Source organism: Symphalangus syndactylus, chromosome 6 (assembly GCF_028878055.3).
Source record: "Symphalangus syndactylus isolate Jambi chromosome 6, NHGRI_mSymSyn1-v2.1_pri, whole genome shotgun sequence".
Classification (NCBI taxonomy): Eukaryota; Metazoa; Chordata; class Mammalia; order Primates; family Hylobatidae; genus Symphalangus; species Symphalangus syndactylus.
In genome coordinates, this window is record NC_072428.2 from 139601341 (window position 1) to 139852939 (window position 251599).

General features: G+C 53.0%; 10 protein-coding genes, 1 long non-coding RNA gene, 1 other non-coding gene and 1 pseudogene across 62 annotated transcripts; 9 read left to right on the forward strand and 4 right to left on the reverse strand.

The window, feature by feature from the left end:
• Nucleotides 1-1335: 1335 nt before the first annotated feature.
• TRNAC-GCA (transfer RNA cysteine (anticodon GCA)) lies at nucleotides 1336-1407 on the forward strand. Its single transcript has one exon. It is a non-coding gene; the product is annotated as a tRNA-Cys (tRNA).
• A 7152-nt stretch (nucleotides 1408-8559) lies between these two features.
• On the forward strand, nucleotides 8560-28362 carry KRBA1 (KRAB-A domain containing 1). 20 transcript variants are annotated; one of them, XM_055284452.2, is made up of 18 exons: nucleotides 8560-8821; nucleotides 8999-9109; nucleotides 13301-13427; nucleotides 13809-13883; nucleotides 14590-14745; nucleotides 15142-15294; nucleotides 16184-16324; nucleotides 16556-16729; nucleotides 17509-17664; nucleotides 18449-18646; nucleotides 19113-19286; nucleotides 19685-19858; nucleotides 22315-22464; nucleotides 22996-23178; nucleotides 23955-24149; nucleotides 24236-24376; nucleotides 25464-25568; nucleotides 27000-28362. In XM_055284452.2, exons 1-18 carry the CDS (start codon nucleotides 8810-8812, stop codon nucleotides 27839-27841), a joined length of 3267 nt encoding a protein of 1088 aa, XP_055140427.1. In that variant the 5' UTR covers nucleotides 8560-8809; the 3' UTR covers nucleotides 27842-28362. The 20 variants fall into 20 exon arrangements, with proteins under 20 accessions (XP_055140427.1, XP_063497786.1, XP_055140424.1 ...); XM_063641716.1 differs by having other exon boundaries at nucleotides 8560-9109; XM_055284449.2 differs by lacking the exon at nucleotides 8999-9109 and having other exon boundaries at nucleotides 13095-13427; nucleotides 13764-13883.
• A 29775-nt stretch (nucleotides 28363-58137) lies between these two features.
• On the reverse strand, nucleotides 58138-67700 carry ZNF467 (zinc finger protein 467). 11 transcript variants are annotated; one of them, XM_063642327.1, is made up of 7 exons: nucleotides 67057-67107; nucleotides 65247-65312; nucleotides 64931-65006; nucleotides 64371-64487; nucleotides 63029-63139; nucleotides 58783-60194; nucleotides 58138-58633 (listed from the first exon to the last, which is right to left on the reverse strand). In XM_063642327.1, exons 3-7 carry the CDS (start codon nucleotides 64962-64964, stop codon nucleotides 58298-58300), a joined length of 2010 nt encoding a protein of 669 aa, XP_063498397.1. In that variant the 5' UTR covers nucleotides 64965-65006; nucleotides 65247-65312; nucleotides 67057-67107; the 3' UTR covers nucleotides 58138-58297. The 11 variants fall into 11 exon arrangements, with proteins under 11 accessions (XP_063498397.1, XP_063498395.1, XP_063498396.1 ...); XM_063642325.1 differs by lacking the exons at nucleotides 65247-65312; nucleotides 67057-67107 and adding exons at nucleotides 65313-65424; nucleotides 66655-66673; XM_063642326.1 differs by lacking the exon at nucleotides 65247-65312 and having other exon boundaries at nucleotides 67057-67185.
• Nucleotides 67701-69844: 2144 nt separating this feature from the next.
• LOC129485182 (SCO-spondin-like) lies at nucleotides 69845-126652 on the forward strand. Its single transcript, XM_055284465.2, is given in 105 exon segments — nucleotides 69845-69955; nucleotides 70210-70392; nucleotides 70799-70881; nucleotides 71048-71227; nucleotides 71473-71717; nucleotides 71810-71909; nucleotides 72640-72798; nucleotides 72887-72966; nucleotides 73394-73546; nucleotides 73820-73991; nucleotides 74098-74338; nucleotides 74640-74784; nucleotides 75973-76090; nucleotides 76640-76815; nucleotides 76900-77127; nucleotides 77304-77469; nucleotides 77694-77928; nucleotides 78673-78862; nucleotides 78978-79072; nucleotides 79331-79587; nucleotides 79938-80072; nucleotides 81216-81412; nucleotides 81514-81641; nucleotides 81709-81818; nucleotides 82168-82317; nucleotides 82414-82507; nucleotides 82599-82768; nucleotides 83012-83245; nucleotides 83450-83671; nucleotides 84133-84369; nucleotides 84923-85051; nucleotides 85151-85242; nucleotides 85324-85555; nucleotides 85648-85800; nucleotides 85897-86037; nucleotides 86130-86312; nucleotides 86410-86560; nucleotides 87140-87293; nucleotides 87396-87450; nucleotides 88873-88977; nucleotides 89290-89508; nucleotides 89617-89744; nucleotides 90393-90537; nucleotides 90618-90768; nucleotides 91294-91366; nucleotides 92118-92175; nucleotides 93874-94044; nucleotides 94328-94471; nucleotides 95827-95997; nucleotides 96082-96246; nucleotides 96988-97167; nucleotides 97268-97390; nucleotides 97516-97645; nucleotides 97729-97854; nucleotides 98035-98126; nucleotides 99382-99555; nucleotides 99864-100028; nucleotides 100707-100959; nucleotides 102213-102259; nucleotides 102436-102606; nucleotides 102987-103118; nucleotides 103335-103480; nucleotides 104851-104945; nucleotides 105598-105650; nucleotides 105844-106050; nucleotides 106199-106369; nucleotides 106494-106573; nucleotides 107601-107770; nucleotides 108309-108355; nucleotides 108447-108638; nucleotides 108758-108928; nucleotides 109159-109359; nucleotides 109672-109768; nucleotides 109873-110072; nucleotides 110362-110528; nucleotides 111614-111744; nucleotides 111897-112120; nucleotides 112452-112493; nucleotides 112743-112898; nucleotides 113399-113608; nucleotides 113811-113978; nucleotides 114745-114876; nucleotides 114970-115216; nucleotides 115510-115662; nucleotides 115738-115784; nucleotides 115975-116319; nucleotides 116628-116795; nucleotides 117438-117568; nucleotides 117811-117935; nucleotides 118171-118217; nucleotides 118479-118757; nucleotides 119042-119130; nucleotides 119132-119201; nucleotides 119353-119469; nucleotides 119877-120015; nucleotides 120151-120353; nucleotides 120526-120671; nucleotides 120755-120897; nucleotides 120995-121041; nucleotides 121849-122066; nucleotides 122700-122795; nucleotides 122997-123057; nucleotides 123805-123935; nucleotides 125429-125579; nucleotides 126478-126652. Coding segments are annotated over 105 exon segments (15582 nt in total). The 5' UTR covers nucleotides 69845-69905; the 3' UTR covers nucleotides 126501-126652.
• A 4406-nt stretch (nucleotides 126653-131058) lies between these two features.
• ZNF862 (zinc finger protein 862) lies at nucleotides 131059-160147 on the forward strand. 8 transcript variants are annotated; one of them, XM_063642336.1, is made up of 9 exons: nucleotides 131059-133270; nucleotides 134173-134366; nucleotides 137305-137416; nucleotides 138849-138953; nucleotides 140414-141111; nucleotides 142857-143034; nucleotides 152056-152160; nucleotides 153021-155132; nucleotides 156685-160147. In XM_063642336.1, the coding sequence occupies exons 2-9, from the start codon at nucleotides 134301-134303 to the stop codon at nucleotides 156858-156860; spliced, it is 3552 nt and encodes a 1183-aa protein (XP_063498406.1). In that variant the 5' UTR covers nucleotides 131059-133270; nucleotides 134173-134300; the 3' UTR covers nucleotides 156861-160147. The 8 variants fall into 8 exon arrangements, 7 of the variants coding, with proteins under 7 accessions (XP_063498406.1, XP_055140448.1, XP_055140450.1 ...); XR_010121619.1 differs by lacking the exons at nucleotides 131059-133270; nucleotides 134173-134366 and adding an exon at nucleotides 136574-137164 and having other exon boundaries at nucleotides 156685-157019; nucleotides 157685-160147; XM_055284473.2 differs by having other exon boundaries at nucleotides 131059-136561.
• Nucleotides 160148-164665: 4518 nt separating this feature from the next.
• LOC134737057 (uncharacterized) lies at nucleotides 164666-166525 on the reverse strand. The gene is made up of 2 exons (XR_010121620.1): nucleotides 165914-166525; nucleotides 164666-165170 (listed from the first exon to the last, which is right to left on the reverse strand). It is a non-coding gene; the product is annotated as an uncharacterized lncRNA (long non-coding RNA).
• Nucleotides 166526-166597: 72 nt separating this feature from the next.
• LOC129485188 (V-type proton ATPase subunit e 2-like) lies at nucleotides 166598-173210 on the forward strand (annotated as a pseudogene).
• Nucleotides 171891-172430, forward strand: LOC129485189 (uncharacterized). Its single transcript, XM_055284481.2, is given in 3 exon segments — nucleotides 171891-172083; nucleotides 172086-172121; nucleotides 172124-172430. Coding segments are annotated over 3 exon segments (321 nt in total). The 3' UTR covers nucleotides 172216-172430.
• On the reverse strand, nucleotides 172961-199056 carry LOC129485186 (uncharacterized). Of its 4 annotated transcripts, none has more exons than XM_063642339.1 (3): nucleotides 198580-199056; nucleotides 179848-180084; nucleotides 172961-175146 (listed from the first exon to the last, which is right to left on the reverse strand). In XM_063642339.1, exons 1-3 carry the CDS (start codon nucleotides 198823-198825, stop codon nucleotides 174859-174861), a joined length of 771 nt encoding a protein of 256 aa, XP_063498409.1. In that variant the 5' UTR covers nucleotides 198826-199056; the 3' UTR covers nucleotides 172961-174858. The 4 variants fall into 4 exon arrangements, 1 of the variants encoding a protein (XP_063498409.1); XR_008658638.2 differs by lacking the exons at nucleotides 172961-175146; nucleotides 198580-199056 and adding exons at nucleotides 189027-189178; nucleotides 198171-198312 and having other exon boundaries at nucleotides 176562-180087; XR_008658636.2 differs by lacking the exons at nucleotides 172961-175146; nucleotides 198580-199056 and adding exons at nucleotides 189020-189178; nucleotides 198171-198312 and having other exon boundaries at nucleotides 176562-180084.
• Nucleotides 198272-213203, forward strand: LRRC61 (leucine rich repeat containing 61). Its single transcript, XM_055284476.2, has 3 exons — nucleotides 198272-198671; nucleotides 200947-201116; nucleotides 211761-213203. The coding sequence occupies exon 3, from the start codon at nucleotides 211920-211922 to the stop codon at nucleotides 212697-212699; it is 780 nt and encodes a 259-aa protein (XP_055140451.1). The 5' UTR covers nucleotides 198272-198671; nucleotides 200947-201116; nucleotides 211761-211919; the 3' UTR covers nucleotides 212700-213203.
• Nucleotides 204954-207788, forward strand: LOC129485492 (putative protein ZBED10P). The gene is given in 3 exon segments (XM_055284718.2): nucleotides 204954-205119; nucleotides 205175-205738; nucleotides 205741-207788. Coding segments are annotated over 3 exon segments (1155 nt in total). The 3' UTR covers nucleotides 206166-207788.
• Nucleotides 213204-213360: 157 nt separating the features above from the next.
• RARRES2 (retinoic acid receptor responder 2) lies at nucleotides 213361-216721 on the reverse strand. 2 transcript variants are annotated; one of them, XM_063642340.1, is made up of 6 exons: nucleotides 216620-216721; nucleotides 215496-215689; nucleotides 215160-215264; nucleotides 214043-214138; nucleotides 213646-213769; nucleotides 213361-213471 (listed from the first exon to the last, which is right to left on the reverse strand). In XM_063642340.1, exons 2-5 carry the CDS (start codon nucleotides 215667-215669, stop codon nucleotides 213656-213658), a joined length of 489 nt encoding a protein of 162 aa, XP_063498410.1. In that variant the 5' UTR covers nucleotides 215670-215689; nucleotides 216620-216721; the 3' UTR covers nucleotides 213361-213471; nucleotides 213646-213655. The 2 variants fall into 2 exon arrangements, with proteins under 2 accessions (XP_063498410.1, XP_063498411.1); XM_063642341.1 differs by lacking the exon at nucleotides 216620-216721 and adding an exon at nucleotides 215964-215982.
• Nucleotides 216722-241931: 25210 nt separating this feature from the next.
• REPIN1 (replication initiator 1) lies at nucleotides 241932-247870 on the forward strand. Of its 11 annotated transcripts, none has more exons than XM_055284486.2 (3): nucleotides 241932-242133; nucleotides 243484-243681; nucleotides 245059-247870. In XM_055284486.2, the coding sequence occupies exons 2-3, from the start codon at nucleotides 243525-243527 to the stop codon at nucleotides 246774-246776; spliced, it is 1875 nt and encodes a 624-aa protein (XP_055140461.1). In that variant the 5' UTR covers nucleotides 241932-242133; nucleotides 243484-243524; the 3' UTR covers nucleotides 246777-247870. The 11 variants fall into 11 exon arrangements, with proteins under 11 accessions (XP_055140461.1, XP_055140465.1, XP_055140467.1 ...); XM_055284490.2 differs by having other exon boundaries at nucleotides 242049-242133; nucleotides 245062-247870; XM_055284482.2 differs by lacking the exon at nucleotides 241932-242133 and adding an exon at nucleotides 242624-242755.
• Nucleotides 247871-251599: the final 3729 nt, after the last annotated feature.

Consider the following 251599-nt stretch of genomic DNA (forward strand, 5'->3'; position numbering starts at 1 on the left):
TAGAACTCTCTTCTCCTCCCTTTGCTTTCAGGACACTGCTCCTTCTCCCTCGTCCTCCTGCCTGGCTGGCCACTCTTTCCTCTGCCTGTGTAAAACAAAACCCTCTTCTTCTCATTCCATAGTTCTTGCAGAAAAGTCACACTAAGGAAGTCCACACTCAAACTCCTCCTCCTCCTCCCTCCTCTGTCTTCTCTCTTTCCTCTTATTCCTTCCCTCTCCTCTCCTTCCCCCCCTTTTTCTCCCTCCTCTTCCTCTTCCCTATTCTCTCCCTCTCCTCTACTTCTCTCTTCCCCTCCTCCCTCTCCTCCTCTCCTTCCTCCCTTGTCCCCTCCCCCCCCCCCCCTTCCTCCTAAGTGCTGCGTCAGTGATTGGCACTGCTAACTCTCCAAATCCCCAAGCCAGACACCTGGGAGTGAACCCAGCCTGCCCTCAGCGGGACTGCCCCTGTATGCCACCTGCAGAGGTAGCATCCGCACTCCTAGTGCCTGGCCAGGTCTGCTCTCCTCCAGCCCAGTTCCTCCTGTACTCACCTGTCCTCTGGAATGTCCCCCTCTCCTGCCAGTTCCATTCCCTAAGCCTCAGCTCTCTGTATCCTATGCCCCTCCAAAATAAGGAGCCACTGAACTACAGCATAATCAGAGGACGAGCAGCTTGCCATGATCCATGGTTTAAATTCTGGTGCCCACCATCTGCTCTGGCTGATCCCTGGGGCTGGGGCATGGAGTGTGAGGACTGGCTCCAGGGGTCCAGTTCATGCACCAGTTCAAATCTTGGAGTTCCCCATTAGCTTTTCCTTGCAGAAAGTGCTTCCCATGTAGCACATTCCTGCTCTTCTAAGTCCATATTCTAGCCCCCTCCATGGTCTTGGATGTGTATAAATCTATTCATATGGGTCTATCTATGAAGTCTTTACCATTTTGAGCCAATAGACGACAAGGACAAGAGAAGATAAGAGAGTCTCTTTTAGTAACAGGGACCTGAACCAAAGTCAGAAAGAGTAGATTGAATCTGTCAATAAGGAGTGTGTGTGCCTGGGAAGAACATTAATGTTGAATCTCTGTTGTCAAATGTGCACTGTGAAGGGCACAGATGAGTGACTCTGAAGGCCCTTCCAGCTCTAAATGCCAGTGTCAGTCCTCTTCCTGAAAGCACAAGGAAGCTGCTACAGGAAGGGGAACTGTCACTTGTTTTGCATGAGGGAGATAAAATTGTAGTTAGGGAGGTTTGGCAGCTTTGAGGAGGCCCAGCTGGAATGAGCATCTGTGGTAAAATTTTATAGGAATGTTGGGCATGACTGCACAGATAAAAGGTCTTGCTTAGGCTTATACTTCCATTGGGGGTATAGCTCAGGGGTAGAGCATTTGACTGCAGATCAAGAGGTCCCTGGTTCAAATCCAGGTGCCCCCTGTGGTGTTCTTATTTTACTCCCTGGAGCTGGTGTTGAAGATTCGGCACCCTTCTCCAATCCTAAATCTCAGGATACTGAGCTTCCCTAAATCTGTGAAAAAGCCAGGAACAACTTTAAACCCTGTCACTGTCTCAGATTGATAAATTCCTTCAACTTGGACTTTTTATTTCACTTACCAAAGGCTTTGTTCTACCTTGCCTGGTTTTGTTTCACTTTTTCTACACATTTTCACGACCCCAAATCAGTGAAGTGCAGGTAAATGTTTAACGACCAGCTCTGAGGGGGGTGATTTGTAGTGTTTTCCAATTTTACAGAGTGAAAAATAATACCACCATGGCAAATTTCAAGCTACAAATATGAGATGATGAACATGGAGTTGGGAAGGTGTGCTAACAAATGGCTGTCTGCTGCAAGCTAGCTTAAGCATAACACTGCCCCAAGCCACCTTCCTGACAGAGGCCTGGGCTCTCTGGCCGTGCTCTGTCTTCACGATGCCTACTGACATGAGGGCAGCGGTTCTCACTCGCCCATTCATCCACGGAATCATTCATTCATTCGTCATCTGATTCCTTCTCAATGCCAGACACAGGAAAGACAGAGATAAGCAAGAACTGTCTGTGGTGAGCAAAATAGTCCAATGAAGAAATGATCCAAGCAATGACAAGGACAGCTGAACAAAAAAAGAAGGGGTGCTATTTTTAAATGAAATGTTCTGTTACCATTAACATTCTCAACTAGATAATCTAAAACGCCTCCTACCGCAAAACACCCAGAAATGCAAGACAAGATATAGTAAATATATATTCTTATATATAGCCGAGCTCTCATAACAGTAAAGGATATCTCTGGGGTGGCAGTGGGGGATGAACTAAAACCCTGACAGGTAATATGAGCTGATCCTGGGCATGCCTGTGGTGGTTGTGGTGAGCTAACCAAGGTGCTTCAGTTTTCACAGCCATGTGGGTACAGGAGATTTGGCCTAAGACCTGAGTCTCCCTTCTCTTGTACCAAGTCAAACTCTTAGAGAGCCATAATATTAGTAAAAGCATAGCAAAAAAAAAAAAAAAAAAAAAGCATCCACTAGCATAAGAACACATGACATCTTTCTCTTCCTAGGGAGGCAGAGGGCATCACCCCTGAGAATCCATAACCATACATCTATCCTCACACTTGTTATGGCTTTGAATTTACACTACCTACGTGGTTCAGAAATTCCTCAACCTGAAAGTTAACATAAAAAGTACTCAGGCTAACAGTGATCCTAGAGTATCCCCTGGTGGCTCAGACCTGTAGTCCCAGCACTTTGGGAGGTTGAGGTGGGTGGATCACCTGAGGTCAGAAGTTCAAGATCAGCCTGATCAATATGGTGAAACCCTGTCTCTACTAAATACACAAAATTAGCCAGGTGTGGTGGGGGGGCGCCTGTAATCCCAGCTACTCAGGAGCCTGAGGCAGGAGAATCGCTTGAAACTGGGAGGTAGAGGTTGCAGTGAGCCAAGATTGCGCCACTGTGCTCCAGCCTGGGCAACAAGAGTGAAACTTCATCTCATACTCAGGCTGACAATGATTCCAGAGTATCCAAAAGAAGCAAACACAAACCATGAAGGACATACCCTCAAGCCAGGCTGCACAGGATTCCTACTGATAAAGCCTGGTTTAAGACGGCCTCACAATTCAAAGTAATAAAATATACAAGGAACCAGCCTATTATGAGTGAGAACCACCAAACAAAATAAAGTCATAAAGTCAGGCCATAGAGTTACCAGATAGATACTATAAAGTAAGGATACTTAAAAATCTTAAAGACATGAGGAATTGAAAGCATGGACACCTATGATCTTTTTTTAAAGATAAAGCAGATACATCTAAAACGAGAAGTGCAGTCACTAAAATTGATCATTTAATTAACAGATTAAACACACATTAGACAAAGCTAAAGAGAGATTTAGGAATGAAAGAATGTAAATCTTTTAAAAATCACTAAGAATGAAGCACAAAGACCTAAAAAAATGAAAAATATGAAAGAGTAGCTAAAAGAGATGGTGCAGAATAAAGGGGTCCAACAAAGGTCAAATACAAATTCCACAAGAAGAGAGTGTAATGGGGAAGAGGCAATATTTATTTTATTTTTATATATTTATTTTTTTTTTTTTTGAGACAGAGTCTCACTCTGTTGCCCAGGCTGGAGTGCAGTGGCACGATCTCAGCTCACTGCAACCTCTGCTTCCTGGGTTGAAGCAACTCTCCTGCCTCAGCCTCCTAAGCAGCTGGGATTACAGGTTTGTGCCACCATGGCTGGCTAATTTTTTGTATTTCAGTAGAAACACGGTTTCACCATATTAGCCAGGCTGGTCTCGGACTCCTGACCTCAGGTGATCTGCCCACCGCGGCCTCCCAAAGTGCTGGGATTACAGGCGGGAGACACCACACCCGGCCTAAATTTTTTTTTTTTTTTTTTTTAGATGGAGTCTCGCTCTGTCGCCCAGGCTGGAGTGCAGTGGTGTGATCTCAGCTCACTGCAAGCTCCACCTCCTGGGTTCATGCCATTCTCCTGCCTCAGTCTCCTGAGTAGCTAGGACTACAGGTGCCTGCCACCACGCCCAGCTAATTTTTTAAATTTTGTATTTTTAGTAGAGACGGGGTTTCACCATGTTGGCCAGGCTGGTCTTGAACTCCTCACCTCGTGATCCACTTGCCTCAGCCTCCCAAAGTGCTGGGATTACAGGCATGAGCCACCATGCCCAGCCTGGGAAGAGGCAATATTAAAAGATAAGATAGCTGAGAATTTTCCAGATTTTACAAAGATGTGACACCTCAGATTTAGGGCTCATGAGTTCCAAGAAAGATAAATAAAAGATCCATACCTAGCCACATTACAGTGAAACTTCATGATACAACAGATAAAGAGATTTTTTTTTTTTAAATGGAGTTTCACTCTTGTCGCCCAGGCTAGAGTGCAATGGTACGATCTCTGCTCACTGCAACCTCTGCCTCCTGGATTCAAGCGATTCTCCTGCCTTAGCCTCCCGAGTAGCTGGGATTACAAGCATGCACCACCATGCCTGGCTAATTTTTTTTGTATTTTTAGTAGAGTCGGGGTTTCTCCAGGTTGGTCAGGCTGGTCTTGGACTCCTGACCTCAGGTGATCCTCCCGCTTCAGCCTCCCAAAATGCTGGGATTACAGGTGTGAGCCACCATGCTCGGCCAAACAGATGATTTTAAATGAAGCCAGAGAAATTAAATCATATGTAAAGGAATAATTAGACTGACAGCAGACTTTTCAACAGCAACAATGAAAGTCAGGAGACAATGGAATAAAATATTAAAAGTGTGAAACAGTTCTCTCCCTAGCTAAAGTATCATTCAGGAGTGAGAAAAATGTAAGACATTTTATATAACTGAAAGTATCTACTTCTAAAATACCCTTGCTAAAAGAAATTTTAAAAGTTGTGCTTCAGGAAGAACATTGAACCCAGAAGGAAGAAGAAAGAGGCACGAAAAGAGTGAACAAAGATAGTGGTGAGCACATTGGTAAATCTAAACAGCATAGACTGTATAAAACAAAAACAGTTACTTCAAATGTCAAGAGAGAGTCTTAAAAACAAGATGTAACTAAAAAGAACAATAATTACACACAAGACAGAAGGGGAACAATGTGATTAAACTCATATTCAAAAAGCTTTCTAACATTTGTGAGAAGATCAGAAGTAGTAATTAATATTAGATTCTGTTAAACCAAATACATGTGTAAAATTATAGAGTAACCCCTAAATGAATAAAAAAGGAAAACATAACTTTCAAATCAGTAGATTCATGATTATGATAGAGATTGTCATATTGGATTCAGCAGCAACAATAAAATGTAGCTACATGCTTTTATATGACACACATCTGAAACATAAATATACACAAAGTTTGAAAGTAAAAGGACAGGAAAAGATATATCAAAGAAATACTTGCCAGAATAAAGTTAGCGTAGCTGCAGCAATATCAAACAAAATGGATTATAGACAAAGACTATTAGGGATAGTGTTACTTTCTAATACTAAAATGAACAATTCTCCAGGAAAATACTACAATTCTAAATTTGTAAGCACATAGCCTCCAAATACATGAAGCGAAAATTCTCACAAATTCAGGGAGAAATTGACAAATGCACAAACTTGATATGAGATTTTAACACCTCTTTAGTAACTGATAGTTCCAAAGGCAAAAAGATGATAAACTATAGAAGGCATAAACAACATGATTGATAAGCTTGATTTTACAGCTCTAACTAGATCCTACACCAATATTAGAATATATGTACTCTTTTAGGCAAACATGGAACGTTTTCAAACATCTATTGCACACTTGGCCACAAAGCAGTCTCAGAAAATTCTAAAAAATCAGCATCACTTACTACATTCTCTGACTATAAGGCAAAACTCGAAAACAAAATAACTCATAAAAAGATTCACAATTGGAAATTAAAAAGTACTTTTAAATAACCTCATGGATGGAAAAAGAAATAATAATGAAAATCAGAAAATATTTTAAAGTTGCAGCCATTTTCACATGGAGGACTGGCCAGCAGTTTGCCTTTAGATTCATTTGGGAAAAGTGCTGACTAGTTCACCAAAAGTCAATTCACAGAATGACCAGATAGCCAAAAGCCAAATATGGTAAAAGCTGAACCACTGAATATCAATTTGCTAAACAACCAATCTGAATCACCGAAATTTCTTTTTTGTTTTTTTTTTTTTGAGACAGGGTCTCGCTCTGTCACCCAGGCTGGAGTGCTTGTGGTGTGATCTTGGCTCACTGCAACCCCCCTCTGCCTCCTGGGCTCAAGAGATTCTCCCACCTCAGCCTTCCAAGTAGCTGGGACTACAGGGGTACACCACTGCACCTGGCTAATTTTTGCATTTTTTGTAGAGATGGGGTTTCACCATGTTGCCCAGGCTGGTTTGGAACTCCCAGGCCCAAGCAATTCGCCAGCCTTGGCCTCCCAAAGTGCTGGGATTACAGGTATGAGCCACCGTGCCTGGCCCCAGCCAAGGATTTTTTAAAGATGTGTTTTAGCTCCACTCCTGCCTTTGTCGGTGTCCAGAGCCGTCCAATAAACCTGGTTCAGGACAGGTCTTCACAACTATTTTTTAACGCACACACACGGGCTGAGGTAAATACAGGTCTACAGGGTCAAAGACGCAACTAAAATTAGGGGGATGGGGGTGCCAGGAAGTGTCTCCATAATTTAAATAATTGGCCATGCAGCAAATTTCATGTTGGTGAACTGCTTTTTAGTGACTGATAGTCCACAAACGGGGCAGGAAGCCTAGCCAGGAAGTGGAAGTTTGAGTCAAAGAAGTGCCAATAATCTGCACATGTTAAAACAAAGGTGCATCTTACTTGGATAGAGATTTCTTTCTATGGGTGTTTAAGTTTAAGGCAGGGGTCCCCAGTCCCTGGGCTATGGACCAGTACCAGTCCTGGCCTGTTAGGAGCTGGGCAGTGCAGCAGGAGGTGAGCTGCAGGCAAGCCAGGGGAAACTTTATCTGTAGTTACAGCCACTCCCCCTTGCTCGCATTACCCCTGAGCTCTGCCTCCTGTCAGATCAGCAGGTGCTGGATTCTCATAGGAGCCAGAACCCTGTTGTGAATGCGGGATCCAGGTTGCGGGCTCCTTAGGAGAATCTAATGCCTGGTGATCTGAGGTGGAACAGTTTCATCCCAAAACAACCCCCTCCCAGTCCATGCAAAAATTCCCTTCCACAAAACAGGGCCCTGGCCCAAAAGGCTGGGGACCCCTGGTTTAGGGGGTTTTAAAGTTTAGGGATCCCGGGCCGGAGGGTGGGCGGTGGAGAGGAGCCGGGAGCAGGAACACATTACTGTAAGGAGTCCGCCTCAACTCGGCACAGAGGTGGGACCCGGCCTAAAGCCCAGGCGGGGACTTACCCTGAGGGCTGTGGCCTGTAGGGCTCTTGAGATAAGAAGTTGGACTTTTAAGTTTTCCCTTTCCGCGAGGTGGGGCCTTGTGATATCTTCAAATCCTTGTTCAGCAGGCTGCGCACACGCCGGTCCTGTGTCTAACGTGTCTCGGGTATGACCGAGGGGGCTTTGCCCGAGTGGGCGCGCGCCTTTCCTCGGAGGCCGGGTCGAGGGGTTGTCGGCATCGTACCCGAGTTCTGGGAGGTGATCATGGCCGGCGCGGCTGCAAGGGCCAGCCCCGGGCGACTGGGCGAGGAATTCCCTTTCCTTCCCTCCAATATTGCCCAGGCAGAGCGCTCTCTGGGCCGCAAGGTCTGGACGGGGCTTCCAAACTCAGAGCAGAGTCTCCTCTGCGTGGGACCACAGCCTTCCCTTCCCCTCCAAGCTTCTGTCTGGCACAGCAGGCTTAGCCCCTCAGGCCCCCTTCCAGGAGCCTTCCAGAAAAATGACAGGGTCCTTCTCCAGACAGGAAAACCAGGCTCGCTGCGCCTCGCCCGCACCTCCGGAGTGCCCTTGCCGCGCCCGCCCAGACCAGGCCTTCGAACTCGTGAAGCGCAGGGGGAGACAGAGGAGGGTGGGCCACGCTTCCTTCCCGCATCACACGTTTATTTGAGGCCTACTATGTGCCAGGAACAACTGGGGTTACCACACCAGCAAACAGGCACGCAAAATGTGACACGAAGGTAGGTCATGGCTGCGGCGAGCGGGGGCGCGGGGGAAAGACGTGAGGACGCGCGGGGCCCTGGCATTTGCTCTGGCCCACCCACGCCCGGCCGGACCCTCGACCCCTTCCACTCCGGGTCGTGTTTCCCCGACCGCGGCCTCTGGGAAAGACGGGTCCCTTTTCATCCCCACCATCAGCCCCTGGCACATGGGACGCGCTGAGTGGTGGCTGTGGGAATGAATGAGTGATGAGCGGCGCGTACCCGCGGGCTTGCACGCCCACAGCCGCCCGGCGGGTCTCGGCGCGCAACCTCTACTCGCAGCTGAGGGCGGGGACGAGGGGAGGGGGCGGGGACGAGGGGAGGGGGCGGGGACGAGCGGAGGGGGCGGGGACGAGGGGAGGGGGCGGGGACGAGGCAGGAGCCAGGTCCACCCCGCCCCGCCTTGTCTCCGCCCCCCGCTTCCGAGCCGGCGCCGCGGCGCCTTCTGGGAAGTGTAGTCTGCGCCTGCGCCGGCGGGCCGAGCCGCCGAGGCCGGGGGCTCCGGGCGGAAACGGCACCACCCGCCAAGGGATGCGAGGCGCGCGGGGCGGGCTCAACGAGGCCGGGGGCGGGCCCGGGCGCGCCCACCCCCGCCCCTCCCCCGCGGCCCAGGCCCCCGGCCCCGCCTCCTCCTGCGCAGACCTGGGCCGCCGCCGACGAGGGTCGCGTGCGCCCGCGCCAGGGGCCGCGCCGGAAACCGAGGAGTGGCGGGGAGGCTGAGCCCGGGGATGGCGCGCCAGGTAAGGCAGGCGGACGCGCGGACCCCTCGGCGCAGTGCGGCCCCGAAGGCGGCAGGGCGAGAAAGAGCTGGGAGCCCCCCCGCCCGCAACTTCGGGATCGGCTGGGCGAGGCGGGGCAGGCCTGATGCTCGGGGGTTCGTGCCGGGAAGTTCAGGTCCTCGGACAGCCTCTCTCCAGCTCTCCGCCCCCGGTACCCACGGCCCAGTCTCCACCTGGGGAAACCCCCTTGGCGTGGCTTGTTTCATTACAAGTTATCCTGGTAGAGTGGACATGAAGGCCTCGGAGGGAGTGAGTGAATCTCATACTTCTATTCTTGGTGGAATCCTGGATCCCGGGGCTGGGGACGTGGAAATGGGGAGAAACAGAAGATAGAACAAACCCCAAGTTTTGTCTTGGGAAGCCTGCAGGTAAGGCGTTTAGATCTGAGAACTGGAGGGAGAGCCCCAGGCTGTGACAGCCTGGGCGCCGTTTGGGCTAGGTTGTGTGTGGGCTGCGACGATGCCAGGAAACTCTGGTGCTGATATCAGCGAGGTATCAGGTATCTGGTGCTGATACCAGCAACTGCTCCACGTCCTTCTGGATGGGCACCTGGAGCCAGTTCTGCAACCGTGGTGGCTCCTGAGCTTTGGCCAGTCTGAGGCAGCCATGGATGGGGGGCAGCGTGTGACTGGGCAGAGCAGACACTGTGCCAGGCCCTTGGTGTCATTAGTGCCCCCAAGCATTTGGGGAGAAGGGAGAGGCCAGGCAAATTGGATGTTGTTGGGCAGGGACAGTCAAGTGTCCTTTTCAGGTCCAGCTGCACAGTTAAGTAGCCCAGGGACACCCTGGCTCAGACACACCCATGGCCCCATCCTAAGGCCTCCTCATACCACAATTTCCTGTTTTGTAAAGTGAGGAGTTTGGGCCACTGACCTTTCAGATCTGATGAGGGGAATATCCTCACACCATGTAGCTTCCTGGAGAAGGTGGCCAGGAGTGACCTTGGGGAGTGGTAGGTCACAGTCAGGTGGAGAGGAGCGGGGAGGGTTCCCAGAAGCCCAGGGGGATGTGAGCACAGCCTCCAGGTTGAGAGGCCCTGTGTCAGGGTCTGATCTGGGAGCCTGAGCCTGAGGCCCACTGGCAGAGCAGGTCTAGGTTGGGAAGGACCGTGAGAGAGGGGCAGGTCCAGCAGGCACTGAAGCTGCAGTTTTTGTGCTGGGCTAGTGACACGGTGGAAGGATGATGTTAGGAGGACCAGTGTGCAGCTATGAGCTAGGAGGCTGCCCGGTTACAACAGTCCTGGGTCAGCCCAGAAAGCTTTTCTCCACTGGTTGGGGGAAGGAGGTGAAGTGGGGCCCGAGGAGGAAGGCCGGTGGTATGTGGGCACAGCCAGCCAGTGGTGGCCTTCCTCCTCCCGAAGATGAGTGTTGTAGCCCAGGTGTTTGCACACTCATACTTGCTCACTCCCTCACACACAAAACCCTCGCTCTTTGCTGTTTCTGGGGAGAGGGATGCCACTGGCAGAAGCGCCTACCCTGGCCACAGTCAGTTCCCATTCTCATTTTGTAAGAATTTTGTCACAAAACAGTTTGTCTTGAGGCTGAGATGGTGAGAGGCCTGGAAAGCATCTCTTACAGATTCCTGGAAGAGCTGGGATATATTTAGCCTGGAGCGAGAGAGACATCGGTGGTCAGGAGCAGTATGTGGAAGAGCTTAGCTGGCTGTCTCAGACCTGCAAATGGGCATTAGGCAGACAGGTCTGGCTGCAGTATTACTAATCATAGCACTTAATAGTGCCCGCATTTGTTCTAGGCACTATTCCTGTATTTGGTTTGCCTTCACAATATCTCTGTGAGGTAGGTTGTTATGATCCCAGTATTATAGATGAGTTCACTGAGGCCCAAATGGGTTAGGTTTGGCTGAGGTCTCATAACTAGTATGAAACAAGACAGGGATTGGAATTCTGGCAGCCTGGCTCCTGAGGCTAAGCCCCAGCCACCGTGCTCTGCCCTGGTCTCTGGGTCCGGAACCTCTTAATGGCCACATCAGGTCAGCAGTGGTACCAGTGGAACCAACATAGCTGGTATCATGTTCTTACCTAGAGCTCAGACCTGCCTTGCCAGCTCTGTGTTGAGCCATCAGAATGTCATGTGGGAACCCTCTGCCTGGCATGAACCAAAATTCCAGACTCCCAGAAGGAAAGCAGGGGTGTGGCACACACCACGTTGTTTGCTCAATCTAGGCACCTTCAGCCACTCCCATCATTTAGAGAATGGTGGGAAGCCTCCTGACACCTAAATACCTGGAAGCCAGCCTGAGCCCTCCTGGCAAGCAGGCCTTCCTAAGGACAGCAGTCTAGGGCTGCTCTGCACGCTCGCCTGCGTAGACCCTGATGTTGACTACATTTTCTCTGTTCTAAGATGCTAGGAGGAAATGTAAATAACTCTTTGAGAGAAGTTTTGGAGGGTGTCTGAGACTGTTCCTGAGAGGGAGTGACTATACCTGGGCCAGAGCCACAGAGGTTTGCTCAGGGAGAGTCTGCACATCCAGGCAGGAGACAAAGGCTGTGGCGTCTCACTGCCCATGGGCCTCTGGGCCTCCGGGCCTCAGGCAGGCAGTCACGGGAGGGGCTGCCCCTTGCCAGGGGTGTAGATGCAGCCTGGCCAGAGGGGAGCACTGGTAGGTGTGACTGCATGGGATAAGTTATCAACTGTTCAGGGAGAACAGGCAGAGAGCCCGGCAGTAAGTGGACAACAAGGCTGCCAGTTAGTGGCAGGGACGGTTTTTTGTTTTTCTTGAAACGGGCTGGAGTACAATGTTGTGACCTTGGCACACTGCAAATTCTGCCTCCCAGGTTCTCCTGCCTCGGCCTCCCAAGTAGCTGGGATTACAGACACCCGCCACCACGCCTGGCTAATTTTTGTATTTTATTAGAGATGGGGTTTCACCATGTTGGCCAGGCTGGTCTTGAACTCCTGACCTCAGGTGATCCACCCACCTGGGCCTCCCAAAGTGCTGGGATTACAGGTGTGAGCCATCACACCCAGCCTGGGACAGTTTTTAGAATCACTGACTTGGGTGGGTGCAGTGGCTCACGCCTGTAATCCCAGCACTTTGGGAGACCAGTGTGGGAGGACCACTTGAGCCCAAGAGTTCAAGACCAGCCTGGGCAACATAGTAAGATCCTGTCTTAATCAATTAATTAATTAATTAAAATAACTGCCCTGAGCAGATGAAACAAGCGGTGAATTGTCTTTGATTTATTAGGAGCGTGTTCGTTTTCTTTAATAATTCGTTCTTACAAATAAATAGTTTAACATTCATTTCTCAACAGGAAGGACCCTTCCCATAATTTACCTTCTGTTTGCTTAATTTGCACAGTTAATTTTTGCCATAATTTTAAATTCAAGCCTATTGACGCTGATCATTTTCTAGTGTCTGATGGCCACTTTAAAGTCCACTGAAGGACTTTTTTTTTTTTTTTGAGGCGGAGTCTCGCCATATTGCCCAGACTGGAGTGCAATGGCACGATCTTGGCTCACTGCAACCTCTGCCTCCCGGGGCCAAGCAATTCTCCTGCCTCAGCCTCCTGAGTAGCTGGGATTACAGGCGCCCGCCACCACACCCAACTAGTTTTTGCATTTTTAGTAGAGACAAGGTTTCATCATATTGGCCAGGCTGGTCTCGAACTCCAGACCTCAGGTGATCTGCCTGCCTCGGCCTCCCAAAGTGCTGGGATTACAGGTGTGAGCCACCGCACCCAGCCAAAGGATTATCTTTTAAAGAAACATAGACAAAAATGTTCATGTTATTTTAAAAAGCCACAGGGTAGGAGGAGATGAGTACAGAGGATAGGAGATAGGAGTACAGAGTGTAAAGGAGCCTGGTGACCCAAAGCTTCCAAGGGCAACCCCAGGTTTCTTCTGAGCACTTCTCTAAACCCAGCACACAAACTGGGTGGACAACAAGAATGTATTCTCTCACAGCCCTGCAGACCTGAAGCCCTGTGTCACAGTGTGGGCAGGGCCACACTCCCTCTGAAGGCTCTGGGCCAGGATCCTTCTTGCCTCTTGTGGTTTCTGGTGGCCCTGGGCATTCCTTGGCTTGTGGCTGCATCACTCTAGTCTCTGCCTGTCTTCACACAGCATTCTTCTTGTGTGTCTGTCTCTGTGTCTCTTCTGATAAGGACATGAGTCATACTGGACTAAGGGACCCCCCCTACTTAGGAGTATGACCTCATCTTAAGTAATTCCATCTGCAGGGACTCTGTTTCTAATTAAGGTCCTACTTACAGGCATGGGGGTTAGGACTTCAGCGTGTCTCTGCAGAGACACAGCTCACCCCCAGCACTGTCTCCTGAGGGGATTCCTGCATGTCAGACCCTGGCTATTATCCTGGAGTGTGTGCCTGGAGGCCCAGGTGGGGTCACCAAGTGCAGGGACAGCTAGGCTGTCCCCTCTGGGATGGAACAACCAACCCCCCCGGAGACTGTGCCTGCAGGTGTCCATCACCTTCAAGGACTTGGCTGTGCGGTTCTCGGAGGAGGAGTGGCGGCTCCTGGAGGAGGGGCAGAGGGAGTTCTACCGAGACGTGATGCGGGAGAACTACGAGACGCTGGTCTCTGTGGGTAAGGACGGGAGGCAGCAGCACGTGTGGCAGGAGCCTGGTGGGCGGTGGAAGGGAGGCCGGAGTCCCTGGGACCTGGCAGCCTTAGTCTTTCCACCTGAGAAATGAACACGGGGATCGTTCACGCTGCTGCTGTTCTATGTCCCGGGACTGGGTTCTAGGTACAATTTGGTGGGGGTATGCCGTGGCCTCTGAGGTTCCGTCCACTCTGCGGTTCTTTGAGTTTAAGTGGTCACGTGAACGTGCACAGACCTGCAGGGGCCTGGGCTGCTATGCAACTGTGTGCGAAGCAGAGGCCACTCCATTCCCAGGGCCACAGTTCCCTCTTCTTTCCCAGGGACAGCTGAGCTGCTCCCCCTCTCTGCTTTCCTGTCACCCTCAGACCCTGGAAGAGCTGTCGGGGGAGGGAGCCACGCTGATGAGGGTCAGGAGCCTGCTGGTTGTGGAGGTCCCCAGGGTAAGTTATCTGTCAGACTTTGGGTGTCTCCTCCCACTCATCGGTCCTCAGCCCCGGGGAATGCGTGACCTCAGCCTGCTCAGTCCAGCCTCTCACCTCCCTGCCTCCCCTACTGCAATCTCCCGAGCTTTCACCCCTCATCCCTCTGGGCTGGGAGCCTGTTATGCAGAGAAGCACTCAGAGAAAGCCTGGGGTCACCCTGGAGAGTACCTCCTGCCTCAGGTCCCCCACCCGCCACCACCCTGAAGCCTTATCACAGCCACCCCTGCAGAACCTGCCCCAGCTCCCAAAAGTCCTGCCACAAGGCTTACATCCCAAGACCTCAGATGGTGGACGTGCTCCACCGGCCCAGATTGGGCAAGGCCGGGCATTTAGGGGGTGCCAAGAAAGACAGAGGGCCCAGATGGTGGGAGAAGTGTGGCGGCAGCCCGCCTGGGCATTCCCCTGGGAGGCAGGGAGATTAATGAGTAACGCAGAACAGAAAAGCCCTGTTACCCAGGCCCCGCCCCCATGCCCTGGCTGTCCCTTGGCCAGAGCGCCTGGCCTGAGCCCAAGTCTTCTATATCTCATGGGACATGGTGTCTCCTCTGGCTGCTGCTCTTGTGGCTGGGAGGATTACGCGAGGTGCTGGGTGTGAAAACACACACATAGGTGTGAGTGCTGAGCAGCCGCAGGGGTGCAGGGGGTCACTGTGGCCTCTCTGTAGGGGGACAGCCCCGGCACAGCCTGCACCTCACCGCCCTGGTGCAGCTGGTGAAGGAGATCCCAGAGTTCTTGTTTGGAGAAGTCAAGGGCACTATGGACAGCCCCGAGAGCGAGAGCCGGGAAGCCAGCCTGGACGGAGAGAGAGCGAGCCCCGAGGGTAAGTCAGACAGTGGGGCAGCGCACGCAGCCTCCTCTGCACTCCCCATGATGAAGCGCAAGTCCATGGCACTGCACCGTGTGTGGGCTCACAGGCACAGGCCGGGAGGCAGAGTCACCTGCTGTTCCTCATGGCTAGGCCGTGTGCCACCCTCTGAGCGCGTGGCCATAGCTGGCGAGAGGGCAGCTCTGACTTTTGCGTGGTGGTTTCTGTGTGGCTTTGTCACCCTCCGCCCACCGTGGCCCCATTCAGAGCCCAGTGATGACGACACATAGGTGGCTGACATCCTGGTCATTGTTAGCAGCACGTGGCAAGGGAAGGACCCAGAATGTGACAGTGTGACAATGTTAGGGGCGTCTTACCAGCAGTTGTCTTCTCCCTCTTTCCCGACAGCAGCTGTGGCAAGAGAGCTCTGCCCTCTCCGAGGCCTGCTCAGCTGCCTTCCAGACGGCCCTGCCGGCCGGCCCCACCTGGCCACCACGCCCACCGACAGCTCGTGCTCCAGTGGCCCAACTGGTGATGGGGTCCAGGGAAGTCCTCTCCCCATCAGTGAGTCTGACACAGCAGGGACAGGGAGAACCAGCATTTCAAGAGCCCTGACTCTGGCGTCCGGGGACCTGGACCCTGTGCCCTCTTCATTTTTTTCTAGGACACAGTTCCCTTGTTGCTCTATTCTTTTGTTAGCAAAGTACCCCAGGGAGCAGGACAATGTATTTAGCCTCTGGTGTAAACACGAAAGAGGAGGCGTGATGCTCAGCCCCTGGGGAGCCTCCCATCCCGCCCCGATCACTGAGCACTTTGTACACAGAAAGCCTCCAGCAGTTTCTAACATGCAGGCCCATGGCCAGCAACATTGACCTACCTGTGTGCACTGGTCTGATCCTTAGACAATCTCATCACAGCAACCCTAACTGCAGAGCAGGTCAAGGGGAGCTCCTAGGATTTCTTTGGGGTCTCATTTTATTTTTAAAACTTCTCACAAATTTTGCATTTTCTGTTTTTATAAAAAACAATTCCAATTTATATGGAATAAAATTGGCACTCCCAAAAAACATACCCATTTAGCTGTGGTTTCATCTGGTGTTCAGGGGTCATTGGGCACACTTGCTCTGGGGTTCTGTGTGCCCTGTGTGTGTGTGCCCTGGTTCAAGAAGCGTGAGTGTGAGATTGTGGCCTACATGTCGAGGCTGCCAGCATCACTTGCTGAGCCAAATTCCAAGGCTGGGCTCAGGGGGAAGGGTCTAGGGGTGTTCACAGTGAACCAACAGTCTTGCTGTTTCCAGTTAAACCAGAAAGAAACAGTAAAGGCCCTCAGCCCTCCTTGAACAGGGACTTGGGTGGCTGGAGAGGGCTGTCCTCTATGGGAACCAGATCTGGGGTGATTTTCCAGAGTCTGGAGCTGGGGCTAGAAAGCCCCTCTTGTCTTCTCCTGCAACAGAAACTGCCGACAAACCATGGCCTACAAGGAAGGAAGGCCCGGGAGCCCCGGGAGCCCTGGGCGGGGAGCCCAGCTGTCCCACCCATAGCCCCGGCAGGAGGAAGAGCCACAGAGGACAGGAGAGTGGGACCTCGGAGGCCGGTGAGAGGCGGGCTTTCCTCAGTGGGGTGGCGATGGGGAAGTGTGTTTAGTTCACACGAGGAGGTCATGCTGCTCCCCATCCTGGGCCTGGTGGCAGCTCCACCAGGCAGGCCTTGTCTGCGTTCTCACGGGCGGGAATCTCAGCCACCCGGAAACCTGAATGTCTGCCGAAGCGCTCCTGGTGTCCCATCAGGACTGCACTGACCCCGGCCCACCTTGCATGTGCCACAGGAATTTCTCCTGGGAACAGCCCCTTGCAAGGCCTCATCAACTGTCTGAAGGAAATCCTCGTGCCTGGGCCCCAGTACCCCGAGACATCCCCAAGCTTCCTGCCGCCTCTCCCCAGCCTGGGCATGTCCAGGCTAACCAGAGCAGACCTGGGGCCTGGGAGCCCACGCTGGGCAGGTGAGTCCTGGGGCCTCAGGCTGAGGTCTCTGAAGCTTGGTTTGCATTTCAGCAGCGATTCCTCCTGCTCCAAACTGCCTCCCTTAGGGATCGTTACCAGCTTGGCCACTGCCGTGTTGCCAGTGTCACCTTTCTGGAGCCAGGTGGCTCTCTTAAGGGCAGCGTTTGGTCAGCTGGGAAAAGGAAACTCGGAAGCAGGCTTTGCCCTGGTTTCTTCATGTCCCTTCCTCCTCCCGACCTGGGACCCGAGGGGAAGAGCTGCAGAGCTCATATGTCACTTTGCATTGATGCCAGGCATGATGCATGGGGTGGGCTTGGGCTCTGGACAGCATGGTGGAGGGGCCAGGGCACGGGTCTTGGAGTCAGACCCTGAGAGGCTCCTGACACCTTGAGCCTAGGCTCTTCCCCCTCACAGGGCCGCAGTGAGCTTAGCTGCAGTAATGTACTTATTGTACAACTCCATTTTCCTCAAATGTGAGTTCCGTTCAGGACCCACAGAGCTGTCTTAAACAGTGACCCTGACAGCCCACTTCCTTCAATTTGTCCTCAGAGTGATGCCACATGTCTGCCTGCAGGGCGACTTCCATGCCTTCCCTCTTTGCCCTGTCCAGTTCTGGCAGGTGTGTGGACCCAGGCACTGGGAAGACTCAGCAAGCCACCGGAAGATCCTCATCTTCAGAGTTGGCCCCACGCCCTTCTGACTTGTCCCCTGTTTGTTGTTTGTCGTGAAGGCTGAGGACACTGAGCTCTAGGTGAAAACATGTTCCTTTTTCCTTTAGTGAAGACCGAGGCGGTTTCGGGGGATTGTCCCCTCCAGGGTCTGCTAAACTGTCTGAAGGAGCTCCCCGAGGCCCAGGACAGGCATCCCAGTCCCTCAGGAGTGGGGAATCGACGGCTACAGGAGAATCCAGGGGCCTGGAAAAGGGGTTCTGGAGGTAAAGGCTTCTTGCTGGGCTGGGAGGGCCCCCAGACGTCCTCCATTACCCTGCCCCAGGCAGGGCTGTAGGTGGCCCCCACCAGAAACACTCAGGCCCCCACATTGGCCTGTCGGGAAGAGGAGCCAGATGCGGGGGATCCCCACTGTGTAAGTGGAGCGAGCTGTGTGGGAGGGGCTCGGTCAGCACTTGATAATTCTCAGGCTGGCTCTTAGAGGAGGAGCTGGATGTTCCGAAAGGAAAGTGGGGAGGGAGCGAGATCAAGAAATAGAGGATGGAGCTCTAGCCCAGCACACACGCAGCTCCTCATTGTGATTTGGGGTCCTGTGTGTTTGGGTCAGGTTGGTATAACTGAGATTTGGGGTTTCTGCCATGTGTGTGAGAGCTGGGTACCCCAAATCCTAATTATACCCACCCAGCCCACACATGGGTTCATGTTTCCGTGCATGTCACCTCAGCTCGTTAGCTTCTCAGAACAAAGCCCTGAGCAGCTGGGTTGAGTCAGGTATGCTGGCCATGGAGAAAGACATGATTGGTGCTGTCTAGGGAGGGCTGACTTCATGCCTGGTAGAAACCTTGGAGGCACCCCAAGGGGCCATGGTAGGGGAGGAGGCGTGTGACTCAGCTCTCTGCTGGTGATTGCAAGTGACAGCAGTCTGAGCTGGTGACTGCCGTGGAGGCACAGGGGCTTTGGAAGCCCCTCCTAACCCTATAAAGGCCTCAAGGGATTCTCAGGGTGAGTCCAGGCCTGAATGTTGGGCTTCCCAATGGCCTCCTCCCGCAGGGCCTGGACACCTGCTGACCCCTCCTCCCCGTCCTGGTCTTGGAGCTGGCGGTCTGCTCTCTGTGAAGATGGAGAACAGCTGGGTCCAGAGCCCCCCAGGACCCACATCCTGTCAGCCTGGCAGGCAGCCCCTCAGCCCCTCCGCCACTGGAGACACCAGAGGGGCCCCCCAACCCAGCTGGGGCCCTGAGGCTCAAGGTGAGGCCTGAGGTTGGCTGCTCCGGTAGTCTTCCCCATGGGCTTGTCAGTCCCTGGCAAGGTTCCACCAACCCCAGGGAAGCAGCTCTCAGCAGGGAGCTGCCCCCTGGCCTTTCTTCCCAAGCAGTGAATCCCTTCATCCACGGCCTCCTCAGCCCAAGGCCTTTGTCCAAGCCCCTGCTGCCTTGGGGCCTTCGTTTTGCAGTGATTCCTGGCCCCGGAAGCTACCCCTGCTGATATGTGGCCCTCCTCACTCTTCTCCTATCTTCATGCCTTCCAGGGAGCAGGGTGGGGGGCGAGAGCCGATCAGTCCCCCACAGAAGGGTTTCCTGCCTGGCAGGTGCCAGAGCCTGGTGCAGGACTCGTCACCCCTGCAGAAAGCACGTCGGGTAGAGCCAGCCAGGGGTCTAATGGGCAAGGCTGGAATGTGTGGGAGATGGTAACGGGGTGCTTTCTCCTGTTCCAGCTGCCAGTGCCTCAGGCTCACCGCTAGAAGCCCTGGAAGCCTGTCTGAAGGGCATTCCTCCAAGTGGGTCGTCACCTTCCCAGCTGCCAGCCACTTCTTGTTCCCAGAACCCCCAGCCAGGAGACTCTGGGTCTCAGAGGCCTGAACTGCAGCCCCACAGATCACACAGTGAAGGTAGATCGTGGCCATGGGCACGGGGTGGCCTGTCCCTGAGCACGGCAGTGGAGGCAGATGCTGAGGACTGTCGGGTCATTGTGTTCCCTGGCCTCCTGAGGCACAGGCCCGCTCTCCCAGGCTGCCTTTCATACTGTCCCCCAAACATCTGCCCGCATGTGCTGAAAGCCAGTGCAGATCTTCCTGCCCTACTTCCTTCTCTCAGAACTCTCTCTAGTCACGAGACTCACTGTGGGGTTTCTGTGGGTCACGTGCTGTGGGAGTTTAATCAGTGCCGCAGGGAAACCCTAGTGGAAGATACTTTGGGGCAGGGTCTTCTGGTGCCCGTGCACCCCATGGCCCAGGGGTCTCTTCTCCAGTGAGCCTCCTGGTGACCACAACTGTGCTGTTCCCTACAGAAGCGACCAGAGAGCCTGTTCTGCCTCTGGGTCTGCAGGGCTGTGTGAGAGATGGCCCCACCCGGCCCCTGGCCCCCCGAGGAACCCCCACCAGCTTCTCCTCATCCAGCAGCACCGACTGGGACCTGGATTTTGGGAGTCCTGTGGGGAGCCAGAAGCAGCATCCTGGAAAAGGTGAGCTGGGCCAGACCAAGGCTGGAGTTCCTCCTGGGAGAGGACTTGAGGCCCCTTGCCCAGTCCCTCTGGCTTGACTGGATCAGACCCCCGTTCCCATGCTGGGAGCAGAGCCAGGGATACTGAGGCAAGAGCAGATGCGGGACTTATCTTGGGTGGGCTGTGGGAGCCGAGGGTGGAGAGGGGGCTCCGTTTTAGCGACTTGTCTCAGAAGGGACAGGACAATGTCTAAGATTTCTTTTAAAATCTTTTTGGGCTGGGCACAGTGGCTCACGCCTATACTCCCAGCACTTCGGGAGGCTGAGGCAGGAAGATCGGTTGAGGCCAGGAGTTTGAGACCAGCCTGGGCAACATAATAAGACACCGTCTATACAGAAATTTTTTTTTTTTTTTTTTTTTGAGACGAGTCTAACTCCTGTTGCCTAGGCTGGAGTGCAGTGGCACCATCTCGGCTCACGGCAACCTCCACCTCCCGGGTTCAAGCGATTCTCCTGCCACAGTCTCCCGAGTAGCTGGGATTATAGGTGCCCGCCACCACGCCCAGCTAATCTTTGTATTTTTAGTAGAGAAGAAGTTTCACCATGTTGGCCAGGCTGGTCTTGAACTCCTGACCTCAGGCAATCTGCCCGCCTCAGCCTCCCAAAGTGCTGGGATTATGGGTATGAGCCACTGTGCCCAGCCTGTACAGAAGATTTAAAAAATTATCTGGGGGGAATGGCACCTGTAGTCTGTAGTCCAGCTACTCAGGAGGCTGAGGCAGGGGATCACTTGAGCCCCAGCATTTGAGGCTGCAGTGAGCTATGTTCATACCACTGCACTCCAGCGTGGGTGACAGAGTGAGACCCCCATCTCAAAAATAAATACGTAAAATTTCCTTTTTGCATTGAATTCCTTACCCCAGCCACAAAGAATTGCCTGTAATATCAAACTGACCCCCGACTTAGGAAAACATACAGTGAGGTTCATGTCAGAAACACTTGGGCATGTGCTTGGTGACCTGTGCCTCCCCCAGTCACTCCAGTCGAGTTGCTCCTGCGGACTTGGGGATCTTGCAGGACTCCAGCATCCCCTCTTGGCCTTTTTATTTCCCCCACCTGGTTAATCCGAGTCCTCTTGGTCTGTGTTGTCCTGCTGACACCAGTCCCTCCGTGCTCACCTGTGTCCTGACTGCCAGTGTAAATACAGGCCTCTCACAGCAGCCACAGCTCTGGCCAGGCCTGTGGGCCTGTAGAACAGGCCTGGGGCCTGCCAGTGTCCACAGCAGCCTGAATTCCCAAGCCCCACTATGGGTTAGCCCCTTGGGTGTGGGACTTTTCCCCTAAAGTGCAACTGACTTCATAGGTAATATGATCGCATAGCTTTCTTCAAAAGCTATAAAAGGTTATGTGGGAAAAATGAAGCCTTCAGCACTCCAGCCCCTCCTGCCACTGCTGTGAGTTCACTCCCCTCCTCCTCCTCACACAGGACAGCATCTATACATGCCCCCTGCAGGCTGCCTTTGTTGTCAGCATTTGTCTTTGACCCCTTTCTATACTTTTCATATTCCTTGGCCACTAGCACCAGTTTCTTCTTTCGGACAGCAGCGTGGTATTCGGTAGCATGTTTCATGTGTCCTGCCTGGGTAGACTTTGTTTACTAAGTAACCCAAACTGCAGGATATTTCACACTGCCTGTCAGAAGCTTCCAGCCAACTCCCGGCTCCCTCTGTTGCCCTAGAACTCAGCGAACGTGCTGTGGAGAAAATGCATGTGGGGGTCCTCTGGTTTCCAGCCCTTCCTGGTCTGGAAGGGCTGGTCCCTGCCGTTCCAGCCCGTGGACATTCAGAAGTTCTGAGGGTTGCCCTCCCGCCCCGTGCCTGGGCCCAGAATCGTCAGCAAATGCTTTCGGGAAAGAGAGTGGCAGCACTGTCCGCTTTATTAGGAAGGGCTGTCCTCACTCTAGAGTTTCAGTGCATCTAGTTCCTGTTACTCGCACAGCTGTCACTGGAAATAGGATGTTTGCAGTGTATTTAGTTCTTTCCTAGTTGAAGTTGCATGCATATTGGCCTGCCATGGCCGAGGCCAGGGGGCCTGTGTTGTTCCCCTGCTGTGAGTGGTGAAGGAAGTCTTAGCACATTCTATCTGTGGGGCCATCCCCTGTGCTGGGGACACAGGATGTGTCATCCCTCACGGTGGTGGCAGCTGGGTGTGCTGAGGAGGACTAGAACCCACACCTTTGGCCAACGCCCTCATGACAGCCGCAGGCCAGGCTTCTGTGTGGGTGGCCAGGACAGGCCAAGCTTCTTCCACGGCAGCCAAAGCAGGGCCGCCCCAGAGCCAGGAGTGATACGTACAGTGCTCTGTGCCCAGCACCCCTGTGACCCCCCTTCCCTGGACACAGCAGAAGACGGGGGGCTTCTGCAGTTGGCAGAGATTGAGCTACAGCCTCCTTCATGTGTGAATCTTTGATCTTCACAGGAAGCCCAGCAGGAAGCTCCCCGCTGCAGGGTCTGGAGAACTGTCTCAGAGAACGTGTGCCTGCGCTGCAGCCTGCCTGGCCCTGCTCCTCAGCAGCAGACAAGGGACCGAGGAGAGCGGAGCCCAGGAACTGGACAGCAGACAAGGAAGGTAATAGTGGCTGCCGGGGCCCTGGGTATAGACAGGGCTGCTCTGAGGATGCCCTGAGCGCTGCACCTGTGGGCTCAGATCTGCTCCTGAGCCAACATGGTGCTCTGGAAACAGGCCTGGGCAGAGCTTTGTTGGAGGCCAGAAAGCCAGATAGTCTGTTCAGCACACACGTGTAGACCTGCTGGCATCTGAGTGACGGGGACACCTTAGTGCCACTGTCTGCGGCTCCACCATCCCGGCTGGAGCTGGCTCCTTGTGGCTGGGTGTCCTTGTCCTGGCCGTGCCAGCCCCACGAGCCTTGGTATCTGGGCACCAGTCTCCAAGCCCAGGGGTCCACGCAGCTGGGTCTGGGAATAGAGAGGTTTTGGAGGGTTCGGGCGCTCCCTGGAACATGGCAGCTGGGTGTTTCCCACGCCTGACGCTGGTGTGCCTGAGAGCCCAGCAATGGGAGAAACTGTTCCCTGTACCTTCTTCTGTGGCAGCACGAGGCCCCGTGGGGCTGACAGGCCTTCTGATTTCTCATTAAAACAGGACTGAGGGCCGAGGCCTGCGTGTCAGCCCATCTCGGGCAGGGTAGGGGAGAAGTGCCCACCCGGAGCCTCCGTCTGGTCAGCCCACAGGTGTTCACCTCCAGCTGCATCCCCACCTGCTACCAGCGGGGGCTCAAAGACCCCGGGGCCACCAGGCCAGGAGTGTGGAGGTGGCTCCCAGAGGGTGAGCTGGCACCTGCCCTCGGTACTGACAGCCACGCTTTAGTTAAAGTGTTTGACAAGGAAATAGACTTCCCCTCTCTGTCTCTCTGTTTCTTCCCCATCTCTCATCCTTTCCCCAGAGGACAGAAGCTGGCGCCAAACAGAAACTGAGGTTCGCTAAACAAGAAGATAAAGTGTCACAAAGTGCTGACAAGGAGTGGGGTCGGGAAGACCATTGTTTGTGTCTGTCCATTGGGTTTCTCCAGTGGAGAAGCTTCTTGGGGGGCTCCCGCTGTCCGCTGCTGCTGCTTGGTTTAACTTCCAGCAGAATTCCTTCCTAGATCTGCCGCAGGGTCTGGTGGGATGCCTTTGCTGAATAAATGTGGTTTTGCTGACCCTTCCATCAGACGAGGATGGGCCCTAACTGAGCCCCACCCTTGGGCTGCTGGCCCCTGTGAGATACTGGGGTGCAGGGATGGCACCTGCCTGGTGGCAGAGGCCGTCTGGCTTGTGAGTCCTAGGCCTGGCTAGAACCTGACTGCTAATGGCTTCCAAGGACTGGAGATTTCCAGAAAGTTCTCCAGCAGACTTTCCAAAGCTGCTGGGGTTCTGGCCAGGCTCTGGCTTCACTTTTGTCCTCTTTATCTGGCAAGAGAGGCAGCCATTTAGGGTCCCCTAGAACTCATGCTGAGTGTGGGCTCAGCTGAAAAGGGGACCGGTTCTGTGTGCCCAGACACTAAGGCAGAGGCCTGGCTCTCTTCAGGCTGATGACAGAGCACTCTCTGGTCCCCTGCCCAGGGTCTGCCCCCAAGCCCTCCCCGCTGCACTGCCTGGAGAGCGCCCTGAGGGGGATCTTGCCTGTACGGCCCTTGCACTTCGCCTGCGTGGCAGGCCCCAGCCCCAACCCCAGCCCCGGCTCCAGCTCAAGCTTCAGCGGCTCTGAAGGAGAAGACCCGAGGCCGGAACCCGAGCTCTGGAGGCAGCTCCCCCAGGGTGAGCCTGTGCAGAGAGGGTGGATAGCGGGCTGTGTGCCAGGGCGCCAGTCACCACTCTGATGCCAGCTTTGTTTGTGACATTAGAGAGGGACCGCCTTCCCAGCTGTAAGCCTCCTGTCCCTCTGTCACCATGTCCTGGTGGGACCCCTGCTGGCAGCAGTGGCAGCAGCCCTGGTGAAGACCGCAGGAGAACAGAGCCCAGGTACTGCAGCGGCCTCGGTGCAGGTGAGCCTGGGGTCTCCTGAGGGGGCGCCCATGCGTCCCCCAGAGGACCAGGAGTCCAGACTGGATCCTCTGAGTCCTGCCTATCGCTTTGCCTGGCTCTTGCCAGGGAGTCCTGCACATTGGCCGTGCTTTAGTTCCCTGTAAGGTGAGCTGTGTCTGAGAAGGAGGGCGGGGCTGCTGGGGGTGCTGGTGAGCAGTTGCAGGGAGGTCTGGGCCACTCGCTTGATGCCATGTACATGGTGTTTGCACTTGCTAATATATACGCGTGCATGCAGACAGATAGGGATGTATTTATACAGTAATAGTGTATGCTTTTAAAACTTGGCAATCAATAACAAAAGTCTCAAAATTGAGATTTCCCCAGCTGGGGGGACTTCTTGGAGAGTGTCCCATTAGGAAAGCTAGAAATGCTGCCTATTGCCCCAGGCCACCTTGCTTCTCAATCTCACTGTGACCCCACTGTTTGCTCCTAGCAGGAAAAGCAGATGGGACAGGAGACAGGTCCCAGTTGCCTGGGAGAAAAGAGAGTTTAGAGAGTACCTGCTGGCCTGGCCCCCTCAGGAGTGCTGGAGGACGAGGACGAGGACGAGGAGGGAGAAGCAGTGGTGGAGGATGGGGAGAAGGAGGAAGAGGCCAGAAATGGTCAGGGGAGGGAACTCTCCCCAACTCCTGCAGCTGGCTCCATTTACAGGCATTGGCCCTGGTCTGTGTAGACCCGGGCTGTACCACATTCTTCACTCCCCAGTGGGCCTAGCGGAAAATGGCAGAGTGGGCTGGGTGTGGACCACAGGATGCCCCAGCACGCCCTTGGAAGTCTCACTGGGGCAGGACCCGCAGATGAGAGTCCTTTTTCCCAGCCGCCTCCTCCTGCCAGAGCCCCCTGCATACAGGGCAGAAACACCACACACACACGCACCTCAGCAGGCCCTTCCGCCAGAATGTCTCCCTCATGGTTCAAGTTTCCGTCTTGTATCTCATTTAATCATTGTTTAAAAGTTGAGAGTTTGATATTGTTTTAGGGTATGTCAGAATGGCTCTGGCCAAACGATTGTCTCCCTGCCCCAAGGTCTCTGTGCTGTTTCCATAGGTACAGCTGGGGATCCCTGCCCTGTTTCTCGGCTGGAGAAAAGGCCCAGGGTTAGTGAAGCATCCAGAGGCCTGGAGCTTGGACATGCAAGACCCAGAGTTGCAGGTGAGCTGGTGGCTTCCCCCATTCCCTCTGCACAGGCCAGGACCCAGAGCCCCAGCTTGGGGGAAAACAGCCTTCCAGGGTCATTGTTTGGGTGATGGGTAGGAAGTCTCACCTGTAAGCCACTTCAGGTTGCATATTTCCTTTCAGTGTTTTATTACAGAAGCAGTTGGGATTTTCATAAAAGCAGACACACCTTTTAGAGGTGGAAATTGAGAAGTGAAGAATCAAAGTTTGGGGCTTGAGGGGACTTTAGAGAATAGGTGAGGAAACTGAGGCCAGGATGACCTGGCCATGGTCATTGTGAGAGAGTTGGCTCTGTGTCACACACCTGCCCCTATGGACTCATGGTGGAGACATGCAGGGGGCCTGGCACCTAGTGCCCTGGGTCACCTAGGGACAGCCCCACACCAGGAACTTTCAGTGTGGCCTGTGGCAGGTTCCCTTACTGGCTCAGGGTGTTGGCTTCTGTCCAGGCGCCACTGCTTTGCTGAGAGCTCTGAGCTGCCTGGGGCCACTGAGCCTTGCCTGTCCTCTGTAGAAGTCCTGGCTGGGGTTTCCAGGCCGAGATTCTTGTTGATGAACTTGACCAAACAGCGGTTGGGTCCTTTAGCTACTCCAGTCTTCACTTTTTCCTCAGTTTAAAACCCTGGAGGTGCTGAAAAGAGAAGGGCAGAGCCACAGCTGGGGGCCCAGAGAAACAGGGAAGAAACCATCTCTGCGCCCAGCCTGGGGCTGAACAGGTTAGGAATGGCAGGTGCCTGGCCAAGCCTTTCCTGTGGTTTGCCCAGGGTTGGGACCAGTTCCAAGGGAATTTAGGGCAAAGGATTAAGTGATCTTTTTTTAAAAAAAAAAAAAAAGCTTATGACTCCTATGAATCTGTAACTTCTGAATAGGGAGAGTAAAAGCAGAAGGGGGTGGGAACCCTTGTGGTTTGCCTGTAACGAAGAGCACTGAGTTCTGGAGTGGCCCCAGGGTCACCCCACAAAAAATGCGCAGAAGGCCCTTGGCTTGCCTGGCCCTCCTGGCCCATCTCCTGGTGCCCCCACAGCCTTGGCCTCATGCTCTCTCGGGGGCTCTGGACCCTTCTCACTGACTCCTAGGGCAGGGTGCCATTTGGTCTCATCAACAACACAAAGACCCACCGATTCCTAGAAGGTGGGAAGACCACAGTTTAGGAAAGCCTGGTTACCACGGAAACCCAACCTGTGGTTGATCCTGCCTATCAGTTTGGGGAACAGCCAGGAGACGTAGCCAGTTTTCATGCCATAAGCATTGGCATCTGCGTTCTCAGGCCTCACCCACCTTCCTTCCTTTCTGGAAGCCGGGCCTTGGAGGAGGCAGAGTACTGAGTGCCCTTGGTTCATGGGACCTCTGGGGAGAGAAAGGTCCTTACAAACCAGGAACTCTGACTGGTCCTTGCTCTGGTTTTAGCCAAGACCCATGAGAGGCTGCTCCCCCAGGACCCGCCTGAGCCGCCCAGCGAGCCTCCCCCTCCGGAGCTGCCCCCTCCGGAAGCTGTGCCTCCTGTGTTGCCAGCCTCCTCCCTGCAGCCTCCGTGCCACTGTGGGAAGCCCCTGCAGCAGGAGCTGCACAGCCTCGGTGCTGCCCTCGCGGAGAAGCTGGATCGGCTCGCCACGGCACTGGCAGGCCTGGCTCAGGAAGTGGCCACCATGAGGACCCAGGTGAATCGGCTGGGGAGGCGCCCCCAAGGCCCTGGGCCAATGGGCCAAGCTTCCTGGATGTGGACCCTCCCACGGGGACCTCGCTGGGCTCATGGCCCTGCTCACAGACACCTGCCCTACTGGAGGCAGAAGGGACCCACGAGGCCTAAACCAAAGATCCTGCGTGGCCAGGGAGAAAGCTGCAGGGCTGGTGACCTGCAAGGACTCTCCAGAGGGACCGCTCGCCGGGCACGTCCGCTGCCTCTAGACGCTCCCCCGGCAGAACCTCCTGGGCTCCACTGTAGCTCTTCCCAGCAGCTGCTGTCCTCTACACCCAGCTGCCATGCTGCGCCGCCTGCACACCCCCTCCTCGCACATACCGGAGGACACCAGAGCCCCCTTCCCCCTTTGGTGCCTGCTGCCTTACTCCTGCAGGGAGCCTCTCCTCCTGCAGCCCGTGCAGATGCAGACGTGCCGACCTCAGGAGTGGCACCAGACGGCATCCCAGACCAGCCCAAGGAGCCGAGCAGCCTGCTGGGAGGAGTGCAGAGGGCCCTCCAGGAAGAACTGTGGGGTGGGGAACACAGGGACCCGAGATGGGGGGCGCATTGATGGCATTCCTCTTCACATCTGCTCATTCTTGCCGAGGGTGCAGTGGTGGCGTGGAAGCCCTGTCACCCCACCCCAGGCCACCCTCTCCCAGGGGATGCCATCTCCCTTACTGTTGCTGGGAGCCTCGCCCTTTGTCCCAACTGGGTAGAGCCTTCAGGTGCTGTTTGCTCGGGAGGCTGCTGTGGGGGTGCCTTCCTCAGCCTCTGGTCCTCTTGGCTCAGATTCAGTCAAATGTTGCTTCCCTCTCCTGTCTTTCCCACTGGAGCCACCCAAGCTTGTAGGTGGGTGGTGTGCACAGGCCACGTGTGCCCCACATATGCAGGGGGTGCCCCACACAGCTAGAGCGGCCAGGAGAGCATCTCCTAACCACCAGCCGTTCCTGATCTCGGGAGCCGTGAAGGGCTGGTCTCTTGCCTTCCTGGAGTAAATATTGGCACAGATTTCATTTGTGAGAACTCGGCCCTTTGGTCTAAGCTGGACTTACCTCTGTGGATTCTGAAATTAAAGAAGTGAGTTGCTAAGGAAGGCCCTGACTCCTATAGAAGGGAGCTCCATGTGGGCCCACGCTGGGGCGGGGCTGGTTGTGCCAGCAGCACGCTGCCTTGTCTCCCAGACATCCTCGAGAACATTCTAGAGTGTGCCAGGAAGGGTGGGACAATTCCCACAGGACTCCCGGGGCACACTCTGAGTCCCCTGGGGCTGCCGCACAGAGGAACCCTGACTGGGCAGCTTCAACAGCAGCACTTACTGTCTCTGTCCTGGAGGCCGGAAGTCTACAATCCAGGTGTCAGGGTCAGTTCCTTCTTTGGGCTGGGAGGGAGCATCAGTCATGGGCCTCTCCCCTTGGCCTGTAGATGGCTGTCTTCCCGTTCAGATGGTGTTTTCCACACAGCTGTCTCCACATTTCCCCTTCATATCAGGGCAGCAGTTGTATGGGGTTATGACCCACCCTAATGAGTTCATTTTAACCTGATTATTTCTCTAAATACCCCCTCTCCGAGTGAGGTCACATTTGGAGGTGCTGGAGTTTAGGCCTTCACCATACACATTTGGGGAGGGGCACAGTTCAGCCTGTAACACACCGAAGGGGCTGGGCCAGTCTTCTTGGTTTTGTCTTGGGAAAAGGCATGACCAGGTATGACTAGCCCACTTCTGTCCTGGTTACCGGAATGTGCCTGCTCCCAGCCCACTCAGCTGGCACTTGGCAATGCGTTGGAACCAGCCTGCCTGTCATTCCCTTGCATCATCTTCCCAAGAGGCAGAGTGCAACCTCTGTGCCCCCAAATCCCTTATTTGACCTGAGGTGGCTTCAGGACCTGTGTGTGCACCTGTTGCCTGGCAGGGCCAGCCTGGTGTGGGCTGGCACACTTGGTCCTGTCCTCAGGTCCCTGAGGAGCCTGGGACACCAGCACTGTGGCCTGGGGCAGTGCTGGCTGCCCACCATGACTACACGAGCAGTGCCCAGTGTGTCCCTCAAGTCAGGGTCACTGGGGACACACTTGGAGCCTAAGTGCCCCGCAGCTGAGCTTGGGAGCGGAAGCCCTTGCTCTTTGCCACCCTGTGGAAGCAGCAGGGCAAGGACACCTGTCAGGGGAGTGCTTGCAACAGACTGAACATCACAAAGGGATGGGAAGATGCTTTCAGGACTAGAGTGAGCCCAGAGGTGACTGTCTGGAAACAGATCCTAAGATCGTACAAGTAGGATTTTCGTTGAAACACGGAGGCTCTTCACTCACAGCCATGCTTGCACACAGGAAGGGAAAGGTTCTAGGTTGCTCCTGCCTGAGGAGCTCTCATTGTGGTAATAAGCAGGGAGCAGTGCTGGGCACGTTTCAGAGCCATGGCAAGGGGTGGGACACAGTTTCAGAGGGGGGTTGAGAAGCGAAACTGCCCCTGCCCTGACTCTGGCTGTGAGGAGAGGACTCTTGCCCACCCCTGCTGCAGCTGGCCCAGTCCCATCCTGCCTGCCTGCCTGTCCTCCCATTCTCCTTTCCCTTCTAAGCAGGGGTCACTGGGCTGGCGGCTCAATGGGAGGGGGCCACCTTACACTTCCATGTGGCACATTAAGGTGGTTTTGCTTTGCTGGCTTCTGAAACGGCCACCACGCAAACCCTAGTTGGCAGGCACAAATGAACAAATGAGCATGGTGGCTGTAAGTGACTGTCACAGTTAGGCAGCCTTCAGCCAGCAGAGCTGGGAAGAGAGGTCGAGCCCTCACCAGTGCCGCCAGCACTCGGCGCATCCTCACCCTGGGCACAGGTGCCCCCTCCCGGCCTTTGCCTGCTGGGACAGACAAGAGTATTCAAGACTGAGCCTGGTCTAGGTGGTCCAGACCCAGTTGGACCATATAATAGGTTTAAAGTTGTTTTAAGAATGTGGATTCTAAGTAATAAGTGGTAAGAAGTTCCATGGTCTGCAGCTGCATTCCTCCTGCAGAAGCCGGTCCCTAGGTCTAGGTCTCCAGGACCTGTCCACAGTCACTGAAACGCGTTCTAGAATCGATGATGTAGTGGAAAATCTAGATGCAGTTTAGGTCTTTGGCACTGTGCCCATCTCCTTTAAGAACTGTACAGTGGGGCTTGGAAGAGGAAGTGTGGTCCCTTTGATGGGAGAAACTGAAGGACCTTTTTGAACTCAAAGGAGCTCCAGGGTTTGGGGTTGGGGGCAGAGAAGGCTCCAGGCTGCTCATTCCATCCTGGGTGAGCCAAACGCGTCCTGGCTGACCTGAGTGCGACCTTCCCAGTCTGCCAGCCAGAGTGCCCCAGGAGGCAGGAACATGTGAAGGTTCTGCTTCAAACTATGAATGAATGGGCTCCTCGTGCCCCTATTATTTTCTGGCCACCCCCGGGGGTCCTGATGGAAGAGAGGCTGGCCTGCGGGGTGCAAGAACCACGATTCACTGCTCCCCCCTGAAGGTGCTTGGTCAAGAGCACCAGGCACGCTGTTAACCTTTGTGTGGGTTTGTGTTTTGGATGTGGCTCCTATACACAACCTACGGATTTTATCTCATAAACCATCTTGACAGACTTTGCTCTTCACTGGGAGCCCTTAATCCATTTAAATGTAATTGGCTGATTTATTTAGGCTTTAACAGACTTTCTTACTTTGTGCTTTTTGTTTGTCCCACCTCTTCCGAGGGGCTTTCTCTTCCCTGCCTTATTTTGTATTAACGATGTTGTGAGTTAAAAAAAATTCAATTTTTTCCTCTGCTGGCCTCAAAATGTAAAGAACTAAAAGGAGAAACACCCAAATTCACAATCATATTTGGGAGGTTTTAGCATATCTTTCTCAGAAATTGATGGAACAAATCAGGAGGGATGTAGAAGATTTGAACAGGCTCCTTAAAAAAATTGGCCTGATTGATGCCCATATAGAACAGTACACCATGGGGCCGGGTGCGGTGGTCACACCTGTAATCCCAGCACTTTGGGAGGCCGAGGCGGATGGATCACTTGAGGCCAGGAGTTCGAGACCAGCCTGGCCAACACAGTGAAACTCTGTCTCTACAAAAAATACAAAAATTAGCTGAGCATGGTAACATGCACCTGTAATCCCAGTTACTTGGGAGGCTGAGACACAAGAATTGCTTGAACCCGGGAGGCAGAAGTTGCAGTGAGCTGAGATCATGCAACTGCACTGCAGCCTGTGTAAAGAGTGAAACTCCATCTCAAACAAACAAAAACTGTGTGCCATGGGACTGCTTAATATACATTCTTTTCAAGCATACACAGGACATTTACAAAAATTGACCACATATTAAGCCCTACAGTAAGTTTAAATAAATTTAAAATATTGAAATTATATAGGGTATGTTCTCTGACAATACTTTTACCTTTTAAGCTAGAATTAAATAATAACCAGAAATTCTTATATATTCAAAAATGAGAATTATGCTGCTAAAATAACCCATGTGTCAATGAAGAAATCATAATGGAAATTAAAAATGTTTGCCACTATTAAGGTACCACAGACCAGGTGTGGTGGCTCACGCCTGTTGTCCCAAAACTTTGGGAGGCTGAGGCAGGCACATCACTTGAGTCCAGGAGTTCGAGACTAGCCTGGGCAACATAGTAAAACCCCATCTCTACTGAAAAAAAAAAAAATATATATATATATACACACACACACACACACACACACACACACACACACACACACACACATATACACAAAAATTAGCCGGGCGTGGTGGCATGTGCCTGTAGTCCCAGCTGCGCAGGAGGCTGAGGTGGGAGAATCACTTGAGCCTAGGAGGTGGAGGTTGCAGTGAGCCAAGATCGTGCCACTGCACTGCAGCCTGGGTGACAGAGTGAAACACCGTCTCAAAAAAAAAAAAAGAAAGGAAGGAAGGAAAGGAGAGGAAAGGAAAGGAACCATATCAAAATGTGTAGCATAAAGCAGTATCAGTACTTAGAAATGTATAGACATAAGTGAGTATGTGGAAAAGGAAGGACAGAATTCACAAGGAGAAACAAACAGAACAGCAAAGGAAATCCAAAGAAAAGTTAAAAAGGGTACACAAATACAAGAGCAGAAATTACTGAAATAGCATACATATAAATGATATAATCAACAAAGCCAAAAATCATTTCTTTACAAAGCTAATAACATTGACTACTAGCCTGTGATGAAATCATCAATGAAAACAGAAAGCACAAATAAGCAGTCTCAGAATGAAAAAGGTGACATTACTGCAGATGCTGCAGGCTATAGAAAGACAATAAGATGATATTATAAGCAACTTTTTGCCAAAATTTTGAAAATTAAATGAAAATAACTCCCATAAGAATGCAACTTAGACTCAAAAACAAAAGAAAACCTGAATAGTCCCATACCATTGAAAAAAAAATGCATTAGTGATCAAACATCTTACAAAAGAAACTGTAGGGCCAGGCACTGTGGCTCAGGCCTGTAATCCCAGCACTTTGGGAGGCCAAGGCAGGCAGATCGCCTGAGGTCAGAAGTTCGAGACCATCCTAGCCAACGTGGTGAAACCCTGTCTCTACTAAAAAATACAAAAAATTAGCCAGGCGTGGTGGTGTACGCCTGTAATCCCAGCTACCTGGGAGGCTGAGGCAGGAGAACCACTTGAACCCGGGAGGTGGAGGTTGCAGTGAGCCGAGATCACACCACTGCACTCCAGCCTGGGCAACAAGAGCAAAACTCCGTCTAAAAAAAAGAAAAAAGAAAAACTGTAGGCCCAAAAGGCCTCACTAGTAAGTTCTATCTCACATTTAAAAAGGAAATTATTTCAATAATATACAAACTATTCCAGAGAATGGAAAAATATGGGACACTCTCTGACTCGTTTTACAAGACTGGCATAATCTTGAAATTTCCAAAACTTGAGGACAGTATAAGAGAACAAAATTACAGGCTAATCTCAAAAAATGTACGTAGGAAAAAAACAAAATATTAGCCAAAGAGAATCTAGCAATATACAAAATGTTTTACTGAGTAAAACGTCATTACCCAGTTGGCTTCATCCTGTAGATCAAGAATGGTTTCAACATTTGAAAATCACCAGTGGTAACCCACAATAATAGATTAAAGGGGAAAATTCACATGATCATCTTAATAGCTGCAGAAAGATCACTTGATAAGAGCCAGCACCCATCAATATTCTAAGTGAACTGGGATGAGAAAGGAAATTTCTTAATTTGATGAGGATTATATACCAAAAAAAAAAGATGATAGCTGTATTAGCCTGTTTTCATGCTGCTAATAAAGACATACCCAAGACTGAGTAATTTATAAAGAAAAGAGGTTTAATGGACTCACAGTTCCACGTGGCTGAGGAGACCTCACAATCATGGCGGAAGGTGAAGGAGGAACAAAGGCATGTCTTACATGGCGGCAGGCAAGAGACTATAGGGGAAGTGCCCTCTGTAAAACCATCAGATCTCATGAGACTTATTCACTATCACGAGAAAAGCAAGGGAAAAACCCACCCCCATGATTCAGTAACCTCCAACTGAGTCCCTCCCATAATGTGGGGATTATGGGAGCTACAATTCAAGATGAGATTTGAGTGGGGACACAGCCAAACCATATCAATAGCTAATATGCTTAATGGTGACATATTGAAGTGTTAAAAACCATTATACCAAAACTAAGTTATATTTACATATACCAACAGCCAACAGTTAGAAAATATTACTTTAAAGATTTTATTTGTAGTAACAAAAAACTCAAGAGCCCAGGAATCAATCTAAAAAAGATTAATGTGGAGAGAACTATTGAGCACTTTTTGTGATTTCCTTGAAGCACAGAAGTTAAGAAACTTGCTCAAAGCTACACAGTTGCTAGGTGAGTTTGAGCTGGGATTCTCTGGCTTCAGAGCTAAGGAAGGCCCCAAAACATGCAGGGCAAGAGGCACACTGAACTCTGGACCTTCACATTAGATTCGTCAGCGTCTGACGCAAATCAGGGAGGAAGAAATAGATTGTTATAAAAATTAGTAATCTGCAGCATCTATTTGTGTGTTACTTTGTTGAATGTCTGCCCCTCACACCCACCAGCCCCCAGTTGTAAGCTCTGTGGATGAGGCAAATACATATGGTATATCTGGCATCAACACTGGATCAGCTACATAGTGGGGGTTCAATAAACATGGATTGAATCTCTGAATAACACTCTTATTTGGGTTTAAGACAGAGAGTGGGCTGGGCGCGGTGGGTCACACCTGTAATCTCAGCACTTTGGAAGGCTGAGGTGGGTGGATCACTTGAGGCCAGGAGTTCTAGAGCAGCCTGGCCAACATGGTGAAACCCCATCTCTACTAAAAATACAAAAAATTAGCTGGGCATGGTGGCATGCATCTGTAATCCCAGCTACTTGGGAGATTGAGGCAGGAGAATCGCTTGAACCTGGGAGGCGGAGGTTGCAGCGAGCCGTGATTGTGCCACTGCACTCCAGCCCAGGCGACAGAGTGTGACTCTGTCTCAAAAAAAAAAAAAAAAAAAAGAGACCGTGAAGGTGATGGAATAAATTCATCGAAATTTTCCAAGTGTTTATTGGACCCTTGGATTCTAATAGAAACCTTGAGCTGGTACCATCAACACCTCAGGCTCAGCACCGTGCCTCAGTTTCCCATGTGTTAACAGGCCAGTCACACATTGTTATAGAAGACAGAGCATTGCCCTAGGGCATCTCTGTTGACCCTGCATGTCCTCAGACACTCCTTCATCCCCTCCATTTAAAATTTTTTAAAATGATTCTGGCTTGGTGGTAATCCGGACATGGATCTTTAAGATGATGGAGAAGTTCATAGAGCAACAGTTCTCTTCCCTGAGTGCAAATTGGGGTCACTTGAGAGAGATTTAAAAAAATCAGGTTTAGGCCCCACCTATACAGATTCTCATTCATGGAGAATGAGATGATTGATAGATGGAGTTGGCATCTATCATCTATCTAGCCATATGTATATGTGTATAAACTTTTTATTAAAATACAATATACAAAAAAGTACACATTCAATTGGTGTATTTTTAAATTGCTGGAGATTCTGCCGTGCAGCCAGTATTGAGAACCATTCTTGTTGGCAAAACTGTAGAACAATCAGAGTTTACCACTGCTGCCTCCCAGCCATTCCCCCTGCTAACCACAGAGAACTTCTGCATCTATCTGCCTTCCACAGGCAGCATGCTTTTATTTCATGCCAGATTTCAGAGTGCCAGGAGCCCGGGAGCAGCCACTGTAGCTCTCAGCAGGCTGGTGGCACTGCATTAGATGGCAACAGTTCGCCAGAACAGTGGGCCAGGGAGGGACCACAGGCCCCCAAAGATAAGCGGGCGGAGGTCTCCAGAAGGAGATGTGAGTGTGTGCAAGCCCCGCCAGAGTCCCGGGTCGCAGCTGAGAACAATCGAGCCAGACTTCTTTACCTCCACTCCCCACCAATAATGACACATCTGCTGTGAGTCCCAGTACCTTGGGAAATTCTCAACTAGGAAACTAAATTAATCCATTCTCTTACCCCCTCCCAGGAAATAATTTGTATTTTGCCAGAAACTTTCAATCGACTTTGAGGCTGCTGTGAGCAGAACAGGAAGCTGTTCTGAATCTGGAATGCTTTTGCTCGTCCATCAAACCACACTGAGACCACCTGCTCTGCCGGACCTAGGGCAGAGAGGCAGGAACCTGCATCTCTGGAATCCCTGTTTCGGAGGGGAGAGCTGGTCAAGGAAAGGGGCTTCCGTTCCAGCGCCTCGGCGCCATCTGCGGGGAAAGAGAGGCAATGACAATTCAGGGCTACGACTGGTCCCCGTAGGTGGCTGAAGGGAAAACAGAAGCCGTGAAGCCCACCTTCCTACTCCCGAACATTAGCTTAAGGGCTTCCTCAGAGGTCCCATGCTGCCTTGTATATGAAGCCACCTTGTGTGTATACTGGACAGAGGGTGAAGAGACGCCTTGCTACCAGCTCTCTTTCTACAGCAGAGCTTGGTTCTGCAGTCACCTTGCTGGAAGGTGGGGGAAGGGCAGCCTCCTTCGGAGGTTCCCCACTGCAGAGAGAATCAGGTCTGTGCCTAATCCTGGCACAGCCTTCCAGAGAGGCAGCCACGGGCAGCGGTGCTGGGTTCGGATGAGGACATCACCTGTGGGGCTGTGGAAGGGACTTCTACTTGGAGGGAGTGAATGATGAGAGCCAGATGAACTTTAACATCACGCCCCAATTTAGGATTTCATATACCTGTCAGGTCTGATGTGAGATTTTTTTTTTTTTTTTTTTTTTTGAGACAAGGTCTCACTCTGTCACCCACACTGGAGTGCAGTGACATGGTCATACCTCATTGCAGCCTTGAACTCCTGAGTTCAAGCAATCCTCCCACCTCAGCCTCCCGAGCAGGTGGGACTACAGGTATGCACCACCACGCACAGCCGGGGTTTTTTTGTTTTTGTTTTTTTTTAAGAGACAGAGTCTTGCTATGTTGCTCAGGTCTGTCTCAAACTTCTGGGCTCAAGCAATCCTTCCACGCTGGCCTCCAAAAGTGCTGGGATTATGGGTGTGAGCCATCATGCCTGGCCAAGATGAATTTGTACCTTGAAAATATTGTGGCCAGGCGCGGTGGCTCACACCTGTAATCCCAGCACTTTGGGAGGCCAAAGCGGGCGGATCACTTGAGGTCAGGAGTTCGAGACCAGCCTGGTCAACTTGTTGAAACCCCGTCTCTACTAAAAATACAAAAATTAGGTGGGCGTGGTGGCACATGCCTGTAATCCCAGCTACTCAGGAGGCTGAGGCAGGAGAATCACTTAAACCCGGGAGGTGGAGGTTGCAGTGAGCCGAGATCGCACCATTGCACTCCAGCCTGGGCAACAAGAGCGAAACTCCGTCACAAGAAAAAAAAAAGAAAAGAGAAAAAAGAAAAGAAAGAAAATATCGTTTGAATGTGTGGCTCAAATAAGATCATTGAAAACATAATTGTAAAATGTTGAAGCTTTGTGCCAATGCGTGCAAATATTTGGAGAGAGAGACCACATTCTCATTTAGACTCTTAAAGCAAACTTCCTGTATTTTCCAGGAATGTTTCCTTGACATTGGCTTGACTTTGTCCCAGATCCCTTACTTCTCCCTGGCAGTGGCGAGTCCCTAACTTGACCCAACGTTGCCTGAGCTGTTCTGTTTACTAACTACAGCAACAGCAACTAACACTTACTGAGAATTTATTATATGTTAATCACAAGAATGACGTTTAATAAGGACCTATGTTGGAAAGATTTGAGAACAGTCCTGCCCTTGACCACTTTTATAAATTTAGTGTTTTTCAACTGACTTTAGCTAATATTTACATCCAGAATGTGCCAAGCACTATGCCATATTATTTCATTATTATGCATTATTTCACTTTATTCTAGCACCAACCAAATGAAGTATAATTTTATCTTGATTTTGCAGAGGAGGAAATTGAAGCTTAGATCAGTCAGTCAACTACTCAACGTGGTGAGGGGGAGGGATGATAGACAAGTCACCCCGGGGCATCCTGCTGGTCTCTCTAGCTATGATATGTACTTGTTTTCCTCAGAGTCTCTTACAGTCTCGCCATATCTGAGTTGGTGCATGTTGCAACTTTGTATAAGAATAAATGTAGACCCAGAGTGTAGACAGTAAAAACATTTATCATTGACCCAATAACTTTTTCCCATAAAAACTTTGGACACCCCACTGTTTCCCAGCATTGCATCCTGGATTTTATTGGTAGAGATTTAATTTACAGTAGCATCCTAGGCTGGCTCGTGTGCACGTGGTCAGCTGAGGGCCAGATCTGGGCTTTCTTTGTTGCCGCTCATCTCCCTGGCATGAATGAGGGACTCAATGAGAGAAACATCTAATGGGGTGCACCAGAGAACTCACACTCTTGGCCCATCTCCTACTTCCCACCCGAATTCAACTCTCAGCCCATCTCTGAGAGACATTTGATCAGAATTTCTTCAGGCAGGAAAGCTGACATGGAAACATGAACAGTTGAGGAGACAGTAACAGGGACATGGCCTAGCCTGCAGATCTCCCTGTCTGGGCACCTGTAGTGAAGACACCAGGAGCTGGGTCCCTCACCTGGAAGAAACCGTGCCTGCAGCCCTTTTCTCCTCCAGGATCTGAAAGCAAGGTGCCAGGCTGGGCCTGGTGACTCAAGCCTGTAATCCTAGCACTTTGGGAGGCTGAGGCAGGAGCATTGCTTGAGGACAGAAGTTCGAGACCAACCTGGGCAACATAGCAAGACCCCATCCCTAAAAAAAAAATTAAAAAATAACAGCAAGGTGCAGAAGTAACCAAAACCCCTTATCACCCCATCCACCTCGTGGCAGTCCTGAGACAAGGATCTAAGAAAGGAAAGTAAGTTTACGTGAAAGGATAATTTGGAGAATGTCCACTATTTACACAGGCCCTGGGTCAGTCAACAGAGTAGGGGAGAGACTGCTGGTCCCTCTGCCCTCTTAGCCTTGTTCTGTGGTTTGTATCCCTTCATTACTGGCAGGGAGCGTAGAGGAATCAGAGCCTCTTGGGATGCCTAAGGCAGGGCAAAGACCTAGGGTCGGGTCTTGCTGCTTGCCAAGGCCCTGTGGCAATTCGGGGTGACTTCCTGTCTTGGCACAGGCAGGAAAGGTGACACCACGAAGAGTCGACTGCTGCCCTGGCTGCTGTTCTCCCAGAGGATGCAGGGGCTGCACTGCTCCTAGGACTGCATAGCCACCCAAGTGCTCCTAATATCGAGCATCGTGAGCAGCAAGGGAAGGGGAACAGCCTTCCAGCAGGGTCTTGGTGACACTCTTATTGATCAGATCCAGAGCCAGACCTTCTGTTAGGGGCTAGCTCAAGGCCAGAAACCTGTAGCTCAGGAGAGCTTGGCTTTAGATTTCTAGAAATAATGAGAACAGTTGCCAAGTCACTGGGAAAGAGCATCTCCTTAAATGTTGTGCCCTGGCACCTTGCTTTCCTCACTCTAGTCTCAGCTTTGGCTGAAGGGGTCAGAGGCAAGGTTAAGGGCTCTCTGTTGAGGGGCTGGTGGATCTAGTCAGAGAGGCCACTTCAGTGGAGTAGTGCTGAGATCTGTCAGCCTGGGAAGATTGGCAGGAGGCCATAGGCACTCTGGGGGCTCATACTGGGCTGAAATCCTCATGACTGGGCTGGAGTATGAGCCCCAGGAGTCCAGGATCATGGAGAAGATGGCTTTGCTTGGGATGGAGGAATTGAACAGCTTCTTGGACACCTCCTTAATGGATGTCTAAAAGGGTTCTTCCTCTTGCTGGGAGAAGCCAAGCTTGGAGGTGGGTTCCAAAACCTTGTCTGGAGGTGCTGAGGCCCTGAGAATTGTAGGTTGGGCTCTTTCAGGCCAGGAGAAAACAAGATCTGTTTCTACCAGACCTGACTTTCCTCCCTCTCTCCCTCTGCTAACCATCAGTATTTCAAAGACTCCTGGGTTGGGGATGTAAACCCAGTATAGGAGGTCTTTGTCCTTGAAATGAGAGGCTGGGACAAGTCCTTCCAGGGGTGGACTGACTACTCTTGGAGATCTGGGATGGGAAGATGCATCTTTGCAAGGTAGGCACTCCAATTTGATGGCCTCCAGGAGAGGCACTGCCTCCCCTGGCTGGATTCCTCTAAGAGAGGTTTCTGCTTTTGTCCAGTCCTGAAGCAAGAAAAGTGGTTGCTCCTTCCTCAGTTAGGATCACCTGGGGGCTTGTGAACTCTCTGGCTGTGATGACTAAATCTGAGCTCAATAGTTTATGGGTGTAGCCCCCAGGGAAAGTTGGATCTTCACTGAGGGCTGCAACACCAAGGCCTGTTCACGGAGAATTAAGTGGGCCAAGGTGTGAGTGGGCATCAGGGAGTCCAGGTTGGATGCACAGATTCCTGAAAAGTTCTGAAGTGGGTCATCTCTGCTATTTAAATACCTGGGGCACCCCCCAAGTAGCCACTGGCATTGAAGCAGATGGCCCAGAAGAAGACCTTGCCTTTTGGTGGATATTTCACTAAAAACATATTAGGGAGGAGGCTTGGCAGATGGAATACTTCCAGCCTGATGTGGAGTGAGCTTCAATTAGGGGAAATGTTTCTCCATCCTCGTATAGATGTCTTCCAGTCACATGTTCCCGTCCATGTTGAAGGCAAATTGAATCATGTCCAGTCAGGCTGGGGCACCTCATTATTAGCGGGCTCTGATCCCAGGGAAGTTCTCTGTCTCCATTGCTTGCTGCTGCTGCTGGAGCCCAACCCATCAGAACTCATCTTTCCAAGTCAAGAGTGAAGCACAGCTCCCTTGTGTCTGCCTGGAACAGGCTCCAGTGGTTTGGAGGATGAGTTCTGGAGGGCGAGTTTGAAGAATAAACTTCTAGGACCACCTGTTGCCACTGTCTTTTCCTTTAGTGGTCAAGAATGAGACATAGTTCAGACTATTGCCATCTTTGGGGACAGCCATCATCTGGGTGTTGGGTGGGGGTGGGGGTGATTAATAACCTTGATTCCAGTTGGAAACTTTCAAGGGTCAGACACTCCTGCCTCCCAGGAGCCCTGCACCTGGCTAGGATCAGGTCAAGGCCCTGAGAACGGTCTGAGGTCAAAGCCCTGAGAACAGTCTGAGGTCAAAGCGCTGAGAACAGTCTGAGGTCAAAGCCCTGAGAACAGTCTGAGGTCAAAGCGCTGAGAACAGTCTGAGGTCAAAGCCCTGAGAACAGTCTGAGGTCAAAGCCCTGAGAACAGTCTGAGGTCAAAGCCCTGAGAACAGTCTGAGGTCAAAGCCCCGAGAACAGTCTGAGGTCAAAGCCCTGAGAACGGTCTGAGGTCAAAGCCCTGAGAACAGTCTGAGGTCAAAGCCCTGAGAACGGTAAGGGGAGGGGAGCAACCAACATTAGTGTAAAACCCAGAATCTGAGCCTGAGAACAGAAGCTCTGATGTCTGAGAGCAAAAGATGAAGTCCCAGCTCTAGAACAGAGAGCAAATTCACTTTTCCTCTGCCTTTTTGTTCTAGCAGGGCCCTCTATGGATTGGATGGCACCCACTCGCTTTGGTGAGGGCAGATTTTCTTTCAGTTGACTGATTGAAATGCCAGTCTCTCTCAGGAACACCCTCACACACACCCAGAAGTGATCTTTTACCAACTATCTGGACATCCCTTGGCCCAGTGAAGTTGACACATAAAATTACCCATCACAGAAGCTCAACTCAACTAGCCAAGACAAAAGGAGAAATAGGCCGGGCATGGTAGCTCACACCTGTAATCCCAGCACTTTGGGAGGCTGAGGCAGGTGGATCACTTGAGGTCAGGAGTTCAAGACCAGCCTGGCATGGTGAAATTCCATCTCTACTGAAAATGCAAAAAATAGCCAGGCGTGGTGGTGCGCACCTGTAGTCCCAGCTACTTGGGAGGCTGAGGCACGAGAATCATTTGAACCCAGGAGGCAGAGGTTGCAGTGAGCCAAGATCATGCAACTGCACTCCAGCCTGGTGACAGAGAAAGACCTTGTCTCAAAAAAAAAAAAAAGAAAAGAAAAAAGAAATATATTGGCTCAATGAAGTCATGGGAATGATTGCTTCAAGAAGCAGGCAGAATTACAGGGATAAGAGATTTATTGGGAAGTAATTGCCCCATCAAAGATGAAAAAGGGAGAAAGCAGTCTCAGGTACGATGAGCATCCAATCCCTCTGCAAAGAGAGCTGGGGGTGGGGGGAACAGGATTGTGGAGTTGGAGCCTCAGACCCCAATGCACAAATTCTCAGACACCTCGACAGAGAGCTCTGGCCCAGAGAGCTTATTCGCCGGCTTACTAGACGATTTCCACTTTGGGTAGAAATTGCCTGGCGTGGTCACTGGCTGGGGACTTCCTGGGAGGAACGTGGCCTTGGCTCACAAGCTGAGGTGGACCCTGGATGCACTGACAGCAGCCAGCTGTCAGCTCACCATCCTCTTCACAGAGGAGCAGCATTGGGTTTGGAAGGGAAATCCAAGGGCGCATCTCCATGGTTGCCACAGAAACAAGGGATACGGTTTGGCCTAAGGAATGCCAAGAATCTGTGGCTCATCTGATACAAAGATCTTCTTCGCTCCTCATTCCTACTTTACTCTGGGGTCAGTTCCATTCTCCCTCACTGAAAACCGATCTCATTCACATGATAAGAAATATGGCCTATGAAGCTTCCATGTGTTACTTCCTATGGCTTTTGTTACCCAAGAGGGTCTGACTCACACGGTCACTGGTCCAAAGTTCAAAATCCCGGGGAAGGGTGCCAACTGGCCCAGCTTGGGCTGGGTTCCCTCTCCTGGACCAGTCACCTGGTGCCAGGGCCAGGACCATGCAGAAACACAGCAGCTCCATCTCACCAAGAAGAAGGAGGGGGTACTTTTTTTTTTTTTTTTAGAAAAGCAGCAGCACTGACTACATAAAAGTAGATATCTGTTCCAAATGTTCTACACATCTTGCCTCCATTTCCTCACTCCAATTCACCCTTCAGACATTCGCAATCTAACTTTTGCCACCATCATTCTACTGAAGCAGCTTTCTAAGTGACCGCCCATGAATTTATAGTTAATAAATCTGATGGTCCTCTTGAACTGTCAATATAACAGTTGCTAACATAGGACTGGCTCTAGCTATTGTGCCCACTGCAGTAGATACTTGGGCCTGACTGTCCAGCCTGAGGGCCAGCATTTCCCTGGGAACTCCCATTTCTTCCATAAACGGGTGGGACATGACATCCATAGGACAACGATCATAGCTGAACAATCCTGGGATCAATTTGACCTTAGCTTAGCCAGATTCTTTCTTCCAGGAGTCTGGAATTGAGAAAGTTAGTCAATTGTTTGAATGACTACACCAGCAACTGGTCAATGTGGAAGCTGTGAAGAGGCCACCTTTGCTGTGCTCTATGAGTGAAGAAGCAAGAAAGCTGCTCCACAGGGAAGGAAGGAAGGAATGCACAGAGAAACAGGGGAGAAAATCCACATCTGGTGAGTAACCCTGGAAGAAAGCAGTTGTGGGGGGCACACAGCAGAGAAGAAGCTGAAGGGTGGTCACTTAGAGGGTGCATTGCCCTCATTAGGGAGCCCCTAATGAGGAGCCCCACACAGGGAGCAAGTGACCTAGAAGAACTCAGCAAAGGACCTCATGAGAGACAAAGTCACTATTCCAGCAGCATCCTGCCACACAGAGGACACCTGGGTTGGGTGACAACAACACTGGTCAGATGGGAGGCATTCTCCTTCCCCTCCTTCCTGTCATCCCCCTGGGGGAGCCAACTGGGGCCCAGGGTGTGAGGAAGAGCAGTGAAAGAACAAGATGGAGATCATTGAGACCTGGACCCCTTTTCCCATCACAGCAGTCCCCAGTGAGATTGGAGAGATGCTTCAGAGTGGATGAGATATAGAAGTTGTGGGTTAGATGGTGCTAGACGTTTTAGTAACTGAAAATGAGACTATTCTAACATCCAAGATATATTAGGATCCACCTAACATATGGTCCAGGAGTGGGTGTGACCAGAACTTCTCCTGCCTCTGTACACTCACTACCATGTCATGGGTCTTGGCTGCTGTTCCCACCAAAGACTGTTTTCCCACCTCTTAAACCTTGGGGGGCTTTGTAACTTGATTTGATCAAGAGAATATGGCTGACGTGACATTGTGTGAGTGCTGCAGCCGTGGCTTCAGGAAGCCCTTACAGATTCTGCACCAGCCCCCTCGGAATACAGAGCTGGCATGTCGGAGGCCCAGGTCAGCCTCCTGGAGGAGGAGAGAGAGGCCTAGCCAATAGCTAGCACCAACCACTGGACATGAGAACAGGACCGTTTTGGACCACCCAGATCCAGTTGAGCCACAAGGTAACTGTACCTGCAAGAAGGAACCCAGGTGAGACCAGCCAAAAACCACTCTGCTGAACCCAGTCCAAATTGCTAACCCACAGAGCTGTAAGCAAATAAAAGGTTGTTTTAAGTGGCTCAATTTCGGAGTGATTTGTTATACACAATAAAAAAGTGATATAGCAAAGAAGGCAGATACAACAGAATGGGTTTGAATGCGACAATGAAAGAAGAAAATAAAGTTATTTCTTGCCACTTCCCAAGTCCAGCTCATTTAATTTACAAGCAATATTTGCAAAAGGCAGATCCCTGCAACAATATGAGATTTTTCCCCCGGGTATTCTCAAGTGCCTAAATACCTACTTGGTTTAAAATAGATAATTCTCAGCTGGGCACAGTGGCTCAGGCCTGTAATCTCAGCACTTTGGGAGGCCAAGGCAGACAGATCACTTGAGGTCAAGAGGTCGAGACCAGCCTGGCCAACATGGTAAAATCCTGTCTCTACTAAAAATAAAAAAATAAAAAAAAAAAAATTAGCCGAGCATGGCGGCAGGTGCCTGTAATCCCAGCTACCCAGGAGGCTGAGGCAGGAGAATCATTTGAACCCAGGAGGCAGAGGTTGCAGTGAGCCGAGATCGTGCCACTGCGCTGCAGCTTGGGCGACAGAGTGTGACTCTGTCTCAAAAAAAAAAAAATAGATAATTCTTATCTCTGGACTCTCCCCTTGTCCCACTCTGCAATGTTTCCCTTCGGACATCTCCTCACAGAGCTGTGGAAAGCTCAGAAGGCCCCTCTCTGAAGCCTGACTGCTGGTCACCAGCACTGGCCCTCAGAAGGCTGCTGCCAATCAGGGCCGAGGAGAAGCTGTGACCTTGACTGGGAATAGAAGTGGGGGCGAGGGGTGAGCTAGCTCTGCTTTCTTTCCTGAAACAGCAAAATGAGACAAGTGTGTGCACGCTGTGCTGCTGCAGCTGTGAAATGAAAAGCTTCTCATTAGCATCCTTTGCACGGGGTAGGGGTGGGGGATAACTCAAGAACAGCTCTCAGAGTGCAGAGCTGGGGCTTCTGTTCCCAACCCAGGCCCCGGCAGGCCCCCTAGGTGTGTCATCTGCTTCCAGCCCAGCTAGGCAAGTGTGCTTCCATCTGGGTTGGGGAGAGGGATGGGTGGAAGGCTCCGGTGGGATAATTGTGAGTCCTGATCTGGTCCCAGAATGTGAGCCCACCTTAGTTGTGGAACCCTGGGACCCCCACCCTCCCCAGCCCGCTGAGCAGGGAAGGGCATGCAGAGCTGGGTGGAGGGGAAGCAGCTTCCTCTGGCCACACAGGCTCTTCCTGTGCCAGGGGCAGGCCAGGCACAGGATGACAAGGAGAACCGGAAACTAGCCAGCAGGGCCTGCCCTGCAAAATCATGGATTTCCTCTTTCCCTCCCTCCCACCCTTCAGGCCCCAGCAGAACCTCTCTCCTCCAGGCCTCCATTCTCTCATGCAGGATGAGAGCAGAGGTTCTTAAACCAGCTCTGCGGACTATGGGGGCCCACGGAGGGGCTTAAAGTGGGTGTCCACATACCCTCTAAAATTATGTGCAAATCATTATTTCTATGCACATTACTCTGAAGGGAGCTTTAAACAACTAAATGCTTGGTGGTTTGCTAAAGGTTAGGAACCATCGGTCTAGAAAATTCTCAGGCCTCTCCAACACTAACATTCCTGCTTTCCCCTTTCTGTCTGCTTTCCTGAGTGTGGTTCTCAGCTCTCTTCTTAGTTCAGGTAGCTCTCTTCTCATCTAATACATATACTTTGCAGTAACGGCCAACGAAGGTGGTATATTACAGTGAGACTTTAAATGGGACATGCAGAGTATGTGAAACATACCAGATATCTAACTCACATAATTGCATTTGAGCAGTAAGTTTAGCTTTAACCATCTCAGCAGCCACATGAAAAAATAGATGGCTGAATTTATTAACTTTGGGATTTGTATTTGCTGTCATCCTGTCTTAGTCCACAGCTATAACTCTGCAGGGGTGGATTTTAGGCACTCAGATTACCCGGTAGGGGAGGGATTTTGAGATGGGTAGGCCTTGTAAAGGCTCCTCTTCCGCCTGTGCAATTCAACATATGTGTTGTGAGTGCTCAAATGTGCCAGGTCCTGGAAATAACAAGACAAAAAAACACGACTTCTGCCCTCGAGATGTTCCCAGTGGGCCTGGAGAGATGAGGCTCCTACAGGGGCGTAAGCTTTCTAAACCCCGGTTTCCTTACCTGAGAAGTGAGGACAGCAACCCCGTACCAAAGGGAGCTTAGGGGATTTAAGTAGGAGCCTCAGTCTGTGGAGGCACTCACACATGTTAGGCACACACGGACACACCCAACAACTGCAGGCGACATCTGGTAAGGTGGGAAGCAGAGGAACCATGACAGCTTAAAGGAGGAGATTGTTGTGTGCTGGGATCACTGGGGAAGGACACCCCCAGGAGGTGGCCCCCATCTGTGCTCGAAAAATAGGCAGGATTTAAAAGGGAAGTCAGGGCTGTGGGCACTTTGTGATGGGGAAGCCCAGGGAGGCCGGGGCAGGATGCAGGAAGGACCACACGGCCCGGAGACAGGAACAAGACTGCTTGGTGTAAGGGAGGATGTGTACCCAGGAGGTTTGGAAAATAAGTCAAAAGTTTGTTGGGGCCAACTGTAGAGAGCCTTGAGTTAAAACAGATATGTATTGCACACTGGCTAGGTGGGTACTCTGCTCTGTGCCAGGGAAGCTTGCCATCCCCAGAGGGACACACAGCATAATGTGGCACAATATGTCAACCGCTAAGACCTCTGGATATTCAGATGAGCAGAAGTTTCTAAGCTGGGGCGTGATAAGTTATAAGGAAGATCAGCCTGACAGTTGGAGGATAGATGGGGAAGCGGAGTTGGGGAGAAGTCAGAGGGGGACACGATAGGAGAAGATTGCCCACTGGCCTGGGCTTGGGGGGATGGTACCGGGAGGGTCAGGGGCAGCAGGGCAGGCATCTGCAAAGGATGAGCGTGCTATGATGCGAGCTCCGTCATTCTGGAGAAAGAGGCTCCTGAGGACACAGCCTACTCTGAAGAGAGCCTCATCCACCCAAAATATAGCCCTTCTAGGGAGAAGCTGAGGGGCACAAGGGCGAGGCCTTAGGATTTCTCCTGGAAGCCCCGCAGTGACACCTCAAAAGAGAAAATCCCAGCGAGGAAAGGGGCACTGGGCCCGTGGGAATCCTGTCTTGCTGGGCCGGAGGGGAGCCCTGGGTCTGGCTCCTGTAGAGCCTGAAATAGAATCCAATTTGCGATGCCCCTAATGATGTTATGTAATGACATTGCATAAGCCCATTACATAAATCAAAGTCCTGCTATTGACCAAGAATGTCCCCTGCCCTAGGCTGACCTAATCCCATGCCTGAAGGCTCAGTCCTTTGTCCCAGTTGGATAAATCTGTTTCCTCAAGCCTCTGTCAAACCCTCCCGACCTCAACGTCTCTGTCTTTAGGGTTCCTGGGGCCTCCTTCTCCATTGCTGCTTCTCCACTGTGTGAGGCCTCAGTACGACACTCACTCATCCTTCCCCAGCTGAGGCCTCCCAGGAAGGACAGGATTCCGGTCCTTCCACCACCGTGGAATTGTGGCCGTGCGCCCTCTTCTGGGGGTCTTGCACACTCCCTCTGACTGTGAAATCCAAGACTTCTCTGGTTAAAAGACATTTCAAGGATCAATAAGTGATTGAAGAGGTTTTCTTCCCTGTGAGGCATGGGGGGCCTCCCCAGGACCCTGGAGTAAACAACTACGAGAACAACTACGACCCTGGAGTTAACAACAACTCAAGTCCTTGAGTCCCAGGGGCAGAAAAAATCTTTCACTACTGGAAACCAGCATGTTCCCTGCATGCACTCACCAACCTGTCTGGCTTCAGTCAGCCCATCTGTCTCCCTAAACATACTAGCAGAAGCCCTCCCACCCTCAACCCACCCTGCCAACCCCCACCCCGGCTCCCCTTCAAGCCCTCTCCCCAACATAGGCAACATCTTCCCCAGGAGGCTGTCTTCATCTATGTCTCTCCACGAGTAAATCCTGGTGTGCACACCACCACCCCCGACACATAAACACAATTTACAGAAACACCAAACAAAACAGTCATGTTTGATGGAAACAGGCTGAGTTTCCAGCTGCTCCTAGTGTCTCCTAAAAGTCAACTGTTTACTGTCATATCAAAGCTATTTTACTGTTATAGGACTAGGAAAAAATTAAATTTAAAAATCACACGAAGAATAAAGTAACACGAAGCAAAACTGTTTATGTTTTATCTTTTTTTTTTCAGACAAACAAGGTCTTGCTCTGTCACCTGGGCTGGAGTGCAGTGATCAATCTTGGTTCACTGTAACCTCGAACTCATGGGCTCAAGGGATCCTCCTACCTCAGCCTCCTGAGCCGCTAGGACTACAGGCCTGCTACCATGCCTGGATAATTAAAAAAAAAAAAATTTGTTTTGTAGAAATGGAGTCTCCCTATGTTGCCCAGGCTGGTCTTGAACTCTTGGCCTCAAGTGATTCTCCCACCTCGGCTTCCCAAAGTGCTGGGATTACAGGTGTGAGCCATAGTGCCAGCTTTTGGCTTTTTTGAGTGATATGACACCTCTCCAAAACATAGCACAGGGTGGATCCAAGAGCTCCTGGGGGTAAGAGCTGCCAGAACCCACAGGTTCACTCTCACGGGCTCTGATTAGAGCTGCACTGCCCCATTCCCTCCCAATACCAGCAGCAGCCCTCATTTCAGCCTCTGCTCCCCCAACTTTGACACAGTATTTTACTCAAGGTCTCTGTTACGAATTGAATTGTGCCCCCCAAGAAGTCCAAAAAGTTGTGTTGAAGTCCTAGCCCTGGCCCCAACCTATGAATATAGCCTCTTGAAAATAGGATCTTTGCGGAGAAAATCAGGATGAGGTCGTTAAGGTGGGCCGTTCTCCAATATGACTGTTGTCCTTATAGGAAGAGGAGGAACACAGACATGCCCAGAGTGGAGGAGACCCAGGAAGAAGGTGATGGGAGGATGGAGGTAGAGACCGAAGTGATGTGTCTGTAAGTCAAGAAATGGCCGGGAGAAAGGCCTGGAACAGAGTCTGCCCTTGAGCCTCCAGAGGGAGTGTAACACCTGATTTCCCACTCACAGCCTCCAGACTGTGAAGGAATCGATTTCTGCTGTTTTGAGCTATGCAATGTGTGGCACTTTGTAAAGGAGGCCTCAGGAATCAAACACAGTAGCTTCGGTGAACACAGTGTCACATGGCACAGCTCTCCCCTTGCCTGTGTGCAGGGGGCAGCAATGTCAGCAGGACAACTTTCAGGCAATTCTCAGAGACTGAGGCTTGGATTGGGCCCAGGCTGGCCAGTGACGTGGGAGTCTGTGAGGCCTCGACCCTCTTCCCAGGTTGCTATCTGCCTGCCCCATAAACACATCCTGAGACTTTGCTACCTTCCTTTCCCCCTTCCTTCCCCCCTTCCTTCCTTGTGTTCTCTCAGAGCTGTACCTGTCTGTACTGCCTGGTCTTGGTATATCACCTGCTTGGACATCAGCCACCCTTTCTCAGTGCCTCAATTCAGGATGCCATAATATATGTTTTCCATGAAAATGAAGCTTCATTCTGCCTGCCGATTCCTACCTATTTTAAATCACAGCTGACGTCCATGCCTCAACAAAGATCCCATAGCTGTAGCTCCATGATTCATGATTGCGTCTGGAAAGGGAACATTTTGCAACAGATGGCCAAGCCCAACTTCCATGGCTTCATGCTTCGTCCCAGGTCTCTGCCACCCAGCGCTGTCCTCTCCCAGGAGACAGATGCATGTTAATGCCACGTGTGTGTGTAACAGGTTTCCTGGCTGGCTGGAAGCCTGGTCCCCAGTTGTTTACAGTCTTGGCAAGTTAATTCACCTCCTCAGAGATGCCCTCCTGACCTCCAGGTGTGAGTCCCTGCTCCTTGCTCTTTGTTCCATGATCCTTTGCACATACTTCTCTTACTCACCAACCCACTAGGTCCAACCATGAGTCTGTGATGCCCTGAAGACCTTGAATGTGTGTCCTGAAGACCGCTCTCTGCCAGGGGACAGTGGAGCTTGGTGTTTAAAAGCCCAGGTCCTAGGAAAATGCAAATCAAAATCATTCTGAGATGCCACCTCAAAGCCGTGAGGACGGCCAGTATCAAAAACCAGAAAATAACAATTGTTGGCCAGGATGTAGTGTCATTGGAAGCCTCATGCATGGCTGGTGAGAATGTGAAATGGTGCAGATGCTGTGGAAGACAGTACGTCAACTCCTCAAGAAATTAAAAATAGAATGACCATATGATCCAGCAATTCCATATTTGGGTATATACCCAAAAGAGCTGAAAGCAGGCACTCAAACAGATATATGTACCCTCTTGTTCACAGCAGCATGATTGACAATACCATAAGGTGGAGGCAACCAAGTGTTCATTGATGGATGATTGGATAAACAAGGTAGTGTAGACATGCAATGGAATATTCAGCCTTAAGAAGGAAGGAAATTCTAAGACCTGCTACAGCATGGATGAACCTTGAGAACATCATGCTAAGTGAAATAAGCCAGTCACAAAAGACAAACGCTGTGTTATTCCACTTATAGGAGGTCCCTAGAGTAGTCGGATTCATAGAGATAGAAAGTAGAATGGTAGTTGTCAGGGATTGGGAGAGGGGAGAATAGGGTTTAATAGGCACGGAGTTTCAGCTTTGCAAGGTGTATTAGTCAGGATTCTCTAGAGAAAGACAACCATGGGGTGTGTGTATATACATATAGAAAGAGATTTGTTTTAAGGAATGAGCTCATGTGATTACAGGGGCTGGCAAGTCCAAAATCTATAGGGTGCCTTTGGCTGGCCGGAGACCTAGGGAAGAGCCGATGCCTCTGCTGGCTGAATTCCCTCTTCCTTGGGGGAGGTCAGTCTTCTGTTCTGTTCAACTGATTGGGTAAGGCCTACTCACATTATGGAGGGTAATCTGTTTACTCCAAGTCCACCAATTTAAATGTTAATATCATCCATAAACCCTCATATAAACATATAAAGATAATGTTTGATCACATATCTGGGCACCATGGTCTAGCCAAGTTGACACAGAAAATTAACCATGATACAAGATGAAAAGAGTTCTAGAGATGGATGGTGGTGATGGTCACATAACGTGAATGTTCTTTATGCCACTAAACTGCAAACTTAAAAATGGTAAAGATGTTACATTTTATGTTATGTGTATTTTGCCACAGTTTAAAATAATGTAATTTTTTAAAAAGCACAAGCTCTAGAGTCAGACCACCAGGTTGCTTTCTTGCGTCAGGTATGGCCTCATGTCTGTGCACAGGTCATGGAGACTCTCTGAGCTTCCTTCACCTCATCAAAATAACTAGACTGGGGCGGACACAGTGGCTCATGCCTGTAATCCAAGCACTTTGGGAGGCAGGCGGATCCACTTGAGGCCAGGAGTTCAAGACCAGCCTGGCCAACATGGTGAAACCCCATCTCTACTAAAATACAGAAAAATTAGCTGGACATGGTGGCACGTGCCTATAGTCCCAGCTACTCCAGAGGCTGAGGCACAACAATTCCTTGAGTGCGGGAGGCAGAGTTTTCAATGAGCCTTGATCATGCCACTGCACTCCAGCCTGGGCAACTGAGCAAGACTTGTCTCAAAAAAAGAATAATTGGACCAGGAACAATGATGCCCCATAATAGGGAGGTGGTCAGAATAAACAAAGCAACACTTGTAAACCCTTAATTTATACAGTATCTAGCAAAAAGTAGGTGTTGATAAATTTTAGTTTATTATTATTATTATTTGAGGCAGAGTCTCACTCTGTTGCCCAGGCTAGAGTGCAGTGATGCAATCTTGGCTCACTGCAACCCTTGCCTCCCAGGTTCAAGCGATTTTCATACCTCAGCCACCCGAGTAGCTGGGATTACAGGCATGTGCCACCACGCTCAGCTAATTTTTTTTGTATTTTTAGTAGAGACAGAGTTTCACCATGTTGGCCAGGCTGCTCTCAAACTCCTGACCTCAAGTGATCCGCCTGTCTCAGCCTCCCAAAGTGCTGGGATTACAGCGTGAGCCACCGCGCGCGGCCTAGTTTATTAGTATCATTATTCCCAGTGTCTAACAATGCCAGATACACAGCAGGTACTCAGTGCATGTTTTTTGTTCTGTTTTGTTTGTTTTGTTTTGTTTTTGAGACCAAGTCTCGCTCTTGTCACCCAGGCTGGAGTGCAATGGCGCGATCTCGGCTCACTGCAACATTTATCTCCCAGGTTCAAGCGATTCTCCTGCTTCAGCCTCCCGAGTAGCTGGGATTACAGGCGCCTGCCACCATGCCTGGCTAATTTGTGTATTTTTAGTAGAGATGGGGTTTCATCGTGTTGGCCATGCTAGTCTCAAACTCCTGACCTCAGGTGATCTGCCTGCCTTGGCCTCCCAAAGTGCTGGGATTACAAGCGTGAGCCACTGCGCCCAGCCCCAGTGCATGTTTGTTGAATATGTGACTGAATAAATGACCTTGTTCAAATGACTTAATTGCTCTGTGCCTCAGTTTCCTCATATAAAAAAACTTGGGGGTAACAATGATTACCATGAAGATTGACTGTGGAAATATATATGACATGTGTATGTATGTGTGTGTGTGTGTGTGTGTGTGCGTGTGAAGAACTCAGGTTGGAGAGCCTGATACAGCAAGTATTAGACAAATATTGGCTACCATTATTATTAGTGGTAATAATGGCAAACACTTTTCCTATTGCCCACCCCTTTCTTTGGAGCACTGACTGGCGGAGATGTCATGCAGCTGTGGCTCTGTGAAGGGCTATGGAAGAAGGAAGAGTTCTATTCATCCAGTGCCTCAATGGCATAGGAACTAGAGTAGGAGACACCACAGAGGTGGATTTTCCCTGCACTGACATTAAGGAAGATGACCCCTTCTCACCTCTAACTTAGTATTGCAAATAGCTGACCTCCTGCAGCCAGCATAGCTGAGCACTTACTTGCACTTTTGTCTTGCATTGATCTCTTGTTCCTCCGCCTCCTCTTTGTCTGTTCCAGCCCTAGCTCCAGTCAAAACTCAACCAGGACCCTCCTCCCTCAGAAACCCCCTGACTGCTCCAGCCCACGCCCTCCCCTGAAGAACAGGATACTATACCTGGGTTGAGTTTTAGGCGTGTCGTGAAACTCCAGCCTTCTCTCCCAGCTAAGGGTTAGGTGTGTGGGTCAGGAACCATGTATGATATTTACTTCTCTCCCAGCTAAGGGTTAGGTGTGTGGGTCAGGAACCATGTATGATATTTACTTCTCTGGAGTCTCCCAAAGCACCCAGCACCCAGCGCCATGAGTGATCCTTAATTAAACTTGCCTTACATCTAAACTATCAACTCCACGAGGGCAAGAGCTGTCATTCTATTCCTACCATGTTTGCACAAGGCTGGGTAGATTTTAAAGCTCAGCCAATGTTTATGGAGGATTAAAATGCTGGACTCGCCCTGGATGCCTGAGGCAGTCAAGCCTGGGGAACATAACCAGATCACTCTACTAGCAGCTCTTGTTGTCCGACCCTGCAGATGGAGAGGGAGAAGATACAGGAGGCCAGGCTGCACAAAAGATCCTTGTGTCTTACTAGTCCTGTGATAGGCACGCTTCACTAAAGCCCGAATGAAGTACATATGTCTTTAGTCTCCTCCCTTCACTATGCTCTGACTCCACCCTGCCAAATCCAGTCTTGATGATTAATTTCATTTCCCCTGCATGGACAAGAGGAATAGTCCAGGCACCTGAGAATCTTCCAGTATAAAGCAACACACTGGCCATGTGGCACACTGGCTGTTTACTGACCATTTCCCCTGCTCCTCAAATTGAAAAGGCAGCAGCAACTTGGGAACTAAGCGCTTGGATGCACTGGGTACTTGTTAATTGGTGCTCATGCTCTAAGGAGCTGAGTCTTGGGGTTAGGCTTGAAATCCTAAGCAGATGAGAAACTCTGCCCTCTTTAACCACTGCTCTGCTCTCCTCTTGGGTGCCTAACCTCGCCTGTGGGAGGGCAGCCTTGTTCTTTGTCTTTCTCCACCTCCTTCCAGCAAGATCTTCATCAGAATGGCTGTGGACTGGTTTCCATTTAAGCTTCCCCAGGTTGGCCGGGCGCGGTGGCTCATGCCTATAATCCCAGCATTTTGGGAGGCCAAGGCAGGTGGATCATGAGGTCAGGAGTTCAGGGCCAGCCTGACCAACATGGTGAAACCTTGTCTCTACTAAAAATACAAAAATTAGCCGAGTGTGGTGGTGCGTGCCTGTAATCCTAGCTATTCAGGAGGCTGAGGCAGGAGAATCGCTTGAACCCGGGAGGCAGAAGTTGCAGTGAGCTGAGATCTCACCACTCCAGTTTGGGTGACAGAGTGAGACTCCGTCTCAAAAAAAAAAAAAATTATCCAGGTGTCAGGTATCTATCAGTTGGAGGTTTTAAGAATGGGATAGATTAGCAGTGGAGGGAGGAGATAGGAACCCACTGAAAGGATTGAGAGGAAGATGAAGGGTTAACTGGACACAAGTGTGTAAAGATCTTCTGAGTCAACGGCTGCTGAAAATTCTGGAATGAGATAGCAATGAGATAGTTTGAGCTCAAAAGCTCAAACTTTTGAGATGGGGTGGAGGTAAGGTACAGAGAACTGAGGGCTCTGATAAAGGCTAAGCCATGAAAAAGACTGAGGCATCACTAGGTTGATGCCTGGTGGGGTTAAGGCCTCCATGGCGTTTCTTCTCTCTATGAACCATCACAGTCCAGGGAACTTGGATATTGTCATTCTTGTGACAAATGAATACGTCCCATCTCCCTCAGAAACAAGAATTCGGGTCTGTGACATGGAACAGAGCTCTCCAATGTGTTGGGAGTTCCAGGGATATGGAGGTCACTCTCTCAGCTATCAGGACCACCAGGAGTGGGGCTGGGGCGGCCCCCGCCATCGCCACAGGCCTCCAGTGGACTCCCCAGTGACCTTAATATTATCCTTACCTAAATGTGCCATCCCATTAAAAAGACTGGGAACAGTTTCTGTTTGGGATGATGAAAAAGTCCTGGATATAGACAGTGGTGATGGTGACGCAACATTGTGAGGGTGCTCAAGCCACTGAATTGTGCACTTAAACATGGTTAAAAGGGTAAATTTCATGTTATTTATGTTTTACCACAATAAAAAAAGTTTTAAAGATTGGGAAGCACAGGCTCCATGGAGATTAGAGAAGGAGGAGGGGCTGCTGACTGGGGGTAGATAAGAGTTGGGAGGACAGAGAATCGAGGGAGAAATATGTTGTAAGAAGGCGGGAGTTGGGGCCTTCTCTCTCCTTCTCCCCCGGCCATCCACGAATCCCGTCTATGCAGCTCCGTGTTCAGCCCCACCTCCTCTCCAGAGCTTTCTCTGTCCTCTCAGGTCTTTAGAGCCCACAGAATGCCACCTAGCACTTAAGATTCTCTGCTTCATGGACATCGATGTCTCATCTCCAGTCAGACTGCAGGTTCCTTACAGACAGGTGGCATGTGCTAGACATCTCTGTGCTATTCACAGGGACTGGCACATTCTGGGCACATACTGGGGACATTCTGGGCACATACTGGGTACTCAATATGCATTATACAGTAAGTCTCTTTTTTTGAACAGGATTGGGGAGAAGTAAATAAATTTTAGCTAACTAATAAAACCTTTCTCTTCTAGACATAGAACTAGTAAATGAGTGCTTTACTTCTCTCAGCATTTTCACACACCAGGATGGGGTTCTAAAGTCAAAAATTTGGTGCCTTATCAAGGTAGGTGTACCTGGGGTGGCTCAGACCTGGGGTGACATAGGGGTGGTGATGGCCACCACTTTCTGAGTCTGGAACTCTTCCTTGGGAAGAGCCTTCAGAAACCTCAGTCTGCCATCACAGTCACGGTGCATTTGTTGAGCAGACGTCTTCTGAGATGGCTATTGCCAGACTGGATGCTAAACAAATTTTGACTATTTGCAAACAAGCTAAAAAATAAGGACAAAGATATGCTCGCCTTGTAGAGAATCTTTAAAATAATGTGAAATCCTGAAAACGTCTGGCACATGGTAGGCCTTACCAAATATGCTGTAAGATCTAAAAGCTGTTCTTACACGAGAATTCCAGAATGTTTCAAGAAAGGAAAACATTGGTCTAACCAACACAAACATTGTTTTTATGTGTTTGATTTTAAAAGTCTGTGAAATGACTTTTTTTTTTTAGCTGGAATCACAAGCTCTGTGCCTAAGAGGCTGAGTAGGGAAGCTTGGAGAAGCCCAGTTGGGCTTTAAGATGAGGGGGAGTGCTGAGGACTCCGATCCCTTAGTCCAAAGAGGACAACTTCCACTCAGCTCCAGCCACCAGTTGCCAAACCTTTTGCTTTTTGCACAACAGAAACTGGAAGTCCAGATTTTTATGTGACATTTCAAGATATTTAAAATAACCTGGAGTGACTGACTCATTCTTGGCCACGAAACTTATAAACACACCTGCATTCATGCCTCCTCTGACAGGCTTCCCAGCCAACGCCCCTCCCTCACCTCTGTCCGGGTCTCATTGTCTCCTACCTTCTCTGGGATTTTGCTTTTGTAGTTCACCATTGTGATCTGAATTCTGACCCAGCTGCTCCTGATGCTGCTCTCACCAAGACTGGATTTGCCTTGCAGTGAAATCCAAAGGGTTTGGAAGCTCTTCGCCTAGGTGACCTCTCTCTAGCCTCCAGCTGCCTCCTCCTCCCTGAAGCGCGTCTTTCCTTGGCTTCTCTATCACCTCCATCTGGGGCTTTCCTGTCCAGTCCTTGCACCTCCACTCTCCAATCTTGTTTACAGGCCTCTCTCGGTGCCATCCCCTAATGTTAGTGTCCCAGAGGCTTCTGTCCCAGGCCCCCAATTTCTCACTCCACACTCAGTTCTTTGGGAAGATCATCCACTCCCCCATAGCTTCAGAAGCACATGCGGATAGTTCTCAGCTCTATGTCGGCAGCCTGGCCCTCTCCTGAGCTCTCCACCCACACAGCCTCCTTCCTGCTGGGCACGCACTGCTCACCACTCAGCAGACCCAGGACTGCTCCCCCAGCACGAAGCTGCCCCCCACACCGCATTTCCCTTCTGGGAGTATGCCACTGTCATCCAGTCAGTGTCAAGCAGAAATCGGGCCGAGCTCATTGATTCCCCCACCCACACTAGTCAACAGGTCCTGTGTCCTCTGCCTATTAAGTGTCTCTTGGATCCATCACTTCTCTGTCTCCTCTGACACAACCATGGTCCCAGGTCACCACAACCTGTCACCAGGACAACTGATGCGCAGGCCTCCAGTCTCGCTCCTGAGTTGTCTGGCCAAACATCTTTCCAAAATGCAGGAATGTAAGCATGGCCCTGTTCCTGCCCCGCCTAACCTTACCATGGTTCCCCCTCTCTTGGACACGGTCTAAACTCCTTCACAGGTGTGAAAGGCCCTTTCATCTCTCAGGCCACTGCTCTGGCCTCTCATCCCCGCTCACTGGGAAATGAATAATGCTGCGCTCCAAGTCCCACGAGAGGCAGACGGGGGTTAACCCCAAGACTACTCACTGAAAGCTCTATAGGCTCCCCATCATCCTACCCTCCCCGCTCACGGCCAGGCAGCCCTAGCTCTCATACCTGCCTGGGCTGGAGAAGGGCAATACAGAGACTTCTGGACCCAGCAGCCTTAAGAAAGGACTTGTTGCAAGTGCGATGTGAAAGCAACCTTCATCTGCAGTGGATGTGCCACCTCCTTCCTCACGCCACCAAGCTCCGAATCCCCCGGGAGAGTTGCAGAGACCACACAGAGCTCCCAAGCCCATGCCAAAGGACGGCCTGCCCCCCTCAGCTCTAGTCTGTGACACGTGGCGTGAGAGAAATGCACCCTAATCTTCCTTCCTTATACTTCCGAGCTAGAAGCAGGAGCCAGGATGGTGGCTTAGTGAATAAAATATTACATTTTTATTTGGGAGAACCAATTAACCGCAGCTGGCTAAATGTAACTCACCCAGGACAGAAGGGGAAGTGGAAGGGGGTGGTCTATGTGTGGATGGAGGTGGGACAGTGGCTACGAAGAGTCAGGGGTTCCCTCCCCCAACTCATTTAACAGCCCCAGAACTTTCTGATTTTAATTTTAATGAAACTTTAAGTACATAAATAACCACTCTTTCCCGCCCTGGTTGAGGCCGCGCTGGGTCCAGGAAATATCTGCTTTCCAACGGGGCACCTGGGTGGGAGCCTTCCAAGAACTTCAGCTCAACGGTTCCCAGCAAGGGTTCGCTGAGTCTCTGTCCTAGGAGGTCCGAGCTGGGTATGCTGTGCGGACGCAGACACTGTGGGAAGGAAACAGGAGTCCCGCGGCGGCCAAACCTTCCGGCAGCAGCCCAGACCACGGTGCTCACCCCAGGCGGTCTCATGGCACAGGCCTCTCGAAACTGTGGGCAAGAAAGGGTCCTGGTGAGAACTAGGCTCAGAAGAAGAGCGGGGGCGGCGCCACCTCGGGGGAAGTGGACCAGGCTGGGGCCGCAAGGGCGGCGTCCGGGGCCGCGTGGGCGGCTTCGCCGTGAATGAGCTGGTGCCGCACCAGGTGGGTCTTGCGGCTGAAGCTCTTTCCGCACTGCGGGCAGGAGAAGGGGCGGGAGCCTGTGTGGATAGCCTGGTGGCGGACTAGGTTGGTTTTGGAGCTGAAGCTGCGGGCGCAGACGGCGCAGGCGTGGGGGCGGCTGCCAGTGTGCACCGCCTGGTGGCGGCCCAGGTGCGACTTGCGGCTGAAGCGGCGGCCGCACTGAGCGCAGGCGAAAGGCCTGGCGCCGCTGTGGGCCCTGGAGTGGGCGACCAGATTGGGCCGCGAGCCGAAGCGGCGGTCACACTGGGTGCAGGCGAAGGGCCGTTCACCCGTGTGCACGCGCCGGTGCCGCGCCAGGTGCTGCCCATGCGCGAAGCCGCGCCCGCAGTCCGGGCAGAAGAAGGACCGCTCGCCCGAGGGGGCGCGCTGGGGCGCCACAGGATCGGACCCTGGGCCGCAGCCCGGTCCGCCAGGCGCGCTGGCCAGGGGCTCGGCGGCGGGTGCATCCACGGTGGCGCCCAGTGCGCAGTCATTGCACCCAAAGGGGCGACCCTCGCTGCGGTGCAGACACTGGTGCGTGGCGAGGTTCTTTTTCCAGCCGAAGCTCAAGCCGCAGTCGGAGCAGGCGAAAGGCTTTGGCCCAGGAGGGGATGGGGTCGGGGACGGGGCAGTGGAATGAGGAGAAGCGGACGAGTCGGGAGAGGGCCTGGCCGGGCCGGCCGCCTGATGCACCCTTTGGTGCCGCACCAAGTGCTGCTTGTGCGTGAAGCTGCGTGCGCACTGTGCGCACTGGTAAGGCCTCTCGCCCGTATGGATGCGCTGGTGCCGAATCAAGTGCGTCTTCTTACGAAAGCGCTTCTCGCATTCTGTGCAGGGGAAGGGCCGCTCGCCGGTGTGGGTCTTTTGGTGCGAGCCGAGGTGGATCTTCTGGCTGAAGCGCTTGCCGCACTCCGCGCACGGGTAGGGCCGCTCGCCCGTGTGCGTGCGCAGGTGGCGGGTCAGATGGGCCTTCTTGCTGAAGCGTTTGTCGCACTCGGAGCACGGGAAAGGCCGCTCGCCGCGGTGACTGCGCTGATGCAGCAGCATGTGGGCGCGCTGCGTGAAGCTGCGGCCGCAGTCCGGGCAGGCGCAGGGGCCCTCGCCCCGGTGCAGCCGCTGGTGCAGTCGCAAGGTCAGCTGGTCCCGGAAGCGCCGCTCACACTCCCCGCAGCCGTAGGGCTTCTCGGGCATCGGACCCCACCCAGACAGCGCGAGCCCACTCAGTGCCCCCGGGGCCCCTGGCTCCAGTTTGTAAGCGGCAGCCAGATGCCCCAGGTCAGGCGCGGGAAAGGGACTGGGAAGTAACGATAGATGCTGGGGCCATTCGACCTCCTCTTCTGCCTCCTGATCTTCGTCCTCCACCTTTACCTTCCGAATCATCCACTCCTCTCCTGGAAAGTCAAAACAAGAATTGTCTATTGAGCTCCACGTGCGGCAACGTTTATTTAACCACAGGATCTCCACTTCCTGGAGCCCTGCTGTCTGGCTATGCTCTGCACTCTACCTAACGCTTCCTGGGAGTGACCAAATCCGCAGCTCTTCTCAGGCCTCCTCCTGCACTCTCGGAAGCCTGTAATGCGTGTGAACACCACACCCCTCTCGGCGGCTTCTTCCCCGGCCTGGATGTGCCCAGGAGCCCTCCGGCACCCCTAAAGAGGAAGGTTGCCCAAGCTTCAGTCCTCCTGCTTTGCTCCAGGCTCACATCCCTTTGGTGGCTGGCCCAGATCTTCCTGCTCCAGCAGTGCCTTTCTGGGACCCCAGTCTCCATCTCTGGTCCAGCAGCTCTCCTTGGTACTGCAAACTGGCCGCGGCTCAGCAGCTTTCTCGCCACACACCTGAGCTTCCCAAACTGAGCCCTGACTTTAACCTTAGGACTAGAGCCTCCTTCCCTGGTGGCCTTGAAAACTTGATCTTTGACATCTCACCTGGGCTGCTTCCCTTGCTCTCTAACCCCCGCCCCCAGCCCACCTTACCTCTAGTGGCCACGGAACCAGGGTGCCCTCGTATTCCTGCTACTCCCTTCTTTCCTGCTGGACAGCCTGAGGGGAAGTCCCATTTAGGAAGACCACGAAGGAGTTTACAGGGTCTGGGGAACTAGTGAGCATTGGCACTGGAGAAACAGGGAGGGCCCTCTGGAGGAGCCTCAGCCTAAGGGCAGGTTGCAGGGGCTTCCGCTGGAGTGTTGCCCCTGTCGGGTGCTGCAATGGTCCAGCCAAGAGGAAGGAGCCCGGGGTCCAGACAGGAGGGTCCAACTTAGGTTCTCCTCTGTCACTAACTGGGAGTGTGACTTTGGTTCAGTCACTTAACCTCTTTGAGTTACGTTTCTTAGTCCGCTAAGAAAGTTTGCCCTTTGTGTAACAGTTGGACTAGTTTAAAGCTCCTACGCCTGTGCTGCATCATCAGCTCCTGGGGAACTTTGAGAAAATGCACAAATGGGGGCAAGGCCTACGAATGTGTTCTCATCTTTAAAGCTCCCAGTGATTCTCATTTGTAAATCATTTAACCAGATAATTTGGGTTCCTGTCTGGCCTGAGGCTTGATTCCATCACATGTGGACTTCCACAATCAGAGGTACTCCCAGTTTTTTCTATCAGTTCATTGACTCCAGACCCCTGTCTACTTATCATACTGTGATACTGCTTTCACCTTCATTGTGGCACTCTTTACTTTTCTATTCAAGAACCATCAATAGCTCCTATTTATTTATTTTTAATTGAGTCAGAGTCTTGCTCTGTCTCCCAGGCTGGAGTGCAATGGGATGATAATGACTCATTGCAGACTCAAACACCTGGGCTCAAGTGATCCTCTTACCTCAGCCTCCCAAGCAGCTGTGACTATGGGTGTGCGCCACCATGCCCAGCTAATATTTCTTATTTTTTCAGAGATGGGGTCTCGCTGTGTTGCCCAGGCTGGTCTTGAAATCCTGGCCTCAAGCAGTTCTCCCACCCCAGCTTCCCGAGTCGCTGAGATTACAGGCATGAGCCACAGTGCCCAGCCCAGCACCCTATTATTTGAAGATAAAACAGGTTCTAGCTGCATCTGAGGCTCACCCCACCCTAGTCCAACTTTCTTTCTCCCAGGCATGGACCTTCCACTTCAGCCAGGCTGCTCTCCTCCCCTTTCTTGCTTCAAGATCTTCTCAGCCTAGAACGTCTTCCCATCCTCCACCCCACCCCTTTCAGAACTGAAGTCTACACCTTTCTTAAAATGCAGCACAAATTAATGTTTTTTGACAAATTCCCAATGCATGCGGATCTTTTGGCATAAACTCCTATAGCACTTACTGTTAACACTTTTGTGCTTATTTGTGACTTGCCTTTATACTGTTCTTTTAATTCTTTGTTCTAGCTCATATTAAGGTCATCTCAACCAGATTTTATCTTCTGAGGTATGGACATTTTGTGTTCCATTTCTTTCGTGTCTAATAAGAAAGGTGTCTTTATGTGTCTGATAAAAACGGGGACTGCTGCCACTTATCGAGGACCAACTGTAGACGAAGTGTTGTACACACACTGTCACAAACCTTCACAAACCGAAGCTCCTGGAGGCAAGGTGCCTATCCAAGGGCACTTAGCTAGTAAATGCAGAACAAAGATTCAAACCAGGTCCAAATAACTCTATAGTTCATCTCTTTCCACTGTACTTAACACAGCCTGTATGGAGTAGGCACTCAATAAATCCTTGCTGAATAAATGATATCCCTCAGGCAAAAAAAGGTGGTAGTGGAAGGAAGTCATGGTGGGATTGTTGAGAGAGAATGAGCAGTCTGATCACCCTGGATATGAGGAGATGAGTTGAATACAGCAGATGTGGGGCATCTGGGTACCTTCACGATCAGTGGAAGCTGGGGAAGGCGGCATGTCAGGGGAGAGGCAGTGAAAATGTTGATCAAAGCCATGTATCTTCATGGCAACGGTAATTAGACTTACACTGGGGGAAATAAAGAGGGGGAGGTAGCATTTCTAGAAGGCATTTGAGGGGAGGCTGTGTTTCTCTTTGGTGACCAGCCTCTCTGACTCCTGCCATCTACAGATGTGAAATTCCTATTCGGCACTGAAGCTCCACAGCAGAAAGGTGCCAGGGCCTGAACTCAACTTGAGTTGGAAGGGCCTGGACTGCCTGTCTTGGGGGATTACCTGCCTCATGAGACAGCAGCTCCGGATCTTCCTGGGCCCCGTTCCCTTGGCCTGAGCCCATGGTGGGATGAAGTGATGGGAAGACTTACCTGAGCAGGCGCCCACAGGCTGAGCCTTCTGTGCTGTGCATGCCTGGCCTCTGCAGGGAGCCTCGGCTTGTTCTGTGTGGGCACCTTCTTCCAGTGTAGGGGCCTCGTGCCCTGGCAGAGAATAGGATACCTCAAGGACTCTGGAGACATCACAGATGGTCAAAGGGCCCCACTGGTGCTGGGAAGCAGGAGCATTTGAAACCCTGGCTCCAGCAGGGCCCACAGGGTTCCTCCCACATCCTACCTGAATTAAGGGGCTGAGTTCCCAGCTTCCCTGGGGCTGCCTCAGACTCCTTCAAGCAGGGCGGCTGCTAAGGGTATGTATGAGATGGACTACAAGGTTACAAGAGCCACCACTGTGAGGAGTTTCTGGAATATGTGTATGTAAGACAGTGGAAGCAAGGAAGTCCCCTGACCTGACGCCCCAGGAGAAGGGCTGGGGCCTTCCCAGCCCCCAGATGGACCCTGGTTCCAAGCAAATCACTGGGGAGAATCAGGATGTCAAAAGCCGGGCACATTCTTGCCTTAGTGCTCTGTTCTGGCTGTACTCCTGCCTGAAGCACTTTTCCCAAATCTGCTGAGCTGCCGCCTTCACCTCTTTTCTTTTTTTAGAGAAAGGTCCTCTCTGTCACCCAGGCTGGAGTGCAGTGGCACTTTCGTACCTCACTGCAGCCTGGGCTTAAGGGATCCTCCTGCCCCAGTCTCCCAAGTAGCTGGGAACACAGGCATGAGCCACCACATCCAGCTAACTTTTAATTTTTTGTGGAGACAGGGTCTTGCCATGTTGCCTAGGCTGGTCTCGAACGGGGCTCAAGCAATCCTTCTACCGTGGCCTCCCAAAGGGCTGAGAATACAGGCATGAACCACCATGCCCGGCTTCCCCCAGCCCCTTCAAATCTTGCACAAATCTTACCTTCCCAAAGAAACCCAGTCTCATCACCCTATTTAATCCTGTAACATGCCCCACCCACCCCCACCTGCAGCAGTCTCGGCCCCCTTCAACCCACTTCACTGGACATTATCCTCCCCCAGAGCTCTTATCACCTTCGAACATAGTTTATAAATTTCCTTATTTATTGTTTGCTGACTCTCTGCACTCATTAGGATTAAGCTCTTGAAGGTAGGGATCTTTGACTATTTGGTCACTGAGGTATTCCAAATGTTTAGAATAGCATCCCACACATAATAGGTGCTCAATAAATGTTTGATGAATGGAAGGAAAGAAGGAAGGAAGGAAAGAAGGAAGGGAAGGAGGGGGAGGGAAGAAGGGAGGGAGGCAGGGAGGGCAGGAGGAAAGCAGGGGGACTCCTCCCTGGGCCTCTCCATGGTTCCTATTACCTACCTGAGCACACCCCCAGTGCTCTGTCTTCCCTAGAAGAGGGCATCTGCTCCTGGGCATTATGGGATCCTTCCCTGGGCTCACTTTGGGGGGCCATCTCTGCCTGTCCCACAGAGAATCCTGTTAGAGGCAGAAGGATGGGTCCAAGTAAAGCATCCAGTACAGAACAGGTAACCAGAGGCGGGGGCTGTTCCCCTTCCCAGCCCGCCCAAGAGACTTTTCCCAACCCGCTCAGGAAGGACAGGGTCTCTCCCCAGCATGGACATGGACAGGTACCAACCTCAGTCCCTTTGAGTTGAGTCAGAAAGGACAGAAGGAAGAGATAGCATAGATGGAAATATGACTCTGCTCTGTGAGTGCTCAAGTGCGCATATGGTCTAGAGCGCAGCCTCCACCATGTGCCAGGCATTCAGACACCCCATGCTACAGAAAAGGAGGCTGACCTACAGGCCCCTGGGGCCTCAGGGTTGCAGCCTCCTGAGGGTGGCTCTGCTGTCTGAGTTGTAGATGCCCCTGAATCCTCCTAAGCTTTTCCCCAAGTCCCTTCATTTCTGCCAGCTCACCCAGGGAGCTGAGGGCCTCCAAGGTCTCTCTCATGGTAACCCAGAGTAGCTCCTCCTGGGGATCAGGCCACAGACCCTACGGAGAAAAGACAGCCTTGTTCAGATTTTTCCCAAGCCAGCTTCCACCTGGGCCCTGGCTCTGCCCAACCTCTCCCTATGGGCTCTTCCAGGAGCTCCAAAGGTGACATCCCCAGGTACAGCTGGGGGAAATTAGGGAAACTGGGTTTCAGAAAGCCAAGAGATCTTTGAAGGTGGCCCAAGAAGGCCTTGAAATGATTTCTGTCAGCTCTGGAAACCAGCCGCGCCACCCCCTCACCTAGCAGGTCTCTCACCGCCAATCCCGGCCCATCAGCACCGCAACTCCACGCCCCAGTGTCCTTGCCTGGCAAAGTACAGGAAAGATTCGATTCTCTGGGGAGAGGCTTGAGGGTGGGAGCCCAGGGTGGGGAGTGGGAAACTTCATCTCCTAGGCCCTCCAGCTGTCACTGCCCGAGCTGGTGAAATAGGAGCCAGCCCGGGGGCGGGAGTGAGTGTCACTTTAGGGGTACTGCTTGGGGAGGTCTTCGAGAGGATCCTCTTGTAGGTAGAAAATGACCGCCTCTCCCTAAACCCCTACCACAAAACCACCTCTCACCCGTGCGGGGCTGCCCAAGGCCCGGAAACCGCCCCTGCTGCCCCTTCCCTGCTCCGCCTTCCGCGGCTCCCCCGCCCCTCCCCCAGCAGACTCCCCTCCCCCACCTCCCTGGCAGCCTTCCCTCTGCCCCGCCCCTCCCGCTCCCTCTGCCCCGCCCCTCCCGCTCCCTCTGCCTTCCGCCCTCTCTCCCCTGCGAATCGGGCCGGCGCCTCGGCTCCGCCCCCGTCCCCGCCCCTCAGGCTCCGCCCGCCGGCGCCCGGCAGGGCCAACCTCTCGAGGCCCCCTCCGGGTCGGCCCTCCCCTGCCACCGCCTCCCCTGACCCTCCGTTCCGCGCCGCCTCGGCGGCAGCGCTCCCCTCCCCCTCTCAGACTCCAGGCTGCCTTTCCCTGCCCTCCCGGTTCTCCCCCGCTCCATCTCCCTCCCCGGCTGCACACCCTCTCCCTTCCTTTCCCCCTCCTCTTTTCCTTCCTCCCCAACACCCGCCCTCCTCCTCTCAGCTCTTTTCCCCAACCCAGTTCTCCTCTCCCCTCCCTCCTCTCCTCCCCCACCCCGGTTTCCCTTCCTTCTCCTTTCCTCGCCTCACCTCAGTTCCCTTCCCTCCCCCTTTCCAGCCCTCCCCCACGTCTCCCCACCGCCCTCCCTCTCCCTCCCTCCCTTCTGCAGCTCTCCTTCCCCTCCGAGGCCCCCGCCTCCCTTCCCCCTCTGTCTCCCCAGCAGGCTCCAGCTTCGCTTCCCTCCCCGTCCCCAGTCCCCAGAACCGCTCTTCCCCTCCCCCCTCCCAGGCCGCTTCCCAGCTCCCGGGTCCTCCGGCCCCCAAACCTGGGGGTCTAGGGTTGACCCGCTCGCTCGGGACCTTCCCGCGGGCCCTGCCCTTCCCACCCCGCCTCCCCTCCGAACACCCCTCCGCGCCTCTCTCCTCCGCGGCGGCGCCCCCTCCCTATTTCTGCTCCCCTCGGACTTCTCACCCCTCCCAAGTTTTCCTCCCGACGGGACCCTCAGCTCCACCTCCCTGCCCCGCCGCCCTCCCAAGCAGCTCCGATCGCCGACTTCACTCCAGGTCCCGGCCTCCTCCCCAGCTCCGGGGCTCACCTGTCAGCGCCCTCCTCTCCCGCCCCTCCCGAGCGGCCCGGTCCCTAGCGCCCGCTTCTTCCTCCCCTTCCCCCTCGGCCCCCTCCCACACTCCCTCTCCCCTCCCCTCGGGGCCCGCCGGCCCCCTTCCCACCTGCCTCCCGCCCGACCCCTCCCAGCCCCCGCCCTTCCCTCCAGCCCCCCCGGTCTCCTCTACCCCACAGCCCTCACCCTGCCCGCGCCGGCCTTGCTCTCCCTTCCCCCCAGCCCCCGACCTCCCCTGACCCGCGCCCCTCCCCCACGCCCGCCGTCCGCGCCCCTACCCCCCGGGCTGTCACCTGCGCGGAGCCGGCCGTGACCCAACCGCGGCGCTGAGGGAGCCACGGGCGGGGCCGCCTGCAGCGGAGCTTCCCCGGCCCTTACCTGGCTGGCCGGCCGCTCCGCCCGCGCCGAGGGGACCCAGGCGCCCGGACCTCCTGCCCCGCCGGCTCTGCTCACAATGGCGCTCGCTGCCTGCAGCTCGGGTGCTGACGGCCCGAAGACTGACAGACTGACAGCCCCGAAACTTCGCGGGGAGGAGAGGGATAGACGCGCGGGGAGCTGAAGCCGGGAAACGGCGCCTGCAAGGGAGGAGGGACCAAGGGAGCAGGGGGAGAGCCCCGGCGCACCGGGCTGGGGGAGGCAGGGGCAGGGGTTTCAGGAGTGGGGTCCCGGGAGGGAGCACCGCGGGCTTAGGTGGGCAGGTGATGGTCCTAAGGCTCCGAGCCCGGAGTAGGTGCTGGAAGTGGGAGCGCAGGACGGGGGAGGGGAGGGGAGGGTGATGGGAGAGGGGGTGGAGGAGGGCGAGGAGGCTGGGGAGGAAGGGCACTCGGGCTGCGGGGAAGGGTGCCAAGGGAGGGTGCTCGCGGCCGCGGAGGGAGGAGCCGGGGAAAGGTGGAGCGCGAACGGGTGGGGGGGGGGCGAGGAGGAGTTGGGGGAACGAGGAGGGGGCGTGTCGGGGGGGAGCCAGCGAGTCGTGCGCTGCCGTCTCTAAGTCGCCGGTGGCAGCCGGGTGTGCAGCGCCGCGCTCCCGCGGGAGGACGGCCCGGGGTGTCGGTCTGGGAAACTCTGGCCCCGCCCCCGTTCTCCACCCGGATCCAGCCAGACCCGCAGCCCCTCGCCTGGAGTCCCGAGGACCCGATTCGAAACCAGCCGCGGGAGCCGTGGGGGCAGGCGGGAGAGAGGGCTGGGCCCTCGTGCCTGGGAGAACGGGTCCTTCGAAGTAGAAACTGGGGAGAGGACTTTGAGCCAGGTCCCCTGGGAGAAGGCCGGGCCGGGTCGGGAGCTCCAGGGGACAAGGCTGGGACGGGGCTGGGCGGAGATACTGGGAGGGGGCTGCAGAGAGGGGAGGGCTCTATGGGCGGGAAACAACTGCTGGGGGGCCTGCTGGCCCAGACACCACCTGGAGTTAGATGTGGAGGGCAGCCCTCAGCCCCAGCTTCAGGGGACTCCAGTCGCCCTCCCTGCCCAGGTTACGAGGTTTCTCCTCGGCCTCGTTCCCGCTGCGCCCACTCCTGAAAGCTCCGGAGATGCTGAAGTCTGGACTGTTAGTTCCCGGTCTCCTCTCCATGAACTTTCTCCAAACCCCCGGGTTCCAGCTTCCTCCCTTCTGCCCCTTCACGGGAAAGGGTGACTGCAACTCGGGTCTCTTCCCAATCCCAGTGCTGCCTGATAAACCCCGGTCTGAATCCAGAGCTGAGAATGAGGCTGGGAAGGGGAGGGTGTGAATGGCCCTTGAGCTCCTGCTACCACAGCCCACCACAAGGATGAGTGCCTGGAAGAGCGCCCATCCCTCGGGCTCAGCTGTGAAGGCTCCCCTGCCTCCAGGATGAAGGGAGCCCCTGGAGTAGCATGTGTCACTGTGCATGCTGGGGTGTGGCCGAGCACCTGTGCCAGTGTTGTGAGACAGTGAGAGTGTGCATGTGTGTAAAACAGGAAAGGGGGTGTCTGGGTGTGCATGTGGCTCTTTCTGAGGACTCCAGAGTGGGAGTTGATCCCAGCCATCCGTGACCCCCTGAGAGACTCACTCTGGGCCCTTTTTTGGCCCTGGGACCAATGGTGAACCCAGGAGAAGGACAGTTTGGCCCAGCTCTGGTTAACAGCAGCCCCCTTCCTCCCCTAGGTGGAATGACTCTACAGGATACTCGGAGGGATATCAGGTTTAGGAGACCGAGGGGCGTGGAATCGGAGCCAGGCTGCATTCCAGCCCTGGTGTCCGGGTGTGCTCGGAGCTCTGCTGGGACCAGGATGGACCCCGGATTCCCCTGTGGAGCCTGTCACTGCCCCTCCCAGCCGGACTCTCGGATTATTTCATCCGGCTTAGCTCTGTCCCAGGGCTGGGGGAGCTGGTTTCCCCACCCACTCTTTCCAGAGGGTCCTCTCATTCCTCAGCCTAGGCTCCCCAGTTCTAGACCCCAGAGACTCTAGGAGACCCTCGAAGAAGGAGACAGGGTGGGCCCAACCAGCCACACATAATCATCCCCAGCAAGAAACTGGACCCTGGAGAAAAGGGTTCATGTTGCTCACCCATCTCCACACACTCAGGGACCCCAGCTACCCTGGAAGCGCTCCCGCTCACTGCCCCCCACTCCTGAGTTTAGGCAAGAGAGGGGCGGGAGGCAGGGGAGCACCATCCAGGCAGAAGTTCAAGGCTGGAAGACCCCATCAGTCGTTTAGCCCAGGAGCTCTTAACCTTTTCATGGGGTCATGGCCCTCTTGAGAATCTAATAAAAGTTACAGAATTGTCTCCAGAAAAATGTGCACATACAATTTCAAAGAATTACTGGAGTCTGAGTCCTATTTGTGCATCCCTGGGAAGTCCCTGAAATTTTTACTGGGAAGGAAATTGAGGCCCAGAAAGGGAGGGTGGCTTGCCCAAAGCCCCATGTTAATTTGTGGTAGTGCCTGAGAGTGTGAAAATACACACACACACACACACACACACACAAACGGAAACAGATGCACTGGAAGGGGACAGGAAGGAGACTGTTTCCAGGGAGAGCTGGCCTCTGAGGGGCTGGTGTGGCAGGTCCAATCCGGTTGTGGGCAGCTAGTGCCCTGGGGCATGAGACTGGAATAAGCCTCCCCAGCCCCCAGAACTGGCCACTGGGCTGTGGGGAGGCTGCGTGGGGCAGGAGAGAGCACCGCTGGCCTCTCTGTGCGCCCTCTGCAGCATCGCCTCTCTTGAGCCCAAGCCTCACGTTCCCCAAAGGTGCCCCGGGGGTGAGGGCACCATGCTGCTCCCTGCCCTCCTCTTTGGGATGGCGTGGGCCCTGGCTGACGGGTAAGCAGCCCACCCTGGACCCCTCTGACAAGGGTCCTCCTTCTGCCGCATGCCCAGGGACCCTCTGGGGCATCAGACTCCGCGCCCCCCACCCCCGGGGTCCTCCCTCCACCCCCGCCACTTCCCATGAGTGTCTCTCCCTACCTTAGCATCCTCCTTACTTCAATAACCACCCCTGGGAGTGGTGTCATAGGACAGGGCTTTTGGTGACAGAGGGAATGGTGGCAGCAGCTGTGGTTCCCCATCATGGGCAGGCGGTGGTGTGAGTGGACAGAGACCATCCGTGTGGAGGAGGAAGTAGCACCCCGTCAGGAGGACCTGGTACCCTGTGCCAGTCTCGACCATTACAGCCGCCTGGGCTGGCGGCTGGACCTTCCCTGGAGTGGCCACGCAGGGCTTACCCGGTCCCCAGTGCCTGGGCTCTGTCCTATCTACAAGTGAGTAAGGGTGAGAGCCTGGGCTGTCTGCCGGGCAGGAAAGGAGTGACAGGCCGGACATCCTGAGAGTGGGGAGGCTCTGGAGGAAGCAGGCATTTGGGAAGTAGGTTTGGAGTGGGCTTGGAGAAGGGTGGAGCGTGTGAGATTAGTATGGGGGGTGAGTGAGCGCTATGGTGGGCAGGACAGGGAGAGGCCCAAAGCCTGCTCCTTCTACCCACCCCCTGCCCCCGATCCCCATGGTCTGCCCTCCCAACATTATTCTCACTTTGCATGTGGGGAAATTAAGGCAGGGGAAATGATGTGATTAGAGTAGCTGACAAAACTGAATGTCCCCAGCCCTCCCCAGGGTGGGACTGGGCTGAACGCTAACATCTCCTCCCCATTTCCACCTGTTCGGTGGGTGCAGACCTCCAGAAACCCGGCCTGCCAAGTGGAACTGGACAGTGAGGGCTTGTTGCCCAGGCTGGGGGGGCGCCCACTGCACTGAGGGTAAGCACCTGAGTGCATTTGGGGAAGCGGTACCTTCTAGGAGTCCTGGGCAGGGGATGTTAGCTCAGATTTGTGGTTTCAGGCAGAGAACCAGGGCTGGGCTGAGAGCTCCAGGCTACCCCATATTCAATGCCTGGGTCTGCCCCATTCTCCCCACCTACTGCAGCCCTTGCCAAAACCAGTCCTGAAGGCCACTGCTTTGCCATGCGGCAGTGCCAGCTACAGGCATGCTCAACTAATGCCTCAGCAGGAAGCCTGGAGGAGTGCTGCGCCTGGCCCTGGGGACGAAGCTGGCGGGATGGCAGCTCCCAGGCCTGCTTCAGCTGCTCCAGCCAACACCTGCCAGGTGGGTCCACAGACTCCAGCCTGCCAGACAGGCACAGTCCTGGCCATCACCCCTTCCGCCTCCCCAGGCACTCCCACGTGGAGTTCTTGTGCTCTGCGCCCTTCTACAGGGCCCATACTGGCTCCCTGGCCCACTAGAGTGACCATGTCCTGTCTGCCTGCCTCCCGCTGTGCCGGGTGCCCTGTGTCCTCACCCTTCACCTCTGCCTCACACTCAGAGGCTCACAGTTGGTGTGTCTCTCCCAGGCGGTGCCTCTTCTCCAGCCCTCCTGCAGCCCCTGGCAGGGGCCGTGGGCCAGCTCTGGAGCCAGCACCAGCATCCCTCCGCCACCTGTGCCTCGTGGTCGGGCTTCCACTACCGCACCTTTGACGGCCGCCACTATCACTTCCTGGGCCGCTGCACCTACCTGCTGGCGGGTGCTGCGGACTCCACCTGGGCTGTCCACCTAACACCCGGGGACCGCTGCCCCCAGCCTGGACTCTGTCAGCTGGTGAGGGAGGGAGATGGGGCAGCCACAGGGAGGAGGCTGGACAGGGGAGGAAGAGAGCCCCGGCCCCCTTTTCCACTATGCATCTCCTCAAGGTCCAGGTGACTATGGGACCCGAGGAGGTGCTGATCCAGGCTGGAAATGTGTCTGTGAAGGGGCAGCTGGTACCTGAAGGGCAGTCTTGGCTGCTCCACGGTGAGAGCACTGGGGGAGCAAGAGGCTGCCCCGGCCCCCACGTGCTCCTCTGGGACAGTCTCTCCACCCTCCAGGCAGGGTCAGAAAAGGAGCAGGGGGCAGTTTGGGAATGAGCCCACAGTGGGGCCATTGCTGTTGGGAGGCACTGAAGCGTGGAGCTAGTGAGGGGCCAGGAGGAGCCAGGCCTAGTCCCGACCCTCTGCAACTACCCCCACCAAACTCTCGCAGCACCAGCTCAGACAAGTCCCTCTACCTAACTTCCCGAGCCTCAGTTTCCCCACCAGCCTCAGAGGAATGCTGTGAGGTAGCACTTTGGTGCTAAGCAATGGAAAGCTCTCCTAACAGAAACTTTGTCCTGGCTGGGCTGCAGGGTGAGGTGGGGGTGAGCTTCTTGTGTGTATGCCTGTGTGTGCACGGGTGCAGTGTGTGCATGTATGTGTGCATGTGTGTGTGTGCATGTGCACGTGTGTTTCATAGTTCACTTGAAGTTTACTCTCTCCAGAGAGTGTCTGCAGCTTTCATGAGCTCCTCAAAGGAGCTGTGATGGAAATCAGTTACTCTGCTGTAAAGCATATACTTTTGGTATAAAGTGCAGAGCTCTCTAGAATGTGAGAATTGTGTGAGTTACTTCCCTTCTCCTTTCCATCCCTGGGTAGCTGAGCCCAGCTGTGGTCGTGGGAAGGGTGAGAATTGTGGCTGCAGGGGGCAAGTGACCTCTTTCTGTGCCCAGGGCTGAGCCTGCAATGGCTGGGGGACTGGCTGGTGCTGTCAGGGGGCCTGGGGGTCGTGGTGCGGCTGGACAGGGCTGGCTCCATCTCCATCTCTGTGGACCACGAGCTCTGGGGACAGACACAAGGCCTCTGTGGGCTCTACAATGGTTGGCCAGAGGGTAAGTGGGGTGTGATTGGTTGCTGGTGTAGCAGGGAAGGGAAGACCGGAGGCCCTAGACCCAGCACCCCTGCCTCACCCCTTCTCAGATGACTTCATGGAGCCAGGCGGAGGGCTTGCCATGTTAGCAGCCAACTTTGGAAATTCCTGGAGGCTCCCTGACTCGGAGGTGAGGCTGCCGCTGGGGCCCCTCCTTCCCAGCTGCCTGCCCATTCCCAGCTTTTCAGCCTGGCTCCTGACTCCTGCACCTCCAAGCCCTTGTCCCAGTTTCATTGCTGGCCTGTTCCCTAGGACAGGGACTGGCCCTCTCCCAGATCCTCAGGGGCAGAGGGCAGGCCTTGGGGTCCCACAGAAAGCCCGGCTGCCTGCTGTGAACTAGCCATCTGAGGCCAGCATTGGTGAACCAGTTAGTCATTTATCCCCATCACTGCAGCCCAGCGTGGGGCTGCCACCTCGCCTCTCTCCCCAGCCCCAGGATGTGGGCGGTGGGCCTGAAGGTGGGGCCCTGGTGCTGTGTGAGAGCAGGAGGCATTTTTCTGGGGTCCTGGTTAACGTCCCTCATCACTGCCGCCTGACCTGATGTCCTTTGTCTGCAGCCTGGGTGTCTGGATGCGGTGGAGGTGGCCCAGGGCTGTGACGGCCCCCTGAGGCTCACAGAGGCAGATGTAGAACCTGACCACCTGCGGGCTGAAGCCCAGGACGTGTGCCATCAGCTGCTGGAAGGTCCATTTGGGCAGTGCCATGCCCAGGTATGGGTGTGGTGGGGGTGGTGTCTGGCACCCAAGGGAAGGTGATAGATAAGTGTCAGCAAGCTGGTCTGGCCCTGCCTGTGGGTTACTTTGGGCCATCTGTCAAACCCCCACCTCTCCATCCTCGGCTTTATCTCTGGGAAATGGCCCGCTCATATATGTGATCTCTGAGATCCCTTCTGGGGCCGATCCGTTTGGTTATAAGTTATGGAGTGATGGAAGCAGGAGGTAGGGGGTGCTGGCTGTTTGCTGAGGGGCTGTCCTTTCCTACAGGTTTCCCCTGCTGAGTACCACGAGGCCTGTCTCTTTGCCTACTGTGCAGGGGCCATGGCAGGCAGCGGGCAAGAGGGGCGGCAGCAGGCTGTGTGTGCCACCTTTGCCAGCTATGCCCAGGCCTGTGCCAGGCGGCACATCCACATTCGCTGGAGGAAGCCTGGCTTCTGCGGTACTGCTCGGGCCTCCCCCCGCTGCGGGATTGACTGAGGGCCTCCCCACCCTGCAGGATTGACTGGGGTCTGGCGGGGGACTACAGCTCACTCCTGTGCCCACAGAGCGCCTGTGCCCCGGGGGCCAGCTCTACTCTGACTGCGTCTCCCTCTGCCCACCCAGCTGCGAGGCGGTGGGTCAGGGAGAGGAGGAGTCCTGCAGGGAAGAGTGTGTGAGTGGCTGTGAGTGTCCGCGAGGCCTCTTCTGGAACGGCACCCTCTGTGTGCCTGCTGCCCACTGCCCCTGCTACTACCGCCGCCAGCGCTATGCACTCAGTGACACCGTGCACCAGCTGTGTAACCCCTGGTGGGTCCTCGAGCCATACTGGGGGTTGCTGGCCACATGGTGCTCTTGGATCCCTCCCCTCTCTTCAACCTGCTTCCCCTAAGCCTCCAGCCCATTCCAGGTCTTCCTCTCGGAGACTGGGACTGCTGCTGGCATGGCTGATGGCCTTGCCGGCTGACCTCTACCCCTTCAGCAGGAGGGGCTTCCACGGGAGGGGAGGAACAAGCGTTTTTTGGGGGTCTCCTCCAGCTCAGGGGTCATCTCCACCCACTTCAGGGTGGGGCTGATGCCAGAGCTCACTGTCTCACCCACGTGTCCACAGCGTGTGCAGGGATGGCCGCTGGCACTGTGCCCAGGCCCTATGCCCCGCCCAGTGTGCCGTGGGCGGGGACGGGCACTACCTCACCTTCGATGGGCAGAGCTACTCCTTCCGGGGTGGTCAAGGTTGCCACTACAGCCTGGTGCAGGTGGGCAGAGGACGGTCTGCAGGGGTGGCACTGTGCCAGAGTAGGGGCCCTCCTAGAGGGCACAGTGGGGCTGACTGTAAGGAAACCGCTAAATAAATAAGCGAAACCCAGAGTCTTCCCAGGAAAGGCCAAGGGAGAACCAACACTGGGGGCATGGCTGTCACAGGCCTCAAGGCCTCCCACTGGGTTCTCACCTCCTCCCCAGCTTCCCTGTGAAAGTCCCTCTGTCATCACCACCCAGCTCACGGCCACTAACCAAAACCCATCTTCAGTCCTGTCTCCACAGATGGGATGGGCTGGGCTTGTTACAGACTACTTCATGCAAAACAATCTCAGGGGAAATAAGAGGCCCTGCTCCCACCCTAAACCTCCCCCAATGAAGTGAGCTCACTTCTCAAGTTCAGGTGCAGGCCACGATTTTCGCAGTCATCTGGGGTCCCCTGAGTGATCTCTCCATTGAACTATTGGACCATTCTCACTCCTCTCATAAGTAGTGATGGGCTGAGGAGGTCCTGGGAGCACAGTCCTCAGAGAGGCTGTGCCTGTCCATGGGGAGGGAAGAGGATGGCCATCTCCCCCAGCAAACACAGTCAAAGATGCATGTGTGTACACACACACACACACACACACACACACACACAGGCTACAAACCAACACAGAGATCTGCATGTGTACACACACACACATACAGGCTACGCACCAACACACAGAGACTTGTATGCATCCACACACATATACATGCACCCATGTACACACTTAGAGAGACACAAACAGACATACACATGACACACACTCATGTATGTGCATGTAGATTTAGCATGTGTGTATACATGCACACACATATGGGAGAACATACATATCCATGAGGAGGAAAGAGAGGAGTCATCTCACCCCAACATGCAGACACGCACTTACCTACACACACTCGTGAACACACATGCACACACACCTCCACATGACACCTATGTGCACATCCATGGCCCTGCACGCACATGCACACAGACATCCATGCATGCTGGCCCAAGGTGAGGACGAAGCCCCTTGCCTGGCAGAGAGTCTGGCTGGCTGGAAGGTGGGCAGCTGCCTCCAGGTGCATGCTGAAGGTGTTCTGTAGGGAAGGTCTCCAGAAGCCTCCCCGGAGAGGGTCGGCCCGCCCGGCCCCACTGAACTCCCCCCTGCCTGCCCCAGGACTATGTGAAGGGACAGCTACTGATCCTGCTGGAGCATGGGGCCTGCGACGCTGGGAGCTGCCTCCACGCCATCTCTGTCTCCCTGGAGGACACCCACATCCAGCTCAGGGACTCAGGTAGCCTCTGCTCTGCGTACTTGAGGCAGTCCCAGGCCTCCTGTCACTGCTCCCCCTCCACACTACCCTATGGCTTTGGAGTCCAAACACTCTTCCCCAGACTCCTGCACCTGAGCACACTGCCTCAACTTCCCCGGCCCGCTCATCCCTGAAGCAGACATACAGAGTCCTGAGGAGATGTTCCAAGGCATCTTCTGCCCCGTCCTGGGGTCAGATACAGGTCATGCAGCTATGAGAGCTTGAAAGGCCTCGAGGCATGACCAGATCGGGCAGGCCACTCTCAGCAGGGTCCCTCCAACCCTCCCCAACCAGCTCCTGGCTCGCCATCTAGTGCCTCCTACACACTGATCACGAGGGTGAGGGACTGGAAAATCTGTGAGCCAAGGGTAGTCCTTGGGCCGCAGGGGTAGGGAGCTCAGGTGGACCCTCTAGTTGTCCCCAGCAGCCCACCCTGACATGAGACCTCCTGCTTCCCACCCAAGCTCCTTCCCTTCTCGCAGCCCTATCCTTCCACGTGCCCCTCCGCCATCATCAGGCCCCCTGTTCCAGGAGCTGTGCTGGTCAATGGGCAGGATGTGGGCTTGCCCTGGATTGGCGCTGAGGGCCTCAGTGTGCGCCGAGCTTCCTCCACCTTTCTGCTGCTGCGCTGGCCTGGGGCCCAGGTGCTCTGGGGACTGTCTGACCCTGCAGCCTACATCACCCTGGACCCCCACCATGCCCACCAGGTGTGCCAGTGAGGCGGGTGTGTGGGGGAGCAAGGGTGCGGTGGGACTGCATTCGGCTGTCTTACACGCGTGCCTGTGGCCCAGGTGCAGGGTCTGTGTGGCACCTTCACCCAGAACCAGCAGGACGACTTCCTGACACCAGCCGGAGATGTGGAAACTAGCATTGCTGCCTTTGCTAGCAAGTTCCAGATGGCCGGCAAGGGAAGATGCCCCTCTGGGGACAGTGCCCTGCTCTCTCCCTGCACCACCCACTCCCAGCGCCACGCCTTCGCAGAGGCGGCCTGTGCCATCCTGCACAGCTCTGTCTTCCAGGTAGCTGGGTTGGGCTCCTCCCACATCCGTAAGATGGGCCAACACCTGCCCTGCCCTCCACCTGGGCTCTTGGGAGGATCAAGGGAGACCAGACATGCCCAGAGGTGGTATTGGGGACCAAGGGGATGTAGACTCCGTGGAGGAGAAGTTGACCCATTTCCCCATCTCCTCCCAAGGAATGCCACAGGCTGGTGGACAAGGAGCCATTCTATGTGCGCTGCCTGGCAGCCGTGTGTGGCTGTGACCCTGGCAGGGACTGCCCGTGCCCGGTGCTATCTGCCTATGCGCGTCGCTGTGCGCAGGAAGGTGCCTCACCTCCCTGGAGGAACCAGACCCTCTGCCGTAAGTTCGCTCAGCCCAGCCAACCCCACCCAGGCTCCTCCCCTCCTCCCTAGCCCATCCCCCTTCCAGGAATGGCTGGGGGCCCAGGGTGCACCTCTACCCTTGGCAGACTGCCGGGCTTTTCTTCCTGCAAAGGCACAGGGGGTGTGGGGTGTGGGGTTCAGAGGGGGTGAAGAGAGCCAGCGGTGGCTATTCCCCTGACCTGTGTGTGTCCCTGTGCCCAGCTGTTATGTGTCCTGGTGGCCAGGAGTACCGAGAGTGTGCCCCAGCATGCGGTCAACACTGCAGGGAACCAGAGGACTGTAGAGAGCTGGGCAGCTGTGTGGCTGGTTGTAACTGTCCTCTGGGGCTGCTGTGGGGCCCTGAGGGCCAGTGTGTGCCCCCCAGCTTGTGCCCCTGCCAGCTCGGAGCCCGTCGCTATGCCCCTGGCAGTGCCACCATGAAGGAGTGCAACCGCTGGTGAGGGCAGCGACCTTTGGGGCAAGAGGAAGAATGTGGGGGTGAAAAGGTAGCTTGGGAGATAACGGGTGGGGTGTGCAGCCTTGTTGGTCGCAGCATGCACGCTGGGGGTGACAGAGTGCTGATCACCTCCCCTCGGTCGTGGGGCACTTTAGGGTCCATAAAGCATTTTCATGTGCATCATTTTATCTAGTTTTACTTTCCTACTACAACCTAATAAAGTAAGAAGTGGAAAAATTGTTCCCATTTTGCAGATGAGGAAACTGAGGCTCAAATAGGCTAAACAGCTTGCTGAGTCACACAGCTTGTTCATGAGAAGTGAAGTGAAGGCAGGTTATGGATCTGTGCAGGCAGGGCCAGGATCCAGGGCTGGGTGAAGGTGGGGGCTGGGGGTGCAGGCTTCAATGCAATCCCTCTCCTACCTGGGCTGAGAGTAGGGTGGTTAAATATCTCTGTCCTGCTCCAGAGCCTGGAGGATGGCCGTATTGGAGCTGGGACAGAAAGAGTGACAATGTCTATTCCAGGCCTGTCAGGGTGCTGGAAACAGCCCAACTCCCTGTGCTGGTGACTGGGTGTTGGGAGCTGAGATGCTCAGGTCTCCAGCATCAGGGCTGGGTTTTCACTCAACATGATGGGATCTGGACACCTGGGAACCCAGTGTCTGGGTTCCTGAGATGCTCACCAGGTCAGACCAGGTTCCTGGAAGCTCAGACTTGCCTCTTACTCCTTCTCAACCTCCTGCAGCATCTGCCAGGAAAGAGGCCTCTGGAATTGCACGGCTCACCACTGCCCTCCACAGCAGGCATTCTGCCCCAGGGAGCTTGTCTATGCCCCTGGTGCCTGTCTCCTCACCTGTGACAGCCCCAGCGCCAATCACTCCTGCCCTTCAGGCAGTGCTGATGGCTGTGTCTGTCCACCAGGCACGGTGCTGCTCGTGAGTCTTAAGAAGGAGCTGTGTGGGGGAACAGGATGGCCTTCCTTAAGCCAGGGCACTGCCCTGGTCCCCTCGCACTCCTACATGGTGCCCTTTGTCCCTGCCCTCTGCCCAGGACGAGCGCTGTGTGCCTCCTGACCTCTGTCCTTGCCGTCACAGTGGGCAGTGGTACCTGCCCAACGCCACCATCCAGGAAGACTGCAACGTTTGGTATGCCCAGTTGCCGTGACCTCTAACCCTTTGACCTTGTGGCCCATGGCTCCCCACACGTCATGCTTTCCTCCCCCAGAAGGGGTTGGGGCGGTGGGGGCTTGGGTTTCCAGACTGGCCTGGGCCGGGGAAACCCTGCAGGACCCCTCCACGCTGAGGGCTGCTGAAATTGCCTGGAACCTGGACCAGCTGCCTCCTCTGGATCCAGCCCCCAGGGCCCTGTCCTCAGTGACTCTGTTTCCCCCACCTTGCCCATAGCGTGTGCCGGGGCCGGCAGTGGCACTGCACAGGCCAGCGGTGCAGTGGGAGGTGCCAGGCGTCAGGCGCCCCCCACTATGTGACATTTGACGGACTGGCCTTCACCTTTCCTGGGGCCTGCGAGTATCTGCTGGTGCGAGAGGCCAGCGGCCTATTCACAGTCTCTGCCCAGAACCTGCCCTGTGGGGCCAGCGGTCTCACCTGCACCAAAGCGCTGGCCGTGCGTCTGAAGGGCACTGTTGTTCACATGCTCAGAGGTGGCTGCAACATTGAAGGGTGACATTGCCAGGGAGGGGCGCACCTGTATGGCTTCCCAGCTGTGCAAGATGGGCGGGGACGGGGTTCCCTGTGTCTGCTCACTGCTGGCTGGCTCCTTACTGGGTTTGGCTGCCCTCCATGCCACAGGGTTGGTGCCTCTCCTCTTGGTTGGGACTCATAATACCAGAAGGCTCCCAGAAATGAAGTCCCAGAGAAGTCTAATGACGTGCCCAAGGTCACATAGGTAGAGAAGCAAAAGATGGGCTGGGCGGGGGAGCTAGAGAGCCTCATGACAGTCTGGAGGACCCTTTCCTCCAAGCTGGGCCTGAATGCCTCTCTTCCTCTACAGGCCGGGCAGTGACAGTGAATGGGGTGAGCGTGATGCCCCCCAAGGTCTACACAGGCCCCGGGCTGAGCCTGCGTCGTGCTGGCCTCTTCCTGCTGCTCTCGACCCACCTGGGCCTCACCCTGCTCTGGGATGGAGGTCAGGCCCCTGCTGTCCCTCAACCATTGGACCCGTGCCCCGCCTTAGCACCATAGGGTTGGACTCACCCCAACTTCTTTCTCCCAACGCCTGACCCTCCCTCCTCCTGGTCTGCCTCCACTGAGCCCCGGACACCTCCACAGGGCAGATTTCCAGGCTGAGAGCTAGGCTGACAGCCAGGCTAGGACCCTGAGCTCTCACCTTACCTCCCTGCCTGGCTGGCACTCGCCCTGCCCCGTGCCCAGCCCAGCGCCACCCCTACCTCCCAGTCCATGCAAGAGGTCCGAGTTTCCAAATTAGGTTTTTGGCCAGGTGCAGTGGCTCATAACTGTAATCCCAGCACTTTGGGAGGCAGAGGTGAGCAGATCCCTTGAGCCCAGGGCTTTGAGACCAGCCTGGGTTGAACACGGCAAGACTCCCTGTCTACAAAAAATACAAAAATTAGCTGGGCACGGTGGTGCGCGTCTGAAGTCTCAGCTACTTGGGAGCTAAGATGGGAGGATTGCTTGAGCCTGGGAGGTCAAGGCTGCAGTGAGCCGTGATCACCCCACTGCACTCTGCCTGGGCAATAGAGCGAGAAAAATTTTTTTTTAAATTAGGTTTTCATAATTATCTTTTTCATCATTATGAAAGCAATCCTTCCACACCAAGGGAAACATTGAGAAAATACCAAGTTTTAGAAAAGTGAAATGAAAATAAATCTCCTAACTTCCCATCACCCGTATAAGCAGTTGGCTTATATGTTATATCTAACTGCTTCTGTGGAACTGAGGGAAACCCAGATAACCCCCATATGGACTTGGCTGTGAGCCGCTGGGCCACCCTCCCAGCCTGCCGCCACCAAGGCTGGTGCTGCTGGGTCTCACAGTCCATCCCGGAGTCTGGTTTCCCGGAATCTGACCTGATGGAGAATTTCCCTCCCCCTCAGCCCTTGGCTTGATGTTAGCTAGGAAAATAGGCTCCCACTTCCCACCTTGAGCCCCCCAAATGCAGGTCTCTTCATTTATCATCGCCAATCACCCCCCACAAAAGAGGTAACCACACCCCCTGGTGGGGGTGGCACCTGGTGGTGGTAAAACAGACCCTGGGTCTTCTGGCCCAGATAAGGGCTGGTGGGGTCACTTTTAACCATGCTGCCACCAGGGACTCGGGTCCTGGTGCAACTGTCCCCTCAGTTCCGTGGTCGCGTGGCCGGGCTGTGTGGTGACTTTGATGGAGATGCCAGTAATGATCTGCGGAGCCGCCAGGGCGTCCTGGAGCCCACAGCTGAACTGGCTGCCCACTCCTGGCGCCTCAGCCCCCTCTGCCCTGAGCCAGGAGACCTGCCACAGCCCTGCACGGTGAGTGCAGGTGGAAAAGCAGGAAGGGATGTTCCCAGAGGCAGGGCTGGGGAGGCTGTCTGCTGGTCCACTGTGCTGGAGACGCCACCCTGTGCCTGCAGGTGAACACACACCGGGCTGGCTGGGCTCGGGCCCGCTGCGGGGCACTGCTGCAGCCGCTCTTCGCATCATGCCATGCGGAGGTCCCCCCGCAGCAGCACTATGAGTGGTGCCCGTATGACGCCTGCGGGTAAGGAGGAGCCAACCTGGAGTGGGGTAGAGGTGGGGGTGCTGGGACTGAATGCTTCCTCCCACAGCTGCGACTCAGGGGGTGACTGTGAGTGCCTCTGCTCGGTCATCGCCACCTACGCAGATGAATGTGCCCGGCATGGGCACTACGTGCGCTGGCGTAGCCAGGAGCTCTGCCGTGAGTGTGCCCCGCCCTCAGTCCCCAATGCTAAATCCTGCCACTGCCACAGGCTCAGCTTCTTGAAAGAGCTGCTCCTGTCCCACAAGATGGCCGTTCATTCATTCAAGGGCAAGCTGTGCATTGAGTGCTTACTCTGTGCCAGACACTTTTCTAGATGAGCCATATATGCGAGAACGGCTGCTGAGTAGAGCTGACGTGGTACACATCGGCCCAGGGGGGTCTTGCCCAAGGTCTACACCAGACGCCCCATGCCCTCCATGGTGGTCACCTTGGCCAGCCAGCCTGGTGTGGTTGCATCCTTTTGCCCTTGTGCCTCAGTGATCCAAGCTCTCTCCTCTCCACCCAGCCCTGCAGTGTGAAGGGGGACAGGTATATGAGGCCTGTGGCCCCACGTGTCCCCCCACCTGCCATGAGCAGCATCCTGAGCCCGGGTGGCACTGCCAGGTGGTGGCCTGTGTGGAAGGCTGCTTCTGCCCCGAGGGGACTCTGCTGCACGGTGTGTAGAGTGACAAAGGGCAGAGGGGAGGGGCACTGAGACTGGGAAGGGGCCACTGTGCCCTTTTGCTCTGAGCCCTGCACTCTGTGACCTCAGGAGGAGCCTGCTTGGAGCCAGCTTCCTGCCCCTGTGAGTGGGGCCGCAACTCCTTCCCGCCGGGGTCTGTGCTGCAGAAGGACTGCGGGAACTGGTGAGTGGGGAGGTCACCTTGGCGGGGACCTATTGAAGGAGCACTGGGCCAAGCCCAGCCTGTGGCTGATCCCAGGACACTGTGTGCTCAGCACGTGCCAGGAAGGTCAATGGCATTGTGGGGGTGACGGTGGCCACTGTGAGGAGCTTGTGCCTGCCTGCGCAGAGGGAGAGGCCCTATGCCGAGAAAATGGGCACTGTGTGCCCCATGGGTGGCTTTGTGACAACCAGGACGACTGTGGCGATGGCTCTGATGAGGAGGGTGAGTGTCTTTGCCCATGTGTGGAAGCGACAGGGTTGGTCAGTCCTTGCACATGTAACTGAGTTTCCTGGGGCCAAGGCAGCTGTCCTGGAGTGGCATCTTTAGCTGCCGCTCCCATTGCCAGGGGCTACCTGTGGCTTGGAGGGATGAGGGGAAGGGAGGGTGTTCTGGTCCCTTTGGGGTTCAGGGCTTCTCTGGGCCCCTACAGCAGCGTCCTGAGCCTGCGTACTTGCCCCGTGCTAGGTTGTGCCACCCCAGGCTGTGGGGAGGGGCAGATGACTTGCAGCTCCGGCCACTGCCTGCCCCTGGCCCTGCTCTGTGACGGCCAGGATGACTGTGGAGATGGCACGGATGAGCAGGGCTGCCCGTGCCCCCAGGGCTTGCTGGCCTGTGCTGATGGACGCTGCCTGCCCCCGGCCCTGCTCTGCGACGGGCATCCTGACTGTCCAGACACCGCCGACGAGGAGTCCTGTCTGGGTGAGTTGTCCCCGTCCTGGATGCCAGCCCACGCGGCACTCCCTCCCGCAAGGCCCATCTCCTCAAGAGCCCCGACTTCACCTCCCCCATCCTTTGCCAGGTTCCTGCTATGAAGTTGGTCCTGAGGGTGTGGGAATTGGGGCATCCCAAACAGTAAGAGTACAGGGCAGTGCCCGAGGGCCAGCTCTTCTTTTCTGGCTGCAGGGCAGGTGACCTGCGTCCCCGGGGAGGTGTCCTGTGTCGATGGCACCTGCCTGGGGGCCATCCAGCTGTGTGACGGAGTCTGGGACTGCCCAGATGGAGCCGATGAGGGGCCCGGACACTGCCCCCTACCTTCACTGCCCACGCCTCCTGCCGGCACCTTGCCTGGCCCCTCCCCTGGCTCCCTGGACACTGCGTCAAGTCCCCTGGCCAGCGCCAGCCCTGGTGAGTCTCCTGGAGGGAAGAGGTGGGAAAGCTGGTGGCCAGAAGCCTGGGGGAGAGGGGCATGGAAGCCTCGGAGAGAGGCATTTGTGGTGCTGCTCTGGGATGGGAAGAAGCAGGGCGCAGTGGGAGACACCTGAAGACGCTGGAATGAATGAAGTGGAGGGCGTTTGAAAGAGTCTACACTCTTTTCTGGCGTTCAAGGCCTCCCTCCCAGCTGCAGGGAGTCTCATGGAAATTCTTGGCCCAGGGGAGAGCTCTGGGAAAACCAACAGGGCAGCAAAATGCAGGAGGGATTGTTCTCGGGAAGGGGCTGCAGGTGGGTTAGGGCCAGGCCCAGGAAATGGCCAAGGGACTTGGACCAGGGAGGGGAGCGGCGGCGGAGGTGGAAGGACGGACCTGGGCGCGGTTGGGGGTGGGAGGGCGCTGCCCCGCAGAGGATCCAGCGCGGACGCTCCCCGCAGCGCCGCCCTGCGGCCCCTTGGAGTTTCGGTGCGGCAGCGGCGAGTGCACCCCGCGGGGCTGGCGCTGCGACCAGGAGGAAGACTGCGCCGACGGCAGCGACGAACGCGGCTGCGGAGAGCCCTGCGCGCCGCACCACGCGCCCTGCGCCCGCGGCCCTCACTGCGTATCCCCCGAGCAGCTGTGCGACGGCGTGCGGCAGTGTCCCGACGGCTCGGACGAGGGCCCCGACGCCTGCGGTGAGGCTCCCGCGCCCCCGGCCATGCGCGGTCCCCCGCTGGCCAAGCCGGCGGGCCCACCTCTTCCCGCGCACCATCCCCACCTTTGTCTCCTGAGGCACAGGTGGGCGCGGCAGCTAGAGCGATTTAAGTTTGGGGGCATCCGAGGCTGGGCCACGTTTGCGTTCCTTTGCTCTTTTTCGTGAAACTTTATTTGAAAATTTTTTACCCTCCCACCTAGGCCCAGGGGAGAGAAGAAAGGGGCTTTGTCTTTCCCCACACTTGGCCAAGAAAGGATAAGAGGGTGTGCAGAGGCTCTGCGGGGATGGGGAGTGTGTCTGTTTGGAGGGGTCCCGCCCTCAGCGTTTCCCCACCAGACCTGAGCAGACCCTTTGTGTCACTGCAAGTCAGCCCTTCAGGTCCTGTCTACCTCCCCCTATAGAGAGCTGTCACAGGCCCCAGCTCCTCCCAGGCTGGCCTGTCTGACCGCCTCCCACCTGCCTTCCTGCCCCTCTGCAGGGAGAGGGCAGGAAGGGACAGGAGCAGAGCAGGACACATCTCACGGTGCCCGCAGGCTCCACCCAGCTGCCTCCGTGCCCTGGCCTCTTTCCCTGTGGTGTGGCTCCGGGGCTGTGCCTGACCCCTGAGCAGCTCTGTGATGGGATCCCAGACTGTCCCCAGGGCGAGGACGAGCTGGACTGCAGTGAGGACGCTTTGTTCCCTGAGGGAGGTCCCCCTGGCTGGGCCCGGGACACAGGTTGCGCCCCCCACTCACTGTGTTTTCTCTCTTCTTCTTTCCCAGGGGGGCTGCCAGCCCTGGGAGGCCCCAACAGGACAGGGCCTCCCTGCCCAGAATACACCTGCCCCAATGGCACCTGCATAGGCTTCCAGCTGGTGAGGGTGGGAGTGGGTGGCGGAGATGGCAGTGCCATGTTGCCTCCCAGCACAGGAGCCCTGACCCCATTCCCTCCCCAGGTGTGTGACGGGCAGCCTGACTGTGGAGGGCCAGGGCAGGTGGGCCCCTCCCCAGAAGAGCAGGGTTGTGGGGCCTGGGGCGCCTGGAGCCCATGGGGGCCCTGCAGCCGGACATGTGGGCCCGGGGGGCAGGGCCGGAGCCGCCACTGCTCCCCACTCGGCCTCCTGGTGCTACAGAACTGCCCAGGGCCGGAGCACCAGTCTCAAGCCTGCTTCACGGCAGCCTGCCCAGGTGAGGGGCTGGGGCGGTTGGGCCTGGACAGAGGAAGAGAGAAGAAGGCCACTAGGCCTTCAGCCCTCCCCCATGGTCCCCCTGCCTCACAGTGGACGGTGAATGGAGCGCCTGGTCCCCCTGGTCTGTGTGCTCTGAGCCGTGCAGGGGCACTATGACGCGGCAGCGGCAGTGCCACCCACCCCAGAATGGGGGCCGCACCTGCGCTGCACTGCCCGGAGGCCCGCACAGCACCCGCCAGACCAGTGAGTTGAAGAGAGGATGGTGCTGCTGGTGGGAGGTCATCCTCTCTGCAGAGCTCCCTTCCCTGACCTCTGACCTCTGCTTCCGGCTTCTCTCAGAGCCTTGCCCTCAGGACGGCTGCCCCAATGCCACCTGCTCTGGGGAGCTGATGTTCCAGCCCTGTGCCCCCTGCCCACTGACCTGTGATGACATCTCTGGCCAGGTCATGTGCCCACCTGATCGGCCCTGCGGCAGCCCGGGTAAGGGGACTCTGGGCCCAGGCGCTGGCTCCAGGGTGTGGGTCTGTGGCAACAGCCCTCTGCATGGAAGCCTCACCCTGGGCCCCGTCTAGGCTGCTGGTGCCCAGAAGGGCAGGTGCTGGGCAGTGAGGGGCGGTGTGTGTGGCCCCGGCAGTGCCCCTGCCTGGTGGATGGCACCCGCTACTGGCCCTGGCAACGCATCAAGGCCGACTGCCGGCTCTGCATCTGCCAAGACGGACGGCCCCGACGCTGCCGACTCAACCCGGACTGTGCTGGTGAGGCCCTTCCCTCGGGGTCCCTAGTCCTCTCCCTGGACCGCCCAGCTGCGCATCCACCACCTCCTTCAGGCTCTGACTGTTGGCCCTCCCTCAGTGGACTGTGGCTGGTCCTCCTGGTCACCCTGGGCTGAGTGCCTGGGCCCCTGTGGAAGCCAGAGCATCCAGTGGTCCTTCCGGAGCCCCAACAACCCCCGCCCCTCCGGCCGAGGTCGCCAGTGCCGTGGCATCCACCGCAAGGCACGCAGGTGCTCTGTTCCCCACCCACTGGGATACCTGCAGGGACCTTGACCCACACCCCACCTCCCACTTAGGAAGCTTCCTGTGTGCCCCCTCCACATCCACCACACATCCCTAATTTGGAACCCCTGCCCTGTGCCCCTACCCGTCTAAACCCTAGGAGTCCCAGAACCTCTTTGGCGACCCCTGGCCTTCCCCTTCTCTAGTTTTATGCCCTCTAGGTCTTGAAGGTGGGTAGATGGAGCCCGCAGATGCAGCTTCACAAACTCAGCTTGAATTCCTGGGCTGAGGCTTGCAGGGGGCTCTTGCCATAGCTGCCTCCCCAGCCCGCTCTGGGACCCACTGCGCTGGCTGCAGTGCTGGCACAAATTGCTTCCCTGGCCTTCTTCTGGGCCAGTTGCAATGTCTCAGGTGCAGGGGCAGAGTGGGCTTATAGGGTGACCAAATGTCTCAGTTTGCCCAGGACTTCCTCAGTTTTATCACAGAAAGTCCCGAGTCCTGGGAATGTCCTCAATCCAGGCGAACCAGGAGAGTTGTTTACCCCAAGCAAGCCCCGTCACCAGGCCAGGGACATCCTCCTTTCTCAGGTGCCAGACGGAGCCCTGTGAGGGGTGTGAGCATCAGGGCCAGGTTCACCGTGTCGGGGAACGCTGGCGTGGGGGCCCCTGCAGGGTGTGCCAGTGTCTGCACAACCCCACCGCACGCTGCTCACCCTACTGCCTGCTTGGCAGCTGCCCCCAGGTGAGGGCACTGGAGCGTGTGGTGGGTAGAGCTGGAGGGGATGTGGAGGCTGGTGGAGTGGGTTGGAGATAGACAGGCAGCCTGACCTCTGTGCCTCTGCAGGGCTGGGTCTTGGTGGAGGGGACGGGAGAATCATGCTGCCACTGTGCCCTACCTGGTGAGTGTGCCTGGGGATGACAGAGAAGCCCCAGGGGGAGGACAATCGGTGGGGTCTCTGAGAGGGAACCAGGGGCACTGAGCGGGGGTGGCTGGATACCCCAGCCTCAGGGTGGCGGGAAGCCTGAGTTCTGCATGCCAAGGGAAGGAGGGGACCTCAGGGTGGGAAGGCTTCTCTCTGCCTTCCCTCTCCGTCCACCATGCCTTCCTGTGCTTTGGGGGCTTTCTGCCTCCCCCATGGTGCCACCTTTGAGCTGCTCTGTTTCCACTGGTTCTGCTCAGATCTGGTTGCTCTGGTTGCTTTTCTTTTCCTCTTAGAACAGCCAAGACAAAGTTAAGTTGGACTTTTCAAAAGTATCTTTGCCTGGAAATGAGTTATAAATGAAACAGGAAAATACAAAGGCTTGAAATGGATGCATTTATGGGTCCAGGTTTTCTTTTCTTTTTCTTTTCTTTTCTTTCTTTTCTTTTTTCTTTCTTTCTTTTTCTGTTTCTTTCTTTCTCTCCTTCCTTTTTTTCTCTTTTTTCTCTTTCTCTCTCTCTCTCTCCTTCCTTTCCTTTCTTTTATTTCTTTCTTTCTTTTTCTGTTTCTTTCTTTCTCTCTCTCATTCCTTTTCTTTTTTTCTCTTTCTTTCTTTCTCTCTCCTTCCTTTCCTTTCTCTTTTTTCTCTTTCTTTCTCTCTCTCTCTCTCCTTCCTTTCCTTTCTTTCTTTTCCTTTCTTTCTTTCCTTTTCTTTTCCTTTCTTTTCTCTCTTTCTTTCTTTTTTGAGACAGGGTCTCGCTCTGATGCCCAGGCTGGAGTGCAGTGCTGTGATCTCGACTCACTGCAACCTCTGCCTCCTGGCTTCAAGCGATTCTCATGCCTCAGTCTCCCGAGTAGCTGGGGTTAGACATGTACCACCATGCCCAGCTAATTTTTGTATTTTGAATAGAGACAGAGTTTTGCCATGTTGGTCAGGCTGCAGCTTTCTTATCCTAAAAGTGCATCCACAGGTTGCTGAGGTTAAAACAGAGCCAGCATACTCAGTTGCACAGGTTATTCACTGTACAAGTGAGCTGGTGATTGGGGCCTAGACTCCAGCCCACAGAGCCGCTTTCATCCAGAGGCAGCCCCTTTCTAATGCCCATGAAGGTGCCTTTTTGGTGTCAGCACCCCTGGATTAGTAACTGCAGTTGCTGGGTCCTGGGCTGAAAGTAGTTTCAGGCTGGCAGTTTTACTCTGTGTTCTCTAAATATTCAGTGGATGTGAAAGCCCCCGATTCACACCAAGGGAAGGAGGAGGGACCTTTCCCAGCTAGGAGGTTGTTCCTGGGAAGTCAGCAGGGACAAAGTGCTCTAAGAAGTGGGGAGAGGCCTGAGTGCTGGGCCGGGGACTGTGAGCCTCTCGGTCTCTGTCTCCTGACCCTGAAGTCTCCTCCCACAGGAGAGAACCAGACAGTCCAGCCCATGGCCACTCCTGCTGCAGCTCCGGCTCCCAGTCCCCAGATCGGATTCCCTTTGGCCACTTACATTCTGCCTCCACGAGGAGGTAAGGGCCATGTGCTGTGCAGTGCAGTGCTGAGAGGGGCCATGCTGCCCAGGGGTTGTCCAACCTGGGAGGGGAAACAGGCCCTTGGGGACATCCTCCTTGCCTTGCACACTGTGGATGGTCATCCTAAGGATCTGGGAATCATCCTATCTTAAGTTGCCTCTCTTGACTCTTCCCTCCCTGGGCTAAAGGCACCCATGTGGGCCTTTCACATCCCCTAGCTCCCCGTGCGACTTCCTAACCGTGTCCCTGCAGGCTCCTGCCGCCCTCTGTCCTCCCCCACTCCAGCCTGTCTCTCTCTTCTGCACCCAGACCCCTGCTATTCTCCCCTGGGACTGGCTGGACTGGCTGAGGGGAGTCTGCATGCATCGTCCCAGCAGCTGGAACACCCCACCCAGGCTACCTTCCTAGGGGCTCCCACCCAGGGGCCTGGCCCTCAGAGACGGCACGCTGGAGGGGATGCTTATGCTAAGTGGCACACTCAGCCCCATTACCTGCAGCTGGACCTGCTTCAGCCCCGGAACCTCACTGGTCAGTGAGGAGGGCAGTGCTTGAGGGGAGGCGGTGATGATGGGCGGGCGGCAGGTGTAGCTCCTTCAGCTCTGACCTCTGCTCTTGCCCTGGCCCCTCCCTCCCCAGGCATCATAGTGCCGGAGACTGGCTCCTCCAACACATATGCCACCAGCTTCTCACTCCAGTTCAGCAGCAATGGTCTACACTGGCATGACTATCATGACATCCTGCCTGGCATCTTGCCCCTGCCCAAGGTACCACCCGCCCAAGGCCGATAGGGCCAGTGGCCCACCATGCCCTTTTGTGGGTTCCATAGCCTTTGTCCCCAAGGGCCTTCCAGTCTCCCTGGCAGGTAGCAGGGACTGTGCTCTGTGGAGCTGAGGCTTGGGTGTCACTGTCACATGGATGCTGGAAACCATCCAAGTGGCTTAGACTCAGGGCAGGTATGTGAAGCCTACAAGGGACAGAGGGTGGGGAGACACCAAGTTCACTGAGAGCCTCCGGGAGCCCAGACCCACGCAGGTCTTCGTGGAGAGCAGCCTGGGCACAGCCTTCCCCCTCAGGAGACAAATTGCACGAAGCGGTAGGAATCAGTCCGTGCTGTGTGTTAAGTCTTAACTGTTTCAGGAGCACCTGCTCTGTGCCAGGTGCCGAGCCAGGCCCTGGGGACACAGCAGTGAACAGGACCTGGCCTTTGCCCTAGGGGCACCTCCAGCTTAGCGGGAGGAGCTCAGTCCAGGACCAGCCCCCTCCAGGCTTGAGAGCCCAAATGCCTACTGCCAGGGTGGGAGGCATGGCTCTGGGAGGGGCCGTGAAAATGGGGAAAAAGTGGGGTCACTCAAAGTCATGAGGTCAGCCTGAGAAAGAGGTGAAGCTCAGTCATCAGCATCCTCTTCCGGCAGCTTTTCCCCAGAAACTGGGATGACCTGGACCCTGCCGTATGGACTTTCGGCCAGATGGTGCAGGCGAGGTTTGTCAGGGTGTGGCCCCACGATGTCCACCACAGCGATGTCCCCCTGCAGGTGGAGCTGCTGGGCTGCGAGCCAGGTACAGGTTGCACAGGGGTGGGCAGGGCAGGAAAGAGGGGGGCCATGGGAGGAGCCCTCAGCCATACGTCCTCCACACAGGGTCCCCACCGGCACCTCTGTGCCCAGGGATTGGACTCCGCTGTGCCAGTGGTGAGTGTGTCCTGAGAGGGGGCCCGTGCGACGGTGTTCTGGACTGCGAGGATGGCTCGGATGAGGAGGGCTGTGTATTGCTGCCTGAGGGCACTGGCAGGTATACTGTTGCCGGCTGTGCAGCTCACGCCCTTGGGCTGGCCTTCGAGGGGACAGCTATGTGGGAGGGGCCTGGCACTGCCTTCACCCCCAAGGTGCCCAGAGCCTGCATGCTGAGGAGCTGCAGCCGGGTGCCTTCAAGGCCCGTTCCCACCTGGATTCTAGGATTCCCTGCCTTTCTCATAGTTGATTCAGGGGTTCTCCAGGTGTGGGCCCTGGACCAGCAGCATCGGCAGCACCTGCAGCTTGTTAGAAGGGCGGGTTCTAGGGCCCGCCCAGACCTGCAGGGGTGGGGTGCAGCAACGTGCGTCTTACAAGCCCCTCAGGTGATTCTAACCCATGGTCAAGTTGGGAGCTACTGTTGGGAACATCGCCTTTGTCCAGCCTCAGTGGGCAGAGTCCTTCCTGAATGCCCACGCCAGCAAAGACCCCAGGCCTGGCAAAAGCACACTGACGCCCCTGCCTGGAAGGGGGGCACTGGTGCTGGGAGGGCCCCTGGAGCCCTTTTGGCTATTTTTCTCCCCAGATTCCATTCCACAGCCAAGACCCTGGCACTCTCCTCCGCCCAGCCGGGGCAGCTGCCGCACTGGCCCAGGGAGGTGAGTGTGGAGCTTTGGGCCCAGACGGTGGAGTGGGGAGACGGGGACCTCACCTCACGGCCTCACCAGCCCTGCTCCTGCACCAGCCGGCGGCATCTCCCCTCTCTGCAGCATTTCCTCCTGTGTGTTCCCTGGTACTGCTCTCAGGAACCTTCCCGGTGCCTGGCAGAGGGCTGGGGGCTGGGCCAACACAGAGATGCAGAGATGTGCAGGCAGAGCGAGGGCCCAGAGGGGTTTGGGGACAAGAGAAGCCTGCACCCCTAATAGGGAGCTTATGCCCACAGGGCAGGCACCAGGGCATCTGGTGCTCAGAGCCGAAAAGAGCTCTGTGCCCTGGTCCCCAGGGGCTTCCCGGACAAGACTTGAGGGCTGGAGAGGGGTATCTGTAGTGTGGAGAAGGCGCAGAGCACCTTCCCACCTGGAGTAGCCTGGTCAGCAACCCAGAGTGTGTGGGTGGGGTAGGGGGTGGGGGGAGACACGTGCATTGGGTGGGGGAAGGGGAGTTTGAGGGGCAAGAGCTGAAATGGATCACCCTGGTGGGCTGCTGAGAATAAGGTCCCTGAGCTCCTTGAGGGCAGTGGGCTGGTGCCTGGAAGCGCAGTTGCATCCTCAGCTCTGCCCTGGGCTTCGGGGGAGGAAGATGGACAGGAAGCAGTGCTGGGACTGTGAGCGCCCAGGCTGTATCCTCAGGGGATGGGAGCTGCCCTCAGGGCCTGGGGCGTGCAGGGTGCTGAGCCCTCTCCCTCTGCAGGGCCTGGCAGAGACTGAGCACTGGCCTCCTGGGCAGGAATCCCCCACGTCCCCGACAGGTGTGTGCACAGACTCCAGGCCTCCTCCCCAGACCCTTGTCCCACCTGTTCTTCCAGAGCCAGGGGCACTTACACCTCAGGGGTTCAAATCCCCTGACCCCTGACTTCCCCACAACCGAGAGAGTCATGGGGTTGGCTCAGGGGGGAGACACTGGTCACTTTGGACATGGCCAGGTCCTGCCCCTGCCCACCCCCTGGGATTCCAAGGTATGTGGCTGTAGGTTGGCGGGGCGGGTAGCTCCAGGCCAGCTCCCAGGACTGAGCCTGTGCCCTGTAATGTGGCTGCCTTCCCAGATGCCTGGTCAGGACAGGTCAGCCCCATGGGGGTGGGAGGCCACTTGGCTCCAGCCTGCACTCCCTCTGCTCACCATCCATGGAGCCAGGCCCCCCTTTCTGAAGCGTTTGCTGGCATCAAAGGTCTCTTAAGTGGGTGGGGGCTTGGATGTGGTCACCAAGTTGGCATGTCCTGTATAAGAAAGGAAGGGGCTCTGCCTGGTTGTGAACCGGCCTCCCTGGAACTACCTTATTACTCTCCTGCCTGCTAGCCAGCAGAGAGCTGCCTCCTGGAGGGCCTGCTGTCCTGCGGGGATTGGGGGCTGGTAAGAGGGCTTTTGGTGTGGGTGAGTTCCTGCCCTCATTTCTAGCCCCTATGGGAAGGACCTGGGTGAGGCTTGGGGCAGCAGGGGCTGGAGAGGAAGGAGGGCGAGGGTGCCAGGTCTGCTCTTTCATTGTGGCCCATCCTCCCCTGGGCCTCAGCTTTTCCCCATCTGTGACACTAGGAGGCCTTATAGACAACTGTGGCCCCTCCCTGTGAGTTCTGATGGAAGTTATTCAGAACCTGGCCGGACTGTTTCTGTGTCTTTTGTGAAAAGCAGACAAAGCAATTGATGCCACTGCTCAGATCCATAACATGCAGACCCATGGGATACATTCTAATTTCATTCTCAGTCTGGTTCTTAAAAAAAAAAAAAAAAATGGCTGTCTTTGAATGCATCTCTTGCCAGAAAATGAGACTGTTAACCCTTTTCACCGTAGCTGCCAGGAAGCCCAAAATCAGTTTGTTGTTGTTGTTGTATGTTTGCAACAGAAACGATGAACTCACCCTGAGTCTCTGGTAGTGTTTACTCCCTCTGCTGCTGTGTTAAAATGACCTCAGTTCTTTGTCTCCCTAAATATCGTATTTTATGGTGAGTTTGAACTTGGAAGTTGCCATGTGTTTCTTCTTGGGAATAGAATAAAAATCTCAGATCAAAACAAGTCTTCTACTTTCAGCCAAAGCCCTTCTTGTGCTCCTTGGATTTTTTTGATCCGAGGCCTCTCAGAAGGCATCAATTGCTTTGTCTGCTTTTCACAAAAGACACAGCAACAGTCCGGCCAGGTTCTGAATAACTTCCATCAGAACTCATAGGGAGGGGCCACAGTTGTCTATAAGGCCTCCTAGTGTCACAGATGGGGAAAAGCTGAGGCCCAGGCAGGTGGCACCGTGAGGCCCAGGGGAGAATGAGCCAAAATGAAAGAGGAGCCCTGGCGCCCTCGCCCTCCTTCCTCTCCAGCCCCTGCTGCCCCAAGCCTGGTCTGCAGTACCTATGATTACTCTGCACCACCTAGAAGCCTGGGATACCCTCTTGAGGGCCCCCACCTTCCTTTCCTGGGAAGGGGAGCTGGGCAAGCCTCACCTCCCTCCACCTACACCCACAGAGACAAGGCCCGTGAGTCCTGGCCCAGCCTCCGGGGTGCCTCACCATGGGGAATCTGTGCAGATGGCGACCACCAACCCGATATCCGAGATGGAGGCAAGGACCCTGCCACCAGGTATGGCAGCTGTGACGGTGCTGCCCCCACACCCTGTGACTCCAGCGACCCCTGCAGGTAAGACGCCAAGCCCTTCTACCTGTGTGCAAAGCCTCTGTGAGCCCACCTTCCTTGTGAGGGGGACAGAGGCCCTTTGTTCAAGGTCACACAGCTCAAGGTCATTTTGGGGAGGACCCGAGTTTCCTAGCCCAGTTTACCCTTTTTCTATTATCCCAAGATAGGCAGAGTGAGACATAGCAGATGCCAAGAGGAGGGAGGTTGGGGGCTTCAGGGAGGTGACAAAGGAGAAAGGACAGGGCAGGCCAAGTGACCGGTCAGCTGGCTGTGATGGTGCCCACAGGCCAGAGCGTCGCCCCAGGGCCCTTCCCACCTGTGCAGTGTGGTCCCAGCCAGATGCCCTGTGAGGTGCTGGGCTGCGTGGAACAGGCGCAGGTGTGTGATGGCAGGGAGGATTGCCTCAATGGCTCCGACGAGAGGCACTGCGGTGAGCTGCTGGAGGGCCTGCTGTCCTATGGGTAGGGGGTGGCACTTATCCTTCAGTGTAGGAAAGTGTCTGCCCCCATTTGTAGCTCATATTGGAAAGGATCTGGGAGAGGCTTGGGCAGCAGGGAATGGAGAAAACGGGTAAAAACAGGAGTGTGTGTGTCTTTGGGGGTGGTCAAGATGGAGAATAGGATAGGCCTGGGGTCTCAGCCTATTTTATAAAACCTGTTTGACCTTTGAAGAGACTCATCTACTCACTCACCCATCCAACAGTCTACCTACCCCTCTATCCATCCATCCATCAGCCACCCATCCATCCGTCTACCCACCCTCCCATCCACTAACCTGCTCACTCACCCACCCGTCCATCCATCCATCTACCCACCCACCCACCCCCAACCCCTCTATCCATGTATTCATCAGCCACCCATCATCCATCTGTCTACTCACAAATCCATCCATCGATCCATCCACCCATCCAGCCAGCCACCATGCATCTATCTACCCATCCATCCATCTATTCACCCATCCATCCATCAGCCATCCATCCATCCATCTCAATCCACCTACCTACCCCTCTATCCATGTATTCATCAGCCACCCATCCATCCATCCATCCATCCACCCATCCATCCATTCATCTATCCACCCACCCCTCTATCCATTCATCTATCAGCCATCCATCCATCCACCCATCCATTTATCCATCCATCCGACACCCACCCATGCATCTATCAGCCACCCATCCATCCACCCATCGATTCATCTACCCACCCCTCTATTCATCCATTCATCAGCTACCCATGCATCCACCTACTCACTCATCTACCCGTCCATCCATCCACCCATCCATTCATTCACTCACCTACCCATACACCCATCCATGCATCCATTCATCCACCCATCTATCCACCCATCTATCCATCTACCCACCCATATATCCATCCATTCATTCATCCACCCACCCATATATCCATCCATTCATTCATCCATCCATCCATGCAAAGTAGATCACTGTGATCAAAGCTTAGTCTTCCAATCATGACCAAAGAAATCCAATGTTAATCAATCACAAGAATGGCCACTCCAGGGAGTATGCATTCAGGAAGAAGGTACCTGAGCATCTAGAATCTCTGTGTGAGAGCTTGTGTAGACCCAAGACTCCATAGTGGAAGGAACACATAGTGGAAGGAAGCCTGCTCTGAGCATGGGGTGCAGGAGGCATCAGGAGGAAGGGGAGGCCAGGGGCTCCAGTCAGCAAGCTCACTTTGGCTCTTGGCCTGAGAAGGGGCTGAGTGTATCATCCAGCCAGGAATCTACTTATGTGGCTCCCTTCTCTCCCTGCCTTGTGGGCAGCAAGCACTGTGCCCTTCACGGTGCCTACCATGGCCCTGCCCGGGCTTCCAGCCTCAAGGGCCCTCTGTTCCCCGAGCCAGCTGAGCTGTGGCAGCGGGGAGTGTCTGTCTGCTGAGCGGCGCTGTGACCTGCGGCCTGACTGCCAGGATGGCTCGGATGAGGATGGCTGTGGTATGTGCCAGCCAGGGCAGGGGCAGCCCTGAGGACCCCCTCCTGCATGAGCCCCTCTGAGCCCTGGCCCCCATGCCCCTGCAGTGGACTGTGTGCTGGCCCCCTGGTCTGTCTGGAGCAGCTGCAGCCGCAGCTGTGGCCTGGGCCTCACCTTCCAGCGCCAGGAGCTGCTGCGGCCTCCTCTGCCAGGGGGCAGCTGCCCGCGTGACCGGTTCCTAAGCCAGTCCTGCTTCGTGCAGGCCTGCCCAGGTAACCCTGCACCCCAGCCTTCTCTTGGGAAAGGCCCTGCTCCCAGAGGGAGGTTGGGAACCCCCCCATCCAGTCTCCTCGGGAACCTTCAGGTGGGAACCTGGGGTGGGTTTCCATCTGAGAGCCTCCTGGCCGGCTCTGCCCTCCTTTCCTACCTGAGCCGAGACTCAGGTTCTCGTGTATAGCCTGGAAATAATGGTCATTCCTGCCTCAGAAGTCACTGGAAGGATTAAGGGAGATGGTGTGTGGGGGTGTTTGGAGCCGGGCCTCAGGTGTCGGCCAGCTGTGCCACTTTCCCCGGGTGCCATGCTGAAGGCCTTGTCACTCTTTTATTCCATCGATCCAAGGGAGTGGTCCTCACCCACTTCTGCGCATGGCAGAGAGGGGCTCCCCACACAGGGGCCTCTTTCAGCCCCACCCTGGCTCCTCCCTGGCTGTGGTGGCCCTACAGCTGCCATCAGGGCAGCTCTCCCCAGGATCCCCGCAGTCCCGGCCGCTTTCCAGGGAGCAGAGCTTTTGTCCTGGGAGGCACCTAGAGCCCTTTCTCCAGGCACCTGCCACCTAGGGGAGGTTTCATGGGACAGAAGAGGAGCTGTGGACCGCCCAGGGCAGGGCCCTTGGCTGCCTTGCTGGACGCTGCCCAGGCCGGGGGAGGAGGGGAGCCCTGGCTCTGGCCATTCTCTCATAGCCTGTGTCTCCTGGGCCCCTCCTGGTGGACCCACATGCTACCTTCCCCAACAGTGGCTGGGGCATGGGCCATGTGGGAGGCCTGGGGACCCTGCAGCGTCTCCTGCGGAGGTGGCCATCAGAGTCGCTGGAGAAGCTGTGTGGACCCACCACCCAAGAATGGTGGTGCGCCCTGCCCCGGGGCCTCCCAAGAGAGGGCACCCTGCGGCTTGCAGCCCTGCTCAGGTGGTACAGGTAAGGGGGAGCTGGGCTGGGGACAGGGAGGGAGCACTGTGGGCACGGGGCGGTTGGGCCTCCCAGCACCTAGGTTCACCTGGTGCCCATCTCCCACCAGACTGTGAGCTGGGCCATGTGTATGTGAGGGCCGATCTGTGCCAGAAGGGGCTGGTGCCCCCGTGCCCACCCTCCTGCCTGGATCCCAAGGCCAACAGAAACTGCAGTGGGCATTGTGTGGAAGGTGAGGCAGACCTGGCCTGCAGGGGGACTGTGGGGTGCCCATACAGGCCCACCAGCCCCTAGTCTCCAGCCTCCCCTCCCTGCTGTGCCCCTTGGGGCTGAGTGCCCTCTTCCACACACTCCCAGGATGCTGCTGTCCCGCGGGGCTCCTTCTGCATGACACTCGCTGCCTGCCCCTCTCTGAGTGCCCCTGCCTGGTGGGCGAAGAGCTGAAGTGGCCAGGGGTGTCTTTCCTCCTGGGCAACTGCAGCCAATGGTGAGGGCGGCCACACCAGGGAGGGCACTGTGCCGGGGTCTCCCCAGCCCTGACCAGTTCCTCAGCCTCTCCCTCCCCTGCAGCGTGTGTGAGAAGGGGGAGTTGCTGTGCCAACCAGGGGGCTGCCCCCTGCCCTGCGGCTGGTCAGCCTGGTCCTCCTGGGCTCCCTGCGACCGCTCCTGTGGCTCTGGAGTGAGGGCCAGGTTCAGGTGTGCGACGGGTGGATGGCAGTGTGAGAAGGAGTGATGGGGCCCAGGGAGGTGAGGAGCCAGGCCAGCCCTGAGGGGGTGATAGTGGGAAGATGGTGGACAGGGGATGAAGGATGAAGGAGGCGGGAGTGAGGGCAGGGAGAGAGCAGAGCGGGTGCTCAGTGCTGCCTCTCTCCCCAGGTCTCCCTCCAACCCTCCGGCAGCCTGGGGGGGTGCCCCGTGTGAAGGTGACCGGCAGGAACTGCAGGGCTGCCACACACAGTGTGGGACAGGTATAGCCGGGAGCCTGGATGCAGGAGCCCCCCCTTCCTCCTCCCAATTCTGTACCCTGAGAACACACGGGATGGGACCCACTGACCACTCTACGTGGGGGATTGGTAACACCTCCGCAGTCTGAGAGGCAGCCCTTGAACTGGCCTTGGTGGAGGGGCTTTGATGGGGAGAGGCAGAGACTCCCGCCCAGACTGCCCGGGCGCCAGGAGCAGGCTGGCCTGGGTGCAGCAGGCAACTGCAGAGCCGGGCAAGAGAGGTGAGGCTGGTGGGTTGAGGGAGGCCAGCAGCAACATTTAGAGACCAGATGAAGGTGCCATATGGTTTCCCTCTTTCCACCCACCGGGTGCTTCTCAGACAGTGCCTGTGCCAGTGGAGGTCTCTGCAGAGCAGGCGCAGCCCCACAGGTGTGCAGGGCAATGGGACGAGGTGGGCAAGGGGGAAGAAAGAGGAGTGGGGCAGGAGAGGGGGAGAGAGGCAGGGTGCGTCCAGGGGGTCTGGGCCAGGCTCTTGCAGTAGGAGGGAAAGAGGGGCCAGTGGAGAGTGGCTGGTGGGACACTGACAGTTTCCACAAGGACTCTTCATCAGTTTCTGGCATAGAAGGATCAGGAAGTGTTGATCTGGGGGAAGCATGAGGATTGGTGGTGGTCCTGCTGAGGTGCTGTCCGAGTCCAGGAGACAGATGTGGGAATGTAGTTGAGCCCAGGTTCACAGGAGGCTCTGTGCCTGGCTTCTGAGGGTGTGAAATGGGGCTGGAGGCCGGGTGCGGTGGCCCATGCCGATAATTGCAGCACCTTGGGAGGCCAAGGTGGGAGGATTGCTTGAGGCCAGGAGTTCAAGACCAGCCTGGGCAACATAGACCCCATCTCTTAAAAAAAAAAAAATTAAAAATGTAGCCGGGCGTAGTGGCCCATGCCTGCGGTCCCAGCTCCTCGGGATGCTGAGATAGGAGATCACGTGAGCTTAGGAGGTAGAGGCTACAGCAAGCTATAAGCATGCCACTGCACTCCAGCTGACAGATCCTGTCCTCAGCCCCCCAAAAAGGCAGAAAAAAGGTGGGGCTGGAGAGTGGGGGTCCCAGCAAGTGAGCTGAGAAGGGGCAGAGGCTGCACCCTGAGCCCAGAGCAGCCTCCCTCCTCCTTGTGAGCCCTCTTCTGCCCACCTAGTTTCTCAGACCTAACCCAGGCTCCCCGACCCTCCCCGGCCCTGCCAGAAAAGGCCTTTGCACAAATGGCCTGTCCTTTTCTCCCTCCACAGAGGTGCTGGGCTGGACGCCCTGGACTTCCTGGTCCTCCTGCTCCCAGAGCTGCCTTGCCCCCGGAGGAGGCCCTGGCTGGCGCAGTCGTTCCCGGCTCTGCCCCAGCCCTGGGGATTCATCCTGCCCAGGAGAGGCCACCCAGGAGGAGCCCTGCAGTCCCCCTGTATGCCCAGGTATCCCCCTTGGGCCCAGCGGTGGCTCGGACGCTGGGGTGGGATGAGCAGCAAAGAAGAATGCCCCCTTGAACCGGTTCTAGGCACCCGGGAGGGGCCGAGGGTTGGAGCAAACCTGGCTGTTGTTCTTAAGCCTCTCCCACCCCAGCCATTGCCCAGCAAGCCAGCCTGAGTGGTAGATGTAGGTGGGGGCTGGAGGCTGCAGTTAAGACCCTGCAAGCTACACAGCTCCAGCCCCACGATACCCTATCCTGGACTGTCTTTGTCGTGCCGGTGTCTGTGACTCTGGATTGGGCTCTTCCTGGCAGTGTCAAGCGTCTGGGGTCTGTGGGCTCCCTGGTCCACTTGCTCAGCCCCCTGTGATGGAGGCATCCAGACACGCGGGCGCAGCTGCTTCGGCTTGGCTCCAGGGGACACCACGTGCCCAGGACCCCACAGTCAGACCAGGGACTGCAACACGCAGCCCTGCACAGGTACCAGACTCCCTGCCTATTTTCCAGCGGGCCTCCCTGGCCCAGCTCCTGGGGAGTTTGACCTTTTCCCCACCCTCACCTTCGCCCATCACTGCCCTCCGACTCCAGGCCAGGTAATGCCTGGAGCTAAGGGAGCCTGGGATTTTCTGTGTCTCATCTAGCTCCCTGCCCCTCCCACCTGCCACTGGGGACCAGGTCCCAGCAGCTGTGGCCCCTCGGCCCTTTGCTCTTCCTTGCTGGAGGCAGGTCTCCTTCCCCAGAGAGCAGGCTCTCCAAGGGAGTCAGACTGGCCTTCCTCAGGGCAGAACACACTCAGGGCCAGAATCGTGGGGGAGCAGTGCTCGCTGGCCCCTGTGACCCTGGCCCCTTCCTTACTCTCCCTTGTCCTCTGAGCGCTCCTCCTATCCCAGATGACTGGACTCCTCATGGTCTGTTCTCAAGAATATTTGTATTAAAGTTGAGCAAAGCCGTGACTGTGTCCTGGTGCCATCCCAGACACTGGGGCAAAGCTGTGAGGGTAGGGGCAGGAGGGGTGGCTTCTCTGGCACAGTCCTGCCCAGCAGGCTGCCGCCCCATGCCCTGCTTGCAGGTTCCCTTCCGCCCCTCTGCCTCCCTTCCCTTCCCATCCCGTCCCGTCCCTCCTGCCCCTGCTGAGACCTGCTTTGTCTTCCTATCCAGCCCAGTGCCCAGAGAACATGGTGTTCCGCTCAGCAGAGCAGTGTCGCCAGGAGGGGGGTCCTTGCCCTCGGCTGTGCCTGACGCAGGGCCCTGGGATAGATTGTATGGGCTTCTGCGCCCCTGGCTGCACGTGCCCCCCTGGTCTCTTCCTGCACAATGCTAGCTGCCTGCCCCGCAATCAGTGCCCCTGCCAGCTGCACGGGCAGCTCTATGCATCAGGAGCAATGGCTCGCCTAGACTCCTGCAACAACTGGTGGGTCACAGCGTGGGGGCAGTGTGGGAGAGGGGTCAGGGATCTAGAGGTGGGCAGGCATGGGCTCCCTCTCACAAGCACACCCTGTGGTGGGGTGCTCCGTTCCCCAAACACAACACAGCAGCCACGGGTGCCAGGCAGGGTCCTGGGAATACTAGAGCGAGTAGTCATCCCCATTTGACTTATGGGAAGATTGGATCTCAGATCGATGGAACGATTTATGATAGAAATAGAGATGGGAGGGGGTCTAACCTCCCAACACAGCTTTCTCTGGTTCTCTTTCCTGAATATAGTTTCATACCTGGGATCCACTTGATTTCTGTTCAGAAACATTCAGGTGCCCAGTACCCAAAGCTGACATCAGGACCTGCCAGCAGAGGGTGCTCCAAGCGATTTCTCTCTTTTTTCTTTTTCTTCACTTCATTTCCTTCATTCTTTGTTTGTTTGTTTTTGAGATGGAGTCTCGCTCTGTCACCCAGGCTGGAGTGCAGTGGTGCGATCTCAGCTCACCGCAACCTCCGCCTCTCAGCCCACTGCAACCTCCACCTCCTGGGTTCAAGCAAGTCTCCTGCCTCAGCCTCCCTAGTAGCTGGGATTACAGGCACCTACCACCACGCCAGGCTAATTTTTGTATTTTTAATAGAGATGGGGTTTCACCATTTGGCCAGGCTGGTCTCCAACTCCTGACTTCAAGTGATCCACCTGCCTCAGCCTTCCGAAGTGCTGGGATTACAGGCGTAAGCCACCACGCCCAGGCCATTCTTCATTTCCCTCTTACTTTTTGTTTTATATAGCCTGCCCCTCCTTCGATTTCCTCCTCCTTCATTCTTCCTCCCTCCTATCCTTTCTTTCTCACTTTGTTTTTCCGATCTTTTTCTGGGACCTCCAGTATTTATTAAATAGGCTTTAAAACAAGTATTGGAGAGAACACCAAGTGTAGAGAAGTACCCAGTTCTCCCTCCTAGGAGAACTCCAGCTCTCTCTAAATCCCGCCTACCTGGCTCTGGCCCTCGAGGTCATTTCCCAATAAATACAAATGGATGAGACCTTGGGACAAAGGACAGCACAGCGCCTGGGCATTGTGGGGCTCACTGAGGGCGCATCGCGAACTTCGCAGGGGACATGGGCAGCAAGCTTCACACCCCAGATCCTCGGGTTTGTCTTCTGCAGTGGTCTCAGCTGCTTCCCCGGGGTTAAGGGCTGACTGTGGCCGTGATGGCCAGGTAGAGCCTCACTGCCCCCTCTCTCTGCAGCACCTGTGTCTCCGGTGAGATGGCATGCACCTCGGAGCGCTGCCCAGGTACCCCCATGCTTGGGGCACAGGAATTGGGCAGTGGTGGGTCTTCAGGGACCATAGGGGACTTAGGCCCCTCCTGAGATAAACTGGGAGCTCGGTGGTGCCCAGGGAAGTTAGGGTATGAGAAGACTGACCTGGTTTCACACACACTGCCCTCCGCCCCCAACACGTCCTGGCAGTGCCCTGTGGCTGGAGTCCCTGGACCCCGTGGAGTCTCTGTAGCCGCAGCTGCAACGTGGGCATTCGACGCCGCTTCCGGGCAGGCACTGCACCCCCAGCTGCCTTTGGGGGTGCTGAGTGCCAAGGCCCCACCATGGAGGCTGAATTCTGCAGCCTGCGGCCATGTCAAGGTGAGAGCTAGGACTAAGGTCCTGAGACCTCCTTAAAGAACCTTCCAGAGAAAAGCCAAGAAGACTCCCATCGCCCCGCACCCTGAATCTCCAGAGAAGTGCAAGAGATGCCGCTAAGAGATGGTCCCCAGAGATTCCTTGAGGGTCCATTCCCTAACAGGGCCCCTCCTCAGAGTAGCCCCAGCTTCTCCCTAGAGACCAGCCCAGTTCTAGGCCGAATCCTGGAGCCCCCCCACCAAGCAGGTGTGAGGCACATTAAGTGGGATATGACGCTGCAGGTGAAGCGGTGGAGTGGTCCCCAGGGGTGTCTGGGTGGGAGGAGGAGAAGGTGGGGTGGGCATGGGAGGCAGGGCCTGCGGTGACCTGGGTACCACCCCCAGGTCCTGGTGGGGAGTGGGGCCCTTGGTCTCTGTGCTCCGTGCCCTGTGGTGGTGGCTACAGGAATCGCACCCGAGGTAGCGGCCTGCGCAGCCCCATGGAGTTCTCCACCTGTGGTCTGCAGCCCTGCGCAGGTGAGGCCTGCCCTGGGGACCCTCCAGTTCTCATTCTTACCAACCCAGGGCACTGTCAACCCCCTGACTGCCACCCCAGCACAGCCCTGTCCCTCAGCCTTTGTGCAGTCCCCATGACCACCCCACCCATACCCAGAGCTGGTGCCTCTCCCAGGTTGGGAGCTCAGGGGAGAGCTGAGTGCTCTGGGGCTGGGCTGTCAATTTCTATGTCCCCAGGGCCAGTGCCTGGCGTGTGTCCCAGGGACAAGCAGTGGCTGGACTGTGCCCAGGGCCCTGCCTCTTGTGCAGAGCTCAGTGCCCCAAGAGGGGCTAACCAGACCTGCCACCCTGGCTGCCACTGCCCCTCTGGGATGCTCCTGCTGGTGAGTGTCCCCCTGCCTGGCCCCAGCGAGGCCTCTGTACAGCCTGGGGACCATGGGGTGGCAGGGAAGGGACAGGCAGGATCTGGACAGCGAAGAACAAAGGGTATGAGGCTGGAGACAGGGAGACCCTGCAAGGTTGAGGAAAGGGTACTAAACTCATGGGTCACAACTCAGCTCCGGCAGGAACCAGCAGGGGATCCTGGGCAGGTCTCATCCCTCTCCCCCTAACCTCTGTTTCCTCACTGGTAAAAATGGTGATAGGTCTAGATCTTTGTGAATTGTCCCTGCTCAAGTGCTCTGTCTCCTATGTTATCACCAGTTATTTATCGAGCACCTATAGTATGTTTAATCTCTGGCTGAGCTATTCTGTGGGGAAGGAGTAGTCTCTGTCCTCAAGAAGCAGCCAGTCTGGGGAAACCAGACACAGAGCCCCTAAAATGAAGCTAGAACCATCAGACAGGCAGGAAGTGAGCTTTGCACATTGTGGAGTGGGCTGGGTCAGCTATGGAGGGCTCCCTGTAGGAGGTGATCCTGACTTGAATATCAGAGATTGGAGGGTGTGGAGACTAGGGAGGCATGGAGGGCTTCCTGAAGGAGGGGGTCCTGCACTTGAAGATCCGAGATTGGAGAGCAGAGAGGTGGCCACTCTAGTCAGAGGGTGGTGGGAATCGGGGCTAGGAAATGCCGGCTGCGTGGTGGGATTGAACAAAGCCGTGGGGTGAGCTGTGGTATATGGTTAAGGGACACATTGTAATCATGTCAGAGTCCAAATCAGGCTCTTTTACTGGTAGCCCTGCGAGCTTGGGGATAGTATTCCCGTGCCTCAGTTCCTTCCTTCATAAAACTGGGGTAAAATTATAGCCAGTCATCGGAGTCAGTGAGACGGCGCAGGGAAAGTGCTTCCCAGGCCCTGGCCCGTAAACTTCTGTGCATCCGACCTTGAGTCGTGCGCCGCAAGACGGTTGTTTCTTCTAAATCTGAAGCACTTCTGTCCAGATTCCCTGTGCACAATGTTTTTCTGCTTTTATTTTGTTGATGAAAATGTGTCTTTTCCTACCATTGCGGTACAAATTGCACATTTCACGTTTTCATGGCTGACTTCACGGGGATTCGACAGTTCAGTCTCATGTCCTGCAGTTTAAATGATCTTTTTCTCCTAGAAATTGGAGGGTCCACACCCCCACAGCCCCCAGGCTGATGGTCCACATTTGCCTGGCGGGAGGGCAGTGGGGAGAGCTGCACGTCTGTGGAAGGAGGGCGGCTGGCTTTTAAGGGGGAGCTTGAAGATTGCATGCTGGCTCTGACCAGGGGTGGGGAGCCCACGCCCAGCCCATCTGGAGCCAGAAGATGATAGAGGGTTTCGATTCCAGAACAACGTGTGTGTGCCCATCCAGGACTGCCCCTGTGCCCACGAGGGGCACCTCTACCCCCCAGGCAGCACTGTGGTTCGTCCATGTGAAAACTGGTGAGACACCACCCCCATCCCATTATGGCCCTGTGACCTCCGAGGACCTGCTGTTCCTCCTCAGAGGCAGGGACTTTGGCTCCAGTCGGGGGCCGAGACACACGTGCGCCCCACCCCCAGCCCCTCGGCACAGCGTTCCAGCCCTCTGAGGCTGCACCTGCCTGTGCCCCTCCCTCCCCCTGTCCCCCACCTGTCTTCCCTCTCCGCACCTGTGTTAGCCTCCTGGGGCTGCTGCCACTGAGTGCCATACACTGGAGGGCTAGAGCAGCAGCCCCTGATGGTCTCACAGATCCTGGAAGCCCAGGATCAAGGTGTTGGTGGGTGGGCTCCTTCTGAGGGCTGCAAGGGAGACTGTTCAAGGCCTCACTCCTCTTCTGGGAGTTTGCCGGAAATCCTTGGCACTCCTTGGCCTGTAGGTGGCCTTCTCCCTGTCTCTTCATGTCATCTTCCCACATTTTCTCTTATAAAGGACATAAGATGCATTAAAACTAGGGCCACCTCAGTGACCTCCTTTTAACCCCATCACCTCTGTACAGACCTCCTCTCCAAATAAGCTCCCATTCCCAGGGACTGGGGGCTAGGACTTGAACTTGAGGGTTTGGGGGGCCACAATGCAGCCCATAGACCAACCAACCCCTGTTGCTCCCCACAGCTCCTGTGTCTCCGGGCTGATCGCCAACTGCAGCTCCTGGCCTTGTGCGGAGGGTAAGGAAGCGTCCCCACTTCTGACTTGCATCCCAGCTGCCTCATCCCTTGGCTGCAGAAGTGGGCCAGGGCTGAGACTGGGGCAGGAAAGCCATCAGGAGAGATGGGGGGCAGAGGCACCATGCTCCATCTTCAGCCTGTCCAGCCCGTGCCTGTCCCCCTCCTGCCTGCCCGCCTCCTGGGTATCCCCTAGGTGAGCCCACGTGGTCACCCTGGACCCCTTGGAGCCAGTGTTCAGCCTCCTGTGGCCCTGCCCGGCGCCATCGGCACCGGTTCTGTGCCAGGTCCCCCAGTGCAGCGCCATCTACCGTGGCTCCGCTGCCCCTGCCAGCCACCCCCACACCTCTCTGCTCAGGCCCCGAGGCTGAGGAGGAGCCATGTCTCCTGCAGGGGTGTGATCGTGAGTGCCTGCCTGCCCTGCCCACCTGGACCCTCCTGGGGAGCCCAGGGTGATGCCCACTGTGTGCTGTGGATGCTGCTGCCTTGTACCAGCTGCCCCCTGGCCCCAGCCAAGCCCCTCCTCACTCCTTCCTCTGCTGTGTCCCCAGGAGCTGGGGGATGGGGTCCATGGGGGCCCTGGTCCCACTGTAGCCGGAGCTGTGGGGGAGGCCTGCGGAGCCGGATCCGGGCCTGTGACCAGCCCCCACCCCAGGGCCTGGGGGATTACTGCGAGGGGCCACGGGCACAGGGGGAGGTCTGCCAGGCTCTGCCCTGCCCAGGTACTTGCCAGGGATGGGGGTGGGGGTCAGGGACGGAGGAAGGGGAGTTAGAGGAAGCATTCCAGGGATAGAGGCCAGGGTGGATGGCCCCACACAGCTCTCAGCCCATCCTGTCTGCCCTCAGTGACCAACTGCAGCGCCATTGAAGGGGCCGAGTATAGCCCCTGTGGCCCTCCGTGCCCTCGCTCCTGTGATGACCTAGTGGTGAGTCCCAGCTCCTTTGGCACTGCCACCTGACCCAAGGCCCACTTTGCAGGAGGGCAGGGTGTGAATTTGGGCTCACGCCTCTTTTGCTGGGGCCTCGACAGCCCAGCACAGGAAGGCATGGGTGGGGGCCCTGGTTTCAGTTCGCAGAGCATGCCAGGCCATCCCAGAGAGACACCAGCCTCGCCCCACAGAGAGCCAGCCTCACCTGACAGCCCTTGTCTGTAGATCAGACATTTCTCAGATTAAAGCTTTATGACAAAAATGGCATAAACAAAGGAAGGGGGAAATCATCTCCTGAACCCCATGAGCACATTGGTGTCTAGGCCTGCATCTGCGTGTGGGTGGGGGAGTGGGTGTCCACTATGTGCCCACCGAGGAACCCCGGACACAGGGAAGCAAACACAGGGTCACCACGGAGCCCACATTCTGGGCTGAGCAAGATGGACATGCATGAAAGAATGGTCACAGTAGGGGCCACGAAGAATGAGGTGGGGCTTCGAGGCCTTGGGTGTGGAGGTGCTAAGGGAGGTGGGGAGAGGGAGGAGAAAGAGGAGGAGCTAGCAGAGAAGAAGAGAAGGTCATTGCAGGCAGTGCCTCCTCCCAGCAGCCCCAAGACCTCCCAGCTCCTTCCCAAACTGCCCCCCTTGCCCAGCCAGCTCCCTAAGTTCTAGAGAGGTCTGGGGCATGCCCCAGCTTCCAGGCCATCAGTCCAGGTCACCTGCTGGAATTGGGGTTTTACATTTGGGAATACCTAGCTCCAAATCCCTGCACCAGGGAGCCAAAGGGAACCTCCTCAGCTGCTCCTCCCTCCCCTCCACCCTCAGGGAGGGGCCAACTCAGAGACTCCAGTGGGAACTGCAAGGCTACCTGGGTCCCCTTCCTGCCTTTCTCATCCGCACTAGAAGGTGTACTCTGTGTTTAAAACGTGAGGCCTGTCACACTTTCCTCCCCAGCCCCTTGTTCCGTCGTCTTCCCTGCACAGCTTTCCTTTTTCTGCTGATGGCTCCCACTTACTGTCCCCCAGCACTGCGTGTGGCGCTGCCAGCCTGGCTGCTACTGCCCATCGGGCCAGGTACTGAGTTCCAATGGGGCCATCTGTGTGCAGCCGGGTCACTGCAGCTGCCTGGACCTGCTGACCGGGCAGCGGCACCATCCGGGTGCTCGGCTGGCAAGGCCTGACGGCTGCAACCACTGGTAAGGGGCCCTCGCTGTAGTGGGAGGCAGGGATGCCAGCAGGAGTCGCCCCACTTCATCCCATTCTCTTGAGCTCTCTGGAGTCTCCGCGAATGGTCACATTTGCCCCCCCCACAATCCCTGAGCAGATGTGGGGCAGGCACCATGACCCGCGTCTGATAGGTGAGGAAGCTGAAGCTGACCCTGTGTGTCTGCAGGGGCTGGGCATGTGCTCGGGGGCAGGAGGGGTCTGGGCGGGAGGAGTGACAGATATGGCATTCACAACCCATCTGACCACACAGTTGGCTCCAGGGTACCTGCAGTCGTTCCCCAAGAGTAGGCATCATCTGGTGACCCTGAGAGGGCCAGCTAAGTGGGGCAGGAAACAGGATAGGGAGGCACTGGAGAGCCGGGAGATGGGGCACTGTCTGGGAGAAAACTGAGGATCAACCATAAGGATGAGGGGAGGCGAGAGGCAGCTGGGGGGGGGTGCAGAGTTAGGGTTTGGGGTAGGACTAAGCTGCTGCCTCTTCCTTCTGTGTCCGCACCCCCTGCCCAGCACCTGCCTGGAGGGGAGGCTGAACTGCACAGACCTGCCCTGCCCAGGTATGTGCCCAGCTTGGAGGGAGGTGAGGAGGGGGGCCTGGGACCAGGGAAGGGACGGGCTGCACCCCAGTGCCCGCTATTCTCCTCGTAGTGCCCGGAGGCTGGTGCCCATGGTCGGAGTGGACAGTGTGCTCCCAGCCCTGCAGGGGCCAGACCAGGAGCCGCTCCAGGGCCTGTGCCTGCCCCACTCCTCAGCACGGTGGTGCCCTGTGTACTGGAGAGGCTGGGGAGGCAGGGGCCCAGCATCAGAGGGAGGCCTGCCCCAGCTACGCCACGTGCCCAGGTGTAATGCCCCACGAGGCCCATGTCCCTCCCCCAAAAGGCCCTAAACCCCTGCTCCAACCCCGCTAATCTGGGGCCTCCTGGGCCTCCTAATGCAGATGATCTGTCTTCCTGCCACAGTGGACGGAGCCTGGGGCCCATGGGGGCCATGGTCTCCCTGCGACATGTGCTTGGGGCAGTCCCACCGGAGCCGGGCATGCAGCCGGCCCCCCACCCCTGAGGGAGGGAGGCCCTGCCCTGGGAGCCACACGCAGAGTCGCCCTTGCCAGGAAAATTCCACCCAGTGCACAGGTCAAGCTTCAGTGAGGTCTGGGAGGGCCCCTCTAAGTCCAGGGAGATGCTGACTCTGACCTCTGACCTCCACACACATCATGTCACTCTCTCAAGGGACAGTTCCCAGGCCATCAGTCATGGACCTGGTCAAGGTGGCGGGTCCAAATGGGGGACAGGCATGGCAGGAGGGTTGCGAATCCCTCAGGATGACCTTCAGTGACCACCCTCTCTGCTTTCTTCCTGCGTAGACTGCGGGGGTGGCCAGAGTCTGCACCCCTGTGGGCAGCCCTGCCCCCGCTCCTGCCAGGACCTGTCCCCTGGGAGTGTGTGCCAGCCAGGCTCTGTGGGCTGCCAGCCCAGTTGTGGGTGCCCCCTGGGCCAGCTTTCCCAGGATGGGCTGTGCGTGCCCCCAGCCCACTGCCGCTGCCAGTACCAGCCTGGAGCCATGGGTGAGTGCCTCCCCTCTCCCCCAGCCCCCAGCACTGCAGTGCCACCTGTCTGGCCCCTGTGCCGCTGCCCCGGGGACCCAGCCTGGGGCTGCAGAACAAAAATGAGCAATTACCAGCTCTCCAGGCCTTCGTGTCCCTCGACTCCCTCCCAGGGCTGGTCTGGTTGGAGCGTCCACCTTCCTTGTTCAGGACACAGGGTGCCATGCGGTGGAGGCAAGAGGGTGGGGAGTAGAAGGCCATGGGGTGGGAGGAGGGATGGATGGGGGGAGCTGAGCTGTCTGGAGCCCCTACCCTCCCTCCTGTGCCCCTCAGGGATCCCTGAGAACCAGAGCCGCTCAGCAGGGTCTAGGTTTAGCTCCTGGGAGAGCCTGGAACCTGGAGAGGTGGTCACTGGGCCGTGTGACAACTGGTAAGCCAAGAGAAGTGGGGGCGGGGAGGCGCATAGAGCCCAGGAGGGGAGCCCTCAGGGGATGGGGCTGGTCCTGTCTCTGAAGCCCCGTCCTTTGTCCCCAGCACCTGTGTGGCAGGCATTTTGCAATGCCAGGAGGTACCCGGCTGCCCAGACCCTGGGGTGTGGAGCTCTTGGGGTCCTTGGGAAGACTGCAGTGTTTCGTGTGGGGGCGGGGAGCAGCTGCGCTCCCGGCGCTGTGCCCGTCCTCCCTGCCCAGGGCCTGCCCGCCAGAGCCGCACATGCAGCACACAGGTCTGCAGAGGTGAGTGCCAGCCCAGGACCTAACCCCACTGTGACCTTTGAAGTCCCATCCTGGCCTTTGACCCTGACTCATGGGTGCCTTTTGGCCTCTTCCTCCCCACCCCCACCTGTCCCCCAGTGCCCTCCCACCAGCGATGGACAAGTGAAGGAGGACTCAGCCAGGCTGTGGGAGCCTGTGGGAGGGGGCACTGCCCAGGGCTGGGGGATGGGCAGGTGAAAGGCGCTCCTGAGGTGGGCAGTAAGGGCCGGGGCCGGGGCCAGAGCAGGTGCTGATGTGGCTGCTGCCTCAGAGGCAGGCTGCCCGGCCAGCCGCCTGTACTGCGAATGCCATCCCGGCGAAGGATGCCCCTTCTCCTGCACCCACGTCACGCAGCAGGTGGGCTGCTTCTCCAAGGGCTGCGAGGAGGGCTGCCACTGCCCCGAGGGCACCTTCCAGCACCGCCTGGCCTGTGTGCAGGTCAGAACCTGTCCACCCCACAGCCCTCCCTGCCCTCCCTGCCCTCCCTTCGCCTGTCCCCTCTGTCATGTCTGTCACTTTTGCAGACCCTATCATCCCTGGGCAGGCCCCTAAGCAGCATACAGGCTGGTGAGGCCAGCTGAGGCCTCTGCTGACAGCGTCAGAGGCAGGCAGAGTTAGACACAGCCTCCCGGGGTCACTGGTTCCCTGGGAATGGGGAGCACCTGCCGCCTCTGGACTTGCCTGGCCTCTGTTCCTGACTGGCACATCTCCCAGCCCCACCGGAGCTCACACTCACCCCTGTATTCCCCGCCCACCCCTCACCCTGGTAGGGAGAGGCAGTTTCCTGCCAGGTTGCCGTGTTCCCCAACCTCACTGGCCCAGCCTCACCTCCCTGTCCTCCACTGTGGGGCGTGGGTCTTCACTGCCCCTCTCTTGCCCGTCCCATGCTTGTGGGGACAGTGCCCCTCACCTTCACTCCCCTTGGCCCCACCTGGTCCCCGCTGGGCATCCCAGCGGCAGCCAGGGCCCAGCTCTGCTCTGCTGAGCCTGACGGGCACACAGGGATCCCTTTCCTAATCCTAAAGCTGGCTGCCCAGTGGCCACCCCTGAGCCAGAGTTCCGGGATCCCATGGCCCGGAGGGACCAGAAGAGCCACCTGGTCTCACCTCCTAGGCCTAGAGATGGTGACAGCCTCAGAGAGGGGAGGGGACACACCAAGGTCACGCACAGCAGCAGAGCCAGACCCAAACCTAATGTCCCGTTTCCTGGCTGAGGCTCTTTCTGCCCCCTTCATCGTGTGTGAGCCTGGGAGGGCCTGTGTTGGTGCCTCCTTGTGTCCTGCTGAGCGCTCTTCGTGGGGAAGCCAGCTCAGGCCAAGCCCTGGCCATGCCCCTCTCATGGTGCGCTCATGCCTCTGATGGAGGTGAACAGCCCTCTGCTCTTGGAAATGCTTTCCTGGAGCCTGGAGCCCTCTTCCGGGTCCTCACACTGTCCCTCCCCAAGTCTCTCCAGGGGATGTGCACAGCCCCGGGTGGGTGGCTGGCCTGTGCTGTGATGCTGCCTCCTCTGCCCCACTCTCCCAGGAGTGCCCTTGTGTGCTGATAGCCTGGCTGCTGCAGGAGCTGGGAGCCACCATAGGTGACCCTGGTCAGCCCCTCAGGCCTAGAGATGAGCTGGGCTCGGGCCAGACACTTCATACAAGCTGTGGCAACTGGTGAGGGGGATGGTGAGGGTGGGGACTGGGCTGGGGAGGGTCAAGGAGATTTTCAGTGGAGGGAGGGGTTAGAGGGTAAGAGGACAGGGACCAGGAACCCCAGTCTACCCTCTGACCCCACCTGGGCTGGGCTAACCTGGCTGTTCCCCCAGCTCCTGTGCACACGGGAAGCTGTCTTGCTCCCTGGAGGACTGCTTCGAGGCCGATGGTGGTTTCGGTCCCTGGAGCCCGTGGGGCCCGTGCTCCCGCTCCTGTGGTGGGCTGGGCACCCGTACCCGCAGCCGCCAGTGTGTGCTCACCATGCCCACCCCCAATGGTCAGGGCTGCCGTGGGCCCCGCCAGGACCTCGAGTACTGCCCCAGCCCAGACTGCCCTGGTAAGGACAGCAGGAAGGTGGTGGGCAGGGCTGTGGTCAGGATGGCACTGGACACACTTCTAGGAGGCCTTGTTGGAGGAGGCAGTATCTGAGGGGTTTTGAGGGAGGGAGGGAACTTTGACCAGCATTGGAAGGAAAGGAACGGCTTGAGCAAAGGCCTTGATCCTGCAAGGAAGTGCTGTGCTTGGGGCCTGGGTGTCCACAGGAGCTCAAGCTGAGGAGGGCTGGACTAGATAGCCGTGAGCCCGCAGTGCCAGCTGCCAGCCTTAGGCGTGGTCCCAGTGTGCTGTGGGTACCAAAACATTTCTGAGTGGGGTTTCCTTTGGCACAGGGGCTGAAGGGTCCACGGTGGAGCCAGTGACAGGCCTTCCAGGTAGCTCCAGACTCCCTGTACCTCTGCCTCGTGGCCTCCCTGTGGGAAGAGCAAGCCCAGGGACACCTCCCCCCTCCCCCCTCCCCCTCCCCCTTCCCCTCCCCCTTCCCCTCCCCCTCCCTCCTCCCCCCCTTCCCCTCCCCCTCCCCCTCCCCCTCCCCCACCCCCCTTCCCCCTTCCCCCTCCCCTGCTTCCTGGAGAGGCTGAAGCTCAGGGCCGACTCATCACAAGGCACCCTCCCTCCCCCAGCTGGCTGGGGCCCGTGGTCCTCCTGGTCCCCCTGCTCCAGAAGCTGCACGGACCCCGCTCGCCCTGCATGGCGCAGCCGCACCCGCCTCTGCCTGGCTAACTGCACCATGGGGGACCCATTACAGGAGCGCCCCTGCAACCTGCCCTCATGCACAGGTGCACCTTCCAGCCTCAACCTCTGATCCCAGCCACCACCCTCAGACAACTCATTTTAACCCCCAATTCCCAATATCTAATACCCCTCAAGTAATCATTGGTTTCTTTGAAATGACATCTCATTTCAAATCAGTGTCTGACTCCGGGCTCTGGATCCTCTTTGCCAACCCCAGCAGCTGCTGGGGAGCCCAACTTCCAGCACATCCCTTGTTCTCTGGTGTGTGTGCTGAACTCTCCACCCCCTCCAAGGTCCCACCCAAATCCCTCCGCAGCCCTGTGAGTCTGGGATTACTGTCCCTGATGAGAAAAGGGGATAGTGAGGCCCAGCTGTCAAAGCCACACAGCAGTCAGTGTCAGATCCAGAATGAGAGCCCAGAACTCTGGACGAGGCCACTGCTGGCCTGGGTGGTGGAGGTCCACCCTTAAGCTGGGAGCAGAGAGGAAAGGCTGGGCAGGTGCCATGCAGCCGGGACTGGCTCCAGCTCCGCCTTGTGTCACAGAGCTGCCCGTGTGCCCTGGCCCTGGCTGTGGGGCTGGGAACTGTTCCTGGACCTCCTGGGCCCCGTGGGAACCTTGCTCCCGCAGCTGCGGGGTGGGCCAGCAGCGCCGCCTGCGGGCATACCGTCCCCCTGGGCCCGGCGGGCACTGGTGCCCCGACATCCTTACTGCCTACCAAGAGCGCCGCTTCTGCAACCTGCGAGCCTGTCCAGGTGAGGCGGCTGGGGGAGACCAGGGCGTGCCCCAAGCCCTGCCCCTGAAGGCCCCTGGCATCAGTGCCCCCTCCCAGGCATCCAGCCTACCTGAGTGTGGCACTTCCATCTCTCGCACCAGACCCTAACCCAGGCTCGCGGGATAGGTGGGGGCCCCCTGCCTGAGCCGACCCCTCAGGTGGCCGTTCTCTTTCCCATACAGTGCCCGGGGGCTGGTCACACTGGAGTCCCTGGTCCTGGTGTGACCGCAGCTGTGGGGGAGGCCAATCCCTGAGAAGCCGCAGCTGCTCGAGCCCCCCACCCAAGAACGGGGGTGCCCCCTGCGCTGGGGAGCGGCACCAGGCCCGCCTCTGCAATCCCATGCCTTGTGGTATGGCAATGGTGACAGTCCTGTCCTACCCCTATTGGGCTCCACTCTGCATGGGGCCTGGCTGCTACCTCATGGGCCAGTTTGGAAACTGAGCCCTCTGGGGTGGATGGCTGGGCCTGGCATTGGGCAAGGGTACCCTGAGTATGTCTGTCGTCTGTGCCAAGGCCCAAGGATCCACCCCGGCCACCCCAACCCACAGGAGAGCTCCTCCTTTCAGCTTTCCCACCCCCGAGGTGGGAAAGAGCCACCAGCCCTGTCACGATTTTTGGAGGCTTCAACAGTGGCACTGTTAGGAGCAGGTGTGGCACTCGTGGGTGGTGGATGGAGCTAGTGGCTGTAGCTGAGCCTGTGCCTCCTCCCGTCACCCCCAGGCTTCAGCTCCTTCTTTAATTGGCTCTCACCAGCCCCATGGCGTGAGTTCCCCCAGGGCTCCCCTCCTCTATCCCCACCCATCCTCTGGGTGGACACAAAAGAGGCTCCAGGTGACATTATTGGCTTTTGAGACCCACAGATTTAGTCCAGCTCCACAAACATTTACTGGGTACCAGGGTAGGTGCTGAGAACTCACAGGAGGTGAGAGGAACTCACTGTCTACCTAGAATGTCCCAATCCCAGAGTCTTCCCGAGTCTCCCGTGTTTCAGTGGGCACCAGCGTAGGGGATGGGATGGGTCCCGTAGCTTTATGGAGGTAGGGAGTCCTCAGTAGGGCAGAGGGAGAGTTTCTGAGCCCTGGGCCCTCCTGACTCTGGGCCCCCAATCTGCTCAGAGGCTGGCTGCCCAGCAGGCATGGAGGTGGTCACCTGTGCCAACCGCTGCCCCTGCCGCTGCTCAGACCTCCAGGAGGGAATTGTGTGTCAGGATGACCAGGTCTGCCAGAAGGGCTGCCGCTGCCCAAAGGGTAGGTGCTGCCCTGTCCTTCAGGAGTGTCAGGTGGCTGCGTGGGAAGGTGTGGGTGGGGCCAGGGGTGCAAGCTCCAGCTCTTGCCCCACAGGGTCCCTGGAGCAGGATGGCGGCTGCGTGCCAGTTGGGCACTGTGACTGCACCAATGCCCAGGGCCACAGCTGGGCCCCGGGGAGCCAGCACCAGGATGCCTGCAACAACTGCTCATGCCAAGCTGGTCAGCTCTCCTGCACGGCTCAGCCCTGCCCGCCTCCCACCCACTGTGCCTGGAGGCGCTGGTCGGCCTGGAGTCCCTGCAGCCACTCATGCGGGCCTGGAGGGCAGCAGAGCCGCTTCCGGTATGGGGCTGCCAGGGCTAGATGTCCCTTCTGCCACCCAGGGCCTCACTCTGCAAGGCGCAGTCTCTCCCTTCTGACAGAGTTCCTGGGTCCTGCTCTCATCAGCGACAGCACCACCCCAGGCCCTGGGCCAGCTCTGTCCCTGGGCCAGCTCTGTCCCTGGTTACCCTGGCTTTTCCTCGGCTACCCCCATGCCCATCCTGAGGTGTCCCACCAGGGTGTCTCACCAGGAGACAGAGAAGTGATGAGGGGCCTGGGCCATCTCTCACCTCCTCTGCCCTGGCCCCACCCAGGTCCTCCACGTCCGGCTCGTGGGCCCCAGAGTGTCGGGAGGAGCAGTCCCAGAGCCAGCCCTGCCCTCAGCCCTCGTGCCCACCCCTGTGCCTGCAGGGCACTCACTCCCGCACCCTGGGGGACAGCTCGCTGCGGGGGGAGTGCCAGCAGTGGTAAGTGCAGGGCAGGGAGGGGGGCTGGGACCGCCCTGCTGGAGAGCAGAGTCCTGAGTCCCGGCTCTTTCCCAGCTCCTGCACCCCGGAGGGTGTGATCTGCAAAGACACGGAGTGTGCAGGTCTGGGCTGCCTCCGGATCCCCGCCTCAGCCACCCTTCTGGCCTCATGCCTTGCCCGCCATGTGCTCTGTGTCTCATTTTCTCCCACCTTACTTAACTGCCACTCCCTGGGCCACCATGCAGGTCCCGACCCAGTCCTCTGGCCTTTGCTCCCTCCGCCTCCTCTGACCTCACCTGTGCCCTCCCACAGTGCCTGAGGCTTGGACGCTGTGGTCCTCCTGGTCCGACTGCCCTGTCTCCTGTGGAGGTGGAAACCAGGTCCGAACCCGGGCCTGCAGGGCCGCAGCCTCTCACCACAGGAGCCCACTCTGCCTGGGCCCTGACACCCAGACCCAGCCCTGTGGGCAGCAGCCTTGCCCAGGGCTGCTGGAGGCCTGCTCCTGGGGCCCGTGGGGGCCCTGTTCCCGCAGCTGCGGCCAGGGCCTGGCCTCTCGCTCTGGGTCCTGCCCCTGCCTGATGGCCAAGGCCAACCTCACCTGCAACAGCACCTTCCTCCACCTGGACACCCAGGGCTGCTACCTAGGGCCCTGCCCGGGTGAGTGTGCGGGGGAAGTGAAATCACTTCTCTACTTTTCCTACCTTGGGAGATTCAGAAAATATGTTCCTAGTTCCTGGATGATCCCTTCAAATAAGCCCTGTCTGTGCCCCCACGTTTTGCTCAGTTCCTTTCCTCTTCCCACCATCTCTTCCCTTGGGGCCCTCCTTGTAGGGTGAGAGGGCGTCCAGCCAGCCAGGCCTTTCAGGCCCCTCTTGCCTGTTTCCTGTGCAGGGTCTCGGCAGGGCTGGGGTGAGAGGGAGGGCAGGCAGGGGAGAGGCGGGCTGATACACCCCTCCGGTCCCTAGAGGAGTGTGTGTGGAGCAGCTGGAGCAGCTGGACGCGCTGCTCTTGCCGGGTGCTGGTGCAGCAGCGCTACCGACACCAGGGCCCAGCGTCCCGAGGGGCCAGGGCAGACGCCCCCTGCACGCGGCTGGATGGCCACTTCCGGCCTTGCCTTATCAGCAACTGCTCTGGTGAGGCTCCAGGAGCAAGAAACCAGGAAGCTGAGCAGGGCAGCAGCCACCAAGGGTCCCTGCTCCCCTCACGGCCAATGTAGTGCCCCCAAGACCTCAGAGCAGCTGCCTGCGCCTGTGCCTGTGCCCGTGCCTGCCCTCAAACTGAGCTGCTCCCCTGTTCCCCGCAGATACTCCCTTGTCACAGCTGCGCCCCCAATCCCTCACCACAATTTGTCCACCCTGCAGCTGCCGGCCCGCCTGTGGCCTTGGCCCATGTAGCTGCCCTCTAGGAGGGTGCCTTGCCCAGCTCCTGCTGCGGCTGCCCTCCATCTCTGCCCCTCTGTCTCCCATCTGCCAATTTCTGGAGCACCTGCCAGGCCCCTCACTCCTGCAGCCCCCTCCTCAGCTGCCTCCTCCAGGCATCTTCCTGGCTCTCCAAGGCCCAACCCATCCTGATCCTTCCCTGGAGGTGCCCACAGGTGCTGAGTGGATGCCAGATGGGAGACACTGGTCTGTTCCAACTTGCGGAGGGTGGGCATCTTGTACTCTTGCCAGGTGACCCCAAGGGGCCTCAGAATCATGCAGCATGTGCTCTGGGCTTTGGGAGTGGTGTCTCTGGGCTGTTCCCCCACCAGCCTGCCTCTCCCCGATCTCCCTCAGAGGACAGCTGCACGCCTCCCTTTGAGTTCCATGCCTGCGGCTCCCCCTGTGCTGGGCTCTGTGCCACACACCTGAGCCATCAGCTCTGCCAGGACCTGCCGCCCTGCCAGCCGGGCTGCTACTGCCCCAAGGTGAGAGCTGGGAGCTGGAGCAACTTCCAAGGACAAGGGGGGTCCTCTGCCCATACTCCCGCTCCTCCTTCTCTCTGTGATGTCCATGGCGGCCCCACCTCCTTCAAACCCCTTGGAACTCGGTGCCTCCTCCCAGCTTGCCGTTCACTCGGCATCATGCATATGCACCTGCTGCAGGTGGGGCACAGTGCTGGGTGCTGGAATGACACGATGATCACTGCCCCATCTCTCCTTCCACCCAGGGGCTGCTGGAGCAGGCTGGGGGCTGCATTCCCCCGGAGCAGTGTAACTGCTGGCATACCTCAGCAGCGGGAGCCAGGATGACCCTGGACCCTGGGGACCGCCTGCAGCTGGGCTGTAAGGAGTGGTGAGTGATGGTGGAAGGGAGACAGAGGGCTGGGGCCAGGGAATAGGGCAGGGAGGCCTGGGGGGCCCAGTCCAGCCTCAGGACAGAGGACCCTGAGATGGCAGAGTTTGCAGCTCCCTCATCTTGCCCCACATGTGCCTAGGGCTCAGGTTAGCCTTGCATGACCGCCCCACCCCCAGAGGTCCTGGGCTGGGCCCTGCCTCCCTTAGTCTACCCTGACCACCCCCTCCCGCAGTGAATGCTGGCATGGGGAGCTGCACTGCACCAGCCAGGGCTGCCAAGGTAACCTTGACCTATGGAGACAACTGTCCCCATTGCTTGGGACTGGGGGGGTTTCTGGGATGCAGAACTTTCAGTGCTAAGACGGGGACAGTCCCAGGCAAACTGGGATGGTGGGTCACCTTACCCTGCCCCCACACCACCCTCAGCCTTCCTGTTTCCAGCACTTCCTGGTCATGACCCTGAGCCCCTCCTGCCTGTCCACCAGGGTCTCTGGGCCGGGGGGCGGTCACTGGGAAGGGCATCCATACCCTGCCCTTCCAGGTCTTCTGCCTCTGAGTGAGTGGTCCGAGTGGTCGCCCTGTGGGCCCTGCCTGCCGCCCAGCGCCCTGGCCCCTGCCTCCAGGACTGCCCTAGAGGAGCGCTGGCTCTGAGACCCAACCGGCCTCTCCCCTACCTCGGCCCTGCTGCTGGCTTCAGAGCAGCACCGCCACCGGCTCTGTCTGGATTCTGCGACAGGGAGGCCCTGGACTGGAGCCCCTCACCTCTGCGCTGCGCCCCTCAGCCAGCAGCGCCTCTGCCCTGACCCTGGAGCCTGCCCTGGTAATGGGGAGAGGCAGAGGCCACGGGACAGGAGGGGCCTGGAGTGCAGGTTGGGGCCAGGAGGGGCTAGGCTATAGAGCACATTGACCTGCTACCCCTCTTGCTTGTCTCTAGGGCCTGCAGGATTTGAAGCTGGGGGTGGGGTCCAGGCAGCAGCTAGAAAGAGAAGCAGGAGAGCCTAGAGGGCTTTAAGGCCTGCCAGAGCGTTGGCAACGACAGAGCTCAAGGCTTGAGGGGGAGGCAGGAGGTGGGCCTGGGTACTGACTCTATCGTACCTTCCCCAGACTCATGCCAGTGGAGTCTGTGGGGGCCATGGAGCCCCTGCCAGGTGCCCTGCAGTGGGGGGTTCAGGCTACGCTGGAGAGAGGCAGAGGTCCCCCCCTGGAGGAGGCTGCCGGGGGCCATGGGCTCAGACAGAAAGCTGCAACAGAGGGCCCTGCCCAGGTAACTCCCATCCCCGCATCCAGAGGAGAGCCTGGGACAGGAACATCCGAGACCAAACCTGAGGGGAGAGTTGGCTCTGCCCCAGAGCCGTGCAGTGGAAGCGGGGGCCCAAGAGTGTCCCCAACACAGACTCCTATCATCTGGTCATCAGGCGAGAGCTGCGAGGCCCGAGACACTGTATTCACCCTGGACTGTGCCAACCAGTGCCCATGCAGCTGTGTCGACCTCTGGGACCGTGTTCAGTGTCTGCAGGGACCCTGCCGCCCAGGTAGCCAGCAGGCCCCACCACCTGGCTGGCAGCTCCAGGAAAGCCTGGGCCTCCCCCAGCTGCCTCCTGCCCCCAGAGAGTGTGTGATCTCGGGCAGGGGTGGGGGAAGTTCAGATTGCTGGGTCATGAGTGACGGGGCAGGAAAGCGGTCACTTTCAGCAGCCAGCTCTGAGTCCTGCAAGGAGTGAGGGTCACTCAGGGCCACTGTTCCATGTGGATGCTCAGGTGGCCATCAGGGTTACTGGGTGGTGCCCACACAGGCTGGAGCAGCCCCTTCCTGTGCATGGGCAGTGGGAGATACTGTGGAAACCAGGCTTTGGACTCGATCTGGTTGCTGGGGGAGGATCCATTGTGTGAGCCCTGCCCAAGCACCCAATCTCGTTCCACCTCTTTACCCACACCCCTAGGCTGCCGCTGTCCCCCTGGCCAGCTGGTCCAGGATGGGCGCTGTGTGCCGATCTCCTCTTGCCGCTGTGGCCTCCCCAGTGCCAATGCCTCTTGGGACCTGGCCCCGGCCCAGGTGGTGCAGCTGGACTGCCAAAACTGGCATGGCTGCAGCCACGCCGGGGCTAAGGGAGCTTTGGGTGGAGGCATGGGGCAGGTCAGCCTTCGTCAGCATTGTTGGGGAGTGAGGGTCCTGTTCACCCTGACTGGAGCCCTTTGTGCTTACCCCGTCCACAGCACCTGTGTCAATGGGTCCCTGGTGTGCCCACACCAGGAGTGTCCAGTCCTTGGGCCTTGGTCAGCCTGGAGCAGTTGCTCGGCCCCCTGTGGTGGGGGCACTATGGAGCGACATCGGAGCTGCGAGGGGGGTCCTGGGGTGGCACCATGCCAGGCCCAGGACACAGAGCAATGGCAGGAGTGTAACCTGCAGCCCTGCCCTGGTGAGTGCCCTGGGTGGCAGATGACTGACCCCCTCCATTGCTGCTGAGCCCAGGCCCTGCCCCAGCTGTTGGGGGTAGGTGTGGGGAGAGGAGGTCAGACCCGGGGCAGCTCCCTCCCCGGGAATGGAGATGCTGGGTCCCTCCCATCTCCCTACCTGTGTGCTCCCCACAGAGTGCCCCCCTGGCCAGGTGCTTAGCGCCTGTGCCACCTCATGCCCGCACCTCTGCTGGCATCTGCAGCCTGGTGCCATCTGTGTGCAGGAGCCCTGCCAGCCTGGCTGTGGCTGCCCTTGAGGGCAGGGGGGTACTGGGTGCTGTGTCCTGACTCCCTGTGGGGGAAGCCAGCAGGTGGGGAGGGAACAGGCAGTGGTCTGAGTGTCACTGAGCCTGCCCTGCTGCAGCTGCTTCACAATGGCACATGTGTGCCTCCCGCTGCCTGCCCTTGCACCCAGCATTCTCTGCCCTGGGGCCTCACCCTGACCCTGGAAGAGCAGGCCCAGGAGCTGCCCCCAGGGACTGTGCTCACCCGGAACTGCACCCGCTGGTGAGGGCCTGGCCCTGGGGTGGGGAGCAGGGATGAGGAAGGGTGGGGAGGAGGACATGGACATGGGAGGCATCTGAGTATGCTTCTGTCTTCCCAGTGTCTGCCACGGTGGAGCCTTCAGCTGCTCCCTCGTTGACTGTCAGGGTGAGATGTGGCTGTCCATGCCCTGCTGCACCTCCAAAGTCACGGCCCGGGACTGGCACTGAGGAGAGAAGGGCCCTGCTCACAGACTAGACAGAGCTTCAGGAAGCCCTCCCCTGTCTGTCCACACTGACCTCTCTCTAACTGGAGACCCAGCACCCCCTGCCTAGGGCTCCCTGGGCACTCAGTGTGGTCTGCCTCACTTGTTGGGGGCATTCCCTAGCACACAGTATACACAGAGCCAGGGCTGTGATCCCAGGAAGTGGAAGGTTCTTTCCCTGCCAGTGAGGAAACTGAGGTCTGGAGGGGTGAGCGGAAATGAGGGGCCTGGCCTGGCAGCCCCCGGGCAGGTAGCATTTGCCCTGTGCAGTGCAGTGTTACCCCCATCTGATCAAGACCAAGGGCCCACCCACCATGTTCCCAGCTCTGCCACACTGGGCTCTGCGAGTGCAGACATGCAGCACGGCCAGCCTCTGGGCAGACCACCCCCCAGAACAGGCAGAGACAGGGCACAGTCTCTAGGTCCTCTGACAGGCAGGTAGCACCCCAGAGGGTGAGACATCAGTGCTGAGAATAGAGAGGCCGGGTGGACAGGATTGGTCAGGGAGGCTTTTCTGAAGGAGGTGAGACCTGGCCTGGGTCCAGCTAGTGTTTGGGTGGGTGGATAAGAAAGATCAGGAGGTGTGGTTGGAGGCTGCTGCGGCTGAGAAGGCAGGACGGGGACATGCGGGTGCTCAGCTTGGGAGGGGCGGAATCGAGGCTGGATCCAGGGCTGACCGGAAAGCTGGGTTGGATGGTCTTCCCTGGCAGAGTGCCCCCCTGGGGAAATGTGGCAGCAGGTGGCCCCGGGGGAGCTGGGGCTCTGTGAGCAGACGTGCCAGGAGATGAACGCCACAGAGACCCGGAGTAACTGCAGTTCAGCTCGAGCCTCAGGCTGCGTGTGCCAGCCTGGGCACTTCCGCAGCCAGGCAGGCCCCTGCGTCCCCGAAGACCACTGCGAGTGCTGGCACCTCGGGCATCCCCACCTGGTGAGGCACCGAACCCCCTCTGCTACCACCCACCCATTCCTGACCCCAAGCCTCCCCATCTGTCTGTAACTCCACTGGCTCCTCCTCCTACTCCAGGCCCTGCAGCAGCCGGCAGGGCTCCGCTCTCCCCCTGGGACAGTCTCTAGCCCCAACAGTTCATCTTCCTCCTGGGTCTCTTGTTGCCTGACTCCATCCAAGCCCATTGCCCCAGCTAGGCACTCACAGGCTGGGCTTGGGGATCAGGGATACTACTATAGAAAAGTCTACAAGTTGGAGCCGGGCACAGTGGCTCATGCCTGTAATCCCAGCACTTTGGGAGGCCGAGGTAGGCAGATCATGAGGTCGAGATCAAGACCATTCTGGCCAACATGGTGAAACCCCATCTCTACTAAAAATACAAACATTAGCTGAGATTGGTGGTGCGCGCCTGTAGTCCCAGCTACTCAGGAGGCTGAGGCAGGAGAATCACTTGAACTGGGGAGGTGGAGGAGGTTGCAGTGAGCTGAGATTGCGCCACTGCACTCCAGCCTGGCGATAGAGTGAGACTCCGTCTCAAAAAACAAAACGAAACAAAACAAAACAAATCTACAAGTTGGGAGAGACCAAGAGGAGGCTCTCCCCTACTCTCCCCAGCCTGGATCTGAATGGCAGGAGGCCTGTGAGAGCTGCCTCTGCCTCAGTGGGAGGCCTGTCTGCACCCAGCGCTGCTCCCCACTCACCTGTGCTCAGGTACTCCCTGCATCCCTGCTACTCTCTGGGGTGGTTCCCCCTCACCTGTGCTCAGGTACCCCCTGCAGCCCTACTACCCTCCCTGGTTCCTCAGGCTCCTTCCTGGGACCCTCCTCCGAGGTTGGTCTTAGGGTCTCTGAGGGGGGAGGGCGGGCCAGGCTCCAGGTGTCAAGACCACCTTGGGACTCTCTCCCTCTGCAGGGCGAGGAGATGGTGCTGGAGCCAGGGAGCTGCTGTCCCTCTTGCCGCAGGGAGGCTCCGGGTATGGAGGGAACCTGGCTGCATTGTTGGGTGCCTCTCCCTGGTCTAGACCCTTCTCCCCTGCCGCCCCACACCTGGCCTTTTCAGCCTGGCAGGTGCCTGCCTCCCCCAGGCCGACTCACCATGGGGATTTGAGGAGTGAAGACCCCAGCACATATCATAGCACCTGGCCACCTCGCCCCACACGCTCCCCTCAGACCCAGGCACTGCCCCTCTTCCCACAGTCCCTCAGTCCCCTCCACCTCCTGTGTCCCCTCCACAGTCCCTCAGTCCCCTCCACCTCCTGTGTCCCCTCCACAGTCCCCTCCTCTGTCCCCCCTCAGTCCCCTCCTCCTCCTGTGCCCTCCCCCACAGTCCCCTCAGTGACCTCCTCCTGTGTCCCCCCCACAGTCCCCTCAGTCACCTCCACCTCCTGTATCCTCCCCCACAGTCCCCTCAGTCCCCTCCTCCTCCTCCTGTGCCTCCCCCCACAGTCCCCTCTGTCACCTCCTCCTCCTCCTGTGCCCTCCCCCACAGTCCCCTCAGTTCCCGCCTCCTGTGTCCCCTCCACAGTCCCCTCAGTCACCTCCTCCTCCTCCTGTGCCTCCCCCCACAGTGCCCTCTGTCACCTCCTCCTCCTCCTGTGCCTCCCCCCACAGTCCCCTCTGTCACCTCTTTCTCCTGTACCTCCCCCCCCAACAGTCCCCTCGGTCACCTCTGCCTCCTGTGCCCCACCCCACCTCCTGCCACTCAATGCCCTTCCCCACAGAAGAGCAGTCGCCCTCCTGCCAGCTCCTCACGGAGCTTCGAAACTTCACCAAAGGGACCTGCTACCTGGACCAGGTAGAAGTGAGCTACTGCAGTGGGTACTGCCCATCCAGCACCCACGTCATGCCAGAGGTGAGCCAGGGACCTGCTGTACAGGCCAGGGGAATCACGTTGGCCAGTGGCCACCGAGGGCTGCCCTGAGCCTGGGACCTGGGCAGAGCCAGAGGCCATGAGGCACAAGGTGCTTCTCATGGAGATAGCAGTGGAGTCGGGGAGGCAGATGGTCAGAGCTTTCCCCAAGGCAGTGGTGTGCACCTGCGGGTTGGCCCAGAGGTTTCACTGGGTGCCTGACCCCCTCCCACAGAGGTCTTCTGTGGCCCCACACCATTCCCAGAGTGTGCCCACTGTGCCCCTCAAGGCAATGAGCCAGGAGCCCAGCAAAGAAAGGCATGGAGGAGCTAAGCTAGCCTCTGACATCAGAACCATCACACGGTGCATGAGAGCTCTGCCGGAATGCACTTGCTACAGATAGGATCACCGCACACATTTCCCACAAGCTGTCCAAGCCAGGCTGGCTCTGAGTGTTGGGCAGGTGGCTCCACTCTGCGTTTGCCCTCTGTGGACCCAGAAGCCCCTAATCCTTAGGATCTTCCAAGGGGCTCTGTGCCCACCCTGACTCCCCTCAGCCTGAGCCTGATGAGCTGTGACCTGAGCTGCCTCCTGCCAGGGTCCTCTCTCCAGCTTCACTCACGCTACTCCCGCCTGCCCCTGGGCCCACCTCCCAGCACTCTGCGGCCATCCCTTCTGCCTTAGCCCACCTGGTTTATCTCATCCTGGAAGACAAAGATACTTTCCTACCTGGTCCCCAAAGACACAGCCCCTCAACTCTCGGCCGCTCTACGGCTCCCCCAGGCGCGCCCTGGACCTCCTGGAAATACTTTCCCAAATCACTTTCGTAATTTTTTTTTCACACTTTTAGAATTTTTAAAACATAGAGAAAAGAGAGAAAGTAATTAAGAGATGCTTTTTTTTTTTTCCTGAGGAAAGAAATTGATAGTGGGATAGAAATTGGAGGGAAATTTTTTCGCTGAATAACCTTTTGCAGTTTTTGAACCTGGCATTGTATGAATGTACTACCCATTTCAAAGTAAAATTATAAATAGAATTATACATAAAATTAAATGATATGCCCATCGGACTCTGATAGAGGTGCTTTAACCACAGTGCACAGGGATCTGCTTTGGAGTGAGAACTCACTTTGCACTTGGGATCAGAACTATGCAGTTAGAACTGACTTATTTGTAGTTTCATATATTATAAGTCTGTCTGTCCAACTAGACTCTAAGCCCCTCGCAGTAGAAGTATGTCCTTCCCCCTGCAGCCAGGAGGCACTGATGGGAACATTAAAAGTATTCGTTTAACCTGTAGGTTGTTGGACATTCAGACAGTGGGAGTGAAGGAGGTGGGCTTCTTGCAAAAGGGGCGTGGCAGTGGCCCAGCCCCCCTGCTCAGTGGAGAGGGTGGGATCTGGCCCTCCCACCATCCCACCCCGCCTAAGATGGGAAAGGCCAAGGGAGGGGAGGAAACTCCATTTGGCCCTAGTTCACCCACTCCCTCTCGCCCAGGAGCCATACCTGCAGAGCCAGTGTGACTGCTGCAGCTACCGTCTAGACCCGGAGAGCCCTGTGCGGATCCTGAACCTGCGCTGTCTGGGTGGCCACACAGAGCCCGTGGTGCTGCCAGTCATCCACAGCTGCCAGTGCAGCTCCTGCCAGGGTGGGTCTGGGCAGGGAGGGGATGGGGCAGGAGCCCGGGCAAGGACCCAGTATTGTGACCCAGACCCAGGAACACACGGGTAGCTCCTCACTCCATCCTTCTTCCTTGAGTCCTTCCAGTCCACGTTTTTCCTTCTTCTCAGTGTTCTTGTTAATTTCGTCTCCCATCATGCATAAGCATGGGTGTCTGGAGTAATTGCACCTAGTTCAAACCCCAGCTCATCTGTTTCCTTTGTTTCCTTGCTCAGCCTCCCTGACATAATCTTTTTTTTTTTTTTTTTTTTTTTTTGCGATGAGGTTCACTCTGTCACCCAGGCTGGAGTGCAGTGGTGTGATCTCTGCTCACTGCAGCCTGGAACTCCTGGGCTCAAGTGATCCTTCCGCCTCAGCCTCCCGAGTAGCTGGGACCACAGGTTACAGGTGTGAGCCACCATGCCTGGCTAATTTTTCTTTTTCTTTTTCTTTTTCTTTTTTCTTTTTTTTTTTTTTTTGTAGGGATGGGGTTTCACCATGTTGCCCAGGCTGATCTTGAACTCCTGGGCTCGAGTGATCCACCTGCCTCGGCCTCCCAAAGTGCTGGGGTTACAGGCAGGAGCCACTGCACCCAGCCCCCTGACCTCATCTTTTAAGCAAGGCTGACATTGCTGTGCAGGCTTGTTGGGTGGACTTGGTGAGGGCACACATGTGAAGTGGCTGGCAGGTGCCTAGTTCTGTTAAGTACCTGCCATATGATAACCTGAGGTCCCACTGTGTGGCAGATGAAGGGGAAACAGAGGTGGAAGGCACCCGTGCCGCCTGGGTGGAGCACAGTGGAAGGCCTGGTGTTGGCTCTGGGCGTCCTCCTGGCACCAGCCTGACCACTCTGCCTCTCTTACTAACCCATCTCTCCTGTCTCCTAGGAGGTGACTTCTCAAAGCGCTAACAGGCTCCGCTGGGTGAGTCCACAGCCATCCCTCTTGTGATTGTGGGACTCAGCGGCACTGACCACGTCCTTCCACGCTCTCCCACCTGCCCCCAACTGGGGGTCCATGACTTGGCATTAGCATGTTCCAAATAAAGTGACACTGGCAACAAGTCCCTGTGCAGCATCTCCATCCTGGGGCTCAGAGGGAAGAGGGAGGGTGGGCCTGAGTCCTGGCCTGGACCCATGTGAGGACTTTGTCTCCTGGAGACCTCTGCACATCTGCTATGGACTCAAGATGGCATTCCCCTTGATTGGTGAACCTGGACAAGTCATTCCCATATCTGAGCCTCAGTTCCATCTGTAGCTGGACAGGGTTGAATGGAGCCTGAAGACCTCCCGTATTAGACGCCGCTAGTGTCCCAGGTCATATTCCTCCACTACGTGTGGGCTGATGTCTGCTTCTCTCTCTCCTTTTTATAACCTCCTTTTTTACAACACTGCTCTGCCCACCTCCCAATTGCTTTCCTTGTTTTATTCAACCCAAAGTCCTATCCTACCCTGTGAAGCCAGAGATAGCTAGCTAGAAGCACACTATTGAGATAAGTAATGGGGACAAAAATCAAAAGAGGCCCACTGTGCTGCAAAAGACTAGCTCATCCTGTTCCACGTCCCCATGGTCTCCATTCCTCCTCAGGAGACCAAGCCTCCCCATTTGTCCCTCAACATCACCACCTCTCATGCCATCCTCTCGTAAATCCCACAGTCTCACCCGATCCACCACACCACCTCTCCCTCCCAGATACACACTGGGGCCTCTGAGACTCCACATCTGTCTTCAGTAGACTCTGCTCCATCGTCCCCATCTCCAAAGGCTTCTTCCACCATCATGTCATGACTGACACTAGCTCGCCCATCCCTTGAAGCCTTCACTTCACCTGGAAGCTGAGACTTCATCCCACCTCCAGGCCAGGAAAAGAGATCCTTGTCTTCTGTGACGTTCATGTTTATTGTTTCTGGTGGGCCAGTTCTCCCTGTTCCTCCTGCAAAGAGCCCTCTTCCCGGGTTGTCTGAGCCACTCTGTAGTGACACCACCCTCCCTGACTCCCATCTGCCACCCTGGTCACTCCCTATCATCCACAGAAGAATTTAACTCATGGCCCAGCATTCCTTTCCACCCATTTTCAGTGTCCATGTGGATACTCCACTCAAAATTCTGGCCTCACATTCTTTGCCTGCTCACCTACAATGACCTTCTTCACTCTGTCTTGGGAATCCACTCCTACGACTAGACCATTTTCAAAACCTCACAAATATTTACTTACCAATCGTAAACTCTCATCCCTCCAGCTGACTTGCTCTAGTACTCCACTGCTATAATTTATGGCTGCTTTTGTGATTTCAATTTCATTGACCCACCACTTTCTCACTTTTTTATTAGTCTCCTATCTTCCCTCGTGACACAGCTTAGGTTCATGGTCTATACAGTGATTCTCAACACCAACTGCATGTGAGAAGCACATGACATGAGGAGCTCTTAAAAAATATCAATGCCAGCTGGGCATGGTGGCTCACACCTATAATCCCAGCACTTTGGGAGGCGGGTGGATCACTTGAGCCTGGAAGTTTGAGATCAGCCTGGGCAACATAGTGAGAAGCCATTTCTACAAAAAGTAGAAAAACAGCCAGGTGTGATGGCACACTCCTGTAGTCCTAGCTACTCGGAAGGGTGAGGTGGGAGGATCCCTTAAGCCCAGGAGGTCAAGACTGCAGTGAGCCAAGATCACGCAACTGCCCTCCAGTCTGGGTGACAGAGTGAGACCCTGTCTCTTAAAAAACAAACAAACAAACAAAAACAAAAAAATTAAACAAATTTAAAAAATCAGTGCCCATGCCCCATCCTAGGCCTATTGAATCAGGGTGTTTGAAAGGTCCATGGGTGATTCCAATGTGCAGCTGGAACTGAGAATCACTTTCCTACCATTATAATTACTCCAGTGCAAGTACTGTTCATTCCCTTGCTTTTCTGTGCCTCCTTCATACCTACCTGGCAATACTCCAAGCCAGGATGAAGCCAAATATCTACCCAACTTTCTGCTTATAAACAGAATTTCGCAGCTAGGCTTTTTTTAAACTGAAATTTGTGATCACAAACTTCAAATTGGCCTTTAATTCAAGGTTTGAGGTAAGCTCTATTTCCCATTCTCCAAGATGACTTGGTATACCTTCTATTCCCCACTTCATTTTCATGAGATGATCTTGCCTCAGAGACATCATCAGATGGAAATTCCCTCAGTAAATCTACAAACAAATGTACATCTACTCCATCTTCTTCTTCCCTCCTGGCATAATCAAAAGCGTTGCTATCCCGGCCAGACACGGTGGTTCAGGCTTGTAATCCCAGCACTTTGGGAGGCCAATGCAGGTGAATCACTCGAGGTCAGGAGTTCGAGACCAGCCTGGCCAACACGGTGAAATCCTGCCTCTACCAAAAATACAAAAATTAGCAGGGTGTGGTGGTGCACGCCTGTAGTCCCAGCTACTCAGGAGGCTGACGCAGGGGAATTGTTTGAACCTGGGAGGTGGAGGTTGCAGTGAGCCAAGATTGTACCACTGCACTCCAGCCTGGGTGACAGAGCAAGACTCCATCCCAAAAAAAAAAAAAAAAAAAAAAAAAAAAAAAAAAAAGTGTTCCTATCCCTAGGAAGGGCCCTTGATACCCTGTTCCTAGACCCTCCTGATTTCTCAAGGACTTGGGTCCTTGCACTGTCCCCCTTTGAATCATCAGTTTCCTTCCTATCAACACAGAAACAAGATCTTGTGTCTCATATCTTAGTCCTACTGCTTTGATTCCCCATTTCCCCCTAGATACTGCTCCATTTTTCTTGGAAAGATGGAAAACCTTTTATGGAAAAATGTGTCAAAAGAATGATTTACCCTAGCTGTCCTCCAGTTTTTTAACCCCCAAAAGAGAATCTGTTATAAAGACATGGATAACTCATGGGCAGAAATATAGCTCTTCAAGGTAGTGATATAGCCGAGGTGGTGAGTGGCAGGCCACTTGGAATCCACAGAGTCCTCACTCTCTGCCTTCTCCTCCACATTTCTTGTGTCTCATTCTTTTTTTCAGTAATGCAGACTCCCCTACACTCCTCAAACAGAATTTAGGTCTATTCAACCTTGGCCAGGAGAGCAGAGCTGGATAATGGAAAACGCTTACTTGGAGCCTGTGTAACATGGTGAAACCCTGTCTCTACTAAAAATACAAAAAAATTAGTTGGCCATTGTCTTAATCTGTATGTGCTTCTGTAACAAAATCCCTAGAACTAGGTAATTTATAAATTATGGATACTTATTTCTCATGATTCTGGAGGCTGGGAAATCCAAGACCAAAGCACCAGCAGTGTCTGTGTCTGGTGAGAGCCTGGTCTCTGCTTCCAGGAGGGCACCTTGTTGCTCTGTCCTCACATGGCAGAAGGCAGGGGGCCGAAGGGCAAAGGGCCTAGCTAGTTCCCCCAGCACGCATGTGGTCACTAACACCTTCATGAAGGCACATCCCTGCCCTGGCCCCCTGAAAGTTTTTTTTTTTTTTTTTTTTTTTTTTTTTTTTTTTTTGAGACATGGTCTTCCTCTGTCACCCAGGCTGGAGTGCAGAAGCGCCATCCCGGCTTACTGCAGCCTCGACCACCCAGGCTCAAGTGATCCTTCTACCTCACAAAATTATTTTATTTTATTTTTATAGAGATGGGATCTCTCACTATGTTGCACAGGCTGGTCTCAAACTACTGGGCTCAAGTGATCCTCCTGTCTCAGCCTCCCAAAGAGTTGGTATTAGAGGTGTGAGCCACCACACTCAGACAAAACTTCTTATAAGGACACTAATCCCACCATAAGGGCCTGACCCTCACGACTTCATGTAAACCTCCCAAACGCCCCATCTCCTGGGAGGGGAACACTGGTCAGTCCATTGCACCTCCTTTACCTGGCAGACCCTACCTCTTGATTTAATTCTGTTCAGGCATCACTTCCTCAGGAAGTCCTTGACTAAGCACCTCATATCCCCCACCGCTTCACTCTAAGGTGACAACGCGGGCTTTAATTCATGTTTTGTGCTTACCTCTTTCATGGCCCTTGTCTCTGTTTTGTAATTATCTGTTTCTGGTCTGATTCCCTAATAGATCGTGAGTTCCTTGAAGGCAAGGCCTTTGTCTCATTCAACTGTGTTCTCCCAAACCCTAGAACACGGCCTGACCCATGGTAGGCAACCAATGATACTTTCTGAGTGAATAGAACAAAAAGTATTGCCCTCCTTAATAAAAGAAAACCTAGAACTTCAAGCCTGACATTGGCCTTCGCGTAGCCCAGTCAGAGCACTTTGCCCTTGCTGCAGAGGACTAAAGGACGCCCCGCCGCCGTTGCCTAGTAACTATCGCCGGAGGGAGGTGGAGAGGGCTGCAAGCGCGCCGCCGGCGTCCAATCAGGACCTGCATTCCGGGAGCCAATAGCAGCTTCGAGAGCCGCTCACCTACAGCGGACTACACTTCCCGTCACGCCCCGCCGCCTGGGGCTGGGCAGTGGCCGTAAAGCTGTTCGCTCGGTACGGCGCGAGTCCCAGCTCAGCTCCTATCCTAGGTCCACCGGCGCTACCGCCCCCCGACGTGAGAGAGCGAAGTTCTTGGGCCGCGTTCCCTCCCTGCCTGGGTGCCCTCCCCCTCCGGGAGCCTGGGTCCCCGGGGCGGTCGCGGCGGCTGCATCCTCAGGCCAGGCCGCGGGGGGAGGGGGCGGCACGGGCCTCCGAAAGCGGGGCCATGGAGCCCAGAGAGTCGGGGAAGGTAGGACTGGAAGGCCCGGGGGCCGCCCGCTCCCTCCCGAGGATCCCTGAGCCGGGCTCGGGCGAGGCGGGGCGGCTCGGGCGGAGGCCCCGCAGATGAGCCAGGCTTGCAGGGAAGGACTCGCCGGCCCGCCTTCTCTTCCCGCACTTCGGCGCCCGACCCCGGGAGGGTGGCGGAGAGGAGCGGACGCTCCCGTTCGGTGTCCGCGCATCCTCCCCGAGCTGGCGAGCGGCCGCTGGGTCGATGCTGGGTTGGGTGACCCCCGAGTGGAGTGATGCGAAGGTGCTTCCTGTTTCCCCCACCACCTTCCGCGTTTTGAAGAGGCCCGGCTAAGGCTTGGAGTCTGGATCGGACACCAGTGGGAGCTGCAGGGTGGGACGCTTGAGGGCTTGGCCCTGCCTAGATCCTTCTTCCCAATAAAGGGCTGAAAAGAGAGGGCATCTGGCATGCTTTTTGCCACTTCTGTTTCTAGGTTATGTACTTCATGGAATATCTGGGCATTGCTTAGAAACCTGTGTCATAAATTGGCTTTGGGCAAGAGGCTTTGAGTTGGAAGAAAAGGTGGAAAGTGCTTGGGGGCGGAGTTCGGGGATTTGACGGGATTGCCAGCGCTTCCAGGCCGTGTCATCCAAGACCAGTGTAGTTGTGGGCACATTCGCTTGGAGACAGTGGCAGCCTCTTGGGACTAACATCTTTCTGGATGTTGTTTGCTGCCAGTTCTCGAGTATTGTTTCTTATTTGGCACAGAGGAGAACTCTCTCAACAAACGTTTTCGACTGTTTATTGAGTCCCTTAAAAAATTGTCCATTTAATAAACATTTGTGATCTGTGATTTGCATTGAACGAGATGCTGGAAGTATGAGGATAAATAGGAAATGATCACCTTTCTCAAGGAGCTCTCCTGCAGTTTTCACTTCAATAACTTGGACACGCCTGGAAGGGTTGTCCCACACGAAAAGAGAGAAAAGGATAATGAGGTTCTTTTGATGCTGTAGTTTTTCCTGGGAAGACTAGGAAGGACTCTGAATTTCAAAAGAGGTGATTTCTCGCATGAGCATCTCTTCCATCCTCCCTCCCTCCACAAGCTACAGTGATGCATGTTCCAGACACGGCACCTACAGAGTACACGGTCCAAGACAATAAAGCTCAACAAAACCCAAGGAAAGATGGAGCTTATGGCCTTTACGCTTTAGAAATATCCCGATTGGTTTAGATTTAACCTGAATTTGAATAAAGAGGAGCAAAATGTAGAGGGAAGAAGGATTATAAAATATTGGGATTGATATTGGAATCAGTGATTTGAAGTTGATTTCCAAGCTATTCTGTTTAGTCAGAGGCTTTCTTAGCCTTTAATGGGAGAAGAGAAATACGGTCATGCGCTGTATAACAAGGTTTCCATCAACACCGCTCTCACGTACAATCCCCTGAGACTACAGTGGGGCTGAGAAATTCCTATCACCTGGTGACATCTTCATGATCCCGACCCTGTGTAGGCTTAGGCTAATGTGTGTGTTTGTGTCTTAGTTTTTAACAAAGCTTAAAAAGTAAAAAAAAAAAAAAAAAAAAAAAAAAAAATTTAAATAGAAAACCTCGTAGAATTAGAATATAAAGAAAAATACTTTTTGTTGATGGAATGGTTTGCTAGAAAATAAAAATACAGAAACATTTAAAGAAAAATATTGTACAGATGTACAATGTGTGTTAAGCTAAGTGTTATTACAAAAGAGTCAAAAGTTTGAAAAATTTAAGTTTATAAGGTAAAACAATTACAATAAGCTAGGGTTAATTTATTATTGAAGAAATAAAAATTTTTAACAAATTCAGTGTAGCCTTAGTGTGCAGTGTTTAGAAAGTCTACAGAAGTGTTCAGTCATGTCCTAGGCCCTCACATTTCTCTCACCACTCGCTCACTCACCCACCCACCCAGAGCAACTTCCAGTCCTGCAAGCTCCATTCATGGTAAGTGCCCAATACAGATGTACTTTTTTTTTTTGTCTTTTCTACCATATTTTTACTGTACCTTTTCTATGTTTAGATACGCAAATACTTACCATGTGTTACAGTTGCCTACAGTTTTCAGTACAGTAACTTACTGTGCAGGATTGTAGCCTAGGGGGCAAAAGGCTACACCATATAGCTTAGATGTGTAGTAGGCTGTACCATGTAGTTGTATATAAGTACACTCTGTGATGTTCCACGATGACAGAACTGCCTAAGGACACATTGGCTAGAACTTATCCCTGTTGTTACGCAACGCATGACTGTACGAATATTTTGGGAGGTAGAGGAGAAACCTGATTCCGTGTCCTGTCCAACCACTAAGTGAAACATCAGAGACTGGAAATTTCACCCTTGATGATAATCTTGATTTTAGGGCATCTCAGAAAGGTGCTTGCCCTTCCCAAATATAGTTGTTTTCTAATATGGGAAATGAGAACTTCATGCAAGAATGAAATAAAGTAATTACAAAACCAACTGGCCGTGTAAGATGTGTTGCAAATGAGTGACAAGGAACAGCGGTGCTGTTCTACAACTCCACTCCGAACAGCATTCTTATGGCTCAGAACTGGGAGACTACCTCGTGAGATAGTGGTTTGGTCTATTACTAGACCCTTCCTTAGGTGCTGTTTTGTGGTCTTTATTAACTAAGAGCCATCTTGGGCCATTGGATTGATATCCCACATTGAATGTAGGACCTCTTGCCTGTCATTGACAGAATAATGGATAAGGGTCAGACTTTTCCCCATCATGTTCCATCCCATGATCCTGTTTTATTTTCTTCCCAACCCTTATCACTAAACAAAATTCTCATGTTTATTTATTTATTTACATATTGGTTGACTTGACTCTTACCTCCCCAGCTAGAACAGTGGAGCAGTTCCTGGCATTTAATAGGGTCTCAGGAAGGAATGCTCATAAAACAGCATCACTACAGGAGCCCTTTTGCTGCAAGGTGTGGGTGCTCTGAAGCACTGCAGCCCGCCACCTCATGTGCCTCCTAGGAGACTGTGCTGTTGTTGCCCCCGAAGAGAAGTCTATACGTGTACTTGTTGCTGTATGTATTTGTTGCCTCAACGTTTCTGTTTCCTGGCCCTCTCTATCTTTCCTGTACAAGTGACTGATACTCCTTTCTCACTTTTTTCTGAACATGGTTCTATTATTGCACCTGTATCTTAGTTGTCTGCCACCTCCTGATAGATTTTAATCTCATATCTTTGAATTACCATGCATCAAGCACATAGAAACACTTAAGTAATAAATGTGTGTTGAATGAAAAAATGAATTAAATGCCTATAAAATACTTTCTATATAACATGGTTGTGGGGAGAAGGGTGGTGTTGATGAAGGAAGTTATAAAATCAACCAAGCAGCATAGATTTCCTTAACACTGGACTCTAGGGGGGATATAAAGCCTTCCTTGCTCAGGAGAAGGATAAATGCTTGGGCCAGGTGGTTAGGAAATCCTTCCTGAAAGAGAACGTGAATTGCAACTTTATGTGTGGGTGGATTCTAAGTCGGTGGGAGGAAGTGGGCAGTCAGGATCTAAAGATTGGGAGTGTAGAGAGAGGAATGGTGCGAGATAGGCTGGGTGATTGCAATGATATGAATCTGGCTGGAGGAGACATTCCAAGTGAAGCGATGCACAGAGCTGTAGTTAGAAAGTGGGTTAGATTCAGACTGAGGGGGCTTTGGTGCTAGACTGAGAATTCAGACAGCTTTACCCTGTAGAGAGTGACTGGGAACCGCTAAAATAGAACATCGAGAGATACTCTTTGCATTTCACACAGATGAGGAACTCCTCTTATTCACGCAGATTTGTGTTTTCTTTACATTGCAGTCACCTGGAATCAGAAGGCTCTTGCTATAATATTGCTTAAGAGAGATGCCAGGTGTTAGTGTTATCACTCTTGCTGGGAAGACACTATTATCCAAATGGACAGTCCTAGCCATGCTCTTCCTCAGGTGGAGCTAACGTGATGGGGGTCCTTGGCCCTTATTATGCTCACCTGTGCATGCCCGGGAAGGATGGGCATGAAGAGCGATCCCGGCTGTCCTGAATCACAAGTGTTTTAACCTGCCCCAATCTGGACAGGCTGCCCTCCAGTCCTGGGATACAGCAGTCATCCTGAATCTGCCTTCAGCCTAATCTTGGGGTTGTCTTCAATGCTTCCCCACATTGGCTGTCCCTAGGTTGTTCTCATGGAGACTCCTGTTTGACCGCTTTCTTTTAGTGGAGGCTGTCTTCCAGTCGGCCTTGAGAAATATTTCATTTTGCTTTGGAAGACACTGTAGAGCAAACAGTTATTTAAATGTACACATTTGGCAGTACAATTCTATTTTTGTTTTTAAAACTTCATACATATTCATAGACTAAAGACTGGGAGGTTATATAGCAAATGTTAACAGGTTCTCAAGAAAGAAGGGTAATGAAAAGTAATTCTTTTTCAATAAAGGGAATATGGGTGATCTTAATACATTTTTTTCTGCTTATTTCTATTGTCCAAATTTTCTGCAGTCAACATAAGAAAAATCTTATAATAGTGACCAGTAAGAATGATCGATATCATTTTCCTCAAGAAATGTCTACTGTTGAGGTTAAAATCGATATTTCACCTATTTTAAATGGCATGCTGCTATTTCCCAATGTTATTTTTCTTTGGAGTGAGAAATTTGTTTTTTGTTGATAATTTGATTTATTTCTTTTTACAATTTGTTTAACTAGGTAATGTTTTCATGGCACAAAACTTAAAATGATGAACATTTCTACTTCTTTTTCTGTTGATTTCTTTTATAACACTTTGTTGCGTGGCTGCAGTACCTTACCTCTTTGATGGTATAGCTTGATGATAGTTTTTTTAAGTTTTTTTCTCCATGCCTCCCCTCCATTTTCTTAGCAACCCGCCCCCCCGCCCCCCCCGCAAACCCAACACCTCCCATCTATTTTGGTCTCTATAGTCCCTGTTAGATCCTTTCCCCAAGTGTCTGGTAGTCCAGTCTGCTGACATTTAGTGGTGGAAGACCAAAAATCTAATAGCTCTGTGCTTGTGAGAGGGAGGACGGGCTTATCAGCCGGAGCCTCACGTAAAGGAACCTGGGGAGGCATTTGTTGGGGACAGCCCTCCCCTAGTTCTTGTTCCATTGGGCTGCCAGCCCACCCTCCCATGCTGGAGGTTTCCTGTGCTGGAAGATGCCAAGCCTTTGAGGATGCAGAGTGTACCTTGGGCGGTTCTCCGCTTTGCCCACTGCCGGGTGAGGGTTTGATTTTCTTGGATCTGCTGAAGTGACTGCTTTTTCTTCTGCTTCTTGGTTTCCAAGAGCGTATTGCTGTCATCTCCTTGTTGTGCCCCCTATTATAGTGGGGATTTTGTTTTGGGGAGGGGGTCTTTTAAATTCACGGGGAATAAACAAAATTAAATAGGCTTGTTTAACCTGCCATCTTACTCTGGAACTCCTCCAAACACTTTCTGAACTCCCTACCCCACAGGGCTCCTTTACAAGCCACATGGGATGTAGATCTCAGCCCCAAAGCATTGCCTGTTTTCATCATCGACTTCATTCACAGACATAGTTCTAAATGACTTTCAGCTATTCCTAGAAATCAGACACATCTTCCTAAGTGAAGGTTTACCATGTTGAAGGTTTACCATGTTTAAGGTTCCATGAAAGAATGGGCCCTAAGTTGTTGCCCAGCCCCTGACTGAGAAGGAACGGGCGTGTGGGAGGCAGGTGAAGAGCATGCAGGGAGGGGACAGAGAAGCTCCTGAGCCAGCCTCCTTCATGGCTCAGTTTCGTTTCAGTGCGTGGCACTTCCCGGAAGAAACGAGTCTCGTTCTCACTGTGATCTGTACCCAGGTGGGGAGAGATGGGGTGTGGGCCATGCATGTGAATTGACAACACCCCTCCCCGTGTAGGGTGCCCTCAGGTGGTCAGGAACACTGGGAAGATAAATCTAGGGAAGAGGGTGGTACTTAGCGCTGTCATTTTCCTTTCAGGCTCCTGTGACATTTGATGACATCACTGTGTACTTACTCCAGGAGGAATGGGTGCTGCTGAGCCAGCAACAAAAGGAGCTCTGTGGTTCTGACAAGCCGGTGGCAACACTGGGTATGGGTGCCCATCTACATCCCTGCCATCGTCAATCTAGATCAGCATTCCCAACCTCATCTGCATCAGGAACACTGGAGAGAGTTTTCTGGAATCCAAGCATGTGTCTAGGCATCTTTACTCCTATCTGCTCCATCCTGTATCTACCTTAATTGCATGCAAATTCACATATCACCCTTTCTCTTCTCCCCTTAAAATGGTCAAGAGAAGTGGGGCAATCTGGCAGGCCTGGGCCAGACTCCTGGGTCTGTCTCCTGGTGCCTCAGAATGCCCCAAGGGACCAGGAGGGAAACTCGGAAACTAGGCCTGTGGATCTGTGGAGCCCGTAGGATGTTGGAGGTAGGAAGCAGTGGTGGCAAGAGCATCACATTTGCAATGTGGAAATCTGGTCTCAATCCCTGCTCTCCACTGGATACTTGAGTGCCTTTGGCCTTTTTAAGCCTGAATTTCCATCTTCTTAGGAAATTGTAGGGATTTGGTGAGATAAAACAGTTTAAGAGTTTGCACAAGTGTAGGTATTTTCATCTTTTATTTTTTGAATGCCCTTTCCTTTGATTCTTTGGGTAGACTTTCTGTGCCAAGGACAGAGGTGATTGGTTGTATTTCAACATGTGTGTACACATATGCATTGTTTGCTGATTGCAAGTTGATGACTGTCTACCATGCCTGTCTTTTCTTATTTCATCTTGGCCCCTGTGTAAGGCATGGTAGAAGCAACGATCTCAGCGTTTTGTGGGTGGAAGGATTGCAGCTGGGGTGAGTCTTCCTGTGCCAGCTAAGAGTTTGAAAACCACTGATTCTTCCAAACCAGAAGCTGCAAAATAGCAGCTCATGGGCCAGATATGGCTCACTGCTTCGAGTTTTGTTTTGCTTTGTTTTTTGGCTTTCATTTCTTTTGTTTGCCTTCTTAAAAATATTTAAGTAAATTGCCAATATTTAGTTATTAGGAGTTTTCACATAAGAATATGGATTTCTGGCATCTCTTGACCAACGGAACAGTGTGGCAGGGCTGAGCCTGCATCCTGAGTGGCAGCCCTTCTGCAGCTGAGTAGCTACTGTTCCCTTACGTCTTGCAAGTTGCCACAGCCCCTGCACTTGGCCTGGTTTCTTCTGTTATATTACCAGGCTGGCCCCTCTCAGCATTTGGGTTTTTGACCCATAGTTTTTATACCTGTTTAGCCTCCTTGTGCCCTCATTCCTTTCTCCTAGTCTCCTATTCTATTAGGGGCGTCACAGATAAGAGTTTCTCAATCACTGAACCACTGTGCTGAACCACCAAGACTCCTACTTTTCTCCTTGGCCCCTTATCTCACCATGCTGAGAGATGTCGCAGACAGATACCTCCTTCGTGTTGTGACCCGGAGCCAGGTCTTCATAGTGCTTTTCTCTCTCTCTCTCTCTCTCTCTTTTTTTTTTTTTTTTTTTAACTCAGGACCAACTGTTGCCAATCCTGAGCTGTTCTGTAAGTTCGGACGAGGGCCAGAGCCATGGCTAGGCAGCGTCCAGGGCCAGAGGAGCCTTCTGGAGCATCACCCAGGTGAGTGTGGACCTGCACTCAGGGACGGGTGCTTGGCTGGAGAGGGAGCAGGGGCAGCCCCAGGACTCCAGGCTCATCCTCTGCCCTTCCTATTCTCCACCAGCTGACACTGCTGTTCTTCTCCCAGGTGCCATCTGATTAATACCTAAATATACACACTGCCTCTAATGTCCTTCTCCAACCTCTCATCTCCCATTGTCTTATTTCTACCCAGGAGAATATGTTTATTTATAATTATTATAAGTTCCATGAAGGCATGACTTTGTCTTATTTACAACCATATTCCTAGTGCTTAGAACAATACCTGGCACCCAGCTGTTGCACAATAGATAATCACTGAATGAATGAATGAATGAACAGCTGTCTGCTAAGTTCTAGGGATTTATCTTTTCTTTCCTCTTTCGATAAGACCCTCCTGTTCAGGGGTTGGCTTAGCCAGGCCAGATGACATCTTGGCATTATGTAAAATAACTGAGTTAACCCAGCGCCTACTGTGGGAGAAGAGGGAGGTGGGGAACAAGATTCTGTATGAATCAAATCACGGAAGTTTGTTTTCCTTTGTGATTTCTCTCAGACCACAAGGAGCTCTAGACAGCTTTGTGACTCTGGAAAGTATCATAGAGACAAATTTGTTTTGTTTCATTTCTCCTTGCTTGGCTCTTATTTTGAGCCTTCTGACTCTTATTAACAGCTTCACGCCCCTACAGTTTTGTAGACCGGTCTGTTGGCCTGGAACAAAAAATGTTGAGTCCTCAGCCACTGGGCATTGGAACTTATGTTGGTGCATAAGAAATGGTTCCACAGGAGTTAGAGTCGTTTGAGTTGCATTTCACCTAAGTGAATAAAGAAACTTCTAGTTCAGCTTGAAGAAGGAAGATGTGAGGTCATGAGAGTCCTCATCTGTTTGAAGGTTTATGTTATAAGAGAGGAATTAGACTTGACTTTCTCTTGAGGACTAGGTCAGCATCCAGTACTTTGAGGTAGAAGTATTCGAAGATAGATTACAGCTTAAGGAAAACTACCTGGGGACCAAAACTGCCTGCCCAGGAGGTAGGTAGCTCTCTTCCCCTGGAGTTGCGGTGTGTGGCTTTAGTGATCTTTTTTAAATCCTATATTCCATTACGTCAGTGTTCTTATCCATAAATAAATTTTGACTCCTGAAGATTGTATGTTTCATAGATCAGATTGCAAAGATTTCCTTTTGGCCGGTTGTATCTGTCCTTTAAATTCAAAAAACAAAAAGGAGGGGGAGGGTTCCATAAAGCCCATCCCTTTGACCTTATGCTGGATTAGGTGAGGGAAGGGCCTGCAGACTTGGCCAGGACTAGAAGATAATTCAGGTGTGTGTGTGTGTGTGTGCTTTCCGCCTTTCATATTTGATGTACCACAGAGCCCCTGTGAGTTGCAGTGGCTCTAACTATAGGATTTTAAAGCAAATCCCTTCTGTCTCTTCTCTAAAGGAAAAAAACAGATGGGCTACATGGAAGAAATGGACGTGCAAGGTCCCACCAGGGAGAGTGGACAGTCCCTCCCGCCTCAGAAGAAATCCTACCTTTCCCACCTCAGTACAGGCAGTGGACACATCGAGGGAGACTGGGCAGGAAGAAGCAGGAAACTTCTGAAGCCCCGGTCCATCCAGAAGTCGTGGTTTGTGCAGTTTCCGTGGCTGATCATGAATGAGGAGCAGACGGCTCTGTTCTGCTGTGCTTGCCGAGAATACCCCTCCATCAGGGACAAACGGTCAAGACTAATAGAAGGTTATACAGGACCATTCAAGGTGGAGACTCTCAAATACCACGCCAAGAGCAAGGCCCACATGTTCTGTGTCAATGCCTTGGCAGCAAGGGACCCCATCTGGGCAGCCCGGTTCCGGAATGTCAGAGACCCACCTGGAGATATCCTGGCCAGCCCGGAGCCACTCTTCACTGCAGATTACCCCATATTCTACCCCCCAGGGCCTCTGGGAGGCTTTGATAGCATGGCTGAACTCCTGCCAAGCTCAAGAGCTGAACTAGAGGACCCTGGGGGGAATGGAGCAATTCCCGCAATGTATCTAGACTGCATTTCAGATATGAGGCAAAAAGAAATCACTGATGGCATCCACAACTCCTCAGACATTGATATTTTATATAATGATGCAGTAGAATCCTGCATTCAGGTAATACGTTTATAATGATTGCTGTATCTTACAGAGAAGGATTCTATACTGAGAACAATGTATATCCATGCTGATGATGGAAAAAAGAATACTAGCGATAACCCACTGCTAACATCATAATGTTCGCATATACCAACATGCTTATCATGGACTAGGCATTGTTTTAGATGCGTTCCATGTATTATCTCATTTAATGTGGACAACAACCCTATTATTATCATCTCCTTTTTGCAATTAACATAATTAGTGAGATAGAACATTTCTACTTCTGGTATAAAGGAAACAATCATCTTTATTCAGAATCAAAAATAAATACAGATCTCAAGAAATAGCCTGCAACCACAAAATCACAGAGCTCTTAAATAGTCAATATTTAAATTTGTTTTGTTTAAGAGGCAGGGTATCGCTCTGTCACCCAGGCTGGACTGTGGTGTGATCATAGCTCACTGCAGCCTTTACCTCCAAGGCTCAAGCAATCCTTCCCACTCAGCCTCCCAAGTAGCTGGGACCACAGGTGTGTGCCCTCACACCTGGATAATTTTTTATTTTTCGTAGAGATGGGAATCTCACTATATTGCCAAGGCTGGTCTTGAACTCCTGGGCTCAAGCAGTCCTCCCACCTCAGCCTCCCAAAATGCTAGGATTACAGGTATGATCTACCACACCTGGCTAGTATTTTTTAAATTTTCACTTTAAGTGTGGAGTCATGTTGCACTTTTAAACATTGGAGTTTTTTCACACATGTTGTTCGATGTAATATTTCTGATGTTGCTGTGAGGCCGGTAGAGCAAGTGCTATTAAACTCATCTTGTTGGAAGAAAACAGACTTTGGAGGAAGTGACATGCCTGGGATCCTAGAGCTCTTGTAGTCAGTGCCAGAATCTGCCCAGAGTCCTGAGCTGCCAGCTCATGCTTTCCTTCCACTCCCTGCAGCACTGCTGGGCACTAAAGTACTCTAGCGCCCACCTTAGGTTTCCTTTGTAGTTACCGAATGCTTTGGAAAGTTGTCCTGTAAGGAAACTACGTTCATTGGAAGCTTCCCCATTTCTCACCTATTGCATAGAAGTAGAATTTTACAACAAATCATTTTTAACTCCCCTCCAGGAGTCTGGTGAGAATAGCTCGGAGGTTCCTGCTAGAGCTAACATCATAAGGAATCCAGTTCAACTTCGTAAACTCTCATTTTTTCTAAAATCCAGAAAAACAGCATAGCTCATTACTTTTCCTGTTCCTGACATTTTTTAGTATTAGAAGCTAATGAACAGATCTAACCTTTTATCATCTGAATTCTTTCAGCAGTGAGGCATGTGTAAACCAGTCACTGGTCATAAGCATCTTTAGCTTTTTTGACCACCTCTTTGTTCCCATCCCATTGGGAAATCTTAGCAGATGCTCCTAGAGGCACACGGTCACCTTTTAGTTGTAGGTGACCAGGAGGCAGCTCTCAGGACTCTGAGGACAGCATGCAGTGAGAGGCTCTGCCCAGCTGCCTGTTCTTTCCACACGCTTTCATTTCCACCCAGGAGATCCTAGGATCTGACCAAGTCTCACTTGGTTTTTACCTACTAATTTTGGCCTCCTGAATTTGATTCTTTGACTTTCAATGGATAAATTAATTCCTCTGAGTGCATCTGGGCCTCTTGGTGAGCTTCCCAGGAGAAATAGGGCTTTCAAAGGCCCCAGAAGTGTCGTGTGGGCATCTGGCTCGGCAGGCGGTGCTGAGTGGCCGCTGCTCTTTGTTCCAGGATCCTTCTGCAGAGGGGCTGTCGGAGGAGGTTCCTGTGGTGTTTGAGGAGCTGCCGGTGGTGTTCGAGGATGTGGCAGTGTATTTCACCCGGGAGGAGTGGGGCATGCTAGACAAGCGGCAGAAGGAGCTGTACAGAGACGTGATGCGGATGAACTACGAGCTGTTGGCATCCTTGGGTAAAGACGCACCGAGCCTCTTATTCGCCACCCTCATTTCACTTGGGAAGCCCACGAGGGGAGCTTTGGCTTGTGGTTATCTTCCCATTCCTGCCCCCTCCCTGTGTGTAGGCAGAGACCGATCCTGTCTTTTGCACCTCAGAACTCCCCTGCTTGGGGTAACTGTGCTTTATCACCTTCTCATCCATCCGTCTGTTCATCCATTCGTCCCCCACCAGACATTTTGGAGTACCTACTATGTGCCAGATGAGCACAGCTGATCCATGGTCTCTGCTTTCAAGGGCCTAGCACACTTGTGGGAGAGACAGACATTTTAATAAGAAACTATAGAATAATACAGTTTCCCATAAAAGAGCTTCCAGAAGAGTACCCGGGGCTACCGAAGAAGAGGGATTTGATTTCCTGGGCATTGGCAGGAGGAATCAGGAAGCCTTTATAGAGTAGGAAATGTTTTAATTGATTTCAAAACCAGGTGGATCAGAGGAGGAAGGGCATTGAGCCATGATGGAGGGGACGGCCTGGCAGAGCCACCCCTATCTGTGCAGCCCAGGGCTAAGGCTCTTGCATCCTGTCCAGGTGTCAGCAAGGGCTGGCAGCCTTCAGCACGGGAGTCATGGGGTTTGGAGCTTGGCATATTAGGAAGAGGGCAGTGCTTCTTACTCCTCAGGATGGTGCTCTCCTCTCCTGCATTTGCTGTTTTATCTTCTCTTTGCCTCTTTCTGGCAGATTAGCAAGGTTCTTATGAAGCATCAAGTTGGAAAGACAAGTTTTTTTGTTGGAGACAGAGTCTCGCTCTGTCACCCAAGCTGGAGTGCAGTGGCGCAATCTTGGTTCACCACAACCTCTGCCTCCCAGGCTAATTTTTGTTTTTTTAGTAGAGACGGGGTTTCACCACATTGGCCAGGCTGGTCTCCAACTCCTGACCTCAGGTGATCCACCTGCCTTGGCCTCTCAAAGTGCTAGGATTACAGGTATGAGCCAGCACACCTGGCCAACACGTTTTTGTCATTGTTCATAATTTTTAAATGGCTCCCCAAATATTCAGAAGTGACTTAAATTATTTATTTTGTGGTGACAGAGGTTTTGTCGTCATGCCCTAGGTTAGGCATATCCCTTCAAAAAGCATCACTGCCCCCGCTGTGCTGAAGAACAGTGAGAGTGAGGGTGAAATTCACACCTGTCTTAAAAATGCATACCCTCTACAAAAAGTTGGGTTTTCCTTTAACATAATCGGCACTAGCGACTCAGTTTCACTGTGAAGCCCCCCGGGTGATTGTGAAAGTACCAGGCGATGGCGTTGCCGGCCCAGGACAGCTTCTCCGGCAGTGCAGGGAGGGCTGGCCAGGACTGTTTAGCCTGTGCCTGTTCCCTCACGTTTTGTGTTTTGACAGAGCATGATCTAAACATTTTATCAGTTTCTTTTTCATTTACATAAATTAGGCAGTAGGGAAATCTCAGCTAACTAAAGTCTCTAAGTTTTATTTGGATGAACAAAAAAATGTAATCAGAGGGAAGGAAACTCATTTTCCTTGAGGGTCAGAGGCAGGAATCAGAAAGGCTTTCTAGGGAGTGGGCCTGGCCTCTCCGGTTGTCCCTGAAATTGAGACAGGTGTGGGAGTCTAGAAACGGAGTTGCATGTGTGTGATTCCTTTCAGTTACTTTAATTGGGTCTCTGGTTATCCTTTTAACTATCCCCGAATTTAAACAGTTCTTCATGTTTGAGATATAAAGGCATCTTAAGGAGCCTGGAGACTATGGGCAGGGCCTGGCATAAGCTATTTGTATGTTTAAAAGTGATATATAATAGTATTAAATTGGGATATAAAGTAGTGTTAAAACATAGTGAAGATTCTCTAATTGCTATGATTATTATTTTTACTTTGGCTTTTTTTTTTTTAATTTCCCACACTTTACCCTCCATAACAAATGCTTTAAGAGTTGAAAACCAAATATTATTTTGCATTATCTTTTAATTATTTTTTTGTAAATAGAACACAAAACTTCTTCTTGGGGTGAACTCAGTTTTGTTTGTGTGTGTGTGTGTGTGTGTGAGAGAGAGAGAGAGAGAGAGAGAGAGAGACAGGCTGTCACTCTGTCGCCCAGGCTGGAGTGCAGTGGTGCCATCATAACTCACTGTAACCTTGAACTCCTGGGCTCAAGCAATCCTCCTGCCTTAGCCTCCCAAGTAGCTGGGACTACAGGCGCACGCTACAACACCTGGCTAATTTTTAAAATTTTTTGTAGAGATAGGGTCTCATTTTGCTGCCCAGGCTGGTCTCAAACTGCTGGACTCAAGTGATCCTGCTGACTCAGCCCCCCAAAGTGTTGGATTATGGCATGAGCCACTGCACCTGGCTTGCCATATCTGATGAAGTCTGTTTCTTCTTCGTAAAAAGCAGCCAGAAATCTCAATTACATCCCACTGTTAAGAAACTAATATTTGTCATTAACAGAAATAGGCCAACATAGGGACTGTGTGGGTAGCCCTTGCTTTTATTTGTAAAGGTGTCATCGTATGCTGAGTGGCCACTCACTGCAGGTGGGCAGTTTCTTGTCCACAGGAGAAGTCGGTAACTACAGCCAGGCGTTACAGAGCTGGGGGAAGGTGCTGTGTCACTCATGGAAACCAGCACTGAGTGGGAGGGCCCTAAAGAAGATGAGCAGGGGAGTTCGAGTCCCCCACGTGGTATCTGGGAAGCCAGCTTCTCCACGGTGGCCTCCAAGTGGGGGCAGCCAGGAGCTAGAGAAAGAAGAACCAAGGCGAGGGGCTAGAGTGGCATCTGTTTATTTATTTGTTTGTTTGAGATAGGGTCTCTCTATATTGCCCAGTCAGGACTGAAATTCCTGGGCCCAGGTGATCCTCCTGCCTCCATCTCCTGAGTATCTGGGATTACAGGCACGCGCACTGCACCTGGCTAGAGTGGCTTTTGCAGAATGGATTCATGGGATAGGGCCTGCTGGCCCTTGGTGAAGTTAGCCTGGAAGGATGAGGAGTCCTTTGTAGGCCAAACCATTGTTATGGACTGCTATGGTGTGTGGGTGTTTGTGGGTGTGTGCACGCACTCGCCACAGTTATGTGCCCTTGTTCTTTTTCCATTACTAAGTCATCGAAAACGCTGAAAATTCCCCTCTGTTTCATTTGTTTGGAAGGGAACAAAAAGAAGAGGTTTTGATAAGATGTAGGCTGCAGCTTCAGAGAGGTACCATCAGGGTATGGTATTCCTGGGGCCAGGGTGGTGGTGCCAGCGGCAGTCAAAGGTGGACAGTCACCAAAGGGAATATAAACGGAGGCAAACAGATTTGGGAACATTTCGTCCCCGTTTGTTTTCAATTATTCTTTAAAAATATTTCTGCCGGGTGCGGTGGCTCATGCCTGTAATCCTAGCACTTTGGGAGACTGAGGCAGGTGGATCACCTGAGGTCGAGAGTTCGAGACCAGCCTGGCCAACATGGCGAGACCCCATCTCTACTAAAAATACAAAAATTAGCCGGGCGTAGTGGCGCACGCCCTTAGTTCCAGCTACTCAGGAGGCTGAGGCAGGAGAACTGCTTGAACCCGGGAGGTGGAGGTTGCCGTGAGCCAAGATCGTGCCACTGTACTCCAGCCTGGGCGACAGAGCCAGACTCCATCTCCAAAAAAAAAAAAAAAAAAGAAAGAAAAAAATGACAGTCCCCTGTCCCACCTTTCTCTTTTACAAAGTCCTGTTCTCCAGAATCTTGTAGCTGTTTCTTCCAATAATTTGCCGCATTATTTCTAAATAACGTATGTGGACATTATCTTAGGAGGGACGGACTCCAGCAGGACACGCTCATAAAACAGTTGCATCCTTCTGCTCACTGCTGAGCATGTCAGTTCTGGGGGCCTTTTCTTTCTCACTCTCTGGGTTAAATCTAGGCAGGGCCTGGAACTTTTTCTTGTCACACTCAAATAACATAAAATCTTCCTGTTCTAATTTCAGTGAGCGCAATGCCTGGTACAAAACTCTTCAAAAGTGTCCCGATCAAAAAAAGACAGAGAAAGGCTGGCAAACTACCTCAATTAAAGGAGACTGAAGAGGTGTGACAACTTGCGTGCCTGATGCTAGGACAGATGCTGGGCTATAGAGACATTTTGGGGACAAGTGAAGACATTTAGTATGAACTTAGATTAGATAATAGTATGATATCAGTGTTGAGTTTCCTGGTTTTGATCATTATAACTCTGGTTGTATAAGACACCTTTGCTTTCTGCTGCCCCATTTCAAATGACTGCAGACTCCTGTATTATCTCACAGCTCTGCAGGTTGGGAGTCCAGGTGGGCCTGATCAGGTTCTCTGCTTAGGGTCTTAGCCCAAACCAAGGGGCGGGCCAGGCAGGCTCCTGTCTGGAGGCTCTGAGCTCACTTATGCTGTTGCCAGAATCTAGCTCCTTGCTGTTCTCCTGCTGCTTGTCAGGGGGGAGCACTTTCAGCCCAGGAGCCGCTCTCGGGTGCTTCCCTGTGGCCGCCTCCGTGCTCAGGCCGGCAACAGTGTGTGGAATCGTCATGTGCCTTGAAGCTCTGACTTCCTGGGCTACTGCCAGCTGAGAACAGCACCAGCTTTTAAAGAGCTGTGTAATTAGGTCGGCTCCACCGGCTAATCTCCCTTTGCTGTGCAAGGTAACATGATGACAGTGTGACCTCTCATCCTGTTCAGAGTCCCCTCGCCTCAAGGGGAAGGAGTTAGGCCAGAGTGAAGGCCCTGGAGCCCATGTTCGAATCCCACCTACTGCCTATGAAAGGGTCCTTTTTTGTGGGGTAATACACGTGAAGTATTTAGGAATAAAGGGGCATGCAAACAATTTACTCTCAAATGGTTCAGAAAAGTATTGTAGCTATATGTATAGACCCAGCAGGAGAGCACGCCTGCGAGCTCACAGCATGCTGCAACACGTGGGGCAGAATGTCAATGATTGGAGTTCCTTGTGTTAGTCAATCTTTTCTGTAAATTTGAAATTATATCAGAGATTTACCAAAAGGAAAATTTAGGAAACAAAAGCCCCGTCTCTGTATAGTAATAGAAAACCTGGACTTCATTTAACACTCAATTCTTGCCTTTCCCGCCTCAACCTGCTGCGGCTGTAGAATCTGGACCCATGCCATAGGAAGAAAGGGGCTCCTCTTCTCTCACCTGCTGCTGGTTTCAGAATTTCTGACGCATCCTCAGTGGGAATGGCGTTGGTGGGTGGGAGAGGTGTAAGAAAGGTTTCATTTGACATGTAATCTGACACCAGCTACTTAGAGCTGTAGTCCTTTAAAGCTGGTTCTCTTCTTTGGGTGTTTGTGGGTTCTGCAATACCCCCAACAGGCACTGAGACCCTCTTGCTTGCAGTTGCCTGGACATGAGTGGATGTGTGCCCTGGCAGCCTGTCTATATAGGCGCCTTCACAGAGGAGTATCACACCGGTAGCCAGCCGTCATGGGCAGGCCCCACAGACAACACCAGGCCTCTTCTCATTCCCCATGTGGCCCACATCTGAACCATAGAAGCACTTCCAGGCCCTGTGCTCTCCCAGACCTGGGATTGTAGCCCTTTCTCGACATGGCCACCTCCAAGGCACCCCATGGCTACCGTAGTCTTATCCAGGGCTGGACTCGTGGCCATTTACAGCTCCCAGAGATACAGGTCACGTTAAGGGAAAGGGCGCACCCACCACTGCCCATAGAGAGGCTCACAATACCCTTGACAATGCTTTCCAGAAACATCCCTGGTGCCCAACTTCCTGGCTCCTTCAGTCTCAGCTCTGTGACTCCTCTCGATGGGCGCAGGCTGGAGCCACAGCCCCGGCCCTCAGCCATTCTCTTTACAGGTCATGTGTCCGTGTCTGGCTTTGGAATGCGGAAGAGCTGGCTCCTGCTTTGGGGGGCTTTCAGCCGGAATCACACTTTAATATCCTGTGGCTTATGTTTATTGTATTCCTGATTTATTGATTTTAGATATTCTCTATTGATTCCTACTGTGGAAGATGGAGACGGCCCTGTTACATCACCTGGGCCCCCGCTTCTCTTCCCTCCATCCTCTCAGAACAGGTACATCACACTTTGTTGGTTACATTGGTATAAGTTATTTGCCCAGTTATGATTATGTGTGATTTACTGCTGAACGAGGTGGTGTATTGTGGTGGTGTTTCCTTCATTGTCGGACTCTTCCCCCTCAAATTGGAAAATTTTGTCTTCTTTTTTATTTTTCTCACTTTCTTTACCCTCATCAGTTCTTCCCAGACTCTCCAGTGGAATTCTAAAACTCCTCCGAAGAGTCTTTTACACGTGACGGGACATCCTGTGATCTCTCCATTTCATTCTTTCTCTGGAGACTTCGCTCCCAGGGCCTTCTCCTCCCCTGCTCTGTCTGACCCAGGCAGCCGTTAGGCCTGCGGCACAACTGTAGCCTGAGATGTGCCTCCGTCTCTCCCCCATTTCCCGAGTCTCTCTCTTCTTTTGTGGTTGACGTCTTCATCTTCTTAGTGCGCATCTTCCAGTGGCTTCCTAAGGAAGGGTGCAGGGGAGGCCTTCTTTCTGTGACGCATCCTGTCTAAAAACATCACATTCTTCGCTCACGATTCAGTGATAACTTGTTTGGGCATATAGGATTCTAGGTTGGAAATACTTTTCCTCCGCATTTTGAAAGCATTGCCCTTTTAGGTTTTACTGGTGCTATTGAGAGGTCTAGTGTCTTCTTATTCCAGAATCTTTGAACATGCCGTATTTGTTCTACTCTGAAAACTTTTGAAATTGATTTCAATTTTCTCAAATTTTTAATGATATGCCTTGATGTTTCATATAAAGTGTGTTTTTCATCTTTTGTTTTGGGTATCTGGTGTTTCCCATGTGGAAACTGGTCTTTCCCTGTTTGGGAAAATTTTCTTGTATGATTTCTTCCTATTTTCTCTTTTCTTTCTTCCAGAAACTCCTTCCTATTAGTTTGATACTGGACTTCCTGGATTGAGTCTCTGGTTTTCTGTTTGTTTCTTTTTCTCCTGTTTTCTGCTTTTATCTTTTTTATACTACTTTCTTGGACATTTCCTCCATTTTATTTTCTAACAATGCGATTTATTTTCTTATTCTATGGGGTTTTTTAGTTGCTAAACACTCTTATTTCCTCTTTCATGAATGGCTATCATGAGTTTTCTTTCTGGGAATATTAATTCTCATTATTCTGAAGTTTTGTTTTGCTTCCTGCTATATTTCAAGCTTTTCCAAATCTTTTCCTACTTGTTTTGGTTTCTCTCTTTCATGTTAGAGGCTTTTCTTAAATAATTATCTCTAGGCTGATTCCTGTGTACGAGTAAGCCTTAGAAACGTACTGGAAGCCCTGTGCATGGCTGCAGACCTGTGCATGGCTGGGAAGCATAGAGAGTAGGTTTCACTTTTCACTGTAGGATGACCAGCTGTAAACCGAGATGTCTTACTGAAGAACCCACAAAAGTCAGTGTCCATAGATCTTTTGAGGGGAGAGGGAAGGGCAATTCCATTTTTCCAAAGAAAACGCTTCCCGTCTCCTGTTTGGAGGGTATGATAAGCCCAGCCAGCATTCTTGGAGTCAAGCAGTGCACCCCTTGGTCCATAGACGTGACTTGATCTCCCTGCTTTCAGTACCACACCACCCCTTCACCTTTCTGTGTATGTGGTATCTGGGGTCTGGAGCCTTTCTGGGTAAGTTTTTCTGTAGACCGAGCCTCTATTCTCCTCCGGGGTGTGGTGGTGGTGGTGTTTCCTGGTTTCCTGGAATACTTGAGAGGACCGGGCATTGATCAGATCTCTCAGATTTGAGCCAGTCCGCTGCTCCTGTCCATTCCCCACCCACCACTTTCTCCCATACCTGGTGCCTGCAGTTTCTGAATCTTTCTGGGATTCTCTGGTACCAACCAACTTGCTTCTCCTTGTTAACCCCTCTGCAGACATTTGGTGTTCAGCTCTGTTTGTTTCTCTCCCTTTTGTCTTCTTTCCTTCCAAAAATGGATTTGCATTCCTAATCCAATTTATCTTGGGCTTATACCTCATTTTGTCATTTGTATTCCTTTGCCCTCATTTTAGAGATATATTAAGAAGGATATATGTTCAATCTAACACACTTTAGTAATTTACTTATTTATATTTTTATTAGTAGTAAATATGTAGATATTCACACACACACACACATATATGTGTCATTATATATATAAGTATATTCAAGTGATCCAAAGATGAATAGTGGGAACCAATCTCCCTTTTCCCTTGTCCTTCGGTTCCTCCCCAGGAGCACCCACAGGCCCAGTTGCTTGTGTGGCTCTCCACAGAAAGTTTATGCACACATTCACATAGACACACACAAAACATGATGTAGATAGTGATGGATTTTATTTTCAATAGAGGAAATGGTTTATTTGCATACCCCTGAACAATATTCCTATTTTAAGTAAAGGGCAGTGCTTAATCCAAAGACACAAATCTTCTTTAGTCAGATTTCAGGCTCCGTTGCAGGTGGTAGGTATTTCGGGGGGCCCTCGAAGTGCCCCTTTCAAAAACCCATGTAGTTGGTCACCTTCACAAAGGCCAGCTGTGGGGGCAGAGGGGCACACGTGTGGGCCAGCTATGGGGGCAGAGGGGCACACGTATGGGTCAGCTGTGGGGGCAGAGGGGCACATGTATGGGCCAGCTGTGGGGGCAGAGGGTCACATGCGTGGGCCAGCTGTGGGTGGCACCTTCCACTTCTCATGTGGCTGCTGCTTCCCCCTGCCTCTCCTGCTTAGTCCCTATGTTTCTTCCTGTTTCCACCCTTCCCCCTCTGGTGTGTATGGCTGGCCCGTGGATCTGAGGAAGTCCTATCCTAGCTGAGGGGTGCCCCTCCCCTTACTGCCTCTTTGGCACTCTGGGTTGGTGCTCAGCCTGCCCCTGGCCAACTAGACTTTATAAGGACAGAACCCAGAGACACCTCTGTGTACTTCAGGGACCGGGTCTAGCTTGAGGGGGCTACTCGACTTGGCCACAGCAGTGACATCAGCATGATTCTTCATCCTTACAACAGGACCTGCTGCTGCCAAGCCAGACTTGATCTCCAAACTGGAGCGGAGGGCTGCACCCTGGATCAAAGACCCAAATGGGCCAAAGTGGGGGAAAGGTCGTCCTCCAGGTGAGTCTAAACCTACAGCATTCTGAAGGACATGTGCCAGAGCCCAGGCTGCTATGATGAGTCAGACAGCATGAGCTCAGCCGTGCTCATCCGATGGGGGCCGATGGGTACCAAGCCTGGCAGGAGGCCCTGGGTAGACAAGATGAATAAGCAACTAGCCCTGCCCACAGAGTGTAGAGTAGTCTGGGAAACTGGGAAAAAAACAGGTCCTTTTGCAAGCAGAAGTGCTGATGGAGGCTGTGGCAGAGCTGGTGGGAGCAGGTACGTGGGGACACTGGTCTCGAGGAGCCAGGGGACCCAGAGATCTGTGAGCCTCTCATCCCTTCTCCGTCCTTCTTCAGTGCTCGGTGACAGCACCATTGGTTTGTGAGAATTCGTTGTCTTGCATATCTCAATCAGTAATTTCTTGGCTTGTAGCAGCTACACTTACTTCTGTACCTACTTCTTTCTGAGGCTTATAAAAGACTTGGCAGGTGTTTAACCTATTCTATTGTGGAGCCTCACCCGAGAGCGAAAGCCACCTGCTTATCCAACAGTCTCTGTGGCCAAGGGGGTTAATTGAACTTATTGGTATCTGATGTCACATGATCCCAGGGTAGCTGTGTGGATAGGGTGGGTGGGGCGCTGGTGAAAGAACCCACAAGGATTAGCAACCACTCTGGGGGAGCCAGATTAACTTTCACAGATAAGAATGGGTGAGGGTTTAAGTGGATGCCACTAATGATCTCTAGAAAGAAGGAATGCGTTCATCTTCTCTGCCTTGCTTAAGGGATACTCATTAAATTTGGGGGTGTCTTAGGTGATAGGAGATGGCAGAGTTCTGGGTGGCAGAACCAAGCATGATTTAATTTTCTCCAAAGGGAACAAGAAGATGGTGGCAGTGAGAGAGGCGGACACACAGGCCTTGGCTGCAGACTCCACGTTGCTTCCAGCCTCTCCCATGGTGGCCCGTGCCTCTTGCTGCAGTTCGAGCATTTGTGAAGAAGGAGATGGACCTAGGAGAATCAAGAGGACATACAGGCCCCGTTCCATTCAGAGGTCATGGTTTGGGCAGTTCCCATGGTTAGTAATTGACCCCAAAGAGACCAAACTCTTCTGCTCAGCCTGCAAAGAAAGACCTAATCTCCACGACAAATCATCTCGGTTAGTCAGAGGTTACACGGGGCCTTTTAAAGTGGAGACTTTAAAATACCATGAAGTCAGCAAAGCGCACAGGCTCTGTGTCAACACGGTTGAAATCAAGGAAGACACCCCTCACACTGCCCTCGTTCCGGAGATCTCCAGCGACCTCATGGCCAACATGGAGCACTTTTTCAATGCCGCCTACTCCATTGCATACCACTCAAGGCCCCTGAATGACTTTGAGAAGATCCTGCAGCTCCTCCAAAGCACTGGGACCATGATATTAGGCAAGTACCGCAATCGCACGGCGTGCACTCAGTTCATCAAGTACATCTCGGAGACCCTGAAGAGGGAGATCCTGGAGGACGTGCGGAACTCGCCCTGCGTGAGTGTGCTGCTCGACAGCTCCACCGATGCCTCCGAGCAGGCCTGCGTGGGGATTTACATCCGCTACTTTAAGCAGATGGAGGTGAAAGAGGCCTACATCACTCTGGCCCCTCTCTACAGCGAGACAGCAGATGGGTACTTCGAGACCATCGTTTCTGCCCTGGATGAGCTGGACATCCCCTTCCGGAAGCCTGGCTGGGTGGTGGGGCTGGGGACGGATGGCTCAGCCATGTTGCGCTGCAGAGGAGGCCTTGTGGAAAAGTTCCAGGAGGTCATCCCACAGCTGCTGCCTGTCCACTGCGTGGCCCACCGGCTGCACCTGGCTGTGGTGGACGCCTGCGGGAGCATCGATCTGGTGAAGAAGTGTGACCGGCACATCCGCACCGTCTTCAAGTTTTATCAGTCCTCAAACAAGAGGCTGAACGAGCTGCAGGAAGGTGCAGCGCCTCTGGAGCAGGAGATCATCCGCCTGAAGGACCTGAATGCGGTCCGCTGGGTGGCCAGCAGGAGGCGCACGCTGCACGCGCTGCTCGCGAGCTGGCCCGCCCTGGCCAGGCACCTCCAGAGCGTGGCAGAGGCTGGGGGCCAGATTGGGCACCGGGCCAAGGGGATGCTGAAGCTCATGCGCGGCTTCCACTTTGTCAAGTTCTGCCACTTCCTGTTGGACTTCCTGAGCATCTACAGGCCTCTGTCCGAGGTGTGCCAGAAGGAGATCGTGCTGATTACAGAGGTGAACGCCACGCTGAGCCGGGCCTACGTGGCACTGGAGAGCCTCCGTCACCGGGCGGGGCCCAAAGAGGAAGAATTCAACACCAGCTTCAAGGATGGGCAGCTCCATGGCATCTGCTTGGACAAACTGGAGGTAGCGGAACAGCGGTTCCAGGCGGATCGGGAGAGGACGGTCCTGACGGGGATTGAGTACCTCCAGCAGAGGTTTGACGCAGACCGACCCCCACAGCTCAAGAACATGGAGGTGTTTGACACCCGGGCCTGGCCGAGTGGGATCGAACTTGCCAGTTTTGGGAATGATGACATTCTCACCCTGGCCAGGTATTTCGAGTGCTCCCTCCCAACAGGATACAGTGAGGAAGCTCTGCTGGAGGAGTGGCTGGGCCTGAAAGCCATTGCCCAGCACCTCCCGTTCTCCATGCTCTGCAAAAACGCCCTGGCCCAGCACTGCCGCTTCCCGCTGCTGAGCAAGCTCATGGCCGTGGTGGTCTGTGTGCCCATCTCCACCTCCTGCTGTGAGCGGGGGTTCAAGGCCATGAACCGGATCAGGACCGATGAGAGGACCAAGCTCTCCAACGAGGTGCTCAACATGCTTATGATGACAGCTGTGAATGGCGTGGCCGTCACAGAGTACGACCCCCAGCCCGCCATCCAGCACTGGTACCTGACCTCCTCAGGCCGGCGTTTCAGCCATGTCTACGCCTGTGCCCAGGTGCCAGCCCGCTCCCCTGCAAGTAAGTACACGTGGCAGAGCTCCCCCAAGGCAGCCTCATGCTGAGCCAGAGGCCAACAAGAGAGGACTGCAGGTGCCTGTGGAGCTTCTGTCACGCACCCACCCATTTGCTAGGCCAGTGGGTACTCGATGTGTGATGCCCACCCTTCAGGAGCTTGCGCCCCTGCCAGGGAGATGACGCACATGTGCTCTAGGCAGCGGGGCTTAATGCAGACAGCGTGCATTTCTAGAGCCTGTGTGCCCTGGTGACAGTGCTATGCTGGCTCTGCTCCCAACTGGCTGTGTGGCCTTGGGCAAGTCTATCCTTTGATGCCTTGGTTTCTCATCTGCCGAATGAGTTATGCGTGTAAAGCACTCAGGACAATGCCTGGCAGGTGGCGCAAATGTTACTGGTTAAAGGTCAAGACTCCTGCTGGGAGTAAGGAGAGGGCTGACCAGCCCCAGGTAGCACCATCACATTCTAAGTGGGGCTGTACAGACTCTGGACTGTGCAGGAATTTTCAAGAGGGAAGAGGTCCACGTGGCTGTGGAGAAGGTGAGATACGGAGGAGATGGTGGGGCTTTCAGGCAGGAATCTCATGGGGCAGGGGAGAACAGAAACGGCCTCTCTGGACCGGAGGACTGGGGTCAGGAGCTTGCTTGAGGGGGAAGCTGTATTAGAAGGGAGGGCAAGTTACTGAAAGCCACAGACAGGAAATTTTCTCTCTTCAAGTAGTCACTGAAAACCAAAGAAAATATGCCTGTTGTTGGGGTTCTCCAGACCACTCGCGGCCACTTGACAAGGATGGAGCAGTGCTCTCTCTCCTGGCATCTCTAGCTGGTCTCCTTCCAGCTGTTGCTGCTCCCAGTTTGCACCTCTGAGTCTGTGGTCACCAGAAATGGGACTGGGTCTCATGGCTGATAGAGGCTGTGTAAGAAGCAAGGTGGCCCTGAAGCCACAGTAGGGCAGGTGGGGAGAAGAAAAGAGACCCCTCACTGAGAAGAGAAAGGGAAAGCTGAGAGAGGGCCGGGTGAGGTGCTCTGTGTCCAGCCTTGTGGGTGCTGAGGAGAAAAAAATGATGTCAAGTGTGCCCTGGTGCAAGTTACTCTTTCCACAGGGACCAGCACAGATTGATCTAAATACTACTGAACTACGCACCGATGCCTCCTTCCAGGCAGGGCTCTCAGCCTTGGCATTGTTGACGCTGGGGCTGGGTAATCTTGGTTGGGGGCCCTTCCTGTTCACTGTGGGAACTTGAGCAGCATCCATGGCCTCTACCTATCAGATACCCACTGGATACCAGTAGCACACCCCCCATTTGTGACAAAGAAAATCATCTCCGGACATTGGCAAATGGCCCCTGGGAAACAAAATCGCCCCCAGTTGAGATCTCCTATCTTAGGATAAAAGAATGAACAGAGTAGGAACAGATGAGGGCTGCAAAGAGCAGTCGTGGTCCTGACTCCAGTCTGTCCTGCCAAGCTTTCCTCACCAAACAGCCCCTGGGCGAAGTTGGATGTTGAAGGCGGTCACTGCCAGTCAGTCTAATTGTCTTCTCCTTCCTCCCTCACAGGCGCCAGGCTCAGGAAGGAGGAGACGGGAGCCCTCTATATGGAGGAGTCCGGGACCCAGAAGCCACCCATCCTGCCCTCCAGGGAAGCAGTGGAGGTTCTGAAGGACTGCGTCATGGAGCCTCCCGAGAGACTCCTGTACCCCCACACCAGCCAGGAGGCCCCCGGGATGTCCTGAGGGACAGGGAGTCCTTGCGACGGCCTTGGAGATGCCTCTGTGATCACTGGGACAGGCTCTGCAGATTCTAGGCTGCCCTAGGATCTTCCGCTGGTGGCGATGGTCTCTAAGCACCAGGAAGTGGGCAGTGGCGTCCTGGAGCGGCAGGGGTATTAGGAGGTGCATGACCTGTTTCCTGAGGCCCCACTCAGCACAGCCATGCCTCATAGCACACAAATGTGCCAGAAGGTTCTATATCTCAAGTTCATTTTTAAGGTGCTCCAGAAAATAACCCCATCATGAAAGGTTTCAGCCCCTGAGTTCTGGTGGCAAGAGGACTGTCCTGGTTGGGGAGACTGTTGGACATCCCTGGGGAATGTTCCAGGGAGGCTGCCCACAGCCTAAGTGGGAATGGGAAAGGCCACTTTGTTAGACGTGGAGGTTGCCCCTGCTCTAGGGACAGCTGGCCTGGCTGCAAGAGCCCCCAGAGGCATTGTTCTGGGACTTCCTACCCTGGCTCCCGCAGCAGAAGCAGTGAGGCCTCGGTCTCATGCGGAACTCTACCTCTTCCCAGGGCTTCCTCTAGGGCAAAACAATCACAAGCCCTTTGCACAGAGCACTCAAGAAAGTTCTCTTCCTGCAGCTCCAGATGGTGGAGCCAGGGCTCTTCTGGCAGGGGGTCTGCTGCTTCCCACAGAGCTGAGCTGCGTTTGACCCGCAGCATGCCCGGCCCAGTTTCCCCAGGAGATGATGGGACCAAGTTGGAGTTGGGAGGCTTGGGATGTAGCCCCAGCTCTGCTGCAGGCAGTGGTCTGATTAATCCCTTCCTCTTTTCTGTGCCTCAGTTTCCCTCTCCATGAAGTGGCAGCAGAGAATCCAAGTGCCTGCTGACTCCCCATCTGCCCTAGGATTAGTGAATGAGAGCCTCGAGCTCCCTGAAAGACCTCTGGCTGCAGTGTGGACTTAGCTGCCTTCTGCCCCATTCTCGTCCTTAGTGGGACAGGTAGGAATTTGTCTCCAAGGTCCTTGTTGTAGGAGTTGCTCTCCGAATGCACCATCTGCACGACAGGCTAGTCCACTCTTCTCCGAGTTGCCCTGGGGACTCTGCACCAGGATCTCCAGGGCTCACTGAGACATCTCTGAATGGGTGCTCAGTGACAAGGACTTTGAACAAGCTCCTCCAGGGACTGTGGGCCTGCTCCAGCTTCAGAACCACAGAACCACCACACTAGAGGCACAGAGGGGCTGCCGGCACTGCTAGGTTCACACCCTCCTCGCCCATCTTCCTTACACCTAAGGTGAAGCACTTTTCCTTCCAGGGGCAGCTCCATCTTGGCAGGCTCAGGAGGCCGCTTATCAGGAGGGGGATGATTTTGTCTAGGTTCTGCCTGCCTTAACCATGGGCAGGAAATAAGGAAAGTCAGCGGGCAGGGTTTCTCTGCCCTGCCTGATACTTGTTTTAAACAGGCAGGAAGTGGGCGCCATCCATCCCAGCTTGCTTGCTGCCTGGCTCAGGCAGGTCCTGTGCTATGCCGCGGGCCCCTGTGGGTGGGCCCTTTCTCCATAGTCCGCCGCTTCCCATTCCCAGGGCAGATGCTGGCGTCTGAGCACCTGAGTACCCGTCCTATTCCCAGGGTAGAAGCTGCTGTCTGAGTATCCTTCCCATTCCCAGGGCAGATGCTGGCATCTGAGCACCTGAGTACCCGTCCTATTCCCAGGGTAGAAGCTGCTGTCTGAGTACCCTTCCCATTCCCAGGGCAGATGCTGGCGTCTGAGCACCTGAGTACCCATCCTATTCCCAGGGTAGAAGCTGCTGTCTGAGTTCCCTTCCCATTCCCGGGGTAGATGCTGGCGTCCAAGCCCCTCCCCAGTACTGCAGGTGCCCTAGTACCCCACATGCCCTTTCATCCCCACCCCAGCACTTAGCCTTAGCACTGTTTCTTTCCTATCATTTTCAGTTCTAGTCAGGAATTCCTTTCTTGCTTTCTGCCTTTGACCTGTGGAAATGTCTCCCAGCCCTATGGGTCTGGAGGTCAGAGGGACCCCACAGGCCTGTGGTACGGGAGCTCTGGGAGGTGTTACTATCCGCGTGGCTAAGACGTGCACAGGCCTCCTTCTCCCCATCACCGTCTCCATGGACGTTCAGCAACTTGCCCAGGTCAGGCACTGTGAGGCGATGTGAACTGGTGGAAGGAGAGGGAGAAAGGCTTTTTTAGGTGGGGCTGTAGCCTCTGCCCTACCCACAGGGATTCCACATCAAGGTGCCGTTCCAGCGCACACGCTTCCTGCGGCCTCTTCATCCTTGAAGAATCCCTCAGAGCAGGAGGCCATCCTGTGAGCACCCGTGAGTGGGTCTCTGTGGGAGCAGTTCTGGAGCTGAGGTGGAAGCCAGGGGAAGCATCTCGCCCTCTCCATGTCAGCATCAGCGTGCTCCGAGGACACCATCCAGTGCCTTCCTTAGGTGGTGGGAAAGGGGGTCCCCTTGCAGCGGGGCCACTGAGAATGCTGTTTGTCATAGAATTTGCACTGCCCGATTTCTCGAGGGGCGCAGGCCTGCTCCGTTCCCCTTTGTCAGCCAGTGGCCAAGAAGGAAGAAGATGACTGCCGTCTCATTCCTGAACTTCCTCATTCAGGACCCCCGTGGAAACACAGTGAGCATCCTTCTCAGAGGCCCCTGGCCCAGGCTGGCCCCTTTGCTTTGTTTGGAGAGGCTGGCTGGGTTTCGGCCCCTAGTGCCTGGAGACCCCCTTGTTGGAGAGGCTTCCTGTTTATGCCTCACAAGAAGAAAAACCACAGGACTCTGGGAGTGGAAGAAGCATGCACTCCTGCTTTGGCTGGAGTCCTAGCGCTTGTCGCCACCCTCCTCCTTGCCTGTATTCTTGACAGCATCCGTATGTACGTGTCCTGGCATTTCCCCTCCCTCTCCCTGATGACTGATGCCCACCGCGTCTGACAGTCCAAGTAACCAGTATGTAACTGGTAGTTTGATCCCAATAGCCATAGTGACTCCAGGTGGGAGTGAGGGAGCCCAGCCCCCTGTCCTGGAAGATACCTTAGAGTATGTGACCGCGCTCCAGACCCTTGCTTCTCTCTCCTGCAGTGGGTGAGTTTCTAGGGTGCTAAGTACCTATCAGAACAGCGTGGAGGGGCAGGTCCCTCATACAGGTGTCTGCTTAGCCAGGTACACTAACTGTGACTGGCCCAGGGATGTTCTCTCCTCCATTTTCAAAGACGAAAGGAGGTTTTAAAAACCGTGTTTGATTCCTAACCTTTTGCTACCTGAATAAAGCAGAGTCTATTTCAACACATCTCTGTCTTGTGTGTCCCTAAGCGAGGACCAGGAGCTCAGAGAAGCTGACAGAACAAGCTCTGCCCTCGCTCAAGAGGGGACAGGGCCAGGAACAGAGGTGGGCAGGGGAAGTGCCTGTGTATTCACCTGATTTTTGTCTTTCAGTTTCTTTCCTCTCTAGTCCTTCAAAGTGAGCTGAATCATTTTTGCCAGTTAGAAGGTAGAGATGAGAGTTGGCTGTTTGGTGAGTTATAATGAAGGGCTTGGCTGCCTTTTCGGGAGTACTGCATGGTTTACAAAGTGCTTTCACATACATGATCTAATTTGGTTTACTAAATTAGAAAGGTAGACTTTCAAGGAAAAAACATCGATTTCCACCAGTAGTAAAAGCTGCTGCATCAGACCTGTCACTCAACAATGCTCCTTGAGGCCTAGCTCCTGAGATCCTTCTGGTGAGCACTTGCGGCTGCACGTCCTCAGGACGGCGCGCTCCCACGGGACTGGAGCAAAGGTTTCAGAGACTGGGGATGCAGCCAGGTCTCTTCGCTGAGGAGACTCAGTCTTACTCGAGTGTATGTGATTTTTAAAAAAGACATTGAAACAACCATGGAAGCAGAGGCACAGGCAGCAAGGGTTTGGGTTTGTGACTGGGAATCCGTGCGGCCTCCCTGCGGTGAAGACCTGACCCCGTGGTGGGGGTGAACAGGGTCTCCTTGACCCCTTCCCAGGGTTCCCTTCAGGACAGATGGATTTCACTAGGGGAAGCGCGATGCCGGTAGCCTCCACTCTCAGGCTGGGCAGGGTAGGCTCCCAGGGAGGCAGCTCCCAGCACAGCCTCTTCCATCACTCCGGCTGGAGCTAGAAGGAGAGAAGCGAGCTGAGGCCCTAGAAGGTGCTGCACTCCTGCCTTTCTTTTTCCCAAGCGTGCTCTTGACATCTGGAGCGCAGTCAGCAGGCCTTTCCGAGCAGGCTGGCTGCCTCCGATGCCTCAGCCCCTGTTGCTGGGGATGCTTCGGTGGGGCCTCCTCACTGTGGACCTTCTCTTGGGTCAGTGTGATCCTCGTGTCCCTTTCCCATCCTCGTGTCCCTTTCCCGTGCCAGCGACACTCGTGGGCTTCACGTGGCCGGCCCCTGTTCCCAGGGCTCTTGAGATGCTGCCTCTGACTGCAGTTCCTGCCACACTGGCACCCGTGTGGCCGCTGCTCCCCTCTGCACCTGGGAATAGCTACCCAGAGACGTCCTGTTTTGAACCTTTTGCCTTGCTCAGGCAGCCAGCAAGGGCCCTGGCACTCACAACAACAGAAGGGCCCTGCAGTGCTACAGCTCTGCTGGCAGGCCAGGACAAGCTGTGGGGCACAGACACACTGGGCACACTCCAGACAGGCACAGGGCCTCTGGGTAGTGACAGTTTGCAAGTGTTTCATGGTCCTGGGTCATGCACAGGCTTCTTGGAAGCCAGGAGAGGCTGTCTCTGCGTTTAGTGTGCACACCTGAAAGAGCGGCCCCTCACCCACTAGGCAGTGTCCTCCCACATCCCCAGGAGGGTCTTCCTGTGCCATCTGAGGTCCACTTAGTGGAAAGCCTTTGCCACACCAGGACACTTTCAGGACCACGCCGCCACGTGGCTGTGCTCACGTGTGGCCAGGGCTGTATGCCTCTTGAAGCTCTCCACACACTTGGCACAGATGGATGGCTTTTCCAGTGGAATCGAAAAGACTCGGGCATTCTCAGAGGCCAGTCTGGCCTTGGGGTTTTTCAGCTTCCCAGAAGCCTGTAGAATCATTCTGGGGGGTTCCCAGTTGCCTCCAGAATCATCTTCAGTCTCCTTTCTGACTTTTGGTAACAAATTCTGTGGAAGAGAACTCAGATGTTACCCTAGTGATGGGGACACACTCCTTTTGTTCAGTATGACCTGCTCAGCTCTCAGCCCCCAGCCCCAGCAAGATGACAGCTAAGGGCAGTGTACTGTGGATGCCACAGCCGGGGCCAAGTGTGGGTCAGCATCCCAGCTCAGAGGAGCGGCCTGGTTGGTCAGAGAACACGGAAGTCCCAGAGCACTGGGGAGGGGCTTCTGACCAGCGCTTTTCCTGCTCTCATTCCAACACATGTGAAGGGAATGTCCTGGTCAGCGCTCTTTTGCTGCCATCTGAATAATTCCCTGCAGCAGCCACGCTAGACAGCAAGCTTGGAAGCCTTCTTATGCAGAAATCAAAGTCATTTTTATAAAAAGTGTCACAGAGTCCCTTATGAAGAGAGCTGGACAGAGCAGGAGCCGACCCTTCCCTGACTGCCCAGTTCAGTGAGCTCGGTTAAATATCTGCCGTCAGCAGCCTGCCATGAGGTGCAGTGAGGACCTTCCACTTCATCCCTCCAAGCTGAATTGTATCATAAAATGCATACTTTATTTTCTTTCCGCCTGTAGAGAATCAGAAAGGACATGATGGAGGTTTCAGAAAAGGGCTTGTGAGATCGAGCATGTCAAGAGCTGAAGATCTGTGGCTATGAGACATGTCCTCCTGAAAGAGCACACGTGAGCTGACACAGCCACGGCGCCGGATTGCCCTCATCCTGATTGTCCCCTCAGTGTAGCTTGTCTCAAGAGGTTTACACTGTGGCTGTGCTTCTCACAGGTTACCCAAACTCCTATCATAAAGGCAGGAAACAGAAGTACAAAACCTGAATCCAAACCACAGAAGTGCTGAGGAGATACTGATTCGTGGGTTGATCAGAGCCCAGGAGGCACTAAAGGCCCAATGAACATGGTGATCTTTGTGCAAGAGATGTTCCATCAAGACTTACCTGGCTGAGTGGTAGCTTTTTGGCCTCTCTTGGGGGCTGGGAATTCTTCACCCAAAGCTCATGTTCCCTTTCAAGTCTACAAACAAGTGATCTCTGGTTTGGCAGCAGTATGCACCACAGGGAGAAAGACAGCCGAGCACCCCTTAACGCACACTGAGTGCACATAGATCCATGTCAGTCCTGAAGCCTGACTTGTACCACCCATTTAATGCCCTGGGCTCACCCTATCAATTTGGAGCAGTGGGGATAGGTTGTAAACCTAAGAGAGCTCCAGCAACAGGCAGGGCCTGGCATGCAGGTAGGAATGTTTATTTCAGGGCAACTTCAGGAGTGCCAAGGGCTGATAAAACAGTGCAATTGTCATAATATGTTTTCCCACTGCGGGGCCCTTGAAGGAGAAACAGGCTCAACTAGTCACAGAGACAACCATGCTCTGGGTCTAGTTCTCTCTGACGCCACAGGCCAGGAGTGCCCCTATTAGATGGCAAGCAAGCAAGGGGCCAAGGTCCTCACCCAGCAAGACTCCCAGCTCCTAATTCTTTCTTATCACATCCCGGTACAATTCCTTCTACTCATGGCCACCAGAACAATGGGTGGAAGGTAGGTGGTCACATCATTAAATGTCACAGGCCTTATTTGCAAAGACAGACATCTGGAGCTGTTGTCCTCACCTCCGACACATGCCCTGTCTGCAGAGAGCATTAGGATGCGTCTGTGGCTCCGAGGTGTGATTTCCTAGAGCCTTCAAGTTGTCCTGGGGCTCCTGTTCATTCGCACTGGGGGAGATTCAGGGAAGTTTTAAAGAGCCTCTTTCAGTGGCTCCTTCTGCTTCTACCCTTTCTAGGAATTCATCAGCCCCAAATTTATGAAAAGATGAATAATATAGATGTCACCAACATCAGGACCCCACTCCCTGGGAGATGTCATGGAAACTTGCCAGTCACACCCAAAGCACTCACTGAGGAGCCGTGGCAGAGCAGTCAGTGGCGCCAATACCAACCAGAAGCCGCCAGGGCAGAGGGGAACCGTGAAGCCAGCGGAATGCAGAGCTCCACCTTAGGGGACCGGGGTAGGCGGGGCTGTGTCTGGTAACATGCCCTTTGCCTCACATTAGTGCCTCTGAAAATAGTGTCCTCAGCCTGGGAACAAACCCTAGGGGTGAGCTGGGAGTGTGGAGGAGACACTGGATTAGGAAGGAGAAGCCTCGGCCATGTGTTCTGGCTCTTTTACTGATGAGCTGTGTGGGCCTAGGCAAGTTACTTCACTTCTCTGGGCCTCAGTTTTATCACCTGTAAAGTGATAGGATTGCCTTAGCCTCTAAGATCCCTTTCAGCTAAAAACAAAGTTCTAGAAAATAAATATGTGGTACTGTGGAACTCTGGGAAGCTGTTTGATCAGGTGCACAGTCTACCCATGGAAATGGGGCTCCAGCATAAAGCTGCTCACATCTTCCAGTCACGCTCCAGGGAACAGCCAGGGCTTGTGGGCCCAGATGAGGCTTTAGTGGTTGGAAAAGGAGCCAGTTCCTGGTTTTAATCCCTTCATGGACCTCAGACTATCACAAAGCTGCCAAACAAATGACACATGCAGTCACATGCAAATTAGGACATAAATGAAACATCAAAGACACTAAAAGAGAAGAGTAAGAGCTGCAGGCTGCTAATATGAGTGGCTGCGCAGACTCAGCAATGTTTTTGGTTCTGGCCAAAGCCAAGACAAAGGAGCAGAGGCAAAGAAGGAAATACATTTCACTTTACAGCTGTCATTTTATACAGAGTATGTTTTTTTTCCAGAACAAAATTCAAAAAGCCCATCTTTTTTGAGCTACGGAACTTTGGTGGTGATTTTTTTTTTTTTTTTTTTTTTTGAGACGGAGTCTCACCGTCCCCCAGGCTGGAGTGCAGTGGCACGATCTCGGCTTACTGCAAGCTCTGCCTCCCGGGTTAACGCCATTTTCCTTTCAGCCTCCAGAGTAGCTAGGACTACAGGTGCCTGCCACCACGCCCAGGTAATTTTTTTGTATTTTTAGTAGAGACAGGATTTCACCGTGTTCGCCAGGATGGTCTCGATCTTCTGACCTCGTGATCCGCCCGCCTCGGCCTCTCAAAGTGCTGGGATTACAGGCGTGAGCCACCGCGCTCAGCCCTCGTGGTAATTTTTTGGCCTGCATGGACATCCTCTTTATCTCCTGGATGCCAAGTGCACCCTTATCCTAGGCCAGTGTTCTCAACAATGCGCACACTCTGGATGAGAAAAATAACCATTGTTTACAATCCAGCTAAAATCTCACTTCCTCTAGGGAGTCTTCCTGGATTTCTTCACCCTCTGAATTCTCATAATGGGCATTTGGCTACTTTGATCACAGGGCTCTTAGAACTGTGCTGGCCAACATTATGATTTTACCAGAATATATCATGCCTCAACTACTTTAGAAACCCCTCGAAGGCTAGGATGGTATTTTATATCTAACAGTTTGGTGTCACCCCATGCCCACCTCCAACTTGCATGAATGTTGAAAGGATGGATAGGGAAGTTTCAACTAGGGAACGGAGAAGGGCGGATGTGACTGGTTCTTGCTTTCGGAAAACAGCCAGCACACATCGCTGACGGGGTCAGTGCAAGGACAGGCACATTTCCCTTCTGTATCACGTGGCGACTGCGCCTCCCTATGTCATGAAGCCAGGGAATATGTATGGCTGGCTGCTTGGGGTAGCACTTGTTGCTAGAGATACCGCCTGGAGGCCACTGATCTGTAAAAGGGATCTCTACAGAAGATGGGGATTTTTGATCGCCAGAGAAGAAGGGATATGTGAGATCAAACGCCCAAGGAGGAAAGCAGGCTCCGAGGTCTCTTCCAGCCCTGATGGAAGAAACTACCGAGCCTTATTATGCTAGGTGCTTTCTACATGCCTATTCATTTAATCCTCCAGCAACCTTGTAAGAACGGCCATCCCATTTTATATTTAAACAAACTGTAGCTACTGACGGAAGGAGTCAGGGATCTAATCCCAAAGCCTCTGCCGGGTTCGCTGCAGATGGATGTCCGCGAGGACGCCAGCCGCCGGGTCTCTGAACGCTGGCCCGGCCGGTCCAACCTCATTCCGCTTCCAGCCACCGAGTCGCGAAGCCCCCGCCTTCCCCCAAACGTCTCAGCGCCGCTGGCGCCTTTCTGGCTGCGCCGCCTCCGACCCCAGGCCCCGGTCCGCGCCCGCCGCTCCGCTAGTCCTGGGAGTGAGGAGAACGCGTGCTGAGTACCCGGCCAGAGGGACGGCGGGGGCCGCCCTCCCGCTAAGTCTCTGAAAGCGAGGCCTTTCCTCCCGCGTCCGACCCCCGCGGGGCCGTCAGGTTGGGGCGGCCCAGGCTGCGAGTCCGCAGGGCGCTTCGGGCCGAGCCGGCGCGGCGCATGACGGGCAGAGGACGCCCCGAAAGACCGCTGGGGTGGGACCCCAAGCTCCAGGGGTCTTCGGAAATAAGAATGCGGCGCGACGTTGGCTGTGCGGGCGCGGGGCGAACGCGGATCCTATAACCCCATCGCCGAACCCGGGCGGCCGCGCCCCCTCGACCTCGGCGTTTCTCTCTGTCCGCGGCCCTGCTCAGCCAATCAGCGAGTGGGCTCCTAGGCAGGTCCTGAGTGACAGCGCGGCGGGCTGGGTCAGGAGGTGCGCGTGCGCGGCCCGGCCCGGCTGATAGCTTCGGGTGCTCGACTCCTGTTGCGCATGCTCAGCGCGCTGCCCGGCCGGGGACCCGCGCATCTGCAGCGCCCGCTGCTCAGCCCTGCATCCCGCTAGGGCATCCTGCGCCCGGCCATGACGGCGCACTCATTCGCCCTCCCGGTCATCATCTTCACCACGTTCTGGGGCCTCATCGGCATCGCCGGGCCCTGGTTCGTGCCGAAGGGACCCAACCGCGGGTAAGGAAGGCGCGCAGGCCCTGCAGACCTCTCCACCTCGACCCCCGGGCCGGGCTCGCCCCTCCGCCCCGGGGCGGCGGCTTCCTGCCCTGCAGCGAGCGTCCGTAGGAGGGACGCCAGGACCCCGGACGCCACCTCTGAGGTCTCTCTGAACCTGGGTCTCTGACAGCCGGGAACAGGCAGGAGGTGGGGCGAGAGGGCATATACAGAAGGTAAAAAGGAGAGTGACATTGGAAATGGCTGTCACCTCTCCTGCAGCCAGTAAAGGGCACAGGTGGGCACTGACGCAGTTTCTCCACTCCTTGCTAGCTGTGTGACCTAGAGCCAATATCAAGTCTCAGTTTCTTCATGGGTAAAATGGAGATAATGTCGACTCCTGCCTTAAAAGGCTGCTGTGACGATGACCTGCGGTAACGCATTTAAAACACCTACCAGTGCATGGTACTTTGTAGGTATGGGATAAGTTTAGCTGGCGTTATTTTTCGAAGGTCTTCTAGCAGATTGCTGCGCCATTCACCAGTTTCTGCTTCATATTATCTTCAGTTACAAAGCACCTTTCCCTTGACTGCATGTTCCCAGAGGCTGGAGTTTGTCCAGTTCACCATTGTCTACCCAGTGCCCAGCCAGGACTGGCACAACCTGCTTAGTAATGTTGAAAAAGGGATCGAGTGCTCCTGTCTCCAGCACCAGCTTGCAGTGCTTTAGATCAAAGATCAAGGGCCTGGTTTGGATTAGAGTTAGCTTTGCCCAAAGGCCGTTTGGACATGTGAGTGCTGCCTTTGTTCTTAAAGACACGCAGGGTTTAGGATCCCACAGCTTCACTTTGTAAACCATTTTCATGCCTTGTGTCTCCTGCTAGTCTTGGTGAGTTCTTGCTTCAGTTTGACTGAAATTTCTCTTGCTGCACTTGAAGCTTCTGTCTCCGGTCTTGAGTACACTCAAGGTGGCTAGTCCCTGTTCTCTTTGTAACAACTCACTGGGCCTCAGAAGTGGCTCACAGTCTGCCTGCTTCTTGCCCTGTCTTCTAGCCTATTGTTTTCCTTCCCCTTGCTCCATGAATTTTGAATTCCACAGACCACTCCCTGGTGGGTTGCCACAAACGCAGCTCTGTGCAGTGCCTTTCCGCAACACATCTGCATTAAGATGGAGAAATACTGGGTGGTAGAGAAGGGAAATGAAGGGAAGGATTCTTAAGGCAACTTGGATGTGGTCAAGGTTGGCTTCTCTGTGAGGTGGCACTTGCAGTTTTTATTTTCTGGCCTTGCTATTCTTGCCCTGAGTGGAACTCAGCCTCCTGTGTCTAGGAGGCATCAGGAAGGCCAATGGGAAAGAGCTCACACCAGGAGCTCTTCTTGCTCTGGTCCTGGCCAGGCCTTGTGAGGTGCTGGCTGCATCTGTCCTGACCCGTGTCCTCTTCTGCTACAGGGTGATCATCACCATGCTGGTCGCCACCGCCGTCTGCTGTTACCTCTTGTAAGTACTACTCTCCCCAGCTCAAAATCAGCCAGTTCCTTTGTCCTCTCCCCTTTCCTCCTCACCCTAGCCTGCTCTTCCTTCTGTCCTGGTAGTAAATGCCTCTTGAAAGGCTGAACCTATGAAACAACAGGAGTGGAGGTGGTGTGGAATGGGAAAGAGAGCAGCGGGCCAGAAGTCATGAACCCTGGGCTCTGGATGTGGCTCTGCCCCCAGTGTTCTGGCCCCCATGGGCTGTAGTTTTCTCACCTGGGCAAGGAAGGAGGCAGGCCACCTCAGTGCTGTCTGTGCCTGACTGGGTCACCTGGAGTGATTGTTCAAACACAGTTTTCAGGCTGCGCCCTACACCCATGAAATTACAACTCTTGAGGTCTGCACTTGGGAATTGCTATTGTTCATGAATGCCTCCAGGTGACTGGAATGCAGCCATCTTAGAATCACCAGGTGAGAGGCCTGGTGTGGCGGCTCACGCCTGTAATCCCAGCACTTTGGGAGGCTGAGGCGGGCGGATCACGAGGTCAGGAGTTCGAGACCAGTCTGGCCAATATAGTGAAACTCCGTCTCTACTAAAAATACAAAAATTAGCCAGGCCTGGTGGCGCGCGCCTGTAGTCCCAGCTTCTCAGGAGGCTGAGGCAGGAGAATCGCTTGAACCCGGGAGACGGAGGTTGCCGTGAGCCGAGATCACACCACTGCATTCCAGCCTGGGCAACAGAGCGAGAATCTGATTCTAAAAAAAGAACCACTAGGTGAGAGTAAGTCATCAAACTTGGGATAGGTACCCTGGGGATATAGAAGAACATTCCAAGGGACTCGAATACCTGGACAGTGTGAGGGAATCAGTTTCCAGATCCTCAGTATCCATTGTTTGGTCTGTTGCTAAAACTGCCATTCACAATAGCCAATCCCTCTTTATTAAAAAAAAATTTTTAAAGGAAAAAGAAAAAGACCCTGCCCCCACATCCATCCCAGTCCTGCTGTTACATTGCTCCATGTTTAGATGATCCTGGCTGCCAACCAAGAGATAAGTTCAAGTTCTAGTTTGCGGGGAGGCCTGTCTCATGCTTAATCAAGCTGCATTAAGGCTGTTGGGTTTCCGGTCTTCCTATGTCTTGTACATTATTTTTATGGGTTAAGTTTGGCATCGTTGGGTGTTCTTAATTCAGAACAATCAAAACAGTACAGGTAAAGTGATGAGATGCTCATTCTTTAAGAGGTAACAGATTCTTTTGAAAGCAACTGGAATATTTTCCAGGGTTGCCAAATTTTTCAAAATACATAGGACAAAACCCGCTTTCAAAAAATTTACTTGATTGATTTCAGATTTGAAGTTATCATAGTTAAATTTGTTTTATCTGATTAGGTCATGGATTCTTTATTCCTATTAACCAATTCTCTTAATTTACCTTATGTTTTATTGATTGATTGATTGAAATGGGGTCTTGTCAAGACCCCTGGTTTTGAGACCAGGCCAGTATGGTCTCAAACTCCTGGGCTCAAATGATCCTTCTGCCTCAGCCTCCCCAAGGAGCTGGGCTGACAGGTGCACACCACTGCACCTGGCTGCTAACTAATTAGTTAATTGACAGGGTCTTACTCTGTTGCCCAGGCTAGAGTACAGTGGTGGGATCATAGCTCACTGCAGCCTCAACCTTCTGGGCTCAAGCCATCCTCCCACCTCAGCCTAGCTTTGACCACAGGCATGTGCCACCACGCCTGGCTGATTTTTAAATTTTCTGTAGGGACAGGGTCTTGCCATGTTGCTAAGGCTGTGCTTGAACTCCTTGGCTTAAGCGATCCTTCCATCTCAGCCTCCCGAGTAGCTAGGATTACAGGCACACGCCACTGCACCTGGAAATGTATAAGCCCTCCTACTGACAAAAACTAAACTTGTTAGAAATAAATGACTCTTAACACATGGTTTAACTTAAACACACTTTTTTTTTTTTTTTAATTCTTCCTGGACAGAGCTTCTCTGAGGCCCTTTCTCTAATGCTATTTCTAGGTCCTTCAAGGCTTGACAAAAGATCCTCATCTGCCCATGGCAGGGACTCAGAGGGGCTTGGGTTTGGTGGCTGGGAGGGTGGGGGACACGGGGTCTACACAAGATGTGGGGTAATCCCAAATACCAACCGAATCAACATACAGGAAACAGAAAACACACTGCAAATTGGATGCATACAGGTAGAAAGGTGGGGCCATTCTAAGAAAATGTTATGCCTAGAAATTATATTTACAAAACATAAACTCGGAGAGAACGCTGATGTAAAGGAAGTAACAATTTCTGATGGCTTCCTGGGCGTTAGGTCCTCCCACCTACTGTGAGGGATTCAAAGAGGGAAAATATCGATCCTTCCTACAGAAACAGACAAAGCAGTGTGGATGTGGTCATGGGGGGCCCTTCCAGGTCAGGCACTGGCAGAGCGTGGGGACCTACTAACTACTGTGGCAAATGAAGTTGGGAGCTTTGTCATGAATGATGGGGCCAGACAGCCACCCAGACGCCCAGCGGTGATGACAGGTGGGGCAGGTCCCTGAGGGTTTTCTGGCCTGAAGAACAGAGGTGGCCTGGCAGCAGCCTGAGCAGGAGGCCCCTGACCCGTCAGCTCCTCATGTCTTGGGGTAGTTCCTTCTCTCTCCTAAGAAGAGGTGATTCTAACGTGCTGCCCGCCAGGCCCGCCCTATTCGCTCCCTGGTGCATGGAGCCTGGGGAGCCTGGACAGAGATGTCTGAGGGCACAGCTGGGAGTCGGTCCCAAAGCGCCCCTGAGGCTGCTTCCCCTCTTCCCTAACCCCAGGCTCAGCCCCAACTCGGGGATCCTGCAGATCTACCGAACATCAAATGAAACCAAAACCAAACCTAGAAGTGCCATACCAGCCCCATGTGCCTGCTGGAGTGTGGATGGTTCCCTGGGCCCTTCTTCACCCTGGGAACACAGGCCCCGCCATCTGCTGGGTTGGTGGCATCCAAAATAATATGACCGAGGCCTCCCCTGTGGGTGTGGGAGGACCCTCCTGTGCCAGGCTCACCATGCTTTGCTGTCCCTGGCAGCTGGCTCATCGCCATCCTGGCGCAGCTAAACCCCCTGTTCGGGCCCCAGCTGAAGAATGAGACCATCTGGTACGTGCGCTTCCTGTGGGAGTGACCTGCTGCCCCCGACCCAGGTACTGTGTGGACGAGGGGTGGGGCAGGTACCGTGTGGGCGAGGGGTGTGGGTGGGGAAGAGGGGAAAGACAAGGCCGTGGTTAGAGTTCTTGTTGGGATTCAGGCATCTATTTATTTCACGAATAAAAAGGCGGGGAGGGGACTGAACATTGACTCCCTTCCTGCCTGGCCCGTGTTGGCCGCCAGGGATGAAATGGGAACCACGCTCCCAGCACCCCCCTCCCCCATCCTCACAGCGCTTCACCCCAAGGCAAGACCCTAACCTGGGCCCTAACCTGGACGGAGGGAGGGAGAGGGTAAGCTGAGGACCATCTGGGCAGGGATGAGGGGGCTTTCCAGGGAGGGTTGGGGGCAGCGGAGTCTCCACTGCAAGGCCGGGACCCTTCCATGTGATGTGCTTTTCAGGTGCTCTTGGAATGACTGTGGCTCCACTGTCCCTGACAACCCCTTCGTCCGGACCCTCCCTCACACAACTGTGTCTGGTCACCAGCTCCCTCCTGCTGGCCCCCAGAGACCCGGACCCGCAGGGCCTGCCTGGTTCCGGGAAGTCTTCCCAGTCTTCCCAGCCAGCCCGGGCCCTGGGGAGCCCTGGACACAGCAGCGGCCGAGGGGTGTCCTGCTCCAGTACCCACACTGCTCTGGAGTTTGCCTCTTTCCCAAGGAGATGCTGCTGGGGAGCTGGTATGGGTGGGGCCTTTCCCTTTACAGACGGGGCAGATGCCAGGACTCAGCCCATCCTGAGGACACGTGTCCTCATGGAGAGGGTGCTCCCTCCAGCCCAGGCTGGGGAGTCGGTGCCCAGTCAGCAGCTCTGCCACCATCCTGCTGGGAACTGGGGGGCCTCTATTGGGTTATAGGCAAGGCCTTTTCTCTGGCATGGAATTGTTAATTTTCTGACACATCTAGATGTGAAATTTCTGAAAATTTTGAAGTAAACATTCACACACAAAAAGCAACATAGTCATGTGGGTCCAGATGGCCTCAGTCCTAGATGTTGGCACCCTTTGCTGTGTCTCCTCAGAATATCCTGTTCCGCCTCCTCCCACTTGGACCTCTCTCAGTAGATGTCTTCCCTCCCCCCGACCCCAGCCTGTCAGTCCGAGCACAGTGCAGGTTTGGCTCTGACTTGGGCCTTGGACTGCCGTGGGGGTGGATTTCAGAGCCTCTCACGGCAGCATCTAAGTGACCAGAGCAGGGATGAGAGAGGGGAAGGGGCAATGTGAGTGGCACTATGTGACAGGCCAGCCCTGCCCTCTGCCCCTGGGCCCTGGGCTCTGTGCTAGGGATGGTGAAGAATGGGGGCATGCCGGCCTGGCAGGAGTGGGAAGCAACACGCAGGGGTCCCGGGCCTCTCCAGCCTTGCCCTCACGCTTACCCGAGCTCCCGGTGTGGTTCGCACAGAGCTCACCCACCTCGCCTGGCTCCCAGCTGGGGGCCTGTCCTCGCTGGTGCTCCAGGGGAAGAAACGCCAGCCTCGCTTCTGTATGGACTGCTGATGTGGCCTGCCGTCCCGTTCAGCGGGCACTGTCTTTGGAGCAGCAGGAGAATAGGATGCCTCTCACATGCCAGTTCCCGGCTGGCCAGCTGCTCAGGACTCAGGCTGGGGCCTCCCATTGACATCCTCCCCCTACACTCCCTCTCTGGGCCTCTGTCGCCCCTCCTATTGGGTGAGGGTGTTGAGTGTGACTTGTGCTGAAAACCTGGTTCATATCTAATAAATAATGGTGATGAAAAGATTACTGTTTGGTGACAAAGCCCTGGCCTCTGCCTGTGTGCAGGTCCCCTGCCCCGCCCACCTGATTCTTGTTTCTCCGGTGGGTGGGTCTGGGAGGGGAGCAGGGAAGGATTCCGGGAGCTGCAGTTATGAACACAGACACCCAGGACTACTTTCCTGAGATCTAGAGGACAATCCGGCCCCCTGCTGACTGCCCAGATTCGGTGGAGAACCAGGCCTGGCAGGAAGACCAAGGACTTGTTCAAGTGCAGCTTTGAGCACCACTCGTCTGGGCCCCAGAGGACAGAGTGCAGGACTCCTGGGGCTGTGCAGTGAAGCAGGTCGCCAGCGGCTCCAAGGCCCACCTCATGAAATAGCCTAGGGCTGGGATCTGCCAGCGCGTCTCCCTGCAGGGCCAGTGGGGAAGTGGGTAGAGGGAGCCCAGCCTGTAGTCAGGGCAGAGCTGAAAGAACTTCCCTGGAGGGACAGGAGGGTGGGGTGGGACTGGAAGGCGCACAATGGAGCCACCAGAGCACTGAGGGCGGAAAGCCAGCTGAGGAGCTTGGATGGATCCCAAGGGCCACGGGAGCTGTGAAAGGGATTTAAAGCAGGGCCATGACATGGCCAAGTGGATTTCTAGCATTATCTCCACAAGCTGCACGGTGGATGGCAGGCTGGTTTGACATTTGTATTAGCGCCCCTGGTGGAAGTGGTGAGGACAGAGAAGTGAGGGGGGAGCTGCATGGCTGTGGCCCATAGAGATCGAGGCTGCCCGTGGTGGGGAGTGCAGCAGGGGCAGGTCCGAGAGTGGCTGTGGGAGCTGAGATGTTCCTTTGTTTCCCGCTGAGTCGTGTGTGTCTAGGGCACCCCGTGGAAGTGTTGGTAGTGGCTGGATGGGTGGGGTGGATGGTCAGGAGGAAGATGAGGCTGCAGGATGCAGAGTTGGAGCCATCGGCATAAATAACCGGTGATCCCTGAGGGGTGCAGGTTGCTCAGGGGGTTCAGAGTGAGAAAAACCCAGAAGAGAACCCCAAGGAGTGTGAAGTCATGGGGTGGGTGGGTGAAGGTGGCCTGTAGAGGATGCCGGGAGGTTGCAGGCAGCCAGAAGACAACCAGGTGAGTGTCACTCAGGAGGATGAGAGGTTCAACAGGAGAGAGTGGTTGAGGTAACACAGACCCCCATTGTCCTCTACCCCCAAGGAGTCAAGGTCAGCTGGCATCTTTGGTGATGGGCAGTAAAGTCAGACTGCAGTGGGCTGGGAGTGAGTGGGCAGGTAGGGGGTGAGAAACACAGTGACCTCGGGATGGGGACCCCGTGGACCCAGTGAAGCTGGACCTGGAAAAATGAAAGGGAACTAAACAAGAAGGGACCTACTGGGCCCATTTTCCCATGTTGCTGTGGGTCAGCCCTGGGCCTGGGGGAACCACTCTGCCAGTTCCTGCCGCTGCACCTCTGGAGCCACACCCAGCCCACCACAGGCCCACTGTGGGGGCTTCAGGTTCAGGATGCTGAAAATCCGCTTTGGCCCAGGATTGGGGTGGGGGACATGTATCCAAAATGGCTGCTTCCCCGTCTCGGCTTCTGCTCTTTGGGTTCTTGCCTTCCGTGATGTTGGATTGGTGGCATCTTTAGACACTCTCCTGGGATGTGTGTGGCTGTGGCTGAATTCTCACTGCGCCCCCTGGGCAGCATCCTCTGGGCCTGGGAGGTGGAGTCCTGGAGAGCTGCTCCCTGCTCTCTGGGCAGCCTCTGGACTGCTGAGGGCTGGCAGCTCCTTCCCAGGCAGGGTGGCCTTTCTCACATCTTCCATCCTTCCTTCCTGTGCAGCCATTCCGGGAGAGAGGAGAGGGGCCCAGAGCTCATGTCCACTCCACTCCCTGGCACGATCTGGTCTCCCACCGTTTGGTGAGGACCGTGTTCCTCTCAGAGGCTTTCCCTCTACGCCCGAGGCGGGAACCTGAAGGGTAAGTGGGTCTGTCAAAGATAAACTAAGCTGGACTTTAGTTCAAGCTATGAAAACAGATCTTATTCATTAACCACTGACAGGGGAGAAGCTGAGCTCCATTCAGATCTGTGCAGGGGGACTGGACAGTTCAATGGGAGAATGTAGGAGTTGGGAAAGGGCATCCTGGGGCTCAGGAATCATGGGAGTGAAAAACTACAAAGGGCTGTCTGTGTTATTGTGGCCAGGCCAGCTGTGTGTGCCAGCTGGCAGTAATGGAAGTTAGGTTCTGTCCTCCCCCAGAGCCTGGGAGACAGGCCCCATCCTTGCTGATGATGCCATTTCAAAGGACTGGCTCTCAGGCTCTTGAGAAAGACACTCCTGGACAGATATGAATGTACACCTCAAAGGGACAAGGGAAGGAGGTACGACTCTAAGTGTTTTTAACATAAATGCTCTAAGAAAGTGAGGGGGTGGTCGGAGGCCTGTTGTCAGGTGTTAATAGGCACAAACACTAAAGGATTTTGACGGCCTTGAGCTTTTTCAGACAGGAACTCAAAGGGTGGCCAGGTGGTCCCAGGGATGCCGCTTTGGGCTGCCAGAAGCCATGCTAGGGTTGGCCCAGCCTCTTGGTGCAGGGGTTTGGATGCAGTCACTGTGTACCCAACTTCTGTTAGAGTTCTCAGTTTCAAACCCCACCCACCCCGCCAACACCAGGCCCAATGTGGGAGGCACATCAGTAAATACCAGCCTCTGACACAGACTCACGAACCTACACGACGCAAAAGAGCTCTAAAAATGGGCCGTGACTGAGAGCAGGGCAGCCCTGAACCATACCAAGTGGCAGAGTGGGAAGTGGCCTTGGAGGCCACGCTGAGACAGAGGACAAAGCCACTGAGAAAAAAAAGTAAAAGTAACCAAGTTAAGCTGCCCACAAAGAGTATGGCCAACAGAGGGCAGCACCTGCGTGCAGGATGAAGTCTCCAGCGAGACCTTGTCCAATCTGCGCATCGCTGGGGGTGGATGGTGCTGAGGTCAGAGACGGTGGCTTGAGTCATAGGCTTGAGCAGGGAGCCATGATCATTCTCCAGACAATACCACAGCCTGGAGGAAACGCCCTTCAGGAATATTTCATAGTGGCAATGAATGATGAGCATTGAGCCATTATGAGGTGCCAGGCACTGCTTCGGAAACCAAAGGACCATGCTGAAGAGCTCTGTCGTTCTCCACTCTGATCCCAGGCTTCCCGAACTGTCTTCTGGTTCCGTCTTCCTCAACTGTTTCGTACCTCAACATCCCTGAGAGATCTAGCACATTCCATCCTGTAACAGGGGCACCACAGATTCTTAGTGGAGGGAGGGAGGTGCTGCTCCTGCTGGCCACAGGGCCCATGCTCCCTGCAGAAGCCCTCAAAGAGCAGCCCTCAGTTAATTTTGGCTGCTTTGAACAGAAATAGGATAGTTGATAATTCTGGAAAAGCGAGGAGCCAGAGGTGAAGTGAGAGGCGTGGCTAATCTCCTTATCTGTGTGCTGGAAGTGACCTGTTGATAAAGCTTTGGGCTTCCGGGAATGAGATCAGCTGGTAGGCACCACAGGTTTGCTTGACTTGTGGCACTGGAAGATGAGGGCAGATGACCAGAGTCCTGTGTGGATTTAGGCCACATACTGGGTTAGCGAATCCAAATACGAATCTCTCATTGGGGAAATATTGGTCAAAAGATAGAGAATTTCAGTTAGACAAGAGGAGTAAGTCCAAGAGGCCTGGTGTGCAGCCCATGGCGAGAAAGTGCCCAACAGTGTGTTGTATGCTTGGAAATCGATGAGAGGAGATTTCACAAAATGAAAAGTGAGGTAATGCATTTGTTATTAGCTCAATTTAGCCATTTCACAATGTGTACACATTTCCAAACATGGTATATACCTACATGTATGCAATTTTTGTCGACTTAAAAATAATAGAAAAAAAAAATCACTCAAGCCAAACAAAACAACCCATGGAATTCTGGGATGGAAGCCATGTCTATTACAAGAGAACCTCCAGGGATGAAGGAGGCTGGGGCTTTAGCCAGCTCTCCAGCTGCCTCTGCCACAGGCAGACCCACACAGGGCCACAGTTCAGGAATCATGCACCGGGTGCAGCCTGCTGTGCTACTTGTCAATGTGGAGTATGGTCTACCTGTAATAGAATAATCTGGAGTGCTTGAAAGTACAGGTCCTGGGTCCCACACTGCACCCTACGGGTTTAGGGGATTCTAGACTCCACATTTTAAACCACCTCCCAAGGGTTTCGGTGCTAACTGAAGCCCTCGAAGACAGGATGTCCAAGCCCTGACACTGTTGACAATTTAGGCTAGATAATTCTTTGGGTCTTTTGTGGGGGAGGGGGAGCAAGGGAGGGCACTGTTCTGTGCATCCTATGATGCTTAGCAGCACCCCTTCTCTTTACCCACCAGATGCTAGCAGAACCCCTCTCCCTGCTGCTGGCCATGACAACTATAAGTGTCTCCAGCCATTTGAAATGTTCCCTAGGGAAGCACCCCTACCATTGAAACCACTGCTCTAGAACCTCAACCCATCAAGGGATTACCAAACTTAGTTATCAACCCAGACCCTCGGGAAAGGAGCCTGGGAGGCCCTGAGGGGAGCCGAGTGGCTTCAGCTGGCTTCTCCAGCAGGACTGGACCTTCTGACCAGGAGACCACACCCCAGCAAGAAGGAAGCCCCCAAGCTGCCAGGGACTTCCAGGTATCAGAGCAGGCACTGATCCCAGCACGAGCTGGTCCCTCTGCGAGCTGGTGCTTCCCAGGAGGCCGGCGGCAGGGAGCTCCGGCACTGCCCCGAGCCCAGTGGAACTTTGTGTTCTCCCTGCAGGCGGCTCCCTGAGCAGGGTGGGCAGACATGGTTGGGATGGATATTCTCAGACCCCTACAGGACCCCCGCCTTGGCTCCCTAACCTCAGGATTAAGGGCCACGATAGCAGCAAGGGTCTTCCTCCCTCCTGAAATGTCAGCATTTCGTCCTCTGACAAAGACCTGGGACACATCTTCCCATTCTGTGTCCCACACAGCAGGAGCCCCAGGCTCTGAATTCCTGCGGATTCTGCAGCTTCAGTCAGTTGTGATACCAGGTGCAAAGGCCTGGCCCTTGGCCGGCAGCAATTGATTCAGCAAACATATTTCTCTTTTTTCTCTCTACCCAGACTCCCAGAAGCAGTTAACTTCACTTAGCAGCTCAGCTCAGCTTGGAGGTTGAGAGTGCAGAGTCTACAGCTGGATCAAATTCCAGCTCTACTGCTGATTAGTTGAGTGAAAGTGACTTAATCTTTCTGAGCTTCATTTTTATTGATGAATCAGGATAGTATTAGTAGCACCTGCCTCATAGAAGTTGTGAATATGAACTGAGATAATGGACTAAAGTGCTTAACTGGTCGATAAATGCTATTAATTTCATTATATTTACATATTAACTATTTAATTCCATGCCACATTTTATTCTGCCAGGATCTCAGCTTCCTTCCCCTTTTCTGTTCCTGTCATGCTCACCACACTGATGCACTTTGCGGAAGAGAAGGTGGTAAATGCCCTGCATGCTTTTATATGTAAAACAGGACCTGACAAATAAGTACTATGAAAAATACCTGGGGCCTGCTTATGTATCTGTATTTTTGTGTTTCCTGTCAAATGTCTTTAATGTATAAATGTAGCATCTTCTCAGTAAAAACACAAATGCTTTTGGAGGATGCGGGGAGGAAGCAGATACTAGAACTGGCATGCTGTTTCTAAAGCCGTCTGGGAAAAACAAACATGTAAGAAATAACCAAGATATTCCTGGAAAAGCAGAGCATTGAGAGGGACACTGTCACTCCCAGACACTAAAAAGTCTAAGATAAAGATACCATTTGCAAGGCTACAGAAATGCAAACAGTGGGGCTGGCACATGAACATGCAGACGACTCAAGGGGAGAAAATAAGAGTCCAGAAATAAATTTACAATCAGGAATTAAGAATATGATAAACAGCCAGACAAAGTGTCTCACACCTGTAATCCCAGCACTTTGGGAGGCCAAGGCGGGCGGATCCCTTGAGCCCAGGAGTTCGAGACCAGGCTGGGCGTCATAGTGAAACCCTGTCTCCACTAAAAATACAAAAATTAGCTGGGTGTGTGTAGAGGTGTGAGCCTCTAGTCCCAGCTACTCAGGAAGGGTTGGTAAGGGAAATACTTGAGCCCAGGAGGTTGAGGCTACAGTGAGCAGAGACTGTGCTCCTGCATTCTGGCCTGGGCGACAGAGCGAGACTGACTCAAAAAAAAAAAATGAATATGATAAACATAGCAAACCAAATACATAAGGAAGAGATGAGTAGGGCAATGAACAGTGTCCAGAGTCCCAGCAGCAAAACAAATACAAAATGGAAAGAAACTATAAATGTACTAGAAAAAAAATTGGAGAATTTTTAAAATTTTCATGTAATAGGGAAGGTCTATCTCAGGGGAAGAAAGAAAGAAATCCAGAGGCTATGAAGATAAAACTTTATACATTTAACTAAGTTAAAATTTACATTTTCTTCAAGGCAAAAACCATACAAGTAGATAAATGAGCAAATGACACAAAAGAATTCACAGAAGAAGACATATAAAAGACTTTTGAGCATGAAGAGATGTTAAACATAATTTAGTCAAGGAAAGCAAATTGAAACAGCAATGTAACCTCCTTATTACCTTATTAACCTCCTTATCACAGAGAGTGAGACTGTGATAACAGACTGTAGGTCTGTGCTGGCTGCTGCAGTGCATCTCCCCGTGCTCTTGGTGCTCCCACACACGCCAGGCGCCTTCCAGCTGCCAGCACTGGCTTCCTTCCTGGGCAGCAGGCTGAACGTACCATCGGGAGTTGGTATATAAACTGGCTCCCAGAGCTGCCTGTAGTGTCGCTGGCTTGCACATGTCCTGGATGGCCTACTGGGCCCAGAAAAGGTGAAATGTGAGGAGCACACTAATCACAAAATGACCCAAGCCAAGTCGAGCCAATCCTAGGCTAGATAGGCCAAACCCCATGATACGGTTTGGCTGTGTCCCCACCCAAATCTCAACTTGAATTGTATCTCCCAGAATTCCCCTGCGTTGTGGGAGGGACCAGGGGGAGGTAATTGAATCATGGGGGCCAGTCTTTCCCATGCTATTCTCATGATAGTGAATACATCTCAAGAGATCTGATGGATTTATCAGGGATTTCTGCTTTTGCTTCATTTTTCTCTTGCTGCTGCCATGTAAGAAGTGCCTTTAGCCTCCTGCCATGATTCTGAGGCCTCCTCAACCTTGTGGAACTGTAAGACCAATTAAATCTCTTTTTTTCCCCAGTTTCAGGTGTGTCTTTATCACCAGTGTGAAAACAGACTAATACAGCCCAGCTGATGCAGACACACTAGCCAAAATTAAATGCCTGTTGTTATAAGTCAGTTGTAGGGTGTTTTGTCATGCAACATTATTGCAGCACACCTGACTGATACAATACTGTTACATATAGATCTAGTTCATTAGTGATATACACTTTCTTTTTCCACCCCCCTATTAATGACCCCTGTGTTACTTCCAGATTAACAAATAGTAAGCATCTTTTATATGTCTTTGTGCACATTTGCTGGAACTTCTCTAGGATATATATCTAGGAGTCAAAGAGCTTTTAATATTACAAGAGATTGCCAAATTTCTCTCCAAAATTATTGTTTCAATTTACACTCAACCAACCTTGTGTGAGTTTCTGGACTTCATTTGCTATTCTTCTTCAATGTTTTCAGTCAGAAGTGTGTGAAATGGTAGTTTATTTTATTTTATTTTATTTATTTTGAGCCAGAGTCTTGCTCTGTTGCCAGGCTGGAGTGCAGTGGCACGATCTCAGCTCACTGCAACCTCCGCCTCCTGGGTTCAAGCGATTCTCCTGCATCAGCCTCCCGAGTAGCTGGGACTACAGGTGCATGCCACCACACCCGGCTAATTTTTTTGTATTTTTAGTAGAGATGGGGTTTCACTGTGTTGGCCAGGATGGTCTCAATCTCCTAACCTCGTGATCCACCCGCCTCAGCCTCCCAAAGTGTTGAGATTACAGGCATGAGCCACAGCACCTGGCTGGTAGTTTGTTTTAACATGCATTTCCCTAATAGCTGCTAAGCTTGACTCTTCACCTGTTTATTGGACATTTCGGTTTCCACTTCTCTAATTTGCCTACTCAAATCATTGGCTTGCTTTTCTATTACTTTTTTTGGTCTTTTCCCTATTGATTTATAGAAGTTCTTTATATATTTTTGGCTACAAGTTCCCCTAATCCTAGTTAATCTAGTGCCAGGAACAGGGAAGGAAGGAGGAAGTGGGGAGAGAGGGCAAGATCAGACAGCCTCATTTCTCCTTCTGCTCTTCAAAACCATTGTTGCTGGGCGTGGTGGTTCACGCCTGTAATCCCAGCACTTTGGGAGGCCAAGGTGGGTGGATCACCTGAGGTCAGGAGTTCAAGACCAGCCTGGCCAACGTGGTGAAACCCCGTCTCTACTAAAAATACAAAAAGTAGTTGGGTGTGGTGGCGGGCACCTATAATCCCAGCTACTCGGGAGGCTGAGGCAGGAGAATCGCTTGAACCTGGGAGGCAGAGGTTGCAGTGAGCTGAGATCACGCCACTGCACTCCAGCCTGGGCGAAAAGAGCGAAACTCCATCTAAAAATAAAAAAATTAAAAAATAAAAAAAATCATTGTTAAAAAAATGAAACGCAAACTACAAACTGGAAGAAACTATTTGTAATGCATATATCTGTCAAAAGACTTGTATCTTGAATATATAAAGAACTCATACTTAAACAACATGACAAACCTAAGTTTTAAAAGTGGGCAAATTTGAACCCTTACTTCACAAAAGAAGAACTGCAGCCCTACCTTAGATCATGCACAGAAATAAATTTCAGGAAGGTCAAAGACCTAACCCCAAAGAGCAAAATGTCAAAGTGTTTAAATCATAAGAAAATAACTTCCTGACATCAAGGAATAATTTTCTAAATAAGGCTGGGAAAAGATTGTTGTGGTACATATTTATGAAAGATTGGCATCCAGATTATATAAACAACACTGACAAATCAATCTGAAAAATACAATTGAAAAATTGGCATGTATATTCCCAGCAACTCACAAGGAGGGAAACTTGAGTGGCCAGTCAGTAGGTGAAAAATATACTTAGCCCCATTAGTAATCAGGGAAATGCATGTTAAAGTCACAATGAGACATTTCACACTCATCAGATGGGCAAGTTATGTCTGCCAGCACAAAAGGCTGGGGAGGATGGGGCAAATGTAAGTAGGGGTGCAAATGGAGGCAACCAGTTTGGAGAAACAATTTAGCAATACCTCGCCAAGGTGAACACCTCAGACCCAAAGACATGCAGCTTCTTCACTTCTAGGTGTCTATCCTAGAAAACTTCTTGTACATATGTGTGATGAGACATAGACAATGATATTTGTGTAGCAAAAAAAAAAAAAATGAAAAGAATTTAATGGCTCCTTCATAGGGAGATGGATACAAACAGTGGTTTATTCATACAAGGGAGTATTATACTATAAGATAATTAAAATGATGAACTGGAACTACGTATGCCAACATAGTGAAAACTAAAAAGTATAATGCTTAGCTTTTTTAAAAAGCAGTGATAAAATGATATATAGATTATGGTTTCATATATGTGTATTTCTAACCCTTACTACTGTCACTGGAGAGTCAAACTCTGTAAAACATTTGAAAAGATTTATTCTGAGCCAAGTATGAGTGACCATGGCCCATGACACAGTCGTCAGGAGACCCTGAGATCATGTGGGTGGGGCACAGCCTAGTTTTATACATTTTAAGGAGACACAAAATATCAATCAAATACATGTAAGATGTACATTGATTTGGTTCGTGTCAGGCCTCTGAGCCAAAGTTCACCCATTGTAACCTCTGTGACCTGCACATATACATCCAGATGGCCTGCGGGAGCCAAGAAGTCTGGTGCAGCCAAAAAACCACAAAAGAAGTAAAACAGTCAGTTCCTGCCTTAACTGATTAACCAACATTACATTCCACCATTGTGACTTGTCCCTGCCCTACCTTAACTGATAAATCGACCTTGTGAAATTCTTCTGGACAATAAGACTCATGATCTCCCCACCATGTACCTTGTGACCCCCTCCTCTGCTAACAATAAATAACTACCTTTTACTGTAATTTTCCACTACCTACCCAACTCCTATAAAGCAACCCCTTCCCCATCTCCCTTCGACTCCTTTTTCAGACTCAGTCCGCCTGCACCCACGTGATTAAAAAGCTTTATTGCTCACACAAAGCCTGTTAGGTGGTCTCTTCACATGGAGGCGCTTGACATTTGGTGCCATGACTTGGATCGGGGGACCTCCCTCCAGAGATCAATCGCCTGTCCTCCCGCTCTTTGCTCCATGAGAAAATCCACTTACAACCTCAGGTCCTCAGACTGACCCAAACAAAACACCTCACCAATTTTAAATCAGGTAAGTGGCCTCTTTTTATCCTCTTCTCCAACCTCTCTCGCTATCCCTCAACCTCTTTCTCCTTTCAATTTCCACGTCACCCTTCAATCTCTCCCTTCCCTTAATTTCCTTTTCCCTTTCTGGTAGAGACAGAGAAGACATGTTTTTATCTGTGGACTTCAAACTCCGGCACCGGTCACAGACTCGGGAAGACAGTCTTCCCTCGGTGTCTAATCACTGCGGGGACATCTGCCTGATTATTCACCTGCATTCCAGAGGTGTTTAATCACTGTGGGGACACCTGCTTTGATCCTCCACCTTGGTGGCAAGTACAACCTCCCCTGGGTGGCAAGTACCACCCCCCCCATGTCTCTACCCCCCTCTTTTCTCTGAACTTGCCTTTTTCCTATGGGCAACCTTCCACCCTCCATTCCTCCTTCTTCCCCCTTAGCCTGTGTTCTTAAAAACTTAAAACCTCTTAAACTCTCACCTGACCTAAAACCTAAGAGTCTTATTTTCTTCTGCAACTCCTCTTGGACCCAATACAAACTCGACAATGGTTCCAAGTGGCCAGAAAATGGCACTTTCAATTTCTCCATCCTACAAGACCTAGATACATTTTGTCGAAAAATGGGCAGATGGTCTGAGGTGCCTTATGTCCAGGCATTTTTACACTTCGTTTCCCTCCCTAGCCTCTGCTCCCAATGAGACTCATCCCAAATCTTTCTTCTTTCTCTCCTGTCCGTTTCTTCAGTCTCTACCCCAACCTCAGAGTCTTCTGAATCCTCCTTTTCTGCAGACCCCTCTGACCTCTCTCCCCCTCCCCAGGCCACTCCTTGACAGGCTGAATCAAGTCCCAATTCTTCCTCAGCCTCTGCTCCCCCACCTTATAATTGTTCTATCACCTCCCCTCCTCACACTCAGTCTGGCTTACAGTTTCATTCCATGACTAGCTCTCTCCCACCTGCCCAACAGTTTCCTCTTAGAGAGGTGGCTGGAGCTGAGGGCATAGTAAGGGTTCATGTACCTTTTTCTCTATCAGACCTTTCCCAAATCAGTCAGCATCTGGGCTCTTTCTCATCAGACCCCACTAAATATATACAGGAATTCCAATATTTGACTCAGTCCTACAATTTAACCTGGAGTGATTTAAATGTCATCCTGACCTCTCCCCTCTCCCCAGATGAGCGTCAAAGAGTTTATACCCTAGCCCATTCTCACACTGACACCTGCTAGCATCATGAGCCAGACCTCCAAGAAGGCATCAGGGCAGTTCACCGAGATAGTTAGGTGAGATTACATGGTCTCTTGCCTAGTTGAAGGGCTGAAAAAGGCAGCATACAAAGCTGTTAGTTATGACAAGCTTAAAGAAGCCACTCAAGGTAAAGATGAAAACCCAGCCCAGTTCTTCTCCCGCTTGGCGGCTACCCTCAGATGCTTTACAGCCCTAGACCGTCAAGGGCCAGAAGGCCATCTTATTCTCAATATGCATTTTATCACCCAGTCAGCTCCTGACATTAGAAAAAAGCTTCAAAAATTGGAATCTGGCCCTCAAACCCCACAACAGGAATTAATCAACCTCGCCTTCAAGGTGTTCAACAATAAAGAGGCAGCCAAGCGGCAATGCATTTCAGAGCTGCAACTGCTTGCCTCCGCTGTAAGTCAAACCCCAGCCATGCCTTCAGCACACAAAAACTTCAGAACAACCAAACCACAGCCTCCAGCTACTCCTTTAAATCCTCCTCATGGACTTTGCTTCAAGTGCCGCAAAACTGGCCACTGGATCAAGAAATGCCCGCAGCCCAGGATTCTTCCTAAGCCATGTCCCACCTGTACAGGACCCCACTGGAAATCAGACTGTCCAACTAATATCACAGCCACTTCTAGGGCCCCTGGAGCTCTGGATCAAAGCTCTCTGGCTGGCTGCTTCTCAGATCTCGGCTTAGTGGCTGAAGACTGATGCTGCCCGATCGCCTGGGAAAGCCCCCTGGACCATCATGGACGCTGAGCTTCGGGTAGCTTTTACAGTGGAGGGTAAGTCCGTCCCCTTTTTGATTGATATGGGGGCTACCCACTCCACATCACCTTCTTTTCAAGGGCCTGTTTCCCTTGCCCCCATAGCTGTTGTGGGTATTGACGGCCAAGCTTCTAAACCTCTTAAAACTCCCCCACTCTGGTGCCAACTTAGACAACATTCTTTTATGCACTTTTTTAGTTATCCTCACCTGCCCAGTTCCCTTATTAGGCCGAGACATTTTAACCAAATTATCTGCTTCCCTGATTATTCCTGGGCTACAGCCACACCTCATTGCTGTCCTTTTGCCCAATTCAAGGCCTCTTTCACATCCTCCCTTTGTGTCTCCCCACCTTAATCCACAAGTATGGGATACCTCTACTCCTTCTCTGGCAACTGACCATGTACCTCTTACCATTCCATTAAAACCTAATCACCCTTACCCTGCTCAACGCTAGTATCCCATCCCACAGCAGGATTTAAAGGGATGAAGCCTATTATCACTTGCCTGTTACAGCATGGCCTTTTAAAGCCTACAAATTCTCCTTACAACTCCCCTATCCTACCCGTCCAGAAACCAGACAAGTCCTACAGGCTAGTTCAAGACCTTTGCCTCATAAATCAAATTGTCCTTCCCATCATCGTGTTGTGCCAAACCCCTATACTCTCCTCTCCTCAGTACCCCCTTCCACAACTCATTATTCTGTTATCAACCTCAAAGATGCCTTCTTTACCATCTCCTTGCATCCCTCCTCCCAACCTCTTTTCGCCTTTACCTGAACTGACCCTGACACCCACCAGTCCCAGCAACTCACCTGGACTGTCCTATCCCAAGGTTTCAGGGACAGCCCACACTACTTTGGTCAGGCCCTCTCTCATGGCTTACTTTCTTTCCACCTGTCTGCCTCCTACCTTATTCAATATGTTGATGACCTTCTTCTTGGCAGCCCCTCTTACCAATCTTCCCAGGAGAACACCATCCTACTTCTTCAACACTTCTACTCAAAAGGGTACCGAGTGTCCCCTTCAAGGGTCAAATTTCTTCCCCTAGTGTTACATATCCTGGCATAGTCCTCCGTCAACATACACGCGCTCTTCCTGCAGACCGTGTTCAGTTAATCTCCCAGACCCCTATCCCGACCACCAAACAACTCCTTTCCTTCTGAGGCATTGTTGGATACTTCCAACTCTGGGTACCAAGCTTTGCCATTCTAACCAAACTGCTTTACAAGCTCACTAAAGGTGATTTAGCTGATCCCATAGACCCTAAGTCCTTTCCCCATTCTTCCTTTCATTCTCTCAAAAAGGCCCTAGAAACAGCTCCCACAATGGCACTCCCTGACTCGTCTCAACCTTTTTCCTTACACACAGCTGAAATACAAGGCTGTGCTGCTGGAGTTCTCATACAGGAGCCAGGCCCACGATCTATAGCCTTTCTATCCAAACAACTTGACCTCACAGTTCTAGGCTGGCCCTCATGTCTACTTGCGGTGGCAGCTGCCGCTTTAATACGTCTGGAGGCCCTCAAAATCACAAGCTATGCTCCACTTACCCTCTACAGTTCTCATCACAACCTTCAAGCATTAATATCCTCCTCACACCTTTCACACTTACTGTCTGCCCCTCGACTCCTCCAGCTCTATTCACTCTTTATTGAAACCCCAACAGTAACTATTGCCGATGGGCCCGATTTCAACCCTGCTTCTCACTTAGCACCCAGCCCAAGTCCTGAGCCACACGACTGTATCTCCCTAATACACATAGCATCTTCCCTCTTTCCTCATATTTCTATTTTTCCAATCCCAAACCCAGACCACACTTAGTTTATTGATGGAAGTTCCTCTAAACCCAGCCAAATCTCGCCAGCTAAAGCTGGTTATGCTGTTGTGTCCCATACCTCTATTATCAAGGCTGCTGCACTTCCTCCCTCCACTACTTCCCAACAAGCTGAACTGATTGCTTTAAACCATGCACTCTCTCTCGCCAAAGGAATGCACATTAACATTTACACTGACTCCAAATATGCTTTCCACATCCTCCATAACCGTGCTGCCATTTGGACTGAAAGAGGTTTTCTCACCACACAGGGTTCTTCCATTATCAATGCCTCTCTAATAAAGGCCCTCCTTAAGGCTGCTCTCTTGCTGGCCAAGGCTGGGGTCATTCACTGTAAAGGACACAGAAACCAACTGATCTTATTGCTAAAGAAAATGCCTATGCCGACAAAACTGCCAAGGAAATAGCCAATGCCTCCACACCCGCTAATATTCCAGCCCCCCCGGCAGATGGCCAGTATTTTTCTTTCTCCTCTATCACTCCCACCTAGTCTTCTTCTAAAAACCCGCTCTACCAGTCTTTTCCAACTCAGGGCAAGTGGTTCTTAGATCATGGAAAATTCTTTCTTCTTTAGCTTAATCCAGGAGACAAAGATTATTTTACTTATTATCTCTCCTGCGTAGGCTCTACAATCAAAACTATTGAACTTCTCCATTCAGACCGCCACTCACACCTATGGGAAAAGGGTAATATAACAGATCATTGGCTTAACAACAGGGAATCCCATTCATATGACAGAAAATGGGGACAAAAAGCATTGGTATGTAAAACATTATTCCTTCCCTGGCCTAAAAACTCATCGCCACCTACATTAAAGCTAATATGCCTGATTACTGTTTTTAGAGAACTTATTTTATTAGGGCAATTCCAAGCTCAAAAATATGCTAACTGGCATCTTGTTAGCTACATAGAAATGCACCCTAGACCCGCAACTTACTAGACTAACTCATTATAAAATTTTCTTTAAGGTGTCCATGCAGTTGCTGGTCATACTTGAAGCAGTCCTGAGAAACATCGCCCCTACCCCAATAATCCCCAGAAAAAACTGATATTTTCTTTATCTTTTCTTATAACTTTATATTTTATAAATAAAAAGACAGGAATGTCAGGCCTCTGAGCTGAAGCTCTGCCATTTTAACCCCTGTGACCTGCACATATATGTCCAGATGGTCTGCAGGAACCAAGAAGTCTGGAGCAGCTGAAAAACCACAAAGGAAGTGAAACAGCCAGCTCCTGCCTTAACTGATTGACCAACCTTATGACATTCCACCATTATGACTTGTTCTGGCCCTGCCCCAACTGATTAATTGACCTTGTGACATTCTTCTTTTGGACAATGAGTCTTACGGTCTCCCCACCATGCGCCCTGTAACCCCCTCCTCTGCTAACAATAGATAACCACCTTTAACTGTAACTTTCCACTGCCTACCCAAGTCCTATAAAGCTGCCTCTCTCCTACCTCCCTTCGCTGACTCTTTTCAGACTCAGCCCACTTGCACCCAAGTGAATAAACAGCCTTATTGCTCACACAAAACCTGTTTAGGTGGTCTTCTCTGTGGACACACGTGACAGTTCAGAAAGGTGGGACAACTTGAAATGGGGTAGGTGGGGGTGTTCCAGGTCATAGATAGATTTTAAAGTTTCTCATTGGCAATCGGTTGAAAGGGTCAAGTTATTATCCAAAGACCTGGAATCAACAGAAATAAATGTCTGGGTTATGATGATAAGGGATTGTGGAGACCAAGGTTTTATCATGCAGATGAAGCCTCCAGGTAGCAGGCTTCACAGAATAGATTGTAAATGTTTCTTATCAGACTTAAAGTCTGTGTTGATGTTAATTCCGGTTAGCTCTTCCTGAAATCCAAAAGGGAGGAGGGTACAGTGAGGCATATCCAACCCTCCCTTCCCATCATGGCCTGAACCAGTTTTTTTCACGTTAGCTTTGGAGTGCCCTGGCCAAGAGGAGGTGTGCATTCAGATGGTTGGAGGGCCTTAGAATTTGATTTTGGTTTACATTAGCTAGAAAGACAGAGAGAGGGAGAGAGAGTGTGTGTGTGTGTGTGTTATGGATACACACATACTAGATTCTTTGACAGACACTGGAAGGGCTCACTGAGCCTTCTTGGCAGCTCCCTGGGGACCTGCCTGGAGCCTGGAAAGCTAAAAACAACATTTCCCAGAAATCTTTGGAGCCAGTTTTTGCAAGGGACTTGGGGACTGTGAAGAAGATGCACCTGGGTGTTGTTTTTTTTTTTTTTTTTTGAGACAGAGTCTTGCTCTGTCGCCCAGGCTGGAGTGCAGTGGCGCAATCTCGGCTCACTGCAAGCTCCGCCTCCCGGGTTCACGCCATTCTCCTGCCTCAGCCTCCCGAGTAGCTGGGACTACAGGCGCCCGCCACCACGCCCAGCTAATTTTTTGTATTTTTTAGTAGAGACAGGGTTTCACTGTGGTCTCGATCTCCTGAACTTGTGATCCGCCCACCTCGGCCTCCCAAAGTGCTGGGATTACAAGCGTGAGCCACCGCGCCGGGCCACACCTGGGTAAGTGTTAGTGGCAGAAATTAACAACTCGAGGCAGAGGCGATGCACAGGATGGGGCTCTTCTGGCAAGCACAGTACTGGAGCCATATGGCCCCTCCAGGGCGAGTGAGGTTCTGCATCTAGTCTAGTCCCCAGGTCACTCATGCTAAGCTGTGGTGGTAGGGGTGATGGCAGCTTACTCATGTGGCACTGGGGCTGTATGTGTGTCTCCTAGGGTCAGTGGCAGCGGTGTTAGCTCTGTCACTGTGGCAGGAGCCGAAGGGATCTGAAGTCAGTGACTTTATGTGACCAGTTTTGTAGAATAGTTGTCAGCCTTGTTCTTGGATTTAACCTAGAAGCTCTTCCTCTAGCCCTGCCAAGGATTCTTGAACTATTTAATACACCTTAGAAAATGCATTTTTCCTTAAACTATTAATAGGTACAGCTATGTCTATCGTTTGCACCAAAGAACCCTGGCTTATAGAAGAGAGTGATCAGCCTCTACCTCAAGTACTGATTGGCTGAGAAGAAGGAAATAGGGAAAGAAAACAGGGTGGGGGCGATGGAGCTTTGGGTATGTCACAATTTATTTCTTTGAAAAAGACAGGCAGATGTCTGAAGCAAATGTGGCAAACATATAGTTACTCTTTGAGGTGTTTTTTGTGGGTATCTGAAGCAGTATTTTTGTGCTTTTCTAGATGTTTAAAATATTTTATTTAATAATATTAAAAATAATACCATTTAATATTTATTATTATGTTGAAACATTAAAAATAATGTTTAAGGCTGAGCTTGGTGGCTCTTGTAATTCCCAGTACTTGGGAAGGCTGAGGTGGGTGGATCCCTTGAACCCAAGATCAGCCTGAGCAACAAGGCAAAATCCCATCTCTACAAAAAAAAAAAAAAATACAAAAATTAGTCAGGCACAGTGGCACACATCTGTAGTCCCAGCTACTCGCAAGGTGGAGAGCGGCTCACTTGAACCCAGGAGGTTGAGGCTGCAGTGAACTGTGATCACACCACTGCACTCCAGCCAGGATGACAAAGCAAGACCCTGTTTCAACATAATAATAAATAATAAATGGTATTATTTTTAATATTATTAAATAAAATATTTATAACTAATATTATTAATAAATAATTATTTTATTATTTTATTATTAAATAAGAAAATATTTGTTATTTTATTATTAAATAAGAAAATATTTCTTATATTTTATTTATATTATTTATTATATATTATAATTTACATATATATTTATTATATATATTGCATTCCAGCCTGGGCAACAAGAGTGAAACTCTGTCTCAAAAAACAAACAACAAAAATGAATGCCTAATATTCCATCATGTGGATGTACCATGTTTCTTTAAGCAATACATTGGGCCTGTTTTTAGACTTTTTATTCCATTCCATTAATCTGGCTGTCAATACATTCACATATACATAGTGTTTCGACTGTAGTAGCTTTAAATATATGTTGATATGTGTCAGGGCTTGTTCCTACCAACCCCCAGCCACTACTATTCTTTATCTGAATTTTTCTAGCTATTCTTGTTTATTTTTCCATCTGAACTTTAGAATCTGGTTCTTTTTTTTTTTTTGAGGCGGAGTCTCACTCTGTTGCCAGGCTGGAGTGCAGTGGCACGATCTCAGCTCACTGCAACCTCCGCCTCCCGGGTTCAAGCGATTCTCCTGCTTCAGCCTCCTAAGTAGCTGGGACTACAGGTGCGTGCCATCACGCGCAGCTGATTTTTGTATTTTTAGTAGAGACGGGGTTTCACCATGTTGGCCAAGATGGTCTCTGTCTCTTGACCTCGTGATCCGCCCGCATCGGCCTCCCAAAGTGCTGGGATTACAGGCATGAGCCACCACGCCTGGCCGAGAATCTGGTTCTTAAAAGTTCCTGTTGGAAATGTTCCTGGGATTACGTTAAATTGGTAGTCTATTTTAGGGAGAACTGATATCTTTTAGATATTTAGTCCTCCTGCCCCTGAACGTGATATGCTTTTCCATTTATTCAGGTCTTCTTTTTGTTGTCTTTAGTGATGCTTAAAAGTTTCGGTTTTTTTCATGTAGATTTTGTACATTTTCTGCTAAGCATTTTCCTTGATGTTTAATCTTTTTTATTGTTAGTAAAGAGCTGGAGTCTTTCCTTCCTTCCTTCCTTCATTTATTTATTGCGATTGCAATGGCGCAATCTCGGCTCACTGCAACCTCTGCCTTCTGGGCGCAAGTGATTCTCGTGTCTCAGCCTCCCAAGTAGCTGGGATTACAGGCGTGCACCATTATGCCCAGCTAATTTTTTGTATTTTTAGTAGAGACAGGGTTTCTCCATGTTGGCCAGGCTGGTCTCGAACTTATGGGCTCAAGTGAGCTGGCTGCCTTGGTGGCCTCCCAAAGTGCTGGGATTACAGGTGTAGGCCACTGTGCCCGGCCTTCCTTTTTATTTTCTAACTGGTTGTTGTTTGCATAGATGGCAGCTTTTGATTTCCATTTATTAATATTAAACCCACACACTTTACTGAATTATTTCATTAGCTGTAGTAATTTTTGTCAGTTAATTATCTTGTGTTTCTCATTTATGCAATCAAGTCACTTGAAATGATAATTTTACCTCTTATTTTCCAGTTAATAAGCCTCTAATTTCTCTCTCTTAACTAGTGGTGTTGACTAAAACCACCAGAACAATGTTAAATGATGATGATAATAGTATATGTGATTATCTTATTCTTGAATTCAACAGGAATACATTTCATGTTTTCCACTTAAGCATTATACTACCTTTGAGGTCAAGATGGATATCTCTGATCATGCTAAGAAAATAGGCATCTATTTCTATTTCACTACAACCTAGTTATTATCCAGATGGATATTGAATTTTGTTGAATCCATTCCAGTAGCTGAGGAAATGGATTATGACTTTTCTCTTTAAATCTATGACCACCAAGAACACATCTGCAGTTGAACGGGGTTGGATTTATTGGCTCCTTGCAAGAAGGAGGAAAGTAAACCAGAAGGAACGATGGGATGTCTCACGAGAGGGTGTTAAAAAGGACTTTTTATAGGACAGGGCTTGTTTTAGTAGATTTGGGGGAAGCTGCAAGAAAATGGGGATTTCCTCTCAATGGGATGATGTCAGGAAGTAGGGGCAATTTTATAATTGTGTATATTTTAGATAATTCTTATGGAGAAGACGAGAAGAATAGAGTGAGGCTAAAGCTATGATGGTGAAAAGCAGTAGTCATTTGTATCAGCCAGGATAGGGAGGTTTCCTGTGGTTTGGATAATGTTCTTGTTTTGTCTGTGCTCAGAGATCATTATGGAGCGGTCTGATCTCTGCCAAAAGACACGAGGGATTTCTGGGAGCAGCACAAGCTAAGACAAAGACATGGAACAGATTCTTTCCTAGAGCTTTCAGAGAGAGTACAACACCTTGATTTCAGACATCTACCCTCCAGAACCATGAGACAATACATTTCTGTTGTTTTAGGCTATGCTGTTTGTGGTATTTTCTTACTGTAGTCCTGGAAAACTAATAAAGATGCCAACTTTAAAATGTACAGAGTTGCCAGGTGTGGTGGCTCATGCCTGTAATCCCATCACTTTGGGAGGCCGAGGTGGGCGGATCACGAGGTCAGGAGTTCAAGACCAGCCTGGCCAATATGGTGACACCCCATCCGTACTAAAAATACAAAAATTAGCCGGGCGTGGTGGTGCAGAGCTGTAGTTCCAGCTACTTGGGAGGCTGAGGCAGAAGAATCGCTTGAACCTGGAGAGCCGAGATCGCACCACTGCACTCCATCCTGGGTGACAGAATGAGACTCCTTCTCAACAACAGTAGCAACAACAACAAAACAAACAAACAAAGAACGTACAGTTTTTCAAGATTCTTCTAGGGGGCCCGTGAGCCCAAAAATTTGCTTTAGATCAGTGTTTTTCAAAAGCTTACATACACCATGTGATTCTAACGCATTTCACTCCCTTAGGGGTTTATTTTAAAAGTCATTTTCTGGGCTCCTTCCAGACCCACAGAATGGGTGTGGGCATTGTAGTCTGCATTTTCAAACAAGTTTCCCAAGTTCTTCTACATCCCAAAACACTGCTGAAGTAGGAAGATACCTGGGCTGTAGACAAAAACTTGGATTTAATCTTCACCTGGTCTATTACTGAGCAAGTCTTGTCAATTTAGGCAATTTAAGAGTTAAAGTATACACTCTACTGGGAAAATCCCCGGTTCCAAGTCGAGCGACTCTGACACTTATTCACTGCACAGCATTTGTAAAATTGGGGGTGTGGAACAGACTTTTTTTTTTTTTTTTTTTGAGACGGAGTCTCACTCTGTTACCTAGGCAGGATAGAGTCCAATGGCGTGAGCTCGGCTCACCACAAGCTCCGCCTCCCAGGTTCAAGCGATTCTCCTGCCTTGGCCTCCCGAATAGCTGGAATTACAGGCCTGCACCCCCATGCCTAGCTAATTTTGTATTTTTAGTAGAAACAGGGTTTCTCCATGTTTCTCAGGCTGGTCTTGAACTCCCGACCTCAGGTGATTTGCCTGCCTCGGCCTCCCAAAGTGCTGGGATTACAGGCATAAGCCACCATGCCTGACCCAGAACAGACTTCTTAAGGGCCTGTCTAGCTCTGACATTCCACAAGGCTATGAAATGGTCCAGGAAGAGTTAGGGCAGGATAGCAAATTCAGGTGCCTTTGCCTTTGGGAAGATGGAGGCAAAGCACTTTGTCCATCCAATTACTTCGTATTTATTTATTTATTGTTTGTTTGCCCCGACTCCAGTCTTGACAATTACTCTGCATTTTAAAACACTGTTGGGGCTAACCCCACCAGCTTCTCCCCTGACCCAAGACAGAGTTAGCAGCTAATGTAGCTACTTCCCACTTTCTGTCACCCCTGCAAACGGGGCAAACAGGGATGCTGCATCTGGAAGCTCTAGGGGCAGAAGCCAGTCCTATTTATCCTTTTGTAAAACACCTAGCAAAATGAGATGATTTTAGGTCCACCCTCCTGAAACTTGGCTTGGCTGCAGTGACAAGTTTTGCACCTACAGGAAGATCAGCATTTCCTTCCGTTCTTCCTCTCCCAATCCATCCCTGACTGGTCTTTTGCCCTCTTTTGAGTAAGAAACTCCTTGTTTTGAAGTGTTTCTGGATTAACGCTGGAAAGGGACCAACTCTGAGCCCATAGTATGGATCCCATGTAACAGTACTCTTACCAGAAAAGGGGTTTCACCCCAGACCCCAAGGGCAGGTTCTTGGATCTTGCACAGGAAAGAATTTAGGGTGAGTCGCAGAGTACAGTAAAGTTAAAATGGTTTATTAGAAACTAATCTATTAGAGTAGGGTGTCCTCAGGAAGCAAGAGGAAGAACGCCCTACCTCAAGTGTAATGCTTGCTTGTGTAGGATATTAGAGCTAAGAATAGTGTATTTTATTACAAAGGCTTGTGATCGGCTTATGACAGACCATCTGTATTGTTATTCTCTTGTGCAACTAATTTCAGAAAGAATTTATGAGTGGACTATTATCTTTAGGGCAGAATATAGTTTAAATTAAGAATGCCTTTTTCCAGGCCGGGCGCCATGGCTCATGCCTGTAATCCCAGCACTTTGGGAGGCTGAGGCAGGTGGATCACTTGAGGTCAGGAGTTTGAGACCAGCCCGGCCAATATGGCAAAACCCCGTCTCTACTAAAAATATAAAAATTAGCCAGGTAAAGTGGCGCACATCTGTAATTCCAGTTACTTGGGAGGCTGTGGCAGGAGAATCACTTGAACCCGGGAGGCAGAGGTTGCAGTGAGCCGAGATGGTGGCACTGCACTGCAGCCTGGGCAACAGAGTGAGACTCCATCTCCAAAACAAAAACAAGAGTGCCTTTTTCCATTAACTTGTTTCCTCAACAATAAACATCTTATGATCAAGAGTGCTGACTTCCTGGGAATGCAACCCAGCAGGTCTTGCCTTTCCCAGCCTTTATTTAGGATAGTGTCGCTCTAGTTAGGACACCTCTGACAATACAACTCAAATCATTGGTAGCTCATGAAAAGAACTCATTCTTTGACTAAACTTGAGTCAAGGTCCTCTCAGTCCTCTTTTTGACTAGACCCTGACCCTGGGCTGGTCCTTAACTCACTTAGTTCAGTTTTAGCAAGAATCCTGCTGAGTCAGCTCAGCAAAAATCCCCTACCCTTGGTATCTGATCACCTTGGCTTGCGTTCAGCAAAAATGTCCCTAACCTTTATGTGTCTTCTTAGTAATTTTCCATCTGCTGACTTCCACCCTGTTGCTTAACTATAAATCTCCACCTGTCCTTGTATTTGATGTTAAGCCTGATTTTTTTTGCCCCTACTGCATAACCCCTATTGCAGCTGTTCTTGAATAAAGTCTCTCACCTTAACAATTGTTTGAGTAATTTTTCTTTTAGTCCCATTTCCTACTGTAACATGCTGTGTGAGTCTCAATTTTCTGATCTGTATAATGGAGAAACTAATACTTCCATCTCCGAGGCATGGAGATCAACTGAGATTAAAAATAACTTGGATATGGCTGGGCAGGGTGGCACACACCTGCAATCCCAGCACTTTGGGAGGCCAAGGCGGGCAGATCACTTGAAGTCAAGAGTTCGAGACCACCCTGGCCAATATGGCAAAACCCCGTCTCTACTAAAAATACAAAAATTAGCCAGGTATGGTGGTTCATGCCTGTAGTCTTAGCTACTTGGGAGGCTGAGGCAGGAGAATTGCTTGAACTCAGGAGGTGGAGGTTGCAGTGAGCTGAGATCACGCCACTGCACTCCAGCCTGGGCAAGAGAGTGAGACTCCATCTCAAAAAAATAAAAATAAATAACTTGGATAAAGTGTAAAGATAAAAATCACTATTCTTGGGCAGGGGTCCCAGCTGTAGCCCAAGCTGGAGAACTAGACTGGCTTGGCATTAATTTGCTTGGGGCAGGAGAAGGGTCATCTGAAAGAGATGGGAAAAGCTGAGGTTGCCCCTGGGAAGACTAGGGAAGCCTGCCCCAAGGCCAGCCCCTTGAATACGTCCAACTCAGGAGGTGGAGAGAACTTCAAGGTAGAGGGAGACAAAAGTTGTTCACTTTGGTGCACATGTGGAACCAACATGGCACAAACAGGCATTTTGCACTCGCCCAGGGAACGTGACTTCTTTGGCTCCTGCACAATTTGTAGCTGCACGACTGGCAGAGCACCAGAGTGAATGCAGGCCCAGACGTCTCTGGGTTAGGTGTTAAGGACTTCTGGGAGTCATCAGGCAACAGGCATTTACCCCTGTCAGAGGTGTTTAAGCCAGAATTACTCCATCTTGAATAAGGGCTGGGTAAAATGAGGCTGAGCCCAACTGGGCTGCATTCATAGGAGGTTAGGCATTCTAAGTCACAGGATGAGACAGAAGGTTGGCACAAGATACAGGTCATACAGACCTTGCTGATAAAACAGGTTGCAGTAAAGAAGCTGGCTAAACCCCACCAAAACCAATATGGCAATGGGAGGGACCTCTGGTGGTCCTCACTGCTCATTATGCACTAATTATAATCCATTAGCATGCTAAAAGACACTCCCACCAGCACCATGACAGTTTACAGATGCCATGACACCATCATGAAATACCCTATATGGTCTAAAAAGGGGAGGAACCCTCAGTTCCGGGAACTGCCGGAACCCCTTTCTCTGAAACTCACGAATAATTCAACCCTTGTTTAGCATATAATCAAGAAATAACCATAAAAATGGGTAACCAGTAGCCCTGGGGCTGCTCTGCCTAGGGAGTAGCCATCCATTTATTTCTTTGCTTTCTTAATAAACTTGTTTTCACTTTACTCTATGGGCTTGCCCTGAATTCTTTCTTGCATGAGATCCAAGAACCCTCTCTTAGGGCCTGGATCAGGACCCCTTTCTGGTAACACCAGGAGACAACCTGGGTGGGTTTCCTGAACGCATAGATAAGCCTTCCACGCGGGGAGACCTGGATCCTTATCGTCTTTGTGGCCCCTTCCATCTGCACGTGCGGACGAGGCCCGGGTCGCACTCGGGCGGTCAGCCTGGCACGCACAGCGCCGTTGTGCTGGGGGCCTTGGGTGCCACCAAGTCCGGGAGGAAATCTAGGCCGCCATCTGTCCGGAGACTCGCACCTGTGACCACCACCCAACATGTATTGAATAAGGGCTTGGAGGTCCTTTCTCTAAGGCCGCACCGATAAACGATTACCGACTGTTGACCTCACGGCCCCTTCGCTTCCGGCCGCACTGCCTCGCTGCCCACGCCTGCGCACTCAGGCGGCGCAGGCAAGAGGAACGTACCAACTGCGGGGCGGGGGGTGCCCGCGAAGACCCCCGCAGGCTGCGCTCCCGGAACTAACCCCTGGCGCATCCCGGAATCCAGAGCGCCTACTGCGGCCTTTGGCCAGGCCCCCTGGGCGCGTTCCGGGAGCTCAGGCCTGCGGCGCTGGGAGAAGCACGTTGGCCGACACGTCGGGTGGTGGGCGCGCGGCCCAGGGGTCAGGGGCCGCTAGGCGGCGGGCGGCGGGGCTGCGGCTCTTACCTGCAGAGGAGGCACCGGCTCTGCGGTGCGGAGTTGCGCCGGACTTCCCGGCTTGGCCAGTGGCTCCGCAGGCTGCCGGCTCCACCCCTCAGGTAAGCGGGGACTGGGCCGCCGAGGTTCAGGGAAGGCGGCGGCTGTCGGGGCCCGTGCCGGCCCCGGGTAGCCACCTCCTGGGCCAGCCGTACCCCCGCGCCGAAACACACTGGGAGAGGCCAGAATCTTCTGGAACAGCCAGCCCTTACCCATCTCTCCCTCTGTGCCGAGAACTGCCCTGAAATACTGTGATATTAATTAAACTCGTTTAACCCTAACAATCTCATGAGGCGGGTGCTGTTATATTCCCATAATGTAGACCAGGAAACCGAGGCGTGTGCTGGAGCAGGATCACCGCCGTGCTCAGAGATACGCTCTGGATGCCATGCTCTGACTCCATTGCTAGCCCTAAGCTTCCAGAAAGGAGCAGAGTGCTGCCGTGTAGTTTGTAACAGATCTCCCTTTGTGTCACTTTTTTGCACAGTATGAAACCTAATGATGCATGATTATCATTTAAAACATCTTGCTTAGACTTTATAAGTACTCAAATTTGCGTGTGGGACAAAACCCCAAAACATACAATGGCTTGCTCTCTTTTCACACGTTCACCTCCTCCAATCCCTTTCGCTCACCACCTTTCAATCTTCTCACAGAGGTTGTGGAGGAAGATGAGACTTGAGGGCCCAGCAGGTGCTTAAAATCCCCTGCCTGGTGGGGGTGGAGTAGACACTCTCTCCCCGCAGTGCTGGAGTTGAGAGCAGAGGTTCTGGAGGGACTGGGTGGAGTGAGGAGTGAGAAAGGCCTGGCATAATCATGGAATGCCCGGGGTGGGGTTCTACTTCTCTTGCAGGCACAAGAGAAGTAGAAGAGTGGCCCCTTTCCTTCTGGGCACGCACTTGGGAAAAGGCTTGGTATAAGAACAGTGAGAAGAACGTGTCTAATTTCTTGAGCCAGTGTGCGGAGGTGCTTCCCAGCCCAGGCTAAGCCAGATCACTCAGCCAGCCGCTGGCTGCCTTTATAGATGTACGGTTCTCCCTGAGCAATCAACACGCCTGGCTCTCAGGCATAAGCTGCCTCACTTCCCTTCTGCACAGCCCTCCGGGACTTGCCTGCCACCAGACCCATCCTACTTTCTCTGTCAGGAAAAATGAGATTTCTTCCTGGTCTCTTGAGGCCAATCCCTTCCACCGCCTGTGCCCTGGATCCCTTTCTCCAGGAAGCTTCTCTTCCCTGTGTAGTTAGCCTCCCCGCTCTTCCCAGGGCACCTTCTGTTTGGGGACAGAGCCAAGCCTTTTGCCTCCCATCCCCACCTCCAGCATTCCCAGTTCCTGCTTCTCCCCAACTTCCTGCTGTACCGCCCACTGAAGGGACCTTTGACCCCGCTGACCACTGCTTTTGGAAAGTCTTTTCTTGGTTTCCCTAAGTTCACTTTACTTTGGTTTTTCCTTGTCTCTCTCCTCTGCCTCTCAGAGTCACCTTTGAGATCTGCTCATCCTCTCACCTCCCTGTGTTGTCAGCATTACCTGGGCAGCCCCCTCTGGTGTTTTCCCTCAGTTTCTCTAGAAACTTGCCTGAAGATTTGCCCCAAAATAGCCCACATGGACCTGTGTGAGTAAAGAGGATCACTGTGGAGTCTCTCTCCATCGTTTCCTCCTCTTCCACTTGAGGCTTAGGCATGGGCCACATCCTGAACAGCTCTCCCCACAGTCTCCTCCACCCATTCTGCCATCACCCCGCCCTGCCGTCACCCTGGCCTGGCCCTCTTTCCCTTTTGCCTCCCAGGGATGTGCCTGCTTCCCATGTGGCCTGGCTAGTGCGCTTTCCTGACTGCTGCCCAGATGATGGACTGTGGGCAGGCTTGCAGCCCAAAAGGCCGTGCCTCAGCTTAGAAGCCCTTGGAATCTTGTCTTCTTGTGGTTGTAGGCCTCCGAAGTGTTGTCAGCTGTGGTGATCTGTGTCACAAGTAACTTCTTTTTTTTGAGACAGGGTCTGGCTCTGTTGCTCAGGCTGGAGTGCAGTGATGCAGTCACAGCTCACTGCAACCTCCACTTCCCTGCTCAAGCCATCTTCCTGCCTCAGACTGCCAAGAAGCTGGGACCACAGGCGCGGGCCATCACAGCTGGCTGATTTTTTTTGTATTTTTTTGTAGGGACAAGGTTTTGCCATGTTGCCAAAGCTGGTCTCAACCCCCTGAGTTCAAAGCAGTCCACCCATCTTGGCTTCCCAAAGTGCTAGGATTACAGGCGTGAGCCACCACACCTGGCCACAAGTAACTTCTTGGTTATAAAGTGCTGGAATTTATCAATGACTTTCTTTTTAAAATTTACGTTTTAGATTCATTTGAATTCAAGGTTGGCTCTCAACAGCGCCAGCTGCACTGTCATCCTAAAGTACTTCTGTGGAAGAGAACATGGTGGTGTTACTGTTGTACCACTGATGACACAAAATCCCAGATCTACCTGACGGGTCTGCGAGGATTGAAGATTGTGCAGCAATAGCCTAAGGTAAACAACACCTTGCAAGACGGGTCTAAGCTCTTCAGTGTAATAGACCCTGTTTCTCAGTAGGTCAGCCTGGGGACCCCCCAGGGATCCCTCCCCGCCTCATAGCACCGTACCCCACTTTCCCCCTGGTCTAATGATGAGCCCATTTCTAGGTTGTCATCTCATCCTGAGCCCCAAGTGCCAGCCAGGCAGCTACTCTCCTCTATTCATATCTTGAAGGCACAGTGCTGGCTCATAGTAGACATTTGATGAATTTCTGTTAAATGATTGAGTGAATCAAGAGTATCTACAGAGTATAGCATTTATGATGAGACAAAGCTAATTGGGAAACAGAAAAAGATTGGTGTCCTGGGGTAACTGGGTAGGTCTTAAGATGAAGATTCTGGGGTGTGCTGGGTGCAGTGGCTCACACCTGTAATCCCAGTACTTTGGGAGGCTGAGGCAGGGGGATCGCTTGAGCCCAGGAGTTCAAGACCAGCTTGGGCAACATGGTGAAATCCCGTCTCTGCAAAAAACACAAAAATTAGCTGGGTGTGGTGTTGCACATCTGAAGTCCCAGCTACTTGGGAGGCTGAGGTTGGGAGGATTACTTGAGCCCAGGAGGCAGAGGTTGCAACAAGCTAGATCATGCCACTGTATTCCAGCCTGGGTGACAGAGCAAGACCCAGTCTAAAAAAAAAAAAAAAGACTTTGGAGTGTGACTGTGTTCCGCAGACAGCCTGTGGAGGCCTGGATGTTCACACTCTGGGGTTGCAGTTTCCTCAGTCATGAAGTGAGAGTTAAGTCCCTTCCAGTGTGACATCTGAGAGCAGTTGTGGGCCCAGGACAGCAGCCTGTGTTTTCTTTGCAGCTTTACCTAGCCCCTCCACAAGCGTCACCTTGCAATAGGCCTTCAGTTCTTGGATTTATTGGTGGCTGAAAGTTCTTGCGAGATGGGCTCGAAGTTGTTGCCACTTAACCCTTCTGAGGTTCTTCTGGCTGGGAGGAGCTCCTCTTTCTGGCCAGAGTCTTGCTTGAGCCTTCTTAGCCATCTTGTCACCTGTTATAGGCAGCCCTGCCATCTCTGGTGACCCTTTTTAAACATTACCCTGGTGAGTAATGTTTAACATCACTCATTGTCAGATCTTTTTTATCTTTTTTTTTTTTTTCTGAGTTTCAGTACCAGTAAGTCTTTATTTATTCATTATATCTTTCCAGGGAAAGGAGAAGGGAAGTGAAAAGGGTCAGCATGTGTGTTACAAAGTGATTAGAAAATGGGAAAGGAAGTACCTGATACAGAAAAATCAACCATCCAATAGATGCACCCCAGAAATGGAGTAACCAAAGCCCAAGGGGCCCTGGTCTCCTACAGTTCAGGAATGAGGGGCAGGGATCAGGGAAGGTACAAGCCTTTCTACCCTCCCTCCCTGCCCCTAAATTCAAGATTTCACATAAAGCTTTGGTTTCTAGCAGTAAACATGGGGTTACATTCATCTCTCTCCTTTTAAACAATCTTGTAGCCACTTTGACATAAGTTCTTGCACCGGGCCGGGCATGGTGGCTCACACCTGTAATCCCAGCACTTTAGGAGGCCAAGGAAGGAAGATTGTTTGAGCCCAGGAGTTGGAGTCCAGCCTGGGCAACATACTGAGATCTTGTCTCTACAAAAAAATAAAAAGAATTGGTCAGGCGTGTTGGTGTACACCTGTAGTACCAGCTACTTGGGAGGCTGAGGTGGGAGGATCGCTTAAGCCTGGGAGGTTGAGGCTGCAGTGAGCCAAGATTGTACCACTCCACTCCAGTCTGGGTGACAGAGCAAGACCTTGTCTCAAAAAAAAAAAAAAGTTTCTTGCACTTGCATAAAAGTTCCTAAGTGACTTGGATATATACTCATATTACTTTGCCTGGTCTCCTGACCCCACTTCTACGTGGAAGGCCCCCGGTTGCTTCTCCCTTCTTTGAGATTACGGATTAAGTAGGTTTGATCCATCCAAATAGTGTCTTCAGTGTTTGGGGTGAACCACATTGACTTAGGGTGGGAACAAGCGATGGAGGGTTCCTAACTTCTTCAGGTTGTTCTCATACATCATTTAAGAGTTGCAGAGATAGCCCGAGAATTCAATATATGCGTGTGTGGGTATGTAGGTTTTCTTTTGGGGTAGGTGAATGGAGAAGAAGGTACAGTAGAAGTCAAGTTTTTAGGGCAGAAGATCTGGTCCAAAATAGGAAATAGAGGAAGGGAAACACAAAGAAAGGATAGTTCAAAATCCCTACTTCAATATGAGGGTCCCCCAAACTCATGTTTTACATCCTTTTTGCCTGGTTCAGAACTTTCTGTAAAGATACTTTGGCCATTTTTCTTTCAATACAAAAAAGTTTGTAAACAATAAAACCCCAAAAGAACATGGAGAAAGACCAACACAGTACAGTTACACAAACTAGACCACCTAGCAGTCAACAACTGCTACAAAGTCCAGACAAATACAGGAACTAGAGGGGGCAACATCAGGGGGAAACAAACCCAGGATCAGATGTGCACCCCTGAACACGTTCTATCATGCTTGTCCCATTCCAGCCCAGCAAGGGAGGTTTGCAGTGATCCTATAGCATGTAAATGAAGCCCCCTTTTCTCCTTAGTTACCGTGATACTGAATCAGCGCTGCAGCAGGGCAGGACGCTGGCTGTGCACACCACATGAAGAGGCCCTCCTTACAGGGCGCCCTTGAACCCAAGAATTTGGAAACGTTAAGAATTTTAGTCCTTGCTTCATATATCCTTCCCTAGACAGCACAGGATGGGTACAGGGGCACCGGTCTTAAAATTTAGCCTTCCTAAGTCACGTTTTTTACGAATACACACACATACCCTCTGTTGTGGATGGTAGGCCTAGCACAATCCAGTGAAGGACAGATCTGGTGTGTGAAGCAAGTCCCATGCCCTAGGATTAGGAAACCCTCAGCTAACCTTGGTGTCCCCTGGTGTCTCTGCACCTTAGTCTAATTTTCAATCTTCCAGTAGCCAGAGATCAAGTCTTGATGCAATCCAGTTGAAACCTAGTCTCCCGTGAAACATTTTGAAGGTGGGGGGGTTTCAGGAGGACACTGTGGCAGAAAAGCCAAGTCTCTGGCAAACATGAGGTAGTTCAGTAGGCTGGGTCCTCCATATAGTTGCTCTTCGTGGTTAGAAAAACAACCGGAAGTATCCTGCTATGCAGGCCTGGAGCTTCTGCCGACTTATCCCTGAGGTTGCTCAGTACCTGGGAAGAGTAAGGAGTGAGGGACCGAGATTAAAGTAGACAACATCACAAACAACATTAAGGGGAATAAAAGCTAAGATGCATGGACGCATGGGTAACACAGCTAGTGCTGCGGACACCTGGGAGACGGGGGACCGAGGTACAGTATCCAAGGGAGAAAATCAGTCCCATCGCACTGGCCCGGAGCTGGGTGGGGTGAGTGTGGGAGCTGCAGGTCTGCAGCAGTCCCCCAGCCACACTGTCTGCCTGTCTCCGCCACCCATTGCTTGGGACAGTTCCCAGCACCCTGTCCCAAGAGTGGGCTGTGAGGAAACAAGATGTGAATAAAGCCTGGCCTGCCCGTGACGGATTTCCTCCCTCAGAAGGTAGTGGCTGTGGGTTGGGTCCGTTATCTGGTCTCATGCTTAATCATTTCACTCCAGCATGGGAAATACTATGATTACCTGTCCTTCTTAAAAAGGAAAACAACTTCCCTGTCCAGGCCACTTTTGAGAGCTGGAGATTCTAGGGGTGATGCCTCAAAGCATGTAGGCTCCTGAGTGATTTCCCCCAGCTGCCCTCGTTTGCATTTGGATAGAGCTTGGTTGGAGTTCCAAGGGCTGATGCTGGGAACCTTGCTCTGGGTGCGAGGCCTGCCCCTGGAGGGAGCCGCGGAGGACTGGCAGCTGGAGGTGCTGGAGCAGGCCAGCCTGTGGCTGGGCCATTGCTTCCTGCAGGCGGCCTTCCTGGTATCGAGCGGCTGCCCCAGCCTGGAGCAGGCGGCCAAGGGCGAGGGCTGTACCCACATCCCTTGTTTCGCCCACTGCCTCGACTCCCTGGTGAGAAACTTTCTGTGTCACCATCACAGTGTCCAGATCATCCTGGGCACTGCCAGAGCCACCTGCAGCCATTTCTAAGGCTCTGTGGAGGCCCAGGGACTCCTCACCCAGTTCCAGCGCCAGCGCGGCCTCCCAGCCCACCAGCCCTTTGAGGAGCTCTTGGACCACTGGGTCTCAGCCTACCACCTGCTGGAGTGGCTGGTGGAGCAGCAGCAGCCCCTTTCAAGAGTACAAGGGCAGGCACCAGCTGGGGAAGGCTGGTGTCGCCTTGTCAGCCACATTCTGGAGCCTGGCAGACAGCCTCAGCAAGTTCCTGCAGTCCTCTCTGAGCCATGTGCTGCCCCAGCTGCGCTACCTGCACATCTTCCTGGAGCAGGTTCACGCACACTTTAAGGAGTAGAGTGTCAGGGAAGGGGGCGCAGCCATCCGGCTGAGTGAGGGGTTGGCCCTGCAGCTCTACACTGACTGTCAGCTCAACAAGCTCTTCTACCGCGAGGAGTTTGTGCTGGCCACTTTGCTGGACCCTTGCTTCAAGGGGAAGATTGAGGCCATCCTGTCGTGGGGGCCAACATTGACCACTGGAAGCAAGTCCTCGTGTACAAGGTGAAGGAGATTAGGGTGTCTGAATACTCTTTGACTGCCCCAAGCCCCCTGCAAAGCCCCAGGGGTCTGTGCGTGGACTCCACCAGGGTAGCCAAGAGCTCCGGGGTGGAGGGGAGGAGCCAGGGGGAGCCTCTGCAGAGCAGCGGCCGCTCTGGGGCCTTCCTGCTGGCCCAGAGGGAGAAGGGCTTGCTGGAGAGCGTGGGGCTGCTGGCCTCCGAGAGGAGCGGGGGCTCGCTGTCCACCAAGAGCCACTGGGCCAGCGTCATTGTCAAGAAGTATCTGTGGGAGAATGAGACCGCTGGAGCCCAGGATGACCCCCTGGCTTACTGGGAGAAGAAGCGAGAAGCCTGGCCACCACCTATCTGTCTTACCCCTGACAGGAGCCTTCTCTGAAGGCATCTTTGCCTCCCTGAACAGCCCCACCCTTGTAGAGCAAAACTCTTCTCTCAAGGTGGAGGCCATTGAGCATCTCCTCTTCTTGAAGACCAACCTGGAGCAGTTTCCCAACTACACCCTGCCTCCCCTCGTCTGCTCTAGTGGTGACCTGGCCAAGGGGATACAGACCCTGCAGTCCGCTCAGGGTGGGGTGGCAGACATGGCAGGTGCCGGTGCTCACCCTGCCCGTGAACTCCTAGAGAGCCCCTGCCTGTAGAGAGCCGGGTGTTGCATCCTGGGCGCCACATGCTGATGGCCAGAATCTTAAACCTATTTGGTAAGAAAGGGTCAGTTTCTCACTTGACAGATTGCCATATTTTTTTTTCTGGGAGATGTCATTTTCCATCTCCCCATTACTTCCTTTACGTCTAGCGGTGTGTTCCGAGAAAAGGCTTACTCTCTTCGTAGGTGACTGTGAATTTTGTACTACCTGGCTTTGTACATGTGATGCTCTGTTAAAACATAAGTGGGTGTGAAGGTCCTTGCATACACCTTGTCTGTGTGGATAAGTGGATACATGCCCTTAAAAGGCTTGCTTTCTCAAAAAGTGGCCAAGGACGTGGAATGGGCATGTGCTGGCAGGTGGGATATGTCCTCAGCCTTTGGGGGCGTGGATAAGCTATTGCAGCGCTTTCTGAGGCTTTCAGTATAAGGAGAACGAAATCCCAAGGGTAGAATAGCCATTTCCAGAGGGAATTGCACACATACTCCCACACACCAGTCTTTTGGGGGATTTCAGAGTGGCCAGAGAAACAGACTGAAGGGACTGACCAGCTAGCTAGGAGAGCTGAGACGCCAGTCCTCAAATGGTGTTCTTAACAATAGTCTATTTCCAGACTACTGGAAACCCTGGGGTTTCTTCCTTCAGTGACAGCACCCTCAGTAGCTCTCCTGGGCTCCAGGCGGCTGGCTGTACACCCTGCCTGCCATCACCTGTGCCCCGGCTTGTCCTGGACCACTTTTAAAAGGGAAGTTCCTTATTTGGAAGAGAGAAAGGATGTGTGTAGCACACGCTCATCATGGATTGCTCAGAGTTCCTTTAGGGCAGAGCTGAGGGCCTGGGATCCAGGAACCAGTGGGATTGGGTGGGAGAAGAAGGAAGGGGGTGGCCCATCACCCCAGCAAGACTTGCAACCAGGTAGCCTAAGGGCTCCTGGTCACTGGGTAGGGTGGCTGCTGAGATGCAGGTCGGAAGAGGCAGGGGAAGGCTCCAGGCCTAACTTGGAGCATGTCACTGGCCATGGGGGTGAGGGGACAGACTGTCCCCTCACTGGCTGGCAGCCCCAGGAGCCTGTTCCCTTGCCTCTCCTGGATGGGTTGTCAGCCCTGTGTTTCACTGTGACCAATTCATTATAACATTTGGATATTACTGAAAATATAAGGAAGCAGGAAAAATTAACTATACTCCTTTCATTCAGAGATAGCCTCTATCAATAGTTTGACATTTTTCCCTCTTTTACATTGAGATCATACCTTAGGTACTGTTTAGTATGTGATATTTTCATTTTCACAGTGTAATAATTGCACCTGTTAAAGTTTTGTTAACATTTAATGACTGGAGTAGTATGATTTGAATTAAAGTCTGGCCTCCAGATTGCTTAGATCACTCCACTGCCTGTAGCACTAGGTGTGGGAATGGGGTGGTGGGGACACATTCGCAGGTGATAGGGGGCCGAGTTTGTCTGCGGGAGGGGCCTCACTACTGCCCCTGGCTCTGAAGCCATTGCATCTGGATAGGAGGGGCAGGGCTTGCTGGATCTCTCCCTGCAGTGTCCTGCATCTCACTCGCAGGATCCTGACTCACATGTCGGGGTGGGGAGGATCCGAGAATGTGATGCATCCTCAGGTTGCCTTGGGCAGCATGTATGTCTGTGCTTCCATCCTCGAGCAGTCAGAACTGTTCCTGGAAGTGGCATTGTGGCTCTGCTCTGTGGCATCACCGAGCAGGCTCATTTTCTGGGAGAGGACTGGGAGGCCTAGAATGGTGAGTCAGCGAGGCTTGGGAGAAGAATGTGAGAAGGTTGGGTGGGGGTGAAAGGAAGAGGGTGAGAGAGCTTGATGGCACCGAACCAGGGGGCTTGGGCTCTAGAACCTTCACTTTCATCTAGGGGCAGTTTTGTCCCCCAGTGGACATTATCAATGTCTGGAGGCGTCTTTAGGTGTTCCAAGTGGGGTAAGGGGAGTGGTTCTGTTGGTGTCTAGTGGACAAAGGCCAGGGATGCTGCTCAGCACCCTCCAATGCACAGGACGGCCTCCACAACCAAGGCTCAGCCTGCCCAGATGGCAGTAATGCCAGGGTTGGGAAGCCCTCTTCTAGAGCGTTAGAGCCTCCAGTCCACCCGAGGCTGCTCTGGGTTGAAGCGTTCCTCCCCCTAGACTTAGCTCTGCCCTGTGGTCATCATTTCCCAGGTAGAAGACACTCACCAAGGCCTGGGACCATCTTCCCTGGTTCTCAGCCTCCCTCAAAGGGCCCAAATGCCATTCTTGTCACCAGTCCTCTTTCCAGACTCTTGCTAGGCCAGGAGGTCTCTGTTCCCTTCATTTCCATAGTTAGGACCAGGACGGCTCCTTCTGGAGGAGTGCTGAAGCAGGTGAACGTGCGGGAAGCCATCCTCCTTATGTCTGCTGGCAGCCTGATGTTAGTTGGGTCTGCACAGGTAGGCACCGGCTGGTTCTCAGTCCTACCAGGCTACCTGTTTGCAATGTGCAGGTGATGGACCAGAAACACAGCAGAGGTCACTGACCCCCAAGAGAATGAGGTTTTTGCATGACCCATCACCAAGACCCAGGTCTGCATCGTGGTGAGGGCAGGATGGGGCCACACTGGTGCAGGGCTGTGTGTTGGAGGGCAACAGGGAAGGGCCGATTTCTGTCCCGGTGGGGTCTTTCTGCTCCGTTTCCTCTTCTGTAAACCATGTTCCTGGTGTGAGCATGCACAGTTGCCTGCCTCTGTCTGCCTGCTTCTTTGGTCTCTCCCTTTGCCGAGCCATCATCTCCATCTAAAAAGCCACTGACCCAGTTCCTCAGGGCATTCACTTAACCTCTGCAGTCCCACTCTGGCCTCACCTGTGCCCAGGACTGCTCATCCAGTGGCTGTGTCTCCAGCCTCATCTCATCAGAGTCCAGTGGGGCGTCCTAGTAGTGTTGGTCTCACTCCTTAAAAGCCTTCCGTGTTCTCCTCCCTCTGGCTGCTTGGCAGAATCCTTCACAGACTCGTTCATTCAGCCTCATAGGTCAGCCTCCACCTCTGCTGCTCGTTGTGCATAGGACATCTTCCACATTCACTCCTGAAATAGTGGGTGGGTGGGAGGGGTGCCTGCTCCTGGAGAGAGGCCTGCGAGTTCTTAGAGAGCTCTGTATCCCCAGCATGGTTGGCCCCATACACTGCATGCCCTCCTTGATGCCAGCTGCCATCTCCCTGCTGATGGTGCCTGGATCCCTCCAGCCTGGAGCTCCAGCTGCCTCCTGAGCCCCACGCCACACTCACTCAAGCTGAGTACTGTATAGCTGGATGTCTTCTTGTCTCCAACCTGTCCCACCTGCATTTCACATGTCTGAGAAGGGAGCCCCGGGCTGGATGCGGTGGCTCACGCCTGTAATCCCAACACTTTGGGAGGCCGAGGCGGGCGGGATCACCTGAGGTCAGGAGTTTGAGACCAGCCTGGCCAACATGGTGAAACCCCATCTCTACTAAAAATACAAAAATTAGCCAGGCATGGTGGCACACGCCTGTAATCCCAGCTACTTGGGAGGCTGAGGCAGGAGAATCATTTGAACCCGGGAGGCGGAGGTTGTGGTGAGCCGAGATCGCACCATTGCGCCATTGCACTCCAGCCAGGCAACAAGAGTGAACTCTGTCTCAAAAAAAAAAAAAAAAAAAAAAAAAGGAGCCCTCGGCATACAGTCACCCAGCAAGATTCCCCAGGTGTCCTAGGCTCTTTTTCCTCCTCCCCATTGCTTCCTCCCCTCCTTAGGGCCTGTATCTTTTGTTTTCATAGCAGACAGGTTTTTAGTGCCTGGTCCTCCTCCTGCACCCCCCACCTTAGGGGCCAGAGCAGCTTTAATTGAATGCAAAGTTGATTGCATCACTCCCTGTTTACAAACCCCAAAAGATTCCATTCCCACTGAGGGAATCCACACTTCTTGGCAGATGCTTCCAGTCCCTTTTGGAAAGTATGTATAAATATTTGAGGTATAAATAAAAGAGAATGAGCTGGAGTGTTGCAGACTAGAAGGGAGCTAGATAAGGAAATGGGGGCCGTAAGCACAAGGACTCCCCTTCCCAGATGGGGTGGAGAGGACATAAGGATGGCAAGACCGTTTACATCCTCGCCAGCTCCCTGGTTGGGAACATAGTAAATATCTTTGTTGATGGTGTGGGAGGAGCTAAGTGGACCAGGCTCTGGGCCTGGTTTCCTTGGAGAGGGGAAAATGAAAAGTGTTGATATGTAAACTCAGTCACCGACACCCTGCATCAGATCTGCAGGGCAGGCATCACCCTGCCGGCCTGGGTGAGACTCCTGAGGCTGGGCCTGGCCAAAGTCTGCCAGGTTGGGAAAGCTGCGCTTGGAAGAGGTCTGTTATTTTCCTCACTGCTTAAATCTTGAGGTCCCTCCACCAGGCCACCCCTGCTTTGTGCCACAGTCATGCGCTGGCACCTGGACTCACCTGGTCCTGCAGCCCCTGGCAATTTGATGTGCCCCTCCCGGCTTTCTGGAGCCACCCTTCCCTCCCTCCAAGACAGCCTGCCCTTTGGGAGATTTATGTTGTATTTGCAGCTGGCACCATGCTGTCTGGCACATATATCAGTGCTGTTCCATTGATCTGTCCAGCTGAGGCCAGAGCAAAAGAGCTAGCTTTGGCGGGCAGTGAAGTGGTGGGAGCAAGGGTGTGGGACCTAGCCAGGCCACTTACCCCAGCCTTCCCTGTCCCTTCACTACCTTGACCTCAGTTTTCTCCTTTAGGACTAAAGGCCAACTTCTTATGCTCTACAGCTCCAACCAGAGGCACCAGTTGGCCCATATAATCTGGAAACAAGTTTGAATTCATTGCTGTTAGAAAGAATTGCAGTAATACTGAGTGAATCAAACAAGGCACATGTGCTCTCGTTTGCATTGCATATACATTGATTATCCCAGAAAGAAAACAAAAGAAACTGGTAATGGTGGTTACCTATTGCCTATTCAAAAATAACGGTTTAAAAAACACCCCAAAATTAATAGGGATGGATTGTGAGTGGTTACTGAAAAGGTAAAATAATGATGTTTTGCCCCTAGTTTGGATTTGACAGGAAGAACTGGTGATATTGGGCCTGAATCTGTCCAGCATGGCCCTAACCAGCCGGGGCCAGTCTGGGCTGCTCCCCTTGGGTTGGGCCTGTACCCCATCCCTGTCACTCAGATGGCTTTTGTGGCCTGTGTCCCAGTTTGGTCTTCAGGTCTTGCCTGGCCGAGATTGTTGGTTTTCATGGTAAGAGCAGGGTCAGACTCCCTGCCGTCACCTGCTGCGTAAGACACAGAAAGTGCTGCCTGCTGACTGACTGTCTCTCCTCAGGGACTGGCTGGCTTCGAGCAGGGCATTGGAACCAGGCCTCCTGGCACTGGCCTGGGGAGAGTGGAAGGTGCCTGCTTTGGGGCGAGCACCGGCTGACCCCCAGTGGAACCCTGTGACAGTCCTGCCAGGGCCCAGGCCATCCCAACCGACTTCCATCTCATGGAGCCTCCAGGGGAGAAGCCGGGAGATGCTGGTGGGCTGCAGATCACACCCCAGCTGCTGAAGTCACGCACAGGCGAGTTCTCCCTGGAGTCCATCCTGCTGCTGAAGCTGCGTGGCTTGGGACTGGCTGACCTGGGCTGCCTGGGAGAGTGCCTGGGCCTGGAGTGGCTGGACCTATCAGGCAACGCGCTCACCCACCTGGGCCCGCTGGCCTCCTTGCGCCAGCTAGCTGTGCTTAATGTCTCCAACAATCGGCTGACGGGCCTGGAGCCACTGGCCACCTGTGAGAACCTTCAGAGTCTCAATGCCGCAGGCAACCTACTGGCCACCCCGGGCCAGCTGCAGTGTCTGGCCGGGCTACCATGCCTGGAGTACCTGCGGCTCCGAGACCCTTTGGCCCGACTCAGCAACCCGCTCTGTGCCAGCCCCTCCTACTGGGCTGCAGTCCGGGAGCTGCTGCCTGGCCTGAAAGTCATTGACGGTGAGCGTGTGATTGGGCGCGGTAGTGAGTTCTATCAGCTGTGCCGAGACCTGGACAGCTCCTTGCGTCCCAGCTCCAGTCCAGGCCCCAGAGCCACCGAGGCCCAGCCCTGGGTGGAGCCAGGCTACTGGGAGTCCTGGCCCAGCCGGAGCAGCTCCATCCTGGAGGAGGCCTGCCGGCAGTTCCAGGACACACTGCAGGAGTGCTGGGACTTGGACCGCCAGGCCAGCGACAGCCTGGCTCAGTCGGAGCAGGCACTCAGTTCTGTGGGCCCCACCTCTTCCTTTGTCTTCTGAACGTGGCCCATGGCCCAGGACAGCCTGGCAGGTGGCCTCACTGCCCCCAGCTACCCTCCTTGCCCCCACACTCGTCTTGGTTGCTTCACACTGGTTACTGGCCCTGGATACTGGGCTATTGCTTTTTCCCTAAGAACAGCCCCTCCCCACCATCCCTCCACATGCTGCAAGGACACACTGAAGGGCCTCGAGCAGGTGTAAGGGCTCCCACCACCCGTGAGCCTGTGTCCGCAGCTGCTACCACTCCGGGCTGCTCCAGCCTGCGACTTAGTGGAAGGAAGTACTTCCTCCTGGAGCTATAGGCGAGAAAGGTAGGGATGGGCCAGCCTCCCGTCCCAGCTGTCGGGAGAGAGTAGGCAGGCTGAGTGGCCCAGAGCACTCCAGGAAGCGGGCCTCCCCTACCTTGCAAATGTGCCTCTCCAGACTGCTCCTGCACTTCCCTCCCATACCTTCTCTGCCCGTTCTCGTCCACACATCTATTAAATGCTTCTGTTTTCATTTGCATCCCTGCCTGGCATTTCATGGGGGCACCTCTGGCTCTGGAGCATAGGAGGCTTTGCTCACCCTGCCCAGAGGAAGGGTCCTGTCCCCCTGCCTTGTCTGGCCACCTCTGAGCTACACTGAGGAGGAAGGTGTGCAACACAAGGAGCTGAGAGGCAGCTGGGAGAGCAGCTTTATTATCATGGCCGAGGATAGAACGGGGTCCTCTCCCTGGAGGCTGGGGTCTTCCACTGGTTACCACCGGCAGCGGTCCTGGAGGCGCCACGCAGCTCTAGACAAAAGGGAAACAGGTTTGGGGGTGGGGGAGGTTGCTTCAGCCCCAGCCCCAGCTTTCCTCCCAGGCTCCTGACCTGTCCCCTCCCAGGCTCCCAAAGCCCAGCCCAGCCCCTCAGCATTCCCAGGGCTGGCCCCATCCAGACGGTGCTCTCTGCCCCCTGGTGCCTACCAGTGCTGGCTCAGCTGCGGGGCAGGGCCTTGGAGAAGGCGAACTGTCCAGGGAAGTAGAAGCTGTGGGGGTCCTCACCAGCCCGCTGCACCCTGATGCACTGGGTCTCCTGGTGCTCAGGCTCCTGCCAGCACCCAAAACTGTTCAGGCAGTGTAGGAGGGGCGGGCAGTGCCCGGGAGAGTGGGGCAGGCAGTGCCAGTGGAGGGCTGCCAGCATCCTGGGCCAGGCCCACCTCCACATCCCCTGGAGAATGTCCAAACTAGGCACAGCGCCTTCTAGCCCCCACTGCCCTCCCTCCCCCTTGGCCAAGCTTCTGCCTCGGGACCGGCCCATAGGCTCAGCTTCCATCCATCTTCCCAGCCCTGTCCCCACCTCTGCACCTTTGCCCCTTCTTACCCACAGAACCTGGGTCTCTATGGGGCAGTGGACCATCCGGCCCAGAACTTTGTCCTCAGAGCCCAGTTTGATGCAGGCCAGGCATTTCCGTTTCCTCTGTGGGGGAGTGGAGAGCATGGGGTGAGCAGTGGAAAGGGGTGAGGGAGGCCTGGGCACCATGAGGGTGGGAGCTGGGGCTGCCCATCATGGGACGAGATCCCCAGCTAGGCCCTCGAGCCCAGGAGCAAGAGGTCATGCAGGCCAGCAGGTTTCAGGCACAGCCACCCTAGAATGTCGGAAGTCAGACCCATGCAGTTTTCAAACTATGGAGCTTTCGTGTGTGTGCAGGCAGGAGTCCTTCCCAGATGGGTTGTGTGGCACATGCATGAACACACATGTATATGGTTTGTATGCAGGAGTGTGGGTGGATGGGTGTGTGATATATGCATGGATTTGTCTGCTTATGCTCGTGTGAAGGCAAGAAACCTCTCTGATGGGTTCTTCCCACCCAGCGCCTCCAGAGTGGCTCAACTGTCACCTATTCTATTTATTAGATTTTCTTGTAAGATTTGATTTGAGGTTGGTGAATCATTGCTATAGTCCAGTGCCCTCCTTGAGCTGACAGAGGGAAATGGGGCCTTTACAGAACCTGTAATACAGAGCCCAGGCCGTGCTCACAGAGCAGGAACTAGAACACAGTCACTGCACTCCCAGCCCAGGCATCACCCCCACAGTGGAGGGTTTGCCCCCACCGTGACTGATGACTGGAGTCCTGCTAGGCTAGGAGGGCACCAGACACACCCACACAGCTGGCTCCTTCCACCCAGGCCCTGATGCTTGAGAGAGGAACTCAGACAGAGGTGAGCCCTGCTCTGATGAAGATAAGTCCAGGGTAACCAAACCATCTTCCTGTCTGCCAGGCCCCAGCTCCCACCAGCCACTCTCACAACCTTGGGCTGAGGCTGAGCCACTCCACCTCTAAGGAGGCTCTTCACAGTGGGGTCTCTAACCTCAGGGCTTCTTAATGGGCCTCCCAATTCCACGCATGCACACCCAGGCATGTGTCCCACACCCCAAACCCCAAGTTCATGCACTCACACCCAGCATGCGCCCATTGCTCTCACACCCCTTCACTCACCCCATTGGGCCTGACTTTGCACCCGGATTTCTTCCAGTCGCTCTTCCGGCAGTTTGTCTGCTGGAGCTTAAATTCCAGCCTCACAAATATTCCAGCTGGGAAGGGCTGCGGACAGACAGGCAGGCAGAGGATGGCCGGTAGCCAGCTGAGGGTGCAGAGCAAGCCCTGGTGTGATCCGCACCTCCCTCACACAGTCACATCCCAGCAGTCTGGACAGGGGCCTTTTCTCCAAAGGGCTGGGGCTCAGAGCCCAAGCACTTCTGTCCCGCTTCCTGGGAACGCCCTGGTCTCCCGGGGTGCGACCCTCCCCGCTCCCGCCGGGGCCACGCTACTCACCGTGTCCACGGCGCTCTCCACACTGGTCTCCTGGAAGGCCCACTGCACAGGCGGGTGCTTGTGAAATTCCTCCAAGGCCACCTGCAGGCCCCGGCGCTGGGCTTCCGTGAGCTCGGCGACGCCCACGCCCACCGCGCCCAGCCACAGGGCCAGCGGGATCAGCAGCCGTCGCATGCTTCCTTGTCACCCTGGCCCTGCGAAGCGGGTATGCGCCCCTCAGCTTTCTGAGCCAGCCCTAGCCGCCTCCTCCCGCGCCCTGCTCTGGTGGGGGGGGCCAGGCCTGTAGAACACTGGGCAGAGGTGAAGGAGCCTGGAAATGGCCCTTTCTCCAAATTGACCTTGAGGTTCCGCCTGGTCCTCTCCGCTCCCTCCCACCCTGCCCGCACTGTTCCCTGGGGCCTGCAGTTTTAGCAAAGTTCCCTGCCCACGCCAGGAATCAGTCAGTTCCCACTCCCACCCTCCACTTGCCCATTCTGTCTCTCCCTGGGTCTCCGGCACGACCCACTCTCCTCCCTGCCGTCCCCGGAGCCCCTCTCTCCTTTCCCCGCTCAGCCTTCTCCCCGACCGTGACTCCCTCCCCGTCCGGAATCCCCCTGCTCCCACGGGGACCCCCCCCGCCCCGCGTCCCCGAGGTCCAGGCCAGCCGGGGGAAGGGGCAGGGGCCGGGGGCCGAATACTTTTGGGAGGACCTAAACACGTGGGAGGGCCCGGACGGGTGAGAGTCGCGGGAGGCCTAACCCTCCCGGCGCGGGGTCTGCCGCGCGTGCCACCAGCCCGCCCCAGTCGCTAGGAATGGGGGTCTCGCGCCGCCCAGCCCTTGGCTTTCCCGCTTCAGGCAAAATCTTCCCTCCTTCCTCTTTTTTCTGGGGCCTTCCCCACGACCCCTCTCCCAGCCCTTCTGATCCGTCCCCTGATGCATGACTGGGGCCACCGGGGGCTCTGACCCTCCCGGAGAGCCCCGTCGATCCTGGTGGTCTTGGGACCGGAAAGCGACAGATGTGGAAACCGAGGCCCCTCAGTGAAGAGCTGCCAGGGTGGTCGCCTTAGAGCACAGGCGTTCCTCATTCCGCCTGCGCAGCTGCCCCTCCGCCTGGCTGCCACCCCAGCCCGCTTCCCCTCCTCACGTCCTTCCCTGCGCCTGGAGGTCTCCCCTGACCGTCCCGCAGCTGAAATCTTGGCCTCGCTGTCAGCCTCTTCCCGCTCTTCTTCTCGCGGGGCGGCCCCCACCTCCTCCCACCCCCACCTCCTGGACCCCCTCCAGCAACTCCGGCTCCTCCCCTCCCCCGTGGGACCGGCCTCTGGGGCGGGATGCCCTCCCGCGCCCTCCCTCCCCATCCCACCCCCCTCCTTCCCCTCGATCCAGCCCTCCTGACCCTGACCCTGTTCCTGGCCGCGGCTGCAGGCGGCTCGCCCAGGCGCGCAGCCCTGGGTCCCACCTCCCTCTGGCTCGGGCCTGAGCATTCCGCAGTCTTGGCCGGCCCGGGCCTCTTCTCCGCTGCTCTGCTCCCCCAAGGGCTTTCTGTGCCCCACTCCTGCCCAGGCAGGGCTGCCCTGTCTTGGGTCCTTTACGGGGGACCATTCCCCAGCGTCCCTGAGACACCCATCCTGTGATTTCTTCCCCTAAATACAGACATTCTCAAAACAAATGAGACCTCGATGAGGTCCCTACAGCTGATCCCACCTCCCACTCCCTGAGCCACCCTGAGAAGGAAGGTCTCTCCTTTAGGGAGGACTCTGGCGCCTGCAACCTTGATCGACAGCAAAGATGTTCAGTGTGTATCCTGCATCTGCCTTTCCTGACCATTCCTCGTGTCCCATTCTCCGTGGGATAGATTCTCACGGGGAGTGGGGGAGCCTTCGGGTGTGGCAGAACGGCATGATGGAATTCATAAGGTGAGCGGAAACTCAAGGAAAACTGTCCAAATACCGGCTCGACTCCTGGGTACGCTGGAGCAAGGATGAAGAAGCTCTGGGACTTTGCGCATCAGTAACCACCAACACCATGCCTCGGTTCCCATGCCGCACGGATCACCTGAAGTAGAGGATATGTAACTTCATGGCTCTCTCTGAACTTCTGTTTATCTGTAAGATGGGGACCAGAAACTCTGTCTTAAGGAGTTGTTTTGAGGATTAAATGAGGAAACATGAAAAGCAACTGATGTCCAGTGCCGAGCACAAGGCTTTTGTCCCCTACTTACGCACCCCTAACCAGGATTCTCCACTTAGAGCTAAGAATTTCCTTTACAGTGTGCTCTGGGGGCACCAGAAAGAAACTCGGCTTCCATTAACCACTTCCAGGTGCCTGAAATCCCACCACTACTTAGGGCATTTCACTCCCCAGCTGTGAGCTACTCAGCCGCCCTTAAGCAGAAACAGATGGGATCTGCGTTCCCTGAAAGCTTTAGATGGGGTTAGAGAGAAAAGATGCACCCAAATATGTTTCCCAGCCCAAGAACTTGAAGGAAACCAAAATATTTCACCTCAAAAAATACTTCTTTGACACATTTCAAGGTGGCTGTTCAGAATGGCTGGAAATAGAATAACCAAAAAGCTGTCTTTTTGTGGAGAGATTTGCATCTGTGGAGGAAATCTGCATTGATGTAGCCAGGCTTTCTCTGAGGCTCTCCCTTGTCTAGATCTAGGAAAGATTAACTGAGAGGGTGACACTTTTACAGATTTGAAAGAAACATTTACCCTCTGTTCTTTCTGAGGGCTGCTACCTGTGAGGTGTCATCTACCTAACAAGACTCCCTTTGCCAACCAGGCCTCCTCTTCCCTCCCTTCCATGACCTGTCTGGCCACTATCTGAGCCTCTATATTTGTATAAACTCAAGATGGTGGATAAGCTTCTGTATCCCATTGAGGGGTTGGGGTAATCACTCTGTGGTTCTCTCTCATGCATGTTAATAAATATTTCCTGTTAAAGCTGAGGCAGGAGGATTGCTTGAGCCCGGGAGTTCAAAGGTGCAGTGAGCTATGATCACGAAACTGTACTTCAGCCTCTCTGGACAGAGCAAGACTTTGTCTCTAAAATATAAATAAATCAATTCATTCTATTAATCTGCCTTTCATCAGCTGATTTTTCAGCAAACCTTCAGAAGGTGAAGGGGAAGTTTTCCCTTGGCCCCCACAGACCCATGGTGGGGGACGTCCTGAGGATGGGTGAGGAGAGAAATCTTCCAGGACAAGGTAGGACTTGAGCTGAGCAAAGCAGGAAACTCATCCTGACTTTGGTGGGGGCTGGGGGAAAAGTTGCATCAGGCCTGTTGCAGGGGAGGTGAGGCGGTTGAGGTGGGGAGGTAGGTTGGGAGCAGGGTGGTGGGAGTTGGTGAGGGAGGAGCCAGTCTGGCTGTACTTAAATGGCCACACAAAATTCACTTTGGGTGTAGGTATGTGAGGTGCACCCCAAAGAGGTGGACAGTCCTACTGCAGAGCACTCATAGGTGTGGACGTGTGAAAGGACTACTTAGGGCATATTCATGAGCTCAGCTCTAGGTAACATGTCCCAATCCAGGGGAGCAACAACAGGACTTCACTATTTAGTGATGGTTAATGATCTTCCTGGTCATCACAGCTAAAAAAAGTAGACTCACATATCCAGTTGTTCCAAGCTTAGTTTTCCAATAACTGAACTGAGTACCAAAAAACATTGTCCTTTAATATTTGCAACCACATTGACAAAAATAGTTTATTTCTTTTAGAATAAGTGATTTGACTTTGAAGTAGGAGCATATCAGTTGCAAAACTATACCTATTCAAGTTAAGTACATTTGCCAACTTGTGTCAATTTGGTACCATTAACATAAATTCAAAAATGATATTGCATAAATTCAAAAGCCACTCTAAATTTATCAATATCAACTAAGAATTCTTCACATTTTTCTTGAAATTTTGCCAATTTACATAATGCTGTATATTATAATTAAACCCTCTGTATGTTGATTCTTGTGACAAAAGTATGTAAATTGTAATTATTTGTCACTATTATGAAAATATTTAATTTGAAATGCTTATATTTGTCTGGCTAGGTCACAAATGAGGTTTCCTTTCCTGGATATTCAAATTTAGCCCATTTATATGTAGTGTGGTATTGGTGAGAAAACACTGACTTTTTTATTTTTAATTATTGAATATTTGGGTTGAGAGTAGTGACTCATGCCTGTAATCCTAGCACTTTGGGAGTCCAAGGTGGGTGGATCACTGAACCCCGGAGTTCAAGACCAGCCTGGGCAACATAGAGGCTATCTTTACAAAAAAAAAAAAAAAAAAAAAAAAGCTTAATTAGCTGAGTGTGGTGGCAAAAGTCTGTGGTCCTAGCTACTCAGGAGGCTGGGTGGGGGACGATCACTTGAGCCTGGGAAGTCAAGGTTGCAGTGAGCTATGATCATGCCACTACCTGACCCTCCCACCTCAGCCTCCCAAAGTGTTGGGATTATAGGCTCAGGCCACCACTCTCAGCCTTGGCCACAGAGCAAGACCTTGTCCCCAAAACAAATAATAATAATATTATTGTATATTTGGTAATCATGGCTTCTGTCTCAAGAAAATCTTGGAGTTAGTTAAAAGTACAGTAAATCTTAGGAGAACTCTTCCACAACCCTGACAATGAGCTTTGGTAAAGAAAAGATCATTAAATTCATTATCTTTCATTGCTTTCAACAGTTCCATAAAACCAGCAATGATTCATAGCATTTCCACGTAAATACTGAATTAGTTTTAATGGCTGTAGCCATGAGACTTGCATAGAATAAATTTCAGAAAACTGAGCACAAATATCTTCAATATGTACCCTAAAGTGAAATGAAGCAACATTGGAAGCATCAATCTCTTGTTTTAGCATTCCAATAAATACCTCAGTCACACCAGCCACAGGGCAAGTGTTCCTGAAACCTGTGGCTGGTGGCTACCATATTGGATAGTGCAGGTAGTGCATGTGTTACCAATTATGTGAGTAAAAACTAAAACCAAAAATGAACAAATTTATGTGTTTGTAAATGCATGGACTATTTCTAGAAGGGAAAAACAAGAAACTTGTAACAGTGTTTGTCTGTGAGGAGAGGATCTGTCCAGCTGGGGAAAACAGAGGCAGGAAAACTGTACTCCCTTTGTACTTTTAAATTTTCATAACTTGTGGATAATTTGTCCATTTTGTACTTTTAAATTTTCATAACTTGTGGATAATTTGTCTATTAAAATATAAAAATAACTTTTAAAACTATTTTTTGAGACAGGGTCTTGCTCTGTCGTTCAAGCTGGAGAGCAGTGGTGCAATCATGGCCCACTGCAGCCTCAACCTCCCATGCTCAAGCGATCCTCCCACCTCAGCCTCCCAAGTAGCTTGGACCACAGGTGCATGCCATCATCCTAGGCTAATTTTTGTATTTTTTTCTAGAGACAGGATTTTGTCACATTGCCCAGGCTGGTCTCAAACTCCTGGGTTCAGCAATCCACCCACCTTGGACTCTTAAAGTGCTGAAATTACAGGCTTGAGCCACTGTGCCTGGCCTTAATACTTTTAAAATCAGAAAACAAAGCAATATCTTTTCTTTTGTCTTCTTTTCTTTTCTCTTTATTTGAGACAAAGTCTTATTCTGTTGCCCAGGCTGGAGTGCAATGGCATAATCAGAGCTCACTGCAGCCTCCATCTTCTAGGCTCAATTGATCTTCCTGCCTCAGCCTCCCAGTAGCTAGAACTACAGGACCACCTCACCCAGCTAGTTTTTATTATTATTTTTTTCAGGAGAGAGGAGGTCTTGTTATGTTGCCCAGGCTGGTCTTGAACTTCTGAGCTCAAGTGATCCTCCTACCTTGCCCTTCCAAACTGCTGAGATTGCAGGTGTGAGCCACTGTACCTGGTCCCAATAGCATTTCTGAAAGCTTACTCTGGCTGCTGTGTGGAGAGTGGATAAAAGGGAATAAATCTCAGCAGGAGACAATTGTGATTGTCCAGGTGAGAGATGAATGTGGCAGGGACAAAACTGGAGGCAGTGAAGATGGGAAAACAAAGTCCAGAAATACCTCAGGACTAAAGCACCACGGTTTGGTGATTGATAAGATGTTGGGGTCGAGGTCAACAGAGAGGGGTGAATCCCAGGTTTCTGGCTTGAACAGCTGTAGACATGGTTTTGATCCTCAGGGAGAGAGAGACTCAGGAGGGCAGTGAGGAGAGAAGTGTGAAGTGTCTGTGGAAAATGCCAGTGGAGATGTTGACTGAGCAGGGCTGGTGGAGCTCTGGCTGCAGATTGGAAATTGTGTTATCTGCCTGCAGATCGAGATCAGAGCAGAGATGAGATTGGGGATTGGAGCAGGAAGTAGCTGGCCCTGGCGGTAGGAGAGTGAGGAGGAAAGAGGTTAGGACCTCACTGGGAGGGGATCCAACATGGAGTAAGAGGGGTGGGTGGATGAAGATGAGCCGGTAGGAGCTCAGTGGCAGGTCAGGAGCATGTGGTGTCACAGAGGTGGGGAAGGGGATGTTGGGAGGAGGAGGCAGGGCTGGCAGTGTGTGCCCAGAGGTTTAGGAAGATGATGCCAGAAAGCACTGGACCTAGTGAGGCCAGCAGTGACTTTAGCAAGAACTGTCTCAGTGTGGAGTGAGTGTAGAAGCACATGGAGGGCAGAGGGAAAGAAGGAAGAAGGTAGAGCTGGTGGGTCCCGGAGAAGCCAGGGCCAGGGAGGGTGCTGTGGTTTCAATGTGCTCCCCAGAAAACATGTTCTGGAAACTCTTTTTTTTCCCTCCTTCTTTCCTTCCTTCCTTCCTTCCTTCCTTCCTTCCTTCCTTCCCTCCCTCCCTCCCTCCTTCCTTCCTTCCCTCCCTCCTTCCCTCCTTCCTTCCTTCCTTCCTTCCTTCCTTCCTTCCTTCCTTCCTTCCTTCCTTCCTTCCTTCTGTCCTTCCTTCCTTCCTTCTGTCCTTCCTTTCTTCCTCCCTCCCTCTTTGTTTTCTGGCAGAGTCTCGCTCTGTGGCCCAGGCTGAAGTGCACTGGCATGATCTTGGCTCACTGCAAACTCCGTCTCCCAGGTTCAAGTGATTCTCCTGACTCAGCCTCTCGAGAAGCTGGGATTACAGGCAGCTGCCACCACACACAGCTAATTTTGGTATTTTTAGTAGAGGTGGGGTTTCACCATGTTGGCCAGGCTGGTCTCAAACTCCTGGCCTCAAGCGATCCCCCTGCCTTGGCCTCCCAAAGTGCTGGGATTACAGGCATGAGCCAGTGTGCCCGGCCTATGTTTTGGAAACTTAATTCCCAGTGCAACAGTGTTGGGAGGTGGGGCCTAATGAGAGGTATTTAGATCACGAGAGCTCCTTGCTTATGAGTGGATTAATTCCATTATAAAGCTGTGGCTCATGCCTGTAATCCCAGCATTTTGGGAGGCCAAGGCAGGCAGATGTCTTGAGCCTAGGAGTTCAAGGCCAGCCTGGGCAACATGGTAAAACCCCATCTCTACAAAAAAAATACAAAAAAAAAAAATTTAGCTGGGCATAGTGGTAGTCCCAGCTACTTGGGGGTGTGAGGCAAGAGGATCCCTTGAATCTCAAGGAGGTTGAGGCTATAGTGAGCTGAGATCATGCCACTGCACTCCAGCCTGGTGACAAAGTGAGACCCTGTCCTCCCACCTCAGCCTCCCAGATAGCTGGGACTACAGGTGTGCGCCACCACCCCCAGCTACTTTTTTTTTTTTTTTTTGTATTTTGTGCAGTGATGAAGTTTCACCATGTTGCCCAAGCTGGTCTCAAACTCCTGGGCTCAAATGATCTGCCTTCCCTGGCCTCCCAAAGTGTTGGGGTTACAGGTGTGAGCCACTGTGCCTGGCTGAGAATATAGTTTTTTAAAACTCCATTTACAATAATAAAAAAAGGTTAAGTTCTTAGGAATGAACTTAGTAAAAAAATACAAAGACTATTTAAAAAAACTAAAAGCAACAACAAAAAGAATATTTAAAAACTTAACATAATATTAAGGTATATGAAAGAAACCTTGACTAAATAGATGAATCAGATCATAAAATGTGGCCAGGCGCAGTGGATCATACCTGTAATCCCAGCACTTTGGGAGGCTGAGACAGGAGAATTGCTTGAACTCGGGAGGTGCAGGTTGCAGTGAGCTGAGATCACACCATTGCACTCCAGTCTGGGCAACAAGGCTGAAACTCCGTCTCAAAAGGAAAAAAAAAATCATAAAAATGTAAATCATTCCTAAACTAATATATAAATTTAACAATAAAAGTGGATTGCCTGAGGTGGGAAGTTGGAGACCAAACTGACCAACATGGAGAAACTCTGTCTCTACTAAAAGTACAAAATTAGCCGAGCGTGGTGGCGCATACCTGTAATCCCAGCTATTTGGGAGGCTGAGATAGGAGAATTGCTTGAACTCGGGAGGCGGAGATTGTGGTGAGCCGAGATCATGCCATTGCACTCCAGCCTGGGCAACAAGAGTGAAACTCTGTCTGAAAAGGAAAAAATAAAATAAATAAAAATGTAAATCATTCCTAAACTAATATTTAAATTTAACAAGAAAAGACAATCGATCTAACATTTATATGGAAAAATAAACAAGCAAGAACAAACAGAAGTATGAAGATAAAAATAACGTTGACCTCTTAGATGTCCAGATAGCCTATTTGATGTTAAAATGCATTAATAATCTAAAATGAAAACAGTGATATTAGCAAATGAATAGACAAAAAAATGGAACAGAATAGAAACCACAGACATAAATCCAAATACATATAGGAATTTAATATGTGATAAAGGTGGCATTTCAAATCTTTAGGAAAAAGATGCATTAGCCAATAAATGGTGTTGGAATATATGGCTAGCCTTGTGGAGGAAAATGATTAACGTTGGTTCCTGCCTCGCTTTTTACACTATAATAAATTCCAGACGAATGAAATTAAATGTACCAGATGACAACTTGAGGATTTTATTCATTTGTTTGCTTAATAACTTCTTACTGGGGAAGTATAATACAAAGCCCAATGCCATAAGAGAAAAGATTGATGAATTTGACTTCATGACTATCAAACGTTTCTCCATGATTAAAAAAAAAAAAATCAGCATAGGCTGGGCATGGTGGCTCACACCTGTAATTCCATCACTTTTGGAGACACGCAGGGGGATGGCTTGAGCCCAGGAGTTAAGGCTGTTGTGTGCTATGACCGCCCCTGTGAATAGCAGCTGCACTCTTGCCTGGGCACATAGCGAGACTCCATCTCTAAAAAATAAAAAGATAAAGACAGAGAGATATAAAGGCATGTATGCAATGTGCTATGTTTCAATTTGTGTAAAAAATAGGAACGTATGCACATGCTTGCACATGGCGTTGGGTAATTCTGGAAAGATTTACAAGGAACTTGCAAGAACAGCAGACTCTAGCAAGGCTAACTGGAGGACTACAGGGAGGAGGAAACTTTCATGTCCTTTTTTTCTCTTTTTAAAATAGACTTTATTTTTTACTGCAGTTTTAAGTTTACAAATAAACTGCACAAAGTACAGAGGGTTCCCCGTACCCCCACTGCCCTCCTAGTTTCTCTTATTATTAACATTTTGCATTAGTTTGGTAAATTTGTTAAAATTGATGATTCAATATTGATACATTATTATTAGCTGAAGTACAGTTTACATTAGAGTTGGTCCCTGTAGCACATTCTACAATGAGGTGTAGCCACCATTACAGTATCATAGGAAATGATTTCACCCTCCTAAAAATCCTCTGTGCTCCACCTATTCATCCCTCTCTGTCCCCAAAACCCTGGCAAACACTGGTCTTTTTACTGTTTCCATAGTTTTTCCTTTCCCAGAATGTCTTATAGTTGAAAATATTTTTTACTTCCTTTTGAAATGCTTGAGTTTTTGTTTTGTTTTGTTTTGTTTTTTGAGACGGAGTCTCGCTCTGTCACCCAGGCTGGAGTGCCGTGGCGCGATCTCGGCTCACTGCAAGCTCTGCCTCCCGGGTTCCACGCCATTCCTCTTCCTCAGCCTCTCAAGTAGCTGAGACTACAGGCGCCTGCCACTACGCCCGGCTAATTTTTTTGCATCTTTTAGTAGAGACGGGGTTTCACCATGTTAGCCAGATGGTCTTGATCTCCTGACCTCGTGATCCACCCACCTCTCCCTCCCAAAGTGTCGGGATTACAGGCGTGAGCCACTGCACCCGGCCGAGTTTGTTTGTTTTTTACCATGTGTGTATGTTACTTTAATAAAAATTTTTTATTTTCATCAAACGAATACATGCTCATGTTTGCATGTCTGAAAATATCTTTATTCTACCGTACATTTAAATTATAGACTTTGCTGGGCGTGGAGGCTCACGCTTATAATCCCAGCACTTTGGGAGGCTGAGGCGAGTGGATCACTTGAGGTCAGGAGTTCAAGACCAGCCTGGCCAACATCATGAAACCCCGTCTCTACTAAAAATACAAAAATTAGCCAGGCATGGTGGTGCACGCCTGTAATCCCAGAGAGTTGGGAGGCTGAGGCAGAAGAATCGCTTGAACCTGGGAGGCAGATGTTGCAGTGAGCTGAGATCATGCCACACTGCGCTCCAGCCTGGGTGACAGAGTGAAACTCCATCTCGAAAAAAAAAAAAATACATATATATATATATCCTTTGTGGGTAAGATTCTAGGTTGAAAAATCATCTTTCCTTGGGATTTTGCTGGCTTTACTGTCTTCCAGCATCCCGGGCTGCTGGAGGGAAGTCAGGTGTTCTGACTCCTGGCCCTTTGATTGGGAGGGGCCTGTCTGGACATTGTCCCATGCTGTTCCTCATCTCAGCAACTGTGGGCTTCCTCAGTTTGTACTCTCCTGGTCCCTAGCTCCAGGATGTATTTCTATGTTATTTCATTGACAGTTTCTCAATTAGCACTTTCATGTTCTCTAGCTGGAGGATGTGTCTTTATGTTATTTCATTGACAATCTCCTTCCCTCCATTTTCTCTTTCTAGAATTCTTTGTTGTTTTTTTTTGTTTTTTTTTTTTTTTTGAGAGGGAGTCTTGCTCTGTTGCCCAGGCTGGAGTGCAGTGACACGATCTTGGCTCACTACAAGCTCTGCCTTGCAGGTTCAAGTGATTCTTGTGTCTCAGCCTCCCAAGTAGCTGAGATTACAGGTGTGCGCCACCATGATTGGCTAATTTTTGTATTTTTAGTAGAGATGGGGTTTCACTGTGTTGGCCAGGCTGGTCTCGAACTCCTGACCTCAGGTGATACACCTGTTTCAGCCTCCCAAAGGGCTGGGATTACAGGTATGAGCCACTGCGCCCAGCCTAGCTCTTTCCTTTTTAAAAGCTTATTCCTAGTTTTAAAATACCATCGTATAAATATAGGATTTCTTTTTTAAAGTTCCATTCATCTCCTTATTTCAGCTGTGGTTTTGGTCTGTCACATTGGAGTCATTCCTAAAAAGCCTGATTGAAAGCTTCATGGGAAGGTGGGGCCCTGTTCATTGGTGGGCTGTGTTGTAGGGTGATCAAGTAGCGAGGCTGATTTTTTGTTTACTTAAGTGATCCCAAATGTCAGTATTACCTACATGTCTTTTCTTTGGGCCTATACAGTTTTTCCAAAAAAGAATCCTCAGAGCTTTTGTCACCACCAGGCTGTTTGTGTTCTGGAGGCCAAGTGGGGTCAGGAGGCTGAGAGCCACCATTTAGCACACAGACTTTGACTTTACCTCCCTGTATGAGCCTTTTGGCCTTACCTGTTCCATTCCTGCAGAGCACACTCTGGTTTCCTGCAGTGGTAGAGCATTTGAGGGGGCGTTCTCCAGTGTCCCCAGCTTCACTCCGTCTCTCCTGCACCTTGTGTCTCTTGTCAGAGCCTTTTCAGGGTTCAATCAATTCAATTCTCTTACCCCCCGCCACACCCCATTGCAGGGACTCTGCTCTGCTCAGTCCGTTACCACCATTGCTTCCCCACCATCTTTCTCCTTGTGAATTTATACGTTTTTATTCCTTTGCTGTTGTTTTAATGGGGTTTTAGGAGAGTTAAAAGAAAAACTTGGCCAGGCACCGTGGCTCGCACTGCAATCCCAACACTTTGGGAGTCCAAGGCGGGAGAGCAGTCTGGGCGACATAGTGAGACCCCATCTCTACAAAAAAATTTTCAGGCCAGGCACGGTGGCTCACACCTGTAATCCCAGCACTTTGGGAGGCCAAGGTGGGCAGATCACGAGGTCAGGAGTTCAAGACCAGCCTGGCCAACATGATGAAACCCTGTCTCTATTAAAAATAATAAAAAAAAATTAGCCTGGTGTGGTGGCACATGCCTGTAATCCCAGCTACTCAGGAGGCTGAGGGAGGAGAATCACTTGAACCCAGGGCGGAGGTTGCAGTGAGCCGAGACCGCACCACCGCACTCCAACCTGGGTGACAGAGCGAGACTCTGTCTCAAAACACATTTTTTTTTTCAAAACTAGCTGAGCGTGGTGGTGCATGCTTGTAGTCCCAGCTACTCAGGAGGCTGAGGTGGGAGGATCACTTAAGCTTGGGAGATTGAGGCTGCAGTGAGCTGTGATCACACCACTGCACTTCAGCCTGGGCAGCAAAGTGAAATCCCATCTCAAAAAAAAAAAAAAAAGGAAAGAAGGGAAGCCTTAGATAAATTAAATTTAACGGAGCTAACTGAGCAGAGAACAATTTGTGAATCCGGTGGCCCCTGAACCAGAAGAATAGGTTCAGAGAGACTGGAGCTGCCATGTGCCCAAAGAAGATTTATGGACAGAAAAAGGAAAGTGACAGAAAGAAAACAGAAGTGAGGTACAGAAGCAGCCAGATTGGTTGCAGCTTCGAGTTTGCCTCATTTGAACCTGGTTTGAACAGTTGGTTGCCTTTGATTGGCTGAAACTTGGTGTTTGGCACAAGAGTAGGTTATAGTTTGTCTACACATCCAGTTAGCTCACTGTTCACTAGGGAGGAGAAACCTTTAGGCCCAACTTAAAACACATAAGGAGGCAGCTTTGGGCTAAACTTAATGATTTTCCCTTTTTAGTCAACGTCTCAAAACTTTAGGCATTGATGTCACCCTGTCACCATCATAAATGCACTTATTTGGTCCCAAATCCTACTGGGAAATAGTAGAACAGTGGGTTTTCTAAGGTGGATAAAGGTGAGAGTATAGGGGACCTCCTTGTGCTGGAATCTCCTGTTTACAATAGAAAAACAAAACCTGGTCTGTCTTAGGACCTATCTGCTTTCTTGAAGTTTCAGTTTGATTATGTCACATTTATCATGAATGACTCCATTTTGGTGCGGTCTGTTGAGGCCTAGTGCACAAGCCGAGTCCACCATGGCAAATGCGACAGGACTGGGTGGGGATAAACATATGGATCTAATCCACCATGTTTAACCAGAGTCTATGAGTTACTTAGAAAGACAAATTACTACATTTATATATATATATATATATATATATATATATATATATATATGCGCACACACACACTTTTTGGGGGGAGGACATAATTTAGCCCATAACTATATCTTTCCCAAATTCATATGTTTAAACCCAGCTATGGTCTGTGTACTCTAAATTTCATGTGTTGGAAATTTAATTTCCAATGCAACTGTGTTGGGAGTTGGGGCCTAATGGGAGGTGTTTAGGTCATAAGGACTCCGCCCTCATGAATGGATGAACACTGCTATAAACAGGGCTTGTGGCTAACACCTATAATCCCAGCACTTTGGGAGGCCGAGGTGGGAGGATTACTTGAAACCAGGAGTTCAAGACCAGCCTCAGAAACATAGTAAGACCTCCATCTCTGGGGAAAAAAAAAAAAAAAAAGCTTAGCTGGGCATAGTGGTGCATGTTACTTGGGAGGCTGAGGCAGGAGGATCCCAGCCCATGAGTTGGAGGCTACAGTGAGCTATGATTGCACCACTGCACCCCAGCCTATGATTGCACCACTGTACCCTAGGGTAAGGCAAGTGAGACCCTGTCTCAAAAAAAACAAAAACAAAAACAAAACAACCAACAAAAAAACTACCACTAGATGGAGACGCTGAGCACAACCCATGTCCATTACTCTTTAAACTTAGGGAGTTCTATAGTTTTTCAAGTAACAATGCTGTGGAATTATTTTTCTTACCTACTTCCATCATCCCTTGTTGATTTGTGGTTTCATCCTCAGAACTTCTTGGCTGGTACTGAGTTATCACGATTGATTCACATTAGTGTCACTAAAGTTGGTATACAATCTTCCACTGCTAAATTTGACTGCCTTTAAAAAAGATTAAAAAATAAAAAGAACTTCTCCTAATTTCATTCTAACCAGAAATCATGCCAATTTGTTGCACTGGTTTTATATGCCGTGTGCCTATTTGTTAGAACCATAAACTAGCTCAGATCATAGAAAATGAGTGGCATCTTAGCCAGTGGAAGGCACTTGGGGTAGTTTAGATGCTGTGAAATTAAATGCCTTTCAAGTGTTCTTTTTAAAATTAATTTGTAGTGTATTATTGAATGTATCAATAATATAATATATTGTATATTATCATATTACACATAATATAGTATATTTAATAATATACTAAGATTTGGTATATTAAAATTTAATTTTAGTATATTATTTATAGAATGTAGTAATTTAATAGAACATTATTATGTAGTAAACGTGACATTGTTTTAATTTCTAATAATTTCCAAAAATAAACCTTCTTAAATCCCGTTAAGAAGGTATTCTCTTCTCCTGTTTTAAGAAAGTGAAGGCAACCCAGTTAGGAGGCATCTGGGACTTTCCTGGCCAACTCTGAAGGCATCAAGTTGAACCGTGACCCAGATTCGGTCTTGGAAGCAGATGAGAGGGTAAAGAGTTGAAGCCAGGTCTACACTCTGAATCCTCCAAGTCACCAAGTGGTTTCATGTGAAAGGGGTCTGGGCAGGAGTGAGCTGAGGTTAGCGGTGGTATTTCAGTGATTTGGCAAATGTGCACAGATGGCTCATAAACCGCCCCACATGCCACCCACAGGAAACTACCGCATGACAATACGCCTGCTTCTGCCGCATCACAGACTTAGCAGAGTCTGTTCAGAATCTCCTTGCATTTCCAAATGAGACTTGGATGTTAGCAGATATTAAACCCAAGAACAGGTACGCCTGGGCTCTAAATTCATCTTCTGACTTAAGTTGAAGATAAAACCTGATACCAGATTGGAGTAGAAAGAGACACAGTATTGTAATCATAAATGAGATTCGACCTTAAAACAGTAACAGAGCAAATTTCTAATTAAAGTGGAGCATGTCCTCTCTTGACTGAGGCACCAAGACGATTTGTTACAGATTGTTGCTGGCAGCGTACAGTCCCCAAGACCAAATCACCAAGAGGCACAGTGGTAAGCGTGGTCAGCAAGGAGCGGAGCGCCTTCCTCCCGCCAGCAGGTGACTCACCACGTCATGTCCTCCTTGGCGTAAGAGGCGCCCTAAAGGTTCTTGCGTTCCAGTTATCCTAACTGGAATACTGTTCCTGAAAAAAGGGTATATTTAAGGGCCTGCTAGCTATAATCCTTCAAGGAAGAGAATTATAAACAACCTTTCTTCCAAGTTTTTGTTCTTTGCCTCACTTATATGCTGATTTAAATCGTTCTCTAAGAAAAGGTGGTATTTCCTCTCACTGCAGGTTCTACCAGACTCTCATCACCTGCTTGCCAAGCAGCAGCCAAGGGAAAACAGTTTGAAATTTACTGCTAACAATTGGTTCACATACATACCGGGTACGGGGGACTCTTGCCTGTAGTCCCAGCTACTCAGGAGGCTGAGGCTGGAGGAATGCTTGAGTCCAAGAGTTCAAGTCCAGCCCAGGTAAGATTGTGAGATGCTGTCTCTTAAAAAAAAAAAAAATTGGTTCACACTGCTGTATAACGCATTGGCAGTTCAGTGTGGTCTAATCAAATTAGCTTAACCATGGGATTGCACTTACATTTGCTCATTCATTTTAACCACAAACACTTACTGAATATGTACCACGGGCCAGACACCGTTCTAGAGACTGGCTATATTGTAGTGAAAATACAGGCCAAATCCCTGCCTTCGTGTGGCTTCTATCGTGGTGGGAACTAGACAAAAACTGTCCAAGTGAGTAAATGAATCAGTAATTTCAGGTAGGTGAGAATGCTATGAACAATATAGCTGGGTAGGGGCTGGAAGGTGATGGGGTAGGCTCAAAAAAGGGCCCCAAAGAGCCCCAAAGATATCCAGGTCCTAATCTCTGGAACCTATGAATATGACCCTGCATGGCAAAAGGCACTTTGCACATGTGATTAAGCTAAGAATTTTGAGGTGTGGATATTATGGTGGGGAAATACAATTAAAAACAAAATCTCCTGTTAACCGAGAAAACCTCTCCACAAAAGTAGAAGAGATATAAAGGTTTTATTCTTGAATAACCATTAAACCAGGGTGAGATGCACATCACAGGAAACCCACTAAGAAACGGCAAAGACAAAAAGAAACTTCACTCTTTTATACAGCCACCCACCACACACACACATGCAACTCACCACACACACACATGCAACCCACCACACACACACACAATCCACCACACACATACACACAACCCACCACACACACACAATCCACCACACACACGCAATCCACCACACACAACCCACCGCACACACACACGCAACCCACCACACACAATCCACCACACACACAACACGCAGCCCACCACACACACAACCCACCACACACACAATCCACCACACACACACAATCCACCACACAGCCCACCACACACACACCACACAGCCCACCACACACACACACAATCCACCACACACACAACCCACCACACACACACAACCCACCACACACACACAATCCACCACACACACACAACCCACCACACACACACACACCACACACACACACCACACACACCACACACACACCACACACACAACCCACCACACACACACAATCCACCACACACACAACCCACCACACACACACAACCCACCACACACACACCACACACACACAATCCACCACACACACACACCACACACACACCACACACACACCACACACGCACACCACACACACAGACACACACCACACACACACCACACACACCACACACACACCACACACAACCCACCACACACAATCCACCACACACACACAATCCACCACACACACAACCCACCACACACAACCCACCACACACACACAATCCACCACACACAGAACCCACCACACACACAGTCCACCACACACACATAACCCACACACACACACAACCCACCACACACACGCACCACACACACAACCCACCCCACATACACCACACACACAAACCCACCACATACACACCACACACACACAATCCACCACACACAACCCACCACACACACACACCACACACCACCCACCACTCACACACACCACACACAGAACCCACCACAGACACACAACCCACCACACACACAACTCACCACAGACACGCAACCCACCACACACACACACGCAACCCACCACACACACACACGCAACCCACCACACACACACACAACCCACCACACACACAACCCACCACACACACACCACACACATACCACACACACACAACCCACCACACAATCCACCATACACACACACCACACACAACCCACCACACACACACAACCCACCACAGACACAACCCACCACACACACACACAACCCACCACACACATACCACACACACACCCACCACACACAATCCACCATACACACACACCACACAACCCACCACACACAACCCACCACACACACAAACCACCACACACACACCACACACACAACCCACCACACAATCCACCATACACACACACCACACACAACCCACCACACACACACAACCCACCACACACACACAACCCACCACAGACACAACCCACCACACACACAACCTACCACACACATACCACACACACACCCACCACACACAATCCACCATACACACACACCACACAACCCAACACACACAACCCACCACACACACACAAACCACCACACACACACACCACACACACAACCCACCACACACACACCACACACACAACCCACCACACACACACAACCCACCACATACAAAAATCCACCACACACACACAGCCCACCACACACACACAACCCACCACACACACACCCACCACACACACACAACCCACCACACACACACCCACCACACACACAATCCACCATACACACACACAACCCACCACACCCACACACACACAAAATCCACCACACACACACAACCCACCACACACACACACAATCCACCACACACACAGCCCATCACACACACACAACCCATCACACACACAACCCACCACACACAAACACCACACACATACACAAACACACAAACGCACCACACACGCTCCACACACACACAACCCACCACACACACACAACCCACTACACACAAACACCACACACACACAGCCCACCACACACACAAACACCACACACACACAGCCCACCACACACACAAACACCACACACACACAGCCCACCACACACACAAACACCACACACACACAGCCCACCACACACACAAACACCACACACACAAAAATAAGTGACTCACCCTCGGTGAGCAGACTGGACGATGCCATTTGTCACACTTAGTTCATTCTAAATTCACTTGGTAATTAGGATAACCACTTGTGTTTGCTAATTGCCTTTATCCAAAGGAAAAATAAACTCATATCTTATGATAGAGGATAAGATTACAATTTAGAGCCAAAGTTAGGAGACTAACCCTCTCCCTCCAATGGAGACTGGGGGATAGGGACACTGTCTTCCTTGATGTTTACATTTCATATACACACACACACACACACACACACACATATGTGTATGTATATATTTTAGAGACAGGGTCATATTCTGTTGCTTAGGCTAGAGTGTAGTGACACAATTATGGCTCTCTGTAACCTCAAGCTCCTGGGCTTAAGCGAGCCTCCCACCTAAATCTCCTGAGTAGCTGGGATTATAGGTGTGCACCACCACGCCTGGTTACTTTTTTTATTTTTATTTTTTGTAGATGAAGTCTCACGGTGTTGCCCAGGCTGGTCTTGACCTCCTGGCTTTAAGCAATCCTCCCATCTCAGCCTCTCAAAGTACTGGGATTATTGATGTTTGCATTTCAAAGAGCTAGCTCTCAGGTCCTTGAGAAAAACAGTTCTGAGTTGTAAAGCTGCCAAAAGGTTTTTTCTTAGCTTTTAAAAATATTTATGTACATCTCTGCCCAGTGTGGTGGCTCACGCCTATAATCCCGGCACTTTGGGAGGTCAAGGCAGGAGGATCACTTGAAGCCAGGAGTTTGAGACCATCCTAGGCAACATAACGAGACCTTGTCTGTACAAAAATTTTTTTAAAAATTAGGCAGGTGTGGTGGTGCATGCTTGTAGTCCCAGCCACTTGGGAGGCTGAAGCAGAAGAACCACTTGAACCCAGGAGTTTGAGGCTGCAGTGAGCATCACTGTACTCCAGTATGGGTGACAGAGTAAAACTCTGCCTCTAAAAAATAATAAAAATATAAAATAAAATAAAATAAAAGATTTGCATATATCTCACATGGGCAGATGAAGATTCACAATCACAAGCTTTCTAATGTAAATGTGCTAAGAAAAGGGGGTGTTGGTGAGGAGCATCTCTGCCTTTTTTCACCAGGAGAAGAAAACTTATTTTTCTTCTTTTTGATTTGTATTTGCTTTTACAATCCTCCTGGCTATCTGGGTAATTACATGTGTCTTTGTGTTGGCGGGGGTGCAGGGGAGATTCAGCTGCAGCACAGGCTGGCAAAGTGACAAGTGTAGCAAGATGCTGTGCTGCGGGCTTGGGAGATAGAGGGAGGGGCCTCGAGCCCAGGAATGCCAGGGAAGCAACTCTTCCAGCCAGAAAAGGCAAGGAAGGATTCTCCCCTAGAGACTTTGGAGGGAGTAGGGCCCTGCCGACACCTTGACTTTGGCCCAGTGAAACATTCTGGGCTTCTGACTTCCAGCCCTGTAAGATAATAAATGCCAGTTATTTCAGGCCGAGCTGGTGGTCATTTGTTAGAGCAGTCCTAGGAATCTCATCTAGGTGTGAAGCTATTTTAGAGGAGTTTGTTGGGAAGCCTGTTTTGAGGCGAGGAGACTTGAGCCAAAATCTGAATACAGTGAAGAACGGAAGCCCATGCGGACCTGGAGGAGGATCGTCTAGGCAGATGCAGCAGCAACTCCAAAGGCCCTAAGGTGGAAATGAGTGGTGGCCGCTGGGGCAGTGTCTGGCAGGCCCATCCAGGTCTGCAGGAACCCTGCAGGCCATGGCTGCGGGTTGGATGTTAGTCCAAATGTTAGCAGGAGGCCTCAGAGTTCCCCAGCAAGGGAGTTGCCTGATCTGATTCATGTTTAAAGGGCCAAGCTGGTTAAGTGGAGACAGGACTTTATGGGGCAGGAGCGGAGGCAGGAGGAGTGGCTGGCCACTGCTGCAGAGTCCGGGTGAGGGAGACTATGGTGCAGGGGTGGGGGATAAGGGTAGGAAGCAGGCCTCACCGTTATGGGGCACACACATGTACCAGTTTCCTCTGCAGGAAATCTGAGCCATCTACCTGATACTCATTTTACCAGCTGGATTCTTTTTCTTTTAGCAAGAGACTCTGGGAACGAGATATGCGGCAGGAAAGCATCTTGTGCGGTGGAATTTGGGGACTGACATTTGATCTCAGCCCAGGGCTACTCTTACAGCGTGTGTCCCTGTCGTGCATTATACATGTTTTCATGCACTTAAAGATATTTTTAGAACTGCAGAAGTAGAAGCACTTTGATCTTTTCCTGAATAATTTCCACATGACTTAGCAGGCCTCCTTCCACTTGAGATGGGAAACCTTGGAAAGTGAGCGGGCCTTCTTCAGTGTGTGCCACTGTAAGGGTTTTTCCTCAACGCCCCTAGATTTGTGGTTGGAATGGACTCCTGTTACAAAAGACAGATGAACAGAGAAAAACCAGTGGAAGTTTATTAACATGTATATTTCACATCTGCCTGGGAGACACGCAGGAATTGAGTAGTTCTCAAAGAGGTAGCTTTGAATTCCAGCTTGTATAGCATCTTCAACAAAGCAAAGCCAAGTTTTAGGGAAGTGACAGGACAAAGGAAAAGAACTTTGAGTGTCTAAGGGGAGAACTTGTAGGAAGGTAAGTAACTGGCAGATAAATAGAGTTAGTAAAGCGCCTTCATGTCGATTCCTCTGGTTCCAGCTCCGGGCCATGAGAGTCTAAAGTTGTCTTCAGTGATTAACTTTTCCCTGGTTGAGAGAGGGAGCAGACACCTTTTATCCTTCTAAATCTATATCCTGCATGTAGGCAAGTGGAGGGCAGAGAGCTTTCTTCCATTTACGTTTTCACTGCCTTCACTCAACAACGCTTCATCTTTCGGGGCCTCCCCAGCTGTGTTCTCTTGGTGCCCTCCAGCTGGGAAGGCTCAAAGGATGGGAAGTGTGTACAGCAGGTACCTGTGACTGCTACCAGTGAATTGCCCCTCCTCAGGGTCAGTGAGGGATGTGCTTTCTGCTTCCTCCCCAAACTGCAAACCCCTGGAAATTAGCTGCGTGAGAGTCTTGCATATTTGCCGTAGGGATGCGGCAGGAGGTAATGGTGATGATAGTTAAGGGAAGGTTCATTAGAGGGAAGTTTCTATCTCTCCTCACTTGATCCTCCGTCTCCTCCAGCTTTTCCACAGTTATCCATCCCGAAATTATCAATAAGCGCTTAGTTTTATTTTGTAGTAGGTACCAAACCAAGAGATATTTCTGTAGTTAAATGAGCGTTAAAAGTCTTCTCAGCACCCTCTCACATTGTGGGAAAACTGCACAGACCACCTCTGCCTGACTCATGATGAGGCCGGGCATCTGGCACAGTGGCAGATGGTGGGCACTGATTAAATATTTGTTGGATGTATGAGCAAGTCCTGTGGGGGGAGCTGGAACCATATGTCTGCAAGAAGTGGGTGCAGCTTTCCATCTTCCAGATACAGGGCCACTTCTAAATAATACTTGGGTGTCTTCATAGAGGATCTCTGGAGACACTGTTCCTGTTACCCCCTGGCATGCCAGCCCACTTTGCATCTAATCTGATAATGGGAGCCAGGCACTATTGGAGGGGAAAATTGATCCTCCCAGGGGCCCTATCAATATTCGCTGTCCAGTGGGCCCCTTCCTGTCCAGCCCTTTCTCCGGCTAGCTTGTCAAAAGCTGAGACCGTCTCCACTGGGCTGGGCCATTGGGCCATTGGGCCATTGGGCTGGTTGCTGGGCCATCCTCTAAGACATTTTGAAGGGTGAAGTCTCAAATTCCAAGGCCTTAAGCTTCCTGCTGGCATAAAGGCTCAGGAATCCCTTCACAACTCCTTCGCCACTCATTTTCTTTCTGGAGAGTGAAGGCACAGTCGTACTTAGTTTCCTCTGGATATGCCTAAAGAGGAAGTTACAGCAGCTGGTGAACTCCTGACTGGGAGAAGAAACATTTCCTCTAATGGAGGCTGCGGAGAGAGAAAGAAGGTTAGGGCCTTGTTTAAATGAAGAACCTTTCTGCTATGAAAGACGGATTACAGACAAGAAGAAGATACTTTGTGAGTCTATGACGGAATTCTCCTTCGCAGGCTCTTGCAGGAAGGTAGGAATCAAGTTGAATTTTAGGAATGGAGAAGCATTAGATGTCCAAACTCACTCGTTAACCCTGGGGGAATCCCACGCTTACTCTGTGCCCGGGCCAGCACACATGCAACTTTAGTGGTTAACATTGAGGACAGAGGGGCACTGCTTGGGTTCAAATCAGCCACTATCCAGCTGAGTGGCCTTGAGTAAGTTCCTGAACATTTCAGTGTCTCGGTTGTTACATTTGTAAAATAATGACCAGAAGAGTATTGCATAGGGTTGTTGAGTGGATTAAATGAGATATGTATGTGAGGAGTTTATCACCCAGCCTGACACAAAGTAAAGCCTCCCAAAATGTTAACTATTAAATTACTAAGTATTTAGGTAAAAACTGGAGCATCTTCTTCTTGTACTGTTGGTAGAAAAATTCATTCTTCCATAACTACTAAACTTGGCCTGTATTCCACAATATGCTATGACCATATTTTCAGAACCCCCAAACTATATGATATGACAAAGATTTTTTTCATATTCGTGCATTTTATTTTATAAAGTATAAAAGTTGGGCCGGGCGCGGTGGCTCACACCTGTAATCCCAGCACTTTGGGAGGCCGAGGTGGGCCAATCACCTGAGGTCAGGAGTTCAAGACTAGCCTGGCCAACATGGCAAAACCCCATCTCTACTAAAAATACAAAAATTAGCCAGGCGTAGTGGTGCATGCCTGTAATCCCAGCTACTAGGGAGGCTGAGGCAGGAGAATCACTTGAACCTGGGAGGCGGAGGTTGCAGTGAACTGATATTGCGCCGTTGCACTCCAACCTGGGTGACAGAGCTAGACACTGTCTCAAAAAAAAAAAAAAAAAAGAAGTATAAAAGTTAAGTAGTTAATGTACAGATCAGTCAACTTGACTCGGACAACAGGTAAAATCGGACAACAGGTAAAATAAGACCTGAATGAATGGAGTGGAGAGACATGAATCTTAAAGACAATCACGTTTTTAAAATATTGACAAGAAATTCTAAAGTTCATTTTGTTACAAAACTGAACTGGGGTCTACTTGCTCGGCGCAGTAAGAGGAAACACCAACACTGAGGTTTTGCATCTGGAGAAAGGACATTTATTTGCAGGGCACCAAGCGAGGAGAAGCGGGTCATACTTAAGATCCGACCTCTTCAATGGCTTACAAGCAAGGTTTTTTTTTTTTCCCCCAGTTGGAGTCTAGCTCTGTGGCCCAGACTTGAGTGCAGTGGCGTGATCTTGGCTCACTGCAACCTCCACCTCCTGCGTTCAAGTGATTCTCCTGTCTCGGCCTCCTGAGTAGCTGGGATTACAGGCTCCTGCCACCACGTCCAACTAATTTTTGTATTTTTAGTAGAGACGGGGTTTCACTGTGTCGGCCAGCCTGGTCTCGAACTCCTGACTTTGTGATCCGCCCGCCTCGGCCTCCCAAAGTGCTGGAATTTCAAGTATGAGCCACTGGGCCTGGCCACAAGCAAGGGTTTTTAAAAGCAGGGGTAAATTTCAGGAAAGGAGAAGTTATGGGCAAAATTATGAATCGATACATGGAGGTTATGCACTGGTTTGGCCTCAAAGGGCAGGGTATCTTGAAGGAGGAGCCTTAAAGGTCATATGTGAATTCAAAGACTCTGATTTGTGGTAAGTTAAGGAAGCAAAGCTTTGTCTAAAACCTTGGGGTCAGCAGAAAGGAATGTTCAGGTCTGGCCCAACTTCCATCAGGATCCTCAGGAAGAAATGCAGAACAAAGAACAGCAGAGTTCAGTCCTCAGCTCCCTCTTGTCTGAGGTCTACAGTCCAGGGCATCCATTTGGGAGGGGGGCCCAGGTTTCTGAAAAGCAACTCAGGGACATATATTAAGATGTTATCTTTAGTTTCTATAGGGAACCAAACATTTTGTGACTCTAACTTCCTTGTTTTAAGCTACAGTTACCTTCTTGTTTATTAGGTTGCTAGCTGGGTGCCTGGAATTTCCCTTGAAGGAATTCAAGATTTTCCTTTATTTCCATGCTTGCCCCCTCCCCACTTCCTGCAGGCCTCTAAGAGGGGTGCTGGCTCCACGTCAGTTTGGAAGAATAAATGAAGTGATTCTAGCCAAGAAGTTATGAAGAATAAAAAAACCCAGAATCTTTGTGTAGGGGAAGTACTTAAACTACCAGCTACCAAAACTTATTTTCTGTGATAAAACTAAAGACATTAAATGTAGTTTTAGGTTGGGGGTAGTCTCTGTAAACATAACTCTAAAGGCAGAAACTGTAAAGGAAGACTGCTAAGTTTTGGCACATTAAAGCAAAACTTTCTCGCCGGGCACAGTGGCTCATGCCTGTAATCCCAGCACTTTGGGAGGCCGAGGCGGGCAGATCACGAGGTCAGGAGATAGAGACCATCCTGGCGAACAGAGGGAAACCCCGTCTCTACTAAAAATACAAAAATATAGCTGGGCGTGGTGGCGGGCGCCTGTAGTCCCAGCTGCTCAGGAGGCTGAGGCAGGAGAATGGCATGAACCCGGGAGGCGGAGCTTGCAGTGAGCCAAGATAGCGCCACTGCACTCCAGCCTGGGAGACAGAGCGAGACTCCGTCTCAAAATAAATAAATAAATAAATAAAAATAAAACAAAACTTTCTCATGCTCACTTCGGCAGCACATAGAGTAAAGCAAAACTTTCTCACATCAACAACTGAAAAGGTAGGCCGGATGCAGTGGTTCACATCTGTAAACCCAACACTTTGGGAGGCTGGGGAGGGAGGATCACTTGAGCTCAGGAGTTTGAGACCAGCCTGGGCAACACAGTGAGACCCCATCTCTACAAAAGAAAAACATTAAAATAATTAGCTGGATGTGGTGATGTGACCCTGTAGTTCCAGTTACTCAGAGGCTGAGGTGGGAGGATTGCTTGAGCTCAGAAGTCCAGGCTTCAGTGAGCCATGATAGTGCTACTGCACTCCAGCTCAGGCGACAGAGTGAAACCCTGTCTCCAAAAAAAAAAAAAAAAAAAAAAAAAAGTTAACAAGTATGAGGAAACACGTCTGCAACAAACATGACAAGTCTTTAATACTTGTACTTTATGAGTGCCCCCCAAACAATAAACCAACTCCCCAACTTTTAAAATGGGCAAATAGAAAAGTAGGCAAATGGACATAAACAAATTCACAAGAGAAAATAAAACTGGCAAAAAATAACCATGTGAAAAAACAATCCAGCTAACTAGTACTCTAAGAAATGCAAGTACAAAAGATGAGAAATAACCATTTCAAACTAAATTTTTTTTTAAAAAGTCTGTGTTGTCAAGTATATGGAAAATGGGCATTTCTCAGGGAAAACTAATAAATTTTCCTGGAAGATAATTTAGAAAGCATTTAAAAAATATACTCCTTTTATACAGCCATAAATAATCATGTTTAAAAGAATATCTAATAAAATGGAAGAAAATTCACAAGATCGTGTTAAGTGAAGAAGGCAGAATACATCTTTGCAAGGCATTATTCCAATTATGCCAGACATGCCATGAATATACACAGAGAAAACACCGGAGGCAACATACCAAAAATACTAAATGTAATTGACTCTACTACTAGGTAAAACTGAGTTTTATGTTCCCCTATTTCCTATGTATGCAATAGATTTAAAAAGACTAATTACACAATTCAAAAATTGCCTGTGTTGAAAAGCATGAAAGTACACGAAATTGTACTACCCTGGAAACCCCAGGAAATGTTTAGTTTGGAAAGCCAGGGCCACCTGCTAGTGGGTGAGTCATGGGCACAGGCTCGCACCTGCCACCGCAGACGCCACACAGGCTGCTGCGCCTTTCTAAGCGAAATGCCCCACGTGCGCCAACGGCCACCTCGGCCGTCACCCTGCACATGGCCTGCAGCCAGAGGAAGCCCAGCAACTTCTGCTCTTTCTTAATTTCTAGAAAAGAGGGAAGAGAGGCCTTTTCAAAGTTCGCAGCATCGGGCCTTTTTGTGCTCCACTTCGGAACAAATCGGAAGCTAGGGCCTTCCAGGTGCGCCACCGCCGTCCCGGGACCGCCGCGGCCGCAAGCGTCCGCACTGCGGCCGGGGTGCGAGGCCTGAGAAAAGCACGGGCCACGACGCTCCGGGGGCTTGCCGGAGCCCTCTTTGAAGTCTCCCGACGAGCTCCCAGCCTCTCATAAGCCAGCGAAGGCCGAACAGCCCCGGTGACCACAGGCCAGCCACGCGGTCGCCCGGGGACGCGCGTGCTCCGCAGGGTCAAAGGGTCGGGAAACTTGAGCTCCGGCCAGTCCCAGAGAGACCCGGGCTGGTGGGTCGCCATGGCAACGGAGTCGGACCCTCCCAGGCCGGCCGCCCTGGCGCGGCAGCTGCTCGGATGACCCGGCCCGCTCTCGGGGGGCCCCGCGCCCCGGCCCCGGTAGTCCCTCCCCGCCCCCAGGCCGCGGCCGCGGGAGCCGGCGACTGACCCTCGGCAGCTCCTGTAGTCACGTGGCGCTGGGAACCCGGCGGGGGGAGGTTGGGGACGGGCCTGGCAGTTGTGAACTCGAACCTGCCGCTGTCGCCGCGGCGGGGCGGGGAGCGGGAGTGGGCCGCGGAGGCCGGCCTTCGGGCTCCATGGACGGGCGCCGCGCCCCTGCACAGCCCGCCGCAGAGGTACGGCCAGGGCAGGGGCGCGGGGCCACCGCGGGCCCGCGGGGGGCCGCTCCACCTGCGGGGCGCGTGACCGTGAGTGTGCGCGACCGTGTGTGAGTGCGCGGGGGGGACGCTGCTGGATCTGCGGGGGTGGGGGAGCGCACCTGCGCACAGGCTCCGCGAGCTGCGCCGTGCGTGGGACCTGAAATGGCTCACTCGCAAGAACGGGACCCGCGTGTCCGGGAGCGTGGATGGAGGACACGCATCAGTACAAAAGGGCGGTGTGGGGCTACTGCCACCCGCGGCCAGCCACGATGCGGAAGGGGATTCTGACCGAGTCCTGGTCACACCAGCTGGCCCTGCGCAGCCCCATGGGAAACAGGCCTGGAATTCCTGTCGGGAGGAGGCTGGGGGAAGGGGAGCCAGCAGGGATTCCAGAGTTCCTGCCATAGGCCGGCCTTTGGCCATCAGGGAAAGCCCAGACTCTGGCCACAGAATGGAGAATTCGTTCTGTGACCTTACCAGGGAAGAAAGTGACCCCTAAAGACAGCAGTGTGCTTCCTTGTTGAAGGGGCACATTCATTTATTAATCCAATGTCCATTAAGGTCACTCTGCCAGGCAGGATGTGGGGCTTATGGCTGGTGCGTGTGGCTTTGTGGGGGGAGGGGTTGTGGCTGGTGAGGACACAAAGCTGACTGCCCTAGAGGAGCTCAGAGCCTCACTTCTGTTTTCTCTCCCTTCCCCACAGGTAAGGCTGGCCTCTCTGCAGTCAGAGGTCTGAGCTCTGCCATGGGGATAGGGGTGTCTTTATTGCTGCAGTTTTCTCTGACACCTGGGGGCTACCAGAGTGTGGGCCGAAGCAGGCGCTGCAGCCGCGGAAGTATCCCCAGGAACATCCCCAAGAGGAGCTGGAAAAAGCCTCATCCCCAGCTCTGCAGTCTCCAGGGTAGAGTCTGGCCTTTGCTGTGCTCCCAAACCACACCACAACTGGGGTGCACAAGCGTCCCCATCCTGGCGGAAGGAAATGGCCCTTTCTCATATCCTGGGGTCTTCCCTGTGCACAGTCTGACACCGGGAATGAGTGACCTTTGTGTTCCCTGAGAAGAGAGAGTGAGCTCTAGGGAATTTAGAAGGATGTGTCTGGAGCTTGTGAGCACGCACAGAAGGGCCCTTAGGAGCCTAACTGCTTCCTTCCTCCTTCTGCGGAGGAGGCTCCTGTGCAGGAATCTGGGGTCCCCTGAGCTGTGGAAGAGCTGAACATGGGGCAGCCCCTGGCGAGGTTGGGGCAGGACCGGGCAGGGGACTGAGATTGCAATCTCATCTTCCCTCCTCTTCTATTGCCCCAGTAATCTCCAGCACCCCAAGGGAGGCAGAGCTGGTGATCAGGCACTGAGGGCAGCAGGCTGTGGGTGTTCCTTGGATTCAGGGAGAGCATTCCTTCCTGCAATGTCCTAATTTGTGTGGGTGGAAGAGGGCAGGCGGGCAGAATGTGGGCACAGTCTGGGCAGGCAGTGGTCTGGGGTTAGACTGCTGGGAGTAGCACCCAGGGCTCTGCTCCTGTTCCCTGAGAAGGGCTGTTCTCACTTGTCCTCCAGCCTCCTACGGAGACTGCAGTTAGTGATGCTGAAAGTGCCTCCCCTGTGGGGCTAGGAATGAAAAGCTATAGAAACTTTTTTCTCTGAGATCTTTGCAAACCCAGGCGTTTCAGAGGAAAGAACACTGGCCTGGGAGTTTAAAGACCTGTTCCCTAGTCTTGGTTCTGCTGTTGGCTTACTGTGTCACCTTGGGCAGGTCTCATCATCTTTGATGTCTCACAGTTGCTTCATCTGTTAAACAGGGAGCTCAGTGTCTGTTTGTCCAGCTTCACAGAGTTGCTGTGCAGCTCAGATGTGGCATAGGAAATAGCAGACACAGGGAGAGGGCAGCAGGAAAGTGCTTGGAAAAGCATAAGGCACTGTAGGGAGCAGTGGCCACATTTTCTGGTGAGTCCTGTGGCAGGAATGTTTGTGCATTCAGCACTGGAGCATTTACTCCCTGTCTGACACTGGGGTAGCTGCCATGAGCGGGATTCTAGTATCAGAGTCCCTCCCTTCTGGAGGTTTCCAGGGCAACAAAGACATAAGACAAACATCCTTGAAATGTTATCTAAAAACCCAAGATTGAAACAATACATACCACACAAGGAAACAGGAGAGTAGTCTAGCTCCATGTACAGGGCTCTAGGGGTTCATAGATGGCAGCTCCTGTCTGGGGCTGAGGTTGGGAGGGGAGAAACGGGCAGAGTGAGTTGGTCTCTGGAGTGACTGTGCTTTTCCACCCTCAGCAGAGGAAGAACCGATGCTGGAACGTCGTTGCAGGGGCCCCCTGGCCATGGGCCCGGCCCAGCCCCGACTCCTTTCTGGGCCCTCCCAGGAGTCACCCCAGACCCTGGGGAAGGAGTCCCGCAGGCTGAGGCAACAAGGCACGTCAGTGGCTCAGTCTGGTGCCCAAGCCCCAGGCAGGGCCCATCGCTGTGCCCACTGTCGAAGGCACTTCCCTGGCTGGGTGGCTCTGTGGCTTCACACCCGCCGGTGCCAGGCCCGGCTGCCCTTGCCCTGCCCTGAGTGTGGCTGTCGCTTTCGCCATGCCCCCTTCTTAGCACTGCACCGCCAGGTCCATGCTGCTGCCACCCCAGACCTGGGCTTTGCCTGCCACCTCTGTGGGCAGAGCTTCCGAGGCTGGGTGGCCCTGGTTCTGCATCTGCGGGCCCATTCGGCTGCAAAGCGGCCCATCGCTTGTCCCAAATGCGAGAGACGCTTCTGGCGACGAAAGCAGCTTCAAGCTCATCTGCGGCGGTGCCACCCTCCCGCCCCGGAGGCCCGGCCCTTCATATGCGGCAACTGTGGCCGGAGCTTTGCCCAGTGGGACCAGCTAGTTGCCCACAAGCGGGTGCACGTAGCCGAGGCCCTGGAGGAGGCCGCAACCAAGGCTCTGGGGCCCCGGCCCAGGGGCCGCCCCGCGGTGACCGCCCCCCGGCCCGGTGGAGATGCCGTCGATCGCCCCTTCCAGTGTGCCTGCTGTGGCAAGCGCTTCCGGCACAAGCCCAACTTAATCGCCCACCGCCGCGTGCACACGGGCGAGCGGCCCCACCAGTGCCCCGAGTGCGGGAAGCGCTTTACCAATAAGCCCTATCTGACTTCGCACCGGCGCATCCACACCGGCGAGAAGCCCTACCCGTGCAAAGAGTGCGGCCGCCGCTTCCGGCACAAACCCAACCTGCTGTCTCACAGCAAGATTCACAAGCGATCCGAAGGGTCGGCCCAGGCCGCTCCCGGCCCGGGGAGCCCCCAGCTGCCAGCCGGCCCCCGGGAGTCCGCGCCCGAGCCCACCCCGGCGGCACCTCTGAAACCGGCCCAGGAGCCGCCGCAGGGGGCCCCGCCAGAGCACCCGCAGGACCGGGCCGAAGTGTCCCCCTCCCTCTACAGCTGCGACGACTGCGGCAGGAGCTTCCGGCTGGAGCGCTTCCTGCGGGCCCACCAGCGGCAGCACACCGGGGAGCGGCCCTTCACCTGCGCCGAGTGCGGGAAGAACTTCGGCAAGAAGACGCACCTGGTGGCGCACTCGCGCGTGCACTCCGGCGAGCGGCCCTTCGCCTGCGAGGAGTGCGGCCGCCGCTTCTCCCAGGGCAGCCATCTGGCGGCGCACCGGCGCGACCACGCCCCCGACCGGCCCTTCGTGTGTCCCGACTGCGGCAAGGCCTTCCGCCACAAGCCCTACCTGGCGGCGCACCGGCGCATCCACACCGGCGAGAAGCCCTACGTCTGCCCCGACTGCGGCAAAGCCTTCAGCCAGAAGTCCAACCTGGTGTCGCACCGGCGCATCCACACGGGCGAGCGGCCCTACGCCTGCCCCGACTGCGACCGCAGCTTCAGCCAGAAGTCCAACCTCATCACCCACCGCAAGAGCCACATCCGGGACGGCGCCTTCTGCTGTGCCATCTGTGGCCAGACCTTCGACGTCGAGGAGAGACTCCTGGCCCACCAGAAGAAGCACGATGTCTGAGACGGTGGTCGGGGCCGTGTTGGCTGAGAGAGGGCTGGGGTCCTTCGTGGTGGGAGTCGCAGTGGGCTGGTGGTGCCTGCCTGGTGCTGGAGTAGGGGACAATGTGAATCCCAGAGCGGATACACGACGCGGGGAGTGAGCTGGGTGGGCCCTGTTAGCGAGAGAGGTCAACCCCGGTGGCCAGGGAACCCACTTCCAAGCGCAGGGACTCCGGCCTCCAGCTGGTGTGTGCTAAGGCTCCGTCCTGACTGCCCTGTGCCCTGGAAAAGTAGCAATAGCATCCGCCCGTTAGAGCCCTCTGGCTAGAGGAGCCACCAGTGGAAAGGAAGACCCTCCATCCTCTGGTATTAACGCCTTAATGCCCCTGTCTTTTACTGTAAGTTACTTCAGATCATTTTTGGAAGCAGGCGTGGTAGAGTCCTGTAAATGAATGCTCTGGGCTAGATACAGCTTGGAGAACCTGCTGGCCTTGTTAGACAGCACTTGGGCCTTTGCCAGCAGCAAGAGGTGAAGCCAAGCCACTCTTACCTCTCCCTTCCCCTCCCACCTGCCCCCTGCGTGGGCACCCAGACTTGGAGAGACCCATCTGCTGTTAGTACTTCCATCCTCTTCCTTCCCAAAGAGCAGACCCCAAGGCGTTTACTCCTTGGTCTGTCTCGCTTTATCTGTCGCCCCTCCCAGCGCTGAGAGCCTCCCCTGGCTGTCAGCAGCACTGTGTCCAGGCTCTTGTCTGAACACCGCAGCCCCTCCTTTGCTCCTTGCAGAGCTCAGCATGTCATGGCAAGGACTGCCGCATTGGTGATGGAGGGCCGGCTGAGGGGAAGTTACCGGTGAGTTTCCTTTTCTCCATTTCTAGCATATGGATGCCTGGCCTCTGCTTGAGCACTTAGGTGACAGGAACTTCCCCACCTCCTGAGGCCCTGGATGATTCTAATTGTTAGAGATTCTAATTGTTAGAAATCCTTCCTTATAATGAATGAATTCTGCTTTCCTATAATTTCTACCTATTGGGCCTTGTTCTGTTCTCTGGAACTAAACAGAACAACCATTTACCCCTCCTTTTCAAACTAGAGAATAAAGATTTCGTTTTAGAACTGGTGGCTAGGGAGTGTTCCTTTTTCCTGGGGAGCTGCGACATGTCAGGAGGAGCAGCATGCTCTCCTCCCTAGAAGGACGGGGGGCTGTGGGTGGGGCTCTGGCCACAGGCCACGTGCCCAGCTTGCTGAGCTCTGGCACCCTGCCTCAGTTCTTCCCTGAGCATACCCAGGCAGTTGGGCTAATTCTCTGGGTGGTGGGCCCAGGCTCCAGAGAACTGTGGTGGGTGGAATGCTCTCAGCTTGGTCCCAAGATTTATGTTCTTGGTCACTTGCCCTACTAGGTGGGCCCAGCGACACCTAATCTTTCTCACCACCTGGGCCTTTATGAAACTCCAGCAAGCACTATGAGCTCTTTTGAGGGGTGCTGGGTGTTAAACAGACTTTGGTTATACCTGGACTGTGCCTCCAGTAGTCCTTCAGAGGCTGGACAGATGAAGGAGCCTCTGGGAGGAGAGGCAGTTCCCTGCAGCTAAGACAGCACGCAGCTTCCACACTCCACACACCAGGGGTTCAGCCTTCTTTGAGGTTGTTGTCAAACCCATCCTGGGTCCACTTGCCCAGTGTTTGCAAAGCCTAACACTGACAGTAAGATTTGCAGCCAGAGAAAGTAAGGCATTTATTGTAGAGCACCAGGCGAGGAGAATGGGCAGCGAAGGCTCAAACTCCCTGATGGCTTCTAAGCAAGGGATTTTAAGGCAGGGGTGGGGAGGTTTCAAAGTGAGTTAGGGGCTGAGGAATTTCTGGAACTTCCTTATCCATTTTCTGGTTCCAGTCTGTCTGAGGTCTACGTGCTGGCATTGTCACGTAGTGACATTGGTGGGGGTCCTGGCTCCTGAAAAACAACTCAAGGATATATATGTCAAGATGTTATCTTTAGGCCGGGCATGGTGGCTCATGCCTGTAATCCCAGCACTTTGGGAGGCCGAGGCGGGTGGATCACCTGAGGTCAGGAGTTCAAGACCAGCCTGGCCAATGCAGTGAAACCCCATCTCTACTAAAAATACAAAATTAGCTGGGTGTGATGGCGGGCCCCTGTGGTCCCAGCTACTAGGGAGGCTAAGGCAGGAGAATTGCTTGAACCTGGGAGGCGGAGGTTGCAGTGAGCTGAGATCGTGCCACTGCATTCCAGCCTGGGCAACAGAGTAAGACCTTGTCTCAAAACAAACAAACAAACAAACCCAAAAAAACAAAACAAAACGAACAAAAAGATGTTATCTTTAGTTTCTATGAGGAAGCTAACATTCTGTGACTATTAATTGAGTGACTATTGTTTAAGCTATTATTACTTTCTTGCTTAGCGGGTTATTCATTCATTTCCCCAATTCCTGGTTGCAGAGCTAGCTAGGTGCCTGGAGTTTCCCTGGAAGGGACTCACATTTTTCTTTATTCTCATGCTTTTCAAGTGATCGGCAGAACCCAGCAGACTCCTAAGTGGGGTCTGTGAGGCTGGGCGTGGTGGCTCACGCCTGTAATCCCAGCACTTTGGGAGGCCGAGGCAGGTGGATCACCTGAGGTTAGGAGTTCGAGACCAGCCTGACCAACATGGAGAAACCCTGTCTCTACTAAAAATACAAAATTAGCCAGGCATGGTGGTGCATGCCTGTAATCCCAGCTACTCGGGAGGCTGAGGCAGGAGAATCACTTGAACCCAGGAGGCCGAGGTTGCAGTGAGCTGAGATTGTGCCATGGCACCCCAGCCTGGGCAACAACTCTGTCTCAAAATAAATAAATAAATAAAAGAAAAGAAAAGAAAAAAAGAGGGTCTCTGCTCCATCTCAAGGTCAGGTCAGACTTTTCAGGTGCCAGTTGCTAGGCAGGAAAGGGGGGCTGATTTGATTCTGTCCTACAGTGTTCCTGGCCTGCCTGCTGTAGGACTCCAGATTTCTGTGAGCAGTCACTCTGTATGCGTCCCTGAATTGGTGGTTTCATACAAATTTGAGTACCTCTTTTTACCAGGCATTAATAGTTCTTTTCTTGCCTGTGTTAGTAATTTCTGCATATATCTCCAGCATTTAGCACAGAGCACATAGGAATAACCACAATTTGTTGACGTGAGTGGCACCTGGTGAAGTTTACCTAAATTATCTCATGTGTCCTTGTGTGGGAGGTAGTCTTCTTTTACATATGAAAACATTTGCCCATAGTCATATAACTGGTAATCACCAGAGGCAGATTCAAATTCAAGTCGTCTGATTCCTGAAACCTGTGCTCTTGACAACCGCTGTGTGCTTAGTGGATGAATGCTGTGTGCTGCTGTTTTTGGTTAAGTATTAAATGCCAACTGTGTGGGTGGGGCTTAAAGTGTGTAGGATGGAAAGAACAGCTTCAAAGCTTCATATTGGTTTATGGGGTTATGGAGCCACTTAAAAACCTGTGTAATTGATGGCAAATTATCTGTCAAAGCCTGGGAGCAGAGGGTGTGGTCTCAAGAAAGCCCCAGTTACATTTTTTCTCTTTGTGGGAACACAGGGTTTCCAGGGAAGGGGAGATGGCCAGGAAAGACTAGGTCGATGTCTGGAAATGATGGGCAGGGAACAGGGGCAGGTCCTTGGGTTGGCATCTAGGTTAGTATTGGAGGCATTAGGAACAAGGATGAGGGTGAGAGGGGATCTGACCAGGGGTCCTAACCTTTTGAAAAGTCCCGTTTAAAGGAAATAGTCTGGGATATGGGGAAAGTGGGGTGTGGGTGTCCTCAGTGCTTTGCTGCCCACTGCTTGTTGTGGGGATGGGAAAGAGAGGTCCAAAGGACAGAAAGGTCACACAAGTGGCCTTGAGGGGGCTGGTAAAGCAGGAACGGAGTCAAATTGTGCATGGTTCCTTCCTGAGTTCCTTGGTGGGTGGCCTAGTGGTTCTCAAGCCCTTGCTCTGCCTGGTTCGTCACCACAGCAGTCACTGGGGAGGACTGCTTGGGTTGTAGGGGTCTGCTGGCAGGAGCTGCCCATCTCTTCTGAAGAATCCACAATTTTTCTTTGTTTTCTTCTACAATTACAAAAGCATTAAGTTATCTTTAAAAATAAATAATTCAGATAATAATGTGAATGTTCTCCTTCATTCCCCTATTCCACTCCCAAAATCCTTTTTGTTTACACTGTGAAAAGTTTGAGAAGTATTCTCCTAACATTTTTTTCCTGTGTATTTGCAAACACATATGCAGCCTCTCCCCCCGGTTTTTTTTTTTCTTAGTGGAAATAGGATCCCAGAGGTTCTCCATTCTTTCCACCTCTGAAATACCCTTGGTCATGGGATGCCAATCTGGAGGAAGTCTGCTCTGTAAGGAGGAAACAGGCCCAGAGAGTGGAAGTGACCCCCACCGGTGGGGGTCCTAATTTCTGAAAACCAACTCAAGGACATATGTCAAGATGTCATCTTCAGTTTCTATAAGGAAGCTAACGTTTTGTGACTCTTATTTGGGTACTATTGTTTAAACTATTACTACTTTCTTGCTTAGCAGGTCATTCATTCACTTCCCTAATTGCTGGTTGCAGGGCTAGCTAGGTGCCTGGAATTTCCCTTGAAGGGACTCAAATGTTTCTTTATTTTCGTGCATTGAATGGGGGGCTGGTGGCAGACCCCTAAGAGAGGTTCCTGCTGTGTCTCAACACTTGTAGCCAGTGGCAAATCTGGAACTAGAATACTGGTCTCAGAAACAGGAATGTATTCCACAAGCCTTTGTAGAACCTCTTCTAGGTACTCTTCTAGAAAATAAGCTAGGTGTGGTGGTGCATG

What these genes read in the sequence shown, in the direction of transcription:
- ZNF467 (XM_063642325.1), bottom strand. Translation starts at nt 65,393, where the DNA reads ATGAAGTTTCCCACTCCCCACCCTGGGCTCCCACCCTCAAGCCTCTCC. An exon ending in GGAGGCCCTCAGCTCCCTGG is followed by an intron (nt 64,488 to 64,930) that starts GTGAGCTGGCAG and finishes TGCCTCTAACAG; the next exon opens with GATTCTCTGTGGGACAGGCA. An exon ending in TCAGCCGCAAGACCCACCTG is followed by an intron (nt 58,634 to 58,782) that starts GTGCGGCACCAG and finishes TCTTGCCCACAG; the next exon opens with TTTCGAGAGGCCTGTGCCAT.
- ZNF862 (XM_063642335.1), top strand. Translation starts at nt 137,048, where the DNA reads ATGCAGGGAGGGGACAGAGAAGCTCCTGAGCCAGCCTCCTTCATGGCT. An exon ending in TCACTGTGATCTGTACCCAG is followed by an intron (nt 137,165 to 137,304) that starts GTGGGGAGAGAT and finishes TTTTCCTTTCAG; the next exon opens with GCTCCTGTGACATTTGATGA. An exon ending in GGGGAAAGGTCGTCCTCCAG is followed by an intron (nt 152,161 to 153,020) that starts GTGAGTCTAAAC and finishes TTTTCTCCAAAG; the next exon opens with GGAACAAGAAGATGGTGGCA.
- KRBA1 (XM_063641716.1), top strand. Translation starts at nt 8,810, where the DNA reads ATGGCGCGCCAGGTAAGGCAGGCGGACGCGCGGACCCCTCGGCGCAGT. An exon ending in GGGAAGTCCTCTCCCCATCA is followed by an intron (nt 15,295 to 16,183) that starts GTGAGTCTGACA and finishes CTCCTGCAACAG; the next exon opens with AAACTGCCGACAAACCATGG. An exon ending in TGCAAGACCCAGAGTTGCAG is followed by an intron (nt 25,569 to 26,999) that starts GTGAGCTGGTGG and finishes CTCTGGTTTTAG; the next exon opens with CCAAGACCCATGAGAGGCTG.
- LOC129485186 (XM_063642339.1), bottom strand. Translation starts at nt 198,825, where the DNA reads ATGGGTAAGGGCTGGCTGTTCCAGAAGATTCTGGCCTCTCCCAGTGTG. An exon ending in AGCCGGTGCCTCCTCTGCAG is followed by an intron (nt 180,085 to 198,579) that starts GTAAGAGCCGCA and finishes TGGGCCCAGTAG; the next exon opens with GCCATCCAGGACATGTGCAA. An exon ending in GTGATAAGGAGGTTAATAAG is followed by an intron (nt 175,147 to 179,847) that starts GTAATAAGGAGG and finishes CTTACCCTTCAG; the next exon opens with GTTCCCGCCTCGGGCGTAGA.
- LRRC61 (XM_055284476.2), top strand. Translation starts at nt 211,920, where the DNA reads ATGGAGCCTCCAGGGGAGAAGCCGGGAGATGCTGGTGGGCTGCAGATC.
- REPIN1 (XM_055284486.2), top strand. Translation starts at nt 243,525, where the DNA reads ATGGGGATAGGGGTGTCTTTATTGCTGCAGTTTTCTCTGACACCTGGG. An exon ending in CCAGCTCTGCAGTCTCCAGG is followed by an intron (nt 243,682 to 245,058) that starts GTAGAGTCTGGC and finishes TTCCACCCTCAG; the next exon opens with CAGAGGAAGAACCGATGCTG.
- RARRES2 (XM_063642340.1), bottom strand. Translation starts at nt 215,669, where the DNA reads ATGCGACGGCTGCTGATCCCGCTGGCCCTGTGGCTGGGCGCGGTGGGC. An exon ending in TGGAGAGCGCCGTGGACACG is followed by an intron (nt 215,265 to 215,495) that starts GTGAGTAGCGTG and finishes GTCTGTCCGCAG; the next exon opens with CCCTTCCCAGCTGGAATATT. An exon ending in TAGAGACCCAGGTTCTGTGG is followed by an intron (nt 213,770 to 214,042) that starts GTAAGAAGGGGC and finishes GGGTGCTGGCAG; the next exon opens with GAGCCTGAGCACCAGGAGAC.